The sequence below is a fragment of the Sminthopsis crassicaudata genome, chromosome 4 (genome assembly GCF_048593235.1).
Source record: "Sminthopsis crassicaudata isolate SCR6 chromosome 4, ASM4859323v1, whole genome shotgun sequence".
NCBI classification, from domain to species: Eukaryota; Metazoa; Chordata; class Mammalia; order Dasyuromorphia; family Dasyuridae; genus Sminthopsis; species Sminthopsis crassicaudata.
Window position 1 is genome coordinate 340142559 of NC_133620.1, and position 247873 is coordinate 340390431.

The following is a 247873-nucleotide window of genomic DNA, read 5'->3' on the forward strand; positions in this document are numbered from 1 at the left end:
CAAGAGTACTTGGAACTTTTTATTAAAAGAGAAGCAAGGAAATAATAGCTCCACATTATGGAAAAACCAAATATGGACACAGTGGCAGGCAGCACCTCTTCCAACTCACAGGGCATGACCTCCAGGAACGACTAGCTTCAATTTAATATAATTTGCTTGTTTAATTCCCCCCCCAAAAAAAAAAAAAAAAAAAACATAGCTCACAAGTTTAATTTAATTTAATTTTTTTTTTCTGAGGCTGGGGCCAAGTGATTTGCCCAGCCAAGTTTAATTTTATGATCAATAAGAGTATATGGTTAAAAAGGTTAAAAAAAAAACTTTTTAATAAAATAAGAGTAAGAAAAAAACAAACAAGAAAACATTCCCTTCATAAATGTACAGGGCAAATACACATATCAGGAGAAAGAGTGGATACATGTGGAAGGGCTCATATGTGAGGAACATATACCCATGGTATATATAGAGAGAAAGAAGAGAGGGGCAGCTAGGATGAGCAATGGATAGAGCACTGACCTTGGAGTCAGAAGAATCTGACTTCAAATCCAGCTCAGATACTTATTAGCTGTGGGACCCTGTGCAAGTCACTTCACCCTGTTTGCCTCAGTCTCCTGTCTGTAAAATGAGCTGGAGAAGGAAATGGCAAACCACTCCAGTATCCCTGCCAAGAAAACCCCAAATGGATCATAAAGAGTCATGCATAATAGAAGGGCAACTCCTATCCCTGGTGCTTCACCGATGGGTCTCTGATGTCTCCTAGTGATGTCATGGCATGAATTTTGTAGGGATTTTTTTGGCTGGTTTCATGGTCTCTGATGGATACCAGTCTGCGGTAGTCTATGCCAGATGAGAGTCCTCAGGAGACTGATGTGTTGAAAGCTGTTCTACCACCTCTAGCTTCTGACTCAGCCAAAACCTTTGGCTAGTTCTTCCTCAAGGGAAGGCTTTGCTCTTTTTGCTTAAAGTCCATAGGCTCTTTCTTGTTATTGGTCTTTAAAAAAAAAAAGCCACATTATGGTGTGTCTTTTGGTATAAGGGATGAATTAATGAGTAGAAAAAAAGAAGAGTGATACAAATATTATGGAAGAGGAGGAAAAGAAAGAAAAGTTATTTTTAAAATTAAGAGTCATGAATCCTTTCCTGGGACCAACAAAATCCTTCTCCTCAGTTTTTCCTATCTTGTTCCTCAATATTTTGGCTATGAACTCTTTATTTCCTAATCACTGGATGATAGATTAATAGCTTACTACATAGTAAACTCTGTCTTTTTATAAATAAGGAAACTGAAGCCCAGAGAAGTCATGTGTCTTGCTTAAGGTCACACTGGTGGTGACAGAAATGGTGCAGTGGATAGACCATGGGATTTGGAGTCAGAAAGACTCATCTTCACTAGTTCAAAACTGGCCTCAGACCTTTCCTAGCTCTGGGCAAGTTACTTCAGCCTATTTGCCTCAGTCTCCTCATCATTACAATGAGCTGAAGAAGAAGGAAATGGTAAATTTCTCCAATATCTTTGTTAAGGAAAACCCCAAATGGGGTTGTAAAGAGTGGGACACAACTTAAAAAAACTCAACAAGAAGCTCTGAGTTTAGAGCCAGGACTCTTCCTTCAAAGAAGAGACTCTCCAGCAGGAGTTGCTTGTTCTTTACAACAAAGGACAAGGTCTTCTCAGTTAGTTGATGTTCTAGGACTTAGTCTTTTCTTTAAAGCCAACTTCTTAGTCACTGAAATCACCCCACTCTATCTAACTCATGGCAAGCAACCTTCCATATGTCTTCCAATTTTAATCTTTAAAAGCTAGAGTGTAAGTCTAGAGTGTAAATAGTTATTGCCTACAATTATCAAATAGCTCTGAAGTTTGGGTTCCTGATGATCTGAAAACAGTCCTCCTTGTGCAAATACACTCACACATATATACATGATACATATATCCGCATCTTTTCCCTCAAACCTACTTCTCTTACAAGCTTCCTGTTAGTATTAAATGCACTCCCATCCTTTCAGTCACTCCAGTTGGCAACCTCATTGTCATTCCCTCTTACCCACTCTATGTATCTAATCTGTTGCAAATTTTGGTCATTTTCACACACTTTATATATGTTCTTTCTCTCTATTTTAAATTTAGTTTAAGGCTTTACTATTTTTCACCCAGACTATTGCCAGTTTTCTAATGGGTCTTTCTACTTCATTTTTCCCCCACTCTAATTTCTCTTTTACACAGCTGCCAAACTTTTTTTTCTTCTTTTAAAAAATATTTTACCCTTATTGATGAACTTCCCCAAACACTAAGTTTGATTTCTTTCTTCTGGGGAAAAAAAGTGTATCTCTTTTTATAGAATTATAGAATATCAGAACTGAATGGAGTAGAAGGGACATTAGAGTGTATCTACTCTAATTGAAACTTCAAGCATGAATACTGTCAAAAAACACCTTCGGCAAATGATTACCTCAAGTGATAATTTTTTTCTCTTCAGATTGATTTTCTTTCTTCCTCCCTTCCTTCCTTCATTGCTTCCTTCCTTCCTCTTCCTTCCTTCCTTCCTTCCTTCCTTCCTTCCTTCCTTCCTTCCTTCCTTCCTTCCTTCTTTCCTTCTTTCTTTTCTTTCTTTCTTTCTTTCTTTCTTTCTTTCTTTCTTTCTTTCTTTCTTTCTTTCTTTCTTTCTTTCTTTCTTTCTTTCTTTCTCTTCTCCTTCTTCTTCTTCTTCTTCTTCTTATTATTATTATTATTATTATAGTTTTTATTGACACAACATATACATGGGTATTTTTTCAACATTGACCCTTGCAAAACCTTCTGTTCCAACTTTTCCCCTCCTTCCCCCTACCCTTTTCCCTATATGGCAGGTTATCTAATACATGTTAAATGTGTTAAAATATATGTTAAGTCCAATATATATAAACATATTTATACAGTTATCTTCCTGCACAAGAAAAATCGGATCTAGAAAGAAAGAAAAAACCTGAGAAGGAAAACAAAAATGCAAAGAAACCATAACAGAAAGAGTAGAATGCTATGTTGTGGTCCACACTCATTTCCCATAGTTCTCTCTCTGAGTATAGCTGACTCTCTTCATTATTGAACAATTGGGACTAGTTTGAATCATTTCATTGTTGAAGAAGGCCACATCCATCAGAATTGATCATCGTATAATTTTGTTGTTGTGTATAATGATATCCTTGTCCTGCTCATTTCACTCAGCATCAGTTCATGTAACTCTCTCCAGGCCTCTCTGTATTCATCCTGTTGGTCATTTCTTACAGAACAATAATATTCCATAATATTCATATATCACAATTTATTCAGCCATTCTCCAATTGATGGGCATCCACTCAGTTTCCAGTTTCTTGACACTACAAAAAGGGTTGCCAGAACATTTTTGCACATGGGGATCCATTTCCCTTCTTTAAGATCTCTTTGGGATATAAGCCCAGTAATAGCACTGCTGCATCAAAGTTCCAAATAGGTCTTTGGGCATAGTTCCAAATTGTTCTCCAGAATGGCCAAATCAGTTCTCAAGTCTACCAATAATGCATCAGTGTCCCAGTTTTCTCACATGCCCTGCAACATTCGTCATTATCTTTTCCTGTCATCTTAGTCACAGATTGATTTTTTTAAAGCATAGGTCTGACTGTCTTGCCCTCGTCCTACCCTCTATTTCTAATTATATCTCTTTGCGTATACTTAGACTTCAATGGCATCCCAGTATCTTCAAGATCTACACAAAGCCTTTTCTGAAGCCACCAGCTTAGAAGAATCTTCCCCTCCAAGGTTATGTTCCATATTCTTTGTATTCATTTATTTATGTGTGATAACTATTTACTGACATATTTCTGCTGTTGTTCACTTGTGCACTTGTTCATATATATATATATGTTTCTATAATGGTCACATATATTATTCACACAATGACATTCTTAAAACAATATTGGTGCTACTGCATACAGTGTTCTCTTGGTTCTGCTCATCTTGCTCTTCATTGTTTAGTACAAGTCTTTCCATGTTCTAAGACCATTGAGGTCATCATTTCTTATAGCCCATTAGTATTTCATCATAATTATTTCCAGAAACTTATACCTATTATCAAAGACAACTGACCTGCTCCAAAAGGAAGAGGTAAAGGCTTACAACCATGAATAACTTACCCTGAAAAATTGTATAGTGTTCTATAGGACAATAAAAATGGACCTTTAACAGCATAGCAGACTTTAAAAAGACCAGAACTTTGTAAAATCTTTTTAATGCAACCACAGGAGAGAATAGAAGCCTATAAAGGTAAATGAATTTAAGCAGTTAGAAAGAGTTAAATGGTGAAGACAGTAACCTGCAGAGGTTGGGAAGGGTAGTAGGTTTAATCAGGATAGCAAATCCAGCTTCAATTTCAGAGAATGTATCATGAAGAGGAATCAAAGAGAAAGAAATAAAGTGTAAGAATCAAAGAATACAGAAGAAGAACCAGACCACTTCAATTTTAAATTTTTCCATTGATAACATTCCTTTTTTTTCCCACCATTTTCTTCTTCTGCATAAAGATTGTGAGGAGGGAATAGGAGTAGCAGCTATAAGGGAAGGAAAAGCACAATTAACAATCATAACTGTGCATGTGAAGGATATGGATTCACCCATAAAATGGAGTAGAGTAGCAAAATAATTTAGAAAACACAACCTAAGAAAATGTTTTTACAATTTAAAAAACACATAAAGATTCACAAATACTTAAAAGTAGGAATTGGAGCAAAATTTACCATGCTTCAGATGAATTAAAAAAACTAAAACAAGGGCAGTGAATATGATCTGATTCAAAGCAACAGTAAATATATATTTAATTAAAAGAGGTAAATAGGCTATATTATGCTGAAAGTTACCATAGATAACAAATAATATCAATAGCATCTAAGTTTTTAAGGAAAATTTTAGTGGATTTATATGGAGAAATAAACAGCAGAAATATAATTATTGAATAACTTAATGGATTCCTCTGACATAAATGATTCATTTTTTTAAAAAAGCAATAACTAAGAAGTTAAAAATAAATGAAATTTTAGAAAAATCTAAGTACCAGGTGATTAATAAATGGGAATAAGATACATGTATATGTGTATATGTTTGTAGACATGTTTTACATATACATATAAATAACATAGATTCTATTACATTCAACATGTGGGATACAGTTAGCCAAGAGAAATATGGTAGTCTGAAAATTAGTTATTATATGCAGCTCAGTGTACCATTATAATGTTAGATATAACATCAAAAGTTACTAACAAGAATCTACCAAACTGATATAGCAATCAGTATGAGAATTATAAAATGCAGTCTTGTAGTCAACAAAGTTGATAATATGGATTAAAAAATTAAAAGTGAAATCCATTGTCTGCTATAAGACTATAAGAAGAAGAATCTTTGGTACTAAATTTCAGCTACAATTTTGAGAAGCTTTTCTTTTGGCTTGCTAAAAAATTTATTAGAGATCTTAATTTAGTGTTACCTGATCTTGTACTAGCAGAGGTTGTCATGAACCCAGCAATGGTAGCACAATGTGAGCAAGACTTACAGATTGTTCAGACAACTAGACTTTTAATGAAGATGACCCAAAGGGGTATAAAACCAGAGCCCAATGTCAGACGAATTATAGTTTTATAGGCAAATATCTTGTGATGTCAATGGTACAGTGTGTTTTTCACTTTATTTATACATCTGAGCAGAACATGTGCTTAATCTTTGGGATGCTGAGGTAGATTAATAGGATTCATAGTGAATATAGCAATTTAAAAATAAATATAATTCATAGTTTGGATCATGGATATTTGGACACTTTAGACTGTAATTATGTCTCCCCTGGGTTTCAAATGTTGCTACTGCAATTTTATCATATTCAGTGAATAATCTTGTTTGTCACTGTCATTCCCATTTCTTTTTTTGTTTAAATCACTATAAAGTTGTATTTTGAATATCTAAAAATATTTTAAATGAAAGATAAAATGTATAAACATTTACAAAAACACAAAATATCTAAATTATCTAAAGAATAAACAGAGTTTAAGTAATTTGAACTCAGAAAAAGAAATGGGAAAAAAAATAAGATAGCTTTACAAGCGGATTCAATCAAACATTCATAGAACAATTCATTCTAGTACCATATGTTGGAATGATGCAAAAATGAGGAACTCTGCCATCCTACAAGCTCTTTTTACAAAACATTATGGAGGCAGAGCCAAGATGGTGGGAATAAAGGTAGGAACCAGCCGGACATCTCCCCCAAACTGCTCCAAATTCCTTTAAATAATGACTCTAAATAAATTTTACAGTATCAGAACACCCAAAAAGATAGAGTAGAACATTTTTCAGCAGAAGACAATTTAGAAACTTAGAAGCTCAGCAGAAAAGGTCTGTGACAGCAGAATGGGAGCCCAGCATGCAATCCCAGTACAGAAAGTTTCAACACAATCCTGGTCAGCAGTCCCCACTCTCTGGCCAGCATCCTAGATCTTAAAAGTTTATTATAGTGACAAGGAACATCAAGGATCAGAGGTCTTGGAATACGATATTCCAGAGAGCAATGGAGCTAGGATTATAATCAAGCATCATCTACCCAGCAAAGTTGAGTATGCTCCTTCAGGGACGAAATGGAGGATCTTCAAGCATTTGTGGTGAAAAGACCAGAACTGAATGGAAAATTTGATTTTTCAAATATAGGACTATGGAGAAGCATAAAGGTGTAATAAGGAAAGGGATATCATAAGGGATTTAATAAGGTTTATCTGTTAATATGCCTACATGAGAGGATGATACTTGTAACTCAGAACTTTCTCACTATTATGGAAGTTAGAAGTATATATAGATAGAGGACACGGGTGTGAGGAGAATATGAAGGGATAAAATGTTTTTTTTTAATGATGAAAATAAGGGATGAAAGAGGAATGTACTGGGAGAAAGAAAAAAGGGAGAAGTGGAATGGTTTAAATTATCTGCCATAAAAAAAAAGAGGCAGAAAAAGCTTTTAGAATGGAGGGGAAAAAAGGAAGGAAAGGAGAAGAGAGTAAACCTAATTTCATGAATACTGGCTCAAAGAGGAAATAAAATACATACTCAATATGGCTATCGAAATCTATCATAACCTATAGGAAAATAGGAGGGGAATGAACTATGGGAAGGGGGAGGGTAATAAAAGAGGGCATAATGGGGGAGGGAGTAGTCAATATCAAAGCACTTTTGAGGAGGAATAGGGTAAAAGGAAAGAGAATAAATGAAGGGAAACACAATTAGCAATAGTAAATGTAAAATGGATTTTAAAACAAGTTTCTCTGATAAGGCCTCAGTTCTCAAACATAGATGAGTCCAATTTATTAAAAAAAAAAAAGGGGGGGGGAGGTTTATGCCCCAATTGATAAATGATCAAAAGATATGATCTGTATCCAATGGACTATAAACTTATGCATATCCTTTGACCTAACAACATCACTACTAGGCATAGATACCAAAAGAGATTTGGAGGAAAAAAAAAAAAAAAAAAAGGAAAATTACCTCTATGGACAAAAAATATTCGTAGCAACTCTTGGGAAAAATAATTAGAAACTGAGAGGATGCCTATCAATTGGGGAATGGCTCGATAAACTGTGGTGTGTGTTTATAATGGAACGTTATTGTTTTATGGGAAATGATGAACAGGATGATCTCAGGAAAAAAAAAAAAAACAACTTGGAAAGTCCTTCATGAACTCAAGCAAAGTGAAATGTACTGTATACAAAGTAATAGCAATATTCTGAGATGACCAGCTATGAATGACTTTGTTACTACTGTACAATCATCCATAACTACTCTGAAGGACTCAATGATGAAAAAATCTTATCCACACCCAGAGAAGGAACTGATTGTGTCTTAATACAGATTGAAGCAATTTCTCTTTTCTCTCTCTCTCTCTCTCTCTCTCTCTCTCTCTCTCTCTCTCTCTCTCTCTCTCTCTCTCTCTCTTTTTTAACTTACTTTTTCTTGAGAGTTTTTAATTTTCATCAGGGTGGGAGATTTATGTTTTTTTTTTTTTCCACAACTTGACTTTTATGGAAATGTTTTGCCTAACTTCACAAGTGGTTTCTTAATTGTTGGTGGGGATAAAAAAGAACTCAAAAAATTTTTAAATAAATGTTTTAAAAATTTGGTTTTGAATGTAACTGGAGGAAAATATTAAATAAATAAATAAAATTTAATTTTAAAAAATGGAAAGATTATGACATTATGTTCCTGATAACTTAAACCAGGGAGAGATAAAGCAAATAAAGAAATCTGTTGACCAATATCACTAATGAATACTAACCTACAATCCATTTAAAAGATCATACACTATGATCAGATTAGATTTGTAGTAGGAATATGTGAATTGGTTCAACAGTAGGGAAACTATAAACATATTAGGCCATATTGATAATAAAAACACTAGAAATCACACAATTATATCAATAAATGAAGAACAATTTTGGATAAAAATAGCAATCTTTAATAGTTAAAAAAAAGCTAGAAAACATAGGAATAAATGGACATTTTCTTAAGATATCCAAAATCAATCTAGTATTATCTATACTTGAGACTTTTCCAATAAGATTAGAAGTAAGGGAAGGTTATCTCTTATCACTATTAAAAATAATTCTAAAAATACCAACAATAGCAATAATAAAAGAAAATAAAATTGAAAAAATAAGCATAAGCAAAAAATCCCAAAATTAATCAGCTGTTGCAGATCATATAATTATTTCAAGAGTTCTTAACCTTTTTTGTTGTTGTTTTAGTAGACATCTATGGGTGAAACCTATAGATTCATTCTTAGAATAATATTTAAATGCATAAAAAAGAATTAGTAAGACTAAAGAAAAATCATTTTTGAAGTACAGTTATCAAATATTTATTAAGAAAATAGGACCAAATTAATAACTCATAATTTTAACTAAAAATAGAAATAACAATTTCAGCAAAATAGCAGAAAATTATGTAAACTTCACAAATTATAAGCCTTTTCCTATATTACAAAAAAGTATAAAGATATTTAAAAATTAATTCCTTTCAAAACAGCTACAGAATCCACAAAATGTCATTGAGTCTATCTACATATGTACAAACACATATACACACATATATAGATACATATACACACATATATGTGTTATGCTGCACCCTCTAAGTCTTTCACCTCTCTATCAGCAAATAGGTTGCATAAGCTAAGCATTCATCAATCCTCTGGATTCGTAGTTGGTCATTACCCTGATCTTTACAACATTGTATCGTATATAAATTGTACTGATTCTATTCACTTGCTGTGCATAATGCATACAAATCTTCAAAGGGTTTTCTTAAACTATTCCCTTCATTAGTTCTTATAATCATAATAGTATTCTATCATATTTATATATCATAATTTGTTCAGCCATGTCCTCTTAGTTGATATACATTCCCTCAGTCACATTCTTTTCCACCTCAAAAAAGCTGTTTTTATACATTTTTAGTTAGAATTTGTTTTGCTGAGCAATAATCCCTCTCTTAATCTACCATCTCTCTAATTCCCATTTTTCCTTTCTCTCTTTTCCTTCTTATTTTTCTGTTGAGTGACGTGTATTTCTATACCTGATTGTGAGTATAGATCCTCCTTTTATCAGTTCAGATGAGAGTGAATTTTGTCCTTGTCATTCTTCTTTGTATGGACTTCTACTTGTACACCCTAATTATATAGGAGAATTTTACTTGAGCTACTTTTCTCTTCCCCTCTTTCATGTGTGTTCCTATTTTCCTTTCTTTCCATTATTCTATTAAGATCATCAAAGCATAACAGAACCCCTCTCAGGCTTTCTATATAAGGTTAACCTTATGTGATCCTGAGTGTGGCACCTTGGTAGTTTAAGTTTTCTTTTAGGCTGTTTACATTATTTTTTTCTTGACCTGGAAGCTCTGGATTTTAGCTATAATGTTCCCAAGAGTCTTCATTTTGGCATTTATTTCAGGTAGTTACCAGTGGATTCTTTCTTTTTCATCTTAGCCCTCAAATGCTAAGAGATTTTAGAGGATTTCTATTAAGATATTTTGAAATATGTTGTCTAAGTTCCTTTTTTTTTTTTAAGTCAAGGAAGGAAGGAAGGGAGGGAGGAAAGGAAGGAGGGATGGAAGGAAGAAAAGAAGGAAGGACATCTTAAATGACATCTGCATCCAGAGAAAGAGCTATAGATACTGAATATGGATCCAAAGCATAGTATTTTCACCTTTTTTGTTTGTTTATTTTTTTCTCATAGTTTTTCCCTTTTGGTCTGATTTTTCTTGCACAATATGACTAATATGTAAATATGTTTAAAACAATTGCACATATTTAACCTATATCAAATTACTTGGAGGGAGGAAAGGAGAAAAGTTTGGGATACAAAGTCTTACAAAAAAGAATGTTGAAAACTATCTTTACATGTATTTGGAAAAAATACCATTGAAAAAAATTTAAGTTTCTTTCCTTTATCTGGTTAGTCAGTTGATTTTGCTATGAACTAACTTATATCATCTATTTAAAAAAAAAAAACAAAAACCTTTTGACTTCATTTTCTTGTTATCTTATGAAACCATTGACTTCTATTTGACCTGTTCTAATTTTCAGGGAGCTCAGTGGTTGGGCAAGATTTTGTACCTCTTGTGCTAAACAATTAATTTCCTTTTCAATTCTTTCTTGATAGATGAGAACTATCCCATTTTTTTCCTCAAGCATTTTCATTTAATTTACAAACTATTTTTAAACTTTTGATTCATCTCTTCCAGGAATTCCAGTTGAGTATGTACCCATACCATGGTTTTCTTTAAGGCTTTGATTGTTGATGTTTTCAAGTAATTCTTTCCTCGATTTGTGTCTGGAAAGTCCTTGTCATTATAACATTTTGTGGCAGGATTCCTTTGTTTCTTTTTTGATTCTTCCAATCTGCTTCATGATTTCTGACTTTTTATTAGGATTTGGCTCATCCCAATTCTGCAAAGTAAGTCTGACCTTACTTTTGGGGAATATTGAGTTTTGTATTATTCCAGAATCTCAATGACATCATCTGCATGCTACAAGTGTTCCTAAAGAGATCTGATCATTAGAAATAATTCAGAATTTTAGCAAAGTTTCAGGATACAAAATAAATCCACATAAATCCTCAGCATTTTTATACATTAACAACACAATCGAACAGCAAGAGATACAAAGAGAAATTCCATTCAAAATAACGGTCGATAGTATAAAATATTTGGGAATATATCTACCAAAGGAGAGTCAGGAATTATATGAGCAAAATTACAAAACACTTGCCACAAAAATAAAGTCAGATTTAAGTAATTGGAAAGACATTCAGTGCTCTTGGATAGGCCGAGAGAATATAATTAAGATGACAATACTCCCTAAACTAATTTATTTATTTAGTGCTATACCAATCAGACTTCCGAGAAACTATTTAAATAACCTAGAAAAAATAACAACAGAATTCATATGGAACAACAAAAGGTCGAGAATTTCAAAGGAAATAATGAAAAAAAATTAAATTAAGGTGGTCTAGCTGTACCTGATCTAGAACTATATTATAAAGCAACAGTCACCAAAAACATTTGGTATTGGCTAAGAAATAGACTAGTTGATCAGTGGCATAGGTTAGGTTCACAGGGCAAGATAGTGAATAAAAATAGCAATCTAATCTTCGACAAACCCAAAGATCCCAAATTTTGGGATAAGAATTCATTATTTGACAAAAACTGCTGGGAAAACTGGAAATTAGTATGGCAGAAACTAGGCATGGACCCACATTTAACACCACAAACTAAGATTAGATCAAAATGGGTCCAAGATTAAGGCATAAAGAACGAAATCATAAATAAATTGGAGAAACATGGGATGGTTTACCTCTCAGACTTGTGGAGGAGGAAGGAGTTTGTGTCCAAGGGAGAACTAGAGACCATTATTGATCACAAAATAGAACATTTTGATTACACCAAATTAAAAAGTTTCTGCACAAACAAAACTAATGCAAACAAGATTAGAAGGGAAGTAACAAATTGGGAAAACATTTTTACAGTTAAAGGTTCTGATAAAGGCCTCATCTCCAAAATATACAGAGAATTGACTTTAATTTATAAGAAATCAAGCCATTATCCAATTGATAAATGGTCAAAGGATATGAACAGACAATTTTCAGATGATGAAATTAAAACTATTTCCACTCATATGAAAGTGTTCCAAATCACTATTGATCAGAGAAATGCAAATTAAGACAACTCTGAGGTATCATTACACACCTGTCAGATTGGCTAAGATGACAGGAACAAATAACGATGAATGTTGGAGGGGCTGTGGGAAAACTGGGACACTGATGCATTGTTGGTGGAGTGGTGAAAGAATCCAACCATTCTGGAGAGCAATCTGGAATTATGCCCAAAAAGTTATCAAAATGTGCATATCCTTTGACCCAGCCATACTACTACTGGGCTTATATCCCAAGGAAATACTAAAGAAGGGAAAGGGACCTGTATGTGCCAAAATGTTTGTGGCAGCCCTTTTCATAGTGGCTAGAAGCTGGAAGATGAATGGATGTCCATCAATTGGAGAATGGTTGGGTAAACTATGGTATATGAATGTTATGGAATATTATTGTTCTGTAAGAAATGACCAACAGGAGAAATACAGAGAGGCTTGGAGAGACTTACATCAACTGATGCTAAGTGAAACGAGCAGAACCAGAAGATCATTATACACTTCAACAATGATATTGTATGAGGATGTATTCTGATGGAAGTGGATACCTTCAACATAGAGAAGAGCTAATCCAATTCCAATTGATCAATGATGGACAGAATCAGCTACATCCAGAAAAGAAACACTGGGAAATGAGTGTAAACTGTTATTTTTACCTTCTGAATCCAATTCTTCCTATGCAACAAGAAATTCGGTTCTACACACATATATTGTATCTAGAATATACTGAAATATATTTAACATGTATAAGACTGCCTGTCATCTGGGGGAGGGGAGTGGGGGAGGAAGAGAAAAAACCTGAATAGAAGTAAGTGCAAGGGATAATGTTGTAAAAAAAAATTACCCATGCATATGTACTGTCAAAAAAAAGTTATAATTATAAAATAAAATAAAAATTAAATTAAAAAAAAAGAGAGATCTGATCATTCTGCAAATTCCTGACTTAGGTCTGAGTAACAGACCTGTGGGTTTGCTCATTTGGAGTTCAAATAAATTGCTGGTGGACTCAGGAGGTATTAATCAGTTAGAAACCTCTGATGGTTCAATGTGATAGAACTGCAGGTTCTCCTTGAAACTTCCTCTTGAGATTCCTTCCCTGGTTATTTTACTGCAGGCCTCATATTAGCCTAGAAGCTGGAACTAAGACCTCAGGTCTATTACTCCTCTGATCAGTCTACTCCATTTGTTTCTGAATTTGTTCCTTGAGGAGTACATAGCCTATGGCTAGCAATTACTCTTTACCCTGGGGCACCATCTCTGGGTACAGGTTCCTCCTTGATACATTCTGAAGCTATGACCCAAAATTGTGCAGTGATTGGCAGTGCTGTCATATACAAATCACATACAAACTTAGGTCCCTCTGTGGTGGCTTTGGGACTTCCTCCCTTGTTACAAAGCCTCTCCCTGCACTAGAATGCTCCACTCAACAATCTCTTAGCCAGACCTTGTTTCCAGTGACTCCAGACCTCTTTGTCTAATTTCCTCTGGCAACCGGGGCTGAAAAAAAAGAAATTCATTGTGATTTTTATCTTGGTCTGATGAGTTCTCTAGATCTGTTTGGAAAAACTAATAGGATGGGGTATGGGGTTTGGAGTTCATTTTACTTCTTCCTTCTATTCTGACACCTTGGCTACCTTTCAAAATAAATTCTTTAAAAAGGAAGGAAGGAAGGAAGGAAGGAAGGAAGGAAGGAAGGAAGGAAGGAAGGAAGGAAGGAAGGAAGGAAGGAAGGAAGGAAGGAAGGAAGGAAGGAAGGAAGGAAGGAAGGAAGGAAGGAAGGAAGGAAGGAAGGAAGGAAGGAAGGAGAGAAGGAAGGAAGGAGAGAAGGAAGGAAGGAAGGAAGGAAGGAAGGAAGGAAGGAAGGAAGGAAGGAAGGAAGGAAGGAAGGAAGGAAGGAAGGAGAGAAGGAAGGAAGGAAGGAAGGAAGGAAGGAAGGAGAAGGAAGGAAGGAAGGAAGGAAGGAAGGAAGGAGAAGGAAGGAGAAGGAAGGAAGGAAGGAGAAGGAAGGAAGGAAGGAAAAGGAAAAGGAAGGAAGGAAGGAAGGAAAGGAGGGAGGGAGGAAGGAAGGAAAAAGAAAGAAAGAAAGATAGGATCTATGGTCCAAAATTCTATATAGTTGAAAGACAATCAAGAAGGGCTGAATTTTAATAATGGAATTATGAAGAAAATAAGAAACTATTCTGATTATAAAGAAAAGGGAAAGTCACCTAAAAAGATCAATATTGGATATATAAGGAAATTATCATCTAATGTGGATTTCAATAGAATATATAAGAGACCTTCTCAGTTCCAAATCCTGCACTGCTTCTTCACCTACTCCATTTAACTTCGAATAATTGAAAACCATCTGAGTTTTTCTCCAAGCTTTCCATACACCTGTCTCTCTCTTCTTCTCTTTGTTGTCTCTATTTTACCCTTTTTCTTCTGCTCCAACTTTCTTCTTTTCTTCCTGACCACAATATAGAAGTAAAACATACTGGTTAGAATTTATGGAGCTTAATGAATAAATTTAGGGGGTTAAATATAATTAATGTTTTGTATTTATTGAAGTAAAAAAGGAAAGATTTTTTTTTCTTTCCTGGAACTAGAAACCAGAAACTAGATGCCCATAAATTGTGGAAACAATTGTATGTATATATCTGCTTCCACGCAAGTTATAGTATGTGAACATAATGGAATATTATAATATTATAATGCTGTGAGGAATGATGAATATAATGAATACAGAGAAGCATGGGAAGACTTAACATGAATTGATATAGAGTTAAATAAAGCAGAACCAGGAAAATAATATATACAATGACTATAATGATAGAAGTGGACGACCACAGTATGAAATTTTTTTTAAATTTAACTGCTATGAATTATAAACTCCAAGCTTTCTTTTGAAGAGGAGCTATGAGAGGGTACTTCCTATTCCTACTCTCAACTTTTTTTTGCAGAATTGGAGCCCATGAATGTGGAACATTGCATACAACATCAAACTTTTTTGATGTATTGGTTAGTCTTACAGAACTTTTTTCTTTCCTCTTTTTTAAAAAATTATATGCTAAGTTTTCTGAGAGGGGTTAAAGGATGGAAACAGTGGAAAAGGTCACTGATCCAACAACAAGATATATAAATAAAATTTATGGTTAAAAATCAGGCAGTATTCATCTCATCAAAAACATTGATCATGTTCCACTAATTATGAGGTGTTAGTCAGTATAGGTTTTCTATATAAATGTATTAGAGTACACATAATCTAGAACAAATGTTTAGTTGAACAGATAGATAAGACTCACTATAACTTCTGTACATATTTAGTGTCTGTATATATAAAAATTTATATTTATTTATATGTATGCATGTAGAATATAAGTTCCTTGAGGGGCAAGGATTGGTTTTTGTTTGTTTCTGTTTTTATATTCCCAGGCCACTTAATAAATACTTGTTGGTTGATTATCTAAACTTCATATCTCCTCAGGGCTTAGAACAATGCTCTGCCTTCAGGAGTAGCTAATAAATGTTGAATTAAATTGAAAGGACTGGATAGACACTCAATAGGCATGGACAGATCACCTGAAACCCTAAATGGCCACGACTCTTCTCTAATGCACATTTCTGGGAACAAGAAGCCTGCCTGAGGGCTCTGCTCTCTCTTTAGGTGTGAGTCTTGTCAAGATCAGAATTATTGCTCCAACTCACGAAGATTCCATTAGCCAGTATTCTCTACAATATTCTCTACCATGTTATCCATCTACATGTCCATCACTATTGCATCTCTTAGAACCCAAAGTCCCAGCGGGACAGCAGGGATGATGTGGTTGTAATTTTCTTCACTTAGTGTTCGACTGTATTTCAGAAACAAATTCTACATCCTATTAAGGAGGGAAAATGCAAACGAAATTGGGACTGTTTAGTCAGAAGAAAATGAGTTTTCTGACTCCAGGTCCAGTACTCTATGCTGCCTGGCCATCGTGATATTTATTGGGGTGAGGCTGAAAAAGGAACATCTCTAACTTTCCTTACCTCTTCCACCCTTCCTCCACATGCCTTTTTTTCCTTTTCTTCCTTCCTCTTCTCCCCTTTCTTCTCTCTTCCCTTCCTTTCTGTCTTCTAGCCTTTCCTCTCACTATCCCTTCTACTTCTCTATTTCTATGTTTCTCCAACTTTCACCAAATTTCTATTATCCAGAAAATTTTCTTTTTATACACATTCACTTTCTTTGAACCCCCTTCTCCTGGTTTCCAAGAATTTGACTCTTTTCTTTTCCACTCTCCTCTTTCCTTTCTCTAAAGTTCTTAGTGCTAGCAGATCTGCGTGGACCTACAAATTAAAGCAGTACTGGGACTCTTAAGTGTCATTTGTTAATTAAGAGCACAGCAATTATCCTCAATATATTATCTGAATAATGCCATATATAACTCATTATAGAGTGTCATTAGAATTAAGTTTAACCTTGCCTTTAGCTGTTTTAAAACTATATTTTTCTGCCAAATAATTTATCTGTAAACTATCTCTGTGCATCTGCCTGGCGATAGGAGGCACCAGGGATTTCAACAAAGAGAAACATCTTTCCTCATTCCCCAGCTCCATTTCTTCTCTATTTTTTTTTACTATCACTTTCTCTTTCTGTTCCTAGTCTTTCTTCTCATCATCTTTCCTTTCTCTCATCTTTTCCTCCAAGGTTCACCAATGTCCTCAGGCTTATGACACATAAATATAGGAAAATTTAAGATAGATTAAAGAAAATTTAAAATATGAGTTTCTGGGAATGGTCTAGATTAGTGAAGAAAACAGAATACCTAATTGGTACCTGTCCTACTATAGAGATCCACTGAGAGCGAATGAATGAATAAATGAGAAAACATTTATTTATTAAGTATTCACCCTGTGATAAACACTGTGTAATACACTGGTGACACAAATAAAAAGGCAAAGAAAGCTTCTATCTTTAAAGAGCTTAACAACACTTACAGAAGAGTTGGTCAGTCAGTAAATTAAGTACTTACTATGAGACAGATGGCACAGTGCACAGAGTACTGGGCTTGGAGGCAGGAAGACTCATCTTTCTGAATTCAAATCTGATCTCAGACACTTAACTAGCTGCATGACTCTGGGGCTAGTCTTTTAATCCTATTTGCCTCAGTTTCCTCATCTGTTAAATGGACTGAGTAAGGAAATGGCAAACCATTCCAGTATCTCTGACAAAAAAAAAAAAAAAAACAAAAACAAAAACAAAAACAAAACCAATAACAACAATAACAAAACCCTCAAATTGGGTCAGAAAGAGTTGGACATGAGTGAAATGACTCAATAATAACAAGCACTATGTGTCAGTTTTAAGTTTTGGGAGTACACACAGGAAAAAGAATGATAGCCCTTTTCTCAAATTTATAATTGAATAAGGGAAAGATGACACATAAAAGAAAACTGAAAATAAGAGAGAAAAGGCACCATGATGGAGAAATCCAAAAGCTTGCTATTGGGTAGAAAATGAAGTGATGATTTATCTAAGCACCCAATTTAAATCTATCTTGCTATTGGGTAGAAAATGAAGTGATGATTTATCTAAGCACCCAATTTAAATCTATCTATCACAGGAGCAGATAGATAGTACTGATGAGATGAAGTTCCAGGGCTGATGTGATCATTCTGGAGGCAATTTGGAACTATGCCCAAAGGGCTATCAAACTGTGCATACCCTTTGACCCAGCAGTGTTTCTACTGGGCTTATATCCCAAAGAGATCTTAAAGGAGGGAAAGGGACCTGTATGTGCAAAAATGTTTGTGGAAGCCCTTTTTGTAGTGGCTAGTGACTGGAAACTGAATGGATGCCCACCGATTGAAGAATGGCTATATGCATGTTATGGAATATTATTGTTCTATAAGAAATAATCAGCAGGATGATTTTAGAAAAGCCTGGAGAGACTTACATGACCTGATGCTGAGTGAAGTAAACAGAACCAGTAGAACATTGCATACAGCAATAATAAGATTATGTGATGATCATCTATGATGGACTTGGCTCTTTTCACCAATGAGATAATTCAAGGCAATTCCAATAGACTTGGGATGGAAAGAACCATCCACATTCAGAGAGAGAGAACTATGGAAACTGAATGTAGATCAAAGCATAGTATTTTCACCTTTGTTGTTTGTTTTTCTTTCTCATGTTTTTTTTCCTCTTCTGGTCTGATTTTTCTTGCACAGAATGATTAATGTGGAAATATGTTTAGAAGAATTACACATGTTTCATATCAGATTGCTTGCTATCTAGGGGAAGAGAAACAGAGGAAGGGGGAAGAGAAGGGGAGAATAATTTGTAATACAAAATTTTGCAAAGTGAATGTTGAAAGCTATCGTTAAATGTTATTTAGAAAAATAAAATATCATTAAAAATAATATCAAAGCTGGTTTGATCATGGTTTCAAAGCTGGAGAGAGAAAGGAAGGATGTAAGGGGAGGAGAGAGAGAATATCTTTGGTTTGGAAGATGAAAAGGTCTAGTCCAAGGCATGGTTACTGACTATGAGCCAAGAAAATGTCTGGAAAATAAGGAGTAAAGTAAATGGGGGGCTAGAGCCTGTCTGGAATAGTAGTACGGGCTGAGGCATTTGCTGATCAGAATAACAGGGGCTTCCATTCTTTAGTTCTAAAGAGAGGATGATCAGGGAATAGGAAGTGAGTTACTAGGGAAATGATCAATCAATCAACAAGCATTTATTAAGTACCTACTATGTGCTAGGGGCAGCTGGGTAGCACAAATCACAGAATGCTGGGCTTCTAGTTTAGGAATGAACATGAGTTCAAATCTGATCTCATATATTTACTAGATGTGTGACCCTGGACAAGTCATTAACTTTGTTTCCCTCAGTTTCTTCATCTGCAAAATAAGTTGGAGGATATAGAAAAGCACTGTATTTGACTCCCAAATAGGGTCATGAAGAGTCAGACGTGATTGAAATGATTGAACAACAAAAAAGGGTCAAAGAAAGGAGAAATGTATGGTTCAGAATAGTCTAGTAAAAAGAATCTTACATTACGATAAGAAGGCCTGGATTTAAATCTAAGTGTGCAACTTATTTATATGACATTGGATCTCAGTTTCCTTCTTTATAAAATTTAAAAGTCAACTGCCTATACAAGTCTATAAACTAGTATTATTTTTATTTTTAAAATAACATTTCATTCTTTCACCAATTACAAAAATCTTGTCTAACATTCTTTTTTAATTTAATTTTAAAAAAATTTTAAATCAAATTCTCTTCTTCCCTTCCCCTTCCTTCTCCTCTCCTCCTGACAGTAAGCAATCTGATATGGGTTATACATGTGCAATCAAGTAAAACATTTTCATATTATATGAACTTGTATTTTTAACTGTATTTGGATATGATCATTTCCTTAATAATCCTATGTATTTTATTTTATTATACTTAAAAACACAATTCTGAAAAAGGATCCATGAGCTTCACCACACTGTCTGAGGCTTCCATGACTCGTAAAAGATTAAGAATCCCTGGGTTAGATGATCTTTTAAATCCCTTCTAATTCTAAATTTATTCTAAACCAATAATCCTTTGGTCCTTAGTGACATGAAACCAGTTACCAAGAAAAAAGGGTAACCAGAAGATGAGGACCTTGAACCTCCATTTATATTCCTAATATTATATATATCTTGACTATCTAAATGAGGCCATTTGAGAAGTGTGGGAGGAAATAAACATTCATGCAATACCTATTATGTGCCTGGGGCTTTACAAATATCATCTCAGTGGATCCTTATAAACCTACATGTGAGTTGATATACATGTTATACAATTCATAATAAAACATGCATATATGTTAACCATTAAGCCGTTATATTTACAGATAAGTCAAATAATTGATTTGCCTATAATGGCATAGTAAGTATCTTTGTCTGAATTTGAACTCAAGTGTTCCTGACTTTCAATCCAATGCACTGCCTAGTTATCTCAAGAAGCTCAGAAACCTTTTGGGCTGCAGCAATTTTAGCTTTATAGCTTCACCCTGACTCCCCATCTCTCCCTCATAAGAACTGGCATACGGGGCTCAGGACATTGCTTCCTATCCCAAGAAGTCGTTTACCAGAATCAGGCTCCCCTCTTGTCTCTGTGTCTGCCTGTCTGCCTGTCTCTCTCTGTATCCCTCTATGTCTCTCCCTCTTTCTCTCTCTCTTTCTCTGTTTCCATCTCTGTCTCTGTGTATGTGTGTGTGTGTGTGTGTGTGCGCGCGCACGCGCGTGTGTGTGTCTCTCTCTCTCTCTCTCTCTCTCTCTCTCTCTCTCTCTCTCTCTCTCTCACACACACACACACACACACACACACACACACACACACACACACACAACCTGCTGGCCAACTGGGGCCTCTCCCAGTCTTGCCTGGAAATGCTGCAGTGGCTGAGCTACGGCCAGTAGTCCCAGCCCATGACCTTGTTTGCTCCCACACTTAGAAGGGCAAAGAATGAGGGAGCTGGAGATGGCTCTGCCTTGAGCAGCCTTCAGGAACCTCCTTCCCTGAGTTGCCGTTGTTGCCATCTGGAGACCCTTTCACACTAAACTGCCCCTCACCTCTCTCCTCTTGCCAGGACCCTGACTTTTTCACTGAAGAGACATGGAAAAGTTTTTTCTCCTGAATCTTAGCTCTTGCATCCCTGAAACTAGCCCAGCCTGGCACCTGTCAGCCTTATTCTCAGAAGGTTTTGAATTCGAGGCATGATACATCAGAAAGAGGCATGAACTTAAAAGTCACAGAACCTGAGTTCAAATTCTACCCCAGTCACTACTCATGTAGGATCTGGAGTATGTTACTTAAAGTGAGAGAAGAATTGGATGATCTCTGAGATTCCTTCCAAATGTAGGATTATGTGGTCCTATGTGCTCTAACCCAACTAAGGAACATAGGTAAATTGATTGTAGCCTTTCCCTCCAGCTGTGCCTTCCCGAGATTAATTTACATTTTCTACATATGTATCTCAGATGTAACTATTTATTTGTCACCCCCCTCGTTAGAATGTGAGCTTTTTGAGGATAGCAAGAAGGAATAAGCTAAATGGTGCAGTGGACAGAATACTAGCCTGGAGTTGTCATTTTATCCTGTTTGCCTCAGTTTGCTTATCTATCAAATGAGTTGGAAAAAGAAATGGCAAATTATTCCAGTATCTTTGCCAAGAAAATCCCAAATGAGGTCATGAAAAGTCAGACACAACTAAACAACAACATATAGACCATAAAATCATTTGCAAAAATGGTAGTTTGTTTCCTCTTTGCTTATGCTTATTTCTTCTATTTCTGTTTCTTTTTTTATTGTAACTAGCATTTCTCGCCTTATATCAAATAATAATGGTGATATTTTATTTTTTTAAAAACAGGATTAGCTCGCTATTTTATTTTTTTTAAACTGCTACTTTTATTTATCTTTTTTAAAATTTATTTTATTTTATTTATATTGCTAAATACCTTTACAAGCACTATAACACAGGTAACTAAGTGGCCCCAGTGGTAGAGTACTGGATTTGAAGTCAGATGATTTTAAATATCAGCTCAGATATTTATTATCTGTGAGACCATGGTCAAACTACTTAATCTTGGTTGTATTTCTCCCACTTCCCCTACCATGACCATAATAGAAAAAGACTATATGCTTTTTAATTATATATCTTTTGTTTTGAATCAATTTATCTTCTGGTAGATTTAGCAAAAGAAAACATTGGTTGGGGTATGGGAGCTGTGATTTTTAAGTGGGTGCTTTGAACCTAGGATATATTTTAGGGGACCCAGGCCACACATGTATAGCTATGAGAAAATGATTAAGTGCAAAATAAGTTCCAAACTTCAAAATTTGCAAGGCCTTTTCTGAAGCAATAAGGCTGATAAAAATGCATTGATCAGGATGTATTGAAAAGACAAAGTTAATTAAGTGAGGATACTCTTCAAGGAGATCACATTAAATTCCTCTTTTTTTTCCCCACAAAATCTGAAACAAGGCCCACCTTATGCTTCTGTGATCCTCTCTCAAGGGATCAGTGATTCTCCTGATAGCAGACAAATTATTAGAGAAACATAAGAATTTCCGGGGGTTGGAGGATGGAGGGTGTCAATGAAACTTAATGAGAGCTCAGTATCTTCTGGGAAGGAAAAAAAAAAAATCGGGAGACCTGAGGACTTCAGATCAAAAGTTTAGCAGGACATCTAGCCCTGTCCTTGAGAGACTAGTTGGAGGAGCAAAACGACAGGGGCGCCAGCAGAGCCTCAAGAACAAGAAGTCACAGTTCACATAGACTTTCCATGAGTAGAGCTCCCTCCTGTAGTCAGGTGTAAGATAGGGGGAGAGGGGCATACCAAAATCTGGGGCCAGAAAAGTTCTGAGGAATAATAGTTCTTGGTATTTGCATAGCACTTAAAGATTTACAGAACCTTTTCCTCATCTCAAACCTCTGAGGGAGTAGGATATAATTCCTATTTTACAGATGAAGAAGCTGAGGATCAGAGAAATCAAACGACACTAGGTGTATACAAGGCCTCTGAGATTTTGTCCTGACTTGAAGATTGGTGATCATTGCTTCTCTGTGTTGCAGGGCAGGAGTCCACTCGACTCCATTTCTTTCTGTTCCATTAAAAATTAGTGTTGACCAGAATGGAATGGAGGTAGGGGGAATTAGGGGATGCAGAAGTAAGTGGAGTTAGGTGGACAGCCTGGACTCTTCCTGAGTTCAAATTTGACCTCAGACACTTACTAGCTGTATGACCCTGAGCAAGTCACATAACCTTGTTTACCTTATCTATAAAATGAACTGGAGAAAGAAATGGCAAACCACTCCAGTATTTTGCCAAAAAACAAACAATAACCAAAAAAAAAAAATGAGGTTACAAAGAGCTGGATGTGACTGAAACGACTAAATAACAACTAAAACAAATATATACCAACATATGCATATATTGTATGTGGAAAAAAATAGGATGTATTCCTAATCTTGAAAGACAGAGATTTTGATTCATGCTTGAGGAAAAAAACAAATAATTTCCCAAAGACAAAGACCAGAAAAAGAGTATTGAGTATCCTTCTGATGTACAAACATAGATGCAGGTGAGAAAAGAGATTAGTACTGTGGTGCAACCTGGTGTCACCCTGGAAGCCAAGGGGAATCAGGATAATCACTCAGCTTCATCTGAATCCTGCAGGGCTGCTGGAGCAGAGACAATAGCCTAAGAGAGTAAAAGATTTGTTAAAATAATTTCTTTGGACCAGAAAATTGGGGAGGCAGAGAAATCGTGAATTGTTTTCTTGGTTGAAATATAAGCATTTCTCCCCTCCACTAACCCAGCATCCTTTTCCTGAGACTCCCAGAGGAAGCCTTTATCTGCCTGGTTAAGGTTGTCCCTTTGTCTTGATGGGACAGTTACTTGTGAGAAAAATGTTGGGGCCACAAACCTACCTGGGAACTGAAGACCCAGTTCCACAACATTGTTCCAGGAAGGGTAGAGTGTGAAAGTAGACTGGAACTGAACCAGGTCCTCTGTGTCTCTCTGAATGGAGATGCTTAGTTTCAATGTGCGAGGTTGTAAGAACTTCTGATGAGGCATTTGATTAGGTAAAGCTGAGCTGGGTCCTGGGAAAAGCCTTTGTTTCTCTTGGAAGAGTGGCTCTTGTTTCCAGTAGCTGTTTGCCAAAACGAGGTATAAGTGCCAATTCAGCTTGCTTCAGGTCAGAGGCTAGTACCTCAAACAAAAGGCTGGAGATAATACAGAAACAGACTGTGTTCATTAAGACTCACCACTACAAACATGTGAGGAGAAGTATCCTTTACTTCTGTAACCCTGAGGGGGGGGGATTTGGGACAAGAATAGGGGTAACAACCTAGAATGACTGAATGTATTAAAAAAAAAAAAAAAAAAAAAACATTTATTAATTGCTTACAATGTGCCAGAGGTGCTAGACACTGCCAAGGACAGGGGATTAAAATACAAGCCATAATAACTATTTTTAAAAAATCAAAGTATTAGGGGCAGCTAGGTGGTGCAGTGGATAGAGCACAGCCCTGAAGTCAGGAGGACCTGAGTTATGTGCTCTTAGACACTTAACACTTCCTAGCTGTGAGACCCTGGGCAAGTCACTTAACCCCCATTGCCTCAGAGGAAAAAAATCAAAGTATTTCCTCCATGGTAACAGAGTTGAAGGAGCCCAGATATTTTCAATTATTAAATAGTCAATTACCTAAACAAAATTACCATACTAATCCTTGAGGTTCTTGTAGGCTTCAACAATTTAGAGACAAGGTGAGTGATAGGAGGTTGCTAGCTTTTTTAGTGCCCCTTATTCCTATGGCTGAGACTAATCAGGAGCAATTCAGGCATAGCTGGGAGGGTCCAAATGCATTCTTCCCCAGGGCTACTTGAACTGGCCTCTAACTGCCATAGATTGGTGGGCTGAGACTGGAATGGGGCCTTGCTTCCTTAGAGCACTGATGTCTGTGACTATATTGTTGAGCATGTAACACGACTCAACCTTGATGCTGAATCTACAAAGAGGAAAAAGGAGGCAGCTTGTACACTCAAGGATTTCGAGCTCCAGTTAGTGGAAAAAACACATGTAAGAAACTTTATATGTCTTTAAAGAATCTACCCAATGTGCTGAGGCTGCTAGGCCTGGAGTCAGGAAGACCTGAATTCAAAGCCAGCCACATCCACTTAATAGCTGTGTGAACTTGGGCATGTCATTTGATCTCAGAGCAGAAGAGGCTCTTAAGTTCTTGAAAAGGATACAGTGGTGGAATGGACAGCAAGGTCCAGGGATATTTTGGTCAGATGGCAGCGCCCAGGAGTCTGGAGGATTTAATGGTAGGGCAGGTGGGAAATCCCAGTGGTTCTCCATCTTCTTGGAAGGATTACAGCTAGTGAATCCCAGACTCCTTCTCACCTGGTCACCTTGCCTGAGATCCACAACTTGTTATTTATAAGCAAGTTATTTATCCTCTTTGGACCTTAGTAAAGGTTTCCTCTTACTTGATTTGGGTGATACCTATATCAATCTTCTCTCTAAATCCTACTTACTCAAAGTATACCCAAATTTAAATAATTCATAGAGAATTGTGTCTAATTGCTGTTTATCCTCTATTTGCACAGTCTGGAATGCACTCCCTCCATATCACTGTCTCTTAAGAGTCCTTAGCTACTTCAAAACTTAGTTCATATGTCACCTCCAACATGAAGTCACCCTGATTCCCCAAATTGGTAGTGCCCTCATTCTACTCCCGGAGAAATAACTTCCTATGGGTTTTGTATTACATATATATGTATATATTTATATAAACATATATGCATGTATGTTGTTTTTCCTCTTCAAATGAATGCAAATTACTTGAAGGAACCATTTTTGTTTTTGTCTACATCCTTAATGCTTACTCACCAATGAGGGAGAGATAGTGGACAAGCGATTTGTAATAAAAACTTCTTTGTAGAATGAGTTGTACTATATCACAAGGCTTGTGTTTTCAGATGATATTATGCTGGTTGCATCAAGACCTGGAGCACTGCAGAATTTCCTGAAAGAGATCTAGAACCATTCAAGAGTTGACTAACCTCACAGGAAAGTATGATGAAAAATATTTATAGAACTTGTTCATCAATATGTCTATCTGGGAGAGACAGTACAAATAGAAAACAAAATGGACCCAGAGTTAAGCAGAATAGTGGGCTGGAGTACTTTTGGGAATTTACAAAGCATCTTTAATGACCCCAAGATTTCTCCTTCCTTTCTCTCTCCAAAATAAAAAAGACCATATGTTTAATATCAACATTCTACTAGTGTTGCTTTATGACAGCAGGACAGACAATAATAGTCTCCAAAGAACTAAAATTAAATATCACAGAGAGAGCGATGGTGAGGCACATGATGTGGGGGAGCAAGCTGCAGCATATAGCAATGAAGAACTTCCAGGAACAGGACTAAAAGATGTTATCAAGGAAATGTGCAATAGAAAGAATAGGCCTGTCCCACGTCAAAAGGAAGGGATGACAGGTAGACAGCTTGAGCATTCTGTCAGTACTCTTGAGATGTAAGGAGAAAGGGATGCTTCTAGCATTGGGTGAATCCCTTATATGAGGACCTCAATAGGAGTTACAGAGATGGATAGTTTGTGCTCCCTATGAGAGAGAGAAAAAATGCTGAGATTATAAGTACATTTCAGTACTTGAGTATTACTAGCACGGCCCAGAGCAAGGAACGGAGTGGGCACTTAAATCCTTATTGAGTGAATGCTTATTCAGTTGAACAAATGAATCGCTCCTAAAGCTTACATGCCTTGAGCAACAACTTATAATTATCCTATACCTACTTGAAAGGTAGCCAGGGCAAGGAAAAAAACAAAATTGTATAGTATCAGAACAGGAAGGAATCTTAGGGCCCAACTGCCTCATTTTCCAAATAAGGAAAATGAGAAGGTAAATAACTAATCCAAAGTTATAGATCAATTATTAGTAGAGCTGAAGACAGGTCCCAAGTGCCCCCTTCTGTTGCATTATGTGTATGGCCTGGGAGCAGGGGATGTGCAGAGACCATACTTCCAAAAAGTGGTATAGGGGAAGAACGCTAGCCTGTGAGGCAGGAGATTAATTAGCACTGTGGGCATCTTGTTAAAATTCTGAGTCTCAGTTTTCTCAGCTATCAAATGGGGACTTAATATCCATCCTACTTACCAAATGAAGCTATTTTTTAAAGACAATGGTTAGTGGGCAGTTAGATGGTGCAGTGGACAGAACACCGGCTCTGGAGTCAGAGGACTTGAGTTCAAATTTGGCCTCAGACGCATAGTACTATGTGTCTCAAGCACTCAAGCACTAGCTGCTTGAGCCAGAGCAAGTCACTTAACCCACAGAGCAAAAATAAAGACAGTGATTGCAAAAAGTCTTTGTAAAGCTGAAACAGAGAAAGAACACTATTCAGATACTTCGATCTAGCTATACAGATAGCTATAGGAGGTAGATAGATAAATTCTTTCTTCACACTTACTAATCATTTATTCATACTTTGAGGAAGATGAGTTCAGGATCACTGAAGAATGTGGCAGTCCAAGCAGGAGCAAGCTTCTAAGGAGGAGGGCTGTTGGACAGTCCAGCCAGCCCAGACCTACTGCTTCTCTGCTCAGGAGAGCTAATCCTGCAATGAGGCTGGGGCTGAGTCGGTGAGTTGGCTGCTCTCTGACCTTTCACACCAGAGGGGTCCTCTTGCCCAATAACTTCCATTGCACACTCCTTCTGACTGCAGCCTGGCTCCATTCCCTGTTGAGCTTCCCAGCACAAAAGGATCCTTGTGTTCCCTGCTTGACTAGGCTCCTGACCTGCTCCCCAGACCTGGTTGTTTGCTCAGCTTTTGGCTGTCTCCTTTCATGGCCCCAAACCCACCCACAGCTTAAAAACTATACGAGATCTCACCCAAACTTCCTAACCCCCACTCCCTTACACATCTTCCTCTAACCTTAAACTCATTACACACATCAGAATGACTGCCAGGCAGACCCAGATCTCAAAGTAGGACAAGAAACTTTAGGTTCCTCACCGCCCCCATTGGTACTGGGGTGCTGTTCTGGATCCCTTCTGTCCAGAGAGGGAATTTTTTAATCATTAGGGTATTAATAACTGTCATGTACTATTCCTCACCGCACCTACTGGCATTTTGGGAAGGTATGGCCTAGAAGTTGAATATATGTAAGGTTAAATGAATGAATCTCTATTTTCTTTTTTTTTTTTTTTTTTTTTGGGTGGGTGCCAAACAAACAAAAAAAATCCAGACACAGCTGGATGGCACAGTGGATACAGTGCAGGTCCTGGGATCAGATGGAATTCAAAACCTCCCTTAAACATTTCCTTATCTGTATGAGTTGGGCAAGTCACTTAACTAGTGATTGCTTCAGTTTCTCCAAATGTAAAGTTGGAATAGTAATAACCCTACTTCCCAAGGTTGTTGTGAGAATCAAATTGCATGTTGGTAAAGCACTTAGTCCAGTGCCTGACATACAGCAGACACTTAATGAATGATTATTTTTTCCCTTCTTTTCTTCATGGACTCCTCTGGAAATCTGGTGAGCCCCTATGAGCTCCTCAGAAGAATTTTTTTAAATGCACAAAATCAGATAAATAGCCATCAGAAAACAAACAGTAAAATAGTCATCAAGTTATAATTATTAAGTTCACAGTCCCCAAGATAGAAACTCCAGGTCAAAGCTATGGGGTTTGGGGCTTGTGAATTAGTCTGAGGGGAATGAATAGTGAAAGGACCCTGTTGCTTAAATCCACATATATTCACAAGGAAAATTCGAGGTCTAATCTACATCAAATTGTTATGAGTCTGCAGGCAAATCACTGTTCCTGCCTTGCAGAGAAGTCATGATAATACAGTGGAAAGAGTTCCAAGATTGGAGTCAGAGGCTCCACCTTCAAATCCTGCTTCTTCCATGCATCTTCCCTTCTTTGTGATCTTGGGCAAGGTACTTGTGTGAGACCATGCATAACTAACTATCAGCTGCCTTCTAAAAGATGGACAAGCCTTATACTTTACATCCCTCCATTCCCTCCATTCTACAATCCAGGAACTCTGACCTTCTTGCAGGTCTCCCACGTCACCTTTTTAGCTCCTGACTCTCTCTTTTCCCAGGCAATAAGCCAATATCTGTAATGCCTAAATTAGTTGGTTTTTTTTTTGTTTGTTTTTTTTTTTTTTTTGGAGAGGAATTGACTTGCCTAAGGTCACAGAGTTAAGTAAGTCTTAAATGTCTGAGGCTGGATTTGAACTCAGGGTTTCCTGATTGCAAGACTGGTGCTTTATTCACTACAATACCTAACTTCCACAACTGTGTCACACACTCCTACAAGTATGCAGCAGAAAGTGAGCCCATGATCAGGCCATACATGTGGCAAAATGGGAGAAACTCATCATTTGATTGCTATGAAACTTTTTCTCCCATTAATGGGACTCTCAAGACACTTCCTTTAGACGTGGTTCAGCTTTCAAAAAGCTGGATTCTTTATGGAGATGACTCCAGTCTGGTCTTGGTTTCCCACAGCTGACCTATAGATACCACTGGGATACTGATAGAAAGATATTCCCTGGCTTCCTTCTAGAGTCAGTGTAGAAGAACAAAGGATAGTTTACTTCTCAGATCTGTGGAGAAGGAAGGAATTTGTGGCCAAAGAAGAACTGGAACTCATTATTGAATGCAAAATTGGTAATTGTGATTGTATTAAGTTAAAAAGTTTTTGTACTAACAAAACCAATGCAGACAAGATTAGAAGGGAAGCAATAAACTGGGGGAAAAAATTGATATCCAAGGGTTATGATACAGGCCTCATTTCTAAAATATATAGAGAACTGACTCAAATTTATAAGAATTCAAGCCATTCTCCAATTGATAAATGGTCAAAGAATATGAACAGACAATTCTCAGATGAAGAATTAAAACCAATTATAGTTATATGAAAAAATGTTCTAAATCACCATTGATTGGAATTGGATAAATTAAGACAACTTTGAGGTATCACTACATACCTCTCAGACTGATGAAGATGACAGGAAAAGATAATGAAGAATGTTGGAGGAGCTGTGAGAAAACTGGGACATTGATACATTGTTGGTGGAGTTGTGAAATGATCCAACCATTCTGGAGAACGATTTGGAACTATGCTCAAAGTGCTATCAAACTGTGCATACTCTTTGATTTAGCAGCGTCTCTACTAGGTCTGAACCCCAAAGATATAATAAAAAAGGAAAAGAACTCACATGTGCAAAAATGTTTATAGCAGTCTTTTCTGTAGTGGCAAGAAACTGAATGGATGCCCATCAGTTGGAAAATGGCTGAACAAGTTATGGTATATGAATGTTATTGAATAGTATTGTTCTATAGGAAACGATGAGCAGGATGACTTCAAAGAGATCTGCAGAGACTTACATGAACTGATACTGAGTGAAGTGAGTAGAACCAAGAGTGGCAACAAGATTGTGATGATCAATTTTGATGCAAGTGGCTCTTTCCAATGATCATGCAATTCAGGTCAGATGCAATGCTCTTGTGAAAAGAGCTATTTGCACCTAGAGAAAGAACTTGGGAACTGAGTGTGGATCACAAAATAATATTTTCACTTTTTTGTTGTTGTTTGCTTGCATTTTGTTTTCTTTCTCATTTTTTCCTTTTCTAATCTGATCTTTGTTGTATGGCATGATAATTATGTAAATATATATAAAAGAATTGCACATGTTTAACACATATTGGATTACTTGCTGTCTAGAGGAGACGGTGAGGGAAAGGAAGGGAAAAAAATTGGAACACAAGGTTTTTCAAGGTTGAATGTTTGATAATTATCTTTGCATGTGTTTTGAAAATAAAAAGCTTTAATAAAAAAAAAAGAAATAAGAATGTAAAAACCATCTTCTGCAAATATTTTTTCCTGGTTTCCCTCATACTCCTAAAGCTTTCTCTCGGAGACTACCTCCCAAGGCTTTAATTACGAATGAGCTTTGCCTCAGACCTGGGAAAGACCTTGATTTAAAAAGGCCAAGGTCTCCCACTGCATTCAGGGCGGTCATCATCATCTTGACTTTTGAATTGCCACTGGATTCCAATGCCTCTAGAGGAGAGAATGAAGCTGACAATTTTGCACAGCTATCCCTTACTTAAATCCATCTTCCTGATGTCATTAGTCATCCTTCAGAACAAAGAATGAAGAATACCTTCCATTTACACTATTTCCTAGGTTCATTGTTATTTTGCATATATGTCCCTCTTCCCCCAAAGAGCATAGATTCTTTGAGGTATGGAACATACTTTGACCTTTCTTTGTAGTTCTATTGTTTAGCACAAATCCTGGCAAATTGTAAGTAAATCAAAAAATATTTGTTGACTTTTGATGGTAACATTTTCTCATCTGCAAAATGACAAAGTTGTATTAAATGATTTTCAATGTCCTTTCCATAAGGAAGAAAACATCTCTTTGAAGATGAGAATTGGGTACTTCCAGGGTATAGCCAAGATGTCAAAGTGAAGTCAGGAAGTTGCTTGAGCTTTCCCAGTTTTCCTTGAAAACCACATGAAACCAAGTCTCTGAATAGAATCTGATGGAATGAGACCACTCTCCAGCCCAAGATGGATTAGGACTTCAAGAAAGGTCAGTCCCACTGGGATGAAAAGGGTATTCAGCCCAGCTCAGACGGTGTCCAGTAATGTCAGTGAGAGGGTCTTAATCAACACAGGTCAGCAACTAAGACCCTCAGTCCTGGCTCAGTAGCAGAGCATACCAGTGGGCCAAAGAAGGAAAATTGACAGCCTGGGAAACCAGGCAACAATAGGTGGGACTAAGTTGAGCTACCCCTGCTGTGAGCAAGACATTAAATACAAGGGATACCTGTGTTTAAACCCAACACAGAAAAGGTGCATAAGAAGCTTGGAACAGAGATCCCCCTGTACTCCAGGAGGAGAACTTGACCTTAAAATTCACAAAGTAGGAAAAAAAGAAAGAACATGAACAAGAAAAATAAAGACCGTTAACCATAGAAAGCTACTATGGTGACAGAGAAGACTAAAACCAACTCAGAAGAAAACAGAATGTCCACATCTAAAACTTTGAAGGGAGATATGAATTGGTTCCAACCCCAAAGAGTCTTTTTGGAAGTGCTCATAAATGACTTTAAAAATCAAGTAAGAGAGGTAGAATTAAAACTGGGAAGAGAAATGAAAGGTGTGTAAGAGTCAACTATTTGGAAAAGGATGGATAAAAACTGACTGAAGAAAACAATTCCTTAAAAATCACAATTGGACAAATGCAAAAAAAAAAGAAGAAAACAATACTTTGAAAAGTAGAATTAATCAAATGGAAAAGGAGATACAAAAGCTAACTAATGAAAATTATACATTAAAAACTAGAACCAGACAAATAGAAGATGATGACTCTATAAGACATCAAGAATCAGTTAAACAAATTAAAAACAATGAAAAAAATGGAAGAAATTGTAAAATACCTCATTGGAAAAACAGCTGACCTGGAAAAAAGATCTAGGAGAGACAATTAAAAATTACTGGTCTACCTGAAGACCACAACCAAACAAAAAGAACTTGGATAACATTCTTTAAGATATCATCAAGAAAAACTATCCTGATATAATAGAATCAGAAGGCAAAATAATCACTGAAAGAATCCATTGATCACCTCTAGAGATTTCACAAGGGAAATCCTAAGAAGCATTGTTGCAAAACTCTAAAACAATAATCTCAAGGAAAAAATATTTCAGACTACCATAAAAAAACAATATAAGTATCAAAGAGCCACAGTAAATATAACCCAGGATTAGACAGTTTTTATAATAAAGAATCAGAGTATCTGGAAGACCATATTTCATAAAATACCTGGGATTACAACCAAGAATCAACTACCCAGAGATGGATCTTCAATAAAGTAGGGGATTTTCAAACATTTCCATGGAAAACAATAGCACTAAATAGAAATTTTGATTTACTGTTTGTGGCACCCTTTTGTAGTGGCTAGAAACTGGAAAATGAAGGGATGCCCATCAATTGGAGAATGGCTGAATAAATTATGGTATATGAATGTTATGGAATATTATTGTTCTATAAGAAATGACCAGCAGGATGAATACAGAGAGGCTTGGAGAGATATACATAAATTGATGCTAAGTGAAATGAGCAGAACCAGGAGATCATTATACACTTCAACAACAATATTACATGATGATCAATTCTGATGGACGTGGGCCTCTTCAACAATGAAAGGATTCAAATCACTTCCAATTTGATCTGTAATGAACAGAACCAGTACACCCAGAGAAAGAACACTGGGAAATTAGTATGGACCCAAACATAACATTTCCACTCTTTCTGTTAATGTTTGCTTGCATTTTTTTTTTCTTAAGTTATTTTACTTTCTTACTAATCCGATCTTCCTCTGCAATAAGATAACTGTACAAATATGTATACAGATATTATATTTAACATATACTTTAATATATTTAATATGTATGGGACTACCTGTCATCTAAGGGAGAGATGGGGGGAAGGAGGGGAAAAATTGGAACAGAAGGTTTTGCAAGGGTCATTGTTGAAAAATTATCCATGCATATGTTTTGTATATAAAAAGCTATTATAAAAAATAAAATTTAAAAAAAAAGAAAATTTGATTTACAAAGACAGGACTCAAGAAGCATAGAAAGGAAAGAAAAAAACAACATTATTTAAATGTTAAACTGTTTACATCCTTAAATGGGAAATGATACTTGTAACTCTTAAGAACTTTATCTTTTATTAGGGCAGTTAGAGGGGCATAGTATGGGTATAAATTGATGCTGATGCAGTGATATTTAAAAAAAGAAGTTTTAAGGAATGGAAAAAAAGATTGTATTGAGAGAAGAGGAAGGAGAAAGTAAAATAGGATAAATCATATCACATGAAGAGGCAAACAAAAGACCTATTACAGTAGAGGAAAAGGAGGAAGGAGGATGTGCTGTCTGAAGCTTAATCTCATCAGTTTGGGCTCAAAGAGTTGGGTATAGAAATTTATCTTATTCTATAAAAGGTCGAGAATTTCAAGGGAATTAATGAAAAAAAAAGTCAGATGAAGGTGGTCTAGCTGTACCTGATTTAATTATAAAGCAGCAGTCACCAAAACCATTTGGTATTGGCTAAGAAATAGACTAGTCGAGCAGTGGAACAGATTAGGTACACAGGACAAAATAGGGTACAACTATAGCAATCTAGTGTTTGACAAACCCAAAGATACCAACATTTGGGATGAGAATTCATTATTTGAAAAAAAAAACTGTTGGGAAAACTGGAAATTAGTATGGCAGAAATTAGATATGGACCCACACTTAACACCATATACCAAGATAAGATCAAAATGGGTCCATGATTTAGGCATAAAGAATGAGATCATAAATAGATTAGAGGAAAAGAGGATAGTCTACCTCTCAGACCTGTGGAGGAGGAAGGAATTTATGACCAAAGGAGAACTAGAGATCATTATTGATCACAAAATAGAAGATTTTAATTACATCAAATTAAAAAAGCTTTTGTACAAACAAAACTAATGCAAACAAGATTAGAAGGGAAGTAACAAATTGGGAAAATATTTTTATAGTTAAAGGTTCTGATAAAGGTCTCATCTCCAAAATCTATAGAGAACTGACCCTAATTTATAAAAAATCAAACCATTCTCCAATTGATAAATGGCCAAAGGATATGAACAGACAATTCTCAGATAATGAAATTGAAACTATATCCACTCATATGAAAGAGTGTTCCAAATCACTACTGATTAGAGAAATGCAAATTAAGACAACTCTGAGATACCACTACACACTTGTCAGATTGGCTAAGATGACAGGAACAAATAATGATGAAGGTTGGAGGGGATGTGGGAAAACTGGGACACTGATACATTGTTGGTGGAGTTGTGAAAGAATCCAACCATTCTGGAGAGCAATTTGGAACTATGCCCAAAAAGTTATCAAACTGTGCATACCCTTTGATCCAGCATTGCTGCTATTGGGCTTATATCCCAAAGAAATACTAAAGATGAGAAAGGGACCTGTATGTGCCAAAATGTTTGTGGCAGCTCTTTTTGTAGTGGCTAGAAACTGGAAAATGAATGGATGCCCATCAATTGGAGAACGGTTGGGTAATTATGGTATATGAAGGTTATGGAATAGTATTGCTCTGTAAGAAACGACCAACAGGATGAATACAGAGAGCTTTGGAGAGACTTACATGAACTGATGCTGAGTGAAATGAGCAGAACCAGAAGATCACTATACATTTCAACAACAATACTGTATTAAGATATATTCTGATGGAAATTGATATCTTCAACATAAAGAAGATCCAACTCATTTCCAGTTGATCAATGATGGACAGAAACAGCTACACCCAGAGAAGGAACACTGGGAATTGAATGTAAACTGTTAGCACTACTGTCTTTCTACCCAGGTTACTCATACCTTTGGAATTCAATTCTTAACGTGCAACAAGAAAATTGGATTTACACACATATATTGTATCTGGGTTATACTGTAACACATTTAATATGTATAGGATTGCCTGTCATCAAGGGGAGGGAGTAGAGGGAGGGAGGGGAAAATTTGGAAAAATGAATACAAAGGATGATGTTATAAAAAAATTACTCATGTATATGTACTGTCAAAAAATTTTATAAATATAAAATTAATTTTTAAAAAAGGACTTTATCTTATTCTATAGGGAAGTGGGAGGAAAATTGGAATAGAAAAGGCAGAGCAGAAACACAAGGAGAAATGGGTTAGAGAAAAGAGGAGGGATGATGGAAGGGCAGACTGAGAGAGGGGTTTGTCAGAAACAAAATGATACTAAGGAGGGAGAGAGTGGAGAGAAAAAAAGTATATATATATAGAGAGAAATATTAGATGAAGAGAAGTAGACAGCTGGTAATCATAACTGAATATGAATAGGATGAACTTCCCCATAAAATGGAAGCAAATAACAGAGTGGATTTAAAATTGGGATCCTACAATATGCTGTTTACATGAAACACATATAATACATAGAGATACATGCAGAGTAGGGATAAAAGGCTGAGGCAGAATTTATTATGCTTCAGCCAAAGGTGGGAGGGAGAAGCAGGGTAGCAATTTTGATCTCAGACAAAGCAAAAATTAAAAAAATAGATCTAATTAAAAGAGATAAGAAAAGAAATTATGTCTTGTTAATTGGTACCATAGACCAAGTGATATTGATATTAAACATATGCTCCAAGTGGTCCAGCATCCAAATTCTTAGAGAAGCTAAGCCAGTTACAGGAAGAAATAGCAAGAAAGACAGAAATAGTAAAAGGTACCCTTTTCAGATCATGATGCAATAAAAATTACATCCAATAAAGAGCCAAGGAAAAGATTGACTAAAAACCAATTGAAAATTAAGCAATTCAAAGAAAGACTGGGTCAAACAAATCACAGAAACAATCAACAATTTCATCTAAAAGAATGACAATAATGAGACAACATATCAAAACGCATGGAATGCAGCCAAAGCAATTCTTAGGGGAAATTTCATCTCTCTAAACAGTTACATGAATAAAGTAAGAGAAAGAGAAGATCAATGAATTGAGCATACAATTTAAAAGGCTATGAAAAGAACAAATTAAATCCCCAATACTACATTAGAAATTCTGAATATAAAAGGAGAAATTAATAAAATTGAAAGTAAGAAAAAGAAAGTAAGTAAAGTATTGAACCAATCAATAAAACTAAGAGTTAGTTTTGTGGAAAAAAACCCAACAAAATAGATAAACCTTTGGTTAATTTAATTAGAACAAGGAAAGAAAAAAATTACCAGCATTAAAAATGAAAAGGTTGAACTTGTCACCAATGAAGAAGAAATTAAAGCAATTTGTCTAACTGAATGCCAACAAATATAATTGAAATGAAGGAATATATATATGTTGCCCAGATTAACAGAAGAGGAAATAAGTTACTTAAATAATTTCATTTAAGAAATAGAAATTGAACAAGCCATCAATTAACTCCCTAAAAAACATCTCCAGGGCCAGATGAATTCACAAGTGAATTCTACTAAACATTTAAAGAACAACTAATTCCAATCTTATGTAAACTATATGTAAAAATAGGCAAAGGAGTCCTGCCAAATTCCTTCTTTGACACAAATATGGTGCTGATACCTAAACCAGGAAGAGCCAAAACAGAAAAAGTAATTATAGACCAGTTTCCCTAATAAATATTTGTGCAAAAATTTTAAATAAAATATTAACAAAGAGATTACAACAACTTATCATCAGAATAATACACTATGACCAAATCATGAAAACTATTGCTATAATTGACCATATAAAAACCAAAACTAATAGATGTGGGAAAACCTTTTTGACAAAATACAGTACCTGTTCCTATTAAAAACATTAGAAAACAAAGGAATAAATGGAGTTTTCCTTAAAATGGTAAACAGCATCTATCTAAAACCATCAGCATTATTTGCAATATATATTAGATGAATTCTCCATAAGATCAGGGATGAAACAAGGATGTCCATTTTCACCACTATTATTCAATATTATATTAGAAATGTTAGCTTTAGTAATAGGAAAAAGAAATTAAACGAATTAAGAGTAGACAATAAGGAGATAAAAATATCACTCTTTGCAGATGATATAATGGTATACTTTCAGTATCCTAGAGAATCAATCAAAAAACTACTTGAAACAATTAACAGCTTTATCAAAGTTGCAAAATATAAAATAAAGCCACACATATTATGAGCATTTCTATATATTACTAACAAAGCTCAGCAGCAAGAGATAAATTCCACTTAAAATAAACTGTAGACAAAATAAAATATTTGGGTACTACCTGACAAAATAAACCCAGGAACTATGTGAACAGAATTACAAAACACTTTTTACACAAATAACTGAAAAAATATCAATTGCTCATGAGTAGGCCAACCTAATATAATAAAAATGGCAATTCTATCTAAATCAGTCTACTTATTCAATGCCATACCAATCAAATTTCCAAAAAAGTATTTTATAGAGCTAGAAAAAAAATAACAAAATTCATGGAAAAAGGTCAAGAATATCAAAGGAACTAATGGAAAAAAAAATGCAAAGGATGGTAGCCTAGCAGTTCCAAACTCTGAGACCCTGTTATGCAGCAGTAGTCATCAAAACCATATACTACTGGCTAAGAAATAGTGTGATGAGTCAATGGGACACATGACACAATAATTAATGACTATAGTAATCTACTGTTTGATAAACCCAAAGACTCCAGCTTTTGGGATAAGAATCCACTATTTGACAAAAATTGCTGGAAAATGAGAAATTCAATATAGACTTACTTTTCAAACCCCATACCAAACTAAAGTCAAAATGGATATATGATCTATGTGTAAAGGAATTAGGCAGATTAGGAGAACAAGAGACAGTTTACCTATCGGATCTCTGAAGAAGAAATAATGACCAAAGAAGAATGAAAGAACATTATGAAATGCAAAATGGATAACTCTGATTACATTAAATTAAAAAGGTTTTGCACAAACAAAACCAATGTAACTTAGGTTAGAAGGAAAGAAGAAAATTGGAAGCAATTTTTACAGATGTTTCTGATAAGGGCCTCATTTCTAAAATAGAGAACTGACTCAAATTTAGAGAGAATACAAGTAATTTTCCAGTTAATAGTCAAAGGATTTGAACAATTTTCAGATGAAGAAATTAAAGCCATCTATAGTCATATGAAAAAGTGTTTTAAATTATTCTGGATTATAAAAATGCAAATTAAAGCAACTCTAAGATATCATTTTACACCTATCATATTGGCTAAAAGAAAAAAATGACAAATGTTGAAGGGGATGTGGGAAAATTGGAACATTTATCCATTGTTGGTGGAGTTGTGAAATGATCCAACCATTCTGGAGAGCAATTTGTAATTATGCCCAAAAGGCTATAAAACTGTGCATACCCTTTGACCCAAGAGTACCATTACTGGGTCTGTATCCTAAAGAAATAATAAAGGAGGGAAAAGGACCCACATGTGCAAAAATGTTTGTAACAGCTCTTTGGAAAATGAGTGGATGCCCATCAATTGGGGAATGACTGAATAAGCTATAGTATATGAAGGTAATGGAATATTATTGTTCTATAAAAAAATGATAAAGAAGCTTATTTTAGAAAGGCCTGGAAAGATTTACATGAACTGATGCTGAGCAAAACGAGCACAACCAGGAATACATTGTACACAATAACAAGAATGTAAATGATTAAATATGAAAGATGTGGTTCTTTTCAGTGATCCAAGGCAATCCCAATAAACTTTGGATTGAAAACGCCATCTGCATCTAGAGAGGGGACTATGGAGACTGAATGTGAATCAAAGCATACTATTTTCATTTTTTTTCTTTTTTTTTTTTCTCTTGTGATTTTTTACCTTTCAATCTGATTTTTTTCCCCCAACATGACTCATATGGGAATATGTAAAAAAAAAAAAAAAAAAAAAAAAAAAAAAAAAAAAGAGAAATATTGTTTTACATCTAACTAGGGAAAAAAAAAATATATATATATACATATATATATATATTTTTAAAAGGGAAGTTAAAAGAAAAAAATAGAATTGGGCAAAGGGAAGCCAGGAAAGTTATGAGACCAAAATAAAATTATCAAACAAAATATAAAGAATGAAAAATTAGAAGAAAATGTGAGCCATCTCACAAGAAAAACAACAGATCTGGAGAACAGTTCAAAAAGAGAAAACAAAAATAATTGGATTACTTGAAAGCTATGGTCAAAATTAAGAATCCTGATATAATAATACAAGGATAATTAAAGAAAATTATCCCAAAGTATTAGAACAAGAGAGTAAAGTAGAAATAGGAAAAAAATCTCCAATCACCACCTGAGATCCTATGAGGAATCATTCTAGCCAAATTCTGAAGCCCCCGGTCAAGGAGAAAATATTATTGAAAAAATTCAAATATAGTGAGGCCTCAATTAGAATAATATAGGACCTAGCTGCAAGCCTTGGAATCTTACATATCAAAGAATAAAAGAACTGGAGTAATGGCTGAAAATATACCCAGAATATTTGGAATAATTCTAAGTGAAAAATAAATATTTAATGATTTTCAAGACTTTCAGGATTTTGTTGCAAAAAGACCATAACTTAACAAAAAAATTTACATATAAAATCCAAGAAAAAATAAGGTAAACATCAGACTCATTCTAAGAAACTCAGTAATGACAAATATAACAGAAAAGTAAACTATATGTCTAAGATTGTCATTACTAATTATGTAATTTGAAAGATTATGTAGAGCTGAGTATGATGTGATTGATTCTAAAAAGTAGTAACATGTAGAAAAATGTAAAAAGTAATTATATTATACAAATGAAGGGCAAGAGGAATATCTCATAGACAGAAATTAGATGAGGGAAGACTGGTAGTTCTGGAACCTACCCTTATTGGGAATAGGTTAAAGAGAACAATACATACATATGTATATTTATACACACATACACATATATAAAATGTATGTCTTAAATTCAGAAAGAAGGTAAGGGAGTAGAGAAAGGAGAAAGGATAAGGGATGGATTTTTAGAAACAAGAAAACTGTCAGATCTGGGTTAAAGTGAGAATAAGATATACATTTAGAAGGAAATAAAAATCTAAATTTATAAAGAAATAAAAGGATGAGAGTATAGGATAAAGGAGAGCATAGGATCTAGAGATTAATGGGAATGGGATAAAGAGGTTACACACACACACACACACACCTGTGTGTGTGTGTGTGTTTAGAAAGCTATCAACATCTAAATTTTAAATAGAAAAAAGGGCAAGGGGAAATGATGGGGAGAGAGAATAATAGAGATGGGGGAGAGGTAGGTTAAGTAATAGAACAAGATAATGGGTAGAAGTAAAACGGAGTCAGGATGGATTGGAAATAAGAGATACAAACAAGATCAGGAGTAGAATTTATTATGTTTAATAAAAAAAAAAAAAAAAGCAGGGGTAGTAATCCTGATCTCAAAGTTAAAACTAAAATAGATTTAATCAAAGTAGAAAAAACAGGGAAACTACACTATCTTAGCTATATTTATCAACATTTAGACTATTTAAAATAACTAGATAGTATAAGTTTAGAATATTGTTATGGTATAGGAAATAATGAGTTGAAGTTAAAAAAATATGGAAAAGACTTGGAAATTTGAAGGAAGACTTGGAACTATAAAGATTTTATCCATTTTCAGAGCAATGTAGGACAAATAAGCATAGTATACGGTTACACAGATGCATATATATATATACATATATATGTGGATGATTATAGATATCACTCTATATGTATATGTACACGTGTTTGTATATATCTATATGTGTGTGTGTGCGCACCTGTATATATTCATACTTGTTAATCTTGGGAGGGTGAGAAGGGGGAAAAAAAGAATAAAGTAAAAAGTATACAGCAGAGTAAAAAAGAAAATGTATAAGGAAGCAAAAAAAAAAGATGGACAACTCTGGACACAATGTATAGTATTTACTATACAGGTTTTCTTGAAATAGAAGTTTATTGCTTTAAATCTTCTCATGTTCGACTATGTAAATGGCAACTTTCCCCCCCTCTTTTCTTATTTTTTTTACTTGTTTAAAATTTTTAAAAATTGTCCCTTTTAGCTCTAAATTTTGGAAGTCCCTGGTGTCACAGCTTGAAGACCACTTGAAGATGATGAAGTCCGATTAATTTTATTTTTAAAAATTAATTTTACTGATTTCTAGCATCAAATGCTTCCAACTACTATTACTTTTGAATCATTTAAAATAAAATGTTAAATCCTAGGCTGTTTTAAAAGTGATACATAACATTTTTATCCAATAAACAAGTTAAAATTATATAACTGATAAGTTATATAAATTGATCTTTTCTTTTTTAAAGAAGTGGAATCATTTGATTCTTTTCTTTATAAAGTGCAAATTAAAACATTTGTCCCTTGAGATCTTAAGGTTACCATCATGTTAGGATTAGCAAAGTATGAGATATATAAGATTATCCAGAAGGGTATGTACTAGACAAGTCTTATTTAGATGAATATATTTAGTATAACAAAATTCAGTCAATGCATGTTTCCAATATAAGGCTACCCACAAACTACCACATTAATTAAATTTTCCATTATCCTTTATGCCAGTACAGATGAATAACATAGTTCTGGAGTAAATGAAGGAAAACAATTGTTGCTTGAGAAAATTATTCCAGGTAGTGACTTGTTTTGAATGAGGACAAAGAGAATAACCAAAAGTTTTGCATTTGCCCAGTACAACAGCTCAGCACTACAGCAGCACTCAATGCCAATCAATTAATTTGACCATGTAACTTTAGGTTTCAGAGGGTACAAGTTACATGAAGCTTCTCTCAGTCTATCATAGTGATTCTTTTTTTTTTTTTCTTTTTCTTTTTTTTTTTTTTTTACTAAATTGTAGTATTTCTTCTCATATCCTCTTCTATTTTGAGGGTATATGAGGTATTCAAGGAGGACTAGCACCTCTGGTGTAGGGCTTGCTTAGATACTTTTCAGGGCTGCTCATCCACCTTTAGTGTCCACCTGTCACTCAACTGTTACCTATGGCTCCAAAGAAACTGTAACATGCAAAATGGCCACACCTCTGTCTTGGCAGAGTACCTACCTGCCTTAACCAGGTTGATGGCAACCAATAAGACTCAAAGCTGTCGGTAAATTAAGGGAATGTCTACCCCCAAGCTTGTAAACATCATAGGCAAATGAGAACAATTGTTCCAATGTCATAAAAACAGTTAAAGCAGGTGGCTGGGGAGCACTGAGAGCTTAGTCAGACATCTTAAGATACCACAGTAATCTCCTGCATCTTAAGCCATTGAGAGTCATCTTGATTTTTATCTTGCCATTGGACTTATGAGTCTAGAAAAGTGAGGCTGACAACTTTGTGCAACTTTATCTCACTTAAATCCAATTCACACTAGTGAAGACAATGTCATTAGCCCTCTTTGAAAAGGAAGGAAAAACAATTTTCTATTTAAAGTGTTTTTAGAATATTCTTAGAGAGTTCCAGAAGAGGAAGATGCAGGTCCAAGGTGGGAACACTAGGAAGAGGAAAATCCTTGGTTTTCCTCGTTTGCTGCAAATACCTGCCAGATAGAAGTTGCAACACTTAAATGTGGCTGTGGGCTCCCTAATTGGAATTTTTTCTACAGAGCGCATGTAATTACAATTTCTTTGGTTTAGTGGGTTTAAGTTCAATTTCATTCAAATCTGTAATCTTCTATTGCTTGAAATTCTGTTAATTTTGTCCTCACCTAGGGCCTTGTAACCAATACACAATTCTGTTGACTCCTTCCTCTTCCCAGGGAGAAAAGTAGTGTCTGAGACCTTGTAAAAGTCAAGTAGCATTTCCAAAAGATGATCCTCTGTGACAGGACCATACTCCTGATTGATAGATGCTTGATCTGCCTGTTATCTTCTGCACAGGGTTTTGTAAAATACCTCAAGATGAGTAACTACATGGGATCCCTTCTGGGATTTCAATCTTTCCTCCAACTTAGCAAATTAAAATCTCGCTGGATAGACAATGGCTGTTTCATGGGATTATCCGTTTATTATCCCAATGGTAACTAAGCTGGTTCAATTTGGGGAAGGTTTATAGCTTCAGAAAGTTACACTGTCTTTTTTGAAACGAGTTATAAAATGTTCTTCTGACTTCTACAAATGCTTAGGGGGACAGAAAGTAGGGGGAAAAAAGGAAGAGCTATATGGGGACCCAAGACAAGAAGGGCTAGAAAACAATGGGATGACCAGATACACTAGTCTTGACAGTGCATCTGAAGAGTTAGGTCTATTTTCTCATGCTGAGCTGCTGTTGCCACAGCTTGGATCCATTCCAGGAAACTAACATCCAGTGAAGACACCTGCAAAGCCAGGACTAAAATACAGGTTTCCTGATTTCCACTACATCCATTACATTGGATCAATATGGCAATATAATTCAGAAGATAGCAGTTACCTCTATTGCCCTCTGCCCTTTTGCTGGAGGGAAGAAAGGAGCTGGATCATATTTACAAAGCAATAAATGTAAGGATGCTGTAGAGACCTTAGGCTTCTAGCTCTCACAAAACTGCTTTTTGGAGAGATAAAGATGCCTGCTTGACCAGATCCAAGTATAGACTGGCCACATTCCAAGCCACAAGCAAACAGTCTACAAGTAGTTCCACCCTGATGCACCTAGGAAGTCTCTCTTTTGGGGGAGAAGGTGGGGCAATTCAGTGTGCACCAGTGGCAAATATCATGAATTACAAGTCATAGTGGGAAACCCTCAATTACCTCTACATCCTTAATGAAGCAATGGTGTATTGACTAAAAAGAAGCTTCCCATGACAAAAATGGTTATGTGGTCAACAAAGACACATCTTTGCTGTTTACAGTTGCTTTTAGACTGTGAGATTTTGGTGGGAATGTTTGAATTCTGGGCATCCTGGGCTTGCTGAATAATAATTAAGATCAGAATACAATCTCACTGACCTCGTGTGATTTATCAGAGAATAAATGATAAAAAAATACAATAGCCTCTAGGTGCAGCTATGTGGCACAGTGAATAGAGCACAAGCCCTGAAGTTAAGAGGACCCGAGTTCAAATCCGATCTAGACACAACATTTCTCTGGGCAAGTCTTTTAACCCCGATTGCCTTAGCAAAAAAAGAAAATTATCTTCCCTGTTCTTTCCCTACCACCTCCTCTCAAGCACCCCATCCCCATTATAGTTCACCAGCCTTACCAACATATGACCACTCAGTTCAGGCTTGGTCATTTCCCGTTGCTTCCTCAGCCCTGTCATTTTCTTAAAATGCCTTTTAAAGCTCCAGAAGAAGGTAATCTTTCCCAATCAGCCTTCATAATGATGCTGGAGCTCTTGATTAATCCTTGGATATCTAAAGTAATGTTTTTTTTAAAAAAAGCTAATATTCTTCCAATGCTCCCATTTTCCCTTCTAAGCTGATCTTTGTCTTATTTTACAAACCAAAGAGTTCACTAGCCCTAGATGTTTGTGCTAATGGATCAGGAAAGATAATTTCATCTGAAAATGGTGAGGGGTATAAGGTAGAACAGCATAAGGATACTAGTCCCATTAAGGCAATCAAACATGAGAATGAATGAACAGATGATGTTATCTTCACCTGATATCTTCAGGAAGTTAATCCACCATTAGCCCAACAAAGTTTTTCTATTCACCTATATGAAAAACCAGATCTAGAACAAAGGACTACTCCTTTGCCCTAAAGACTTTTAAGAAATTCTTTCATTTAAGAGTTCTGTACTTTAATGTCTTGGGCTCTGGAGGTGACCCCTAGGTCCTACAAGATTATGCCAGAAGGGTGCAAGTTCTGACAGAGCATACCAAGCAAATGACTGTCTGTCAACTGGGACCTACCTGCTAAATTTGGAAACACTCATCATGAGACTGCTGAGCTGGGCAATTAATGCTTTCAGTTACAGAAATACAAGAAGCCTAGTATGGTGCAGCAAGGCTCTAATTAACTTGGTCAAAAAGTGTGGACCAGAATTTACAATAGTTCCTGGGCTAAATTGGAAGGGAATAAGTTTAGCAGGCAAATGCTCTTACCCCATAATAGACCAGGTGAGGGACAGAAAATATGGTAGCACTGCTACCATGGTAAGGCACGTCTCACTTATGGCCAAGATTCTTTTCCACTCTAGATTCCTCAGCATCCCTCTATTTCATGGATCTGAAGCTTAATAACATCTAGCTTGCAGTTCCTACCTGTGACTCCATAAATAGTTTTCATGCCCCATATCTTGAAGTGACTCTGTTTGCAGCTGCCCAACTATAGTAAAATCAAGAGTCTGGGAAATTCATTTCTTAAAACTTATTTTAATATCCATGTCTTTCATTTGTTGGGTAAAGCCAAAACAGTATGGCCAGGTTTAAGTTACAAATTAATACATTTGTTTAAAAAAAAAAAAAAAAATTTTTTTTTGGTAAAGTAAATGAACATTGTGGCAATAAGGGGTCATCCTTGGAGAAAGTGAAACCCATATTAACAAAGCACGTCAAAACTAGAGTCCCACTTGGTTCTTCACTAGTGACCTAATCCACACCAGAAAAGGACAATGCGCTCTGCTTGTCCCTAGAGTGTGGTTAGATCATCCAAGGGCAAAGGTCTTGTCCCAGAAGCAGCTGACCTAAGTCTGCACCATCTTTGTCCCAGATACACAATAAGGCTGAGGGTGGGGAATCTATCTGCTCCTCCCTTCAGAGTGGAGGTAGAAAAAGTAGAAGATAAAGCTCAATAGTCACAGTGGAGTTACTGTAGTTTCACTTCAAAGAAAACCTAACAATTCCAGGAGTCTGAACATGTAGACTTAACTGGTCCTGAAAGGAGTCAATTTTCTTTGAGATTGAAGAGGGCAGGAAGTTAGAGGGAAGACTTAAAGATGCAGCATTTTCCCCCTCAAATAAAAATAAAGTTAAAAATGTTTTAAAGTAGAATTCCAGATCCAATCAAGTTAATCAAAATAGTTACTAGGACTAAATTATTGGAATAATGTTTTTAAAGATCATAGTTTCTTCCATGTCAGTATACAAGTAGCTACCCCCTCCCCCCCTCTCAACAAGGTCCTTGCTCTCAAGTGTTTCAGAATCCAGGAGGGCTTCCTTCCTTGACAGGTTTTAGTGTTTGTCAGGTACCTGCTTTAGAAACCCAGGCCAGAAGCAAAAAATTTGGAAAGCTGTAGGGACAGGTACTAATGAAGACTCAAAGGATGACTCCTGTTGGAAAGTCTTCACAAACAGTTCTAACTCAAGAATTTGCTATGATCATCACCATGGTGACTCTCCATAGTGAGGGAAATAAAGTGTGCCCTATAGAAGAAAAAACTTGCTAGCAGTAGTATCTCCCTGCTTCTCCCCTAAAACCTATATAAAAGAAACATGGGGGTTATGAGCTGTGTGTGTGCTTATCTTCTCTTCCCACCCTCCTAGCCTCTCTTTTCTCAGCCCTCTTGAATGCTGCATCTTTAAATATTTCTGGCTGAGCCCTCCTGCTACATGTTAGTTACATTCCAAGCTGGCTGCCACATGTTTGGGCTCTGCCCTCCTTCCATCTCTTTGGGTTTAGTACTCTGGTGTTTGGAGGGCAGAGTAGGGCCATGCGGCTCCCATTTCAGTTTCTTCTCCAAATGAACACACACCTCAGTGACTACATGACTAAAAAGTCAGGCAAAAGAATGTTAAGATTTGACATCTCTAATTCTCCTTGAGATATCTCAAAAATGCATCAGATGAGTCTAAATAAGTAAGTTACATCCACAGTGTGCTGGAACACATGCACACCAGTTTGGAGGGGACAAAATGAGTTGGGGAATTTTCTGCCAAATGATCTAGCCGAGGAAAGCTTATGGACTGTTCAAATTTTAATGTAATTAACCAGAAACATACAATTGTTAGTGAGCACAAAGATCATATGAAGAAAGCTACTGATCCCTATTGCTGCATTTGGCTCTCCAGACTATTTTCTGTCTTTTCTTTTTCTTCTGACAGATTCAACAGATAATATATTCAGAGAATCCAAGAGGATTGCATGGACATACAAACCTTTATTTAAAAAAATAGCACTTCAAATAAATTAAAAGGGACAGCCGTCAAGTGTTTAAATTGTGAAGAAATAGTTGAAAACCTAGAGAGACTCCTAGTTGCAGTCTTCTAACCTTATTCCTTGTCTAATGGCAAAAAGCCACACATTTTTCTTCTCCCATTCAACTGTTTCTCTATTGAGATGAGGGAAACAATTGTTAATAGGAGACCAGATAGAAGAGGAAAAAGCTGCATCTGATTGGAATGAAATTTCCACGTACCTGCTAATACGGGTTTCACTTTGTGACCAAATGTTTTCTTTCAAAAATAAAAAAGGGGACCAGGGAAGCTGTAAGTCTTTAAAAACTGAAATTATTGGGGGAGGGAAAAGGGGAGAAGGGAACACTAACTCTAGTGCCATCAATGGGCAATAGCAACTTTTTTTTTTCCTTTGAAGTCAAACACCATCCCCAGCTGAGCCTTTGTGCTGTGAGCTTTTCAGGAGATGTTACCTAAACTTTATTAAAAGAAAAGAACAAGTTTAAATATAGACACTGGACTAGCCCAGTCTGTATTTTCAAAGTCCACATTCTTCATCAGAAGCGCTGTGTCAGGGACCCCCCGAGTCTGCATGTTTTTTGCACGTTCACAGTACATGGATCCAGTTAGTTTTTGTTTTTCCCCCCTCACTCAGAGCAGCCACACATGGCGGCCAGTGACATGGGAACCTCAGGGCTTTTTCCTGCAGGGCCTGGCTGGCACTGCCCAAGGTTTCTTCTCAATGAGAACTGATGCTGTCATGCTCTATGGATGGGAAAAAAGCAAGAAAAAAAGCACCTGGTACAGGTTTCATGAAATCCATTCAGATTCGCTATTTTCCGAATCCACTGCTGAATGCCATTTGTCCGCTTGTGTTGCACAGTCTTTGGCCTAAGAATCTGTCTCAGTTTGAAGAGCTGTTATTGGATGCCCCAGAAGTTGATGCAATTGCAGCTCCAGCAGGGCTGCTTGTAGAAACTGATTTTCGGATGTGAGGAAGTAAATAGGGGTCACATGCCAGCTGCTGGACATCGATACGATCCTCTTTTCGGTAGGCCAGGCAGCGCCGGATAAATGCCTAGAAAGAGAAAACAGCTTTGAGGAAGCAACTTGCAACCAGAATGAGAAATTCAAATGAGGATAGGATCTTTTTCAAAGAAAATCACTGTATGTTAAAGCTATAAAATACAAAACAAAACAAAAAAACAAAACAAAACAAAACAAAAACAAAAAACAAAAAACAAAACACCAAAAACACAGAGACCATTACCTGCTTCTCTCTCATCCACAGGATGAAGGGTGCTAGCTAGAGGGAGAAATGTAGCCAATGCCAACCACACACATCACCTTCCTTTCTTACACCCCACAACCCTAAGCATCTCCCACTAAAATAGTCACAGAGGAGGATGAATGACATGCACTGCTGTTCTTATTCTTCTCTGAACCCTTGATATCAATTTCTCTATTATAAATGGGGATGTATGGTCCAACTAAGGAAATGAGAATAAATATAGTAATGCAAAATTTAAGCCATTTTTGGAGTCCCTTCCAAAAGCACCAATACTAGCAAGAGATGGGAAAATGCCAATTTTATTGAAAGGCTATGTAATGTATAACCTATAAAAGATTGCTTGCCTTCTTGGGAAGGGAGGGAATGGAAAAAAAATTAGAATTCAAAAATCTTTCAAAAAATGAATGTTAAAAGTTGTCTTTATATGTAATTGGAAAAAATAAAATATTATTAAAAAAATAAGTAAGATCTTTGGGGAAGACAAAAAGTAAAGAATGGATACAGGTTTTTGAATATCCTAATGTCACCATTAAGGCAGGACAAAGGGAAATTCACCAAGGAACTTGATAACCAGTCTTCTGGTTGCTTTGTCACAAATGGAAAAAAGGTATAGGTAAGAAAAACCAGATAGTTCACTGTTTCATGATGCCACGTAATTGAGTCTGGGGAGAAAGGAGGAGGTAAACAATAGTGACTTTTGCAGTATACCCATGGAGCAAGTGGGACCTATGATAACACTGTGGCTGTCTAATATGGTTATTAAACTTTTGTTATAGCATTCTCATGAGCCGAATGTGGATCACAACATAGAATTTTCACCTTTTTTGTGTTGTTTGCTTACTTTTTATTTTATCTCATTTTTTCCCTCTGGTTAATTTGATTTTTTTTTGTATAGTATGATAATCGTGGAAATACGTATAGAAGAATTGCAATTTAACATATATTAGATTATTTACTGTCTAAGAGAAAGGGTGAGGGAAAAGGAGGTAGAAAAAATTTGGAACACAAAGTTTTTCAAGGGTAAACTATCCTTGCATACTTTTGAAAATAAAAATCTATTATTTTTTAAAAAATGATTACAGTCCAATGAAAGCTACAAAGTGGCTGGAATTTATTCTACATGAATACTCTAACAACTCTTAAAAAGAAAAATTCATCAAAGAACATAGGTAGCAGAATTAATAAAAAGAATAATTACAAAATGACATTTTGCATTGCTGTCTCAAATGCATGCACTGAAAACGGTTTTGCGAATGGTTGGTATTCATGGACTTGAGTAACTTAAAAAGCACTATTATAGATTCTCAATAGCATGATATTCAAGAAGTCTGTGAGATTGTGGGGTGAGTAAGAGTTCTTAGAACTTGTATAATATAGAATCCAATTAAACATTGAAATATTTTTGCAGGAAAAAAAACCCAAAAACACAACACAACTTTTCTCGTAACTTGGGATTATTTGATTTCAGCCTGAAAGGGGCCTTAAAGGTCATCTGATCAAAACTCCTCATTTTACAGATGATGAAAAACAGAAGTCCTAGGAAGTCTAGGAGATGAAATGAGTAGAAGAGCCAGGTTGAAGTTCAGGCTTTTTCATATTTAATTTTCTCATCTCACCTATTTAACTGTGAGTCCTTCAAGATAGCATCTGAGTAGGAGAGCAGTAAATTATCTGTTGAATGAATGAATAAAACCACCTTTCCTTTTTTTCCCCTCTCTCCCTAGAGGGCTTTCAGACTGGTCACAGATTTAATATTTACTATTTAATATTACTATAATATGGGAATAAAGGTGGTGGGGGAAAAGGCAACAGTAGCAAGATTCATATATCTGTTGCACTCAATTGTAATTCATTCCTGACTAACATTTTTAAGTAATTTTTGGAAAAAACAACCAACTTGCATATCTGTTGCCACAGAAGGAGAACCTCAGAGGGCAAAATGAACATTTCATTCATGGGATATGTCGAGCTTACCTTTGCTTCAGGTGTCACAACTGGTTTTGGAGGGAACTGTACTTCAGTAGCTTTAAGAATAGTATTCTCTTGCAGAATGTCTTGTTGCGACTGGTTATGGCCAAAAGGCTATTATATTTATTAAAAAGGAAAAAGAATGATTACTAAGATTGCCAGCTTAAAACATCACCAATCCTTTATAGATAAAGTTCAAGTAAAGAAACCTCTTTCAAAACGAGCTACTCAGAGGCTGACAAGTCTAGAGCATAAATCCAAAGAAGATTTAAAATGGGGTTCAGCAAATTCTCTAATCCTGAGTAATGCCTGTGGACCTGAACAAAACTCATAGGGTTCAGAAAAAGGATAGAAGGATGAAATACTGAAAATAATATATTGGAACAAATACTGGAATAGTGAGCCAGAAGGTAAGAAAGTTAGAGAAGGAATACTCAAAAATGAATGGCCGTAAATGCTGCTCCACATCTTCAGTAGCACCAGCATTTTCAAAACTGTAAACCCGAATTGAGCTCTGTAGCATTCCTCCTGTGAGAGCTAAGCATTAACAAATGGTTCTTTCCTTATAAGCTTCATGCTAACAGTAGCACTGTTCTGTTACTTGAGAGAGCATCTAGTGATTAAACCTCACCACAGAAGGACTAAGAAATAAAGGAAGAGGCAGCTAGGTGGCGCAGTGGATAGAGCATTTATCATTATTATGAAAAAAGACATTAAGTGATTAGTGGGATGTGTTACACTAAAAGAACTTCTCAGGCAGACTATTGTCTGCCAGTCCTTTGTCATGGGCCTATCCTGCTGTGGAGGAAGGGCCTGGAGCAAATCACTTCAGCTTTTTGGGTCCCCATTTTCATAGTGAACATTTGATGTGTGTGCTGTGTGTGTGTGTGTGTGAGAGAGAGAGAGAGAGAGAGAGAGAGAGAGAGAGAGAGAGAGAGAAAATGCCAAATATAAATAAATAATTGCATGCAACAAGTGTGTTTTCTGATAACAATCAACATTATCGATAACAGGGAAGAACAGTTAACAAATGTAGAGTAGTGAGTTGTCTTTTTGTTTATATTTCTATTCCCAAGGTTAATTACTAGCTTAATTCAAGTTCTTTGCCTTGATCAAAGGTATAGAGGGATGATGAAGATGAAAGTGTTTTCTTGAGCCAGATTCCCTGGTATGAAAAATTTGTAACACACATTTATTTATTATGGTTTAAATCAAGAAGATAGTTTTTTACTGCTGGGGGCAGTTTGACATGTGTAAACTTTGGAGGATATAAAATGTATAAACTATAACTATAGTGTTAAAATGTATTCTAAACTTGAAGAAAAAAAAACAATTTCTCTATAAACAATCCTTTCTGTTCCTTGCAAATGGAAATAATGGTTTTTATTAGTGTTTGACAAGTTCATAATGAAAGAAAGAAAAATTTTGAACTAAAATTTATAGAAATTGATAAAAGTTCTAACTCCTTTAGGAATGAATTCTTAGGACTGGAGGGTAACAGGAGCTTCCAGTATTTTGTCACCTAAAGCACAAAGAATTAAAGCAAATCACAGTCTCCTCTTCCAACTTGGGAACAGCCAATTTTGATGAAGTGATTAGAGAAAAGAAGGAAAGAAAACTACAATATGTGCATATTCTCTTCCTCAATTTTGAAGCATGGGGTTTGTGACTGATTTATATAGGTTGTATCTATGTCTATTATAATTATTTTGGAAAATTTTGCATATGAAGGAATCAATTAAATTTAAGAACAGTATACAATACATCAAACTTTTTGAAGAAATTGTACAGACCAATCAGAGAGGATTACCCAAATTTGCAAATGCAGAATTAAATTCAATTGAAAATATTTTTATTAAGGGGCCTACTACTCAATGAGATAAGATACAAGGCAAAGCAATGAGAACAGAAACAAAAACAAAATAGTCCTAGTCTTCCAGAAGCTTATAATTTCCTGAAGGCATACAACCTATAAATAAATAAATAATGATTCAAAGAGGAAGACAGAACCAACAAATGGGGATAATCAAGAAAGGCCTCATGGTTGAAATGGAACCTGAGACAAGATAAAGATTCTGAAAAGTAGAGATGAGGAAGGAAGGAATTCTTGGTATAGAGAACAACTTGTGTGAATGCTTAGAGGCAGTTGGTTAGTAAAGCTTTTATTAAAAGTCTATCATGTGTTAAGTACTGAAGATTGGAAAAATAGCTAATAGTTTGGTTGACCTAGAATGCTAAGTGCATGAAGATGGAGGATGGTAGGGGATCATGTGAAGTAAGGCCAAAGAAGTAGGTTGGAGATATCTTGTCAAAAGACTTAAAAGCCAGTTAATCAATCAACATGCATGTATTAAGTACCTAATTAATATGTGCCTGAGAACCATCCTAGATTCTGAGATTATGAATAAAGAATTAAATAATTCTTTCTCCAAAGGAGCTTACAAGTCTAATGGGGAAGATAAATATATAATATATATACACAGCATAAATATTAAATGAATAGATACAAATATTCAAAAACTTGAAAGACAATTTGGAGTTATATTAAAGCAAATATAGGGTTGAAATGGTCAAACTCTGAACTTTAGAAAATCATTTTGGTAATAGAATGGACTATAGTGGAAAGAGGCAGGACTCCAATGAAGAGGACATTAAATACCTTAACTAGAATGATAGCTATATGATAGCTATATGAGTGAAGAAAAAGATTTGAATGCAAGAGTTGTCAAGGCAAAAATAGCAAGACATAGCAACTTATTGTACAAAAGGAGTAAGGAAGAATGAGGACTCGAGGCTAACAATAAGGTAATGAAGTTGGACATTTGGAAGAGTCATAATGTCCTTAATGCTGCAACACTGGCCCTGGAGTCAGGGAGGAGCAGAGTTCAAATGAGACCTTAGACAATTACTAGCTATGTGACCCAGGAGAAGTCACTTAATCCTGACAGCCTATACCTCAAAACCCCCCCCACACACACACACACACAAAAGTCCTAATCCTTTAGTTCTGAAGAAGAAAGAATTTGAAGGAAAGAAAGACAAAGATTTTTTTTTCTTTTTTCTTTTTTTTAATAAATTGAATGTAAGATATCGAAGAAACAATCAGTTTGAAATGTTCGGTAAAAAAGTGATATATAGGTCTGAGATTCATTTGCATGGAGTTTGATAAATAAAGCCATAAATCATGGTAGCTGATGAAGCAAAGAGAATACATAGAGAAAAGAGATTCGGTATATATTCATCATCCAGATGCAGACACTGATCCAACAAAAGATAATGAGAAAGTAGATAAGAGACACATTATCCCAAAAGGAGCCTGAACTCATCCAGAATTTGTGGAAACAAACAACAACAACAATGTGTGGGAAAAGGGTGAAGAACTTACTGTTAACTAAGTAGATCAGGCCTCAGTTTCGGCTTCTCCAGAATCAGGTGATTTTAGATAAGGGCTAAACAATATTCCATTGCCCAACATGGCTGAAGAAGCTATATATCACCTTGTCTACTACATTCCACTGAGCAACTAGAGGTACAGTAGACTTATGTGACCAATCACAACATATAGAGGGTGGGATTTTGGAGGTTCTTTGTTTGAAATATATAAAAGCTGTAAGCATTTTCAAAGGTCTGGCCCCTATTGTGCTGTGAAATTTGGCTTGCAGACCAGGGGTCCGCTTCTCGAGATTCTAATAAATAATTCTGCTTTCTATGAGTGATCTCTAAGTAGTAGGTCTTCTTGTCCCAAACAACAACAACAACAACAACAACAACAAAATCAGTGTTTTATTTTGCTAGTCAGTTACATTTACTAGGTGCCTTTGATTATTCAGAAAGCTATTCTAAAACAGTATAGTTTTCTGCTATTCTAAAACAGTATAGCTTTCTCTTCTATTGATGATAGTTGATGGATTTCACCTTAAGAGAATTGATAGTATTCAGTCATCTTGCTATAGGAAATTCAGGCAAGATACAGTTCTATGAACTGAACTGTATTGGTAACCAAAGTTCATACAGTGCATATGTCCCTCAAATGCAGATGAATGTTCATATTCCTTACCTTCCTTCCATAAAGACACTGGTAGAAGATCACCCCAACTGACCAAACATCAACTTTATTGGAAATCTTTGGTGGTTCCTTCCCAACCACAAAGCACTCTGGTGGCAAATACCTGATAATAGAAATGTAAGAGAAATTCTTAAAACATAATTGTGCCAAACTAAGACATTCAACAAGAAGACATATTTAATTTTGTAAGAAAAGCTGAGAAGTTAGGATGTTGTGATGCATATTAATAATCAATTTGCAAATATTTAAGCACCTTTAAGTATCACACATTAGGGATATAGGTATAAAAAAATAAAAATAATTTCTACTCACAATGAGCTTATATTCCAAAGGTGCAAATGTAACAGTACAAATATAAAGTAAATAAATACAAATATGTACCAAAATGGAATAATAAAAGGTAGTTTGAGGGGGGAAAATACTAGCAGTTAGGGTAAGGAAATAATTCCTGCTTCTTCAAGGCAGAAGGGAGCACACTACAGGAAAAGGGCGAAAATAAGTGCCGAGACATGGAAGATGATGACAAAGACAAGGCCAGTTTGGCTGGATCACAGTAGGAGAGGAGAAACAATATGGATGAAATAAAGTTTGAGACCATGTATTGGGTTCTAAAAACTAAACAGAGGAGTTGACATTTTGTCGTAGGAGGTCAGAGGAAACCACTGGAATTGGTTAAGGAAGGAAGTTACATAGTCAGATCTATATTTAAGAGAAATTACTTTACAATGTGGAAAATGAACTGAAGAGGAGGAGGAAAGGAGGAAGACCAATCAGGAAGCTATTACAATAATCTAGGTGAGACATGATGAGGGTCAGAATTGAGGTGCAAATTATTTTGACCACAAAGGTCAATTAGGTGATGAAGTAAAAAGCAAAAATGAAAAAATTTGAGGAGAGATGTGAAAGCAATGAATGTAGCTAACTTTTTCAAGGAGTAAAGCTGAGAAAGGATAGTATTTATAGCTTGAAGGACTTAGTGGAACTAGGGAAGACTTTTAAGGATGAAGGAGAATGGAGATGTTTGAAGATCATAGAAAAGGAACCAGAAGATCAAGAAAAATGGAAGATTCAAGAAAGGGGAGAGGTTGAGGATGTGATTTATTAGAGAACTCAGGAAATGTTTACATTTGAAGACAGTAACCTTGGCAAGGAGAAGGGCTGAACCCTATCAGAGAATGGACAAAAAGAGGAAAGAATGGGAAATGATGTTGAGGGAGTCTAAGAAAAAGAGAATGGAAGAAGAGCTTGTGTCGAATGGCCCCATTTTCTCCTTCAGTAACTTTCTTTAGAAAGTTTCTCTTGGGCTTAGAGAGACTTACATCAACTGATGCTGAGTGAAACAAGCAGAACTAGGAAATCATTATACACTTCAACAATGATACTGTATAAGGATGTATTCTGATGGAAGTGGATATCTTCAACATAGAGAAGATCTAATCCAATTCCAATTGATCAATGACGGACAGAATCAGCTACACCCAGAAAAGGAACACTGGAAAATAAGTGTAAACTGTGAGCATTTTTTTTCTGCCCATATTATTTTTACCTTCTAAATAAAATTCTTCCTTTGCAATAACAACAACAACAAAATTCAGTTCTGCACATATATATTGTACCAAGCATATACTATAAGATATTTAATATATATGGGAATATGCCTGCCATCTAGGGGAGGGGTTGAAGGGAAGAAGGGGAAAAATTCGGAACAGAAGGGAGTACAAGGGATAATGTTGTTAAAAAAAAAAAAAATTATATATGCATATGTACTGTAAAAAAAAATGTTAAAATTATAAAATTAATTTTTAAAAAGTTTCTCTTGAGAATTAATTCATTATTGATCACAAAGTAGAAAGCTTTGATTATATCAAATTGAAAAGTTTTTGTACAAACAAAATCAATGCAGATAAGATTAGAAGGGAAACAATAAACTGGGAAAACATTTTTACAGCCAAAGGTTCAGATAAAGGCCTCATTTCCAAAATATATAGAGAATTGACTCTAATATATAAGAAATCAAACCAATCTCAAATTGATAAATGATCAGAGGATATGAACAGATAATTCTCGGATTAAGAAATTGAAACTATTTCTAGTCATATGAAAAGATGCTCCAAATCATTATTAATCAGAGAAATGCAAATTAAGACAACTCTGAGATACCACTACACACTTGTCAGATTGGAAAGGTAGTGCAGAATGTTGGAGGGGATGTGGGAAAACTGGGACAGTGATACATTGTTGATGGAATTGTGAATACATACAGCCATTCTGGAGAACGATGTGGAACTATGCTCAAAAAGTTATCAAACTGTGCATACACTTTGACCCAGCAGTGTTACTACTGGATTTGTATCCCAAAGAGGTCTTAAAGAAGGTAAAGGGACCTGTATATGCAAGAAAGTTTGTGGCAGCCCTCTTTATGGTGGCCAGAAACTGGAAACTACATGGATGCCCATCAATTAGAGACTGGCTGAATAAATTGTGGTATATGAATATTATGGAATATTATTGTTCTGTAAGAAATGACCAACAGAATGATTTCAGAAAGGCCTGGAGAGACTTATATGAACTGATGCTGAGTGAAATGAGCAGGACCAGGAGATCATTATATACTTCAACAACAATACTGATGGACGTGGCCCTCTTCAACAATGAGATAAACCAAATCAGTTCCAATAGAGCAGTAATGAACTGAACCAGCTACACCCAGTGAAAGAACTCTGGGAGATGACTATGAACCACTACACAGAATTCCCAATCCCTCTAATTTTGTCCGCCTGCATTTTGGATTTCCTTCACAGGCTAAATGTACACTATTTCAAAGTTCGATTCTTTTTGTTCAGCAAAACAACTGTTTGGTCATCTATACATATATTGTATTTAATTTATACTCTAACATATTTAACATGCATTGGTTGACCTACCATCGGGGGGCAGGGGGAGAAGGAGGGGAAAAATTGGAACAAAAGGTTTGGCAATTGTCAATGTTATAAAATTACCCATGCAAATATCTGGTAAATAAAAACTATTATTAAAAAATAAATAAATAAAAAAAAGTTTATCTTGGCTCTTTTTTGAATAACTCTGATGGGCAATGCTCAGTTTCCAGTTATTTCCTAAAACAAAGAGATGCTGTAAATATTTTTGAGCATGTGTCATTTTCTTCTTTCTTCAATCTCTATGGGGAATAAGCCTAATAACAATATTGTTAAGTCAAAGAGAATACAAGGCTAGTGACTTAGGGAATATAATTTTTAATTTTTATTTTTTTGGGGGAGGGGAGGTGGTTTGAAGCAAATAGGGTTAAGTGACATGTCCAGGAACACAGAGCTATTATGTGTCAAGTGTCTGATATTTGAACTCAGGTCCTGATTCCAAGGCTGATGTTCTCTTCATTGGAAATATGACTTAATCAGTTCCCAAAACTGCTAGACCAATTCACACTTCATTAATGTTTCTATTTTCTCTTAGTTCCCACCAACAGTTGTCATTTTCCCTTTTGTCCATGTAAGTTTGATAAGACTTTCCTTATTTTTAGCGACTTAAGAGATTTTTTTAGTATGTTTGCTGAGAGGTTGTACATATCTTCACTTGAGAACTGTCTGTTCATATCCTTTGGTTACTTATTTATAGGAAAATCTCTCATTTTTACATAATTGTATCAAATCCCTATATATCTTGATATCACAATTATATCAGAGAATTTGCTACATAGTTTCCCTTAGGAAATAGTTCCCTTCTAGTTCTAACTGAAACAAATTCATGTTTTCACTCCAATGATCTTGTTTGTTTTTGCTTGTGAATGAATTTTCCCTATATCTATTCTCCCCTTTAAACTTTTTCTTCTGTCCACATTTCCCTGTTGAATTAATGTATGTCTATGAGTATGTCTGTTTAAATAATGAGGTTCATCATGCCCAATTATCCAAATATATACTTGTATAGATTATTCTTCCCATAATAACAAATACTAAAATGTTTTACATCTCCTCTCACCTTTCTTCCCTAGTATATTCTTTGCTGCTATGTTGTAATTTCCTTTCTTTTCTCTCATAAATTCATCTAAATAGAATACTCCCAGGACCTTTTGTCTTATAAAACTGCTTCTATTCATTCTTAAATATATAAAGATTCTGAAAAGACATCTATTTCTTTTTCTTTTGTTTAGAATGTAAGCAATGCATCACTGTACAGTCTCTCCAATTATAAAAACTTTTATTTCTTCTTGATTCATGTGCTTGTATTTCATAATTTCTTCTAATCTCTAGTTCTTTCATCAAGAATGCTTCAAAATTCTCTTTTCAAATTTTCCCTTATAGGAATTTATTCAGATACATTAAAAAAAAAAAAGTTATAACTTGGTTGCAAACTTTTGTCTTCTGCTTTTTGGAATATCACTCTCTAAGATTTCTTCTTTTCTAGAATGGTAGTTACCAAATCTTATGATCCCAATTATGGGATTCCTCTATATTTGAACTATATGTTGCTGTTTGTAGAATTTGGGGAAGTTGGAGGAGGTGGGTCTCCTTCTGGATTTTAGCAATGACATGCTTGAGATTTCTCATTATGGGGTTTCTTTTATAAAGGAGAAAAACAGTAGATTCTATTTTTTACTTTGCCCTCTGGTTTTAATAGATCTGGGTACATGTAATTTATGATTTCTTGAAACATTGCATATAGGCTTCCTTTGCAGCTTATCCAGTGATGACTAAATTCCTTCTCCTTAGTCATTCAATTAGCATTCATTACATACCTTTTTTTAAGTGCCAAGAATTGTGTTAAATGCTAGGGTTACAAAGCAAGGTAAAAGACAGTCTCTCTTCTCAAGGAGCACACAGTCTAACAGTAGAGACTACATGCAAACAACTATGTATAAATTAATCTATACACAGAACAAATTGGAGATGCATTAGAATTCAAAGGGACTAGGAATTCTGTAGAAAATAGGATTTTAGCTGAGATGTGAAGCAAGCCAGGGAGGCAAAAATGAGAGGGGAGTATTGTAGGTTTAGGAGATAACCAGTAAAAACCTTTAAAATTGGGAAATAGAGTATCTTGTGCAGGGAGAAACATGGTGACAAATGTCCCTGGATTGCAGAGAATGCAAAAAAAGGTAAAAAAAATACTGAAAAGGCAGAAACGGATTGAGTTATGAAAGCCTTAAAGAGAGATAAAGGCTTTAAAATCTGATTCTGGAGGTTAACAGTCACATAAAGAGATTACATGGTCAGGTTTGTACCTGATCAATTTGACAGTTGAATAGAGAATGAATGGAATGAAGGAAGATGCTTAAAACTGGTAGACCAGCTGTACCTGATCTAGAACTGTATTATAAAGCAACAATTACCAAAACCATTTGGTATTGGCTAAGAAATAGACTAGTTGATCAGTGGCATAGGTTAGGTTCACAGGGCAAGATAGTGAATAAAAATAGCAATCTAATCTTTGACAAACCCAAAGATCCCAAATTTTGGGATAAGAATTCATTATTTGACAAAAACTGCTGGAAAAACTGGAAATTAGTATGGCAGAAAGTAGGCATGGACCCACATTTAACACCACATACTAAGATTAGATCAAAATGGGTCCAAGATTAAGGCATAAAGAACGAAATCATAAATAAATTGGAAGAACATGGGATGGTTTACCTCTCAGACTTGTGGAGGAGGAAGGAGTTTGTGTCCAAGGGAAAACTAGAGACCATTATTGATCACAAAATAGAAAATTTTGATTACACCAAATTAAAAAGTTTCTGCACAAACAAAACTAATGCAAACAAGATTAGAAGGGAAGTAACAAATTGGGAAAACATTTTTACAGTTAAAGGTTCTGATAAAGGCCTCATCTCCAAAATATACAGAGAATTGACTTTAAGAAATCAAGCCATTCTCCAATTGATAAATGGTCAAAGGATATGAACAGACAATTTTCAGATGATGAAATTAAAACTATTTCCACTCATATGAAAGAGTGTTCCAAATCACTATTGATCAGAGAAATGCAAATTAAGACAACTCTGAGATACCACTACACACCTGTCAGATTGGCTAAGATGACAGGAACAAATAATGATGAATGTTGGAGGGGCTGTGGGAAAACTGGGACACTGATGCATTTTTGGTGGAGTGGTGAAAGAATCCAACCATTCTGGAGAGCAATCTGGAATTATGCCCAAAAAGTTATCAAAATGTGCATACCCTTTGACCCAGCCATACTACTACTGGGCTTATATCCCAAAGAAATACTAAAGAAGGGAAAAGGACCTGTATGTGCCAAAATGTTTGTGGCAGCCCTTTTCATAGTGGCTAGAAGCTGGAAGATGAATGGATGTCCATCAATTGGAGAATGGTTGGATAAATTATGGTATATGAAGGTTATGGAATATTATTGTTCTGTAAGAAATGACCAACAGGAGAAATACAGAGAGGCTTGGAGAGACTTACATCAACTGATGCTGAGTGAAACGAGCAAAACTAGGGGATCATTATACACTTCAACAATAATACTGTATGAGGATGTATTCTGATGGAAGTGGATATCTTCAACATAGAGAAGAGCTAATCCAATTCCAATTGATCAATGATGGACAGAATCAGCTACATCCAGAAAAGGAACACTGGGAAATGAGTGTAAACTGTGAACATTGTTTTTTTTGTTTGTTTGTTTTTGTTTTGTTTCTCTTCCCAGATTATTTTTACCTTGTGAATACAATCCTTCCTTTGCAACAACAACAAAAAAATTCGGTTCTGCACATATATATTGTACTTAAGATATACTATAAGATATTTAATATGTATGGGAATGCCCGCCATCCAGGGGAGGGGGTGGAAGGAAGGAGGGGAAAAACTCAGAACAGAAGGGAGTACAAGGGATAATGTTGTAAAAAAAAAAAAAAAAAAAAAAAAAAAAAAAAAAAAAAAAAAAAAAATTTACCTATGCATATGTACTGCTAAAGAAAATGTTATAATTATAAAAATTAATTTTAAAAAATGCTTTAAAAAAAAAACTGGTAGACCAACCAACAGGCTATTGCAAAAGTCCAGTTGTGAGATGATCAGGGACTTCATCAAGGTGGTTGCAATGTCAGAGGAGAAAAGAGGAATATACAGAAGAAATATACATAGATATGTTTCTACCTACAAAAGAGAAAACCTGACAAGTTACTAGACTGTAGGATTTTGAGTGTGTGTGTATTTATATGTGTTTAAGAGAGTTAATGGAGGATAACATCTCGGTGACAAGCCAGATGACTTGAAAGGTTGGTACTACCTTATTCAGAGGGGTGGAGGGAAAGATGTGGGACAGAAGAATGGCAGTAGGTTAAGTGATTTGCCCAGGATCACACAACTATTAAAAGGCTGGATTTGAACTGAAATTCTCTCATAATCAATTGTTTTTGGTAGCATATACTTTTTTCCTTTTCTAAATTTTCAATCTTTTGAGTTTACTATAAGATTTCCTGTTTCACTGTCATTGGCTTTAACTTATTTTTAGAGACTAGGATGGTTTTCCACTTTCTATTCTAAACTATTTTCCTTCCAATTCCTTCCATCAGACTTCTCTATTTCACTTATAATTTCTTTCTTTCTTTCTTTCTTTTTTTTTTTTTAATCTACTTCATTCTCTTCCAGGTATTCTTGTAATCCTTCTTTTTAAAATTGGGAGATAAGAGTGTCTTGTGTAAACCATTCCCCTACCCTCCTTAAGGTTCTGCTAATACTAATTGAGAAACTGTTTCTTAAAAATCTATGGATATAAAATAGTTTTTCAGTTTTTTTCAGTATTTTTTATTCTACCTTATACCCAATTTCAAATACTGAGATGGAACTTTGAAGCAGAAATAGGTTCAGTCCCCTCCAAATTTTTGATTGGGATGACGGGGACCTGGTTGTTTGGGTCTAGATCCCTACTATTGATTTCTACATCTTCTGGACTGTTTAGATTTGGAGTTGTGAACTTCTGGCATGCCTGAGATGTTCCAACCCCTAGCTGCCCTATTACCCCATGGGGCACTAAAGGTTTCTCTACCAATCTAGGGTATTTCCCATGCTTCCCCATGCTCCATTGCTACTTTTTTGTTACAGGGTATGACTTACTTGGTTGGGAAATGAGAAGAGATATATTTCAAGACGAAGGAGATATAAAATGATATCAATAAAAAAGCAAAATAAAATAATATTAAAATATTATTTCAATATGAATTTCTCATTATAGGATATATACAAATCATCAAAAAGGTAAAAGAATGAATTTATTTAATGCATTTATCTAAATAAAAAGGGGCAGGACATTGATAAACTCTTTAAAATAAGAAAAAATAATAATAATAATAAAAAAAATAATTATTATTATTATTTTTTTTTGGGGGGGGGCTATTACAGTGGAAAGTCCAACAAACTTTGAGTTAGAAGTTCTGGGTTGAAATCCCAGTTCTACCTGGTTACCAGAAGTGGACAAGTCACTTAATCATTCTGAGTTTCAATTTTTTTTATTTGTAAATAAGATCAATAAAACTTAGCAATACCAAAAATACTTTATAGATTATAGCACTTTATAAACTACTTAACTCCATAACAAAGAGATTTTCCACTATTTTGTGTAGGCACACAGTCCACTAATTTAAAATAATATTCATAGGAGCATAAATTTTAAATTGGAAAAAAAAAAAATTTGAGGGCATCAAATCCAAGATCTTCATTTTATTACAGAGGAAGCTGAAGAATAGGAAAGAATAGGAAAGTTAAGTGACATGCCATACCCTCAGGGAATCTGTCATAACATTTGTCAACCTATCCAAAGCAATTATTATTCCCCCCCTCACTCCCGAGACTAGGGTTAAGTGACTTGCCCAGGGTCACACAGCTAGGAAGTGTTAAGTGTCTAAGACCAGATTTGAACTTGGGTCCTCCTGAATTCAAGGCTAGTGCTCTATCCACTGCACCACCTAGCTGCCCCCCCCAAGCAATTATTAATACTTGGAATTCTTAATCCTTATAAAAAATTCTTATTAATACTGCTTAATATTTATTTTTTTAAACTAATACTGCATGTATAGAATTAGTGATCTAAATACTAAAATTAATTTTCTTTTCTCATGATTCAAATTACTACAAAAGAAATCCAAATCCAGGATCTAATATCTTTATAAAATAAGCCAACTATTAAATTATTTCTAGAATATCTAAGAGAAGATATTTTTGAGCAATTCAACAATGATAAGAACACCACCCACAAAAACCACCACAATAAATAAACCTACTGAAAATGCTACTTCTATTTTTGACCTAGATTTGACCAAATCTTTTTTAATAACAAATTTTTATTGTATGTTCTCTATGTACATATACTTGAGCAAAATTAATCCAAAAAAAATAAAACCTACCTTGGAATGATAGGCTAAGGAGAAACCCAACTCCTGAATAGTGACTGAACAAGGAAAGGAAAAGGAAAAGGAGAAAGAGCAAGGCTAAGGTTAGCACCTCCAGTGGGCTATCCAAAAGGTAGGCAAAAACCAGAGATTGAGGTAGAAGGTAGGATTTTATCCCAATCCCCTTTTTGCAGATCAGGGTGGGAAAAGATGGATGCAAGTAAGACTAGAAACCAGCAACTCTACTCAAAACTATGTATGGTATGGTGGCAGCAGTGTGACTACATATTACAAAAGGGATAGAACCAGAATCTAGCAAATTTATTCAAGAATCCAAGAGAAGACAAAAATCTGTTCTTGAAACAAAGTCCCAGTTCATAAACTGAGGCACTAAGGAGCAAGCATAATACACAATAAGGCACTGCATAAAAAGTCTAAATAGATTCTCCAGGAAAAAAAAAAAAAAAAAGAATGGCTTACTCAAGAAGACTCCAAAGTGGATGGAAGAAATGAAGCAAGAGATAAAAAATGAAATTAAAGTTCTTTTGGGAAAAGAGTGGAAGGAATAAACAATTTAGAGTGGAAGGCTAAAAATATGACCTAAGTAGCAAACTTCCTAAAAAATGGAAAAGAACAAATAGAAATCAATGATTTCATGAGACAAGAAATATTAAAAGTCAAAAGTTTACAGAAAAATTTTAAGAACTTGTGAATCAATCTATCTACTATTAAAAAAAAAGAGGTCAAGGAAAGATAATTTAAATCCTTAAAAACTATAGCCAAACACTATATTTTAAGCTATCAGAAAACTGCAAAGAACCATTAGAATTAAATAGAAAATTCATCAATCACCTCCTGAAATAAGTCTTAAATTTAAACCAACAGAAACATCATTTGAGCCAAAATTCAGAGTTTCCAGGTTAAAGAAAAGATTTTTTTTTAAAGCTTAAGACCCGAATTCCTTTTTGTAGGAAAGTTAAATAAGACAGAGCTCTAAATTACTGAATGAGAAATCATAAAGATCACACATATTATTTATCTCTGTGAGATACTTTTACAAAAACTAACTATATGCTAGGGCAAAAAAACCCAAAACAAATTCAGAAAAGAGGAATGCTGAGCATACTCTTTACGGACCACAATACAACAAAAACTTTAATCAAAAATGGGAATTGCTTAGAAATAATTCAGAATTTTAGCAAAGTTGCAGGATACAAAATAAATCCACATAAATCCTCAGCATTTTTATACATTAACAACACAATCCAACAGCAAGAGATACAAAGAGAAATTCCATTCAAAATAACGGTCGATAGTATAAAATATTTGGGAATATATCTACCAAAGGAGAGTCAGGAATTATATGAGCAAAATTACAAAACACTTGCCACAAAAATAAAGTCAGATTTAAATAATTGGAAAGACATTCAGTGCTCTTGGATAGGCCGAGAGAATATAATTAAGATGACAATACTCCCTAAACTAATCTATTTATTTAGTGCTATACCAATCAGACTTCCGAGAAACTATTTAAATAACCTAGAAAAAATAACAACAGAATTCATATGGAACAACAAAAGGTCGAGAATTTCAAGGGAAGTAATGGAAAAAAAATTAAGTGAAGGTGGTCTAGCTGTACCTGATCTAGAACTATATTGTAAAGCAACAGTCACCAAAACCATTTGGTATTGGCTAAGAAATAGACTAGTTGATCAGTGGCATAGGTTAGGTTCACAGGGCAAGATAGTGAATAAAAATAGCAATCTAGTGTTTGACAAACACAAAGATCCCAAATTTTGGGATAAGAATTCATTATTTGACAAAAACTGCTGGGAAAACTGGAAATTAGTATGGCAGAAAGTAGGCATGGACCCACATTTAACACCACATACTAAGATTAGATCAAAATGGGTCCAAGATTAAGGCATAAAGAACGAAATCATAAATAAATTGGAAGAACATGGGATGGTTTACCTCTCAGACTTGTGGAGGAGGAAGGAGTTTGTGTCCAAGGGAAAACTAGAGACCATTATTGATCACAAAATAGAAAATTTTGATTACACCAAATTAAAAAGTTTCTGCACAAACAAAACTAATGCAAACAAGATTAGAAGGGAAGTAACAAATTGGGAAAACATTTTTACAGTTAAAGGTTCTGATAAAGGCCTCATCTCCAAAATATACAGAGAATTGACTTTAAGAAATCAAGCCATTCTCCAATTGATAAATGGTCAAAGGATATGAACAGACAATTTTCAGATGATGAAATTAAAACTATTTCCACTCATATGAAAGAGTGTTCCAAATCACTATTGATCAGAGAAATGCAAATTAAGACAACTCTGAGATATCATTACACACCTGTCAGATTGGCTAAGATGACAGGAACAAATAATGATGAATGTTGGAGGGGCTGTGGGAAAACTGGGACACTGATGCATTTTTGGTGGAGTGGTGAAAGAATCCAACCATTCTGGAGAGCAATCTGGAATTATGCCCAAAAAGTTATCAAAATGTGCATACCCTTTGACCCAGCCATACTACTACTGGGCTTATATCCCAAAGAAATACTAAAGAAGGGAAAAGGACCTGTATGTGCCAAAATGTTTGTGGCAGCCCTTTTCATAGTGGCTAGAAGCTGGAAGATGAATGGATGTCCATCAATTGGAGAATGGTTGGATAAATTATGGTATATGAAGGTTATGGAATATTATTGTTCTGTAAGAAATGACCAACAGGAGAAATACAGAGAGGCTTGGAGAGACTTACATCAACTGATGCTAAGTGAAACGAGCAGAACCAGAAGATCATTATACACTTCAACAATGATACTGTACGAGGATGTATGCTGATGGAAGTGGATATCTTCAACATAGAGAAGAGCTAATCCAATTCCAATTGATTAATGATGGACAGAATCAGCTACATCCAGAAAAGGAACACTGGGAAATGAGTGTAAACTGTTATTTTTACCTTCTGAATCCAATTCTTCCTGTGCAACAAGAAATTCGGTTCTACACACATATATTGTATCTAGAATATACTGTAATATATTTAACATGTATAAGACTGCCTGCCATCTGGGGGAGGGGGTTGGGGGAGGAAGGGAAAAAAATCTGAATAGAAGTAAGTGCAAGGGATAATGTTGTAAAAAATTACCCATGTACTGTCAAAAAAAAAAAAGTTATAATTATAAAATAAAATAAGAATTAAATTTTTAAAAAATGGGAATTACAAAAAGGATTCAAACTTAAAATAGTGATGAAAGCGATCAAAGGGGAAAATGGCCTGTACAAAGAAATTTATAATACCTACTTTTATGTCAGCAAAAAACTAGAAACTAAGGGGATACTGATCTACTGGGAAATAACTAAATGAATAATGCTATATGAGTATAAAGTAATACTTTGTGGACCAAAAGAAATAAATGACAAAGTAGACAGTTTCAGAGAAAATTGGTAAAGTTTACATGACTTGATGCAAACAGAACCAAGGGAACCAAAAACTCTCAATTACAAAAAAGAAGAGATTAATAAACTAGGTATGCAATAAAAAAAAAAAAGGGGGAGTGGGAGGACTAAAAGAAAATTCTGAAAAAAAAAAATCAGATAAAATTTTTTAAAAGTTGAATTCATAAAATTACTAGTTTTATTAAAAAAAAAAAAAAACAGTAACAATATTAGCCAATTTGATTTTTTTAAAAGGAGGAAAATCAAATTACCCATTTCACTTCCATAATCAACTCCTATGGCTACCCCATTTTCTTCTAGTAAAAAAATATAAATTCCTATATCTAGCTTTTTTTTAAAACACTTTACAATCTCACTCTTAATCCCACCAAAATGAAATTCTCTCTGTACTTCATCCATAATGCATCTCTGGAATGCTCTTCCTCTTTATCCCTGCCTTTAAAAAGTCTCACTCTTCCTTAAAGACTCAGTTCAAGTTCTGTCTTTTATATAAAACCTTTTCCTAAACCTCCATAATTTTTAGTTATTGCCCTCCTTCACAAACTATTATTTTTAATTATTTTGTAATTACTCTCTTTATACAATATGTATTTACACATTTGTTCTTTCTCCCTTTAATTTATCAGTTCCTGGTTAAGTAAAGAATGTTTCATTTGTTGCACTTTTGTTGTCTCAGAGCCTAGCACAGTGCCTGGCTAATAGAGTCTGGATGTTTACTGACTGAATGACTTCAGAAAACTGATGAAGCATGTTTCCTATTTCTTAACAGAAAAGTGATTAAACAATGCATAGGGACACATAGATTTTCAGGTACTGTCTTATGTACTGGTTTGTTTTACTTAGCTATATTAATTTGTTCAAAGAAACCAGTTTTATTTGAAGGCTTGGGAAATGAATGGCAGTGATAGTGATAAAAGAGAGAAAAAAGGAAAGTATATCAAAGAAACTTTACAGAAAATACAAGAGAGGAATAGTTCGGAAAAGGACAGAGTGACACAAAGCACTTCTGTTACCATAAAATTAAATCCAATATACATTTTAAAAATTATTTCTTAACTGATCAAATTTATCCTCTTTTCTGGTTTGGGTTTGTTTTGGTGTAAAGGGCAGGAACTTTTGAGATTTAAACAAGGTGTTAAACTCAGTGGAATTGATAAGACAATGGTTACCTAGTTTAGCATTTAAGTTCTCTAGTTCAGTATGATTGATTTAATCTTACAACAAATAATAGTCCCTAGTGATAAAATGATTGGTTTATTCTCAGCATACTGTAATGATGTAATTGTTATAGAGCATATATTAACTGGGGACAAACTCAGCCAGAGACTTCAAGATAGAGACAGTCTTGGTGGTTTCTCCTGCACTTTGAGAAAGAAGACTTGACCAGCCTCATGGTGGCTCTCCTGCCTTCAACACTTCTCCACAAAAAGACAAAAGACTCAGGCTGATCCTCTAGAAAGCTAGCCCAGGCCCCAGGCAAGGAGAAGGAGACAATAAAGATTCCTAGACTTTATCTCTAGCTATTCTTGTGGTGATTACTCTGCTGAAACCCAAGACACCTCCAGAAAGCTAAACTGAACACTAACTACATTTTGATATATCGAAATGTCTATGTGTTTGTGCTTGTTAAGTTCATAACAATTTTTTTTTAAAGAAAACTATGGAAACAGTGTGGGTGAGGCCTCTTCTCTCACCTCAAGGGGTCTCTGATAGCCTAGATTCATAGGTAGAAATCATATAACTACTATAACAGATGATGAATATAAGTAATTCAGAGAAATAAGGCAAGATTCTGTTATATTCTCTTTGCATAGATTCTCCATATCAATTTTTGATATGCAAAAGATTGCATAAATATATATAAATATATTTCTTAGCAGAAAGATAGTAAACTACAAATATGGAATGAGCTTATTTTTTCAGACATAGCAAAAGTATTAAGTTTACTTAACTTAGCTGTATTTATTGTAAGGGAAGATTATGAGTGTGAGGTAAGGGGAATAACTGTGAAGTCACAATGAGAATTTTTAAAAGAAAAAAAAAAAAAATTACACCCAGAGTGCAGTGTGTCTTGCACCCTGTGAAAAGACAGAGACATATAACTCTTAACACTTCATCCAACTAAATAGTCACTATTTCCCTATGTAGAATCCAAAATTCACTTCTTTATTTCTTAGATTCAGAGTCAGGAATTGTATTAGATTTTAAATTAAATGCCTTGAGGAAAGAATGGATGTTTACTCTCTCTGTAACATTTACTCCAAAGGAATGAATGGTACAATTTCAAGCATTGTGACAATTGGGAAAAGAAGATATTTTGGGCCTTTTAAGTTATATCAAATAAGCAATAGTATTCTTCTATTTATAATGCTGGCCCAAAAATTATGTCATAAGCAAATTATCTGACTCAATACTATAGAAAACATATTTCAACAAAATAGTTGCCAAAGTAGGGAAGAAAATAAGGCAAATTTATAGCAGAAAAAAAAAAAAAAATCAAATTGCATTTCAATAGATAGTAACCATAAAGACAGGGGCGATTTGTTTGATTTGGACGTTTTCTTTTTTCCTATCACTTACTAGAACCAAATTATTGGCAAATGCTTTAGTTAAACAAATTAATGATCCCACTTATTTTAAAGTATACTTCAATAAAATTATGACACTTACCAGTAAGTACCAGCACCCTGTGATGTTAGCTCCATACCATCAACTGAATTGTAGCTATCATCATCCATAATCTTAGAAAGACCAAAATCTGTGATTTTTATCTCTCCACATGCTGTACCATTTACTAGGAGAATATTACCTAAAAAGAACAAAAATATTATGAGTAAGAAGGGACATAGATTAAAAGAGAAATTCAAACAAGCAAAAGGAGAATCATATAAAAATTTATACAAAAATGAAAATGTGACCTCCTTTGAATAAAGCTGTTAAGGGACTTAAATGCTTGGTGCAGATTTTTATTTTCCATAACAAACTATGTAGATTTATTATTTCTCTATCAAAGCAAAGTAACAATACTAAATTTAGTCAGAAGGTGATACTTTTTTATATTGACTTTCAACAAATCTCTTTAAACTAAAAGGATTATTTGAAAGAAGATTAAGTAAACATATACAATGAAATCAAAACTAGTACAACAGTGACACCTAGAGCTCCTATGAGAAGTCTGAGGGGAAAGAACTTAATTTCAATCCTATTTTGTGTTTTTTAGATAAGGTTCTAACACTAAAGTAGATGATCTAGGATGCAGATATCAGGAAAAAGGCTCAGCAAAGAAGGTGAATGGAAAGTGCCCTATGAAATCAAATAATTAAAATAATATATATGGAGTGAAATGAAGACTTCTAAAGGAAATACAAATGGAAAAAAAAGGTACACCACAAGATAGGGGAAAATATATCTAAAATGCATGTATACTATTTCATGTCTATGCCCTTTTGTAATGATTACCAAAATTATTCTGCTCTAAGCTGAATAAAACAAAGAATGTTCAGAAAAAGCACTACCATTTGGACCTTCCCAAAGAAGATCTAAAAAAGGGTAGAAAATGCTTCTAGAAAATAAAAGGAAGAAGAAAAGTTGGGAGTCAGCCAAAGTTCCCATATTATACCTCTATATCCAACTTCCCTGGCCCTAAAAACAAGTATTTAGTATTACAAGAGCTAAATTCACTTATTATCACTTATATGTAAGCATGGCACAGAAGGACCTCTCTCCCAAGTCCTATCCTCCAACCACATATTCCCAGAATTATTAGGCTCTTGACAAATTATGTTTATAAAATAGAAGTTATTTATTATCATCCCAAGAACAATAAGAAAATCCAACAGTTCTGTTATCTAGCAGTGAAACCTACCTGGTTTGAGATCATAGTGAATGATGGGAGGTTTGATTTCATTTAAGTACTTTAAAGCATTCACAATCTGCATAATAATGGATCGGGCCTCTTTTTCTGACATTAATTTGTGCTGTTTAAGGTAGAAGTCCAGATCATTTCCCTCACAGTACTCTAATACTGTACAAAACCTGAAGGTAAAAAAAATAAAAGAAAACATTTATAAATATTTGACATTTCAATCCAACTCAACAAGCATTAAATTATTAGTAATAAGGTAAAATCTGATTTTCAAAAACAATAATCATTCAACAAAAAATATGAGATACTCTCAAATTTCAGCATAACTGTGACCTAAAATGCAGGTTGTGAAAAATATCCTTTTAAAATCTCTATAAGTGTCAGATTATTTTTAAAATTTGTTTTCTTAAGTATTTGTTGTTCTAGGAAAAATTTTTCAAGATCACAGTCCAAGAGGGAAAGCCTATAATTAAACAGAATCAATTTGATTTCTTACATTAAAAGGAACAAATATTTAAATACCTCCAAATGATAGATAATCCAAAATTTACATTTGGCCCTGGAATTTTTTTTTGAACTCATATTTTGATGTGTGAGAACTTAACATTTTAGAGCTTTAATTTGAATAATTTTCTGAAAAAGTCAGCATGCCATAGATATATTACAGAAAGAATAGGGATAAAATCCAGGTTTCCCAAAGTGATACCTTTCTAATCTGTATTTTCTTACAACTGATTTAATGTTGGGAAAAGACTACTTGTGACAGGGTCAAGGCATGGCTAATCTCAAACCTTCCTGGAGGCATGGTAGGATATCCAAACTGTACTTCTGGATTCTAGGCCATAGGGCACAGAATAATCTTGTTTTGTTTGTTACAGGCACAAGACTGACCTGAAGATCCCTTGGGAGAACTACTTTTAAGTTCCTATGGAAAAAACCCAGAGAAAAGAGACTTGAAATGAATGAAAAGAAATTACATAGATGATTTGAAGGTTTTTGGACTTATGAAGATAATCGCATTTGAGAAGAAGAATATTTTTAAAAATTAAGAAAATTAAAATGAACAATCCCAAAGTCCATATTTAATCCCTGGCTATGGTGAAATAAGGATGAAGAAAATAAGAGGATCAAGGAGTAAAGATCTAAAGACAAAGCCTCAAGAAGGATTGAAAGCAAAGGAAAAAAAGCAAGTAGTTACCAAGGCAAATGAAAAGAAAAAGTAAATGGAACAAACCAGAGGGTAAAACAAATTAGTAGAGTGGATTGATAGGTGGGGCAAACTGGTAAAACAGAGGAGATCATAGTAAGGAAAATAGGGATCGGGGTGTTATGGCTTTGGAGCTGTTGACATTTAAAAAAGGGATATGGCTTAGACTTGTCATACTATTAAGAAATGAAAAATGGCCTTCAAGGATTGAGCCAGGTGTTTAGAGCGCGATATAAAAGTCACAAGTAATATAAAAATATCAACAATTAGCCAATAATAAAATTTCAATCAAGATGCCCAGTTTGCACTGGGCATTAAATGTTTTTATCTTTAACACAGTCAACTGAATCCTATCTATTTGTTCTAAAACTCTTGTTAGAAGAGGTGAAGGGACTCTAAACATTTCTGCACATTCCAGAGTGTTAATGGCAATGAAGGAACGAAAGGAAAGAGAAACTGAGTAAAATTAGGGAGAAAAAAAGATATCAGAGGAGGGAAAAACCTGACTTGAAATTTAGAGAAAAAAAGGGACATTTGTATATTTAGAACTACAAAAATATATTTGAAATTATTCCTAAAAAGGAGGAAGATGAATGCTCTGAGGATGATGTTAAAGAATTATATAATAGTCCCACAAAGCCATATGACAAGAGATAATTCAGTAAGCATCAGAGAAAGAAAGAATGATAATGGTTGGTGATTTCCTATTTAGGGGATACTGAAAAAATGCATTTGTTGATATGAAAATAACAAAAAGCTCTATGGCCTTCTAAGACAAAACAGAAAACCCTTTAAATTCCATTGAAATGAGTAATTATTACTATCCACTCTGGGCAACTCATGAAGGATAGATAGAAACCAAATAAGTATTTCCAGAGATTGTGAAATCATTAGCAAAAACCAAAGACCACTGACTGATATGAAAGCAGAAAAGAAAAATTGATTAGTGAAGTAAACATCTGGCTAAGAAGATGGAGGCCTTCTGGAAGAGATTATAAAAGAGTAAAAAAGACCCACATGTGCAAAAGTGTTTGTAGTGGCTCTTTTTATAGTGGCAAGTGGAAATTGAGTGGATACCCATCAGCTGGGGAATGGCTGAATAAATTATGGTATATGAATACAATGGAATATCACATTTATAAGAAATGATGAGCAGATTGATTTCAGAAAAGCCTAGAAAGACTTACATGAAATGATGTTGAGTGAAGTGAACAAAACCAGGGCAGCTAGATGGCATGATGAATAGAACACTGACAGTGAAGTTAAGGGGACTGAGTTCAAACCCAGCCTCAGGCACTTAGTGTTTACTAGCTGTCTGACCCTAGGCAAGTCACTTAACCACAACTGCTTCACAAAAAGGAGAGAAAAAAAAAAAAAAAAGACATTAAAGAAAGGAATGGACAGAACCAGAAAAACATTGTACATAGTAACAAGAAGACTGTATGATGATCATTTACAATATTTAGCTCTTCTTAGCAATTCAGTGATCCAAAACAATTCCAATAGACTTGATATGGAAAATGCTATCTGAAGAGATAGAAACTCTGGAGACTGAATATAGATCACAAAGTGTACTATTTTCACTTTCCTTCCCTGTCCCCTTTTCATGTTTTTTTCCCTTATGAAGATAATCACATTTCAGAAGAATACTTTTAAAAATTGAGAAAATTAAAATGAACAATCCCAAAGTCTGTATTTAACCCCTGGCTTTGGTGATATAAGGATGAAGAAAATAGGAGGATCAAAGGGTAATGATCTAAAGACAAAGCCTCAAGAAGGACTGAAAGCAAAGGAAAAGAAGTAGCTACCAAGGCAATGTAGCTACTTATGATATTTCTTTTCCAACATATGACTCATATGGAAATGTTAAAAATTGATTGTATATGTGTATTAGATTGCTTGCTGTTTTAGGAAGAGGGAGATGAGGGGAGAAGGAAAAAAAACGAACTCAAAATCTTACAAAAATGGAATGTTGAAAATTAATTGTAATTAGTAAAAAAAAAATGATGTATTGCTGCAATAAAATCAAAAATTTAAAAAAAAAAAAAAGATGATGATGGCTTAAAATACATAAATAATATTATCTCTTATGGTCCTTCCAAGTCTAAATCTGTGATTCTGTAACTTTTGTAACATATGTGAGCTGAAGTAGATTTCAAGGAAAGTGGGATTTTTCAAAAGTTTAAAGATCACTTTGATGTTATCCAGAAATACATAACTTCAGAGTTGGAAGGGATCTCAATGGCCATCTAATCTGACCCAAAGGAAAAAAAAAAAAAAAAAAAAGAAGAAAGAAAAAGAAAGAAGAAAGAAAGAAAGAAAGAAAGAAAGAAAGAAAGAAAGAAAGAAAGAAAGAAAGAAAGAAAGAAAGAAAGAAAGAAAGAAAGAAAGAAAGAAAGAAAGAAAGAAAGAAAGAAAGAAAGAAAGAAAGAAAGAAAGAAAGAAAGAAAGAAAGAAAGAAAGAAAGAAAGAAAGAAAGAAAGAAAGAAAGAAAGAAAGAAAGAAAGAAAGAAAGAAAGAAAGAAAGAAAGAAAGAAAGAAAGAAAGAAAGAAAGAAAGAAAGAAAGAAAGAAAGATCCATTGCAATGTGCCCAGTATCTAATTTCAGCTTAAAGACCTCTAAAGAGGGCTAACCCATTATATATTGAGGTAACCTGTCCTGTTTTTGCATAGTTTCAACTGTAAAGACAGTTTCCCTTATATGGAACCAAAATTTGCTTGTCTGGAATTTTAACACATTGATACTGATATTTTTCTCTGTAACCAAACAGAACAAATCTTATTACTATTCTATACAAGAGAGACCTTTGAATATATAAAGGCAATTAACCTGTGTTCCTCTTTCCTTCCTCCTCTCTCCCCTATACCCTCCAGGATTCTCTTCTCTGAGCTAACCATTCACAGTTCCTTCAACTGCTGCTCATATGATATGTACTTGAGGCCTTTTATCATTCAACTAGACATCCCCCAGATTATCAATGTTTGGGCTATGCAGCCCAGACCTGAAAACAATACTCCAAATAAAGTCTAACAAGGGCAGAGTAAAATGAGACCACCTTTTCTATTCATGGAAGCTACGTTTTTCTTAATGGAGTATAAGAGTACACTAATTTAATGGGCTGCTATATCATACTATTGATTAATATTAAGCTTGCAATCTACTAAAACCCTTTGCAATTTTTCAGACCAAGTGTTCAGTATTCCACAACTCTATCTCATACTGATGAGATGAATTTTTTTATACTCAAGTATTAGACTTTGTGTCTTATTGGTTTCTTTTTGGAAGCTGATTGTAATCCAGTGGGTTACTATGCCTCTCAGCTTTGTGTTGTCTGCAAATATGGTAAGCATTCCATCTATGTCTTTATTCAACCACTAATAAAAATGTTAAAAGTTCATAGGCCCAGGCAGAGAACCCTCAAGAATTTCATTGGAGAGCTAACTAAATCAACACTAAACCATGCATGACTTTCTCTAGCCATCTAACCAATTCTGAATCCATTTAATTTGTGTTGGCAAAATATTCATATTATGATATTATGATTTCCTCTACAAAACCAGAAAATTTTATCAAAAACTTTGCTAAAACCTGGGTAAACTATATACACAGTATTCTCACATACTAGCTTAATAATCCTGTCAAAGAAAGAAAATAAGTTTAGTCTGAAATGACGTATTCTTGAAGCCAATACTGGCTCTTTATAATCACTACTTCCCTTTCCAGATATTCACTAATAATCTGTTTAATGACCTATTCCAGAATTTCTCCAGCAATTGAAGTCAAGCTCATTGGCTTGAGGAAAAAATGGGAGCTTCTTCAGGGTTTTTAGAATTAAGCTAACATATATTCAAGGGCATAGATTATTTAGCCCAAAAGCATGCAGTTAATTAGTATGGAATCACTTCCCCATATACTAACAAGTTCAGTTTTGAGGGTTACTGGGCTATAAAAGTCTTCCAACACTAATACATTGTTGGTGGAATTGTGGATGCATCCAATCATTCTGGAGAGCAATTTGGAACTATGCTCAAAAAGTTATCAAATTGTGCATACCCTTTAATCCAGCAGTGTTTCTACTGGGATTATATCCCAAAGAGATCTTAAAGAAGGGAAAGAGACCTGTATGTGCAAGAATGTTTGTGGCAGCCCTTTTTTGTAGTAGCTAGAAACTGGAAATTGAATGGATGCCCATCAACCGGAGAATGGCTGATTAAGTTGTGAAATATGAATGTTATATAACCAGCAAGATGACTTCAGAAAGGCCTGGAGAGACTTACATGAACTGATGCAGCGTGATATGAGCAGAACCAGATCGTTACACATTTCAACAACAATACTATATGATGATCAATTCTGATGGATGTGGCTCTCTTCAATAATGAGATGAACCAAATCAGTTCCATTTGTTCAATAATGAAGAGAACCAGCTACATCCAGCAAAAGAACTATGGGAAATGAGTGTGAACCACAACATAGTTATTTCCCCTTCTCAGGTTATTTTTACCTTATTTCTAAGTTCAATTTTTCTTATGCAGCAAAAGTATTGTATGGATATATATACATATATTGTATTTAACATACATTTTAACATATTTAACATGTATTGATCTACCTGCCACCTAAGGGAGAGGGTGAGGGGAAGGAGGGGAAAAGTTGGAACAGAAGGTTTTGCAAGGGTCAATGCTGAAAAATGACCCATGCATATATCTTGTAAATAAAAAAGTTAAAAAAAAAAAAAAAAAAAGGCTTCCCAGGACCTCAACTATAGAAACGCTTATGGCATAGCTCTAGAAAATTATGGGGACTATCTAAATATCTGAGATAATACTCACGAGTCAGTATCAAGAGAAAAGTAGTCATACAGCTTAACTATCCGAGGATGATCCAGCTCTTTGTGAATTCTGTATTCCCTACATGCGTGCCTACAAACGAAACAGAATTAACAAGTTATTTTTCTTTGCTTGCATTTCAAGACTATTTTCTAAGCAAACCATTTAATCAATCAACCAAAACCAAAACCAAATCACCTATTCTTTACTCCTCTTACTTTATTTATCTAGCTCCTGCCGTACAGACAGGGAGAAGGGAAACTCTTCCTCAAAGAGTCTTTAATATGATATTTGCCATGATTTTGTCTAAATAAGGCTTATATTCTAAAATGTCACTACCAGCATTTTGAAAAGTTTATGATGTCTTATTTTGTCAGCCTCAAGAACTGAAAATTGAAGTCTGTTAAAAAAGGCATTTTTCATTTAAGTTTAGTCCTTGATTTGGTAAGAATGTTTCTGAACATAAGCCAATTTCATATGATACAGACAAAAAGCAAAAAAATTCAGGTTATGTCACACATAATCCTTACTACTTTGCCAAGGAAGAGATATGTTTCTAAGCAACTCAAATTATGTTTTTTAGACGCACCATTTAAAGATGTTCTGCAATAATCTTAAGACTTCAAATCTAAGACAGTCAAATCTATGAATTTTGCTCAATTATATTTCTGTCTTTGAATCTTGAATCACAAGGATAAGTAAAAAATAAGCCAGCTGACAACATTCTTGTTTTTAATTTTTGTTTTATTCTCTACTTATAAGGGGAAATATATTTAGTTTCAAAAACAATTGATTTTATCTTGGCTTTTGGATAAGACATACTTTTGAATGAGAAGCAATGACTCCACTTTTATTTATAAATTTCCCTACTATATGTAGTTTTTAAAAATAATTTTAAAAATTTAACACTGCATAGAAAACTATGTATAATGTTTTCTATATTCCTGATTCTAAAGTTACCTTAATAATTCTCTAAAATAGAAACAAAAACAACAACAAAACATCCTCAGGGTAAATACTAACCCTTCCCAAATGTTTTTATTTTAATCTTTCTTTCCTACACCAATCTCAGGCTTTTTATTTGTGCTCAATGCTTAATCCATTTGAGTCAAATGCCTTATAAATCTGTTACTCTGGTACAAAAATCACGGGGAAAAAAGAAAGTATGATTTTAGAAATGAGGAAATTTTGGAGATGTAGGGAAAAATAATTCAAAAGCCATACCTTACAAAAGGAACCAAAAATGCTCCCTCCCCATTACAGGTGAATCATTTGTTTTCCATTTATAATATGGATATTTTTCATATTCATTATCATCAGATTATGACAAACTATCATAATAAACTCTTTATACAATTATTACAAGAATCATTTTATTTTGTGGTTAGGAATTAATTTTAAAATTCAACATTCTATAGAGATAATGGCACAATGCCCAATATGGATCTCCTTTAGAGTTTAAGGCAGCTTATGGCATGACATTTTGCTAATAAGGCTTTTGGTAAAAAACAAATTCTGGAAGGTATTAGATTCATGAGGATTACTTGGGTACCATTTAGTATATTTAACGAAGCATAATGTTCCTAAGACAGACAGGAAAATAAGATGATTTCAGAAGAATCACTCAAGTCTTTTTCAGCTCTGTATTATATTGGGGATCAGCATAATTAAGTATATACATAGCAGCTACTAATGATTCTAGTTTTTTCCAATGTATCTTCACTCTTTGACTATATCTAATTAGAAGTTAGAACATGTTAGTGCCCCTGCTTGTATATTTTCTCTTTCATGTCTTAGTTACAAACTAGAAATGAAAATATTTACTCAAAAGAAATGGAAGAACTGCTTAAAGTTTAGGGTTTGCTGTTCCATCCCTTCATAAATCCAAGAGCTAAGGGGAACAATTCTATTTATTTCCCCATGTGCCTTGACTTGCATGATACTACAATGCTCAATGCTGAGATTTTCTTTGACTAAATTCTGAGGATTTTAGCTCTTAGGGTTATACCAAGAATGGCCTTAAGAGTCAGCTGACTGAGAATGACCAAAGTAATTAAGTAATACAGATCATCATTCATAAAATACAAAAGAAAACACATCAGAAAGCTACTTTCAGTGCATGGATGTCAATGACAATTGGTTCTGATACCCTTAGGCATTGAGGAATTTTGAAATGGTTATTTGGCTTCATTCATAATGGGTCAGAAGAATACAAAGCCTTATCTGTCATTTACATGTTTAGTAAAATGCATTTTATTTTACTTATATGTACTTTCAATGTAATAACATCAAAATTGGACTATGCCTGCCTTCCTAGAACATGCTAGAAGTTGGGATACATTTAAATAGGACATAAGAAGGGTGGAATCCTACTTATACCAGAGGAGGAATTTCTCTATTCTATAATACCTAAGACATTATTTTTCATAGTGGTTGTAGCTGGACTCTAATAAGATATAGTTCCCAAATAGTTAATGAACAATGAATAAACCATGGCTCGTTTAAGGAGTCTGTACATAAAAGTAAAGGTGGTGATACACTTTGACATCTCCAAAGATTTCAGAAACCACCTCAAATATTACTGCTATTTCTCTAGTGCTCTATTGACACTGGAAAGCAGAACTATTTATAGAATAAAAAACTTGACCTGTCAAAGGGAGCTTTCTATTGTTTAGCACCTACTATCAACATTTATCTATTTTAATACTCATGAAATTAGAACAAATGCTAAACCTGATTGGCAGTCAAACAACAGATTAAATCTGCCTGATTTCCAAAGTCACTAATTTACAATGTCTCCAATCTTATGGGAAAATAGGCAGAGCCTAACCCTAAGGAAACAAAGAATCACAAGATTTATAATCATAACAGCTAACTTGAAAAGATCAATCTAACCCCACTCTCTGGGACCTCCATCTTAAGATGAACACAAAAATGAAGAGGATACAAACTTTTACTAAGTGACCAACATAAAGAAGTCAATCTACTGTGATATGTGTCAATATATACACATCACAGGGCCATGGACAATTAAAATAAATAATGGCTCCAAACTCATTACCTTCATGGAATTCAAGGCAGAGCCCCTATCAGATAGCTTCTGTACATCCCTGCTTCCTCATGGTTCCATTTGCTTGCCTTTGAACAGTAGAGAATTGTACCTCCCATCAACTCTGAATAAATTTTGAATGTACATAATTATTTACCTCAATTAGAATGTGGATCCTTGAGAGCAAGGACTGTTTTTTGTCTTTCTTTATATCCCCCAGGGCTTAGCATAAATGCCTATCACAAAATAGACAGTGCTTGCTGACAGACTAGAATGACTTAGGGGAAAAAAAAAAATCTGACCCTATAAAGTTCACTTACTTGTGGTAATTCTCCTTTTTTTCATCTCTCCAGTTTTTATTTAACTGGTGAATTTTCACAGCTACGTATCTTTGTTCTGTTAAATCAAATGCCTACAAAGAGAGGGAAGTTTAGATCATACTCTGGCAAAAAAATTCAAACCAATGCTTATAGGTATGGGCAACTAACTTGTTTTTCATTTCAATATAACTGAAGATTCAAAATATTTAAATGAATCCGGCAGCAAAAAATACCTCACTATAATACCCATTTAATTCAGAAGAACCACCAACTACTTGAAATTTGCGATTTGATAATTCAGAAATATCCAAACATAATGGCATCAGATAATCTATATAATACAAACATCACATAAAGCATGAATGGGTAACTCATAACCAAATAATTATTGTCAAATAACTGGCATGTCAAATGTTTAAATAATTATATCTCTATCATTCTTACGAAGCCATGGAAATAGAAAAATACTGTGATTAGGCCAAAACCAAAATAGCATATCCAACCATTAATTGTCCTCTATTAGCATGGCGCTCTGAAATAAGATTATTTGGGAAATAATTTTAAAGTTGGCTAACTTAGTATTGAGATATCCCTATATTAAGATATAGAGAACAGAGAACAACCCTACCCTTTAGCTCTATTCCTTGAAAACACATCATAAAACAAAGACCAAAGCCTCTTTAAAACCCTTGAATTATATGTGAAAGTTGACTTAAACATGGTCTAGAAGTTATTAGCATTATGTCTCTTCTCTAGGATTCTAAGAAAGGAAAGGCATGCTTCCAGCAACAAATGGTCTTAATGATGATTCAGAATTAGCAAGAATGTTTTATATCATAAAGTGAGAAGTGCATGTGATCTCTCACTATCTGAACAAATGTGATCCTGGAAATCACTTTAGAAATCTGAAATCACCTGCACAAAGGAAGTTCTCTCTCTCCAGGTAGGAAATCCTATAATAATCACTGTGAAATATGAGCAACAATTCATTAGTGTTTGTTTTGCAAATTACGATCTAACATAAAGGGTTTTCTCTAAATAGGGAACCTGTAAAACTCTCAAAAGTGTTTCTTATGAATTTGATAATTACATACTAGCAATCCTTAGTTTCTGCCACTTTCCACAACTCTGTAATACTTAGTTTAACAGCTTATAAAAGCATTGGTACCATCTTTTAATTGCCCATGGAGTGGCCATTGTCAATGTCTCAATAGATGAAAATTGCAAACATGAAATGTTTATCACCTTATGCTGATCTATTTTTAAAGTGTTATACAAAGAGAAAATGAAAATAGTACTCAAACAAAAAACTTTTTTGATAAACCAATACAAGTAATTTAAAAAGAAAAAACCCCTTCCACATTGAAACATTCACATTAACTTATAAAAGGTCTATATTATTTTTCATTGCATATATTATCATTCATTATTAAAAATAGCATTAAGTAGTTTTTTTGAGGCTTTATGAATTGTTCACCTGAATATATTCATGCACATTTGCAAATCAGTTTAAAACCAAATAAAACATCAATTAGTTTATTGGCTCTGGCAATTGGTAATGTAAATATAAGAAATTAACATCTTTAAAGTTCAATGAGTTCTTCAATATTGGGTGGGTGTTTACCATACTCTACACATCAAGGCAAGTTCTTCTATATAGCTAGGCATCAAGAATATATATTATCATATAATAAAAAAATCATCTATAGTTGTGAAGCACTGAAAATTTGGCTTTGATAACCTTGAAAGGCAGAAGAAAAAAAAATCAAAGAACTAGTTCTCACCATTATTTGATCAAATCAAATAATAATGCCTTTGCATCTATAGCTCTAGATTTATTATTGAAGACTTACTTAGAAAGAAAAGAGTAACTAATTAAAGATTTTAAAAATTTCCTTATTTTCAATGTCAATCAAGTTAAACCTCATTTTAACACAATTATTAAATACCAACTGATGTATTGTCCACGATGTTCACAGATGCATTGATTCATAAGGAAACTGCACATTCTTTGGCTAATGTACCCATTATAAACCTCTGGCAAAATTGAGTATTTAGTAATGATATGGGCACAGTGATTCTGTGATGAGTGCTCTTAATTGAACTGTTTCTCATCAGAACATTTACGGTAAATGTGAACTTTAGTAAGCCATATGATTCAGAAAGATTAAAGTATGGTTAAAACAAAGAACTTACACTCTTGAAATTTCTGTCTATACATCAAAAACTTGTATTAATTGTCATACTTCACTATTTTAAAAATTCTCCAAGTAGGTAGGATACTTATTTAATTTTAGTTTAGCTATCATTTACAAGGCACTTACCTTGTAAACTTCACTGAAACCTCCTCTACCCAATAAATGTAACAACAAGTATCTGTCATTTAGCGTTGGATGATCTTTAAATCTATAAAAACAAAAGGATTATTACTTCTTGAAGGCAAGAACTACACAGTTTCCATGCTTTGCAAAATTCTCAAAAACAAACAAACAAACAAATAAATAAATAAATGTATATAAAAGAGGTAGAAAACATTAACAAGCTTTCACAACTTCCTTTTGAAGCACCTCAATATTTAGCACAAAACTCAATTATTTAACAAATTATAATTCAAAGGAGTAGCAAAAACCTACATAAATAAAAACCCTAAGTTGACCAAAAGAGCTTTCCAGAAATTAAAGAAACACTTAAAAAAATTTAAATAAAGCACTCTCCAAACCGTAAAATACTATATAAACATTAATTATTTTAATATGAAATGCAAATAAAACTATCTTTTTCTTAAAAAAAAAAAAATTTCAATTAAGGTGTTCCTGGCCAACAGAAAACAAAAAACACAAAAACCTTCCATTTATTACTTTTTATCTTAAAACATTTGGAAACTAGATTGCCCCAAATGCCTTCCTTAATTAAAAATTATCTAATTCACTGTAAATCAGAGATACATAAAAGAGTAATTGTCATAAAGTTTATGGTTTAAAATCAGGAAAAAGAAAAACAGAGAAAGAAACAAAGTTTAGGTAGAAGCTATTTAATTCTATTAAATTAGGTCAAAGGATCTAGATCCCACCTCCACTACTTTAACTACTTATAAATCTATTTAGCATACAATTTCCTCATACACAAAATAATAAAATAAGATTGGACTATGGGCTCTGAGGTCCTCTATATATAGTCCTATAATATTAGCTAAATACCCTTATTCTACAGATAAGGAAAAGAAGAGACCAGGGAATCAAGTTAAGGGCAAAGCTTGGTCATATACTCAAAAACTCTTGATTGCTTGTTGAATGTTCTTTCTGCTAGAGTAAGCTGTGTATGAAAAGCTGCTTAAGATCAAATTATTTTCTAAATGGCTTTCAATGTATAAAGTAAGCTTTCTATGCTCATCAACAAAGATACTCTCCTCACCCATTAAAAAAATTTAGTTATTATAACTTCTTATCCACTAGCAGCTTTTTAATCAAGCTGTCAAAATCAATGACAGTCATACCATTTCATTCAATTCAACTCAGTGGCAGTGTGTATAAAAATGTGCTTACTGTGAATTATCTTCATTATGTATCCGTTTTAATTCTCTGATATGTAGATTTCTAACTCTCTCTAGCCTTTCCAGCTCTGCCTGGATCTCTGCTTCTTCCTGAAATGAAATTAAAATGAAAGATAACTTAGAACTGTGAGTATTATAAGTTTTTATACTTAAAAAAAAAAAAAAAAAAAAAAAAAAAAAAAAAAAGCAACCACAGTATTTATTTCACTTGCTATATAAAACAATATGGGTGGCACAAAGAAATATTTAATGAGCCAGACTAAACCTCAAGGTAAAAAATAATTTTAATAAACACTAAAGACAAAAGTTCAGCCAATGGGATTAGACTGAGGACTTTATTTGATATCACTTCTATCAAAGATCCAATGACAAAAAAGTGGGAATTAAAATATTTAATTAGAAATTACCTTAATTACAAGCAACAACAGATAATATAAGTAAACTATTTTAAAGACTCTTTAAAAACTTTAAAGTTTACTTTAAAGTAAACTATTTAAAGACCAGATTCTAGATATCAAAGCTAAACTACCAGTATTTTCTAAAAACATACATAAGTCATCAGCAGATTGAGCACAATAACCTGTCACATTCAAGTAATGACATGAAATCCATTTTCTAACTCAAGAGCATGATTGCAGCTACTTTATGAAACTGTGAAAAAAAATTTAACATTTTTAAAACTTGTTATGATTCCCCTAAATACTTGATTTTTACCTTAGGAAAGCGTAATGGCAATGGATACAATTTACATCATATTAACACTGATTTCCTGACAATCGTTCAACTTTAGATTAGTTCTCAAATGAGACTGAGGATGGAAAACTCAAAGGATAAAATGAACACATTAGAAAATAAAAGAAAGAAAAGGGATTTTTAAAGTTTCTAAAATAGCATTTTTACTGCTCTGTGAAACTATTAATGGAGCATACAGCCTAGGATTGACTGGTACCTTTTTAAGATGTCCTAGTCTGAGTTTGAAGATTTCTTCTTGTTCATGGTATTCAGCTAATGTTAACCTAGGAAAATAAAAGAATTGCAAGTCAGATGGTTACCTATAATTTTTAAAAATTGTGTCTATTTATCTGAAAGTAGCAAGATGTGCAGTAAAAACACACTCAGTTGTGAATAAAATATAGTCAGATTATGCAATTCAGATAGCCCAGGGAAGAAAATTTGTAATTTGGAGATTCAATTTTCAAGTAAAAAGTCTAATTTTATTGTGTATTAAAATCAAACAGAAAAGTTTCTAGAATCACAACTCCTATAAAATCAGTCCTATATCTCATATGCCACTTTTGTTAAAGATATGAAAAATATCAAATGCAACTTTCAGAAATTAAAAACCTAAAAAATTTTCAATATGAATACCAATATTCCAAAAGTTCTGAACAACCTGAGCAACTTATTCATCTCTACTTTGGCACTACATGAAAAATTTCCTAAAGGGATAATGCAGACTGAACTCTTTTAATGTTACAATTTACCACCTTTAGACTATTCTTCATTAAATTCACTTTCCATGCTTCAGAAATACAATCCCCTTCCCTATCCCATCAAACTTTCATATGAGAACGAGTAAATTAAAAGACAACAGTAATTTCCCCAAAAGGAGGGAGAGAAGAGAAAGAGAAAGAAGGAGAGGGAGAGGGAGAGGGAGAGGGAGAGGGAGAGGGAGAGGGAGAGGGAGAGGGAGAGGGAGAGGGAGAGGGAGAGGGAGAGGGAGAGGGAGAGGGAGAGGGAGAGGGAGAGGGAGAGGGAGAGGGAGAGGGAGAGGGAGAGGGAGAGGGAGAGGGAGAGGGAGAGAAAGAGAAAGAAGGAGAGGGAGAGGGAGAGGGAGTGGGAGAGGGAGTGGGAGAGGGAGAGGGAGTGGGAGAGGGAGAGGGAGAGGGAGAGGGAGAGGGAGAGGGAGAGGGAGAGGGAGAGGGAGAGGGAGAGGGAGAGGGAGAGGGAGAGGGAGAGGGAGAGGGAGAGGGAGAGGGAGAGGGAGAGGGAGAGGGAGAGGGAGGGGGAGAGGGAGGGGGAGAGGGAGAGAGGGAGAGGGAGAGGGAGAGGGAGAGGGAGAAAAGAGAAAAGAGAAGGAGAATGCAACAGACCAAACTCTGATGTTGTAATTCAGGAAAAGACACAGGTGTCATCTAGCCAGCCCAGGACAACATAAAGAGACAGTGAAGTCTGCAGACACTGGCCCTGAAAATAAAGTCAGGTAAGGAGCATGTTTTACTCAAAGCACTCAAATGTCAAGGGAAAGACTAACCACCAGAGCAAGAAAAGGTCCTTATAACCAGGCACCAGTATACCCAGGGTATTTTAGGAAATGGTGTATACCATTAGATATGTGGCAGTATCTATTTATAAAGTATCTATAATAAGCCAGGTATTATGCCAAGTACTGAGAATATAACTACAAATATTTTGAAAAAGATATTCTCTATCTTTGAGTAATTTACAATCTAATAAGGGAAGACAATATACAAAGAAGCTGAAAAGTGATAAGTTGAAAGAAAAGGTAGATAATCAGCTCAGGAACTAGAGAAGTTCAAAGTCCAAAAAGAATTCAAAATGTAACCAAGTAGAAAATGAAGCTAGGAGCACTGTTGCCTACTACATAGTTCACAGATCATGGGTAGCATTGCCATATAGAAAAAGTGAAGTACCAAGAAGGCACACTTATGATTATACACAATTTAGCTGCTAGTCATCATGATAAAAGAGGAAAGAACTTGGAATATCATATTCTAGACAACAAAAAATACCCACTTCACATCCAAGAATAACTTCCCATAAAATTGAATATAATACAACTAGAGATAAAAATGGAGCAGTGAAATAAGGAACTTCCAAGAATTCTTGAGGAAAAGAGCTAGAGCTATATAGAAATTCTGAAGTTGAAGAGTCACATAAAAAAGAAAACTTAATGCATAATAAGAGACGAATAACAAACTGCTTCCATTCTATATGGGGAAATAATACATGTGTCCTCTCAAACTTAAATCCATCAGAGTTCAAAAGAGGAAGTTAGGTTATAAGATACAGGAGTAGTTTTGTTATAGCTTGATGATTTTAAGAAAATAATGGAAAGAAAAGGAAAAAGGAAAGTATGGGAAAATTATCTTACATGATCAAAGTGCATAAATAAAGAAGGAAGTGGGGGAAGAAGGGGAAGTACAGAACATGTGAATCTTATTCTAACTGGTTAAAAAAAAAATTACATTTCACACAGATAGAAAAATACATTTCATTTAAAAGTGAAAAAAGAAGAAAAGGGGAGAAGAGGGAGTGAGAAAAGGACTAGAGGGAGCATAGATTAAGTCCTAAGAAAAATCAATATTTTAGTACTATTTTTTTTTTTTGAGGCAAGAAACTGGAAACTGGACAATGGCTGAAAAAGTTGTAGTATAAATGGAATACCAATATCCTATAAGAAATTATGATTTCAGAGATATTGGGGAAGACTACATGAACTGATACATAATGTGGTAAATGAAACCAAAACAATCTGTACACTGATAACAATATGGTTAAGGCAATTTCTAAAACAGTAGGAATTCTTTTAAGCATAAAGACCAACTAATTCCAGCATTGATGATTAATACACTGCTAATCTCCTGATAAAGAGCTGAACATGGGCTTAAATTACAGAATTAAGACAAATTTGGTTTTGGATATGGTCAATGTAGAAGAAATTTGTTTTGTTTTACGATGGGTTTTGTTTTTCTTTTGTTCTCCATTGGGGTGGGGAAGAGAAGACAAATTTCTGCTGATTGAAAACAGAATTAGTCTACGGATAGGGAGCATGAGAGCTACTGAAACCAGTTGAAACTAGGTAAAACTGGACAGAACTAGTTGTGTAGCTAAAATCAGTGGAAAGTAGGACAAAGGTCATAACTAGGGAGAGTACACATGTTTAATTGCTTTATAAATATTAACTTCTCCTCCACAGGAAGAGCTAAGGCTCACTTTAAAGGTCATACAATATATGTAGAAGGAGAGGAGACACATTAAGGGATCTATGTTATAGGAGGATCAGGAAAGAATGTTAACTTCATTACCCAGACACTGGGGACCTGAGGGATTACCTCTGCAGCTAGGAAAAGGGGATGTAAGGCTACCCTCTTGCCTTTGTAAATTGTGTGACCTCGTTTTGAGTTTCATACTGGCTTCCCACAGGAATGTATAAAAAGTTTAAAATGTTTCACTCATCCTCAATTTGTTCATTTACTATGCCCTTATTGGAGTTCGGAATTTTATTTCAAAAAAGGAAAACACATTTCAAAAAAGGATGTCAAAAAAGACGGTCTCTATCAAATCTATGGAAAGAGACCATGACCAAACAAGGTTAAAGGATCACAGAATATAAAATTAACAACTATGATAAAAAAAAAAACTATGCACAAACAGAATCAATACAAAGTTATAAGAAAATAAGGTAAATGAGGATAAATTTTATAGCCATGTTTCTCTGACAAAAATCTCACATCCAAGATTTATAAAGAATTTATTAAAGTTTTTAAAATAAGAACAATTCCCCCAAAAGATAATGCAAAAATCAATTATGAAGTTCTATCTCATATCAGATTGACAAAAAAAGACAAAGAAAATGTCAATTGTTGTAGGGTCTTCAGGAAAAATAAAAGTACTAATACACAACTGATGCACCTATGCATTTGCAGTCGCTCTGGAAAGCAATTTGGTCAGTTCTGCAATCTTTTAACATACAGATATTACCACTACTAGGTCTTTATCACTAAAGAAATAGGAAAAGGATCTATATGTAAAAAATAATATTTAAAGCAGCTCTTTGTGTAATCTAAAACCAAAAGGAAACATCTCTTCCTCACAATGGTAACATGCAATGAATTCCAATTAATGTCCTAGAACAAGGTTATTCTACTAATCTTGAGCAAGCAAGTTCCATGAATCATCACTTACAATTTAGAACTAAAATACTGAATATAAAATATTGGGGTGAAGATCTGTAACACAAAACAGAGAAGTCACCAAGGGAAAGAAGTCATATTAATATAACAGACATATATACCTAGTCCAGTCTTAGAAGACAAAATAAATTATAGTACATGAATCAAAAAGAATAGTAATAATACTATATCCATAAAAAATGACAATGTTTTGGAAAATAGTAAGACCAATATGAAGTGATAAAAAAATTATATGAATAGAACTAGGGAAACTATTTATAGACTAATAATATCATACAGAAAAGCAAATAAGTTTGAAAGACTTGAAAATTTTGCTCAATGCACTTAAAAAACCATGATTCCAGAGGGCCAAAGATGAAGTGGGTGACCCACTTCCTAATAGAAGAATGGTGAATAATGTTAAAGATTGAGATAAACATTTTCGGACATGGTCAATATGGGTATCTATTTTGCTTACAGTCAAGCCCTTGACTATACATATTTGTTACACGGGTTTTACTTTCCTTTTTAGCTTTGTTAAATGTGGAAAAGGATGAAAGCAGGAGGGAGATAAAACAATTGAATGTTAATTTACAATTTAAAAAAAGTAACATGAGATTGTGCAAAAAACACAAATGTTTTCAACCAAGCTGATAAGATACACTTATAAGTGAAGTTTATGTTATTAAGTAAGGATTTTTCTGTCATAGGTTTGAAACAAGGAAAAGATAATTATAATGGGATTTCAGTGAGAGGTAAAAGAAAATTGTAAAAAGAAATGATGCACATTAAAAAAAAAAAAAAAGTTAACAACTCTTGGCAAAGGAGGCACCAAAAAAAAAAAAAAAAAAAAAAAAAAAATCAGTGAAGAAAGTAATACCGTAAAAAGCAGAATAGGCCAAATGTAAAAGACCCACAAAAATCCAAATGAGAAGGAGAATGTCTTGAAAAGCATACGTGAACGAATGGAAAAAGATATTCAAAAATTAACTTCAGAGAAAAACTCCTTAAAAAGCAGAATTGGCTAACTGAAAAAAAAAAAAAAAAAAAAAAGAGGTCCAAAAATTCACCGAAGAATTCCTTAAAAAATAGTACTGGTCAAATGGAAAAGAAAGTGTAAAAGCTCACTGAAAAAAAAAAAAAATCCTTAAAAATTAGAATTGAATAAAAAGAAACCAATGAGGTATCAATACACAATAAAATACAATCAAAAGAATGAAAAAAAAAATAGAAAATGTGAACTAAATGGAAAAACAATCAATCTGAGAAACAGATCAACAAGAGATAATTGAAAAATTAACTACTTGAATGCCATGATCAAAAAAAAAAAAAAAAGAGCCACGACATATCAAAGATATTATCAAGAAAAACTGCCCTAATATCTTAGAACCGATAGTGAAACAGAAATCTAAAGAATCCACTCATCACCTCCTGAAAAAGAGGTTACGTTAATGGATCAGAGAACACAGAACATGATATTCTGGAGGGCAAAATATCTAGAATTACAATCAAGAATCAGCTACCCAGCAAAACAGAGTTTAATCCTTCTGGGGGGAAATGGACATTCAATGAAATAAAAGACTTTCCAGCATAATAAATAAAATGATCAGAACTGAATAGAAACTTTGATATTCAAATCCAAGACTCAAAAGAATAAACAGGTAATCAGGAAAGAGACAGATATTATAAAGGTTTCGAAAAGTTAAAATGTTTACATTCCTACATGGGAAAAAGATACTTATAAATCCTAAAGCCTTTCTTATTAATGGGGCAGTTAAAAGAAACATAGAAGGCATAAGTGTTAGCTCAATGAGATTATTTCCCTCCCCCCCAAAAAAGTCAAATGAAGGGAAGAGAAAGAGGAATGAAGAGAAAGAAAGAATGGGGTAAATTATCTTATATAAAAAGAAGTGCAAAAGAGCTTTAACAATAAAGTAAGATAGACTTCGCTCTTCTCAGCAACAGTGATAAAAGACAATTTCAAAAGACTTGGGATGAAAACTGCCATCTGCATGCATCCTGAGACAGAACTATGGAGACTGAATATGGATTGAAGAAATAGTATTTTCACCTTTTTTTTTTCTTTCTCATGGTTTTTTCCCTTTTGTTCTGACTCCCCCCCCCACTTGACTAGTATAGAAATATTTTTAAAATATATACATATATAACCTCTATCAGATTGCTTTTTGTTTTGGGAGGGCAGGGAAGAAGGGAGAAAATTTAGAACTCAAAATCTTACAAAAATAAATGTTAAAAATTATTTATACATGTAATTGGAAAAATAAAATATTATTAAGTTAAAAAAAATTTTAAAGAAAGAAATGATGAGCAGGATGCTCTCAGAAAAAATCTGGGAAAAGACTTATATAAACTGAAACAAAGTGAAATGAGAAGAAGCCAGGGAACATTGTACACCATAACAACCATAATGTATGATGATCAACTGTAAATGACTTAGTTATTTTCAATGATACAATTCCAAAAAAGATGAAAAAAATTGATGAAATCTGAATGCAAATCAAAACATATTTTTTCTTTAATTCTTTTTCTTATTTTCTTGTTTTGGTGTAATCTATTGTTCTCTTTTATAATATGACTACTATGGAAATGTGTTTTACATGATTGAACATATATTACCTATATCAAATTGCTTGCCTTCAACTGGAGAAGGGAGGAAGAGAATTTCTAATACAAAATTTTGAGGATGGAATGATGAAAAGTATCTTCACATATAATTGGGAAAATACAAATATTACATTATATATATGTAGGAAAATGAAATATTTAACTCATTTTTAAAAAAATTTGAATAAATAAATAAAAAGCCTCTCTACCTAGAGTTCATAGGAGCCCAGATGGCAAAGATTACCTAAGCTAAATCTTAATTAATGATCTGAGACAAAGAAAACTCTCCAAATCCTTTTTATTGTCCTTAAATCAGACAGTTCTATTATTCAATATCATTTAACCATAATATTGGGTAGGAGGGTCTATATCACAAAACAGAAGACACAAAAGGGAAAAATGGTCAGATTAAAATGACAAAAATAATAACTGGTTTAAAGTCTTAAGAGAATTAATGCTGAGACAAAGAATTCCAAGTGATTTGAAACTGTTAGTATAACAAAACTAGTTATTCTAATGGGAGGCCAATGTTAAAATGATACAGCATAATCAATCAATCAAATAAGCTTTCTTTGAGCCTACTGTGTGTCAGTATTTAGAGATTTTAGCTAGACCACTATATTTGTGAAGGAGAGTTGACACATAATGAAGCAAGAAAGACAGGGTGGGCAAGTTATAAAAGGGTTTGGAAAGTCAAAGAGAGCAGTTTTGTACATACATGTGTATGCATAAATACACAGATATCTGAGCATACATATGCATATATACATACATACTAGGATTAAGGAAAATACTAACAGCTGTAGAGAAGGGATGGACTGAGGTGGGGAGAAACTTTAGAAACTATAATGCCCAGGATAGAAGAGAAAATTAGGGCTTTAGCTAATGAGATGGTTATGTATAGAAAGGAAAGGGGCCAAATATGAAAGAGCTTATGGACAGACTGGGCATGTGACTAGAGAAGAACTTGAGAAACTTGAATTTGTGAATCTGGGAGATGGGGAGAATGGTGAGGTCTTTAACAGAAACAGGGAAGTTCTACAGAGAAAAGTATTTGGAGGATAAAGACAATGAAATCTGTTTTGGACGTACTGAATTTGAGATCTGGGATATCCAGTTTGAAATGTCCAACAGGCAATTAGTAATGTAAGAATGGAGAGCTTGAGGATGAATATATAAATCTAATAGTCATATGCAGAGACAATATAGAAGTTAATAATTTGAGAAAATGTAGAAAAGAAAGTATAGGTAGAAAAATAGACCCAGGTCACAGAATTTGGGTTCTGCCATGGTTAAGAGATAAGATATGGATGATAAGCCACCAAAGGAGAAAGAGGTAACCAAACAAACAATAGGAGAATCAGAAAAGAGTAGGGTCACAAAAACTTAAGAGAAAAGAGAACAATCAAGAGGAGGAAGGATTAAGATACAACCTTTAGCAATCTAATTAAACTGTTCACTCTATTTCAAGACCAAAAATAATTCCAACTGCTACATTCAATGAAATTTTCTCTGTTCTCATATTGACTTCTCTGTGTCAACAACACAAGATCACATCAATTTTAATTTTTTTTTTGGATCAGTTTCCTATGAGGAAAAACACAATAATATTCACTCTTCCAATTGTCTTTCTACTTCTCAGACTAATTATTCTATGGTTCTATTTCTTCCTCCTGATCTCCCCTAAATATAAGTGTGCCCCCAGAAAGCTTAGTTCTTAGTCCTCCACTTTCTTCCCTTTAGAGATCCTATTCAGCCCCCTAACTTCAATCTAGGATTGACCCCACCTGTCCTGCACAAACTTCAAAATGAACATGCTGTAAAACAAAATCAGTAGTCGTCTACTCAAAATTTTTTCTCAATTTCTATCACCCATGTAAAAGTGCAAAATACTTTTATCGATAGCAGGTAATACTGAGGACGAGACAGAATAACCAAAAATGTTATCAGAACTATTTTATTAACTACCTACAACACTGATCTTTACTTTTGGTCCTCAGAACAAAATGAGCACTAATGAGATATAGGATAAGCACTTCACAAAAACAATAAAATAAAAATTCCTTCCCCCATATTGGTTATATTTGTTATTGATGAATGGAGACTACCTAACCTAACAACTATTAATTAGGTCTTAAAAAAAAAAAATCTAACAAGGTATAGTTATCAATAATAAATCATTTGGTGGTGTACAAATGGCAGTCAGAAATAATGTCATAATAGCACTGCTTACAAGTATCCTAGCCTAAAGCTATAATACAAATAACACAACCTAAATATATCAAAATAATAGCACCAGTTACTTTTCATTTCTTTGGAGTCATCAAAAAATATAACCAGTCTCCTTCTCCTCCACAATTCCTGAATTCCTATTAAAGGTTATAAACAGTTTCAAACACCCTAAGCTCCCAGTTCTTCAATATATTCTTCCCATGGCCCAATCAACTATTCTACTTGAATTATACACAAAAATGGTCTTTGCTTTCAGGAATAAGTTTTCTACTTCCATGATGAAGAATTCTGACTTTTCATCTGATCACAATCTTCCATTCCATCTCTCCCTATATCATACTCTTCTTAAACTTGTAATTCATGCTCCACTATAATCTCTAAACTCTATATCCCTCAGATTCTCATCCAAATCACCATATCTACACTGGCTACACTTCCTTCCCCTTCCCAATTTTGGTCCTTTAGTGAACCAGTCCATTATTAAACAACAAATTTCTCTAACTCTTTCCTCTATCTGCTATTCTTGTGTTCTTCCCTTTCCTTTTTCGGATCTCCCTCTACCCTTCCAAGGTTCTCTTACATTTGATTTGTTTATGTCTTGTATGTACTTATACTTCATAAAAATGACTGACAGATCACTACTAATAAAACATCACTGATAAGATAGTACATATTATTAACCTTTTGACACAACCATCTCAAAGAGAATTAATTCTGTATAAGAGTTCAGCCAATCAAGAAGAAAAGAAAGCTTCTATTCTAATTTTCACCTACCCTAATAATGAAGTTTCATCATTCATAAAATTTCCCCAAAGACAGTGAGAATAAAAGTTAAAAAATAAAGAATAAAAATAGTTATCAATAAAAAAGCTCTGAAGGCACACAATTCATAAACTTTCAACATACGTTTCATTTTCAGCGCCATTAGTCTTGCTTTTGCGTTGTTTCTGTTCATTGTTTGCTGGAGGGGTCTGTCCCATGGCAGGAGGTTTTCGTTTTGCTAACATTTTTCTTTGTCTCTCTATCTCTTCCCTCTGTGAGTTTATCCTTTCCTGTTGCCTGGAGATAGAAATTAAAAAGTTTAAGTTTCACTAAGAAATCTATTAACAAAAAAACCATATATCTTCCAGATTTTAGAGAAGGGGCAGAGATGGGGTGAGGGGAAGGGGTTGGGAAGCCATATCCTTTAAATAAAATACAAGTATTTTAAATACATTTAAATTTTAAATACATTTAAATACATCTTTTCAAAAACTTGTAATTTACAGCACAAAATCCTTTAGTTTAGTATAGTAAAAACAATGATTTAACACATTTAAAAAGGCAAATGAAACATGGTTTATGAAATCCAGAGTAAGAAATTAACTCTAGGAAGCACATATTTAAGGAAATCACAATCCTATTGAGAGGCATGTTATAGTAGAATACCTTTGGAATTAAAGCCTACTTCTAAAACATGTTATACTTGTCAAAATGTACTCATTATTTCAAATAAGTCACTTGAACAGCAAAGACATGATAAGGATCTAAGTATTTTGTAATATCATAAAATATACCTTTTTTTCACTCTCTTAAGTTGTCAAATCCAGGAAATATATTCTATTTAGAAATGAACTTTTTTTTTTTAAACAAACACCACTGTCTAAATTACTAAGTAATCAAAAAATATGACCAAATAGTTTTCAAAAGAAGATTCACAACCACTTAAAAGAATGGTCTAAATCAAAATTACTGACAAAGAGAAATGTAAATCAAAATAATCCTGAAGTTTTACCTCACATCCAACATGGGAATAGTAATAGTACAATTAACTCACAAATAAATTGCTGGTGAAAATGTGAATTTAGTGTAATCATTTTGAAAAGCAATTTGAAACAACAAATACAATAAATATAGAATTTTGTAAAACATTAACTGATGAAGACTAAAAAATTGGGAACAAGAAAACAACATTTATAGTAACAACAACACAATAAATGGAAAATAAGACCTACCACAAAGCAACCAAAACAATGCTGTAAAATAACAAAGTTGATAAGCCTAGCCCCAGAGAAGAGATATGAAAACATAACTTCTCCCACATCTTTGTAAAGGTAGATTCGCCCAACTGTGGAACACTTTGTATTTTCAGGATTTTTTTTTAAAGGTATTGATTTGTTTTGCTGATTGTTTTTCTACTCTTAAAAAAAATCTTTGCTATACTAGTTTTTTTTTTTTTTTTAAAGATTACAGGGAGAAATCGGTGACTCAAAACCAAAAGCAATCACTAGAAATCAATACAAATCCTATTTGTCCTTGATCTATATTGTAATTTACAAAGTACTTTCTAGCCAAATAGCACTTTTGTGCTTTTTCTTCCCCAATTTTCAAAAACTCTCTTCTTTTAGCTAAGACATTACAGATTTTGAAAAATCATAAATGATCTTTTCATGAGAATACAGAAAATAACAAAACACATGACATACACACAGTGGGGGGGGTGTAGGGAGGGAAAATTAGGGGGCCAGACATAAGACATAGAAGAGGACAGGTATTTTGCATGATAGACACACAGACACAAAGAAGAAAGACATAGTAAGGAGCAGATTTGAGAGTGATCGGTGAGGATGGGCTACGGTCTCTTCTCTGCTTGGGAAACCTCAAGTGAAGCCCCTAGCTGGTGCCATAAGTGGTCTCTCTTTTTCTGTCTATTCTAAATAAATGTATTTAGAAGTCTATTTAAGTTATTTAAGAGGGGCAAGAGAAAAGAGGAAAGACTGCAGCGCACAAAACTGAGGAGCAAAAACAAAGAAAGTTACAAAAGTGGCTTTTTTGAATGTGGTTAAATAAAGTCAAATTTATATAATGTTATTAAGCAGAAGCACTATATTGTAACAAGCTCTATTAAAACACCTAAAGAAAAAACCATGTGCTTTTTGTGATTTTTGTTAAAATGGGCTACTATGGGGGCATCTAGGTGGGGCAGTGGATAAAGCCCCAGCCCTTTAGTCAGGAAGATCTGAATTCAAATCTGGTTTCAGACACTTAACGCTTCCTAGTTGTGTGATCACTTAACCCCAACTGCCTCAGCAAAAAAAAAAAAAAAAAAAAAGAGGCTAGTATGTTCAGTTTCTGCAGATTGAATCAATATAACATTTCTACTGTAAATCTTATCTTATATTATATGCAGGTTTTTAAAAGTTATCTTTCAGCCACTTTCATCTTTTACTGGTTTTTTTTTTTTCTAATTCAATAACTATTAATGATACTAGTTTAGAGTTTTGGGGGTGTTGTTTTTTACCGATTTGTCATTGGTACAGGAATTAGGGGGTAACTGTATTATAAGTTTAGAAAAATAATTTCTATTTTTACCAGAGTTTACACAATACTATATGTAATCCAATTGAGGGTTTGATAATACTAATTTACTAATCCAATTAGTCCTGGCTTTTTTATCTTTCAGAATTCAAAAGAGAATAAGAGCAAAACCACTACATTTTAAACATATAGAAATGCCTTACAAATTTAGTTACATATTTTAAAAAATTAATTAATTTATTCATTTATTTATCATTATTAATGGACAGCTGGGTGGCCCAATGGACAGAGAGTTGGGACTAGAGTCATTTTCCTGAGTTCAAATTTGGTCTTATAAACTTACTAGCTATGTTACCTTGGACAATTTAACCCTGTTTGCCAGTTTTCCTTCTCTATAAAATGAGATGGAGAAGGAAATGGCAAACTACCACAGTATCTTTGCCAAGGAAACCATAAACAGCATCATGAAGAATTAGACATGACTGAAAGAACTAAACAACAATTATCAATGTCTTCATCCTTTTCTGATTAAAAGTTATAAAAGTAATGATTTAATCTAAATAATCCATTTTATTAGCACATATTTGAATAAATAGCTATCAAAACATTTGTTTCCAATTTATGAATTTTCCCTTTTCTATTTTTGACACTTTAAAAATGGTTTTCTTCTTTTTTTTTATTAAACTATCCAATTTTATTTTAATACCTTAAAAATCAGATTCTAGTTTTAATTATCAATTCAGTTAACTGTTTTTACTTTTAATTTTGTTAATCTGTGATTTTCAAAACTTCTAATTTAGTATTTAGTTGTATTTCTTAAACTTTTTTACTTTATTTATTTGTTGATTGTTTAACTTGCATACACAATTGAGTGATATTTCCTTTCTCTGTATGTGATAAGTAACCTTAGAAGGATATATTTAACCCTAAATTTTTAAACTAAATTCAAAGAGTTTTGATATACTGTGCTTCAGGTTTGCAATTTACCAAACAAAACACTCTATATTGTTATCATTATTATTTTTTGACCCACCAATTCCTTGGGAACAAAGTATATAATCTCTCATTAATTTTTAATTCTTCTATATATTCCCTTTAAGAAATTTTTATTATATCAGTCAATAAGAATAAGGGCAGCTAGTTAAAATAGTGGATAAAACACCATCCCTGAAGTCAGGAGGACCTGAGTTCAAATATTGTTTCAGACACTTAACACTTCCTGACTGAGTGTTCTTGGCCAAGTCACTAAAACCCAATTGCAGAGGGTGGGGGTGGGGGTGTGGAAGAATGGGGGATAATATATTAAATAGTTCTCTTTTCTGTATTTTTTGGGAAGTTTTATGCCCAATATTAAGTCAATTTTTGTTAAGATGTTACATGTACTACAACTGGAAAACATACACCCTTTCTGTTTTTAAGTAATTACCAGAGCATTATCATTTCTAATTTTTCTAAAAAAAAATTTTAGGAAATTTTTGGTCAAGAAATCTGAAAAATGTGTTGACCAGGAAGCAAACTGAGACCATGATAATTACCTCTGTTCTATAGAGATCACCTGAAGTTTAATAGCATTTGCTCTAATCACTTCATTAAGTTCTGTATTTATTCTTTTATTTTCAATGTTTCTTGGTAGGTTCTGAAATAGTCTACCACATATGGGGCAGATCAAATTCACAGAGTTAGTTAACTGTGTGTTTTTCTCCAATCCTTCTTGTACTTTTATCTCTCCTTTTTTCCAGTCTTCATCTTTATGGAAAAGATGTTAAAAGAAGACTTGGCTTGGGGCAGGCTAGGTGGCGCAGTGGATAGAGCACCAGCCTTGATTCAGGAGGACCTGAGTTCAAATCTGATCTCAGACACTTAACACTTCCTAGCTGTGTGACCCTGGGCAAGTCACTTAACCCCAGCCTCAGGGAAAAAAAGAAGAAGAAGAAGAAGAGGAAGACTTGACTTAATGTAAGTGATTTATAGTTGAAGTAATCTGTTTCTTCACTGTTGCCTCTTTTAATCCCCTCACTTGAAATCACAGGATTTCCTCTTTCCTCTTCAGTTTATCTTCTGACCTTAGAATGTGTTTTCCATAATACAATCTTACCTTCCCTATGTCACCAGCTATTTCCCATGAGTTTAATATATTTCTATGCCAAATTATGTACTGAATCTTTCTCAGTTCAATTCAAATGAAAGAGATTCACATGGTGCCTGTTTTTCCAAACACCCTTGTCAGAACTTATTTCTCCATTTTCTATCTAGTACACATCACTATTATGTGAGAGAAGGATTCCTCCCTTTCCTCTTACTTTCTTTTCAGATCCTCAAAACAAAACAAAACCATGCCCAGGACCCTGCTGATTTTATTTAACTCCATTTATTCCTTGAAGACATTTAAGGGAAGTTTATTTTTTAATCTTTCTGTTTGAATATAAGATCCTCCAATGCTCAGATGTCTCTATTTTTAAAGTTTTCCCCTAAATTCTTTATTTCCATGCTGCTTTGGTCTTTTCATTAGAAATGCATAGAAATCCTCTATATTCCATTAACACTCTATTTTTTTCCATTGTAAAGTTAGTCAATTTTGGAATATAATTTGTTTTTTTGGATACAAGCTTTCATTGTTTTATCTATTATATCATAATCTAAGATCTCTCTTCCTTTATATTAGTACATCCAAAATTTTGTGAACTTGACATTTTTTTTTTAAAGATACTTTACTTCCCCTCCTCCCCCTTTTCTGGCTACTTGTGTTAATAATTCTTCAATCTGGAAGCACTGATTTTGGCCACAATGTTCCTGGGAGTGACATTTTGAGGTTTCTTTCAAGGAAGAGACTAATGGATTCTTTCTATTTTCACTTTCTTTGCTGTTCTAATAGTTCTATCTCGGCAGTTTTCAACTATGACTTCTAATGCATAATATCATGGCCTGTATTTAGTCAGGATTTTCCAGACAAAATGATTCTTAGATTATCTCTCCTGGTTCACTTTTCCAGGTCAGTTAAAAATCACTCCTAGTCTACTTTCTGGTAGAACTATATAGGTCTGAGGGAGATTAATTCTTGGGTAAACTTATTACCTTCTGATAACTGTAACCTTTCTTTCTCAGCCTTTTGGATCTTAATTCTTATTACTTTTAAAATTATATTCTATAGCTCTTGTTTTTCTGGGTATTATTTTAATACTTATGCCCAAGTATTGAAGCACTCTCTACTTGGACTTTCCCCTTAATCTGGATTAACTTTTGGGAGAGTCAGTGCATGATATTCCTCACTGGATTTGGCATTTTCTTCTTTGTAGTCATATCTCTAGTTTGTTGCTGAACATAGATTACATGCTTGGCTAATTCCAAATTCTATCTCTCATGGAGTTCAGTTTTCTTGTGGCTCCACATAGGATTTTGTCTTAGCTTTTTCCCTGGCTCTTTCCCAAATCTAGAAGCAACTTTATCATTTCCTAAAAACCCAAGAAGCTCAAACCAGATGTTAGCAATGTCTGCTTTCTGGTTTTCCCAACAATTTTAATCAGAAAAGGGGAGATATTTCCTAAGCCATCTGTTTTCAGGTTGAGTTCATTAGATTAGATTTTCCCTTTTCTAATTTGATTCACTGATAGTTTGCTTTTGTATTTAGTAACTAAGTAGTACCAAATGTTTTAGAGGGTTTTTTGAAAGATAATCAGAATTAACAACTTTTTCAGTTCATTTAAGAATTAAATGGCAAGTTTCAGACAACATTTGAACTCAGGTCCTGCTGACTCAAAAGCTAGTATTCTATTCACTATGCCATCTAGCTGACCCACTAAATAGTTTTGATAATGCTGATATATAGTACATTTTGAAGTCTAAAAATGCTATTTCCACTCTTTTCATCATTTCTCTTTAATAGTATAGCTTTTTTCTCCAAATAAATCTTTTTGTGTATAAAATATGTATATGATATATATTGTTTATATATGTAAATATGTGTGTGTGTGTATGTGTGTGTTAGTCTGGCATGGCATTAAATGTACAAATTAACTTTGTACTGTCATTTTTATTATATTGGCACAGCACTATAATAAGTATTGGCTATTTCTTCGACTACTTCAGATGTTCTTATTTCTTTGCAGACATTTTGTAATTTCACTCATTCAAGTACTGAATATATTTTGGTTGATGGAATCTCAAATAAGTATGAATTTTGTATTAACTCTGAACAGAATCTGCTTTCCAATTACAACATCTTGGACTTTTCTATTACATAAGATGTTACTGATTTCCAAGGATATGTGTTATAGCCTGAAACTTTGAAAAAGGAATCTGTTGACTCCTTAGTATTTTCTTAATAAATAGTAATACCACCAGCAAATAAAGATAGTTATATATCCACTAAGGCTACTTTATCTAAACCATTTAACTCAGTGATTCCATAGGACATCACTGACAAGAGAGCTTCATAGCAAAAAAAATTGACAATTTTTTGTGATAGTAAAGAACTCTTAAGCACTGAATATTTTTCCAACAATTTAGATTATTCCTTATTGTTTTAAAGGGTATTTTATAATTGAATCTATAAAGTTATTTTCTATGACTTGGTAGGCTGATGTGCAAAAGAGTTGATGCACTTTGTAGATGGTTTGGATGGAATTTCTCTTTTGTATTATTGCTTTTGGGAAGTTTTTTATTATATTTTTTATTTTTTATAATATAATATATTATATAGAAATTATATGAAAATATTATCAATATAAAGCAGATTTATTTTGTAGTCTACAATTTTGCTGAAGCTACTTTCTCTAGTAGATTTACTAGCAGAAACAATAGTAGAATCTGATTGAGGTTTGGAAAACTTTTAGGAAGGGATAAAGTTAATTGTGTAAGGAATCGTGTCAGGAAAGGACACAGAAAAAAGTAGGAAGATAAAACCTAAGTGGAACCACAAGGTGAACACACAATGAAGAATTCTGTGAGAGGTGGGACCTTATTTAGCCACATGTTACAGGATCAACCAGGAGGAGGAGGAGGAGAAGAAGGGGGAGGAGGAAGAAGAAGACAGTGGCAGCAAATAAGACTGAAGCATTTAGTCTTTATCCAGAAAAAGAAGAGAATGCAAATCTCAATGAGGAAATATCACAGACTGATGCTCACAAAAGGAAATCCAAGTAGAGCTCCACAGAAAAGAATTTTGGGCATAAGGACTACAACAATACTTTAGTAGAACAAGAGCTGCAAACAGTAGTCAGCAAAGATTTAGAAAATCTTTGTTGATTTCCTAAGACTTTCTAAATTATCTTGTCATCAGCAAATAGTGATGATTTCATCTCCTTTTTACCTTATATATTAATTTATTTCACTTCAAAGCATCTCCAGAACTATATTGATTAACAGCAAAGGAATAGATAACTTTGTTTTGCTATTAAATCTATTGGGGAATATTCAAGTGTATTAGTACACTAACTTTCATTTTTTAAAAAATATTTTAAAAGGTCCCTCAATGTCTACATGAGCAGCTAGATGATGCAGTGGAACTAACATTGGGCTTGAAATCAGAAAAACTCATCTGAGGTCAAATTTGACTTCAGACACTTACTACCTGCATGACCATAGGCGAGTCATTTAATTCTATTTGTCTCAGTTTCTTCATCTGTAAAATGGAATAAGGAGGAAATGGCAAACTATTCTAAAATCTTGGCCAAGAAAACCTCAAATGGGGTAACAAAGAACCAGGCATGACTGAAACAACTGGTCAACAACAATATCAAAAAGAAAACAATTATCAATACTAGCTGTAAATAAGAATGGGACAAATTCATCCATGAAATATTTGGAGGAGGTTAGAAAGAGAAATCCACTAATTTATTGTTTAGAGAGAAAAAAAAGCTCTTAAAAATAAAGATTTACACTGAATTAAAATGAAGAACTTAAGTAGAATTTATTATGACTTAAGCAAATACAGAATAGGAAATTACAAACATGAGTACAAGCAATAGTAAAAATTGACATGACTAACAGATATAAGAAAATTACACTTTGTTCTAAGTGTAACATAAATAACAAATAGCAATATTTAATGTACATATACAAAACTGCATGGCATCGTATGAAGTGAGGATACATTAGAAGCTTTTCCAATAAAATAAAAGATGTCCTCTATTTCTGTTATAATTTGATATATGGCACATATATAAGTACTTGGGAGAAAAACCTAATTTGATTATAGGAGAAATAACATAAAATAGTAATAGTTGAAAACTATATGATATTCTTTGTAGACCTAGAAAAATCTTTTTGAGAGATAGAAAAAAAGACAGAGACAGAGAAAGAGGAGAAGAAAGATAAGAAGGAAATTAATAATCAGAATTTTTTTTAAAACCTTGGAAATGATAGATTAATAATAACTAATTAATAGGAATGGAAAAAGTATATACGTTGCTTAGCTATACAAAGCACTGTGACAAATATTAACTATATGCTAGTGTATTAAATACCTAATGAATAAATGTGAAAATATCAAATACATTCTTAAATGATCATAAATTCTATTCAATGAAGGACCACTGAAGAAAAATTAAAAATTAATTAGACACTAAATAATTTAATCCTCAAGAATTGATGAATCAAAGAAAAAAACATAAGCTAATTTAATGAAAGGAAATGACAACATGTGCCGAAACTTTGAGATGTAGTCAAAGCATCCCTTAGGGAAAAATTTTTATCTATATTTAAAACTTTTTTAAGAGCAGAAAAGTAAAAAAAGAACAAAACAACAAAACCTCACCCAATCTCAAAACCCTATCTACAACAATAAAGTTTCTGAAAATTAAAGGAGATAAGCAAAATTTAAATGAAGTTGAACTGATAATTAAAACTGGGAACTGGTTATTTGAAAACCCTAACATGAAAGAAACATTAAGATGACATATTTTTCAAAAGAAAACCAAATGAGCAAATTAAAAAAAAAAAATCATATCAGATAAAGAAATGTAAAAAAGAAAAAAATTAGAAAACATTTCACCCAATTTTATGCCAAGAAAATTGAAAATATAAGTGAAGTATTTAAATACTTACAAAACCATGTTAAATAAAGAGAATTCAAATAATAATATTTTGAAGGAGCTATAAATGACCTTCTGGGAATAAAAAAGAAATCAAGAAGTATATTTAAAAGCATAATGGACTCCATTTCACATAAATTGTTTAGAAGAGCAGAGAAAGATGGCATCCTATAACAATCCTTTTGACATAAATATATTCCCAATAGCTAAATCAGAAAGAGATGCCTATAACCAGGAAAAGATGCATCAAAAAGAGGAAAATTATAGAACATTATTTTCCCCAGGAATATTGATTTCAAAATATTAATACCTGGAAAGAAGTTATTGCAACATATTTAAGAGATGGCCAGGTTGAATTTATGCTATGAGCACAAGGTTTATTTAACATAATGTTGAAAACTATAAACAAAATATACCATACATCAATAATAAAAATTATTATTTCAAGAGGTAAATAGCTACTGAGAAAATGCAAAATCATTGTGTTAAATAATAACCCAACAACAATAGTAACCAAGAAATACAACAACAGATCCATCTATAAAGTCAGCTGCAATATTTAATATAAAGAATAAGCATTATCTATTTTGAAGAAACTCTAGAAAAGTCTTTCAAATATGGTCAGGGGTAAAGCAACAATGTCTAATTCACTACAACATTAAAAAACAAGAAATTGAAGGAATTTTATTATCACTTTTTTGCAAACAGCATGATGAAATTTAGAGAACTCTATAATGTTAACTAAAAATTAATTGAAACTCTTAACAATTTAAGTAGCAAGTATTAAACCTAGTAAGTCAATTAGCCTTTCTACATATTAGCAACAAAACTAAACCATTACAAACAGAAAAGGAAATTACACTAAAAATAAATATATTTTACATACAATCTCAGAAAACAATTAAGACATGTACAGGAATTAATTATATGACTACAACTAAAAAACTCTTTACAGTAAAAATGAAAAATAGGCTAATCAAATTAAAATTGTAGTACTATTTAAATTAATTTAGAGAATCAACATCATGGCAATATACTGAAAGGTGATTTTGTCTAAGTCGACAATGACAAAATTCATATAGATGAACAAGATCAAGAGTCTCAAGGGAAAGCACAAAAATTGTGGGCAGTACCACCAATAGAGATAATAATGGTACTATTACCAGATCTTACAACTATGCAATAAAACAGTAATTATCCTGATTTTTGTTATGTTTTTTTAAAAATGGAAAAAAATATGTAACAATTTAAATACATGATATCCCATAGCAAACTAAAGGACTCTAGTTAATGGAATAAGACCTGACTAAATGACAAAATTGCTATGAAAATTCAAAAACAGTGTAATACCATCAAAAGCTCAAATTGTACTCATGATTTTAGGAAAAAAAATGTTTTCTAAATCACATCATAGACTATCTAGAGAACCAAATGAGGAAGATGTCAACCAAAAAAGGACCATTTTTAAATAAAAAAATTTATGTACAAAATCAATGTGGATCAATTTGAAAGAAAACAGTTAACTAAGGGAAAAACTTGTCAGTGTTTTTTGATCTTATGTCCAAGATATATGAAGAACTAACATAAAATAAAAGCCATTTTCCAACAGACACATGCTTATAGACATGAAAAGAAAATATTTAAAGGGAAAAACTCAGTAATTATAATGAAAAAAATGTTTTAAATGATTAATAAGTAATAAAACTATAATAATTGACACTCCATTTCATGCTCATCAAATCATTAAAAATGACAAAAAGGAAAATGACAACCATTGGAGATGTTGTGGGGGAAGGATAGAAATTAAAAGAAAAAGGATAAAAAAGGCTTTTTACAGAAATTATTGGTCATAAACTTAGGTCAACTGAACTGATACTCAATATAATACAACTAATCAACTTAGAAATAAGCTTCTTAGTAAAAAGAAACTAAAATTAGTTTCTTAACAAAAAGGTAATAGACTCAAAGTTGTTTTCATCAATGAGAATTTCGATTTTTAATTGTTTCAAATGAATCACCAGGTAGAAGGTAAACAAAATATGAGCTGCTGAGCTGTCTAAACATCTTTGGGAAAATCTTGAGCAATGTAGATGAAGGATAATAGAACTTAAATATAAAAAACAAATGATGGGGGTAGCTAGAAGGTGCAGTGGATAGAACATGGATCCTGAAGTCAGGAGGACCTGAATTCAAATCCAAACTCAGACACTTATCGCTTATTAGCTGTGTGACTCTATACAAGTCACTAACCCCAAATGTGTCACCAAAAATGAAACAATTCGTCAATATTACAACAATTATCATAACCACTTTACATTAGCTATAAAACTCAAAATGTTTTTGAGTGCTCTCTGAAATCATGGACAATTCAATAGATGCTTTATAACAAAGTGGGCATAAAAACAATACTTTCTACAACAAGCAGAATTTTTAAAAAAGCATTATCAACATTTATAGAGAGAGAAATGAAAAAACACTTAAGTGTTTCTTCATATCATGCTGGTCCTACTGCATTCCTCAAGATTATGTTCAAAAACCCAATAATGTGTCTTGGCAGACCCTGAGATTGGATTATTTACATTTGCTATTACTGATTGTGTTAATGTAGGAATTTTATATTTTTTCTAAATATTCATTTATTACATTTAAGTTGATATAACTTGGCTAAATAGTTTAGAATAATTTTCTTTATTTTCTCCTCATTTGTTGGGAAAATTTCGTTACTTTTTTGTTGTTGTTGAGGTAATTGGGATTAAGTGACTTACCCAGGGTCACATAGCCAGGAAGTGTTAAGTGTCTGAGGCCAGATTTGAACTTAGGTCCTCCTGACTTCAGGGCTGGTGCTTTCTCTACTAGGCCAACTAGCAGTAAGAAAAGCTGAAAACAATGCCCTCTCTAACAAAGATGCAGAGCCCACTTTAACATAAAGTTAAATGTCAAGAAGCTGGCTAGTCAAAGAAGGAAACAGAAACACACACACACACACACACACACACACACAGACACTGACTAGAAGACAATTAAATCAAAACAGCTACATGCAAAGAATGAAAGAAAAATGTTAATTGATGATGTACCTAAAGAGCATTTCTGGATGATGTCAAAAATGATTTTAAAAATCAAATAAGAGTGGCCCAGTGGATAGAGCACCAGCCTTGAATTCAGGAGGACCCGAGTTCAAATCTGATCTCAGACACTTAACACTTCCTAGCTGTGTGACCCTGGGCAAGTCACTTAACCCCAGCCTCAGGAAAAAAAAACAAAAACCAAATAAGAGGGAAAAGAAGAATTAGGGAAAAATAAATAAGAATAAAGCAAGAAAATCATGAAAAGAGAGTCAACAGCTTGGTTAAAAGAGGCACAGATCACTGACTTCTGATTACCTTAAAATAATTATGAAATGAAAAAAAAAAGACACAAAAATACACTGAAGCAAAAGAACTTTTCAAAGAGCAGAACTAGCCAAATAGAAAATACAAAAGCTCATTAATAATTACTTAAAAATCAGAAGTGGGCAAGTGGAATTTAAAAAAGAAAATATAAACTATCTCACTGGAAAAATAATTAAGTTGGAAAACAAACTGAGAAGAAAGAGCTTAGCCATCATCTTTCAAGAAATTATTATTAAAGAAAGCTGTCTTGATACTTTAGAAATAAAAGGTAAAACAGAAATTGAAAGCATCTAATGATACCCTCTTGAGAGATTCCAAAATGAGAGATCGCAAGAATATTACAGCAAAATTCCAACGTTCCCAAGTAAAGGGAAAAAAAAATTGCTAATAGTCAGAAGAAACAATTCAAACATCACAGAGCCCCACTTAGGATAACTAAGATTTAGCAGCTTCTACAATAAAGGAACAGAGAGCTTGGATGTGATTATTTTGGAAAGTAAAAAAGGAGCTAGGATTCCTACAAAGAATCACCTGTCCAGTAAAACTGAAAATAACAGGAATAGTGGTGAACATTTCATGAAATAGAGGACTTCAAGTATTCCTGATTTAAAAAAAAAAAAAAGTAAACTAGAGATATATTTGAAAATCAAATTTTCTATTTAAGACTCAAAAGAAGCATTAAATGTTTAAGCATGATGTGGCAGCCTTTTTTGTAATGACAAACTGATTCAAACCAGTTCCAATTGTTTAGTAATGAAGAGAGCCATCTACACCCAGAGAGAGGACTGTGGGAACTGAGTATGGTTCACAACATAACATTTTCACTTTTTTTTTTGGTTGCTTGCTTGCATTTTATTTTATTCTATTTTCCTGATTTGATTTGATTTCTCTTGTGCAGCAAAATAATTGTAAAAATGTGTATGCATATCCTGGATTTAACATATATTTCTACCATGTTTAAAATATGTTGGACTACTTGCCATTTAGGGGAGAGCATGGAGGAAAGGTGGGGGAAAATGGAACACATGGTTTTGTACAGGCTAATGTTGAAGAATTGTCCATGCATTATGCTTTGAAAAATAAACAGCTTTAATACAGGGGGGTAAAATAAAGTAAAAAAGGTAAACATGAAAACATGTAAACATGAAAGTCCATAAGAAGGGATTCAAAAAGGCTAAACTATTTACAATCCTATATGGGAAGATGATAAACATAACTTTTAACCTCATCATTAAGGCAATTAGAGGGAATATCTATAGACTGAAAACATGCATGTTAACTGACTTTAAAGAAGATTTTTTAAAAATTAAAGTGTCAGAAAGGATACTGTGAGAATGAGGAATAGCAAAGTACAATGGATTAAATTTATCTCCCATAAAAGAGGCATGAAATGAAATGAAATACAAATCTTGCTCTCATCAAACTTAATTCAAGAAAAGTAATAATATACACACTTAGTTGATGTACAAATCTATCCTGGACCGTGGAGGAGAATAATATAATGGAGGAGGGTCTGACAAAAGGGCTGATTGGGGGAGGAAATGGACAAAAGCAAAACTTTTCTGAGGTGGGACAGTGAAATGAGAGAGGTGGGGGGAGGAGACTGAATATAATGACGGGAAATACACAGCTAGCAATCACAACTGACTATGAATGGGATAAACTCACAAACTAGCAGAAAACAATATAGATTAGAAAACAATCTAACAATATGTGGTTCACAAGAAACTCTTAATAAGAAGATACACAGAATAAAGGTAAAAGGCTGAAGCAGAATCAACTCTGCTTCACCCCTAGAGTTAAAAAAAAGAGAGGGGTAGAAATCATGATCCTAGATAAAGCAAATATAGATGTAAAAAGAGAAAAGCAGAGAAACTATGTTTTATTAAAAACCACCATAGATAATGAAGTAATATTAAAACAAAAAAGACATGCACAAATGATTTTGCATCAAAATTCTTTAAGAAAAAAGTAAATGATAATTTATACTTTAACATATTTAACATGTATTGGTCAACATGCCATCTTGGGGGGGAGGGGAGGAGGGGAAAAATTAGAACAAAAGGTTTGGCAATTATCAATATTGTAAAATTACCCATGCATATATCTGGTAAATAAAAACTATTAAAAAAAAAAAAAGTAAATGAGTTACAAGAGGAAACAAAAATACTGTACTAATGGGGACCTCTCAACTTTCTATTCTCAGAACTAGGTAAATCTAACAACAATAACAAAAACCAATAAAGATATTAAGGATATGAATACAATTTTAGAAAAGATACAAATTACATTCAATAAAGGGCTTATGGCAACATACACTAAAATTAATTGGAAACTAAATAATCCAATCCTAAAAAAGAGATCAAAGAACATCATAGAAACAAATAATTACATTAAAGAGAATGTCAACAGAGGTAACATTTATGGGATGCAGCCCAAGTAGCACACTAAGTGAACTTAAACATGTCAATAAAACATAGAAAAAGAAGATCAATAAATTGGACATGCCACTAAAAGACTAAAAAATTAAAAATCTCCAATTAAATGCTAAAAAAAAAAAAAAGAAAATAGAAACAAATTATGAGTACCAAAAATGAAAAGGGTGAATTAACCACTAAGGGAAAAGAAAATCAAATAATTTTTAGTTCTCTTTTAATGTCCTGACCCAGTTTCCCTAATTGTCCTCAGTTACTCTGCCCCAAAACCCCAGGCTATACTCATTCCCTCTTAATGTTTGATAGGATTAAGGTCTGATCTTCAGGCTATAATCATTCCTTCTTAAGGTTTGATGGGATAAAGGTCTATCCACTTTAGACATCATTAGAATATCAGAAGCTTCTCCAGTACCTCCCTCTATTATGTCATCCTAGATGCATCCCACCCTTATTAGGTCATCTTTATTAGATCATCAGCATCTCAGGTACCTCCCCCATTATGTCATTTTTCTTGTTGCCCTATAAAAGAATCTTGTATTGGACATTCACTGCTGGATTCTTGGAGATGATAGTCTCATTCAGTCCTAGGACCAAACCATGGATCCATTTGGTCGCAGTAAATCACTCCTTTTCAAATAAATTATTAAATTGTTCTCTAATCTCTATCCTGCCTGTTTCTCCGGCTTTACATAAGGAGTTATTTTGCCCAATTACATATCAATAAATCTAATAATCTAAGTGAATTAATGTTTATAAAAAATAAAAGCTACCCATATTTACAGAAAAGGGAATACGATATTTAAATAACCCTTAGAAAAAGAAATTGAACAAGTTATCAATGAGTTTCATTCATAAGTAAATTCTACCATGTAATATGTAAAGAATATTTGATTCTAATACTACAAAAACACTATATGAAAAAATAGACAAAAGAATTCTACTAAATTCCTTTTGACATAAACATAATATGCTGATAACTAAATGAGTAAAAGCAAAGACAAAGAAAACTGTATACCAATTTCCCTATGAATATAGATACAAGAAAATTCAAATAAAATACTAGCAAAAAGATTAAAGCAATATATTAAAAAATATCACTATGAGTAGGTAGCATTTATTATGTTAGGAATGCAAGCCTGGTTCAATATTTTAATAAACTATCAGCATAGTTAACCATATTGAAGAAGGGACTCCAAAACACTTTAAAACTCCTTAAAGGTCAGATTCTCCTTGAATCCTGGCCTCTGTAAAACATCCTGAGAGGCAGGCCCCACCCCCATTGATAACTTACTAATGATTAAGCTTCCTATTGAATTAAAGACTCATTCAATTCTATCCAAATTCAGCTCAAGCTGGGCCCAGCCCTATCAAGAGCAATCCCCAGCTTGTAGCCAAGGCTTACAAAAGGGACAATCTAAAACCCTCTCTTTGCAGAGGTCCTAACATGCCATGCCATGGTATGCTATGCTCAGGAAACCTCTGTCCACTGGAATAATATTCTCTTCTAGTGCTATCCTCTCTTTATCTCCCTCATCTATTTCCCTAATGAGATTTCTTTAAACTCTACTTCTCTGCCAGGACTCCTCCACTACTTTCTGGACTTTGCCACTATGGAATTCAACCTTTCTATTCATGCATAGTAAAGGCTGTCTTCCCAATGCCTTTTATCAATCTAGGTTTTCAGTTTTGTAAATTCCTTTACAAAGACTCTCTGTGCTGCCAGAAAGGGGGCTCCCCAAAACTCCCTCAAAAAATCTTGCACTGAATCCCAAGGGGAGTATAAGGGAGCCAAACCTCTCCATTTGGTTCTCTGAACCCCAAACCTACCACTAGACTTTATCATTTAACTCCCCAACCACCATGAACCCTAATCTCATTTTGGTTCCCTAAAGTTAAACCTCATCATTTGGTTTCCTGACCAAAGGGAACCCCCAAACCTAAACCTCATCAATATCATATTTAAAAATATCAGCATAATTAACCTTATCAATAACAAAAACAACAAAAATTATATAATTATCACTACAGATGTGGAAAAAGGTTTTGTTAACACTCATTTCTACACAGGAAAATATCAAAATAAATGAAGCTTTCCTTATGTAGCATCTATCTAAAATAATTAACAAACATTATCTAAAATAGGGATAAGCTAGTCTTCCCAATAAGATGGGATTAATGCAAGAAGGCCCATTACCAGAATTGTTATTCAATATTGTACTAGAAATGTTAGCTTAATGATAAAAGAAGAAAAATAAATTAAAGGAATTGGAATAGGCAAACAAAACTGTCAGTCTTTACAGATAATATAATGGTATAGAGAGAATCTTAAAGAATCTAGTGAAAATTAGTTTAAAAATCAATGACTTCATAAAAGTTACAGGATACAAAATAAATCCACATAAATCATTACTATTTTTATATATTACTAACAATCTCCAGCAGCAAGAAAGAAAAATCATATTAAAAACAAATGTAGACAATATAAAATACTTGGGAGCCTATCTACCAAGACAAACTCAGGGCCTACTAGCACAATGATAAACTACTTTTAATAAAAATTTGATCAGATCTAAACATGTGGAAAAATATTAATTGCTCAGGAGTAGGCCAATATTGTGGGAAAAAAAATTACAATCCTATCTAAATTAAATTCACTTATTCAGTACTATGCCAATAAAACTATCAAAAATTATTTTACAGTTATAAAAAAGTGACAGAATTCATATATAAGAACAAAAGTTCAAGAAGATCAAAATAATTAATTTTTAAAAGATGAAAGAGGGTAGTATAACAACTAGATTTCAAACTGTATTACAAAGTAGCAATTATCAAAACAATCTGATAATAATGCTCATTAATAGAATGGTGGATTAGTGGAATAGATTAGGTATACAACAAACATTGGCAAATGCCTATAGTATCTAGTGTTTGATATGCAAAAAGTCTAAGCTTTAAGGATGAGAACTCATTACTTGATAAAAATTTCCAGGAAAATTAGGAAAAAAAAACTATCTACTATACCAACATTTCACACGATATACCAGGACAAGGTCAAAATGGGCATGCAATTTATATATTATATAAATATGCATAAAATATATATTATAAATATATATAAAGGTTGATATCATAAGCAAATAAGGAGAACATGGAATACTTTGCTAATTAGATTTATGGATAAAGAAAGAATTTATGACCAAAAAAAAGATAGCATTTTGAAATGTAAAATAAACAATTGTGATTACTTCAAAGTAAAAGATTTTTCTGCACAAACAAAATAATTTCAGCCAAAATTAGATGGAAAACAAATTAGAGGAGAAAAAGTTTATAGTATGCTTCTTTAATAAATGCCTCATTTCTCAAATATGTAGAGAATTGAGTCAAATTTATTAAAACACGTCATTCTTCAACTGATAGTCAAAGGAAACAGATAATTTTCAGAATTAGAAATAAATGCTACTTATAATCTCATTAAAAATACTGTAAATCTTAACTGACTAAAGAAATGTAAATTAAAATAATCTAAAGCACCATTTCATACCCATCAGATTGACTAATCTGACAAAAAGAAAAAGACAGATGTTTTCAGAAAAACCTGAATTTAAATGAAATGATGGAACAATCCTGTTCCTATAGATCAACTGTGAATGATTTACCTGTTCTTATCAATGCAAAGATTCAAAACAATTCTGAAAGGTTTATGAAGAAAAGCTATCCAGCTCCAGAGAAAGAACTGATGAAGTCTAATTGTAGATCAAAGCATATTTTTAATTTTTTTTTTAGCAGTGAGGTGGAGATGGGTTTAGTGTCTGCATTTTCTTTTGCAAGAAAGCTAATATAAAAATATATTTTGCATGCCTACATAAGTATAATGTGCATCAAACTACATGTCATCGTGGGGAGAGGTAGGAGAGAAAGAAGAGAGAAAAAGTATTTGGAACTTAAAATTTTAAATATAAAAGTTAAAAACTTTTTACATGTAATTTAAAAAATAAAATGTATATTGCCATTATTTTTAGGTTATGAAAAATTTTATCATTTTATATATTTATTTGCCCTATTCCGTGTTATAACAATTGGTTTTTTTTTCCCCCAAAACTGTCCTTGTCACCCTCCCTTACCTTCCCTCCCCCAAGAAAGTAAACAATCAGATATAGGTTATGCACTGCTAAAAATAAATAAATAAATAAATAAATAAGAATAAAAATTTAAAAAGTGAAAGACTAAAATACTCCACTAATAGCTGAGTTCCTAAGGAACTGAGGTGAAATTGACATTTTAAATAAAAACAAAACCAAACCCCTAAGTACTAGGAAAAAACAAACAAACAAAAAACCACCCTCAGGGTAAAAAGAAAGAATCTCAATTTTAACTACAGTAAATTCTTTTTAAGGTCTTCAACTGCCTGAGCAAAAAGAAATTCTAACACAACTATGATAAAAATGAAATACATCAGACACCAAAGAAAAAGCCTAAACTCTTAAGATTTCTCACACCTTCTTTAAGTGATTAAAGAAAAGGCTTCTCAGTCCCCTCTCTTAATCAAAAAGAAAGGGCTTCAACTTGGGTATCTGTGGTGAAGGAAGATCACATAGGCAAAGGTAATGCTCTCAACTTGATTTGAATATGAGAATAGGGGAGACGTAGAACACAATTGCTCACTATTTGAACAACAAAAATGAGCAATAATCAAAGGCTTTTATGATGGCCGCAAGACCAAAGCATAATGAACTCAAAAGGGTGCTATCAAAACGCCCAAAAAAAAAAAAAAAAAAAAAAAAAAAAAGCTTTCCCATAAGAACAAAGAAAAGGAAATTAATGGGAAATTTTATTAGCAATTGAACTGGAAAACAAAGTAAAGAGAAATAACTTAATAATCAGGATTACCTGAAATCGATGACCAATGAAGATCCTGGATATCACATTTTAAAAAAATCATTAAAATTATCTAGATATGGTATAACAAGATGATAATATGAAAACAGAAAGAATTTACCAACCACTTACTCAAAGAAACCCCAAAATGAAAATTCCTAAGAAATTCAATACTAAAGTCATTAAACTTCCTAATCAAAGAAAAAATATTGTAAGCATCTAGAAAGAAAGATTTCAAATAATGAGTTCAGCAGATATTTCTTTAAAGAGGTAAGGAATATGGAATAAGATATTCCTAAAAGGCAAAAAATGAAGGTCTACAACCACTAACTTACTCAACAAAATCATCCTACAAATGAAATGCTCTATTCCAGATGAGGAAAAAACCCTATAAATCAGAAATTATAAAGGGCAGGAGAGGACATATTAAAGAAAGACAAAAGAAAATGATAGAACTTAATACATCAGAGTTATGTGAAAGTAGAACTATATGTAAACATGGAAGGAGTGAGGGAAATGAATGTCACTTAAATTTCATTTTCATCTAAATTGGTTAAAGGAGGGAAGAACATACACATATCGAGTTTAGTGTAGAAATATAACTAGCTTAACAGGAAAGATAAGAACAGAAATAAGGGCTAATAAAATATGGAGGATACACTCAGGGAATTATATTTAAAAAAACAAACACAAAACTTAAGTTCGGAAAGAATAAAGAAATAGAAGGAAAAAAATTGAACAAGGAGTGAAGAATACAGAGAGTAGAAAAAGATAAGAGAAAAGAATCAAGGAAAATACATATTTAACATCTTAATTGTAAAGAGAATAAACTCACCAATAACATGGAAGAAGTTAAAAATAATAACCACAATAATAAATTATATATATACATACACATTGTCTACTATTACACTCTTTACTATATTACACACTTTACAAATATGGTTTCATTTGAGCCTCATAATAAATCTGGCAGGTAAATATTGTTATATTATTCCCATTTTTACAAATGAAGAAACCAAAGCAAATATAAGGTTAAGTGACTTGTCCCTGGATACACAGCTAGTTGTCTGAGGTCAAATGTGATCCTGAGTCTTTCTGATTTCAGATCTAGTTCTATATTCACTGAACTATTAAGCTGCAGAACAGATTAGAAAGCAAAATGAAACAATACATTTTTAAGTAAGAAATACATTTTAAATAAAGGAAGGATAGAAGGAAGAAAGGAAGATTTGATCAACACAATGATCAAGCTAATTCTTTAGGCCTCAAGATAGAGCATGCTGCCCAACTTCTGTCAGAGAAGTGATGAATTCAAAGTACAGATTCAGATTTTTTTTAAAGACATGTCAAATGCAAAATTTCTTTTATACTAACTATACATATCTGTAAGATCTATTTTGTTTTTCTTGTTTCCTTAATGGATGGCATGGAAGGTTAGAAAATGGGAGAAAAGGCTGATCTATAAATATAAAAGTAAAAGTTTTCTATAATTGGATAGATATTTTTTAAAATAAATTCTAGACTAAATAAACTTAATTAATGCTGAAGAACTAATGGGTCAAGAAAAAAAAAAGAAATGTAGAAAAAAAAAAATCACAGAAAAGAAAAGTTCACTTAAAATGATGACAACAATGAGAAACATTCCAAAATGTGGTGTTATAGTCATGAGTTTTTCTTTTACTTTCTTTTTTTTTTTTCTCCCAATGGGAAATATAGAGTAGGAGAGAAAAGAGATTTTTGTTTTAAGGGAAAGAGTTACTAAAAAAGTGAAATGCGGTATGTGTTTTCAAACAAGTAAACTATTATTATCAGTTTCACTTTTGTTTCAAAATACATTTCCTACAGTGGGATTATTGTGTAAATTGTATACTTTAATAATAAAATAAATTAAACTTTAAACAATTAAAAAAAAAAAAAAAAGATCACTTCAATAGAGAGTTTTGTTTTGGAAGGTTCTTTTGATGACATGAAACAGAATGCAATTCTTTTGCATTCAAAGAGACCACAACCACATATTTGGTCTAAAGGACAATTCTGAAGGATACAAAAACTCAAAACACTTGTAAAGTACTAGGGAGATGCTCCTTTCAAAAAACAAAAATAAAAGCAAAGTTAAGTCTCATTTCCCTTCTGTAGACAATGACTATGGCTTCAGTACTGTATCATTTCAAGACCCATGTTTGAAAAGACTGGTTGAAACAGGTACAGATGGTGCTGCTAATAACCCCCAATCATCTGCAGCACATACTCTCAGGTGGAAAAGTATCTAAATTTATTACATTTATTACTTCTTAATGTCTAAGTTTCATTTTGAATTTCAGCCTACTTTTTGCTATCTAAAGCTTCTGTAGATATAGAAACAAATTCAGCATAGCTTTTGTAAAAATACTACACACACTTGAAAACCAAAAAGTCAAGCTATTAATGTTCTTTTATTTAGACTTAATTTCTAAAAAAACTTTTCCTATAGTTTTTCCTTTGACATACTGTTTCAAATACTATTCTCTGAACTAAATTTCTCTATATTCTCTTACAATGACCAAAACTAGATTAAAAAAAAAAATCAATGAACATAAAAAGTATTTAAATTTTTTTTACTAAACACTAACAAAAATCAAAAGACAAAAATATTGATTATCAAAACGGACATTTTTTAACCTAATTCAGGAAAATAAACTTACTTGATAAGATTTTGAAAAGCATAACCATCTGTCCACTGTTCAGTGAAAGAGGCTCCATGTCGGACAGTAGTGAAGTGACCTAGTCTCAAACGGTCCTGCATGCTTTTATCCCTGCATGCCATCTTCTCTTGCTTTGACTAAACAAACAAAATGGGAATGAAAGAACATACAAGAATTCCTGGAGCTAATAATAAGATAGAGAGATAGGCCTGCCCCATCTAAAAACATTTAAATAACACCTTGTTTAACAATGGTAACAAACAATATTGTAGTAACAATAAATACTAATACCCAGTTTTCTAGCAGAATGAAATAGTTTAGATCTCAACTTCTTAAACTGCAATTCATTTGTTCATATGGGCTTTCTTACATGAATGTGGTCATGAAATTATGATTTATTATCAGTAAATGTTTAATTTGTCTAGCTAATTTATAAACCTATCTACCCAGAGTAATGAAATAGTAATCACAATTGGAAAAGTTTTTTAAAATCTCTTCTATATAACTTGATCTTCTAGATGAAAATCATAATTTTTGCAATCAATTCCTTCTTTATAATGTTTATATATATATATTAACTCTAACTCTTCTTTTCTTTTAAGTAATGTATTTTTTAGTCCAAAGGACTATCAAACTGTGCATACTCTATTGTATGTCTGTCTCTACTGAGACTGTATCCAAAACAGAGCATTAAAAATAAATAAATAAATAAATAAATAAATAAATAAATAAATAAATAAATAAATAAATAAATAGATGGATAGATAGATAGATAGGGCTCATAGGTGCCAAAATGTTTGTGGTAGCTCTTTTGCAGTGACAACTAACTGGATATTAAATGGTTGTCCCTCAATTGGGAGAATGGCTGAATAAGTTATGGCATATGAATGTAATTAAATATTGCTGTTATGTAAAAATTGATGACAAGGCTGAATTCAGAAAAACTTGAAAAGGCTTACATGGACTGATGCTAAGTGAAGTGACCAGAAACAAGAGAACACAGCACAGTAACAACAAGATTATATGATGACCAACCATAATGGACTTGGGTCTTTTCAATAATAAAATGATCCAAGGCAATTCCAATAAGCTTGGAATGGAAAGTGTCATCTGCATCCAGAGAGAACTATGGAGACTAAATGAAAGCATAGTATTTTCCCTTTTTTTGTTATTGTTTGTTTGCTTGGGTCTTTTTTTTCTTTCTTATGTTTTTTCTCTTTTGTTCAGTTTTTTCTTGTGCAGCAAGACGAATATGGAAATATGTTTAAAAGAATTGCATGTTTAACCTTTATGGGATTGCTTGGTGTCTTGGGGAGGAGGGAAGGAAGAAGAGGAGAAAAATTTGGAAGGTTTTACAAAGTTGAATTTGAAAACTATCTTTGCATGTATTTGGAAAAATAAAATACTATATAAAATTTTATTTTATTGATTTCTTTTGTTTTTTAAAACTTTTAAAAAAATCTTAAAAAAAAAAACTTCCCTTGTCACAAATGAAAATAACCACACAAAAACAATCATGATTGAATTTTACAAAAGATATAATATATTATCCCATAGTAGGTAGAAGGGTTCATTAATTGTTCCCTGGGATCTTTATTTTTTTAATTCTGAATTTAAAATACTATTTTAAAAATTAATTTCCATACAAGCACTAAAAGAATATTAATATTAATAAAAATATTTTGACAAAACTATAAATTTCACACTACTTTTTTTTTTTTAAGTGTGTAAATTTTATACTTTCAACTTTAAATGCCTGTCTGGACTTAGTTCTGATCTTCCTTTAATTCTCTTCCTTTTTTTTTTGTTAAAAAATTGCTAAAGGGTCCTCTTTTTTGGCATCATCAATGCTAATATCCTGTCTCTCTATGTCCACTAAATATAAAAAAAAACCCATGAAAAATATGCAAAGCAAATACAACACAAAGTGGTCATGTACAAAAATTATATGCCTCTTTCTATACTATGAATCCATTACCTTTCTTGTCAGGAAATGAGTAACATTTCATCACAGGGTCATCTGGAGATAAGGTTTGGTCACTGCTTTGATCAAAGTTCCTGAGTTATTTCAAAGTTGTTTTTCTTTACAATATTATTTATTGTCCTTCTAAAAACTGTTTGGGTTTTTCACTTCACAGTGTATCAACTCATAGTACCTTGAATTTTTTTTTTAATCGTCTTTCAACATTTCCTATAGCATATTAATATTCTACTATCTAAATATACTTCAATTTGTTCAGTCATTCTCTAACTGATATTACACTGATTATTTATTCATTTTTTGGTGGCTGTTTTTTTTCTTCTCCTTACTTCTTTAGGATTCAAGAAATTTATTTTGCTTGCAACTATCCTCTTTCCTCTCATTAATTTCTACTCATTTATGAGTAAAGTTGAATATATTATTATATGCAAGGCATTGCAGCAAACACCAGAAATACAAAAACAAAACTAAAATGGACCTTAAGTAACATACAATTTCACTAGAATCAAGGGTTAAAACAACTTTCATCAAGCTTACCCCAAACCCCTACAAAATGATCATCTTCATAGTCTTTTACCAGTAACCTTTCAGCTCATAGTACCTTTTTTTTTTTTTTTTTTTTTTAAAAGCACTTATTTTAGCACCAGTAACAAAGCCAAAATCTTACTTAGCTTACAAACTTTCTTTAGCTTCATGGGGAAAACAAACTTTTGGTTGTTGTCATTAAAGACCATTAAGTTTACATTTCCAAAGGAACTTCAATTGGACTTCATTTCTTTTGCCAATGCAGGTATTTTAGAATAAAAATATATATGATAGCATATGTAAAAACTATTCCTCATGTCACATGGAACAGAGTAACTAACAAAAACTTTTATACAATGGTTACAGGTAAAAGAACAGAATATATATAACAAAATGTTAAAGACTCACTTGGAACTATATAAAAAAAAATTCATTATCATAAGAAAGTGATACCTATCTAGGAGGGAAAATATAAATGGAAATGTAAGCAATAAAAACAGTTAAAAAAAAAAAATCTCTCCCTTCACCACCACCACCACCACTACTCCCCTACACTGCATTAAGTGGCTTTAAATACAAATTCCAGGTTACTAACCTTTTCTATAAGAAGTTTCTTACTCATTGTCACACATCTATTCAACCGTTCCTTGTATTTCTCTAGCATCTTTTGCTGTTCATCAATCTGCCGTCTCAAATCACAGTTTGCCTTCAAAAACAAATAAAATAGCTAATTAACTCTTAAGTTAATACTCAGGAAGAAAGTTTAGTAAAGTTAATTCTAGAATATAGAGAAAAGAAAAAGTGAATCAAAAGCTAAATAATCTGAAAAAAAGGAGATAAAAAATAACTTCACTTACCTCTTTAGGTCAAACAGACCTGAAAATAGCTGAACTGTGAGCTATCATTAGAACAAATAATGTTCCTCTCAGAAACTTACCTGACCTCTAAAATTTCTATTTCATCTAATTTGCTTAAATGTTTTTTAATTCTTATTTATATTTTATTCTGCTTGAAAAGTCATCAAAAACATAGATTCTCAGAACAATTGTCAAAAGTAGGTAATTGGTTCAAAAAGATATCCTTAGAATGTGTCACAAATTATTTCTATCTTTCATTTCAATTTCTCAAAAAACAACAGGAATTAAAATTGCCCTAAAACAAAAGGCATTCCTATGAGCAAATCATTCTACTATGCTATTCTAAAAAGGTTTAATACACAATACTCACACAATTTTTTTGGTCCTTGCTTCTGATGTATGACTAGAATAACTTATTCTACCTGGTGAAAAACTTGTACAACAGAAAAAATACTCTGAAAAATTCATGTCCCCTATTATTAGACAGAAAGGAAGCAAATAGCAAAACTTATAGCAATTCTGGTACTTTACAATGCCAGAAATTAATGACAGTGAGATCTTTCTTGGTATTAACTTTTACTATAATCAACATCAGGATTATATCAAAATTGGCATTTCTAAATCAAATGAAAGTGTAAGTAAAAAGTATTGTGAAAAATATGTAATATTACATGTCTTACCAGAATAACCTAAACATACTTTGGTTCAGTTTTCAAATGATCCATATGATGAGGCTCCTACTTCCAGAAAAAAGTGATTTCAGTCAATCCCGATAAATTTAAGTATAATCTCATCTTATTTTTTTCTCATACTATGACACCTTGATTTCATCAAAATTTGGAACACGAACACACACACACACACACACACAGATCCATGATCAAAATACTTAAACAAATCCTACCTCACTATGATAAAATATGTATTCTTTTGCAATCTTGAATTAAACAAATAAATACTACTAATGGAACCTAATTTTTTTTAACAAATAAAATACCTCTAAATATTTAATTGGCAGTGGGGGCTAAAAATCTTTAAGAAAGATTTCTAACTCTAGACTGTTTAATGCTAAGTCACAAAGATTAACAACAAAAATTTCAGAAATGTCTTTGAAACACAATTTAGATAGATATTATGACCTATGGGCTTAAGTTCTAATCTGGTTTGGAGATATATTACCAATTCACTAGGCTGTGTCAACATGTATATCTAAAATCTTTCTTGATACCATTTATAGTAGAGCTAAGAACTATAGAACATTAATTTTTGCTTGTTTTGAAAATTAATATTTTTTTACCTAACAAAAAAAAAAAACAAACAAACAAACAAAAATAACTAGTTAGTAATTTAAAACTGTGATTTGGTCTAATCTTAAAAAGAACAGTATATATCTCTTTTATTACTGGATTTCTAAGGATTGTTTTTTGTTTTTATTTTTTTTCCCCTCTTGAGTCTTGTCTGGGAGATAGCAAAACTACCTATAATAGACACAAAAGTTTTGAAATGGTCCAAAATGGAAGACTTGTGTCTGGCAAGAGTCCCAGTAAAGTTGTTATAAAAATATAGTAATATTAAGTTCTTTTGAAGACAAAAGGAAAATTAAGCTATTTTATATGCAATCACATTGTAATGATAGGCTATTTCAAAGTCTTCTTCTCTGGTTCTATTCTGAACACAAATTTCACTGTGTATTCCAATTTTGTGGTGATTATGGCAGAAAGAGGAGTAAACGGTGTCAAGTCATGACTTTCAGATCATCTAAAACCAGTAATTTAGCTCTTCATAATCTAAATGAGAAATATTGGTCTACTGATCAAAGACTAGTCACTCTAGAAAAACTGAATCAATTCAGTTTTAATCTTCTCACAAATGAAACACTATAATAAAGGAAGTTGCAGTGAAATGGAAGTAGGTCCACAGGTGGTTCTTAGGCAGGTAGAGATGGTTTTATCATGTCCAAATGCAATAAAAAATATAATTTAATGGGATAATGGGATATTTCATTGTCATTTACTTTAGATAAGCATTTGTAAAAGAGAGAGACAGAGACCATAATGAAATAACTGTGGTTTATGGTCTATCTGTTGCAGAGAATGTGAGAGTAGGCAAATTTTGTGTAGAACTCTGAAAGATCAAGAGAAAGATGGTAAAAATTATATGTCAGAAAACATAGTATAGGAGAGGCAAATCTCATGATTATTATCATGAATATTGTTTTTAAGAAGAGAATCAGAAACTTCTATCTATGAATGATGACAACTATCAAATGCCATGAAAAAATAAAATTGATTATAACAGGAAATGATTAGTTACCAAAACATCATTCCCAAATCAATTGCTTATATATAGTCAGATTTGTTAAACATTAAGATCAATATGAAACTGTGAGGGAAAAAAAAGATGAAGCTAGAACACTAAAAATTTCAACCTGATCCAGTGAAACAAGTCGTTATTGCCAAAGAAAGTCTGAAAAGCATCACCACGAGATCAGGGAGACCAAAAAACCTAGAAACCTAGTCAGCCAAAATGCTCAATTCCCTGGAGGAACTAAAAGAGATGGGGCAGCAACCAAAGTCAACTTTTCAAAGAATAACTCTGCTTGTAAAATCTTAAAAATGAGAATTGTAGAAGATGATGAGCAGCATATAACATTCCAAGGGCATTTAAGGAAGAAAATGAAAGAATAAGAAAAAAAATGGAGATTTCTAAGGATTTTTAAAAAATAATTCTGTACCATCAATTTTTTTAAGGGGGGAAAGGGAGTTTTAAACAAGATATAAGGTTTTTCTTCTGTGTATGTAGAGAGCCAAAGAGTATTAATAATAGTTACTAATTAATATATCTACTTTTCCCAACTCTACAAAATTTTTTATGGATATGACCTATATATATATATATCTGATAGGGAATAGGTAGGTTTTCACAAATGACATTCTATAGCAAAACATATCAATGATATAATATAACTCTCCAAAAGGAAGACAGAACACCTGATTGGCTACATGAAGTCACTGTAGAGTCTCCTAAAAGAGAATGATAATAATTCAAAAGAATTTAGAGAATGATAATAATTCAAAAGAATTTGGCCACACTTGAAAAATGGAGTGGAGCAAAAGGAAGAGACAAGGAGGGATGTCTTTAGGAAACGATATACTGCTTTTTAATGACTAAAATTTTTTATCTAAAACAAAGGCTTATTTTTTCACTATAAACATTTTCCCCACATACCACACTGCAGTCATAGAATATCTTAACTTAGGAAGAATTAAAATTGTGAATCACCAAAGACAATAGAGAAGTATATATTAAATATGAGAAGACAGCAATACAATATCAACAAAGAACTATCCAAGACAAGAGGTATAAATAATGTCATCAGATAAATGTAGGTCCAGTAAAGAAGGAAGGTCAGTGTAGTGGTAAGGGATAATAAAAAGATAGCTCCATTGTTACAATGGTATCTATTATTAAAAAAAAAAAAAAAAAAAAAAAAAAAGGAAAGGAAGACTCCCTTCCTTCCTCCAGCATAGTGGGTATGAAGAAGCCTACCTTTAGAGATTTACAGGAGAATACAGACAAGATTCGTATAATACATACAAGAAGTCACAAATGAACTGTGGTCATTCAAGCGAATACCCACATGGATAAGGCCACTACTACATTAAATTAAGGATGAGGCATTGTATATAAACAAAGTACTCAGAAATAGCTAATGCCTCAGATAATGCTACTGTTTAAATTGTCTGCTTCCAAAATTTAACAACAAACTAATACAAAATACCCAAATACAAATTATTTACCTTTCTATAAGCCATAGAAGCTGGAAAGAACCTTTAGAGATCTTGTCACTTGGGTCCTCGAAACATTTTTTATCTCACTTTTATATAACTCACACAATTCTTCAATATTTCAAAAGATTTGTGGCTTCACTGGCGTGGCTAGTCCCTTCACCCATGAAGGTCGCAATCCCTCTATGCTTTAGCAGATGTTTTCACAAGTTTCTGTGGCCAAAAAAAATTAACATCTGGTGGCTGACCAAACCCTATAGAAGAATCTAGCTAAACTTAGGTAGATTGATCCTCAAATGGTAGGAGTCCTTTGCTAAAACCAGGCTCTTAAATCCTTTTCAACATGATAGACACTAGCAGAGCTTCTACTCCACTGACAAGGATCCAAAATCACTTTCACACTATGATGAGATATCAGAATATGACTTCAGGATGACTGATTTAGAACTGGAAAAAACTTCACAGGTCATCTGGTCCAATCGCTCCTCAGTTTTATAACTGAAGCAGAGGGAGTTTAGTGACTTGCCCAAGATCATACAGGTAGTAAATACTGTGAAGAATAACCAATGGTTTTCATTTATATAGTACTTTATAGTTTACAAAGAAGTTAGAAGGTATTTTACATATATTATTTAACGTAAGATTTCTTAACTATAGTCTATGAATTTAAAAAAAATTATCATTCAGTATAATTGGTTTCCACTGTGATCTTTGTATCTATATGAATTTTAAAACTTATTCAGCAGAGTCACAGAAGCCTAACTAGAGATTGCCAAAAAGATTCATACCACAAAAAAGGTTAAGAACCCTAGATCTAATTTGATGCTATGCTTCAAATGCTCCAAATATAGACATCTTATGTTTTTCTCTCAAATAAATATAATTAAACACTCACTCTCAATAATCGTCTATTCTCCCCTCCTTCTTCGCCAGTCAGAATTCTTACTGTTTTCTAATGCAGATATTTTTTCTATCGTGAGGTCAGACTGTAGTGAGAAAAACAAACAAACAAACAAACAAAAAAAAAACACAAAGAGTTATCCTCTAAGAAGGTCACATCTATACAGCACAGATTTAACCTTTTGCCCTTATATTCTAAGGTTCTATAATATTAGCATATGTAAATGACCTAGTCCATTCTTTAGCCACCAACTGTTTCTCAATAAGACTAAATGCTAACCCTGGATTCAAATATGCCAATTCACAAAAACCACTTCCTATCTCAAAAACCAGGGGTGATACACTAATGGAATGTATGAAAAATATAGAAATATAGCACTACAGAAATGAGCCAATTTGAATAGAATTAGACTTCATATAAGAAGTGTCTTATAAGGAACAAACATGCCATCTAGTGGGAATAAAAAAGCAACAACAACAACAACAACAACAACAACAAAAGATTTAAAACATTGATTACAAAATTATCTAGAGAATTGGGGAGGGGCGGAAGGAATATAGGAAGAGGAAGTAGTGTTATCTTCTACTTTGGAAAATTTGGCTTCTGAAACTTTATATACATTCTCAGAATGCCAAGTATATTGTACTAAAGATAACAGTACCAAATCAGACTGAAAAAATAATTTTTTTCTCATTCATCTGGCCATCAAAATACTGCAAAATTGAGTAAATACAGCATTTTCTTTTTTTTTCTTTTTCAACATGAAATGAGGGACTTGAACTAGATGATCTTACAGTCCAGTCCTTCCTAGCTGTTAAAATCTTAGGAAACTCACTTCCAACTCTGGACCTTAACTAAGTAGATATAAAGCTATGTGAGTTAAAATTTCTCATGGGGTATTTCACGAATATGGTAGTTCACTGTTAATTTAGGAGGAAAAAAGATCTTGCTAGTTACAGAATTTTTTATTTTAAATGTGCTTCTCAAAGCACAGTATCTTTTTAAGGTACTAAGCAGTATAAAATTTTCTAATTAAAAGTACAAAAATGACAACCTCAGAGTTAAAATAGCTCCTAATACCTAATATATCTAATTCATGCACAAGATAAAAATCTCAAATTTTCTTTTTAACAAGCTATGAAGTTAATAAACATAGAAAGAAATTAAAATACTATAGTATGTTTTCCATCAGGAAACAGAACACTTGTATGAAAAAACTGAGAAGCAACACCTTTTATATATAGCATGATGCACTCATAAGTTAGCTGTTTCTTGTATTCTTTTTCATACTATACCTGTGTCTGTTTGTGCTGGATGGAAATTTGTTTTTGGGAACTGCAGGAATGCTCTGTGTTACCAGATCCAGTAGAAGAAGGGCTGCCTTGCTGAGCCTGTAATAAGACACAAGATCAATCACCAGGATTCTAATTTTCACCCAAAAACTAAGAATGGAACTTTTTAAACATAAATAAGGATTTATCATTCATTAACAATACACAAGTTAAAAGTATAGACCATGTTGCCAGAATAGAACTTTAACTATTCCAGTGTTTTCTCTCACCATCACAAAAATAAATCACTTACAGGAAAATCTAAAATAGGCAAGGTGATCTCTAAGGTCCAAATCTTAAATCTTATGAATTAAATCTGTGATACTTAACTCTCAACATATAATCTATCCAGCTAAGTAAACAATAATCCATAAACACTTCACTGTCAAAAAAAAAAATCAGATGAAAATAAATTTTTAAAAAATAATAATAATAAAAAACCTCAGGTGAACTTCTAATACTGTAACTTATTTATTGTATATAATTCAATGCTCTTTTAGGATTTATAAAATACTTTATTCATTTTTCCTAAAATTTCATCACTGAAGTACACATGCAATATGCCTTTTAAAAATCTCTCTCCAAGACTTAAATCAACTGATGCTGAGTGAAATGAGCAGAACCAGAAGATCACTGTACACTTCAACAACAATACTGTATGAGGATGTATTCTGATGGAGGTGGAAATCTTCAACATAAAGAAGATACAACTCACTTCCAGTTGATCAATGATGGACAGAGGTAGCTACACCCAGAGAAGAAACACTGGGAAGTGAATGTAAATTGTTAGCACTAATATCTGTCTGCCCAGGTTGCATGTACCTTCGGATTCTAATGTTTATTGTGCAACAAGAAAATGATATTCACACACATGTATTGTACCTAGACTATATTGTAACACATGTAAAATGTATGGGATTGCCTGTCATCGGGGGGAGGGAATAGAGGGAGGGGGGGATAATTTGGAAAAATGAATACAAGGGATAATATTATAAAAATATATATATATAAATTAAAAAAAAAAAAAATCTCTCTCCAAACACATACGTGAAACAGACTCACCAAAGATGAAGGATAAGGAATGTTAAAGCTTCTTCTAATTTAAGAACTTTAAATAAAACATATGCACATTGTGACACAAAGTATAATAATATGGCTTTACTTCTTGATAATTCTTGGTCAACACTAAAATATCAACTATTATACTGTTATATTATTAGTGTTTTATCCCTTGTTACTTGTCATTTCTACCATCAATGAATGTCTTATCTCTTTCCTCTCTTAATCTGAATCTAAGTTAGTTTGAAATACTAAATAACTCAGTATTTTACAACTTTTTACAGTCTTAGGGTTATTAAAAAATGTCAATAAGCTCCAAATGACTGTATGAAGATGCCTTTCTAAGTTGATGGATTCTGTGAACATTATTCTAACAACTCAGAGAATTTTATTCCTCTTTCAGTCTTCTGCTGATATCTAAGAATGACTTCTAAATCAATGAAAACTATTTCTAAGAATTCCAGGAAAGTAGAAAGTAACTGGAAAACTAAGACGAAAGTAAAAATTTATTAGGAAAAAATTAAGTGACACTATTAAAGAAAAACTTGACACACTTTAAAATTTGCAAAATACTTTCTAGATCTATCTCTTTACATAAAGCTCTTATATATCTGGTTCAATATATCTGGTTCACCATAATGCCAAGAGATAGGTACCAATACATTATTATTCTTAATTTAAAAAAAAAAGAAACCTTCTCAGAGAGGTTAAGTTACAGTATCAGTGATTTCAAGTCCAGTGCTCTAATCATTACGCTCATAATAAAAGGAAACTACTTTGGTCCAGGAAAAACTCACCCAAGAAATACCAAGTGAAAGCACTTTAAAAAGTATAAAAGCACAAAACAATTAAAAGCATTAAAAATCATGCAGTTCATTTCTAGTTCTCAGCAAGATCAAATAGAATTAGCAAGAACCTTAAAGTACATGTTGTTTGGGTTGGCTGGCAAGCAGATATAATCCAGCTTTACACCCAAACAGTCTTCTCTTTGTGTTTTTTCTTTCTTTTAAGCTAGAGAAAGACTTTATTAAACCTTTGTTTCAAATCAGATGTATAAACAAAACTTTTTAAAAGTTTTTTTATTTTTTTAATTTTTAGCTATTTTGCCTCATTAGGACCTATCACATTGAAAATGTACATTGCTAGAGATTTGAATTTTGTAGCTGTTAAAATGGGCTGCTCACCATTCCCTGATTAGTAAACATATTCAACTTCTCAAAAATAGATACAATTTATTCCTAGTTTCTTTCAGGGAAAAGTAAAATTTGTCATTTGCTACAACTAGTCTATGAACAACTTTCTTTCTCTGGGCAACTGATTTCCCAACAATATGGACTTATGGCTGAAATTTATTAGTAAGTTTCTCTTGGTTCAATGATTATTTCACACACCATTTTGCCAGAATGGGGACAAATTTGTGCTAGGAACTAAAAATGTGACTTGGGGAGTGGAAGTAGGTAAGGACAAGCAGAGTTTTCTTATGCTATAAGATTTTACTTGTTTTGTTTTCCCCCCAGAAACTATAATGGGAAAGGGAAGGAGGAAGATGATGGTGGAAGTTATTCAAGGTATTTATTAGGAAGTATCTATTATTGTCTTGCATGGTTACACATGTATATTGTATATATCAAACAGTGTGCCTTCTCAAAAAGGGGAGAAGAGAGGGAGGAAAGAAAAGAATTTGAAATTTAAAATTTTAAGACACAAATAATAAAAAAAAATCTATCCATATCTATCTATCTATCTATCTATCTATCTATCTATCTATCTATCTATCTATACATACACACACACACACACACACACACACAAATAATAAAAATCTCCTAAACTACAAAGAAAGGAAACAAAAAATGTAGATGTTAGGAGCTAGAAAAATGGAAAGCAAAACACTATTTTTTGGTCTTCTATTATTTCCCTCTTTGATGTTGCACGTTTTCCCAGACATCTGGCTTGTTTTTTAATCTAAATGTCAGTCTCAATTGTTTGCAGAATTCTTTACCTTGCTTCCCTAAGAAAGTTTCCCCCAAACAACAAAATCTAGGGTTACTCTCTAGTAAACATGCTTCTAGAAAAAAAAGATTCTTATATTACTACACACAAAGAACCTTTAAATTGTTAGTCTATTAACAAAAATTTAAATATAAATACTTTCCATGGTTTCCCTTTCTATGATCATCCTAATTTAAGATTTATTTTAAAAAGCATGAGCTGCAAGAGAACAAAGAAGTAGTTTTCTTTATGGTGAGCATTAATTCAATTTTAAAATGTTATTAGTCACCTACTCTGTTAAAAGAACTGTGCTTGATGCCAGAATAAAATATGTATGTGCCAAAATGTTTGTGGCAGCCCTTTTTATAGTGGCTAGAAACTGGAAAATGAATGGATGCCCATCAATTGGAGAATGGTTGGGTAAATTATCGTATATGAATGTTATGGAATATTATTGCTCTGTAAGAAATGACCAGCAGGATGAATACAGAGAGGGCTAGAGAGACTTCCAAGAACTGATGCTGAGTGAAAGGAGCAGAACCAGAAGATCGCTGTATTCTGATGGAAGTGGATATCTTCAACATAGAGAAGATCTAATCCAGTTCCAATTGATCAATGATGGACAGAATCAGCTACACCCAGAGAAGGAACACTGGGAAATTAGTGTAAACTGTTTGCTTTTTTTTGTTTTTCTTCCCTGGTTATTTTTACCTTCTGAACTCATCCAATTCTTCCTTTGCAACAACAACATTCATATATCAAAAAAAATTGGTTCTGCACATATATATTGTAAATAGGATTTACTATAACATATTTAATATGTATGGGAATGCCTGACATCTAGGGGAGGAGGTGGAGGGAAGGAGGGGAAAATTCGGAACAGAAGTACAAGGGATAATATTGTAAAAAATTACCAATGCATATGTACTGTCAAAAAATGTTATAATTATAAAATTTAAAAAAAAAAAAAAAAAAAAAAGGAGACTTTGCCCAAGCCCACATAGGTAGCAGAGCCAAGATTTGAATTTAAGTTCATTGATTTCAATTCTAGCACACTACATTATGTACTTCAGATCTCCCTAAAGACAGAGGGGAGAAACAAACTCAGAATTTACTAGATTGGGGTTTTAAAGGAAAAGTAGATGAAAAGGTTTGGCTGACCTGCTAAGAAGGGGAATATAAAGATGTGAGGATGTGTGAAGATTGGGAGAAGGGATGATAGTTCACCTGCAATAAATTTCTTTTTAAAAATTTAAAAATTTTCAATGGTATAAAGGAAAGACCATTTTGCTATAATCAATTTGGAGGTCAGACTAAATGATACTGAAGATCTTTCAAATCAAAAAACTTAAAATTCTGTAAATAGTAGCAAAAGACATGTTTATAGTTTTGGATAATAAAACAACTTAGAAACATTTTAAATAATGATTTGATTCTAAGCATAGAGATAAAGAAAAGCTATAATCACTGGTCAAGTTCTACTATAAATAAAGAAGTATAATAAATAAGAGCCCAAATGACTAATGGAAAAGTTGTCCTTGCATAAACTGGAGTTTGGGTTTTTTTTCTTCATCTGATCTTCATGACAACCTTATGAGGTATGTGCTACCATTATCACTATTTTTACAGAAGAGAAAACTGAGGCTGAGAGAAGTTAAGTTATTTGCTCTGAGTTATATAGCTTGTAAACAATATATGTGGAAAGATTTAAAATGTAGATCTTCCCAATCCCAAATCTAGCAAATCTAGGAACTTTAGAAGTGGTAAACTGAAGTTCTAACTCATATATTTGAAAAATACTATACATATTACCCACTTATTCATTGAGAAAAGTTTGTACTATATTGATTTGTTTTGGCAAATATGTTTGAAATCAGTAGATTGGGGTTTAGAAATTTTTAAAAGTATAAAAATTTGTTCCATGTAATGGGATTGCTTCACTCTGACTGATTCACCTCATGAAAGTCTCCTACCAATAAAATAAAAGTTAATGCATTCCCCTTCTCAGGATGTCCTATAATTTAATGTGGAAGTATTTAAAGATCTGTAAGAAACAAATGTATAAGTGCTGACTAAAAGGAAGCAGTAGGATAATACTCCTTCAAAAATTAATATTTTAGTATATTTACATATAAATCTGCAGACTATAACTTGTAAGTACAGACAGGAGCTTAGGTTTACTGCTCACCGAGACAAAAGTGAAGCAGAGGCCGGCTCCCCGCTGTGCCAGCTGTTCAGTGTCAAGCCGAGGTTTTGCCAGCATCACCGACATCAGGGTTGGCAGAGCCGAGTGTTCTTCCTGTACCTCCTTTGCAGCACTGCCATCTAGACCATACAGCGGCTGCTCCACTCGCCGCTGGAACACATATTAAAGCAAACATACACCTTAGACATGAAGAACAACTCAGGTTCTGCCAAAACATGCATCGGTGTTAGGTCAAGAACACCCAGCTATCAAAGTCAAGTTCAAAAACACATGAACAAGAAACAAGACACACAATGACTCTGAAATCAATCATTAAGTACATAACATATTATTTCTACTTATATTTAAACAGAGAAAACACTTCAGTCAATCTCAGTGGAACACCTCAGAGACCATCTGGAGTCCCAACCACTGTTTCACAAGACACACACACACACACACACACACACACTGAAATTCAAAGAGCTACTCAGGGTTATAATGGAAACTAGTGAAAAAGGCTTGTTCTATACCAGATCTTCCAAGGAGATAGTTTAACTATCTCTTGAATTCAGAGCTAGCCTCAAAATTAGATTTCAAGTCTAGCCTTTGACCTATGCTGTATGACTCTGGACAAGTCAAGTAACCTCTGAGAACTGGAGGCAACTCCTTTAAGATCTCATGATACAGAGGAAGTACTGACTTGCATGATGAGACAAAGCCAGTGCAGTTCCTATTCCCTATCCCTCTCTGACAGAGATAGCCAGTGTTAATCCAACTATATTATGTTGCCTTTATAAAACAGTCATTTGAATTCACCACGATTTGAATAATCCAAAATTAATCACAAAATACCCTCTCCTATTCTGCATAGTAGTTACCTAAAGAAACCTGTCAGGGTTAATTTGGAAGTTAATTACTCTTCAGTTATTTCCACTTAACTTAGAAAAAGAAAACATGGGCAGCTAGGTGACACAGTGGATAGGGCATCAGCCTTAAAGTCAGGAAGACCTGAGTTCAAATTTGACCTCTTGCCTCAGCAAGAAAAAAAAAAAAAAAAGACAATAATATCAAACACATTAGAACTTTACCATAATACGGTTTGCTACAAAACAGGATGTGGTGAGACGAGATCATGTTTGATCCATTCGAATCGAGTTTAGCCATATTATAGAAGTAGACACCGAAAAAGTTGAGTGTAATATCCATTAACTTGTAACATTCTCACTTGTCTTCAGTGTACCTCTAGCTCTAAAATGCTAAATGAATTCTAAGTACAATTTTCATCAATTTAAAGTACCCTTTCTAAAGGAACAAAGTCCTGAAAATAAGTTGTTTGATACCCCTTCAAATTTTTTTAAACAAATACTGATTTGCATACTAGAGGATAGATGATTACTAAGAAGATCAAGTGTTTATTCATTTATAATATATTTAACAGTCTAAAGAAGAGGAGTCAGTTTTTGAAGAGCCTTAGGACTCCAAGGTAGGAATGGTTTTTACATTTAAAAATTCTTAGCTCAAGGGAAGTACAACAAAGCACACCTCATCCAAATTTGTCCTACTGGCTAGTCTGTCAACCCCTGGTCTTTTCTGTATGGGACAAAAAGAGTTCTCCAATCTTTAACAGCTATATAAAAAATAGGGAACCAATGGTTCCCCCCTTTGGGAGCCTAATGTGCATTTAAAATTGTTACTACATTTGTAAGTATATAAAAAGAATTACTTTTCAGTCATTATTTATTGCAGAGCTGACAGAGAGCTCTCTCAGACATCAAGTTCAGTTTTCTTGATGGAAGGAGGAGCCTAATCTGGCATAGAAAAATGAACCTCCCTTGAGACATCTACCATATCTAAATTCTGAACATAAATCATAAAAAGTTTCACAAAGTTCTAAAGGTTAATACATATAGTATTAGTATATATTGATTAATAAAATGCAAATTCATTTAGTCACACAGTAACTTTCTATTATATATTTTCTTAGACACAAAAAAATCTACAAACATTGGAAAAAATTCACATGTTCAAGTTTTAACAATCAACAGATAGTGTTCGCTAATTTACAGTTTCTGAATGGATTTTGGAACCACAGAGAGCCATGATTTATAGATTGGCCACAGGATATATTCCCCAAAATTTCTATTTCTGTAATCTCATGTATTTTTCTTAACTCTAAAGAATTTAAAAATCCATGTTCAGGAGCTTATAAAAAATTAAAGGGGTAACACAAAGGTTTCACTACTTAATTCAACATATCAAAAAATGCAGGCCTGAACCACAAAACATTTCCAAAACAGTTATACAAATTAAAAATGTAAAAATGTTGATGTCGACAATTACAAAATAATGGCTAAATATTTTCATTTGTCTAAGTCTTTGTGATTTAGAGAATATAAATATTTCCATGGATGTAAAATTTATAATATACTACTTGGTGTTTTAAAATACAAGAGAAATAAGAATATACTGCAGGTTTTTTTTAATCTTCATCCAAAGAATTTGTAAAAGCAAACTACAGCTTTTACTAATCCTTAATACTCCCTAGTGAGAAAGGTGGGAGAAAGAATGGAACTAAGGTTGTTTAGCCTGGAACAGGAAAGGAGGCATCAACAGCAGTCCATAAGCTTTCTGAAAGATTATTATGCTTAAGCAGTATTGTGCTTTTTCTGTGTGTGAGAGGATACAATATTACTCAAATATTACAAATTAAACTGAGGAAAAATAAGCAACTTAGGCAGGTTTGAGTCATAAATAATTAATTTTCTAACACTACAAAGTTAAAGAATAGTTGTTGGTTTTCATTGGTAGGGGATTATTTCCTCACAGAGAATCACCACCACCCCCTAATCACAGATCTAGAACAGCAACAACAAAACTAACAATTCAAAGGAATTAACCGGGATTAATCCAATTTCTTCCTAAAATTCTAAGAAAAAATGTTACTTATAAGATGCAAATAAAGACTAGAAATTCAATCTCAAAACTAAATCTTTTAAGAAATAAGTATCAATTGCTAATATAAAACTGCTAGCCAATGGACAAGATTCTATTAAGTACCTACTGATGGGTTCAGGAATATAGCAGTAATCTTGAGGTCCCCCAACCTTAGGATGCTATTGTTCTAACAATTTGTCTGTCAATGATTCTAAAGTTTCCTGGCCTTAAGAATACAATCTGTTGGTGAGTGATAACTAAGTACCTGAGACAACAGTGAATAGAACACTACTTAAACCTACCATAAGCCATAAAATTGGTAAGTAAGTAATATGAAGCTCTGGTCTCTCTAACTTTTCCTATAAATTTTTCTTCTTGTCCCTAGTTCTTTGCTAAATCCTTTTAGGAACTTTACCTGCTTCAACTGGCCATACAATTGTGGTGTCTTTCCTCATAGGTTCTAAAAACCCTTCTTTCTACTGGGTAATTTTGAATTCCACTGAGGAACCTGGTCTGTTATATGCGCTCCCACTTCTATTTATCTTGTATCCCTTCATTTTCTATGTAACCTATACCCTAAATAAATCTACCTTTTATCAAAAAGAATGGATATTTTGAATTCTTCACATGTCCAAACCCCAACATTTGGTGCTAAACCCCACACCATAGATCACATCACCTACCAAGTACCAAGTATGCTATGCATTAAAGACAAAAATAGTCCCTGATCTCTATCAACTTACATTCTATTGACCAAAAAAACCCCCAAGCACACATGATTTCAAAAGGGAATCTCAATCAGTAGACAATCTAGAAAAGGTCCAATTTAGGAGATAGTACTTAAACAGAATTTTGAAGGAAAGTATGGCTTTTAAAATGTTGAGATAAAAAAAAAAAAAATACATTCCAGGCATGAAAGTCAACTAATACAAAGGAATGGATACTTGAATTGTTATGTTGCAAAAGCAGTTCAATCAGCTTGGCTGGACCAGAGTGAATGGAGAGTATATAACATAATAAATCTGAAAAGATAAGCTGAAACCATTTTGATTCTTGAATATAAAACAGGAGATTTTATATTGTATCCTAGATAGAAATAATGGGACATCACCGGAGCTTTCTGAATTAGAGAAATGACATGATCAGCCCTGTACTTTAGGACTATTCTTTTGACAGAAAATATGGAAAACAGATCAGAAAGGGGAGAGACTTGAGGAAGGAAAACCAATTAGGAGACTACTACAGTTATCTCATAGACATGAAGTAATGAAATCTTAATTAGGGTAGACAAGTTAGAGAGAAGGGGATGGATTAGAGATTTGTTGTAAAGCTAAAATTGACAAGACTTAGCATGTGATAAAACTGATAAACTACAGTAGCCCAGAATATGCCAAGAACAATTAAGCTGTTTCACATCAAATAAAGCCAGAAAATATATTATAAAACCAAAGCTTTGCAAGGATACATATTTTTGCGATTTGGATTAATTACTCTGTGAAGGAGCTTAGTGTTGCTGCACACACAATTAATTTACAAATATTGTCATTCCTTCTCCTCCCCCAGACCATTTACATGAAAATTGGATTCACCAAATACAACTAAGAGTCTCATGGTACTCCAAACTATTGACTTTTCCCCCACTTCCATTTGCCACCCCACTCAGTTTCCATTCATAATTAATGCAAGGCAAATTTTATGTGAATCTCCTTGGTTTTTAAAAAAAATCCTTTAACATGTGAATACTTACTGGTAAGGGATTAGATAAGGAATGTTGTGGTGAGGATCGTGCAACAGGTGGAACACTTCTACCAGGGCTGGTCCCTGGTCCGGTTCCCCCAGCAAACTGGTCAGAGAAAAATGGATATAAATAATTCACAATAATGCTATATTTCAAATAAGGAAAAGCAGGAAGATCAAAGCCACCATAGACCCCAGCTTTTGACAGTTCACTAGAGGGCCTTTTGCCCTAAAAACAAAAACAAAAAAAAACAAAAAAAAAAACTGTTGCTTTGACCCAGGCAATCTGTTACTTCCCAGAGAGAGAACATTATGTTGTGAAAAAAACTGAAAAATAACAATGCAACATATTTTCTTGTGGAGCTCCAATGTAAGTGAGCTATAGGAAACAGATAAAAGGGTTAAGAAGCTGAAGGTAAAAACTATTCTAAATAAATAATCTTCTTATGCCAAAAATATACCCTAAGAGTTATACACAGTTTACTGGAAACACTAATTTAAAAAAAAAAAAAAAAATCAGCTTCACTAACCAGTAGTCACTATAAACACACTATATACTCCATTGACTCATAAGTATACTGACATTTACACAGAAATAAAATACTTTACCAAAAAAAACCCTTACTGACAAGAGAACTGCTCAATAGAGTATTACTTGCATTTGGATTCTAACAAGCATTGGACAACCATTCTAACTACAAGTTTGAATTTTTGATGGATAGGAATCTAAATAAATATGTATAGTGCTGTCAAATTCTCAAACTCCTTAGCTCAACAACTAGAAATATTGATTCTGAGAAAGAAACTATGTATTTTTAATACAATTAGATCATAAAACTCAAATGAAAAGAAATTTTCCACAGAAATTTTTCAACAAGTTACTTACCTCAAAGTAATCACTAATTTTATGTCCCCTAGGAGTGCCTTTCCCTGAAAATTAAACCAAAATATGTCAAATTTTTTAAATGATAATTACAATCTTGAACTAATTATTCTTATGCACCAAGTGGCTTCTGAATATATTGCTGCTGCCCCCAAAATTTAAAGTTTTCCCTAATGTTACCAGGACAACAATGACCAATTCAATCAAATACTAATTCCATAAAATGGAATGAAAAATTTTCTTTATTTGGGAATACTGGCTGAATTTAAAAAAGGAAGAAATTCTGATACTGTACTTTAGACCTTAGACAATTAATTTTTTTTTTTTTTAAACAGGCCTTCAACTTTATCTCACTAATAATAACTTCCTTCTCGATAAGTAAATATTACTGAAGAGAGAATAATTCAAAACAGAATTATTAGAATTATCATATATATTTCTAGGTTTTATCTAAGAATTGATGTCTTAGATAATCTATCTGTAGATCATCTAAGACTCATAATAAATCAGCTTTGGGCAAAAATTGCAAAAGACTCTGTTGGCCATCATTTCTCAAAACTGCAAAAGACAAGCAATAAAACCACATTATTATTTCACAAGTTACTTAAAGACATTTTCATAGAGGGTTATTTAAATAGGCTCTAATATTCAACTAAACAATGATTGTCATAAAAGAATAGTTACTTAGAAAGACCCCCAGCATTATGATGAATTTTCAGAGGCCTATCATAAAAAAGTCACTAAGTATAAGAAAAGTCATTTAACACTTCAACAAGTCTTTTTGTCTGTATGATGTATGTTCAGTGCAAGGGAAAAGCCTGTGGCAAAAGGCCTGTGTTTTCTTGTAATAAGAAAAGCAAGTATCCCCAAAGAACAACACTGTTTTGTCAGGTACATATCAAATGGCAAGTTGGTAATAATCCGCCTGATATACCCTTGAGGTGCACAACAGATCTCCTTCCTTAGGAATCTCTGTATTCAAACCAGTTACCCACAGTAAGGAAATCCTGTAAAAAAGAAACACTGGTTATTACTATTGTTATTATTACCTTGGCTAGTTTCATATGGTTCTGCTTTCCTTTTCCGGTTCCGCTGGTCATTTTGTTTTTTCTCAGGGGTCTGTTTTATATCAAATGTAACAATTAGCATTTTAGTACTTAAGCACATGAAAAGAACAGAGTATGCATAAGAAGGTACAATTCCCTACTGGTACAGGCAAGCCCCTAAATTTATTTTAGTTTCCTGTTTTAAAGAGCTTAAAAAGAAAAGTATAAGTAGCCTCTACCCTATTATTCCTACTTTAAAATTCACAGTAACATAAAGGCAGATTGTTTTCCACAGAAATAATTGTGTCTCAAACATTTACTATTCATCGTGTTTCAGGACACTAGCAAAATGGAATTTTCTAATCCTTCTAAATCAAAGAAGCTGGAAATCAAATTTTTAAAAAAGTTCTTCCATAAACTTCTACCTATATATATAAAAAACAGGAAAGAAGTCTAAAGTAGTCCTAAGAATAGAACTAAGCACCTTTTTGTTTGGAAGCCTAAGCATCTTTCAATACCATTTATAAAATCAAACTGATAAACATTTATTTACCACTTTCAACAAATTATTTTATAGATGAAGAACACAAAGAAATACTGGTTTCTTAGTTTTATTTTGGTTTTTTTAGTTTTTTCTCTACTAAGAGAACTTGTTAGATACAGCTAGATTGCTAAGTTTGGAGTTGGGAAGCCCTAGATTCAAATACTCTATTTCAGTATTAAGTATTTAGTAATGGTATTTCTTACTAGCAATGTGAAGTTGGACAAGCCACCTAACCTTTGCCTCATTTTCTCCAATTGTAAAATTAAGATAATAAACTAAGTACCTGTGAAAGTTGCTGTGAGGATTTTTTTTTTTTAAAGGAGGTAGGGGACAAACAAACAAAAAAACATTTCTCTAAATTAATTAGTTTTCTCTTCAGACTAAGATTTAAGAGATCAACAAATATCATTTGTTTTTAAAGCTTCTTTAAAAGAAGAACCTTACACTTATTATTAACAAATGAACAAATCTAGATCATCAGTAAATTGGCTTTAAAGTTTTTGATTAAAAAAAAAAAAAAGTTCAAAGTGTAGTCCTTCAAATTCGGAGTCATCTTTCTGCCAAATCATCTGCTTGAAAAGAAACCTGACTTTAAAAATCATTAGTGACAAATAAAATGTACCTCCAAAATATCATAAAACATATTTAGGCAGGTGGAATATACGCCTAATGAAGTCATGATTACAATTACTGGTACTATTGAAAGTGTCAAACTTCCAAGTGGAACTAAGTTGACTTGTGTTGTAACTATGGAATGCAGCTTACTTAAGATCAATGAATATTGCAATTGTAAAACCGCCAGAAAAATATACCTAGTAATATAGTAGTAAATACTAAGTGATTTTTAATTGCTTCTCACCCATGACAACCTTAGAAACTTATCTTCTTACCTCTAATTCTTTGTCACTCAAGGACCCCACACTGCATAAACTCTGGTTGGAAGACTCACTATTAAGTGGACCCTAGAAAGAAAAAGAAATGAATATTTAGTATTATTATCTTAATTTTACAGTTGGAGAAAATGAGGCAAAAGTTAAAGTGGCTTGTCCAACTTCACATTGCTAGTAAGAAATACAAACTGCAACTTAAAAATGACACAGAGAAACTTGCTTATTTTGGGACTTCAAGCTCTTCATTAACTAGGAAACATAATTTTCCCATTGTATTAATCATTTTATAGAAAAAATAGTTTTAATAGAATGCTTTTCTTTCTCCAAATAATTCTCAATGTAAAAGATATATTCATCTTTATAACAATGATTTCAAGAAATTATTTTGGAGAAAACTCCTTTCCCCTTGTAGTCCATCATGGTCAATATCTAAAGTTTGAGGGAAATGAGTATAGCAGACCTTTTTAGATACAGCAAATGTGTTGGTATGTTTTCCTCCACCATACTAATTTGGCTACAAGAATGTGGTTGCATAAGAGGTAGAGAAGTCAGTAAGTAAAGATAATACTACCAAAAAAAATTAATGAAAAAAAATTCAAATAAGCAGAGAATAGAGCAAAAGATTCAGTAAGGTAAATGGAAATGTTAAATATGCTTTTGAAAAAATAAAATGTATATAAAAGTTCTGTTTCATACTCAATCTTCTCTTTTCTGTATATGTTCATGTTTGTTAAATTCATGATAAAAAGAGGAAAGGAACAATGAAAGAAAGAAAATGAGCTCTATAGGTTGAGAAAGTGGGGAGAGGGGACTTCTCTCATGCAACATATAGAATCAGTCTATTATGGAAAATTTTAGTACACTGTGAAAAATTCTATTTCCTAATAATGTCAACTTGTTTAAAAAAAAAAAAAAATCCCCCAAAGCCCTTTATTACAATACTTAATAAAAAAGAAAAGAGGATAAAAAAAGTAACCTATGGGTGATTGAGATCCCATTTATTAGAGAAAATATTGCTAATTTCAACTCTTCCATTTAAATATCTTTAGAAACAGTTACTATAGGCAGAGAAAAATTGGGAAAAGAAATGAGAGTTATGCAGGAGAATTACAAAAAAAAAAATAAAAAAATCTATAGCTTGGCAAACGAAGCACTAAAACTAAAGAAAACAACTGCTTAAAATTGGCCAAATCAAAAAAGAAAAAGAAAAATCCACCAAATTAAACAACTCTTTTAAAAAAGTAGGAGTGGTCAAATGGAAAATGAGATACAAAAGCTCATTAAGGATGACCATGAGACATCAAGAATCACTCAAACACAATCTGGAATTATGCCCAAAAAGTTATCAAAATGTGCATACCCTTTGACCCAGCCATACTACTACTGGGCTTATACCCCAAGGAACTACTAGAGAAGGGAAAGGGTCCTGTATGTGCCAAAATGTTTGTGGCAGCCCTTTTCATAGTGGCTAGAAGCTGGAAGATGAATGGATGTCCATCAATTGGAGAATGGTTGGGTAAACTATGGTATATAAATGTTATGGAATATTATTGTTCTATAAGAAATGACCAACAGGAGAAATACAGAGAGGCTTGGAGAGACTTACATCAACTGATGCTGAGTGAAACGAGCAGAACCAGAAGATCACTATACACTTCAACAATGATACTGTACGAGGATGTATGCTGATGGAAGTGGATTTCTTCAACATAGAGAAGAACTAATCCAATTCCAATTGATTAATGATGGACAGAACCAGCTACATCCAGAAAAGGAACACTGGGAAATGAATGTAAACTGTTATTTTTACCTTCTGAATCCAATTCTTCCTGTGCAACAAAAAATTCGGTTCTACACACATATATTGTATCTAAATTATACTGTAATATATTTAACATATATAAGACTGCTTGCCATCTGGGGGAGGGGGTTGGGGGAGGAAGGGAAAAAATCTGAATAGAAGTAAGTGCAAGGGATAATGTTGTAAAAAATTACCCATGCATATGTACTGTCAAAAAATGTTATAATTATAAAATAAAATAAAAAATTAAAAAAAAAAAAAAAGAATCACTCAAACAAAATTAAAAGAATGAAAAAATAGATGAAATATAAAATACCTCATTGGAAAAACAACTGATTTGGAAAATAGAACCAGAAAAAAGGAAAAGAACCTGGACAGCATCTTTAAAGAAATTACCAAGCAATAACTTCCCTAATATCCTAGAACCAGAGAGTTAAAAAAAAAAAAAAAAAAAAAAATCCTCCTGAAAAGGGTCCCAAAATGACAACTCCAAAAAACATTGTAATCAAGTTCTAGAATTATCAGGTCAAAGTAAATGTACTTTAAGTAGCCAGAAAGAACCAATTCAAATATTCAGGAGTCCAGTCAGGATTACACAAGCTTTTACATTAAAGGACTGGAGAGTTTGGAATATATTCCAGAAGGCAAAAGAGCTTGGCAAAAAGAATCAACTATCCAACAAAACTCATCATAATCTTTTAGAAGAAAGCATAAGATATTCAATGAAAGAGAGGTCTTTCAAACTTTCCTAATAAGACCAGAGCTGAATACAAAATTTGATTCAAGTTTAAAAAGGTAAACAGCAAAGAAAAAAAATGTTTAATATAATTAAACTGTTTACATCCCTACAGAGAAGATGATACTTGTAACTCTTGAGAACTGTATCTCTATTAGGACGATGAGAAGAAATATACAGAGACAGAGAGTGCAGAAATAAGATGATTGATGTAATAATAAAAAACAATTGTACTGGAAGAAGAGTAAAGTAAGAGTCAGAATAGTTTGATAAAGTATCCCATGAAAGTGCAAAAATTCTCTCCTAAGATAATTCATAAAACAATGTGGATTAAAAATAAACTTAAAAAAAAGGGGGGTACAAAAGACCCATTACAGAAAAGGAAAAGAAGGGAGGGAAGGAGAGAGGGAACATTGTTATAATCTTACTTTCATTAGATTTGGCTCAAAGAGGAAATAACATATACATTCAGTTGGATACAGAAATTTATCTTATCCTAAAGGGAAGGAGGAGGGGAAAGGGAAAGAAAAAAGGTGGAGAAGGCTGATAGAATGGAGAACACACTGAGGGAGATGGTGATCAGAAATTAAACAGTGGTGAGGAGAGGCGGAAGAAAGAAAAAAGGGGGGGTGAAATAGGATAGAGGAAAATATATAATTGGTAATCATACCTGAATGTAAATCAAAAGAATTCTTTCTCTCAGACAGCAGAGTAGATTAAAAATCAGAATCCAATCATATGTTGTTTAAAAGAAACATATATGAAGCAGAAAGATATACATGAAGTAAAAGACTGGAGCAGAATGTACTATGTTTCAGCTAAAATGAAAAAAAAAAAAAAAAAAAAAAAAAAGGGGGGGGTACCGATCCTAATCTCAGACAAAACAAAAGCAAAAAAAATTTTTTTTTTATATTTATTTTTATTTTATTTTATAATTATAACATTTTTTGACAGTACATATGCATGGGTAATTTTTTACAACATTATCCCTTGCACTTACTTCTATTCAGATTTTTTCCCTTCCTCCCCCAAACCCCTCCCCCAGATGGCAAGCAGTCTTATATATGTTAAATATATTACAGTATAATTTAGATACAATATATGTGTGTAGAACCGAATTTTTTGTTGCACAGGAAGAATTGGATTCAGAAGGTAAAAATAACAGTTTACATTCATTTCCCATTGTTCCTTTTCTGGATGTAGCTGGTTCTTTCCATCATTAATCAATTGGAATTGGATTAGCTCTTCTCTATGTTGAAGAAATCCACTTCCATCAGCATACATCCTCGTACAGTATCATTGTTGAAGTGTATAATGATCTTCTGGTTCTGCTCGTTTCACTCAGCATCAGTTGATGTAAGTCTCTCCAAGCCTCTCTATATTTCTCCTGTTGGTCATTTCTTATAGAACAATAATATTCCATAACATTCATATACCATAGTTTACCCAACCATTCTCCAATTGATGGACATCCATTCATCTTCCAGCTTCTAGCCACTATGAAAAGGGCTGCCACAAACATTTTGGCACATACAGGACCCTTTCCCTTCTCTAGTAGTTCCTTGGGGTATAAGCCCAGTAGTAGTATGGCTGGGTCAAAGGGTATGCACATTTTGATAACTTTTTGGGCATAATTCCAGATTGCTCTCCAGAATGGTTGGATTCTTTCACAACTCCACCAACAATGCATCAGTGTCCCAGTTTTCCCACAGCCCCTCCAACATTCATCGTTATTTGTTCCTGTCATCTTAGCCAATCTGACAGGTGTGTAATGATACCTCAGAGTTGTCTTAATTTGCATTTCTCTGATCAATAGTGATTTGGAACACTCTTTCATATGAGTGGAAATAGTTTTAATTTCATCATCTGAAAATTGTCTGTTCATATCCTTTGACCATTTATCAATTGGAGAATGGCTTGATTTCTTATAGATTAAAGTCAATTCTCTGTATATTTTGGAGATGAGGCACAAAAGCAAAAATTAAAAGCAATAAGGAAAGAAACTACATCTTGCTTAAAAAAAAAAAAAAAAAAAGGTACCATAGATAATGAGATAATATCAACAATAAATCTAACAACAAAATAAACAAGAAAGAAGTTGAGGTGAATTGAATTTTTAAACATATGAAAAAATGCTCTTAGAGAAATACAAATTAAGTTGACCCTGAGATATCACTCCACACCTCAGATTGGCTAAAATGATAGGAAAATATAATGATAAATGTTGGAGGAGATATAGAAAAACTGGGATACTGATGCATTGTTGGTGGAATTGTGAAGTGATCTAAGCATTGTGTAAAGCAATTTGGAACTATGCTCAAAGGAACTGAGCACATTCTTTGATCCAGCAGAGTGTCTACTGGGTCTATATCCCAAAGAGGTCATAAAAAAGGGAAAACAACCCACATGTGCAAAACTGCTTGTAGTAGCCCTATTTGTAGCGATAAGGAACTGAAAACTGAGTGGATGATCCTCAGCTGGGAAATGGCTGAATAAGTTATATTATATGAATGTAATGAAATGTTATTATTTTATAACAAATGATGATCAGTCTGATTTCAGAAAACCCTGGAAAAACGTATATTAACTGATGCTGAGTGAAGTGAGAGAACAAGGAGAACATTATACACAATAGCAAGATTATGTGATGGTCAATTCTGATGAATTTGGCTCTTCTCAGAAGGTAGTGATTCAAAACAATTCGAATTGGCATGTAATAGAAACCATCCGAACATCCAGATAGAGAACTACAGAGACTGAATGTGGAATGAAACACAGTATTTTCATTTTTTTGTTTATTTACTTGTTTGCTTTTTCTTTCTCACTGTTTTTTCCCTTGTGGTCTGACTTTCCTTGTACCACATGACAAATATGTTAATAAATTTTAAAGCATTGCACATTTTTAACATATATCAGGCTGTTTTGCCATTTTGGAGAGGGGAAAGTTTATTAAAGAGGGAAGGAAATTTTTTTTTAATACTAAGTCATAAATATGAATACTAAAACCTATATTTACATGTAATTTGGAAAATAAAATACTATTGAGAAAAAAAGAAAATTAAAAATGACAAAAATAAACAGATATTCCATACATATGAAGCCATGTAAAACATTTTCATATAAAACATGTGGGGGGGGGGAATCAATTTTTAAAAAGGTGTAAATATGTTTCAATTTGAACTCGGAGTTAATCAATTTTCTTTCTGGAGGTGGATAGTATTTTTAATGAGTCTTCTGAAATCATTTTGGATCACTGTATTGATCAGAGTAGCTAAGTCTTTTACAGTTGACTACCATTACAATATTGATACCACAATGAACACTTCCTTTGCTTCTGCTACCTTCATTTCTCATTCACTCATATAAGGCTTCCTAGTTTTACTGAAACCATCCCCTTATCCATTTCTTATAGCATAGCAGAATTCTATCACAATTTTACCACAATTTGTTCCACTATTCCAATTAATAAACATCCCTTCAATTTTCAATTCTTTGCTACCACACACACAAACACACAAATACATGTTATAAATCTTTGTACATGCTTAAAATTTGTTTCGATAAGTCTCTCCTTTAATCTAGCTTCTCTTTAACTCCCTATTCTCCTCAATCTCCTTTCAAATGTATTTCTTGAAAAAAAGTACTATGTGTGGTGTGAATTCGTCCTGTCTTTGACCTATTCAGATAAGAGAGGTTTGTCAGCAGTTTCTTTCACTTCATCTCTTGTACAAATTTCTACTCACACATTACAAGACAATTTTCCCCATTCTCTCCCTTCCTTCCCCATGTCCAGGTTCCTCTTCTCTCATTCTAAGGAGTTCTGACTCCATTATCTCAGATGATGACAGTTCTAAAGGGACCCATCTATCATCTTCCCATAATAATGCAGTTTATCCTTATTTAGCTTCACATACATCATTGTTCATGATACATGTTTACTTTTTTCTTTAGACCTCTATATTCATACCTAAAAATTTCTATGCAAGCCTCGTATTTTCATTAGAAATGCTTAAAGTCCTCTATATTCAAATGTTGCAAGTAAGTTATTAGTTTTAAGTTTATCTTCAGCTTTCTGAAATACCATATTCCAAGCTTTCTGCTTTTGCTCATTGTGGTAGCTGCTAAATCTTATGTGACACTGACTGTAGCTTTAATTTTAAATTCTGTTTGCTTGCAGTATTTTTTCATTGCTCTTGAAACTATGCCATTTCTGGGAATTTCTAATAATCTGATTCTAAGAGATCTAGGAACTTTAAAAAAAAAAAAAAAGATTTCTTGATATAAAATGGCTATTTTTTTGTTCCTGCTTTCAGGAAGTACCACAATTCTTAAATTTTCTTTTATTAACCTGGTTTTTCAGATCAATTGTATTTGCAATAAGATACCTTACATGTCCATCCATTTTTTTCAGAGATTTTTCATTTTAATAATTCTTCTTTTCTCAGGAAGTCATTAACTTCTATTCAGTTCATTCTATTTTTCAGAGTTATTTGATCAAGACATTAAACCTCTTGGGCCAAAGTGCTAATTTCCTTTCCAGTTCTTTCTTCTATAGTTCTCAATGCTTTTCTAATTTTCTCCTCTAATACTGTGATTTTATTTGTTAAAGGATTTTAACTCTTTAGGGAAAAAAAAAGTTTCTCCTCTATTTACAGTAACTCTAGTTGAACTTAAGCCCAATCTATGTTCTTCATTAAGGATTAGCTTGGAAGACAGGAATAGAGGAAGCACTATGACCCATATTCCCCTCATAACAATTTTTAAATAATGCCTCACATTGAATACTGGAATGGAAGAGTCAATAAAAGGTGAAAATGAGACAATTCCCCAATCCAAGAAAATTTAGGAGGTCAGAAGGAGAGATCTATGATACTAGGATGGAAACTGGCTAGGAGAGTAAATGGCAGCAACACTAATTGTGAGCTTTGGAAGTTATCATTACCATGGTACAGAACAGGAGTTTTAGGAGCTCCCAAACAAAAGACATTCCATTGTCTGTATCCACTGCATCACCATTCCGGAGAAGAAATATATGCAAGGGAGCAAGAGCCATAAGGAGCTGCATAGATAGTGGTCCAAAGGAAACAGAGACCCTAAGGAGAGTCGCTCTTGCTACAACCATTATCTTTTTTATATATACCACCTTGGAAACATTAAAAACTTTAAAGCCCTCCAAATTAGCTATGACAAAAAAAAGCAGTTCAGAAAAGCATGAAGCTTGGAACAGTCCCACACATCCTACTAGGAACAGAGAATCAAACTAAAGTTCTAAGTCAAGAACTAGGCTAGAAAAATGAGTTGATCTCTAAAAAGATCTGATCATAAAAAGTTATTCTGGTGACAGGAAAGAAAAGCAAGACAAAAATTCAGAATATCAAAATAGTGACAAGCAAAGGCTAAAAAACAAACATGAAACCCAATGGAATTCCTGGAAGAACTATAAAATGACTGTAAAAAAACAATTTTAATAGCAAAGAAAAAGCTGGTAAAAGAAAGGGAATGGCTAAACAAGTTGTGATATATGATTGCAATAGAATATTGCAGTTTCAGAAAAACCTGTAAAAACTTACATGAACTGATGCAAAATGAAGTGAACAGAACCTGAAGAATGTTACACCCAATAATAGCAATGTTGTACAACAAAGAAATGTGAATGACTTAGCTACTCTCAGGAATCCAAGATCCAAAGGAATCATGACTGCCTTCAGAAAAAGAAGTGATACTGTTTGAATACAAAATGAAGGTGTTATTTTTCATTTTTTTCTTTAATTTTTTGAGTCTTTTTATACAAAAAAGCTTAATATGGAAATGTTTTATATGATTATATATGTAAAACCTATTTTGGATTGCTTACCATCTCAAGGAGGGGGGAGGTCAAGGAGGAAGAGGTAGAATTTAGAACACAAATTTTTTTCAAAAAATGCTAAAATATTTAACAATTTAAAAAAGATGACACCTAAAAAAACACCACAATTGGCCAAATGGTAAGAGATGCAAAACATCACTAATGAAAATAACACCTGAAAAAACACAATTGACCAAATGGGAAAAAAGATACAAAAGACCACTGGAAAAAAAAAAAAAATTTCCTGGGTTCAAATCTAGCCTCAAACATGAATTAGCTGTGTGACTCTATTCAAGTCACTTTATTCTGTTTGCTCATCTGTAAAATAAGCCTGAGAAGAAAATGTCAAGTCACTCGAGTGACTTGTCAATAAAAAAAAGGGTCACAAAATGTTGAAAATGAAAAAACACTGAGCAACAATAGAAATAATCAAAATCACATGAGACTTAGCACCTTCTACCTTAAAGAAGCAGAGGGGCTTAAAATATAATATTCTGAAAGGCAAAGGAATTAAGATTACAACCAAGAATAACCTACCCAGAAAAATTGAGTATAATCCTCTCAGGGAAGAATATGGATGAAATAAAGGACTTTCAAATATTCCTGACAGAAAGACCAAAGATGAAGTAGGAAACTTGTCAAACAAGAAGACTTAAGAGCAACATAAAAGGCAAATATGAAAGAAAAATCATAAGAGATTAGTAATTTTAAGTTGTTTATAATTTACAGACAATAGGCATGGGTACAAGTCTATAATAAGATCTCAAAAAAATGGGAAAGAGAGGAATGAACTGGGAGAAGAAAAAAGGGAGAACATGGAAAAATATCTTTCACATAAAGAAAGAGCTTTTACAGTAAAGAAGAAAATGTGGAAGAGATGAGCAACACTTGAACTTAACATTCATATGAAGGAGGAAAGAATGTGTGTATGCGAACTTTCTTTCTCCATACACACACATTTATACACACATACAAATATAGAGAATATGTAAACACACATATACTTACACATGCATACACCATACATATATGTGTATTTTTATGATTGTGAAAGGTACCATAAACAATAAAATTATCGGTACTATACACTGTACTAAATCAAATGGCATAGCAGCTAAATTCTTAAAAGGAAAAGATAAGAATACAGACTTTCTCCTCTCAGAACTAGATAAATTTAACCAAAAAATAAACAAGAATAAAGTTAATGAGATGAATAGAATTTTAGAGAAGATAGAAGACAGAGACCCCTTCAGAAAATTGAATAGGAATCAATTGTATATGGTACCTTCTTAAAGGTGATCATGTGTTGAGGCATAAAATGCTCACAAATGCAGAAAAGTAGAACTATTAAATGCACCAGTTTCATTTTCAGACCACAGTTCCATAAAAACTTCATCCAATAAAGAGATATAGAAGCATTTTGTTTGTTGTTCAATCATGTCTGACTTTACATGAATCCAATTTGGAAATTTTCTTGGCAGACAATGGAACTTGCCAAATAAGTATGTAAGGGAAAATTTATATCTCTAAAATCAGTAGAAGAAAGAACTGATCAACAAACTGGGCATGCAATTTTTAAAAAATAGAAAAAGAAAAAATTTCAAATTCCTAATTAAAGACCAAAATGAAAATTCTCAAAATCAAAAGAAATAAATAATATTGTAAGGAAAATATTAAATTAAATAAATTATGATTACTATGTAAAATAAAACTAGAGATAGTTTTATGGGGTGGGGGAGAAGCAATAAAATAGATAAACCAATGGTTAACTTGATTTCAAACAAAAAAAAAAAAATATATATATATATATAAAATATATATACATATATATCAAATTTCTAATATCAAAAATGTGAGAATTTACTATGAGCTAAAACTAAATTTAAAAAACAATCCCAATAGACAGAAAATGCCATCTGCATTCATAAAAAGAACTAAGGATAATGAATGTAAATCAACATGTTATGTTAAACTTCTTTTTTCTGTGTGTTTTTAAAATCCCTTTCATGGTTTTTCCCTTTTACTCTGATTTTTCTCTCTATATATAATTCATAAAGCAATGTGTGCTAAAAAAAAAATTTATAAATTGCCTAAATTAACCCAAGAGGAAATAGAATACTTAATCCTTAAAAAAAAGAAAAAAAAAAATTGAACAGGCCACAACCCTATAAGACTACCAAACAATTAATGGACAAATAATTTCAATATTACATAAATCTAAAAAAATAAATAAAGGCGTCCTATCAAATTCCTGTATGACACAAATTAATGGTGCTTATACCTAAGCCAAGAAAAGCAAAACTAAAGACAAATTTCCTTATTGAATATCAAGGCAAAAATGTTAAATAAAGCATTAACAAGGAAATTAAAGAAATATATCACAAAGATCATTCAGTATGTATAGAAGGGATTTATGCCAGAAATATAAGACTAATTCACAAATAGAAAAATTATCAGATCAGGCCCTCTTCATTTGATGATTTTAACAACTTCCTAATTATAGTCTCCTTGTTTCATATCCCTACCATTCCAATCTATCCAACTAGAAGAACTATTATTCCTCATGCTGCCAAATAAATTTTAAGTGCAGATATGATGCCAGAAAGATGTCATCCTTGCATGAATTGATGCTGAGTGAAATGAGCAGGACCTGGAGATCATTTATATACTTCAACAACAATACTATATGATGATCAATTCTGATGGACCTGGCCCTCTTTAACAATGAGATGAACCAAATCAGCTCCAATAGAGCAGTAATGAATTGAACCAGTTATACCCAGTGAAAGAATTCTGGGAGATGAGTATGAACCACTTCATAGAATTCCCAATCCTTCTACCTTTGTCCGCCTGCATTTTTGATTTCCTTCACAGGCTAATTGTACACTATTTCAAAGTCCAATTCTTTTTGAACAGCAAAATTACTGTTTGGACATGTATACATATATTGCATTTAATATATACTTTAATATATTTAACATGTATTGGTCAACTTCCATCTGGGGGAGAGGGTGGGAGGGAAGGAAGGGAAAAATTGGAACAAAAGGTTTGGCAATTGTAATGCTGTAAAATTACCCATTGCATATAACTTGTAAATAAAAAGTTATAATTAAAAAAAAAAAAAAAAGAAAGATGTCATCCTCCTACTCAGTCAAATCCAATTGAATTATTATTATATTGCTGAAAATGATATCAATAGTAATAAGCAAAGGAAATCAATTGAGGGAATAAATAAAAGCAAAAAAAAAACCATAATTACCATTTTTTGCAGACAACATGATACAAGAGTTAAATAAGAATTATTGAAACAAAGTAACATGTTAGAAACCCACAAAGTGATAAATCTTTCTGCATATAGGATGTTCCAAAAACTTTATTAAAATTCAAGTTAATGGCTTTAATATTGTGAAGTATATAGGACATTCCAATATTGCCAGCAATACTATCCCAAAGTAGGATTTTTGGGATGCATTACCAATAACAGATAAAAAATAAACAGAGAAAAAAATATTTCATTCGAAATAAATGAAGAATGTATAAAATATCTGAGAGTCTAGCTACTGAGACATGTGGGAATTATATTATACTACAAATTACATTAAAAAAAAATCTTTTAACAATGCTAGATCATCTTTTAATAAAACAAGATCATCAAAACTAGTATTACATAAAAATTTTAAAAATTGATTGGTGAAAACTCATTAGAGTTTTATATACTATATAGAGTTTTGTATATACTACATTTAGAAGGAATTAAAACTATTAACATAGCATTCAATCAACCTAAGAACTCTAACAAATGAAACAGTTCATTGTTCAATAAAAACTTCTGGAAAAGCTAGAAAGCAATCTGGCAAATATCAGACTTAGACCAACACCTCATGTCATATACCACAATAAGTTCCAAATTGATACAAGACAGATATAAGTGCATCAAAAGAAAGGATAAGAATAAAAATGAACTAAAGACAGAAAGTTCTTTACCTAACAAAGGGGTAATAAAGATTCCAAGAGATAAAATAGTGGATTTTGATCACATAAAATTGAAAAGTAATTACAAAAGCAAAACCAACCCACTTAAGGGAAGGGAAAAAATCTTTATGAATTTCTGATAAAGGTATTGTATACAAAGTATAAATGAGAAACAAAATGAAAAATATATTTCCCAATAGAAATAGCCAAAGGATATGAATAGACATTTCTCAAAAGAAGTGATACAAATTATCAACAAGCCTCCCCAAAAAGAAATGGTCCAAATCACTAAAAAGAAAAATGCAAGTCTGAGTTTCTACCTCTCATACAATAGATTGGCAAAGATGACAAAACAAAAGAAGAGCTATGAAAAGAGAGACACACTAATTTAACACTACTGCTGGAGCAGTAAAGTGGTCCAACCCTTCTGGAAAACAATTTGGAATTATATTTAAAAAGCCCATAAACAACAATCTTTGGACCCAGCCATATGAGTAAGCTACCAAAGATACAAAAGAGATAAAATATTTATTTGCACAAAAAAAATTTATAATAACATTTTTTAATGCAGCAAAGATATATAAACAAATCAAATCAGGAATGCCTGAACAAATTACAGTATACAAATGTAATGCAGAATTATCAGAATGTAAGAAACAGCAAAAGAAATAAAAAGAAACCTGAGAGATCTTGTACCCTCAGATGAAGAGTAAAATGAGTAACTTTAGATATTAATATGCATAATGACTACAACAACATAAAGAAAAACTGTAAAAAGACTTAAAATCTATGATGCATACTGTATCAATCACAACTCCAGAAGACTGCTGATAAAACATTTCTTAGCTCTTGGAAGATAAGATTAAAGGTACAAAATGAGACAAGTTTTACCCAATATGTGGATTTGATTTGTTTATTTAATAAGACCCCCCCAAAAAAAAAAGAAATTATGGCTGAAGTTAAAGTATAATGATACAAAAACTTTTAAAAGGAAAACAACAATGTCACTGAATCATTAAATAACTAAAAGAGAACAGAAGGAAGTTTATAATAAGACACGGAAAAGCAGGGCAGTACTGGAACTACTATGGAATATTTTAAATGTACATCCCACCCCCCACCTCCCCAAAAATGTAAGCAGAAATAGTTCTATTCACAGTCTAGTTTTTCTTTGTATAGATAATCTTTCATTACTACTCATGTTTGTCTAATTCACAGGAAATAAAAAAAGACAAATGAGAAAAGAAAGATGTTTAAAAACTTTCAACATTATGTGATTCTAGTTAAAAACAATGTGTCAACTACAAAGTATTTTACTGTATTTTTGATTATGTTTATTTTACTTTGCTTTAATTCCCGAGTACAATTTAGTTGTAAAGAACCACTTCCACAAAACAAAACAAAAAAATTAATATTGCAAGATTACAAAGAACAAACATGACCCCTAAGAAAAAATATGAGAAGATACCTCCCCCAGTGGGGAGGAGGGAGGACAGGGATGGGGCGAGGGGGAGAAGATCAGAAATACTGATAAATTTTATGGAATTTTCTTCTTCTTCTTTTAAATTTTAACTTTAAGAGAATGCTTTTTAAAAGAGGGAAAGTGAAAATTTAGGCAATGGGGCAGCTAGTTTGTATAGTGGATAGAGTACCAGCCCAGCTGTCAGGAGGACCTGAGTTCAAATCTGGCTTCAGACACAACAAACACTTCCTGGCTCTGTGACCTTAGGCAAGTCACTTAATCCCAATTGCAAAAGAAAAAGAAAGGAAAATTTAGGCAATATAAAAAAACAAAAAATATTTATTCTGAAATATTTAAATTTGGAAATAATTTTCTAACTTGTATAAACAGCTACCAAATGAATAGTTTCAATAGGTTTTAGAACCACAATTTATTAAGTGAAGTCAACAATGTATTTCTGTCATTTGGAGCTACAGATATCTGAAAGTTATATTTTTCAGCAATGGCTATCATTAAAGCTAAGTATTAAAACAAACTGAACTTTGTTCCATTGAGAGAGAGAAGGAAGAAAGGGAATAAGACAGGAAGGGAATGAGAGAAGAGAGGGCAGAAGAAAGGGCTAATAAACCATGCTTTCAAGAATGCAAAAGAACTCAAGTAGAGAAGGGTAAGAAGGGACAAAGGCATCTTTGTTAACTACACACAAGAATAACTTGAACAAAGGCACAGAAGCAAAAGAGCATAATTATGTGTTGAGAATATTTTGTTTGAGAGAGTCTAAATCTTTTTGTCTCTTTTTTCAATAGTATTTGTGTATGATAGTTTCTAACATTTATATTTGTTAAGACTTTGTGCTCCAAATTTTTCACCCTCTCTCCCTTATTCCCCCCCCTTTCCCAAGAAGACAGCAAAGAACTTGATATAGGTTAAACATGAGCAATCCTTTTAAATATATTTCCACGTGTGTCATATTGCTTAAGAAAAAAAAAAAAAAACCATGCAAAAGCAAACAAACAACAAAAAGGTGAAAATACTATGCTTTGATCACCTTCAATCTCCATAGTTCTGAGAGTCTAACTCAAGTAAAAGATTTGCTGACGGATAACAGAGCTGCTGAAGCTTTTTGAGTTGGAATGATGTGACTATTTCTATGAAAAAGATTATTCTGATAATAATATTAAGGGCAAAAAGAGAAAAGAATAGAGGCAAAGGTGATTTTAAGGAGCTATTTCGATAGATTCAGGAAGGGACAATAAAGGCCTTTGCTAAAATAGTAGTGAAAGGAGAGAACTATATTGTACCTGGCGTATAAAATATGATTTTAAAATGCTTGTTGGGCAAGAGATAAAAAGAGAAATTCTATTTAAAACAACTGTAAAAAATATAAAATATCTGGGAGTCTTTAGGCCAAGACAAAGCCAGGAATTACATGAACATAATTACAAAACACTTTCCACACAAATAAAGTTAGATCCTAAATAATTAGAAAACTATCAAGCACTCTCAAGCACTCACGGGTAGACCAAGCTAATATAATAAAAATGACAATTACCTTAATTAATTTACTTATTCGGTGCTATATCAAACTGTCGAGAACTTATTTTATAGAATTAGAAAAAATAATAACAAAATTTATCTGGAAGAACAGAAGGTGAAGAATTCAAGGGAATTAATGAAAAAATAAACATATACAAATTAAGGTGGCCTACCTATACCAGACCTTAAACTATATTATAAAGCAGTGGTTATCACAACCATTTGGTACTGGTTAAGAACTGTAGTAGTTGATCACTGGAATAAGGTTCACAAGAAATAATTATAATCTAATGCTTGATAAACTGAAAAAACTCCAGCTTCTGGGATAAGAACTTAACTATTTTTTTTAAATGGCTGGAAAAATTGGAAAATAATATGGCAAAAACTAGGCATTAACCAATACCTAACACCCTATAGCAAAATAAGGTCAAAATGGTTTCATGAAAAAGATATAAAGAGTGATACTACAAGCAAATTAGGAAAACAATGGATAGTCTAACTCTCAGATCTATGGAGAAGGAAGGAATTTATGGCCAAAGAACTAGAGAACATTCTTCCAATTGACAAGTGGTCAAAGTTTATAAACAATTTTCATATGAAGAAATTAAAGCCATTTCTAATCATGAGAAAAAATGCTCTAAATCACTGTTGATAAGAGAAATGTAAATTAAGACAATTATGAGGTACCTACATGCCTCTCAGATTGGCTAAAATAAGAGGAAAAGATATTAATAAAAGTTGGAAAGGATGTGGGGAAAACTGGGACAATGATACATTGTTGATGTTGTGAACTAATCCAACCATTCTAGAGAGCAATTCTGGAGTGCATACTTTTGGATCTAGCAGTGTTTGTACTGGGACTATATCCAAAAAAAGATCATAAAAAGGGGGAAAGGACCCACATTTCCAAAAATGTTTATAGCAGCCTTTTTGTGGTGGCAAAGAACTGGATACAGAGTGGTGACCATCATCAGTTGGGGAATGGCTGAATACAAGTTATGGTCTATGGATGTAATGGAATATTACTGTTATAGAAAAAATGATGAACAAAAGCTGACTTTAGAAAGGCCTAGAGAGACTTACATGAACCGACACTAAGTTAAATGAATACAACCAAGAGAACGTTGTACATAGCAACAATGAGATTATGTGATGATCAACTATGATGGAGCTGGCTCTTTTCAACAATGAAGTGATTCAGGCAATTCCAATAGATTTGTGAGAGAGCCATCTGCATCCAGAAAGACTGTGGGAATCGAATGTAGATCACAACATAGTATTTTCCCTTTTTTTGTTCACATTTGGATTTTTTGCTTGTTTTTTTCCTTTCTCAGTTTTTTTGTTTTAATCGGATTTTTCTTGTACAGCATGATAAATATGGAAATATGTTTAGAAGAATTACACATGTTTAACTTATATTGATTACTTGATGTCTAAGGGAGGGGTGTGGGGGGAAGGGAGGAAGAGAAATTTGGAACACAAGATTTTGCAAGGGTAAATGATGAAAACTACTTTTGCATATATTTTAAAAAATAAAAAGCTATTACTAAAATAAAATAAAGATGGCTGCTGGATAACACACCCAGACATGTTTCAATCAATAGAGCTTGGTTATTAATAGGATAAAAGAGTTGATAGAGAAGAATCAAAGATAACCACAGAAATTCAAATACAGGGTTAGCTGAATAGTGGTACCACAGAAAGAAGCAATTAACAATCATATTTATAGAAGAATACAAGCTCAGTTTTGGACACGAAGTTTAAATTTTAAGCAGGACATGCAGAGGTAATATTGATACAGTTGGGAGATGGGGGTCTAAAGTATAGGAGAGACTATAACCTCTGTCTAGATGGGAGAGTTATTTATACATGTGGTAGATGAAGTTGTAAAAATAATGACTCTTCAAAGGCTGCGACCACATGAGAGTCAGGGAAATTTGAAAAAGAATTTAACAGAAATCATCTTATTGACTCTGTCCATTGATGCAGTGACCCCATTACTGGATAGATACCTCAAAGATGTCAAAGACATTAAGATCCCACATATAAAGGTTTTAAAAACATTCATGTATATCAACTCTTTTCATGAAAGAAATTGGAAACAAAGAGGTGCCTACCAGAGACAGATTGAATACATTTTGGCAGATGAATCTAATAGAACACTATTGCTGATTATTGAAATAGATTAGATATTTCTTTCTTTGTTAAAGGAAATAAATCTAGTATCCTACTATTTGATAAACCCAAAGACTCGAACCACTGAGTGAAAAATAATTCATTCCACAATAACTGCTGGGAAAATTAAAAGCAATTTGGCAGAAACTATACATAGATCATCTTCTCACATCATATACTAAGAACCAAATAAATATGGGACTTGAAGTTCAATACCATAAACAAATTAAAGGAGAAAAAAAGGGGAAGAGTTCATAGCAAAATAGAAGTTTGACAGGATCTTAGAAAATAAAAGACAGCTTTGATCACAAAATTCTTTTAGTTTTAAACAAAACCATATCAATTTAGTTAAAATGAGAAAAAAACACATGAAAATCTTTGTAACAAGTTTCATCAATAAAGAAACTATTAAATTAATAAAAACAATTTGCAATTATTATATGGTCAAAGGTAATGAGGTAGAACTTTTCTAAGAAAGAAACCTAACCTATTAATAGCCAAAATCAAATTAAAGGAACTCTGACATTCTACTATATATACATACATACATACATACATACATACATACATATATATATGCGTGAGAGTGGTAAAGGTGACCAAAAAAAAAAAAGAGAACATGACAAATGTTGGAGAACTTGTAGAAAGAATGACATTGCTGGTTGGGCTATGAAATGGGACGGCCATTTTGGAAAGCAATTTGGAACCATGCCCGGCTCTACTCCTACTACCTAAAAGAGATAAAAAAAAAAGAAGAAAAGAACTCATATATTTTTAAAAATATATTTATTGCAGCTTTTTAAAAATAATAGCAAAGAACTGAAAACTAAAGTAATGCCTATCAATTGAGGAATGACTTAAACAAATTGTCAGATATGAATGTAACATAATAATATGGTACCATAAGAAAGAATGAAAGGAATAATTTTAGGGAAATGTAGATTATATGAACTGATACAGAATAAAGTTAATAGAACTAAAATTTATTCAATATCAACATCATAAAGATAAACAACTATGAAAGCTTCAAGAACTCTCTGATAATGTAATAACCAATTATGCCAAACACAATTTTACCTGACAGAAAGGCAATGAAGTACTGAATGAGATTTATATTTAAAACATCTAACAAAGTATTTTGTTTTGCTTGACTATACATATTTATTAACAAAGTTTTTTTTCTTCTTTCCCTCAAATGGATAAAAAGAAGAAAAAATATTTTTTAACTAAAAATAAAATGGAATTTAAAACCTTATTGTTTCATAACAAATTGCAGATAGAAAAACAAAAGAAATGACATATATATAAATCAAATAAATACTAAAAGGCTTTTTTAGACAAAAAATGAATAAAACAGGAACAGAAGAATAATATACACACAACTACCATAGTAATGTAAGAGAAAAAAAAAAAACTAGGGGTATATAAACTCAATACAATTCAACAAATATTTATTAAATACAAAGACAGACATATGAAAACACACTTCTCTCCTCTTAATTGAAAAGTGGGAAACCACAGGTGTATAATATTGCATAAGCTTTTGGAAGAAGTCACTCTGCTTTGCTGAATTGTTTTTTCTTTATTACAAAGGAGTTTCATAGGGAAATTACTAGAGTAAAAAAAAAAAAGGCATCAATAAGATTCTTTAAATCCCAGTGATAATCACAGCAGTGACTTCTAAGAAAGCAATAGATTTTCTTGAGGTTTTCCACAAATATCAACATGCTCATAGAAGAGAGAGGAGAGGATAAATAATGAGTTTTTAAAATAATTTATTTTAAATTACCTTAAATGTGGAGAAAGATAAAAGGGCATTCTTATTCAGCTTAAAATAGTTAACTACATAAAACTAGATAAATCATTAAAACAAACTAAATTCCAAAAGATGACTCATCACCACATAACTTAACTGCATCTCTTCACTGATGAAAAGAACTAAGTTAAGTGAGGGTTTGAAATATATTTTATAAGGTTCTTCCCTAAGTTTTGCATTGGCTTATCAAGATTAAGCCACAAAAATGCAAAACTGTTAGAAATAGTCATGTTGATTAATTTTATTGAATTACTTTTTCTCTTTTCTTTTTTTAATATTTGCTACAAGAAACGATTTGCTGGCTGGGGGTGAGGGGAAATAGGAATATATTTGGAAACAAACGATGTAAAAACAAAAAATATAAATTTCAGTTTAAGAAAATAAGAAAAAAAAATGAACACACATCATGCACTACTAATTAGCAATAGCAAAAGTGACAGAATGGGTATCAGGTACCCACTGAAAAATGTGTACTGATAAAAAAAAAGAAGGCGGCAAAGAGAGAGTCAGAAAATCATGTGAACAGGATACCATTTGTATGAAAATAACAGTGCAAATCTACTCTAAGAAGGAAATATCACCGGTAATTGAAAAAAAAGGATAAGTTCAAATAGAACCAGTCTAACATTCACTCAATACCTTCTGTAGATTTTAAGTGGCTAGTTTAGGGGCATAGTTATGAAATAGTTATATGCAAAGTTAACTGGTCTACATAGATTAAGTATCAAATTCTAAGTAGTTAACTACAACCATTGAGCTGTTTGGGAAGCAAGAACAATGCAGTTACTACTCAATTGTTTTGCCCAGTACTGATGAAAAACAATTCAGTAAAACACAACATTGAGAACTTATCAGGAAAGAGAATTTTATATCCCAATATCAGACAGACAACTAGTATTCAAAAATAAACAAAACCAACAAATTAGAAAACTTAGTACCAAAAGGTTTTTTCATCATTAATAAAAAATGACATTATCAAAGACCAAAAATGTTGCTCATTTTCCTCCCTAAACCAGTTCTTAGGAAGTATACCTCATTAAAATAATAGTTGGATAGTTATCAGAGAAGAAGCTAAAAACTATCACTGTCTATTGACTAAATTGTAAATTAAGAGAATGGTTCTATTCTTGGCTTTGCCATTTGATCATTGCTAAGTCTGGGAAAGCAGTTTAATTTTTTCTATCTGGGCTTTCTCATCTATAAAAATGGAAATACATATCAACTTCCATTGAAGGAACTTCAAAGAATCTTCAATTTTTTATTATATTTTCCACTTTGTTGTAATGAATACTATTTGAAATAAGCAATGAATGGTACTTAGTTTATTTTGAGGTTTGTGTGTAATAGGTAAAAACCCTTAACTTTGTTTTTCTCTTAAATTCTTTATTAAAAAGGTAAAGCAAAAATTCTTAACATTTAAAAAAGTAAACCATTTTGGCTATCCCCTCTACTAATGCTCTCCCAATAAACTACAAATGCTCAGATTGCCCATATGCTATAGAAGAAAAAAAAAAAAAAGTCTACCTGTAACCTTGTAAACCTCTCAAATTATCTTAATTGTCTCTTTTTCTTTTCACTGCCAAATTCTTTAAATATTGCATTCCTTCTTTCCATGTTATCATTTTGATGGAGGTGAATCCTACAACTGTGTCTTCTTTAATCTGTAAAAGAAGGGTGACTCGGGGTCTCAGGCTCTCCCCTGAGAAAAGCATATTTTTCCTATACCTTCCCAAGTTAAATGGTCTCATTCAGTTGGAGATCTTGATCTGATAATCCTATAGAGTGGCTGGAAACTCCAAGATAAGTACTTTCTTTTCAACTGAAAATCTAGACTTAGGGAAGCCCCAGCCTCAGACTCCTAATAAATGGTAACTCTGAACTCCGAATCTTTCCAGAAATCTGAAACAGAATTATGCTTGCCAAAGAAGCTCTCTTCTTGGCAAGGCTGTTCTGCCAGGACTCTTGCCCACTGTGAAGATATTTTCTTCTCAGTGTTAACCTTTGTTACTTCCCTAAGAGGACTTTGCCACTAAGAAGTCTGTCTTCCTAACAGACTGGCTTCTCAGTAACGATAAAATTCCCTTTTGCCCCCTAGACTTTTCAGGTTTTCGAATTCTTTCACACTGGATCTGTGCTGACCAGAGTGGATTCCCCATCCCAATTCTCCAACCTACCATTAGCCTCATCATTTGCACCTCATCATCAATTTCATATTGTTTCCATTCCTACCATTCCATAGCTTTGTACAAAAAAATGCCAGATGTTATGGTCTCTTCATTTCTCATCTTCTTTGACCTTTCTAAAGCATTTGTCACTATAGACTACCCTCTCCTTCTGGATGCTGTTTTCTCTTTTGGTTACAGAATGACACTGGACTCTGGGAGTTCAAATTTGATCGCAGACAGGGTAGGGTAGGGTAGGGAAGGAGAAGGGTGGAGAGGGGAGGGGAGGGGAGGAGGGAAAGAGAAAGAAAAAGGAAGGAAGGAAGGAAGGAAGGAAGGAAGGAAGGAAGGAAGGAAGGAAGGAAGGAAGGAAGGAAGGGAGGGAGGGAGGGAGGGAGGGAGGGAGGGAGGGAGGAAGGAAGGAAGGAAGGAAGGAAGGAAGGGAGGAAGGGAGGGAGGGAGGGAGGGAGGGAGGGAGGGAGGGAGGGAGGAAGGGAGGAGTACATATCTAATATTATCCAATATTTGGTTTTCAATTCACATGCATGGATATCTCTAAAAGTATCATTAAACTTTCTTAGTGAAGTTTAAAAATTTCCTTAGGATTACAGGTAAAATTGTTACAATCAATTAACTATGAAAAACCTAAACCTAAGATTTCCTAGCCCCAACTAATGACTCACGTTATTTTAAAGTTTTGTCATTTTCCAGTACCCATCCAATGGGTATTATCCATTATCCAGAGACAAGAAAAGTATGCACCATCTATTCTTCTGAACTTGACTTTACAACTAATCTGAATTTGGTTTCATTTTCTTGTAAAATTTTGTATTGAATTTTGTATTTTCTTGTAAAATTTGTATTGTTTTTTATATTAGCTTCATTTCTGAAGGGATTTCTTTCTCTTTCCCTACCCAGTAAAACAACCCTTGTAATAAAAAAACCTTAGAAGAAAAAAAAGCAGTTCTACAAAACTAGTCAATAATCAACAGAGAGCACATGTATTATTGCAACCAATAGTCTTCTGGGTCTGCAAAGAGAAGTTCAAGTTCTCATCTCTATGCACTTGATTATAATTGCAAAGCATTCAATTTACTTATTTGTTCTTTCCATTTACATTGATAGTCATTACTGCATATTATGTTCTTGTTTCTGCTTTCTTCTCACACTTCTCTGAATTCTTTATATTCTTCATTTCTTATGGCAATATTTTATTATATTTAGGTACCACAATTTGCTTTAGCAACCTTCAATCTGTTGTTTTTTTTTTTTTTTTTTTTACTATTTTCAGTTCTCACAAGTGATGCTATAATTACTTTGTTCTAAGTGTGACCTTTATAATCCCTGTCTTTGACCTTATTAATAGTGAGATCACTTTACTTGGCCACTTTTAGTCATTTTTTAGTATCATTACACACCAGCTAGACTAATTCACAACTCTAACAAGTAAATTCATTTAACTGTCTTTTTACAGGCTCTCCTAAGTGTCAGTTATATTTATATTCCTGAAGTCTCTATGTACACTATTTTTCTGGCTCTGCATCAGTTCTTAAAAAGTTTCCCCATGCTTCTTTAGATTTTTCATATTCATATTCTTATAGTATGATGTATTCTAATTTGATTTAATCAAATTGACTCCCATGCCAAAAATTCCAAATCAATGCAATTTTGTTTCTAGTTTTTTTTTTCCTAGCCACAAAAGAATATTTAGGTATATGTGGGGGTTCTCTCTGTCTTTCTTGATAGATAGCTTAACAGTTGACTACTTATTTTAACCATTGAAGCAAATGTAACAAAATTCTAAAATACCAAAAGAAAATCTTTTGGGCATTCTACATAACAAGACCTATCCCTACAGTGACAGCAAGACTAAAGTATACATTACTTTAAGTGCAGTGCTAGAGCTCAAAAATATTTGCTTACTGCCTTTTCAAAAAATTGGAAATTTGATAAACTCTTAATACAGCTCAAAGTAAACTTTTTTTTTCACTTTTATGTGTTTGTTTCTTCTGATCAGTTTCATTATTGTGACTAATATGGAAATATATTTCATATAATTATATATACATCATACATAAAATATATATATAAAAATATATATCCTGTATCAACTTGCCTACCATTTTAGGAAGATATAATTGGGGGAAAAAATAAAATATTTTTTAAAATAAATGACTGCCTTTTGCAATATTAGACAAAAGAAAACCTATATGTTGATTACTTGGAGAAGAAATAAAGTGACATCACTTTTTCACTAAATTTACAGAAAAAATCAGAAATATAAAATATTTATAAAAATATAAGAAATAAGAAATGAATCAGGGTTTTTTTTGTTTTTTCTTTTGCAAAAAACACATATTAGGTATCTCCTAACATAAAAACTAAGAGTGCCAAGAAAATTTTAAGCATTCTTCTTTGAGTAATAATTATTACAAAATTCACTGAAGAGGATTTAAGTATATAAACACAAAAGTTTATCTATGTTGATCCAACTTCCACTGCTAAGAACATAATTATATTTTGTCTAAATGATCTCTAAGGTTCTTTCCTACTATAACATTCTATTACTAGACCAATGAGTCAATCAAACAATATTAAACAATACTAAGCGCCACCATGGGATGTGATAGATAACACAGTGGATAGGGTTCCAGAACTGGAGTCAGACTCATCTTCCTAAATTTAAATCATTGGCTTCAAGACACTAGCTGTGTGACTCTAAACAAGTCATTTTATTCAGTTTGCTTCAGTTCCCTCATCTGTGAAATGAATTGGGAAGGTGATATGAGAAGTGAAACCACTCCCATTATCTTTACCAAGAAAATTCCAAAGTATCTCAAAAAGTCAGACATAACTCAAACAACTGAATAACAACATGTGCCAAACATTGTGCTGGGGATACAAAATGAGGCAAAAGATAGCTGTTTTTAAGAAGCTTACATTGAGAGAGAGAGAGAGAGCGCGAGCATAAAAGCAAAGCTATATATAAGATAAATATATATAATTAAAATATATAGGATAAATAAACAGTAGGAAGGAACCAAAATTAAAGAAGGGTCTAGGAAAAGCTTTCCTATAAAGGACAAGATTTTAGATGGGACTTCAAAAGGGATCAGGGTTTAAAGAAAGTCTTTTTCCAATTACCACACAGACCCTAGAAATTCCATTCTAAACTAGGTAGGGCTATCAGAGCCTAGTGAGTGGACAAATGTCAGAGACAAAAGCACCAGGTATTGGAGAAATGGGGACTAGGGAGTAAATAAAGTATTTATATAGCATCAATTATGTGTCAGACACTGTGCTAAGCACTTTTAAAAATTATATAGTTGTATATCAATATCTCATTTAGTTCAGCCAACAACCTAGATAGATGCTATTATTATCCCTAATTTACAGTTGAAGAAACTAAAGCAGACAGATATTAAATGACTTGCCCAGGGTCACAGAGCTAGTAAGTATATGAATTTGGATTTGAACTCAGCTCTTCCAGGTGCAGCTCTCTATCCTCTGTGATAACAACTCTGCCTCTGGAAATCTTGTACAGGTAGAGGTATCAGACAAGTAGACTTTCAAAGTCCAAAAGAACAAAGAACAAAGCATAAAATTTTGAACAAGGCTACCCTGAAAACAAGTGCTTCTCCACTTACCTGATTTACATAAGTAAATGAAATTGCATTATAAATCCATTTGTGATCAAATTTAACTAACGTTAAGACATCATGGTAGGTTTTAGGAACCTAAAAATTAAGACAGTAGCACTCAAGGAAGCTCATAATCTAAAGAATAGGAGGTAAGACACATACAAAAATAACTAATGCAAAATAGAAAATAAATAGATGACATGACCTAATACTATTGTTAGAGATTCAAAAGGAGAAAAATTTGTTAAAATGCAAGCTCCTTATGAGTATGGATTGTTTCATTCATTTTATTCGTATCCCTAGTGCCTAGAAGGCACTTAAAAAAACCGTTGTTGACATTGTTTCTAGTGGGCTGGGTGGTAAGGAAGATTAGTCCAACTTTGAAGAAAAAGACTTCAACAACAAAAACTGGAAGGGAAAATATTCTAGTTGTAAAGGACAATGTTAGCAAAGGGAAGGAGACAAAAGAAGATAATTATCAAAGAATGCTAAGTCCAACTTGAATGAAATATAAAACATGAATTAAGCAGTCTATCATATGAAGGACAGACTAAAAACAAGGACTACAAGTAGAAAGGACCAAAAATAAATTACAAGAGACCAAGGAAGGTAACCAGTAAATATTGGGGGGGGGGAGGAAGGTAAGGAAAGATAGTATTTGATTGGATGTGAGCGTAAAGAGTGAAAGTTGATGACCCCATTAGAAGTCAGAAGTAGCAACAGATTTATCAAGTTCAGTCTTGGATATGCAGAAATGGTGACATGACAAAAGATGGCCAACAGACAATTTGAAACATGAGATTCAAGTGTAGAAGATCACAGAGCAGATCTAGGCTGACGTTAGCAATAAATAATTTCCTTGAACACTACTACTGTCTTCAGATTTAGAAGTTATATGCTCAGATGATAATTGAAACAATAAGAGTAGAAGAAATATCAAGGAAAAGATGGCCAAGAACAGTTAAAAAAAAAAAAAAAGAATCCACACTTTATCAGAATTTAAGACTCCTGCTGATACAAATGCCCTCTATAATGGAAATTCTTTGAAAGGGAAGAAAAAAGGTATACCCTGAAAAATAACACTAATTATATGCTTCACTCAAGTTTTATACAAACCAGAATTTTTTTTGGACGGGGATGGATAGGATGTTTTGGTAAAATACCACATTTAAATCAGTATATTAACATTCCAATTACCTATTTCCACAATACTATCTTATTATAAAGTAAAAAGGACATCTCTAGGTCACAGGAATAAAAAGAGATTGAATAGAATGAATTCTAGTTTTCCAACATTTCACTTTATAAATTTCATATTGTGAGCTTTCAAAATTTAACTAACCAATTCAGAGGCTAATGCAAAAAAGGCTAACTCAATAATGTTAAAAACAGATTATAACTATTTCTTCCAAAAAGCTAATTATCTAATTTTAAACCAATAAATCAACTTACACGCATCAAAGATAACTATTGGATTAGATAACAATCAATTACCATGACTTTATTCTCTCTTATCTCTTTAAAATCAAATTACATCCCTGAAAAAATTGAGTCAGCAAGTCTTTCCAATAGGCTCATGACACTCCCATAGACTTCAGGGGGGAAAAAATGCTGCCACATGCATCTGAGAATGGAATTTGGCCCAAAACAATACATGATTAGTATGACTGTGATTTAGATGTTGAATAGGGACAAAGCAAAAGTTGTTGGATTCTTAGATCTATTCTTAATTAGTTAGGTAACTGCAAACCTGGTACTTGATTGAATTTAGATTTTTCCACACAAACTGGGTAATTTTGTCATTTCCAGATTCTACTTCTGTTTCTATACAAAGAATACCCAAAATGTTATTTTCGCTTTTGTCCTTTCTTCTGAGATTCACACTACACAAATTTGGCTTACTTATAGGTCACCTTTGAGAGTTTCACTGTCATTTCGAAATTTCCAAAACCAAACTTTATTTTCCCATAAAACTACTTCATAAAATAAAAGAATTTCAAAGTTGCACCAGATTTGAACAACTAACTAGTGTTCCATGGACCAAATCCAGTCCCCTGGCTGTTTTTTGTACAAATTTTACATTTTAAATAAAGTTCATAAGCACACTCAATTGTTAACAATTTTAGCCAACAGGCTATCTATCTATGATTGTTTTCACATTTCACACTACAGCAGTATAAGTTGGTAAGATCATATATAATGACACTCTCATTGCTTTGCACTGATGCTCACCTCACTACAAATAGCAGTGAGGCACTACAAATTGCAATAATGCGATTACTTTCAAGTATATGATATTTCAACTATCACGAGAATCTCTGTACAATAACATTCTTTTAATTGCCAATGCATACCCATCGTATCAAAACAAAACCAAGCAAAAAATTAAAATTTAAAAAAAGATTTTAAAAAGTTTTATTACAATTTGGGGTGGGGGGTATTAAGGGTCAAGAATGAAATTCTTCTGGAAGACCCATTCTTAGCCATTATTATTAAGCACAGAATAGCTTTGGAAATTAGCGTTTGGGGCAGACTTGATATTTCTTAACAAATTCAAAGTAAAATTAGAAGGCAAAGCATCCCCATGTCCTTCCCTACATGGCAAGTAGTCCAATATGTTAAACATGGTAAAAAGATATGTCCAATATATGTTTATACAGTACTTTTAAAGTCATTTCACTTGATATTCACAACAATTCTGATAGGTGTTATAATTATATTTATTGTTAGTTTGCTGAGGCAATTGGGGTTAAGTGACTTGCCCAGGGTCACACAGCTAGGAAGTGTTAAGTGTCTGAGGCTGATTTTGAACTCAGGTCCTCCTGACTTCAGGACTGGTGTTCTATGCACTTCGTCACCTAGCTGCCCCTATAATTACAATATTTGTAAAGTACTTAGCACAGTGCTTGCACATAGTAGTCATTAAAAAAACTCTAGTTATTGTTGTTACTGAGTGGTTTCAATTCATGCCTTCTACATTTACTAGCTATGACCTTGGTCACTTGGCATCATAGTCTCAATTTCCTCATCAATAAATTGCAATAATATCTATAATACCTCATAAGAAGAAAGCACTTTGAACACCATATATATATAAATGTGAATAATAACAAAAATTATAATCTCCTGAGACAACTCATTGAAATAGTTCTATTAAAAGTTTTTCCTTGTATCAAGCTTTATTAATCTCTATAATATTCTCACAAGAATGGAAAAATATTGTTCTTAGTTTTTTTTGAGATCAAAGGAAAAAAATCTAATACCTCTTCCATACAATGTTCCAATAAAATAATTGATAGCAAATATGTGACCTTCAAATCTTTTCTACTAAAGGTAATAAGCCCAGTTCCTTCAACCACTCCTCATGTAATATATTTTCAATTTGCTACTTTGATCAACCTCCTCTGGAAGCACTCCAATTTGCCAACATTCTTCCCAAAATATGTCCCCCAAACTGAGCACAATACTCAAGATTTGGTCTGTAAAGGTACAACAGAACCTCATAGCATTTTATTTTTCAATTCTTTAATACATGTATTATGAACAACTTTAAATTGCTATTTTCTGGGGTTTCCCCCTGTGATTATCTCAAATTTATTCTATCTATAGCTGATTCTTTAGCTAGTTATCTCCAGGATAAAACTGAAACTCCTTTGCCTGGTATTCAAAGGCACCACAATATGGCACCATCCTACCTTTCCAATCGTATACTCATTCTTCTTTAATACTTTAAACTTCAGTTAAAACTCAATTAAACTCAATTAAACGTTTTCCCAGATACACCCTTATTTATCTCTACCCAATCTGTTCCTTATCCCTAGAAAACCTTCCCTTCCTTTCTTTGACTCTTGGATCCCTATCAATCCTTGACAACCCAACTTAAAATACTATCTCATCTATGAAAATCTTCCATGATTTCCAATATCAGTATTAATCAACATTGTTTTGTACATAGTTGTTTGCATGTTGTCTCCTCCATTAAACTGTAAGCTCCTTGAAGGTAAAGATTATGTTGCTTTCTTTTTATCCACCAAATCTAAGCACACAGTTCTTGGCACATAAAAAACCACTTAATAAATGCTCATTGACTTGACTATAAACTGAGTCCCTTTATTGAATATGACCAAAAAGGTAGACTCTTACCTTAGCTAAATATCTCACCCTCCCAACTAAGAACTTATTTACGCTAAGTGAATTATAATATACGTGAAAATTATGATGAAAGTATAAATTGCAATTCCAAGGTATGTCATTCTGTAGGGAAGAGTAATGAGGAGTGTGGCTTAATGAAAATTGACATTTTATACCTATTGCATTCCCTCCATTCTCAACTTGGCAATCTAGCATTATAATAAGCATACCAAGAGAACTAAAGAATTAAGCATGTTAAATCCTAATTATAAAATAATTCACCAACAAAAAATGAGTGGGAGGAAAAGACAATTTATTTACAAATTGGTCAGCACAGTTTGAATGAATTTGCTATGTAAAAAATACTAGTGGGAATACATGTATCATTATGTTACAGATATCTTAAGATCAATGCTTTGTTTAAGGTTCTACAGAATTTTAACAAATATTAGCCTAGATTCAATAATCTAAATAAAATTAGTCTCGTGTCTAAAAGGATACACCTATTAGAAAAAAACAAATAGAAGTACTGACAACATTGCAATAGTCTAAATTTTAAAAGTACATAAATTATAGAAAATTATTTAATATAATTATGAGTTTATGTAACTACCAAATTCCTGAATTCCATTGAATTACACACACACACACACACACACACACACACACACACACACACACACACACACACACACACACCCACCACTACAGAAAGGCATCCCAAAGGTATGAAAATTTGGAAAAAGCATGCCATTTCAGAAGTAATTCCCTGCTATTATTAACAATGCCCTCTAGTCACTGCCAGAATTACTTTTTTCCCAGTTTGTTAGAGCCATAGTCTCTTTCCTTTTGTAATAATTATGCTTTTATTTGTCTGGAATGAAAAGCTACTTTAAGAATAAGGCTAGTCCTTGACTCCTCTCTTCTTTTTTTTTATAGCCTAGTATCCAAAAGGAATATGATAATAAAGGTCTTCTTGATTAGGAAATAACAGATCAATTTCCTGACAAAGATTCCTTTGACACAATAAGTCTTAAAAATGCAATCTCTGCAATGGATTGAGGACTAACAGAACATCTGACATACCTTTAACTCCTACAAATGCTCCAGGAATTTTGATTGGTGACAAACACATCTTCCTGAGAAAGATTACCCAGAAATGGTTTCAAAATGTTTAGGAATAAAGTGGAACTAGTTTAATATGTGTCAGGCTAGGTACTGGGAACAGAATAACAACAGCAGAATAATATTATAACAATAACAAGGGTCCATAGGTATTATTCATCTAGTACAACCCATTCTCTCTCATCAGATGAGTAAGCTGAGGTATAGAGAAGTTAAGTGGCTTGACAGGGGAAACTGAAACCAGCTCCTCTACTCCAAATCTAGTTTTCTTTCCCCTGTATCACACTTCTTCAAAAGAGGAATATCGGGGGCAACTAGGTGATGCAGTGGATAGAGCACCAGCCTTTAATTCAGGAAGACCTGAGTTCAAATGTGGTCTCAGACACTTAACACTTCCTAGCTGTGTGACCCTAGGCAAGTCACTTAACCCTAGCCTCAGAAGAAAAAAAACAAACTTAAAAAAAAAAAAAAAAAAAAAAAGGAATATCAATTTAGATAATATGCCAAAATAGGCCTATCAATCAACAAGCCATGCACTAGGGCAGGCATTAGGGACCTAGTAAGGTAGGGACCTAGTAAGAGTAAGTACCCACAAGGAACTTACACTCTATCAAGGGACGGCTAAACAAGTTGTGGTATAGGAATATAATGGAATATTTTTGTTTCGTAAGAAAAAAATGAATGATGAATATCATGGGTAAACATGTGAAGCACAGTCAAGAAAATAAAATACCCAATGATTCCAAAATGTAAATGGAAAGATCCACAAAATAATCAAAAGTATATGTTTTCAGGGCAGTTAGATGATGCAATAAGTAGAACATTGGTGCTGCAGTCAGGAGGACCTGAGTTCAAATCTGTTCTCAGACAGTCAAGATTCTTTAGCTGTGTAACCCTGGACAAGTCACTTAACTAGAATTTCCTTGCCCCCCCCCCTCCAAAAAAAAATTTTTTTTTTCAAATTACAAAGACCAAGTATGGCCCCAAAAAAGAGATATGAGAAGATAATTTTTCCCTTTTCCTCCTCTATAGAGTGTAGGGAATCTATATATAGAATACATATATATCAGCCTTTTCAATATGTTAATTTTGCTGAACTTTTAAAATTCTTTTTAATATAAGAAGTGAATCTCTAATAAAAAGCACAGTTTAGGAGGAAGGTAATTTTAAACAAAAGATATCCAAAAATTGATTTTAAAAAATGAGTAATGAGAAAAAGCCAAGCACTGGGCAATTAAGATATCATTAGTAATTTTGCAGAGAGAAATTTTAGGTGAGTGATAAAATAAATAAGAGAAAAGGAAACAGAAGCAACAAAAATACAGAAAATTTTTTTCTAGAAATTTGGCTATAAAAGGGAGGAGAGATACAGACAGCTCCTTGAGGAAATGGCCAATTTAAATGAAAGTTTTTTTTTTTTTTTTTTTTTTTTTTTTTAAACATTAGAAGCATGTTAAAAGCAGCAAGGAAGGAACTTTTATCTAAGAGCGAGACAAGTTTGGAGAGAGAGGTGATTGCAGGGAACCCCCCCCCAAAAAAAGCGATTAAGGGTATAAGTAAAAGGGGTATTCTTAGTAAAAGGGGCACTTTATCTTTTATTCCAATCTCTAATGATAAGGTTAAGGAATAATTTAATTTTGAGATGTAAAGTGGAAAAAGGGAGCTTATTTATACTCCTTTATCAAGTGAGAGGTGAAATTCTTTACTAAGAAATGAGGAACTAGAAAATAGTGAAAGGTAGAGAGTTTAGGAGGCTTGAGAAAACACTTTCAACAGACTTATTTCAATAGTGATGTTAATTATGAATATGTCATACCAAAAAAAATTAGAAAAGAATGAGACAAATTATCTTTCACAACTATGACTAAGGGAAGAATACCAAACAAGGGATAGAGATAAGATCAAATAAATAATTTGCATTACATACATTGAAAAACTTTTACAAATACACAAAATCAATTCCACTAGCAAAAATAAATTATAATTTACATTAAATACTTGATTAGAATCTGATATTTAAGACATAAAAGGAAGAAACAATATAATACCAAGGACTACTAGCATTGAACACAAAGAAAAAGTTCCCAAGAATGTCTACAAACTATTGAAAAATTACTTTAAGAAAAAAAATGCAAAAAATAACTCAAGGTTTTACAACAAACTGACAAAAATGATAAGACTGCTGATGAAGTATAACCTAATTTAAGCATTTTGGATAGCAAATTTGAAATTATGCTTTAAAAAAGTGACTAAAATGTCCATATCTTTTTTGTATACACAAAAATATTTAAGACAGCACTTTCTGTGACAGAACTGGAAATAAAATAGGTGCCCATCAAATGTGAAATGGCTAAAAAAATTGTGGTAAATGAACTGTTTTGTTTTGCACCAAAATTCCAATTTAGAGTGAAGGTGTCAAAAGACACTTACCTAATAAGATTAAAATGTAATATAGAAATATTTAGCAAAACAAAAATACAATATAGATGTTAATTAGTAGTTTTCTAAGTCAATATAATCACTAGAATATTTCTATTTAAGTTTGATTGGTAATAAGGAAGTCCCCATGAGGTTACCTCTGACAGTCAAGACCAACATTTGCTCTGTAATGTGTTGAGTTGCCTTAGATTCAAAGGTTTCATGATTTAAACCAGGTATGTAATAATTCTCCATCCACAATGCTAAACAACTCATATATATCAAAGGTAGGAACTGAAACAAGTATTTCTAATTCAAAGACCAGCTACTCATCATAATCAAGTTTCAACTACTTCCATTACATTACATCTCATATAATAACTTGAAAGTCACCCTATCTTAATGAATCATAATAAACATTAAATAAGAAGAATTCAGAAATATGGGAACATTTATGAATAGTAAAATAAGCAAAACTAGGAAAAGAATACACACAATGAAACAGCAATATAAAAGGAAAGAACAAAAAAACTTAACAAAAATGTATCTTCCTCCTTTCTTTGGTCAGAACATAAAGTTGTGAAAATGAATTTAAGTCTAACTCTATTGATGTGTTAGATCTACTAAACTGCTTTCTCCCCTCCTTTTTAAATAGAGAGATGGCTTACTGGGTAGAGAAAGAATAGATATGTAATGTGATATAAAAACTGAAACTGTCTGTAAACTTCAGATAATTTTTTTCTAAAACCGGAAAGGGAAGCAAATGAAGTGATGGCTTGGTAAAAGTACTTAACAAGAAAGCATCAGACACTGAAATCAAAGAAATTTAAGACCAATAAAATACTGGGAGAGACAATAACTGTATAAGATCCAATGGAGGAAATTCTGAATTCTTAATCATTGAATCAGAACACCTGTAAAAATGTTAAGATATATGTGAAGCTGAGCTAGATAACACAGGTCACACGAGCTGGAGGAGTGGAAGTATATAACAGATATACTGAAATCCCCTAGACAAGACAAGGGTGGGGGTGAAGATTATGAACTGGTCTGAAGGCTGATATTCACAACCAGAATCAGTTTAAAGTGACAAATCTGGAAGAAATGTTTCTTAAAAGAAGACAAGGTGCTACATAACAGAAGCAAGAAAGATTTAGAAGTAATAGTGGTAAGCAAGAAAGATGCTTTCTCCTTCTCCTGATCCAGTGTCTTGGATAGAGTAAATAAGGAGAAGGGAGAAAATTTAAAAGATGTATCCATTGCTAGAGGGGGTGAATATAAATGCAATAGGTCTTTTGGACCAGACTTAGTCTCCATGAATATCAAAAGATGAAAAGGACATGAGGGAAAAACAAAAACAAAACAAAACAACAACAAAAAAAAAAAACCACTAAGAAAGAAAGTGTTTGTTACTTATAGAAAAAGGAGAAAAAAGAGAACTTAGTGGAAGACAGTGAGCAGAGCTGGAATGGAATTTTTTAGGAAGGATAGGGCTGAAGTAGATGGTGAAAAAAGAATAGGTAAAGTAGCAAGCGGCAGAAGTGGATTTTGCTAGAGATTCTATATCATAAAGATTAGGAGAGGAGGAGATGAACATAGTACCTTATGAATGGGGCATTCATCCCCAGAAGAGAGCATAGGCCTAGTGTTACCAACTCTCCCTGAAGGTGAAGTCCTGATAGCAAGAAACAAAGTAAGGGGAAAAGCATAGAAAAAGTGCAAATCTAAGATCTTAAGAATAAGTATAACAACTCTAGGAGCACAATTCCTTTAAAAAAAAAATTTATTGAAACAATATTACTATACATTTAAATTCCAATTTCTTAGAATGTTTACCTGAAAAATGTTTTAATATCATTTATCAAGTGGAAAATACACATCAATTTATTACAAATTATAATGAATATTTCCATGTTAAATAGTTAACAATGTATAATGAATGCAACCAAGTCCCATACACTGCTGGCTCTTATTCAATGTTATTATTTTCTTATTTTTCTACATAGTATTTAAGAGTCAAGCCTTATTGCACTAAGAAATCAAATGTCAAAGAATCAATGGATCACTAAATGGCAAATGGACCCCCCCCCAACCCTGAAAAGTTTTTCCCCATTTTCATAATTGATGGATGGCTACATTTTTCTTAACAATGTGATTCTAGTTATCCCCTTAACCTCTCAATGCCCCCAGAAAATCTCTAAAACTATATGCAGCATTTGCTTGGCATAGATTTGCCTTGGTAGATTTCCCCATTAAAATATATATATATATATATATATATATATATATATATATATATATATATATATATATATATGAAAACAGAGACTAGCTATAGTTTTCATAATGGAATGGAGAGATAGGAAGAAGAATAGGTCTGTGATGCATATGCTTTCATTAAAAAAATTATAATAATGTAAAAATATCTCCTACCATGTATATAGAGATTACAAACTTCATGAGTTACCTATAGTCAATATTTAATAAAAAAGTGGGATGTGTCGTGTCCAAATGGAAAAAAAAAAAAAAGAATGTGCGATGTTTACCAACCACTCTAACTAATTTGCTTTTTAAAATCGTGGTTTCAGCTCTTAAAAAGTAAAATAGAATTCTATCTCATCTTATTCCATTTCTAAAATTACCAAAAGAAATTTTAACCCCAGAGTTGCTCCTGGACCTCACAGAAAGTAACTATACTACTAGTCTCTATTCAGGAACTTAAGTTAAAAACTATATTTTAGAGAGAGGTAATATAGTATAATGAATAGAGATTTCAGCCTCAAAACCAGAAGGCCTTAAATTCAAGTCCCAGTTCTGATACATCTTGGCACTGTGACCCTGGACAAATCATTTGGCTTCTCATTACTCTAGGCAACTCTCTAAAACTAAGTTTCAGAGCAGGTTCTAACAAGCACTGGAAATTTCCTCACCAAAAAGTTCTTTATACTAATTACAGGACCATTTCTGTTTTTATAAATAATTGTATATGCAGTGCATTGCAAAACCACGTATAAAAGATTTTAGACTAGTTGTGATGAGAGGCATTGTGGCACAGATAATTGAATTACTGAATTACTCCAAATATCTACGGAAATTAGGAAGCACGAAAAAACCCAGATAAGCACAATGGACTATTACACATGCTTGGTCATTCTGGTCAGACCTAATTTTTATAATGCAAAAAGCAAATGTCATGACTAGAGCTATACGGTGGCTAGTAATTTTTAAAACTGCTACTTAATTAGTGGTAAAGCATTCATGACATGAACCTTTACTTGTATTTTCCTTCTATAACCATCAAAAAGTAATAAATTGTCACAAAAACTTTAGAAAAAACAGACACAGTCCAAGAAGTTATGCCAACCCCACTAGATGGCACTAACGGAGGGAAATAACTGTTTTCTGAAAATGCAAGTAAAATCTTTCAGGCCTTTGCAAAATTGAAATCTGTCATAGGTATCTCAAAAGCATTATTATGAATATTCTGAACTAGGGCCCAGTAATTGAATTGAAGATGGGGAATAAACTTTTCCAAAAAGGTATCCTCTTCACTCCCAATTGCATCTTTTATTTCAAATAAAGGCATGTAAGAATTACACTAACTTATTAATGACAGGTAAAATAAATTCAAAGTCACCACAAAATGCAAGTGTTATTCTCAAATTATATTTATGATATAATTTACTGAAGTTTCTTTCACAGGTTCCCTGACACTACAAACCCTTTTACCTGCTACATCATTCCTTTCAATCACATAGTTTTCTTATTTGGAAATAATAGGGTATTTTTTTCCCCCTTTACATAGATACCGAAGCAGAACTTCCCATTTTGCAGTCAGAAGCCTACAACTACATTAAGATTTCCTGTCACTAGCTAAACTTTGCCATAATCTTAATTAAAGCATTGAAACTGTCATTCCTCCTCCATCTCCTCCCTCATACTCCCTCATACACATAAGATACAGCCATTTTCAGTGTTAATTCAAACAGTGAGGGACAGATCATGGAATCTAAAATTGAAACGGGCTCTCAAACATCACATAGTCACAGCGTAATATATTAGAACTGGAAGAGATTTTAAAGGCTATCTAATCCAACCTCTTTTTTTTTCTAATCCATCTCCAACCATTTTACAGAGAGGAAACTGAGGTGCACAAAAGTTAAGCAACTTGCCAAGATCATAAATGCAGTACAGAATAGTGAAGAATAACAACAGTTCTCATTTATATACTGCTTTAAAATTTACAAAGTGGTTACAAACCTCTTTACACATATTATCTAATTTGATGCCTCAAAGATAAATATATGTACTTTTAATATACCTATACCTATACATTATTTCACATTTCTCTCACAAACATATAATTTAATACTCACTATTAACATATAGTCTATCCTTCCTTATTTCTTCAGAATAGAATTTGTAGTTTTTATCATACAGTATTCCAATCTTCTCATTTTAAAGGCACAAAGAAATTAAATGACTTATAAAATGTTGCACAGGTAGTATGCAATACAGCTAAGAATGACTCAATGAATGAAAATGCACTTACTATGGGGCAGACACAATGTTTAGTACGCCTGAAGAAATTAAAAAAAAAAAAAAAGATTTCTCAAACAGCAAGGAGCTCACATTCTAGCATGAGACCACCACACACTTAGACAAGTGGTAGCCAGAGAAGGGCATTTGGCCTGGTATATTCAACTATAGAACACTTAACGTTCTTTCCAAAAGCAAAACCAATGTAAGTACTTAAAACTCCAACTCAAAGTTCTTTCTACAATATTATATTTCTTATAATACCCACCAATGATAACGAAGTCCAATGAATTTAAACCCCAAACAAATTGGCCATAAACTTACATCATATAATATCTAGAAACTTTATTTTACATGAAATCATTAAAGCAAAATATTAGACATACATAGTTTTCTAAATCAAATTATTTAACTATTCAAATAAATCAAAGTATATCTTTTTTTTAGCAGAAAAAGCTCTCATAGAATATCTTAGCTGAAGTTTCAGGAAACACTTTAATCACATTTACTCTCAACAATCAGCACATACAACGTGACAATTCAATGTTCAAGTATATACAGATTCTCCCCCCACTAAAAAATTTTTTTTTCAATTATAACTTTTTATTGATAGAACATATGCATGGGTAATCCCCCCAAAAAATTTTAAAGTAGATTTAAATGCCTAAATCCCTAAAAGAGAAGAAAAGTTACAAAACCTGCAGTAAGACTATCAAACCAAATCATTTACTACCAAACAAGCAAACTTGCAAAGAGATTCATATGCATAGATGCATAACAAAGTATGGTGATGCACTTAGAAGAATATCTTCTACCTTAATAAGAATCCACAAAGCTTAATTTTAAATAGGTTTTGTTCAATCAATTCACCAACCAGTTATGATAAACATTCAATGACTGAAGTCCTTAGTATCACCTCTTAAGCAAAAGTTTATCTATTAAAGCAAAGAATACTTGACCACATGGTGATGCACATTTGAACAATTTTAAAGAATCCAATCTACACTTCTTGAACTCAAGTCATTTGGAAATTTAGACTGGTAATGGCCTTTACATTTATGAAGATGTAATTATTCAAAATAACACAACTACCAGGCTTTATTCTCATTCCAGCCTCTAAAATTACCTCTAAAAAAAAATCAAACCATGAGTGAAAAGGGAGACTGGATGTGTAACTATAGGTAGGTATTGTAGAATGAGGATTTTGCAGATTTATAGCAAAATCTCAATTTTATTATACGAATATGCAAGAAGCCTCAAACTAGAAAGTTTAAGAATTACTTTTAGTAATTTAAGAATATACTATGATACTACTATGTAATTCATATTTTATTCAAAGAAAACAGATATGCTTGACATACATGAAGTCAAACGTGATAACAGGTGTGTGTATTATGAAAAAGAAAATCAATGAGGTGGAAAAAAATTTAACTGACTTGCAAAAAGTACTTCAATGATTAGCAGAGACAGAAAGAACCAAGAATATGGTCCAAATCAACTAACTCAACTAGTTGGACAATTCTGATACACACATCTACATACATATATAAAATCAGTTTAACTTAAGACTAAGAAATGCATCAGTTTCATCACTTTTACTCACCTTACTAACTCCAACTCCGGTGAACCTGGCTTCTAACAGTTCTTGCCTCCTTGGGTCCAAGCTATGCAATTCTTCCATCATTTCTAGTGGAAAAGGGAAGAGAAAAAGATATGAGGGCATGAAAACTTTATAATGGAAAAAAACAATTTTTATGTCTGATGAAATTTAAGGGTGACTATAACTGAATAGTCAAAGTGAACCTTCCTCCTCAAAGTATATATTAAGCAATAAATTTTATTATACTACAAAGAAAATAAAATGGTATTTATAAAGTCATCTTTTATAACTTTAAGAACATTTTATTCACCCATAAATCTGAGAAATTTTAGGTGTTAAACACAAATATCTCAATCCTTTTATATAAATCTTTTTCGTTATGAAAAACAGATGCAAAGGGTATATAGGAAATAAGGGTTTGCTCTCCCCTCCTATGAATCATTGATGACAATGTCATAAGACTATAAAATGAATCAGAAGCCACAACTCTAAATAATACTATGATTTCTCTGAAGAGGTCTCAGGAGAAAAGGCCTCACTTATTTTTAATGTAATGGGGCACTGAGGGTAAAGTGAAAGTAGAGGATACATATCTATACACAAAACCATCCTTTTTCTCATTCTCTTTTTTTGTTTTTGACCACTCCCTGCAGCACTATATTTCCCTAGACTCTACACATCTGTCTTAGCACTCCTTCCAAACAGGGAGGGGCAAGAGTACACCATTTTTAAAATTGCTCTATTACTAAATAACATACAAGCTACTTTCAGCAAACCTGTTCCTTTATATTCAAGGACTAATCCCTGCAAATAAGAACCATAAGAAAGCCCTGACACAAAATCTGAAGAGAAAAAAGAGATGTACCACTATTACAACTGACACTTTCAAACATCCAGTTAACCAGTTAGTAGGATGCAAATCGGGGAGAGGGTGCAAAGAAGAGGGGTGATAAGATGATTTTAAAGTTCACTAGCCCCATGATTCAAACCTCTCCTTGGCAAGTTAACATGCCCACAATTTCCAGTAACAATCAATATATACACCCTTGAAGTTTTATTTCCCTTCCCTTTGCTGAATTAAGGGTCTAGGGTCCTAGGAGAAAAAAATGGTAGAGAAATTAAAGTTTCACCGAACCTCCCCCCTTCCCCAAAACACACATACACATACACATACACATACACATACACACACACACTCTCAAGTGTAGCGGAATTTTCCTGGAGGGGAGGGGACATAAATACCACAAAAGATTGAGCTCCCCTCAAATAACCGGCCTTCCTCGAAGTCTCGTCCTTCCCATTAACCCAGACGGGTTTCGTCAAGCTGCATCCTTCTCTCAAACCACGAGATCCATCGGACCTTTTCTAACTCCCATCCCCAGCCCAGGCCTGGAAAATAACGCCTCGGCGGTTGCTACGTTTAATGTCTCCGCACGTTTAAAAAAAAAAAGGGAGGGGGCCTAGTCCCTCTCCAGTCTTCGCTCCGTGTGAGCCCCGGGGCTGGGCCTGGGACCTAGCCGCTCGCCCTCCCGACTGCCCGGGGCCTCGTAGCGCAGCCGCCGGCTGGGGCCTGTTCGCAGAGCCCTGCACCAAGCCGCCTGCAAACTTTCCCCAAGTTCGGCCCCACCTGTCAGGCAAGGCAGGGCAGGGAATTAGGCCGAGCAGGCAAGCGACTGGGCCCCCGGGGTCGAGATGCGCTCTTCCGTCTGGGGATGCCGAGGCTCTCCCGACAGCTCCCACCCGGGGCCGCTGAGGGGCCTTGGCCCGGGAAGCGTAGGGCCCAGATCCCGGATCCATGTGCACCGGAGGGGGAGGGGGAGCGCCGGGGCGCTGGGGACGGTTACGAGAGCCCCGGGCTCGCCCGGCCCAGCCTCGGCCTCAACCCGGGTCCCGGCCCCGGCCCGGCGCCTGCCCCCGCCCCAGGCTTGGCTCGGCCGCGCTCTCACCTGCCGCCGCCGCCGCCGCCGCCGCTCCTCCCTGGAGGGGCCCCGACCCAACCCGACCCGGCTCCGGGCCGCTCCGCTCTTCCCCTGGGCAGGCCCGGGGCGGAGCCGGGGCCTCTCCTAAGCGCCGCAACCCCCCGCCCGGGCAGCCGCCGCCGGCGCCGGGCTCCACGCGAGGGCGGGCGGGCGGGGGAGGGAAAGAGGGAGGGAGGGAGGGAAACAGGGAGGGGGAGGGGGCGGGGAGGCCGCAGATCCCCGGGCTCGCGTACCGAGCCGGCCGCCCGAAGGGGGCTGGGGCCGGGGAGGCCGTGGGGGGCCGCGGAACCGGCCTCCTGGCGCCGGACAAAGGCCAGGGAAGGCGCGGGGGGGTGGGGGGGGGGTGGGGGGGTGCCGGGCCCGAAGGTGGGGCGGGGGGAAGCCCGGGTGAGGCGACTCGGGGGAAGGGGGGGGCTGGGCTGAGGAGGGTCGGAACCGCAGATGCCTGGGACCCGCCTCCGGCCCCTTAATCCGGATCGGTTCGGTCCGGATTAGTAGTGATAGGTGTAAACACACTAGTGAAACCGCGTGTTCCCTCGCGAGATTTGCACGGCGGAGAGGCGGGGGTGGGGGGGGAAGACTGTAGTGGTGCTGGTGGTGGTAATGTTGGTGGTGGTTGTGGAAGAGGGGGGGTGGGGGGGTGACAGAGCCTCCGGTGGGGGAGGGGGAGGGAATAAGGTGGGGGAGGGGACGTCCCGCAGCCCGGACCGCGCCTCAGCCAATCAGCAGCCAGGCTGGGCCGGCGGGCAGGGGTTAACACGGAGCCCAAGCGGAGGAGGCCATAGTGGCCGCTGCCTCGCACAGCAGTTGCAAGAGAGAGGTGGGCTAGCCAGCTTGCTTACTGGCTGGCGGGCTGGCGGCCTCCGGCCCAGTCGGGAAGCTGGGACCGGACCCTGAAGCGCGCCCTCTGGCCGCTGTGGCTACTGCTTCCCAGGACGGAGTCTCTGGAAGGGGTCTTCAGCGCCCGCCCTCCCCACGAAGTCTTTGTGTCACCGGCAAATGCCTCCTCGCACGCGCTGCTGGAGGATGATTGGCGGGGGAGGGGAGTGGGGTGAAGCATGCTCCCCCTCCTCCCCATCCCGGGGGTCCAGCGGGCTGTCTTCTGGAATCCCCGCGCTCCGCAGGTTCTAATCCCAAGGGGGCGAGAGCTGCTTCGCTGAGGAATGGGTTCTAGAATGACGGGCCTTAGACTGGGAGGGGGAGGTTTGGAGTTTCGGAACGTCTCCCAATCCTCCCCACCCAGGTAATTGGATTTTTTTTTCATTTTTATTATTACTATTATCGGGTCTGGCCTTCCCGTGCTCACGAGTCTGCACCCACCGCCAGCCCCGAGCTGAGCCTCCCCTCTACTCCCCTTCTTGCGACCCTTCTTTTTCTCTTTTGAAAGTTGGCAACCATTAATTCCACGTGGAACGGTGTCTGAACGAGCCCACTTGAGGGACAAAAGGTTCCCTGGGGTCCAAACGCGCCCCCATACCCACAATTATGCAGCCGTCTGAAAGCGGCGGGGAGGAGGGATTAGGTACTGCAAAGGCTCTCCTCCCAAAGGTGCCGAGGAGTTTACATTTCAACTCTACAAACATTGAATTGTGAGGGCACCCTAGAGGGCCTGGGGGATAAGGGGAGGGGAGTGGGATAAACAGCCCTGCCCCCATCACCGGGTAGGTTTCCCCTCCTATTGTGTAATAAGAAAGATTGAAAGAGGAGTAAGTCTGCCGGTAGTTGGCCATACTTAAAATGGGGACTTGTGTACTGGAGTGAAAATAGTAGCCATTCTTATCACCAAGTACTGAAGAAAGAAAGGCATTCTGATCTGGCTCCCATCCCGGAGGGTTGGGAGATTAACGTCAATAAAAAAGTTTCGTTTTCTTTTCCTTGGAAGCTTTCTCCATCACTTTGCTAGAGTTGATTTGAGGATCACAGCAGTAAAATTCAGACATTCTTTGATAAATTGAAAACTTCTCTCCTTAAATTTATGCAGAGATGGGGAAGTTGGAGCTTCTATTTCAATCACTTACATTCAAATAGGCTGCAGAAAGAGAAATAGAAGTAAGTTACTTATTAGTTTGACTTTTTTCTCCAACCTTCTATAATCTAGGAGTTTATTCTTGGGGGGGGGGGGAGAAAGGAGGAGGAGAGGAAGAGGGGAGATGGGTGGTAATGATGAAGAAGGAGGAATCCTCACACTGTCGGTGAATTATTGATTTAAAATCAGGGTGACATTAAACTTAAGAGACTGACAATACCCTAAGTCTTTCCTGATTCCGAAAATTGTTAGTGCTCACCCTAGTCTCACAGAAATTACTTTGTATTTGTTTTTCTACATACAAGTTGTATCCTCTAGTCGAATTTAAGCTCCCTTAGGATAGGGATTGTTTCCTTTTGTTTTGTCTTTGTATCTCCACCCCCTAGAAGAACCAGGCTCCGTGGTGCGTTGGAAATTATAGCTACTTAACTTTTTTTTTAATTGTTTGCAATACTAATGAGGAAATTGAGGTCCAGAGAGTCAGAAATTAGCCCAAGTTCACTCACATAGGTAATTTCTCATTACTAGAGAATTCAGACCAAGATCTTGTGATTTCACATATAGCAGTTTCGATTATATCCCTTCATTTCTCCCTTAAACTAACAAATGTTTTCCTTCAGTATTATATCAGTTTTGAAAAGGGAACAAATCTAAGTCAGGATAGGAAACAGAACTTAATATAATATATAAGGCACAATACCTTCTACCAAACTGGAGAGTTAGAGTGGAAAAGAAATGTATTCTGACTACCCAAGGGCAACATTGAAATTACATTGTGATGACTTTTAGACTTTTCCCTACAATGAACCTTTAGATTTATGCTCCCACTAATGGTGTGGATTACAAACTCCATCAAGCCTTCTAGTTCTGGCTATGTCTTCTCAAATCCTCTCAAGAGGGTTTATTTAATGGGCTGAGGGCCTTGCACTGGATCTCTTGATTCCAGTGATAAATGTAGGTTGTCCATCATTTCTCTAATTTCCTTTTCTGGTTACATTTCTTTATGCCACATCTTTGGCAGAATTCTTCATTGGTAATAGGCTACATGCTCTCATTATCACAACATAACCATTACCATTTAGGTGATTGAGAATATTAATTCTTTGGAAAATGATATGCAACCATACAGATGAATGGAAGAATGCTTTATAAAAATGGGCTTTTGTTTCAAGGAGAAACATGGAATCATTAAAAATGCTAAACTTTTTAAATGCAGCTCAAAATTATGTTCTAATCTATTGTTTAAAAAGAACTTTAAAAGTAATCTAGTTCAGTTTACCACTCAAAAGTAGGAATCCCTACAATGATATACTTGATAAGTGGTAAATTAGCCTGATATTTGAGTACTTTTCTGAACACAGAAATCACTTCCATAGGCTTACAAGGCAGCCTATTCCATTTTGGTGTCACTTAACCTTAGATAGTTTTTTAAAATAATGAGCAGAAATTTGTTTTCCCTCTCATTTCTTCTCTTTCTACCTTTTCAACTACAAAGAATAAATCTAATTCTTATGACAATTCTTCAAATACTCGAAATAGGCTAAAACTATAATTTTTAGAACTAGCCAGAAACTTAGGTTAATCAATTATTCAACATGCAAGTATTAAAGCATTTATGTGCCAGGCCCTGGACTAAGCACTGGAAATACAAAGAAAAATAAAAATAGACCCTTCAAAAAGTTCATATTCTAATGGGGTTGGGGCACCAATATGCAAACAAATATGTAATTTAAAAAAAGATACAGACATAAATATACATAAAGTCACATACATATTTGATATCCGAAGGCACTAGAATTAAGAAAGACTGAGAAAGGTTTCTTTCAAAAGGTAGAATTGACTTACTTACAGAAAGCTAGGAGGTGGGGGTAAAATGAAAAGCATTTTATAGAGATCACAGTGTTTTTAGATTTTAAAAGAACAGTAAAGAGGCTATGTCACTAGATTATACAGTAAGAAAAGAAAAGTATAAGATTGGATGGGTGGGAAGGAAGCAGATTATGAAGGACTTTAAAAGCCAGAGATTTTAATTTGATACTCAGATATTATCTAGTCCAGCATCTTCATTTTATAGATGAACAGAAGCCTGGAAAATTGAAGTGACCTATCCAGTTACACAATAATAAGAGTGCCCAAGTCAGGATTTGAGCCAAGATCTCTTTCTCTCAACCTAACAGTCAACATATCATATCCCCTCAAGTTTCTCCCCTAAGCTATAGCACTGTTTTCAGAGGTTTGCTTTTTTTGTTTTTTTTAACATTCTGTTTCTTAATGTCAGAGTTAAACCAGTTTATATATGTTTGGCTTAAAGTAAATGTAGGGTTTTGTTCTGAAGGAATAATTTGTAACAAAGAGAAGATCCCTTTTCTCTAGGTGTAAAAGTTCCTTTTCCTTTCCCTCTTTAAGAGGTTTTTATTCATTTGTAAAACAAGGGAACTGGGACGGACAACTTCAAAGTTTTCTTCTGACTGAGAAGATTGGGTCCTTTAAGCCATCTTCCTGGTAATTTACAACCAGCTAGGATCATATCTAAGAATTTGATGGGCTCTATTAGGCAAAGGACTCAAGTACTGTGGTGATAATCATCTTATAGAGATGAAAATAACAAATGTCAACAGTAGGAAGGACATAGGAAATGTTGTACTCCATTTCCTGGAGAAAGGCAGATGTTTTCAAAGCAAACATCCTTGCTGTTATATGGTTACCTTCTCATAACTCAATTTGACATTGGCTATGTAGACCAGTTTGTTAAAATAATATTGACCTTAAAACAGTAACCTTGCCAGGCTCCAGTTTTCTCTTACATTACAAACTGAACTGCATTTTCTTCCTAAACTGAGCCCCTTAACAGCCAGGTCTGAAGCAATAGGCCAGACAAATAGCTACATGCATTGACAGTGGCCAAATTTGCATCAATATGTGGCTATACAATTGATAGGGATTTCTAACTCAGAAATATTGAACAAGTATCACCTGATCCTGGCCTCTGCCTTTTAGCAGGCAGATAAATAAAAAATTAACATATACTAGAACAAATCATCATAAAGCCATAGATTTTTGTACATGGAAGAAGAGGACTTAGAGTTTAGATTTTAAAAACCTTATAGAACAGCTCAACTTTATATAAAGGTAGATAGTAGTACACCTCAAATTTATGCACAGGTCCTCTGACTCCAAAAACTAGGGCTGTTTCCACTATGGTATAATCAACTAATCCATACTTGCCAACCCAAACTATCCTATCTATCTATCTATCTATCTATCTATCTATCTATCTATCTATCTATCTATCTATCTACCCAATAAGTATGTATATTCCTCATTTTTATCTTTCCCCATCTAACTTTAGCTTGAATGATCTTTAGCTTGAATGATGCTGGAGACTATAAATTGGGAGTTGGGGAGGAGGCCCTCTGAGGGAAGATAAAGAAGAATCTTTGTGGAAAGACAACGAAGCTTTTCACTGGCCAAAAAAAGAATACCATTTCCAATAGGCTTTGTTACTAACAGATATATACACATTAAAGGGCTGAGGTTTAGAAGGATGGAGAACAGTGAACTTTTCTCTTTAGTTTACCTTTTGTTATACCTCTGATATATTCCAAGAGAAATGCTTGGAAATATTTAAAGCTAAATGGTTCAGTTATTTGTAAGATATCCCAGGAAAAGAGATCACCTGGGGTGTTTATTAGGTGTGTGATTATGATTAAAGGTCAGAACCAGAGAGCAGCTGAAACCAGTAGGGCAGTGCCTATATGGAAAAAGAATCCTAAACCAATCCTGCAATTATTTGTAGCATTTGACACTATTGCAAAATGCTATAAGCAGAATAGATATTACCCTGAAAGATTATGGGGGCTTGTCTTTCATGGGAAACGTTGTCTCTAGGCAAAAATAACAGAAAACTCTTGCTTGACCTGCAATAGCCATACACTGTAAGTATTTTACTTACTTGTTCCCAGAATATTCTAAGCATTTGCAATTCTATATAACCCTCATTTGTTTTTTATTTGTTTGTTTGTTTTGTTTTGTTTTTTCTCAATCTCATATGAAAGATTATAAAATATACCACACTTGGAGAACCTTTACATGTTTGTAGTCTGACTCTCCTCTTGTAGCCACCAGGGGGGGAAATGTTTTGGCTAAATAAGAATTCACTGAATACTTAATCAAGCTTTAATCAACACCCAAAAGTCCCCAGCAACTACCACAAGACTAATGGGACTAGCTGAATAACTCCCCAGTGGAGATGCTATTCCCAGCAGAAAGCAGGTCTAGAGAAGGAAATGATGACAACTTTGGAAGATATGGATAGTGCTGCATTGCCTCCTGAATGTGAGTTTTTCCTTAGAACCTCCATTTTGGGCAGCAGTATGAATTTGCTAACCTTTATTCCCCACCTGACTATGCTTCTGTCTTTCCAGATTTCAGCATATATTGGAAGTATTGCTCCCATGCAAAACACTTTACCTGTTCTCCCTCATCCTCCCATGCCCAATACCTTTATCACTACCATCTCAGTCCTACTTTCTAGTTACTTTTTGGGTATTGTCTTCTGCCATTGGATTATAAGCTCCTTGAGCTCAGAAACAATCCTTTTTTTTTTTTTGCTTGTATTTGTATCCTTGGCATTTAGCATATTCCCAGACACATAAGTAATGCTTAATGCTTATTGTTTTACTTTGCCTGTAGAATTGAAAATATGCATTGTTCTTCCACAAGCATATCCTAAATACATGTTCCTTCCTGTTTAATTCCTATTCATATCTACTCTCCCTTTTGATGTTGTATTTACGAAAGCATGTATCCCAAATTTATGAGAATATGTATCCCAAATTTATGAAGGAAATGTTTTGAGTGGATATCGCACCTTGTTCTGAGGTCCCCTGAATGTGAAAGTGAAAGGGTGCCAGGTGCTACAAGGTTGTTGTTTTTAATTTTATAGGGGTTTAAAAAGGAATAAACTTTGGTGGTAAAAGTTTTGTAGACCAGTCAATATTTACTTCAGATTCATATAGTTCCATTGACCAGCATCTGAAAATCTTATATTCAGAACCACGAGTCTTAAAGTTAATCAAGAGTATTCCTTTCTTTGTGCAGATGAAGAAACTAAAAGCCAGGGATACTAATTGACTTGACCAGGATCACAGAGGTAGAATACAAGTCTTTTTTTTCAGATAAAGAAACTGTATCCAGGATTAGCAACACAGCTAGCCTTGAAAATTTGTTCTGATCATTTTAGCTTTCAGTCTTACTTTTCTTCTATATTACTTTTTTCAAAAGAAACTTAAACATCAACACTTCATAATTCTGTGCAAATTACTGGAGAATTTATTTATTTACTCTAAGTTTGAGTTAACAACATATAGTTTAAATTCCATACTGTTAATAAAACACCACAGTATATATATACTAAATCTGTACTTAGACATTCAAAAAAAAAGGGAAAGGACCTATTTATATAAAAATATTTGTAGCACCTCTTTTTGAGGAAACAAAGAATTATAAATTAAGGATATGTACATCATTTGAGGAATAGCTGAACAAATTGTAGTATATGATTGTAATGGAATACTATTATTGTGCTATAAGAAATTATAAGCAGAATGATTTCATAAAATCCTGAAAAGACATATGAATTGATACAAAGTGAAGCAGAATGAGGAAAATTTTATTATAACTTTTTTATTTACAAGATATATGCATGGGTAATTTTTTAGCATTGACAATTGCAAAACCTTTTGTTCCAATTTTTCTCCTCCTTCCTTTCACTCCTTCCCCCAGATGGCAGGTAGACCAATACATGCTAAATATGTTAAAGTATATGTTAAAAACAATATATGTATACATATCCATACAGTTATTTTGCTGCACAAGAATAATCAGACTTTGAAATAATGTATAATTAACCTGGGAAGGAAATAAAAAATGCAGCCAGAAAAAAAACAGAGGGATTGGCAATGCTATGTAGTGGTTCACACTCATTCAGGAAAATTTTTTTCATAGCTGCAATTATACTGTACAAAGATCAACTGTGAATGATATATCTTTTCTCAATACAATGACCCAAATTCCAAATTTTCCTGAATTTCAAAGGACTTGTAATGAAAAATACTATTCATTTTCAGAAAAAGAATTGGAGTCTGAATGCAAGTCAAAGCATACTATTTTCTACTTTATTTTTTCATATTTTGGGGGCAGTATTTGTGTTTTCTTTCACAATATGAATGATAAATATTTTTGCATAGTTTAACATGTATGACCTGTATCAAATTGCTTACCGTGGGGAAAGGAGGAAGAATGAATTGGACTTACAACTAAAAATGCTGGAAAAGGAACAAATTAAAACCCCCCAGACAAACACGAAACTTGAAATTTTAAAAACAAAAGGAGAGATTAGTAAAATTGAAAGTAAAAAACTATTGAATTAATTAATAAAACTAAGAGTTGGTTCTATGAAAAAAAAAACAACAAAATAGCCAAACCCTTAGTAAATCTGATTAAAAAAAGGAAAGAGGAAAAGCAAATTGTTCGTCTTAAAAATGAAGAGGGAATTAGAACAATAATTAGGAGTGACTTTGGCCAACTGTATGCCAATAAATTCGATAACTTAAATGAAATGGAAGAATACCTTCAAAAATATAGCTTGCCCAGATTAACAGAGGAAGAAGTAAATAGTCTAAATAGTCCCATTTCAGAAAAAGAAATAGAACAAGCTATTAACCAACTCCCTAAGAAAAAATCCCCAGGACCAGATGGATTTACATGTGAATTCTACCAAGCATTTAAAGAACAATTAACTCCAATGCTATATAAACTATTTGAAAAATTAGGGATTGAAGGAGTCCTACCAAATTCCTTTTATGACACAGACATGGTACTGATACCTAAACCAGGTAGGTTGAAAACAGAGAAAGAAAATTATAGACTAATCTTCCTAATGAATATTGATGCTAAAATCTTAAATAAAATATTAGCAAAAAGACTACAGAAAATAATCCCCAGGATAATACACTATGACCAAGTGGGATTTATACCAGGAATGCAGGGCTGGTTCAATATTAGGAAAACTATTAGCATAATTTATTATATCAATAACCAAATTAACAAAAAAATATGATCTTCTCAATAGATGCAGAAAAAGCATTTGACAGAATCCAACAACCATTCCTACTAAAAGCATTTTACAGTATAGGAATAAATGGACTATTCCTCAAAATAATCAGGAGCATATATTTAAAATAGTAAACATCTTATGCAATGGGGATAAACTGGAACCTTTCCCAGTAAGATCAGGAGTGAAACAAGATTGCCCACTATCACCATTACTATTCAATATTGTATTAGAAATGTTAGCCTGGGCAATAAGAGTCGAGAAAGAGATTAAAGGAATTAGAGTAGGTAACGAGGAAACCAAACTATTACTCTTTGCAGATGATATGGTGGTATACTTAGAAAACCCCAAAGATTCTGCTAAAAAGCTATTAGAAATAATTCATAACTTTAGCAAAGTTGCAGGATACAAAATAAATCCACATAATCCTCAGCATTTTTATACATTACTAACACAATCCAACAGCAAGAGATACAAAGAGAAATTCCATTCAAAATAACTGTCGATAGTATAAAATATTTGGGAATCTATCTACCAAAGGAAAGTCAGGAATCATATGAGCAAAATTACAAAATACTTGCCACAAAAATAAAATCAGATTTAAATAATTGGAAAGAAATTAAGTGCTCTTGGATAGGCCGAGAGAATATAATTAAGATGACAATACTCCCTAAACTAATCTATTTATTTAGTGCTATACCAATCAGACTCCCAAGAAACTATTTTAATGACCTAGAAAAAATAACAACAAAATTTATATGGAAGAACAAAAGGTTGAGAATTTCAAGGGAATTCATGAAAAAAAAAAAAATGAAGGTGGCCTAGCTGTACCTGATCTAAAACTATATTATAAAGCAACAGTCACCAAAACCATTTGGTATTGGCTAAGAAATATACTAGTTGATCAGTGGAATAGGTTAGACAGGACAAGATAGTGAATAAATATAGCAATCTAGTGTTTGACAAATCCAAAGATCCCAACTTTTGGGCTAAGAGTTTATTATTTGACAAAAACTGGTGGGAAAACTAGAAATTAGTATGGCAGAAACTAGGCATGGACCCACACTTAACACCACATACTAAGATAAGATCAAAATGGGTCCATGATTTAAGCATAAAGAACAATATCATAAATAAATTAGAAGGACATAGGATAGTTTATCTCTCAGACTTGTGGAGGAGGAAGGAATTTGTAACCAAAGGAGAACTAGAGATCATTATTGATCACAAAATAGAAAATTTTGATTACATCAAATTAAAAAGCTTTTGTACAAACAAAACTAATGCAAACAAGACTAGAAGGGAAGTAACAAATTGGGAAAACATTTTTACAGTTAAAGGTTCTGATAAAGGCCTCATCTCCAAAATATACAGAGAATTGACTTTAACTTATAAGAAATTAAGCCATTCTCCAATTGATAAATGGTCAAAGGATATGAACAGGCAATTTTCAGATGATGAAATTGAAACTATTTCCACTCATATGAAAGAGTGTTCCAAATCACTATTGATCAGAGAAATGCAAATTAAGACAACTCTGAGAATACCACTACACACCTGTCAGATTGGCTAAGATGACAGGAAAAAATAATGATGAATGTTGAAGGGGATGTGGGAAAACTGGGACACTGATGCATTGTTGGTGGAGTTGTGAAAGAATCCAACCATTCTGGAGATCAATCTGGAATTATGCCCAAAAAGTTATCAAACTGTGCATACCCTTTGATCCAGCAGTGCTACTACTGGGCTTCTATCCCAAGGAAATACTAAAGAAGGGAAAAGACCTGTATTTGCCAAAATGTTTGTGGTAGCCCTTTTTGTAGTGGCTAGAAACTGGAAAATGAATGGATGCCCATCAATTGGAGAATGGTTGGGTAAATTATAGTATATGAATGTTATGGAATATTATTGTTCTATAAGAAATGACCAGCAGGATGAATACAGAGAGACTTGGAGAGACTTACATGAACTGATGCTGAGTAAAATAAGCAGAACCAGGAGATCATTATACACTTCAACAACAATACTGTATGAGGATGTATTTTGATGAAAGTGGATATCTTCAACAAAGAGAAGATCCAACTCACTTCCAGTGAATCAATGATGGACAGAATCAGCTACACCCAGAGAAGGAACACTGGGAAATGAGTGCAAATTGTTTGCATTTTTGTTTTTCTTCCCAGGTTATTTTTACCTTCTGAATCCAATTCTTCCTTTGCAACAACAACAACAAAAAATTTGGTTCTGCACACATATATTGTATCTAGGATATACTATAACATATTTAATATGTATGGTAATACCTGCCATCTGGGGGAGGAGGTGGAGGGAAGGAGGGGAAAATTCGAAACAGAAGGAAATGCAAGGGATAATGATGTAAAAAAAAAAAAATTACTTATGCATATGTATTGTCAAAAAATGTTATAATTATAAAATTAACTAAAAAAAAAAGAAAAGAAGGCATATTGGGGGAAGGGATGGCCAAGAGCAAAATATTTTTGAGGAGAGGTAAAGTAAAAGGAGAGAGAGAATAGAATAAACAAGGGGAAGATAGTTAACAATATTAATTGGGGAAAGAATTTTGAAGTTCTCTGATGAAGCCTTACCTTAATCTCTCAAATGTGTAAGGAATTGAGTCACATTTATTTTTTTTAAAAAGTCATTTCCCAATTGACAAATGACCAAAAGATATGCACTATGCCAAAGGGTAAGAAATGGTGCATATTCTTTGACCTAATAATGCCACGCTGGTGGTATTATCTCAAAAAAAAAGTTAATTTAAAAAAAAGAGGGAAAAGATCTATATGAACAAAAATATTTACAGCACCTCTCTTCTCAGGGAAAAGAACTGGAAGTTGAGGAGATGCCCATCAGCTGGGAAGTGGCTGAATAATTTATTATTCTATGAAAACTTATGAGCATCATCCTCTCAGAAAACCCTGGAAAGTCTTCCATGAAATCAAGCAAAGTGAAATATACTGTGTACAAAATCAGAACACTGTTGTGAGAATATCAGTTGTGAATATTGAAGAAAATAACATCTTAAAAAATAGAATAGGCCAAATGGTAAAAGAGAAACAAAAAGCCAATGAAGAGAAGAATGCCTTGAAAAGCAGAATGGAAAAAGAAGCACAAACATTCACTGAAGAAAAAAAAATACCTTAAAAAGTGGAATTGACCAAATGGAAATTGGGGTACAAAAATTTACTGATGTAAATAATTGTTTAAGAAGTAGAATTGATAAATAGAAACTAATGACTTTATGACAAATCAAGAAACAATAAAATAAAACCAAAATGAAAAAAAGAGAAGATAATGTGACATCTCACTGAAAAAATAAGTTACCTGGAAAATAGACCTAGGAGAGATAATTTTAAAATTATCATGATTAAAAAAAAGAGCCATGACATCATTTTTCAAGACATTATCAAGGAAAAGTTCCCTGATATTCTAGAAACAATAATTAAATTGAAAGAATTCACCAATCACCTCCTGAAATCGATCCAAAAATGAAAACTCCCAGGAATATTATAGCCAAATTCCAGAACTCCCAGCTAAAGGAAAAAATAATGCAAGGATCCAGAAAGAAACAGTTCAAATATAGTGGAGTCACAATCAAAGCAACACAAGATTTAGCAACTTCTACATTAAAGGATTGGAGAGTTTAAAATATATTCCAGACAAATTCAGATGAATATTCAGTGAAATAGAGGACTTTCAGGAATTCTTAATGAAAAGACCAGAGCTGAATAGAAAAACGTAAAAAGAAAACGGAATTCATAAGGGACTTAGTAAGATAAGGTGTGTGCAGCCTTACATAGGAAGATGATACTTGTAACTCAAAAAGAACTCTCTCTTGATTAGGACAATTAGAAGGAATATGTATGTGTGTGTATGTGTGTGTGTGTACATATATATGCACATATGTGTGTATATACACACACTCAGAGAACACAGGTGTTAGTTGAATGTGAGGGAATAATATCTAAAAGAACAAAATTAAGAGATGAGACAGGAATGCACTGGTTGAAACAAAAAGGAGAGGTAGAATGGGATAGGTTATTTTCTGTAAAAGGCAAGAAAAAGCCTTTGGAGGAGAATAGGGAAGAAGAAAGGGGTGTGAATGCATCTAGTTATCATCAAAATTGGCTCAAAGAGGTAATAACAGACACTCAACTGGACATAGAAATCTCTCTTACACTACAAGAAAGTAGGTGGAGAATGGGAGAAAAGAAGGGAGGTGATGTGTGGTATGGGATAGAATGAAGGGCAGACTGGGAGAGATGGAAGTCAGAGGCAAAACACTTTTGAGGAAGGACAAGGGTGAAAGGAGAGAGAGAATAGAATAAAAAGGCTAGGAATAGGATGAAAAGAAATATATTTAGCAATCATAACGGTGAAAAAAATTTGAAGCAAATTTCCCTGATAAAGACCTTATTTTTCAAACATATAGAGAACTGAGTTAAATTACAAAAATAAAAACCATTCTTCAATCGATAATCAAAAGATATTAAGCTTTCAGATGAAGTAATCAAAGCTATCTAGAGCCATCTGAAAAAAAAAAAGCTCTACATTAGTATTAATTGGAAAAATGCAAATTCAAATAATTCCAAGGTACTATATAATTATATTGCCTAATAGGACAGAAAAGAAAAATGTCAAATGTTGGGCAAAAAAAAAAAAAAATTAATGCACTGTTGGTAGGATTGTGAATTGATTCAACCATTCTTTAGGGCAATTTGGAACTCTTCCCAAAGAGCTAAAAAAAAAACATGCATAGATCCTTGGACTTAACAATACTACTATTTTGTCCATTCAAAAAGAGATTTAAAAAAAAGAAAAAGAAAAAGGACCTATATGTACAAAAAATATAGCAACTCTTTTGTTGGCAAAAAAACTGGAAATTGAAGGGATCAATTGGGGAATGGCTGACAAATATAAAGATTTAAATTTAGGGGATAAGAATTCATTATTTGATAAAAATGTTTAGGAAATATGGAAAACAGTCTGGCAAAAATTGGGCATAGAACAATATCTTAAACCATGTAGGGATTAAAATTGTCCAGTCTGCAATAAAAGTGACTTGAGGCAGAGTTCTGAACCAATTTGTTGAGGTCCACTCTTATGAAGTAGACCTTAGGTCTTCCTCATGATCTGAATAGCTCCCTTCTTCCAGGACCTTTTTTTTTTTTTTTTTTTTTTTTTTTTAAATAGAGCTTAATACTTAAATATGCAAAAGAGACATGGTAAAGTACAGAATTTCTGGTTGAAGACTTATTTTTATTAAAGCTTTTTATTTTCAAAACATGCATGGATAATTTTTTAACATCAACCCTTGCAAAGTCTTGTGTTCCAAATTCGCTCCCTTTCTTCCTACCCTCTTCCCTAGATAGCAAATAATCCAATGTTAAACATGTTAAAAAATATTTGTTAAATCCAATATATCCAACATATTTACACAATTATCTTGCTGCACAAGAAAAATCAGATCAAAAAGGAAAAAACAAAAAAAAATGTAAGCAACCAACAACAAAAAGAGTGAAAATGCTATGTTGTGAGCCACACTCAGTTCCCACAGTCCTCTGTCTGTGTGTAGATGGTTCTCTTCATCACAAGATCATTGGAACTGGCCTGAATTGTTGAAGAGTCAAGTCCATCAGAATTGCTCATCGGATAGTCTTGTTGTTGTGTACAATGATCTCCTGGTTCTGCTCACTTCACTTAGTATAAGTTCCTGTAAATCTCTCCAGGCCTCTCTAAAATCATCCTGCTGATGTATGAAACTCCTAGGAAATTAGACATTTCTGTAACTGGGATGTTCCCCTCTTCCTAAGATTAATCAAGAGTGCATTTAAACTTGAAATCATGAGAAAACATAAGGTCCTGGCACAATTACTGGGGCACTGTGAACTTTAAGATTGAGTCCTTAGAAACTTAATATGCTTCTGAGTTAGATCACTGAAAACAGAAATCCGAGTTGGTTACAGAATAATATTTTTCATAGTAACATATGATTTTAAGGTATATAAATAATATGATTTCTCTCAATAAATGGCTCAGTTGAATTATCAGCAACCACATCTTATTTTCAAATGCCAATAGCCCATTTGTGTTGTGCTGGTCACAGTATAGAACAATAATATTCCATAACATTCATATATCATAACTTAATTCAGCCATTCTCCAACTGATGGGCATCCACGCAGTTTCCAGTTCCTTGCCACTACAAAAAGGGTCCCTTTCCCTCCTTTATGATCTCTTTGGAATATAAGCCCAGTAAAGACACTGCTGGATCAAAGGGTATGCACAGGGCATAGTTCCAAATTACTCTCCAAAATGGTTGGATCAGTTCATACCTCCACCAACAATGCATTAGTGTCCCAGTTTCCCACATCAAGGGGGAGAGATTTGAGTGAAGCATGGGGCATTGGGGCATCTCCACTAAGTGGTCATAAGATGGCCACCTGCTGTGTTGGACAAAAGAGAATAGTCTGGCGGTACAATAATAAATTAGGCTTTTCCAAATAGTTGAGTCATCTCCATCACATTCAGCTTGGTCATTACAACAAATTAAAACAAGGGGAGAGGGCCTCTCTCCAATTAAATTAACTTTTGTGATTAAGCAAGTGATTTTACAATTTATAGCTCACAGTTCTGGGGCCTAATATTACAGAACTTATAATCATTACCCCAATGTAATCATATCAAATTGATTGATCCTGATTGGGATATTTCTCACAACTAGGTTTCAAGATAGGGTTAAAATGGATACATGACTAAGATATAAAGGGAGTTATCAGAAGAACATGTAACATATTACTTACCAGACTTATTCATAGAATTGTTTATAATAAAATAAGATATAGAGAGCATTGTAAAGTGTAAAATGGATAATTTCAATTATATCAAATTTAAAAGTTTACAATAAAACCAATTTAGCTAAAATTAGAAAGAAAGAAGAAAATTAGGGGAAAACTTTCATGGACAGTCTCTCAGATAAAGATCTCATTTCTCAAATATATAAAGAACTTTTGTCAAATTTATAAGAATGAATCATTCTTCAATTAAAAAAAAGATCAAAGGATATAAACAGGCAATTTTTTTCAAAAAAGAAATCAAAACTATGCATAGCCGTATGAAAAAAATGCTCTGAGTCATTACTGGTGAGAGAAATGCAAAGTAAAACAGGATTGAGATATATTACATCTATCAGATTGGCTAAAATGATAGATGCCTTTCAATTAGGGAATGGCTAAACAAATTGTGATGTATGATTGTGATGGAATACTATTGTGATGTAAAAAATAATGAACTGGTTGATTTTAGGAAAAACATGGAAAGACTTGGAACTATAAAAAAAGATGCTATTCACCTCCAGAGAAAGAACTAAGAAATAAAAATATATACAGTATAGTCTTACTCTATACTCTATGTATACTTATGGTCTGTGTGTGTGTGTGTGTGTGTGTATACACACACACACACACACACACACCTATGCACACTTTTATGTCTCTGTGTATATGTGTGTATATGTGTGTTTAATTGTAGCCCTAAATCAGGGTAGGGAGGAAGATATTAAGAAAGCAAAAAGTGAGGAACAGAGAATAACCAAAAAAAAACCCTTAGCACAGAAAACCTGGGTAGCTTTGAAAATAATGTGTACTATTTATTACATGGTTTTAAAAAACCCTAAAACAGTTTGAAATGTAAATTTATTGTTTTATATTGAATCCTCTATTTGTTTTGCTGTGTACATGGAAGTGTTCTTCCCCCTCCCCCATTTTGCATTTCTTTAAAATACATTTTAAAAATGAAAAAAATTAGAGAAAAAGACAAAAAGGGGGAAGGAGAAAGAAAAGAAAAAAGGAAGGGATGAGGGAAAGGAGGAAGAGATTATATAACTGGGATTACAGAGGGAACTAACTTCTCTGTATTGAGATTCTGAGTTTTCTTTTTCACAATAAAACTGGAAACCCTGCCACAATGGGAAAAAAAAAAAAGCCCTTAAAGAAGCTCCCCTATATAACAATGAAGCACGTGGACAGAATGTTGGACTTGGAGTCAAGAAGACTTAAGTTTGAATCATGCCTCCGATACTTAACTAGCTGTGTAACCCTGGGATCTATAAGTTGGTAATAACATCTACCTTAAAGGTTGTTTTGAGAATTAAAGGTTGTACTTTGCAAATCTGAAAGTACTATATAAATGCTATTCTTATTTCAACATCCTACCCTTTCTAAAAATATATCTCATTTTACATCTCTATTCTATGACTTTTCTGCCAAGAGGCAAAAGGTATAGAGAGGCAGCTAGATGGTGCAGTGGATAGAGCCCCAGCCCTGAAATCAGGATGAACCTGAGTTCAAATCCGACCTCAGACACTTAACATGCCCCAGCTGTGTGACCCTGAGCAAGTCACTTAACCCTAATTGCCTCAGCAAGAAGAAAAGAAAAAAGAAGCAAAAGGTATGCTTCTTATATTATGTATTTACTTAATACATAATTGTATTAATACATTAATTTAATGAAGCTATGACTAGTCATTTTAATAATCAAAGTCTTTTAAAACTTGTTCCCTATATTATTATACAAATCATGTAAACTGTTTTCCTGGTTCTGATCTTCATTTTGCATCAGTTTATACAAATCTTCTCAAATTTCTCTGAATTTTTCATATTCATCATTTCTTATAGTACAAATATATTTCATTATACCTATATACCACAATCTGTTCAACTATTCTTTAACTGATGAGTAGTTGTTTCAACAATAACAAAATGTTATTAATATTTTTGTCTACTTGAGTCTTTTCTCGCTCTGTTAATCTTCTTTGATTATATGCCTAGTAATGTTATTAGTGAATCAATAGGAATGAACAATTTCAATGACTTTGGATAGAATTGCCAAGTTGTTGCCTAAATGTTTGGATCAATTCACAACTCCACCAAGGTTGCAGTATTCTAATTGTTTTCTTAGAACTCTTTTATAGTTGTCATTTTCATGTTTTACCATATTACCAGGCAGTTAAATGACACAGTGGATTAAGCATTGGGCCTGCAGTCAGGAAGATCTGACTATTTGGAATGAATCAAAGTCAAATTTAGAGTCAAATCTAGTTACTAAGGCACATACTGTATAACCTTGAGCGAGTCACTTAACTCGGTTGTGCAGTTTCCTAAACTGTAAAATGGAGATAATTCTAATACTTACTCCAGGGTAACTAATATTTGATGAAATAATATTTGTAAAGTGCTTAGAACAATGCTTGGCCCATAGCAGATATTTAATGAATATTCTATTGTTATCAGTCTGATAATTATAAGGTGAAACTTCAACATTGTTTTAATTTATATTTCTCTAATTATTGATGATTTGGAGTGTACTTTCATATGGCTATTGATGGTTTATGTTTCTTCTTTTGAACAATTCCTCCTTCCTGCTACACTCAGTCTTTTTATCATTAGTCATTTCCTGGATGAAATCCATTGTACCACTTTTTACACATAGATAATCACTGGCATTACATCTGGCCCAAATGACTATATTTATCTATGATATCTACAGTCATCCATAACTTTATTTCCTCAAAGACTTTGAAGTTCCAAGATTTGTTGTGAATTCAATATTTGTGTTAACAAAATAAACAAAAGAAATAAACAAACAAATCAATTCTATCCTTTTGCACTGAGAGGCAATTTGGAATCAGATGCCCTGCATAGTTATATAACAAATGCAGTCCAGCTCTCTTCCTCTAATTTTGGACCCAACTTATTGTCCATCTGTAAGGTTTACTTCAGATATATATATTAACATCAGGCTTTTTTTTTTTTATCCATTTACTTTTTCCTATATGGATTACGAAGTAGCTCTTTTTTGAGTAATTAAAGATCTTATCGAAGAGACTTTAAAATATTCTGAACGTTGGTGTTAGCATAGCATCAAACTGAAACAAGTGTATCTGGAGGACCTCAACATTAAAAGGAAAAACTCCTTCAATTTAGACTCTTTTAGAATTTTCTCCCAGATATGGATGATTTGTTTTATGTATTGCATGTTATTAACTCATCAAGGAATCTTATATGATATTGAGACATAAATGAAGAGTGTTACCAGGATTAGCCTGAAGATATCTTCCTATATAAGGAGTGGATATCCTCTTGATAAGGACCTAATTCTCAACTCCATCTTAGAGATTCTAATGGTTCTACATTTGAAGTATTCTTCTCAACTCTGAACTCTGAACTTAATTTTTTGATCATAATCTTTTGTTACTACATTTTCCCCTTTGCCTAATAACCCTTAAAGTTCTTTATCCTCACTATAACTTCCAATCTCCTTACTCTTCACTTCTTTCCCAGGCTATCACTCCTTAGCTGTCTATAGTCTCCTTCCCTGTCTTGATGTTTTGGTGAACCATTCAACTTTATACTTCTTTTTATTATTCCTAGGAATTTTTATTATTTTTTATTATTTTATTTATTATTGTTTATTGTTGAGGTTATTACAATATTGTCCCCTACATTTGATTATAAAAGCTTCTTAAAAATAGGGATTGTTTTTGTATTTCTCTGTGCTTAGCACAGTGCCTGGCATATAGATGATATTTAATAATTGCTTTTTGACTTGACTTTGATGAAGTTAAATAGTGAGGCCCTTGCTCTGTTTCCTAAGGAAACTCTGAAAGGTGTAGATATCGGAATCACACTTTACTGAGGAGGAGAGATAGAGTTATAGCTCTTAGATAAAAGTACTAGGTGGTACAAAGAAGTAAAGAACAAAGTCAGCTGAACTCCTAAACAGCCAGAATCAAATGAGTGTGCTTTGACAATTTGCTCCAACCTCCCTTTCAGATTCTTTTCAAACCCACTGTGGATTTTCAGAGCAAAAGCGTGGCTGCCTTCTGGCTTCTTCATTCCCCACGGCTACTGTACTAGAGGTACGATATCCAAGGGGTTATTTTCTTTCTCCCTCAGGTAAACTATAGTCTCTCTTAATGAGCTCTTTGAACTCCTACTAGAAATCTCACATTGGTGACATTTACTAGGGCTGTACCAATACTTTAAATTTGCTTCTGTTTTAGAGTTTTGTCTTCTCTCAATTCGAAGTGTTAATACTAGCATTCAAGGAGGCAGAACTGACACATTTTGATTCACACCCCCACACACATACACATAGAAAATATCTGAATATTTACAGTGCAAGCATATTTCAAGTTAGTGCTTACTATTATTTGAGTTAGAAATTTTAGCAATAGCAATAAAACAAAGGAGAAAAATACTAAAAGCAGAAAGACAAAAAGATAACACAACTATACCTTTTATGATAATAGTAACCATTTACTTAGAAAATCCTAAGAGAATCACAATAATAAATTAAGTGAGATAATAGCTTCAACAGAATTTCAGGCTACAAAATAAGCTCAGAAAAACCAATAAGCATTTTCAATTTGGTAATAAAATTCAGGAGGCAATAATAGAAAGAGAAGTCCCATTCAAAATAATTACAAAATGCATAAAATATTTGGCATATTATTAAAGCACACTTCTTCTATGATTACAATCACAAAATGCTCTTTACAAAAATTAAGGACAACTTTAATAGTTTGAGTAATACTGCTGTTGCTTGGACTGTGCCAATATGAAACAAAAAAAGACAATACTACCAAAGTTAACATTCTATTTTATTATTATATAACTCAAACTATCAATGTGATACTTTGCAGATCTAGACAAAATAACAGAATCCATCTGGAAAAACAAAAGATCTAGACCATTAAAAGAAATGTTAAACTTTCTAATCACTATTTCTTTAATGAAGACTACAAGCTTTATATCCGAGACTTGACTTGCTTTCCTCTAAATACCAGTTGTATGATGAGTGTACATATAAGTAGCAAAGAAATACATTTATCCAAATTGACAGCAAAAAGAAATAAGAAAAAGTATACACAAGAGAATATATACCTCATAATACAGAGCAGAGGAGTTGGGCTGAACTCTCAGTGAAAAAAAGTTCTCTGCCATATCTATTGCAGCAAACTAATGCTGAGGACATGCCAGCTTTTCTTCCCAGGATCTTGTTTTCCTTCCACAACCTGAAGTGGGGTTGATAGTGTCCATCTTTTCTTCTGAAGCTGTAAGTCAGAAGTACTTGAAGTGTCTACAGAACCTAAAGAGATTCAAAAGGACAAAGAAGAGACTCAGAAGGCTAAGAGACTCAGAAGACCCAAGCTCTCTTTTCTGTGGATCTTCCTTTTTCCTCCCTGCTCTTTACACAGGTGTGGGGCACTGATATCCAACCAAGAAGTAGAGCATCTTCTCCCAAATGGCAATTGGGTGACACATGAAACTGAAAAGTTTTTACAAGAACAAAATGAATGCAACTAGGATAAAAAGGGAAATAGGAAATTAGGGAAAAATCTTTGTTTTAAATTTTTCTGATAAATCCAAGACAATAGAAATATGTAAAGCCAAAAGCCATTCCTCAATATACAAGTGGTCAAATGTTTCAAGATATGAATAAACTGTTCTCAAAAGAAGAATTGCAAACTATTTACAGTCATATGAAAGAATACCTTAAATTACTAATAATGAGAAAAATGCAAATTGAAACAATCTTGAGGTAAATACAAATTGGCAAGGATTACTAAAGATGGGCACAGTCAATGTTGGAGGAGTTACACACCATATGTAACTGTGAATTGGTTGCAACCATTTGGAGAAGCACTTCTGGCATTTACCCCAAGAATTTCAGTGACAAACAGAAAGACCTCCTAATTTCCAACATATTTATTACAGCAACTTTTTTGTGGTAGCAAAGACCTGGAAACAGACCCCTCCGGTATCTTTGCCAAGAAAAGCCCAAATAGAAAGACACAACTGAACAAAAACAATAGCTAGCATTTTCTGTAGTAGTTTTAAGATTTTCAAAGCACTTTTCATATACTATCTCAGTTGATCCTCACAACAGTCCTGTGTGAACTGGGCTAACAATTTATCCCTATTTTGTAGATGAGGAGGCTGAGGCTAAAGCTGATTTGTCCAGTATCAAACAGTTAGTAAACATCAGAGGCAGTACTGAAATTTAATTTTTTTTTTTGGACTCCAAATACAGAATCCTATCTAACACACCAACTAATAACTTCCCTCCCTCTGAACCTTCCCTCCCACCCCAGTTCTTTTTCAGACATACTGCTTCATGGCCATTTCCTCACTTCTCCATATTGTACTTGTAAAGTTGTTTTGATTTTGCTTTTTTAATGCACTCATCTTTATTAAACTTTACCTTATTTGATTTGTTTTAGGTTACCATGGTCTTTTTAAAATCCTAACTCTTATCATGTGGTATGTTAGTTATTCTTTCTAGTTTTGTGTCATCAGCAAATTGGGTAAACATGCTGTTTGTACTTTTATCGAACTCATTGACAAAAATATTAAACAGTACCAAATACCCAGGAACTCCACTGTAGAAAAGTTGCAATTAAATGACTCAGTGCATAGTATAACTGGATTTGAAATATGAAAAACTGAAATTGGAATCCTCTTCCATAAGGAGTTGTTGATATGACTCATTGGTACTAGTTTAAAGTGGCTCCTGAAGCAGATTGCTAAATTTTCATTATAAGTATTTAAACTTTGAAAATCAACAAATGTTACAAACCAGGGCTTGATTTATTGTTTTCTTGATTATCTAAATATAAGAAAGTCAGAGAGAAAGTATTAATAATGTAAATTAAGCTTAAAAGTATGCTATGTATTTTTGGAGGGAAAATGGATTACTGAATACTTACTAGTCCATCCCTGATTTGACTGCTCTCTTAATAGTTGGTTCTGACATGACCATCATGAAAAAAATTAATAATTCCTTGTCTATTATCATATAGAAACAGTGATAGGCACTGGAACTATGATTTTATGTCTAGGGGGCTTCTATTGTGAAATTTCCTCTACCAGTGCTGGGAGGAAATAGGAAAGGCCTATGAATGATTCAGATTTACCATCCCTTCCACCCCTTCAGACAACATTCTAATGCTAGACCTATTTATTCAACAGGGAATATTAGCATCTCTCTCTCTATTTTAGAGCAAGATCCATCGGTGTTTTAAGTGGCTCTATTTCAGTTCTTGTTTGGTGCTAATGAAACCTATGCTTTTGGGTAGTAGGACCCCAAGCTTTATAAGCAAGGCTTCATTTTCTTTCCACCAAATACTAGTTCCATGATGAACACACATAGAAATAGCAAATTAGTCCATTTCTCCAAGTCCAGAGCAAAACAAAACAAACCCATAAACAAAAAAATTAGAGAAAGTAAAAGAAGTAAAAATAAAAGAATATATGCCAGACAATACAGAGTAAAGGAATTCTCTCAGTGGGAGTGAGGTAACTGAGCTCAACCAAGAGAGAGAACCTAAATCTCTCACCCAAGGGAAAGTGTGCTTAAGTTCCTAATGTAGGAAGATGGGTATATGGACATGATGGGGATTGCTGGCTCCTGTCAGGATGGCTTCTTCCCAAGATCTTCACTCTCAACAACCTGAAGTAGAATTAGCAACTTCCAGATTCTCTTTCAAAACTGGAAGCCAGAAATCTTAAGCAATTGCAGTGCCTGAAGAAACTCCAAAGAAGATTGAAAAGAACAGAGCTTTCTCCCCCATTTTAGTCCTCTTCCCCTATTTCCAATTCATGGTGGGTATTGATTTCCACCACAAGGGGAGTCCTATACCAATGGACTTGGGATACATACGGGGAAAGGGAAGAGAAAAGAACTACAATCTAAAGAGGTCCTTTAGTTTTAATGTTACTTGGCTTACACTAGAAATGCTCAATGCCTTCTGATTCCTTTCTTGAAGTATTCATATAAATAAGTTGTCCACAAGCCCTTGGATTCTTTCATTTCTGAAACTTGAACTTCCAAAATACTGTTTACCAGTGGCCACCTTTGAATCAAAGTCAACACATATCAAAGTATATATAAGCTTGTTTTGGATAACTTCAGGTTCATTCTAGAATGTCACATACCTTTGACCCTCTGAATCAATGTAGAGGGCATAAGATATTGATACCTAAGCTGCAAGCATTTTTGGCTCACTTTTTTCTTATATTCCTCCTGAGCACTGTGAGATGAAATGATCAAGTAGCCAACCAAATGACTTTTTGGGTAGTATATAGTAAGTTTACTTATTTTTAATCACATTGCTTTATGAATTATGGTGAGAGAGAAAAATCAGAGCAAAAGGGGAAAACCATAGGAGAGGAAAAAAAAAAAAAAAAAAGAAGAGAACATAATGTGTTGATTTACATTCAATCTCCTTAGCTCTTTTTCTGGATGCAGATGACATTTTCTGTTCAAAATCTATCGCGATTGCCATGGATCACTGAACCATTGAGAAGAACCAAGGATAGTTGATCATCACATATTCTTGCTGATACTGTGTACATTGCATTCCTGATTCTGTTTGTTTCACTCAGCATCAGGTCATGTAAATCTTTTCAGGCCTTGTTCATCATTTTTTATAGAAAATAATATTCCATTGCCTTCATGGACCACAACTTATTCAGACATTCCCCAATTGATGGGCATCCCCTCATTTTCCATTTCTTTGCTACCATGCAAAGAGCTGCTACAAACATTTTTGCACATGTGAGTCCTTTTCCCTCCTTTATGATTTCTTTGGGATACAGACCTAGGATTGGCATTGCTGGCTCAAAAGGTATGAACAATTTTCTAACCCTTTAAGCATAGTTTCAAACTACTCTCCAAAATGGTTGGATCAGTTCACAATTCCACTAATAAGGCATTAGTAGTCCAGTTTTCCCACATCCCCTCCAATATTTATCATATTTTCCTGTTACCTTACCCAATTTGAGAGTTGTGAGGTAGTATTTCAGAGTTGTTTTAATATTCATTTCTCTAATCAAGTGATTTAGATCATTTTTTCATATAACTATAAATGGCTTTAATTTCATCATCTGAAAATTGTCTGTTTATATCCTTTGGGTGACTTGTATTCTTATAAATTTGACACATTCTTTATATTTTAGAAATGAGACCTTCATTAGAAACACTGGCTGTAAAGATTTTTTTCCCAGCTTTGTAATTCCCTTTTAATCTTGTTTCTGTTGGTTTTGTTTGTGCAAAACCTTTTTAATTTAATGTAATCAAAGTTGTTCATTTTGTTTTTCATAATGATCAGATGATTTTCTAAAATTTCTTTTAAAAAATCTAACCTTAAGCTTCAAGAATCATTGTTTCCACATACATACACAAGTACAGAAAAAGAAGAATTCCATGAGACTGTGAACCTCAATATCACACTGCTTGCTTTTTAAGTATATAATAAATTCTGTATATCACTTTTAAAACTCACTAACTAAGCTGTGCTTCCTTCTGAGCTTCCATCTATACTCTATTGTATTTTTTTAAAAAATGCTTCATTGGACCTCTTTGAGGCATCACCTTTTTCCCTCCTAGTTCTCACTTTATTATTCAGTTGTTTTCAGCTATATCCCTTCATAATCCTGTTTGGGGTTTTCTTCAGAGATAATGAAATGGTCTCAATTACAGCATTAAGAGAACTAGTTTTTTGAAGGGTGGCAAAGCAGCCCAGATTTCACTGAGCTTTTGATCAGTGAGCAAATAAAAACAAACCCAGATATAATAATAATTTAGGCCTGGAATCAGGAAAACCTGAATTCAAATTCAACCTTGGACACTTTGTAGCTGTAGGACCCTGGACAAATCATATATATAGCATATATAAAATCTTACTGTGGCCTTTTGTTGTATTAATTTTACATTAGATAAAATTTAAGACTCACTAGTCTCCCTAGCAGAAGAAAAAAATAGCAGAAACAGTTTCCAGTAGTTAATTGGCACATAACCTAGTCTATGCATTGTCCTTATTGCTGGTGAGAGAAGTTGTAAGAGCCCTTTAAATGGGTGCCACAGTGCATCGGGAGATTGAGTGGTCCAGAAGTAATTTCTGTGGATATTAGGACTGCCTTGTAGGTGGGATCCTGTCCATGATGAGATAGCTTCGTAATGGGTGACTCTCTCGCTGATTGGCTGTGTGTGTGACCTCACAGGACCTATATAAGCCCACTGCAGGCAGCAGTCACTCTCTTTAACCTGGCGCTCTTCACCCTGGCTCCCTAGCCTGGGTGGCCAAGCCAAGATGGATAGCCGAAAGAGGTAAGGGTTTTGGTAGTGAACACGTGGGTCTTCTGACCAGGTGTTCACTCGGGAACCATCAAGTCAGGGCATCAGTCAGGGCATTATGTGAGTAGGTAATAATAAAGGCTTTTAAGATTACACGTGGCTGTTCTTGAGTGCGCTACTGGTTATTAAGCTATAGATTCAAGAGATTGTGGCCAGAGACCTTTGAAGGCCTCAGAGGAGGCGAGCCGGGTAGAGTTCACACTGCAAAGGACAGTGGTCAAAGGTACTCTGGTGGGTCTAGGACAGACTAGTAATTGTAACTGCCAGGAGAGCACGCTACAAGAAGTAGAACCCTCTTAAACAGCCTGCATCCTTAACTCAAGGATGTGGATGCTTAAGTTTTCAGAGAGAAAGGGGGGTAGTGAGGAAGAGATGATAACTAGGAGAAAAAACATCACAATATAAACCATCCCCAAGGGAGAAAACAGGAAAGGGCTGTGGTGAATGATTCAGATCTATCTTCACTCCACTACCCTTATGTAAAACTTACTCTAAATAAATCTTTTGTCGCATTCATATTATATTAGCCAAAATTTAAGATTTACTACTAGCAATAGCAAAAGTAGTAGAAAGAGTTCCCAACAGTTGGTACACAACCCTCAGTTTCCTCAACTGTAAAATGTGGGTGATAGTAATGGCACTTATCTTTCAGATTGTTGTAAGGATCAAATGAGATATGTGTAAAAAGCTCTTATCACAGTGCTTGGCATATAGCAAGCACTATAGAAATGCTTTTATTCTTCCTTCCCTACTTCAAAAAATAGAGTGCCTTATACAGAAAATCCTTATGCAGTGTCCTTATATGAGAATGAACAATGAGTATCCTTATATTGCCTAGAGCAGCACAAAAAGATAGCCAAAAAGCTGCAGGCCATAGGAAAAGAATCTCACCAAAAAAGCCAGCCGGAGTCCAGTAAAAGAAGGACATGGAAAACCCTGTAGCTATAGAAAAGGGCAAAAGGGTAAAACAAGAAAACTCAAAGATGGTTTGAAATTCAGGTCTTCAGGTCCAACATGTAAACTCCAATAATTCAAGGGGACTTGAAATCTATGAGGATTCTAGGGGCAGTCACATCATATCAGAGAAAGTGGAAGTCACCATCAGGAGACCAGGTAATTGAAATCAAACAAAACATGACCCTGTGTAAAAGATTGCAGAGCTTGACTCTGACATAAAATAGCATTTCAAAATGCTCTAAGTCACTTTTTAGAGAAATGCAAATTAAAACATCTGGGATATACCAATTTATACCTCTCAGATTGGCTGATGACAGGAAAAGACTAGAGAAATATTGGAGGACATGTGGGAAAACTGGGACACTAATGCTTTTGTTGGTAGAGTTGTGAATAGATCCAGCCTTTCTAAAGACCAATTTGAAATTATAGCCAAAGATCTATAAAACTGTGCATATCCTTTGATCCAGCAGTGTTTGTACTGGCTGAATCTGTATCCCAAAGATCCCATAAAAGGGAAAAGAACCTATATGTGCAAAAATATTTGTGGCAGCTCTTTTTTTGTGGTGACAAAGAATTGGAAATTCAGTGGATGTCCCTCACTTGCAGAATAATAAATAAGTTGTATTTGAATGTAATGGAATACTATGTTCAATAAGAAATGATCAGCAGGCTGATTTCAGAAAAGCTTGGAAAAATTTACATGAACTAATGCTGAATGAATTGAGTAGAACCAGGAGAACATTGCAGTAACAGCAAGATCTTATGATCTTAACTATTCTCAGCAATACAGTAATCCAAAACAATTCCAATGGACTCGGGATGAAAAATGTCACCAGCATTCAGAGATAGAACTATGGGAGACTGAATGCAAATCAGCACACATTATTTTCTTTCTTTCTTTTTTTAAGTATAGCTTTTTATTTACAAGATATATGCATGAGTAATTATACAGCATTGACCCTTGCAAAATCTTCTGTTCCAACTTTTCCCCTCCTTCCTCCAACCCCCCCCTTCCCTAAATGGCAGGTAGATCCATACATGTTAAATATGTTAAAGTGCATGTTAAGTACAATATACGTATACATATCCATACAGTTATTTTGCTACACAAGAAAAATTGGATTTAGACATAAGGTAAAAATAACCTGAGAAGGAAATTAAAAATGCAAGCAGACAAAACAGAGGGAGTGGAAATGCTATGTTGAGCACATATTATTTTCACTTTTTTCCTCTCTTGTTTTTTTTCCCCCTTTTTATTTTGATTTTTCTTTCATAACAAGACTAATACAGAAATATGTTTAAAATGATTGCACATGTACAACCTATATCAGATTGCTTGCTGTCTTGGGGAGGAGGAAAGGGAAGAAAGAAGGGACAAAAAAAAACCCTGGAACTCAAAATCTTACAAAAGTGAATTTTGAAATTACATATAATTGGAAAAAATAAAAGGCCATTAAGTGGGGAGGAAAAGCTCCAGAAAAAAAAAAACCCTCCAAAACAATAGTTTAAAAAAAAAAAAGTCATTTCAGGAGCTGAGGCTGAAGACATTAGATTTTAAAGAAATGTTATGGAACCCAAAATACTGAAATTTCCAGCTTAGAGGAAGAAAATAAATCCATTACAACCTCAAGCAGACTGAAAAAAAAAAAAAAAAAAATTGGACACAAAGATTACAAAAGTACCTGGAAGGAAAGAGGGAGAGAAAACAGATTTTTGTTCACTAAAAAAATGGTTTCAAATTTTAAAAAGGACTATTTGGAAAAAATTAAACAAGAAATAACTTAAAACTATAAATGAAATATAATGACATAATTTGTGGAAGAAATAATTGAAAAGAGAATAAATAGCAGAGAGCAAAGTAGAAAGTCTTACCCAAATAATGAATGTCCTGAAAATTATAATGTACTCAAGAAAAATCAATTCCTTGTGATAAATATAACAAAGGGGGAGGTTCTGGAAAGATGGCAGGGTAGGTTGGTAAATTTCAAGTTCTTCAAATTTCCCCCAAAATAGAACAAATTTGTGCCTCCAGGGAGAACATAGAGTGGTGAAAAATCAAGACCTGGGGCACAACAGGGTTCCTCCTACAACCAGAGAAAAGCTGAAGAAAGATTTTGAGCTAGGGATTAACCTGTCTGAAATGTAAACATCTCTGGGCTAGCCTTGCAGAAACACAAAGTGGGGGCTCTTTTGGTTAATTAGGTGTGGCTGGAGCCTTGGCAGGAACCACAGAGACTTTTACCTCCCGACATTTTGTCCAAGATCAGAGCCTGGGAGGTCTGAGGGAACCTCTGGTAATGCCAGGTATAGCTGCGTAGTGGCCCTGGACGAGAAGGAACGAGGACCTGGTGAGTGCAGAAACAGTGAGGCGGGGGCTAGTGACTATGGGCACTTCCAGGAGGGTGGAGATCTTGATTTAAGGTTCTTGGTCAGAGTAGAGAGCTGAAGGGAAGCTTGAGGCACCATGCCCCCATCCCACAATTAGAGGTGCTTATCTCTTATTATTAAAAAAAAAAAAAATGAACTGGCAAAGAATTTAGAAACCCACCATTGAAACATATTATGGGAACAGGAAAGAACAAGAGTTCCCCTTCAGAGGACACTTTAGTAAAAAAAAAAGCTTCTACTCCAAAGAGTAACATGAAATGGCTCTCTGCCCAAAGAAAATTTTCAGAACTCAAAAAAGAATTTAAAAACCAAATAAGAAAAATTGAAGAAAAACAAAAACAAAAAATAAAAGCCATCCAAGAAAAACAAGAAGATTATGAAAAAAGAAGTTAATGAACTAGAAAAGGAGGCACAGAGTATCCAAAATGAAAATTAGAAATCGGGCAAGGGGAAGCCAGTGAAGCTATGAAAGACTAAGAAATAGCAAAATAGATTATAGAGAATTAGAAAAGAGAACAGAATGTAAAACATCTTATTAAAAAATGACAGTTCTGAAGAACAGATCAAGAAGAGAAAATATAAGAATTGGACTGCCTGAAAGTTGTGACCAAAAAGAGAATCTTTGACACAACAATGCAAGAAATAATCCAAGAAAATTGTCTTCGAGTGATACAATATGAGGAGAGAATAGGAACAGAAAAAAATTAACCTATCACCACCTCAAAAAAGAGCCTTTGTAGAAAACACAAAGAAATATTGCCAAATTTTGAAACCCTCAGATTAAAGAGAAAATTTTGCAAGAAACAAGAAAAAAAATTCACAAAACAAATACTTTGGAGCTACAATTAGAATTGTACAAGACTTATTAGAGCCACAATAAAGGACTGTTAAGTCCGGGAATCATATCTACAAACAATCAAAAGAACTAAGCTTATGGCCCAAAATATTATATACAAAAAAATTATAATTTTGAATGAGAAAAAAATGGACATTCAATGAAATTGTAGATATTTAGGACTTTCTATCAACCAAACCCGACCTGAGAAAATTTAACATGTAGGAGCCAACATGAAAGATCAATTCTAAGGAACTCACAAGGACAAACTCTTTAAACATGGACAAATTGTGACAGATAATAATATATAATATTATATATAATATATAAACCCCTATAATAATAGGGGTAGTAGGGTAGGAGTAGTTCTGAAAACCTGCTCACATCAGAAATGGGTTCAAAAGGAATACATCTATATTACGAAGGGTATGCATATATATCACGAAGGGTATAGCATCTTGCAAAATCTATACAGAAATTTTGAATAAGAAAATACTTCCTGTAAGTAAGGAGAAATGGATGGGGAACCAAAGGATGGGAAAAGACTAGAGCAGGATCCTTGGATGGGAGGAGGTTAAGTAAAAGCAAGGCAAGTTTATGGAGCAGAATTAATTAAAGAGGCAACAGGAAGACAAAAAATGTGTGTGTATGTGGGGGGTATGTGTGTGTAAATGTGTGTATATATGTATATATGCACATATGTATACATATATTTTTTTCATAACTGTAGCTTGTTTGGAGGTGGAAGGGATGAAAAGGGGAAAAAGAATAAAGTAAATAAGGTACACTGTGGAGAACACTAGAACATTAAAATAAATAGATAAGAATCCAAGAAAAACAAGATTATATAAAGAAAGTCAACCAATTAGAAAGGGAGATCCAGAGTCTTAAAGAAAATGACTCGTTTTATACGTGGAAAGGTAAACCATATGTCTAAGATTGTCAGTAATAATTGAGTAGTCTAAAAGAAAGACTGGGATAGAGCTGGGTGACTCTAAGAAGCAAAAACATATAGGAAAAGATAAAAACAGTAATTAAACTATATGAAAGAGATGCAAGAGCAAGAACCAACACAGAGGAATACATAGGGAAAGAGGGCTGGTACTTCTGAAATCCTATTCAAATTGAGAATGGATTAAAGAGTGAACAGATAGGTATAACAGCCTCCAAAATCTATAAAGAAATAAGAGGGGGAGGGATAAAATGGGTAAAGAAGGGTGTGTAGATTAATGGGAGTGGGATAAGGTATAGATTAATGGGAATGATATAAAGTAGGTAGAAAAGGGTGGGGTAAATTAAGATTGGGATATAGAAGGGTGTGAAGATTAATGAGAATGGGATAAAAAGGGAAGAAAGGTTAGGGAGGGATGTGGGGGGGGGTGGTTAAGTAATAGCAAGACATATTAAAGGGTAGAAGTAGAAGAGTCAGCAGGGATTAGGAAATAAGAGATACATAAAACACAATAACAATGATCAGGAGTAGAATCCATTAGGAAAAAAAAGGATACTAATCACTGATTTCAGACAAATTCAGTTAAAATTATTCAATCAAAAGATTATGTCATCCATGTTAATATTGTTTTAAATGTATATATATGTGTGTATAAGCACATGCATATATGTATGTACATGTGTGTATGTATATATACATTCATTCCTATTTAACTGTAGCATGCTTGGGGGAGATAGAGGGGAAAAAAGAGGAAAAAAAGAATAAAGTAAAAAATGCACAGTAGACAACAAAAGAAAACTACAAGGAAGCAAAGATGCACAATTCTGAATACAGTGTCTTCTATTATTATATACATTTTCTAGAAATGGAAACTTGTTAGATATTTTAAATCCTCCCTTGTTTTCTGCTATGCATATGACAATTTTTTCTATTTTCTTTTTAAGTTTTAATGAATAATACATTAAAAAATAAAAAGAAATAATGAACAGGATGCTTTCAGAAAAATTTGGGAAAACTTACATGAACTGATGCAAAATGAAATGAATTATTGTACACAGTAACAGCAATATTTTATGATGGTCAACTGCAAATGACTTGATTATTCTCAATAAGACAATGACAATTATTAGCAAAGACAATTCCAAAGAAAATGTTATAATTGTTTATACATGTAATCGAGGAAAAAATATTAAAAGTTATAATTTAGAGCATTTTTTCATGACTATAATTTTGATTTCTTCATGTGAAAACTGTTTATTCATATCCTTTGACCATTTATCAGTTGGGGAATGGTTCTTTATATAACCATGACTCAGTTCTCTATATATTTGAGAAATGAGTCCTTTATCAGAGAAACTCGCTATAAAAACCACTCTTCCTCCCTCCTTCCCCCCTTTCCTGCTTTCTTTCTAATCTTGGCTGCATTATGCAAAACCTTTTAAATTTGATTATAGTCAAAATTATCCATTTTATATCCTGTAATCTTCTCTATCTCCTGTTTGCTCATAAATTCTTTCCTTATCCATAGATCTGGCAGATAAAAATTTCCATCTTCCACTAATTCCAATTCCAATCTTTCTGCTACAATAGGTTGCTTTCCTAGAATGAAGAAGGAATCGTGAGGGTGATGAGAGTTCCCTCAGTCTAAAACCATCATCAGTGTTGAGACAGGATAGGTACCCAGGGGAAGAAAAACAAAAGAGAATGTGAAGAGGGTGTCCATATCCATGCTAAACTCTAGCAGGACTCTTCCTATATAGCATGCCTGCTAGGTCCTGGGAACCTAATTTACTCTAGGGTGGGAAGGTGGTAGGCCTAAGACTAGCAAACCATATTGCCAAGGATTCCTCCTAAGGTCTCCCTCTTCAGAGGATAGATATGATGCATCAACTAATTGGTACCAGAGTTTCCTCTGACAAGGGTACCAACCTTCACTGCTTGAAGCTGGGCAAAGAACAGGAAAAAGGTGCCTGGGTCTCCTTGCTGAACCTTTTTAGAACACAAGGGGTAGCAAAACACACATCCTTGCCTATGCCCATGGCAAATGACATTTCTCTAGATATTCTTCTCCCACCCCACATCCTCTTATAGCTGGAGAAAATTTGCTGTTAGTTAATTTTTTGTTCATTTTTATTTGGACTTTTTTTTTTTTTTTTCCATTTAAAAGTAGTTGTGTTTAAGAAAGAATGCTAATGACCCAATGATTTGGGTCATTGCTTCAAAGAAGATCTTATGTTCTCCCACACAGGAGAGCAACTTAGTGACTAGAGAATATCTTAATAGCAGGGCATACACATACAATAGTAATAATAGCTAACATTTACAGTTTTAAAATTTGCAAATATTTAGAAAATATTATCTTATTTTTATCCTCTCAACAACCCTGGGAGGAGGCTATTATTAACCTCACTTTACTTAAGAGAAAACTGAGGCTGGCAGATGTCAAATGACTTTCCAGAGTCACACAGCTTATTAAGTGTCTGAGACTGGATTTGAATCTCAGGTCTTCTGAACTGTAAATCCACAGTTCTATCCACCTAACTGCTTGTCATATGACAAAATGAATAAGAAGCCCATAGTCTGACACATCTGCATATGGCCCTTTTATTACTGCATAATGTAAATAAAGCTCATGCTGTTAATATTAAAAGGGAAACATTATAAAAATAATGAAAATATTCTTCTACTCTAAAAGAAATAGGTAGGGGGAAGAGCATAATTACTAGACCTCACAATCAACAAATATTTATCAAACCTCCTGAGAATTTTCACTGTCCAGGAACTCTCTTCCTTTTCACTCCAGCTTCCTGGCTTCATTGAAGTCCCAATGAAAATCCCACCTTCTTTAAGAAGCCTTTCCAAGTCCTTCTTACTCTAGTGCCTTCTTTCTGAGATTATCTCCAATTTATTCTGTATAGATTGTCTGTATGTAGTTGCTTCCATGTTGTCTTCACAAATTGATTTGTGAATTCCTTAAGGACCGGGACTGTTTTTGCCTTTCTTTGTATCCCCAAAGCTTATCACAATGCCTTTCTAAACCAAGGTGTTTAGAAAATAATTGTTGACTTGATTTCTTTGTTTCCATATAATAGGAAGATTGGACAGATAAAATAGATTATGCAAAGCCTTAAATTATCCCCATCTGCCCTGAATTTGTAAGCATATATATGTGTAATCTAAAGCCTGCATAATCTAAATATGTATGAAGTACAAAACACTATGTCAAGCACATGGTAACCTATGGCATAGATACCAAATACCTATCTCAAAAAGTCTCATTGCTGCTAATTCTAGCTAAATTAAAGTTAAAAGCAAAATTCCCCCTTGAAGAAATTTATATTTTAATAAGTAAATTCAAAGAGATTGGTTGAGAAGGAATAAAAATTTGGCACCTTATTAAGTTCTAGGTCAAATGAGAGAACATATGAAATATGTCTTACAAATTTAAAGTGATATATAAACGCCAGCTTAGTAATAAAAAACTAGGAATATATAGACAATGTTAGGTTTGTTTCTCTAAGAGTCTGAGCTGTACTTGTTCACAAATACTCAAAGAAAGGCTGTATTTTAAATCTTCCATGATGCTGTGGCTTGCTATGAGATTAGGATCAGAAGGTGAATGATTCAATTAATCCCAATAATACTATTCCTAAATGACAAACCAAAATGTGTGAAAACTGTAACACATTATTTGAATGCCCAAATATTAAAGTGGGTTAAATTCCCCCACCAAACTTGGGAAAAGGGACCTATATGTCACAACATGCTGGCCAAATTAACCATGTAAGAGTCTGCAATGCATTGGTGCAGAGATTCTGGAAATTGCAGCTACAGCTCCAAGTGAAATTCCTGACCTTTTGTTTTTCCATATGAAGTTTGTTGTTATTTTTTCTAGGTTATTAAAATAGTTTTTTGGGAGTCTGATTGGTATAGCGCTAAATAGATTAGTTTAGGTAATAGTCATCTTTATTATATTTGCTCCTCCTATCCAAGAGCATTTAATATTTTTCCAATTGATTAGATCTGACTTTATTTGTGTGGAAAGTATATTGTAGTTTTACTTATATAGTTTCTGATTTTCCTGTGGCAGATAAGATTCCTAAGTATTTTATACTATCAGTAGTTACTTTATTTTATTTTTAATATTTTAATAGTTTTTATTTACTAGATATATGCATAGGTAATTTTACAACATTGACAATTGCCAAACCTTTTGTTCTAATTTTTCCCCTCTTTCCCCCCTTCCAGATGGCAGGTTGACCAATATATGTTAAATATGTTAGAGTATAAATTAAATACAATATATGTATACATGCCAGTTGTTTTGCTGTCGGTAGTTATTTTAAATGGAATCTTTTTGTAACTCTTAACTGTTAAATTTTGTTAGTGATATATAAGAATGCTGATGACTTATGTGGGTTTATTTTGTATCCTGCAACTTTGCTAAAGGTGTGGATTATTTCTAGTAGCTTTTTAGTAGAATCTCTGGGATTCTCTAAGTATACCATCATATCATCAGCAAAGAGTGATAGTTTGGTTTCCTCATTACCTACTCTAATTCTTTTAATGTCTTTCTCAACTCTTATTGCCAAAGCTAGCATTTCTAATACAATATTGAATAGTAATAGTGATAGTGGGCAATCTTGTTTCACTCCTGATCTTATTAGGAATGGTTGCAGTTTATCCCCATTGCATAAGATGTTTACTATTTTAAATATATGCTCCTGATTATTTTGAGGAATAGTCCATTTATTCCTATACTCTCAAGTGTTTTTAATAGGAATGGATGTTAGATTCTGTCAAATGCTTTTTCTGCATCTATTGAGATGATCATATGGTTTTTGTTAATTTGATTATTAATATGGCCAATTACATTGATAGTTTTCCTAATATTTCACTCCTGATCTTATTGGGAATGGTTCCAATTTATCCCCATTACATATGATAGCTTCAAGTCAAAGAAAAGGTTTTTGTGAGTATAAATGTGAGAGATTGTCTCTCAAGTTGGTCTTTTTAGCTATAGCTAAAAAGCACCATGAATAAAATCATCTTCAAACAAGAGAATGAATTACATGGAAACAGGAAGAGAATTAGATTTTTTTTTTCTTTTCTAGTGACATTTACAAAGATAAACTTGTGGCAAAAGTCTGGAAGGGCATGTGCTTAATTGTAGAGAAATGGAGAACATTTATGCAAATAAATGCATTACCTTTGACAGCATAGGTAAAGGCAGAGGCTCTCAATGAAGCACAAGGAAGTCACTTAAATGCATCAATGAGTCAGAGGGCTCCATGGATCCTTTTGTGAACATTCTTTTGCACTTAACATCTCGATATCAAACAAGCTTCAATGACACAAATTTTACACAAATTTTACTTCTTTTCTACCTGCCAAGTAATCTTAGTTAATTAATTTCCTCCTAAACAGTCATCATTGAAACCATTTTCTCAGTCAGATACAATTCAGGATGACGAGCATATGACCTTCAGAAGTTAAATGGCTCCCCTATCTCAAGTATAAAACCTGTTCTGGAGATGGAATTAGCATTCAGTCAGGATGCAGCTTCTTTATCCTGTACTAAGAATCCAAACAAACAATAATAATAGTACTTGCCTTGCACTATTGTAAAATGATAATGTACTTGTATTATACTCAGATTATACTTGGACCATATGTTGCTTTTCACTTAAATAAATCATTAGATATTTATGCTCAAAAATTGACCTGAAATCTTGAACCTGTTTTCAGTTTATTATGAAGATTAAAAACATTAAATTTGTGGGAACGCAAACTCCTATACAAAAATGTCAGCTTCTAAGTTATCATGGCAAAGCTAGGATTATATTTAGATTGATGCATTATGAGTCCCCTGCATCCAGTCAAAGGCCATTAAAACAAAAAAAACAAATGTCTAACCATATATGGAAGTCAGCTTTAAAGAACATATCTGAAACGTCAAATTAATATGGTCAAAGAGACTTGTATAGATAGGAGACTATGGGTACAGAAAATTGTACTTAAAGTTGAAGTTTTTAATTTTGCTGAGCTGGTTTTTCTTCATTAGAGAAGTTGACACAGGAGGGGGAAAATATATGGGAAATATAATCAAATACCTAATAAAAATTAAAAAAGAAAAAACCTGATTGTAGAGAACAAAAGGAAATAATGTGTTGGATTCAGAGCACCTGAATTCAAATCCAAGATGGATCATCTTTGTATGGGCATGTTATTCCCACGTGCAACTCTGGGGACACTATTTAGGATTTTCTTGGCAAAGATACTGGAATGGTTCATCACGTCTTTTCTCCAGCTCATTTCACAAAGGAGGAATTGAGACAGAGTTGAGAACACAAAGCTAGTAAATATGAGGCTGGATTTAAACTCAGGAAAGTGAATCTTTATTCCAAGTACAATGCTCTATCCACTATGCTATTTAACTGCCTGCTTTGTTTCTTTGAACTTCAGTAAATTGTCTATTAAGAGAGTTCACTGGTACTTAACCTCTGGGGTCCCTTCCACACCTAAATCTATGATTCTAAAGATGAGAAAGCAGGGAAGAGACTAGTCTTTCAATCCTAGCAGTGAGTCAAATTTAATAAAACAAAATAGGCCAAATTATTTTAAATTTGTCTAGATGTATTATTTCATCATACCATTAAGAGATGAGGCAAGATATCCCTGTATCCATTCTAATAGGAAAAAAAAATGTCTATAGTGATCAGATTTTTCTCATTTTCAATGAAGACAATTTCCTCCTCTAGAGAGTGAATGTTTCTCCTTATGCAGTCCAAGTTTTTGTTACAGAAAAAATTTCCATCTTTGATCTTTTTAAAAATGGTGAAGCAATGGATTTGGAGTCAGAAGACTTGATTTTGAATACAAAATACTATCTGTGTAAGTTTCAGTCAGATACCTTCACTCTCTGGCCTGTTTACTCACTTTCAAAACAAGGAAATTGGAATAGATGATTTTTCCAGTTTTAATGTGATCCAATTATCCATTCATACTGAATTTTCATAAGCATACAGGCATTAAAAAATGCATTCTCAAGTCCTACAATATATCCTTACTTCTCATACAAATTCTGCCTCTGGTAAGGAAGTTTTTGATGGGGATGCATCTACTTGACTGAGATTTCACAGTAACATGTTTGCAGGTCTAGCAATGAGTAGTATAAATCTTTAAAAATGGTTTATTTTAAACCCCCCAAAATATGTACTGATACAAGACAGAAGACATGCACACACATATTAATGTTTTCTCAAATATCCCAATTTCACAGTTCTTCAATCTATATGATTCCCAGGATCTACTTCTCTCTACCATTTCTGCTATTTCAGAGATGGTTATACAATTGGGCTGGTGACTTGTGATTGTGAACACAAATTTCATGTTCATTCTTAAATCTGACAAAAATATTTTTACCATTCCATCTTTAAATTTTATACTCCTCTGTGCTTGGTTCTAGTCCATGACATCCACTTCTCCAGCCGTTTAGTTGTTCCCCAGTTCATCACACCTGGTACATTCTTGTCCAATTCTTATTTTTGACCTTTTGGTGAATTAATTTAACTCTACCCTGTATTTTAATCTTAAATCTTTCCTGATGTCTCATGATCCATCTTGTCTTGCTAAACCCCACCCTTGAGTCCCAACTTTTGCCTAATTCACTGCTTTTCACATGTGGAAAAGTGGGAGCTGGAAGAAGTCTCAAATCCATGTGGGTTTATTACACTGTCTTTTACTCATCTTTGATGGGATAGCCTCTTTGATATCATCTTCTCCAGATTGTGCCATCGTCATTCCCATCCTTAATCTAACCTTTAATTTCTTGCCTGTCTCCCCATCCTTAAATACTTTAAATACTTAAATATTTTACTTGTCTGCCTTGTCTCCCCATCCTTAAATACTTTACTGGGCATTTAAAGCTCTTACAGCCTGACCCCTTCCCAGCTCATCTTATTTTGCTCCCCTACACAATGACCCACTTGTTCTGTTTATGTGACAGTCCATCTCTTGTGTTCCTTGCACTGGTTGTTCTCCATATCCTGAATCTCATCTTTGCCTCTTTAAGGTGACAAATGCCACCTTATATAGGAGACTTTTTCCTATCCCAATATACCCCTGACCTACTAAAATTAGTTATCTTTTATGTACTCTGATGGTCAATCTATAGATCAAGGTCTCACATTCTAATGGGGTGTATACACACACCCATATATATATGGTGTGCTTCCCTTATCCCCTCACCCTATAATGCAAGTTCCTTGATCACCAAACTGTTTTTTGCCTTTCCTTGTGTTTTCAGAGCTTAGCACAGTCTGCCAAACAATAGTGCATTAGTAAATGCTTGTTGATTGACAACTGACAGTGAGGTTTGTAGGATTCATTATATATGTATGTATATCATGTTCTTCACCCTATAAGTTAAGTACAACCCATTGGAGGTACAAATAAAAATTTCCTCTGGGTCCCTATTCCATAGAGTACTTGAAATTTCTGACAATACATTAGGAAAATCTAAATCAAACCCCTAACTCAATCCTCCCTAAGACAAATTAACTTAAAAGGAAAACAAACTAAAAACAGCCTGTAGGTTTTCCAAACTGGGAGTAAGAAGATTGATTACTTGGGAAATCTAGGAAGCAGGAAAACCTTCTTCTATAGACTAGTAGTCCACAAAAACTTTAGACAACCTGCTTGTACTCATATCAGCAACAACAACAAAAAAGGCCAGGCCTGCTTTAAATGAAAAGAAAAAAAAAAGGGGGGGGGGCAGCTAGGTAGTGTAGTGGATAGAGCATTAATCTGGAGGGTAGCAGGATCTGAGTTCAAATCTGATCAGAGACTCCTGATACTTCCTAGCTGTGTGATCCTGGGCAAGTCACTTAACCTCAATTGCCTTGCCCAAACCTTTCCCTAAAAACACAATTTATAAGATATTATAGGTATGATCTCATTGAGATGCTAAGTACCAGCATTTTAGAAATGTAAAAAAATCAAAAAATACAAAATCCACACTGCTTAGATCTTCAACAAATGAGTACAATAATACACAGATATTAGTTCTTATGCATTCAAACTAATGTTAGCTCTAAACTAACTGATCTGACTTGCAAAGGGTACTACATCAGGAAAAGACTAATTAGTTATCAAATAAAAAAAATTATTTTCTTTAGTAGTCCTGGGGTTCCTAATCTTTTTTGTGGGATGGACTCTTGTGGCAGTAATGAAATCTCTTCTTAGAGAATAAGAATATTAGATGGAGAATCTCTTCAGAGGGTCATACAAATGTGAGGTGCCTCAAAATTATCCCCAAAATAGATTCATGCTCTACAATACATCTACAAATTTCCTCAAAGGAAATTTATGCCTGGATCTCAAGCAGCACTGTCTCATTTAACAGGTAATAAATATAATGAGCTTAGAAGAGTTAAATAACTCATTTATGTCCACACTGTCCATCTAAATAAGAATTCAAAATCTGGTCTACACTAGGTACACAAGTATAAAGGTCTTCCATTGCAACAAGCTTCAACCTTCACAAATATAGGATAAATTTAGTGTGATGAAAGAAGAAAAACTGCAAGTCAACTAATCAAGATAGGAACAATTTTTCTTATTTCCCAAACTAAGTCATTAACAAAATGAACTATCAGACCAAGAAGGTGCTTCAAAGATGATTCATACTTGTACGGATGGACAATTCGTTCATTTTCTTAAAAAAAAAAAAAAAAAAAAATCCGATGGCAGACAATTTGGCCCAGTATCTTATCTTACTTAATTTTAGGACACAGTACAATAAATATGGTGCCTAAGGCTAAGATGAAGGTTTGTTGTAAATTAACTTTTTGGAGTTTACATATTTCAAGATTTTTTTGTTTTTCAATTTTTATGAGACAGTAAGACTTCCATTAAGACATCAGGCCAAGAAAACAGAAAAAGAATAAAATCAGTCCTAAAACACTTTGCAAACATACAAAGTCAAAAGAAGTACTCAAATAAGGATTTTAACTAAAAATATCAAACTGAAAGCTTTCTGATCTATAAGATGCTCAAAATATTCCACAAGAAGGTGATTCCAAATCCTGTAATCATAGAAATCCTCTATTATAAAAAAGGCACAGAAACATAACACTTGTGCAGAACTCATTCCAATGTCTAACAAGAAAAGATGTTGTCCTTTTAGCTTGTGTTTGGGGAAAAGGGTTTGCGGTATTTGCACTGGATCCAAACTCGATACATTGTCAGCTGTTTTCCCCTGTTTACTTGAAGGCGGTGATCCACCATGTTCTGAACTTTTTCCAATCCAGCAGTAGTGAATAGTGTATCTAGTTCATCTGGTTTAGGAAAGATAATATTGGCAAAATTGTTTGTTCAACAGAAAAAAACATTCAGTCTGCCCTACCTCATATTAACCTAAACGCTTATGATTTTCCTATGATGAAATGTCTGCTATTCCTTCTGCAAATATAAACATGCTAACTCAATGGGCTCCAAAAGACTGGATTGTGCACTTCCATTATGTGCTTATTTACAATTAAATACATATACTATTGCAGCATTAATTTTTTTTTAAAATGAGATAAATGACATAATGCTTGATTTTAGTGGCAATAGGGAGACCTAAATAGGGACACCTTAGGAGTAGGGGAAAAATCACTTTAGCAGCTGTGTGGACAATATGTTGGAGATGTGAAAGACAAGAGGCAGGGAGACAGACTGCTTAGGACTCTATTGCAAAGGATAAGCAATTAGGTGGTGAGAGCTAAACTAGGGTGATGATTATATGAAAAAGGGGAAGAAGAAAGAAGAAAAGTCAACAGAACATTAGACTTGGAAAGAAGATTTGGATCCAAATATGTCTCAAGCATTTGGGGATTGGACTTAATGGTCTCTAAGGTCCCTTCTAGCTATCTGTAGTCGTATGTGGAGCTGGAAATGACTATTTGAAAAATGACTAGATATATGTTTAAGATGTCACCTAGGTTATGAACCTGGATTATTAAAAAGATAAAATACTGTTGATGTTGTATTAGGGAAGTTTGGAAGACTAGTATACAAGGCACAGTAGAGGAAAGTGCTCTTCCTGTCTCTTACTTTCCTTCACTATTCCAACTTCAGTTCTGTTGGCCCCACTGGGCTGCTGGGAAGGAAAAGCAGTATGACTGCTCACATCACACCAGTCTGGGAGTCACCAAGGACAAAATTTTTTTTTTTTTTTTTGGGGGGGGGGGGGGAACAGATCTTATCATCTGCCTTGCCGGGAAGTCCTCTGGACTCAAAGCTCCACATGCCCTGCTGAGGATAGTATAGGGAAGTTTTAGGGGAAAAGGATAGAGATGGCTTTTTAGAAATAAGTCCCCTGGATTTGTTTTCAACAGGGTGGGATGCCACTCACCTTCCCACTCTTTAACTCACCGGTCCCATTTTGGAGATCACTGCTTTAAGTATACTCTTATTTGGATGAGATGAGTAAAACCATGTATAAATTCTATAAACGTGTAAAATTTGTGTAAATGCATTCATTGTAATTGTAAATTAAATCTTTATTATGGCAAAGGAAACAGAGCAACCAACAGAAAAAAAGAGACTAGCAGAGAGAAAAAAGGTAAAGACAGATAAGGGGGAACAGATCTTTTAAAGGATCAAAAATTAGGAGCTGAAGAGGGGATGTTTATAAATTGGGGGTATTTATACTCAAGGAATTCAAAATACGGGGATTGTAGAATATAGATGATAACAATTAGTTTGTCTCCCAAATGACAATTTTGATTTGAAACTCGAATCATAACTGCAGTCCAGAAGACTACCTTAGCCAAAAGACTAGGAGGGCAGTGAGGTATTGCAGTGGGGAGAGAACTGGGATTACAGTCAGGAGGACCTGAGTTAAAATTTGGCCTCAGACACTTGATATTTATTAGCTAAGTGACTCTGGGCAAGTCACTAATCTCTAACTGCCTCATAGAAAAAAAAATACTGGGACCAAGAGGGATAGCATAGGTTGGGGAGACAAGTGTCAAACATGCAAAAATCAGAAAAACCAGCCGATATTTCAATTCAATTTAGCAAACATTTACTGTCTACTATGTGCACTGTGCTAAGTGGTGCAGATAAAAGGAATTATATGACAAACAGTCCCTGCCCAGAAGGAGCTTACATTCTACTTGAGACTGAACTAAGGGAGATAAGGAAAGGCTTTTTATAAAATGTAGTACATAAGCAAATAGTTCATGAAATGTAATGCTGAGCAGAATCTGCTCCTATAATTTACAAACTCATGTATTGCTTTAACTTTCTAATACTTTATACTGCAATAAAAAAAAAAAAAAAAAAAAAAAGTTTTACATCCAAAAAGGCTGAAAGACAGTTATGTGCAGTGATATATCATGGAAGACCTGGCACATGGAATGGGAATATGAGGTTAGGTTTAGATCTGAAGGTTCAAGTTTTTTAAAAAATTCTTTTTCCTTAGTAGGTGGTAGCACAAAAGATCAGTAGTAAAGATAATGAAGCCTTAGTTTAAGAGTGTTTCATTATCAAAGTACAACACTTTAAATGCTTTCACTATACATGCATATCTATCCCTATAAAAAGTGTAACTTTTTTTAACTAGGAAAAAGATATGGCAGAGTATGATTTATGAGGCTACTGGGTGTGACTGGTCAAAGTACAACAAAGAAGTCTCTGAAGAATCATAATTTTAAAAGCTGGAAGGGACCTTAAGAGATCTTGTTTTATAGACAAGGAAACTTGATACAAGTCAATGCAGATGGAAGGAGGAAAAGCTTTTGTTTAGGCCATTTGGAGGACAGAGCTTCTGACTATATCATGTCCTCTGACAGATTTTCTGTGCAGATCCTCTATCCTTTGAATTGTTTTTCAGCTTAGAAGTAAGAGAAGACTAAGGAGCTGTCAAGTTTTGTACCAGGAGGCTGGCAAAGGAGGGAACTAGCTGCCTCCCCTTCCATCTTGATTATCTAGAACACTGATCAAACATTTGGGTAAAGGGAAACTGATTGAGAAGGAAGGCTAAAGTAGAAATAAAATTTCCCAGAATGGTGGTGAGGTTAAATTCTCATGTCCCATTTTGCTACTGTAACCATCTCATTAACTGTGGGACAAGGGTATATGAAAAGTTCTGGGAAGTAGGAGATATGCAAAGCAAAGAAATTTCACTATTGCTTAGCTAATAATTTAAAGAAAATGGCTATCTATGGAGGCAGGGCATCATGTTAGCCAATATATGGAGAATTCATAGCCCACTTAAAATTATGAAAAGTTGGCACTCTCAAGGTCCAAATCAGAACTGACCAATACCTGTGGGTAATCAGGAGATTATATATATATATATATATATATATGTGGAGGAGTAAAAGAAGGGAATATTGAAGGAAAAAAGAATAGACAAATGAATAGAAAGAAGGGCAGAGGAGGAAAGGGAAAAGAGAGTAAAAAACAAGAAAAAATGAGTCTGAGGAAGAGGACAGAGAAAAACAACAAGCTGATGATGATGGTAGGAGTAGCACCAATAGCTGCTTAAGATGACATTTGTTAATACTAGTGGCACAGAATGCTTCCCCTAAAATGTTATCACATTAGAAATGATCTGTCAGCACATTTGTTTTCACCTTCTGCCTGGAGTTCTTGGGTTACTAAACAATTATAGTGTTTTTTTGGTAATATTTGAGGTCTGTTTAAGTTATGAGAGTAAAAGGAGTTTATGGGTAACAGGGTAAAATTGAAAACATTATCATACCTTGTGTGAAGAAGTAAACTCTGGTACCATCACCTCTCACATAAAAATTTTCAGACAAACATCGACCTGAAGAAGATATTAATATGTGTTTAAGATCACGTGGCTAATGTTTCTCTTTTATATGAAAACACTCGATTACTAATAGCTGTGCAAGAAGATATTTTTCTTAGGCAGAGAATGTCATTCTTTCTTGGCTCTACAGGGTCTTCTGAAATCTCTGCTCTTTTCCCCTATGAAAGATAGGATAGGTTCTAGAATAGAACAGAACAGACTAGTAGTTGAAATTTTAAAATTTAAATGTCCTCAAATACCTGTTTTAAATCGGAGTTGAGCCATGTCATAACGGCCATAATCTCGCAAGAGAATCATCCCTCCAGGTTTCAGGAGATAGCTTAGTCGGTTGATGGCATTCTGCATCCTGGGCAAGTGAAGGAAAGGGGAAAAAGGCAATAAAGAAAATGAAGTTCTCTCTAATGATAGGACATTCTCTTCATTCAAAATTTAAAAAATATAACAGAATTGCTTTATAATACGATCATTTCTAGTTTTATTTTTTGTCTCTGATCTAGTCAGAATCAGGGTGCACAGATAAACATTTCTCTTGTTGCAAATTATTTCCTAAATATACCAGTTTGCCCAAGGTTATCCAGCAGGAAGCATAAAAAGAAGTTGCAGGATAACAGGATTCTTCCTTAGGATAAGATTTACTTTGATTGCTTCTGATTACTTAGGTCATTGTCTTGATAGTCTTGATTGCTGATCCTTTACCTTAAAGCCTGAGGCTTTCTTGTTTAATCTATCTTGACTAATTTTCTGGCTCCTAAGCTTTTGACTTGTCCCCACAACAAAAAATAACAAATCTCCCTACCTTCTATTGATATATTACTTGATATTCAAACTCATGGTATACACCTGACACTGATAAACCATAAATTACTTGGCCTCTGTCTTGTTTTAAGAGTTTCTAAAGCCCTTACTTACTTTGCCTCCTGGCAGTAGTATACTCAACTCTTGGCCTACATCCAAACCTATCATACCCATAAGTTTCATGTCTTGTTTGGCTATTCCTACCATACATCAGAAACAGGAATAAATATCTTACAGATATATAATCTTATATGAAGCACATATTGCTGTTTCAGAGAATTTTAGTTGTCATATATAAGTGAAATGATATAGTTAATTTTGCCATAACAGAATCAAAAGATTAAAATATGAGAAAGTTTAAATGCTTTATAACCAGCTTAAGCTTCAATTCAAAATTAATGCTTTGATAAGGAGGTTAAATTAATTTAAAAATATCTAAAGTTCAACTGCAGAATATCTGGAGTCAGTGATAATTATACAAAAGACAGGTTGAATGTATTAGCAATGGAAATTTCTTTTCAGAAAGGTTAAACCAAGATAGCACCAAAGTCAAAAATATTGACTATTATGCTCAACGGTTAGAGAGCCACGAGTCCAAATTAAGGTGGATTCCCAAGATACCAAATGAGATGAGAAGCAAAGAGATTAAAAATACCACCTTTTTTGATTAAAATTTATAGGAATCCCTAGTATTATGCTTTGGAAAGCAGCCATTATCTTATTCAACCAATGGGAAATAAACTGTACATTTAGGAATGAGAATCCTACTGTACACTGTCATGACCAACAAACTGTATCTGGAATATTGTGGTCAGTTCTGAGTGGCACATTAAAGGAAGGACATTTGAAAGCCTTTAAATCCATGCCATGAGAGGACTGGATGAGAACTGGTAATATTTGATCTGGAGAAGACTGAAGGTAGACATGATACCTGTTTTCAAGCAGCACATTACTCCTTTCTTTATATCATATACTGAGTTCCTCATTCCCTGTTAACCAAAAGAAACTGAGGCTATTTACTGAGAGCTCTCTGTCCTACTTTCTCATTTCACATTTCCTTTAATATTGTCTCTTACTATTCCCTCATAAGTCTTTAATGAGATACTCTTCTTATTGACAAGGACATCCCCTCTAAATGTTCTCTTGACTTCATCACGGTTCATCTTCACCTTCTATCATTCATTTTCTAAACTTTAATAATCTTCTACACACCAGCTCCTTCCCTGCTGCCTATAAACATACCCATGTCTCCCATTCTTAAAAAACAAATCCACACTAGATACCACCATGCCTGTTAGCTAGTATCCTATACTTTTATTCTCCTTTTTATTTTTGAATTATGTGGAAAGAAAAAAAATAAAATGCCAAACATCTTTAATGGGTCAACTATTTGTAAAATTTTTAAAGCATATTAAGATACCAAGAATCCCTCAGACTACTGACCACACCCTTTTCAGGATATTCTTTCTTCTCCTGGCTCATATGAATACAGCTCTGTTCTTTTACCTGACAGTTCTTAGTATCCTCTGCAATAGTCCTCCATCTCTTGTTTCCCTGATCTGTCCTTGGTCATCTTCTTTATTCTTTCTTCCTTTGTTCCCAGGTATTCCATGACCATCTCTAAATTAATGACACTTAAATTTACATATCTGGTGCTATCTGGATGTTTTGCTAGGACCTTAGTTAATATGTCAAACATAAAATCTTCCTCAAAGGTTAGCCTATTTCTTCTGAAATCTTTCTTTGATCCTGAGATAATTAATGCTCTCTCTCTTTTACTTTTCTCATAATGCTGTACTGTTATCAATTCTACTCTTTTAGGCTATAAGCTGCTTGTTCAGCACCAGCTGTTTTTTCAATTCTACTTAATCAAAAAAACATTTATTAGGTCTATCTAGTATGGTACCTTATGCTCAATATAATGATACTTTAATAGCCACTAAATTGCTGTAGGTAAATTTGACTAACAGAAAATTTAGCCCCAGAGGAAAAAAAAAAGATGAAATAAAGATTGTTTTTGATGTCCTCCCATTTAACCAACTAGTGTTCCTTTTCTCATTCCTGAAAACTTCTCCTATAACTATGCATCCTATCTTATCTTCTATCAACTAAATTAGAACATAATCTTAAGAGATTTTGCAACTGAAGAAAATGTTATTAAACATAGAAAAGTAGTCAAGACACAAAAGAATGAAGCTAAGGTACTTTAATGACACCCTGGAGGAATGAGGAAGGAAAAAAAGGAGGGAAAGATTATGTAATCATAAGGTAGTCATAGGTATTAATGTTAAAGGAATTGTGAAGGATACCTGAGAGAAGAATCTATAAAATCCATTCCAGCAGCCTACTACTTATTTTGTTGGTAATTGAGGTTCAGGAGTATTCTACTCATTAAGGTGTTTTAACATTCCTGCTAAGAAGCTTTTTTAAAAGGGGGAAGATATGGGTGTATGTGTGAAAGAGAATGAATGAGTGAGTATAAGGAGTATGTACATGGGGCAGTGGAGGCAGGAAAGAAGGGGCAGAGACAAGCAGGAAACAAAAGTATATGAAATTCACTTATGAAAATGACATTGGTCATCACTTTCCCATGTCAACAGATGACTGAATAAAAAGATTATGATTAAACTTCTTTAAGAGTTTAATTAGGAAAACTGAATTTATTTTGGTGTTTGGACTTGTAATTTTACTGGTGTGGGTTATTCCTAGTATGGAACGCTCCTTTTCTACCCCCTACTCATTATTGACAACTACTCTGCAATTTGTAGTTTAAGAGAATTGTCTGATTCACTGATGGGTTAACTAACTTGCCAAGTCTGAGTATCATATATCTAGCTCGCATCAAGAGGTTAGGCTTGATCCCAGCTCTTAATGACTTTAAGACTGGATTTCTAGGTATATGATGCTTTATAGTTTATAGTTTACAAATTGCTTCATTCATTTGCTTAATCTGGTTGATGACATAGGGCAAAGTTTTATGACTGAATTGTAAAAAAGACAAATGTTAATGGATTTTGTAGTTTCTTCCATGGTTCCAGCAGAAGCTAAAGGGGGAAATGACAATTGCTAAGAAATAACCCTAACTCCTGAATTCAAATTTGACCCCAAGACACTTAACATTTCCTAGCTGTGTGACCCAATTGCCTGAGAGGGGGGGAAGAGAAGGAAATACACACACACACACACACACACACACACACACACACACACACATTCTCATTGCCTCCTATAGATAAAATTTTAAATTGAAAATCCACAAATATATTATGTTTTATATAGATGACATGATCACAGCAGAATTTCATTTTTGTGACCCACTAAATAGCTCCCTATTTCAGAAAAATCTAAGACTTACTTGTCTGGGACAATTGATGAAAGGACAAAGATGAGAATAATGATATCAAGACTCTCCTTGGGTATTGGGTAATCCTTATCCTCATCACACAGATCGTGAACGAAGGCAAAACATCGAGAAGGATCATACTCTGAATTTGTCTGTTGCAAAATTTTCAATAAGGAAAAAAAGGTGGAAATGTTAATAACCTTGAGAAGCATGTCTTGCTGGAAATGCAATGATTATCTGCTGAATGATTGCTCTACTGCTTACAGGGATAGGGAGACGACTTGTGAATTCACTGGTAAATGCAACTCCTTGGGGAGAAGACTGTCTACAAAGAAAGGTCAGCATTTTTCAATGACATACAATATAAGAGAGTTGCCTAGAACAGTGAAAAGTGACTTGCCCGGGGTCACACAGTAAACATACTTGGAGGACTTGAATCCAGGCTGGCTCTCTACCTTGCCATGTTGCTTCTCTAATGGTTAGAAGAAATGTTTTGCTTGTAACTTTGGGAACTTGGTGTTGTATGGACTGAGTAAGGGAGTAAAGGAAACCACTAAGTATGCATTGGCAATACCCAGACCAAACTCCTTTAGCTTCCTAATTTGATTATCTGACCCAATGATGCACTTACTATAGCAGGAAGTGAGACCTAGAAAAAAAGATGATAGCTCAGTAAATGAAGTAGCACATCTGCTTCTTAGGATTTTAAGAGTACATGTGAAAATGTTCAAGGCTAAAAAAGAATGAATTGTTCTTAAGACTTTTAAGACACTTTTTTTGTCAGTTTCCATATGGTAAATACAGAATTATTTAGCTATTAAAAAAGATAAGATGCCTTTTGCTATTAAACTGTATTACTTGATTGTAAACTCTTGAATACAGGAATATTTTTCGTTCTCTTGCAAGAGTTGTGAACATAACAGGCACTCCTAGTGAAATTTTATAAAGTTAAAATGAGGCCCAGAGAGGCTGGTATAGTACCTGGCACAAAATAGGTGCTTAATCAATGTTTGATGATTTATCAAAGCCAGGCATTGAGTTAATAGCAGAAATAATCTCATGTTTTTTCCTATGGCAACACACCATTTAGCAAATGGGAGTTCTAACTTACTCAGTAAACATTTGAATAGATTATATATTTTAATGACCAGCAGGAGGAATACAGAGAGGCTTGGAGAGACTTAAATCAACTGTTGCTGAGTGAAATGAGCAGAACCAGAAGATCACTATACACTTCAACAACAATACTGTATGAGGATGTATTCTGATGGAAGTGGAAATCTTCAACATAAAGAAGATCCAACTCACTTCCAGTTGATCAATGATGGACAGAAATAACTATATCCAGAGAAGGAACACTGGGAAGTGAATGTAAATTGTTAGCACTACTGTCTATCTACCCAGGTTACTTATACCTTCGGAAGCTAATAATTAATGTGCAACAAGAAAAAGGTATTTACACACATATATTGTATCTAGGTTATATTGTAACACATGTAAAATGTATGGGATTACCTGCCATCGGGGGGAGGGAGTGGAGGGAGGGGATAATTTGGAAAAATGAATTTAAAAAATAAAATAAAATAAAATAAAAAGATTATATATTCTATAAAGAATAAAAGTCTTTTTTTAATTTTGAAGCCTTAGTATGAAAATAACATGATAAAGTTCCTTGGATATAACAAATTCATCTGTTCTCTCAAAGTTGATGATAGGTAACATTCCACTTACTTGGACAAGCTCTATAGCTGTGGTAGAAAAGTCACAGCAATATACAAAGAGTCCTGGGTCACTAAAATAAGCAAAAGAAATAGAAATGAAATGTTTTGTTTTGACCACCAATTGTTAGATACTATATTTCTATTTAATATACAATTATAAGTTAGAGAAGGAAAAGGGACACAGCAGCAGATAAGCTGGCCAAAATTTCCACTTGATCTTTTACCCTTACTAGGGTTTTGAGAATTGATACATGTGATGGCAGCAGATGCAAACTACTTACTATCGGTATTATGTTCTATTATGATTAAAATTCTTGTTTATAATCTCTGAAGTCTTGTGTCCTTGTAGGACCAAGTTAACTTGTAGGGTAGATAACAATCAGAGCAATTCTCTTTAGGGTGTTTGTTATATTACACATCTATAGTTTACAGGTCACTCCAAAACATTAGTTACCTTTTTGTCCTTTCATTACAATTGCAATTCAAATTAACAATGACTAAAATCCATTTAACTCAAATCCATAAAACACTTAACATTCAAGCCAAATATTCCTCATGCTCAAAAGGCAGTGCAAATTAAATATTCTAGATCTGTATCTAGATCTGTATTTAAATATTACAAATCATAACTAAATTATAATTACTTGCTCTCTTTAATAGTTTCCTAGTGAAATCAAAATGCAGCATTGTATTTCTCACTCATTCTTAGGTCCTCTTTTTTCCTGCAAAAAACTTTAATGAGTTATGATAGACAATTTTTACATGATGATAACTCAGTTTATCAATCTGATGGTGACCTCTTAATTTCTTAGAAAGCAGTGACTTTAATTTTCTTTGTTCAGCTAGTCCTCCTTTATTAGCATATAAGGAATATGATTTTAAAAAATCAGCATAATCTAGTTAGAATATGCTTCAGATTCGACTAGTATACAAATGAGTGTGTTTCTTCTAGGGGCTTTAGCATATATGGTTTTTGAGATCTGAAATATATAGAGGACAAAAGTCTGAAGGAAAGAAAATCGATTCTTTACACTTTTGTGATAAATGTGGAAGGGGCAAATTAGGGAACAGTCTTTATCAACTCTACTTATGGTAGTTGACCCTTAGGTTAGATGTCTATGTTAAGAAATCTTTTGATTTGGGGAGCTACAGGATAGAGGCATTAAAATATTGACAACTATATTTCAATATAATCAATTTCTTTTGCAATCCTACATAGCTTGTTTTAAATTTTAAATGTAAACTTGAGAAGGGATTTTTTTTATTGGCTCCACCAGAGGGCCAAAGGGGCCCATAATACAGTAAAGGGAAGAATCTCTGCTTTAAAGGCATGACATATTAAGATAACACTAATTTCTGAACATGCAAAACTGTATTAGGACAATGAAAATGAACTCACTTTGCTATCAATATTTAAACTTCACAACACTTACTTGTTAGTATGCAAAATGGGAAAGACTGTGTTTCCCACACCACAGCCAACCTGCAGAAGGAAATACTGTTATTCATAAGTTTCCAATTATTCTACTAATTTACTCATTATAATTACAATGTGCTTGTAAGAAGTCTTTTTTCTTTTGTCTATTTTTTTTCCACCACTATTCACTGACTTCAGGCAAATATAATTACCACCTCTGAAAGTTGATTATTAAACAACAATTTGACATTAGGTATTGAAAATAAGTAAGACAAGAGTACAATAATACACACTCTCTAGGCAAAAAGAGTTGCTATAGAATAGTATGAAATTATCTTTCACTTTATGGACTAGAGTGAGCTCCATAAATTTGATTCTAAAATAAATCCTATTTTTCTAATAATTTTCATTAAGAATCAGAAACATAATCTAACAGAAAAATCCCTAGGAAGCTACATTTAATTTTTTTTCTTTGAAAATTATGTGTAGGATTTATTACATAGGTTTTCATGAAATGGAAATAAAACGAATGTTGAATGTTGTCATATGAGAAAAAAAGCAAATTAACATCTGTGAAAATTGTATGCTTTGATCTGTGAACTGAAATTTTTTTGCAAGTATTTTTGGTCAGTGTTATGAAGTGTTGGGTACTGGGAGTTATATATATAAATTACTTCATAAATTTCTCAACTCTAGGATCTCTCTTCACTCATTGTTCAATTTAAATGAAATTTTACCAATACCTGGGGAACTTTAACAATACCTTTTAAGTTCTTAGAAGTATATATAGTAGGGGACAGACATTACTACAAGGCTTTTTTTTTTTTTTTTTTTTACTTTTTTTAGGATTTAACATTGCAGGACAGCACTATCTTGGAACCATTTACATAACTGAGATAATATAACATAGAATTCTATTGTAATATCACTTTAGTTAATAACATCTGGTGGTCTAGACCACAAAGTTCTAGTAGGATGAAGCCGAACTTGACTTTGAAATTGACCGCAAGAGCAGGTAGGAGATGGAAAGAACACAATATCAATAGAATTTACAGAAACAAATGACCTTTTTGGAGCAAAAAATGTTTCCTGAATCTGGTTTCAATTTAGTTTAGTCCAAGAGTCTTACAGATTTTTTCTTAAATTTTTATTTATTTAAATTTATGGAATAAACCAAGTATTTCTAAAACACTGTAATTAAAAAAAAATGATTGCATACAAAACCACAAATCTATTATTTACAACTTCCTATTCCTTTCAAATATATAATAAAAATTTTCATCTAAATTTTTTTCCCCATTATTCCCTTCCATCCTGCCCTAGAGATGTTTACCAGTTTTAACTTTAAAACTGTTAAATTTGAATAGTTTTAAAATTATGCTATTAAAGTTTGAATAGCTTACAATTGCATTAAGACTTTTGGGAACACAATACATTTGAAAGTAGTCTACTCCAGAGTGGAATTACCTCTAAAATTTTGATCTGGTCCTGTCTGGGTCACTTGTTTCAAAAGATCCCAAACACAAGAGAGTGATATGAGTGTCAACTCAGATGTTTAAGCTTGGTTAATTTTTATCACTGCCATCATCAGATAGCAGCAGTCCTCAATCTGCAGTTTTCTGTGGTGTAATAAATAAGCATTACCTCTAGTATGCGGTAGGTAGCTGAGGAACCAGGAAAGTCATCAGTATATATATCCAGATGACACAGTTTTTGAGTTGCTTCATCTATGAAATGCTTCTGTTTCTCATGATCAAGGCTCTGTGAAGAAGCCCAGTGTTGCTCTTGAATATTAGAAACTATAAATCCAGACCCATCTCTACAGCCTTTGTTTTCAATGATTTCATGGCCATTGTCTTTTAACAGCAAGCTCTTCAGGTCACTTTGATTCTGGTGAGGAGTCAATTCAGGAAATTCAGTAAAAAGCCAGTGTCTATCTTTGAAAAATCCATTTTCATGGATTTTGTAGAAGTTATTCCAGTATTCATGTGCATTGACCTCAAACTCAACTGTAAAGAGAAAAAGACAATTTAAACTAATACGTATATAGTACTTTCAGGTGTACAAGTCATCTTTTTTTCAAAACAAATCTGCCATAACAATTCATCTTTCTAAATATTGATATCTGATTTATAGAAATAAAAGACTTCCCCTAATACTTTTTCAAATTAATAGGTCCCCAAGTCACTTCAGACACAGACAGTGGAACTTTGGTTAAAGTAAAAAATGATCGTAATAAAAAGTTACTAAATGAAAGGACATGGAATTAAAAAAAAAAAAAAAAAAGTGGATGCAGAAAAAGTGATTTTTCTTTAGGGAAGCCCTGGCATTTGATTTTCTGCTCTATCACACAATATATTAACCCAAAGGATATTGCACTGATGCCCTAAACTTATTTAATCATGCTCTTCCTTTTTTTATTTAGTTTCATCTTTATCTTCAAACTTTTTACCTGTCTGGTAGAACTTTTCTAGGTAAGTTTTTTGATTCAACTTCCTTCAAGGGTTTGATGGTAAAAGCCTGCTCTAACATAACATTCTATTTCCCCCAAAATTTGAAAGGCACTGATCAATGCACTGACAAACTCTGACTGAAAATTAAGCACATTATGCACCTACTACCAAAGAGGTGATAGTCTTACTTATTTATTTTTTCCTGAGGCTGGGGTTAAGTGACTTGCCCAGGGTCACACAGCTAGGAAGTGTTAAGTGTCGGCAACCACAGTAGAACTTGGGTCCTCCAGAATTCAAGGCTGGTGTTCCTAGCTGCCCCGGAGATAGGCTTAAAACAGAAAATGAGAACTATTTTTGGAGAGGATAATTGGATGAATATTCATCTGGTGGGTTTCCCCTGGGGGAAAGAGATTATGAAGGAGAGAAAGTGAAAGTTCTTCATCCTATTTTCAAAGGATATTTCAAATTTGAACACAGATAGCTCTTCTGATACTAAATAAAGTATAAAAATTACCCCATTCCCCTTATTTGATTGGGATCTAAAGAATTAATAAATACCTGTTGTGATTTCCCACTCACAATCCAAGTACCTAGAAGGAAATACATTTTCAAAGCAGTTTGTTCAAATGACTAAATCAAATCACATTAATTTGTATCTAAGGAAATGGCCACAGAAAAGCAGCTTTCTTTGTATCCCTAGAAGCATAAATGCTTGTTAATGGAGATATCTCAAAACTGAATTGGGATAAAAGCTGAAAATGAGATCTTTAGGACACAGGTGGAAACACAAAAATATAACAAGACAAGTTCCTTTTCTATAGTAAATGACTACAACTCTATAATAAGAAGCACGAAACCCTGTTTCCCAAACCAGATGAAAATGTAATTGACAAACAGAACCACAAGTAAGCTCCTAGCCGGCCCTCGCCACGACCTTCTAAGTTACAGAACCCTCGGGGGGGTCCGAGCTCCGGGGCTCTGCAGCACCTTGCTTTTCGGGCGGCACGCGCTGGGCGCTGTTCTCCCGCACTCTCTTCGCCGCCGCCGCCTCCTGTTCTTTCGACCACTCCACATTGTCCCTGTAGGAGAAAAGAACCGTGTGTTTCAAGGGCCCAGGAGGCCCATTCTCCCCGCACCATCCTGCAAGGCTGAAGGGCCGCCAAAGAAAAGAGGGATGCCGGAAGGGCAGCATGTGATCCGGCCACGGAGAGACTGGCTGCCCCCTAGAGCAGTTTCCATGGCGACATGGACAAGAGGCAGAGGTTGGAGAAAAGGAGGAGAGGGCAAGAGGATGCGGGGGAGACTTACCAGGCATTATGGTGGAAAACACGGGCCGGATCGCTCAAGAACCGATTGCCAAATTGTACTCTTTTCCCACCGGTAGGAGTGGAAGCATCTCCGGGACAACAACCGGCCATGATGCAGGAAGCGGAAATACTTTTTCCTTCGGGGCGTGAAGGCCCCTTAGAGCCATCCTGGAAGAGAGAGGGCTGGAAGACTGAGCGCAAGCGCAGAGGCAAAGTAACTGGGCGGGAAAAGGAAGAGGAAGACTCTAGGGCCTGATTGGAGGAAAAGGAGGAAGTACGAGTACCGTTTGGGAAATGGGGGCGGGGCTGACTCCGTACTCCTCTTGGCTTGTTTTCCGGTTTACTTGAGCCCCGCCTATCGGGGAAAGCCCTGGGCGGAGAGTCAGTCTTCTCCCCGAGGATGTTTGACGTGGCGTAGGAGTAGATAGAAAGGTGGCCACTAAACCAAAGAAATGGGAATCGAATCATGTTCTAGTCAACTTTTCAAACCTAGAAGTTTCAGAGAAGGTTTCTCCCTGCATTGGTAGAAGGAATTCCTTATACGGGAGTTCTCTATATCCGTGAGATCATGGGTCTAGTCTATGAGCTCAATTAATGCAGGAGGTGGGGCCTCAGGCTACCTAAGTGCATCCTTCTCATTTTACCGAAGGGGAAACAGATTGAGCGAGGTTGTGACTTATCACGCAGGTAATAACATAGTAATAATGTCAAGCATTTGTATAATATTTCAACGTCTTGCAAAGTACTTTGCAACTATCTCGTTTTATCCTGAAAACATCCCTAGAGAAGATGGCACCCCCATTTTACACAGGGGAAAACTCGAGGTTAAGTGCCAAACTTTCCCGTATTCCTGATTCAGCGATCTATGCAGTCTGTCACCTAGCGGCCCTGTTGAAGAACTACAGGTTATGAACCTAGGTCTGAAGCGGAACTAGTGTTTTCTCTGGATGAAAAGCTTCCAGAATAGGTTCTGATAGCTGGGAAGAAATTGCTGGGCTTTGGCAGCCTAGAACGCTATAAATCTGGGAAAGTAGTTCCTGGTATGTCTGACCTGGAAGGCTCATGGAATTTTGAACTCCAGTAGACAATGAACATTCATTAAGCTTTTATTTATTTTTATATTTTTCTTAAATTACAATTTTTATTATGCACATGTATATTAGTAATACAAGGATTTAAAAGTACAAGTGATGTCTACTTTAGATTTTGTGTACTTACATGCTTTTCAATTCTCATTCATTCTCTCTTTTTTTTTCCCCTGAGGCTGGGGTTAAGTGACTTGCCCAGGGTCACACAGCTAAGGAAGTGTTAAGTGTCTGAAATCACATTTGAACTCGAGTCCTCCTGAATTCAGGGCTGATGGTCTATCCACTGTGCCACCTAGGGGCCCCCTCATTCATTCTGAATAATATCAATGTCTTACTCTTAAGGCAGTGCATGGAAATATTTTTAGTAGGAAAATGATAGTGTGTCCTAATAATAAAAACTAAAAATGAATGATCTTATCATAGTCAATAGCATGTATTAACATTATACTAATAAAATGAACATAAAATTTTTAATATTTAATAATATTGTCACTATTCTTTTTTTGGCAGTGTGATTCTGTACCTGAATTTTTAGTCAGAGCAGTGCTATTTCACATCAGTATATTATGCTGAAATAAATGTGGCATATCATAGCATATAGATCCTGTAGTTTTTTCTTTTAAAAATGTGTTATTACCTCTTCCCTGCTCCCACATTAATAATAATGATCATAAAAACAACCAGAAAAATAAAGTTTTGGGTACCTAGCTGTATAATCTAACAAGATAAATTTCCTCATTGGTCATATTTTAAAGGTATGTCTTTTTCGTCATTTAAATCTCAGGAGGTGAGTGGCAGGTACTCTCTCCTCCCTTCTCTCGTCTCCCCATTGCTTTTCGGCCTTTCTTTTGGTATATCTTGTCTTCCCTCATTAGACTGTCAGTTCCTTCTTACTGTGCTTGTCATAAAGTGGGTGCTTTTTTAATGCTGATAAACTTACTCAATGACTTTGCTCATATAGTCACTACTTTAATTTATATCCTGATCATTATTCATTTAGACTATTTTAAATAATAGCTTCCTATTCATTTAGACTATTTTAAATAATAGCTTCCTAATTGCTCTACTTCTTCAAAACTCAAAACTCTTTCCTTCTCCCATCTATCCTTTACACAATATTTCTACTGTGTAATGGTATTTCTAAAGCACATATCTGCTTGTCACTCCTTTGCAAATAAAGCGTCAATGGCTCCCTAAGATCAAATACAAATTTCTCCAAGTTGTCATATAAAGCCCTTTGAAATTTTATTCTGACCCATATTTCCAGTCTTATTGTATTTTATTCCCTTTCACATATACAGAAATTCATTCTAATACTACAGAGCAAATATTACACATATAGTCTTCAAAATACCTTTTTTAAAAAAAATGTTTTTCTTAAATATATTATCTCTCATTTCTATGCCCTTGCACAGTCTATTACTTCATGCCTATAAACCACACAGCTCCCATCCCATCTAGATCACTATTTAAAATTAAAATTTCCTTTTTATTATTGACAAACATCAGTAATGATCTTGATATCAACATGATCTTAACAAACATCAACAAAGAGCAGAAAAAAAAGAATTGGTTAAGCCATGAATTCCTGCTAAATATAGCTTTCTAAAAATGTCTCAAATTAAACATTGTAGTTTTAATGCTCTTCTGCTTGTCTCTGCCTCTTAACTTTCTTCTGTTTTAAAAATGATTTATTGATATTCTTTTTCATTATTTTTTGTTATCAGTATCAATACTTATCTATTCCCCTTTTTAATACTTGGTATTAAAAAAAGTTCCCCTTGAATAAATACAGACAAGACAAGTTGGTGATACCTAAAAATATGTTTAGTCCTTCAATTATGCCAAGAGATAGGAGCTTCATTAAAATTGTGTATAGTAGATTTGCAATTTCATATGGATTCATCTTTTTATTGTAGTATGTTATGAAAATTCTTTTTCCATAAATTTAAAAAATTAATCATATATTTACATTAAAAACAAAAACAACTGATTTAGCCCTATAAATTGTTCTGACTCTTTTCATTTCACTCTGTAGTACTTTATGCAGGTCTTTCTAGGTTTCTCTGACTCTATCCCTTTCCTCATTTCTTTATTTGGTATTCCACCCCCCCCACTTCCCAGTTATATGCAAAAACAAACCCCAACATTCATCCTCAAAACAATGAGTTTCAGATTCTTTCCCTTATTCTTCTATCTTCCCCCTCCCTCAGTGAGAAGACAAATTATAGGCTATACATGTGTAGTCATGCAAAATGACCATAATAGTCATATTGTGAAAGAAAACAGATCAGAAAAAAAATCCTCAAGAAAAATAAAGTATGCTTCAATCTGCATACACACACTATCAGTTCTTTCTGTGAGTATAGAAAACATTTATCATCACAAGTTCATCATCAGTTGTCTTAGATCATTGTGTTGCTAAGAATAGTTATTTGGAATATGAATATGGAATAGTCATTTGGAAGATGAGCTGGAGAAGGAAATGGCAAAATACTCCAATATCTTTGCCAACAAAACCCCAAATGGAGTCAGATAAGAGTTCAGTATGACCAAATAATAAAAATCCAATAAACCATTTATTCCTGTCATCTTCTTCCTATTTTCCCTTTCCTTTTCCCTTCTCTTTCCGGTGTTCTTTTAAGATTAAGACAAAAACAGAACTATTCTCAACCCTTCAGTCTAATAGGACTCCTATTACTACTTTCTTCCCTCTCCTATGATAATAAAGTTCAGAGAGGGATGCCTGTATCTTTTCCCTATATTAGAATATAACATTTTGTCATTTACAATTATCCATTCATTGCATTTCAAAATTTCTATGCAGTTCTAGTATAAGATTTTGTATGTTTTGTGCAAAACTATTATATACTTCTCTAATTATTCTCCCCTCCATATCAGTCATTTTTCATTTTCCTCTTTAGATCTCTCATTTAATTTATAAAAACATTTTGAAAATGTTTAAAAACTTTAAAAACTCTTGCTTTATCTCTTCTAGAAATTCAAGTTAAATTTTTGCCCTATCTGTAGTTTTGACTCTTCACTTAGAGATTTTTTTTTTCTGCACTGTGTCCATCATCTCTCTGATAGAAGGTGGGTAACATGATTCATGTCATTTGGAGACATGGATGGTCTTACAGTGTCACTAAAAAGTTAATGAAAATGTCATAACAATGAGTGAGATCATTTAGCCAATTGGGACATTGAAATCAAGGATATAGGATCCTTTATTCCAATGACTTTCAATCCTTGATATTTTGTGTTGTTATTATTTCCATTGCTTTTTTGTACAATTTTACAAGTCAACTAAGCACTGCTTTGGTAGATCCCACCAAAAAAAAAAAATTCCCCTCCAGATTTTTATGTACAGTCTTCATGAATTGTTTCAACTGGGGCAAGCTGGTAAATGATTAACAAACTCTGATGAGAAATATATGAATGACATATTTTAAAATTTAATCTTCATTATTAACATTTTCCTCCATCACTTTTAAAAAACTAAACAATCAACAAAACTATAAATCAATCCCTGATTTGTATACAGCATTTGCTCATTTCTGAGTAAATTCTGACACTGAAAACTTAATAATTAGCTCTGAGATGGTATAAGCTGGCTTTGGCACAATCCTGATAATAACCAAAAATAATCACCAAACTTCTCATAATGATTATCTTGGATCTTAAGTCTAGTCAGCAAATGACATAGTTATTTATCAGACCTGTATTGAATGCCTTTGCCACTTGGTAGAACCAGTTAAGATCTTGTGCTATGCTAGGATAGCCTTTAAGATGCCAAAGTCATTTTTGTAGAATGATGAAGCATCAGAGTGGGATTTCAGTACTGAGTTACATAGACCTGTCCAGACTTGCCGTGTTAATATTTAGGGGACATTTCCTGCTCAAACCCCTGGAACAATATAACTGCTGTTCTTATAGATTCAGATATGTGTAACCAAAGAGGGTAATATGATGTGATCATGTATCATACCTCTCACCTCTTCCTTTTGCATTAGTCACTTTGGTAAGTCACTCAAGTATTCTTTCTTGAGCTCTAATAAATTCGCCCAGAAGAGAAACTGAGATATAGTAAGAATGAGGAGGCTGCGATGAGCCCCATATATATCTGGAAGATGACTGTGCCAGAGGAAAGACTATATTGATTCTTTATAATTAGTAAAAAGGAACAAAATAATAGTAATATTGTTTTAATGTAGTCATCAATCAATTTTATAAAAAATATGGCAGGGAAAACTCCAAAAATTTATGAAGAAAAGTATTTATACAAATAAGAAGTTGTAAATCTTAGGCCCTGTTCTTTCTTGTGAAATCATAAGTTTTTAGGAATGAATTATATTTCCCAGAAATCCTAGGTCTATTGGCTATTAGCTTGACAAGCTAATTAGAGTTGTTAGGTCTGTTTCTTACAGGATTTTTTGGTAACAGGAATCATAGGGGATTATACTACATCTCTCTCTTTAAGGAACTGGTTATAGCAATTTTTAAAAGTACATAAAGAAGTGTGCATACAAAGGATACCTTACCTGGCCAAATCACCCTTACTTTGCCCTGTCAGTTTGAGTGAAAAGGAAGAAATTTTGTAAGCTTATAGGAAATCCTTCCCTTATAAGGCTTTAAAGTCACATGGTTCCTTATGTATGCCTCTTGTGTTTATTCCTTCTTGCTCTTAGGTGAAGGAGACCGAATGATCCTGTGAAATTTGAAAGGTTGGAGGAGCCACACTGGATTTTGTGTGAGAAGACTTTATGACAAAGACCGTTGTGGCTACCTTAGCCAAGCTAGAAAAAATACCAACACAACCCTGAAGAGTGAACTTTGGAAGTCAGTCCAAATCAACCTGGCAGCTGAGAAAGTAAGGAAGTGAAACTATTAGCGTATTTAGAAGTGAATTGTGGGGGATGAATGCTTAGGTATCATATAAATTTATTTCCTTCCACTTCCTTTCTCTTCCCTTTAAGTGACCAGGATGCTGTTTCAAGGAAAGCAGGAGTCAGTCAAGTCCAAGGGAGAATTTTGTTGCCTTTTAGGGAAAACAAATTCTTACTGATGTGGGAGGGGGATGGGATGGGAAAGGAGTCCTATCCTATTTTGCGATAACAAGATTTGGAAAGCTGAATGGATCACTTAAAATCCTCTTTGGTTGAGAGGTGATTGGCTTTAAGTGCATTTTCCAGTTTGGCAACTAGAAGAGCTTTGAAATTTTCTAGTTTAAGGAAGTTATTAAGTTTTCTACTTGTTACTATAATATTGTAATATTTTTTCAGTACCCTTTTAAGGGTGGTTATGAGTTAAAAGAGTTTACATTTACTTCATCAGTTCCAGAGCAGGAATGGATTTGCTGAGATCAGCAGGATAGCAATGAGGATAAAGAGAAGAGCTAGCAGAAAAGCAACTTTTTGAGGTGTAAATTGTTCTTGAAGGGTTCAAGGATATCAAAGCCTGCAGTTTAGTTTTGTGAATTGTCATGACCATAGGGATTAACCTCACTCATGCATCTCTTTGTTAAGTTTTTAAAGTGTATATCTATTCTCTCTTACACTCTGTATATTATCTTGTGCTAGAGTCTTATGTGTAGATCTCTATTTATTATTACTGTATAGCCCTTATATTGATTGAACTATATAATTATTTTGTCTTTTTAAAAATTACTAAGGATTGAGACATACATCCAGTTTGGGAAGAGATATTTACCATTCTGTTTTTGCTATATTTTATGATTAAATGAATTTTATATCCTTATGGTTAAATACAATTTTTTTATGTTTAAGAGTTAAAGCTTTCATTGTGAATGATTTTGTATCAATAGGAAACACATTAGTAGGTGTTCATGAACTACAATGTCAGGTAGTTGAAGTGATTGCCCTACGAAACAGATCTACCCTGGGACTCTGAATTTGAAAAAAAAAAAAAAAAAGTGGTGTTTGAGCTGAATCTTGAGGGAAACCAGAAATTATAAGTAGAGTCGAGGAAGGAAAGCATTCTAGGAATGGTGGAAAGTTAATACAAAAGAATTGGTATAAGAAATGGAGTGCTGCATTTGAGGAACAGCAAGTAGGTTCACCTGGCCAAAGTGAATGAGGGGTAAAAAGCATAAAAGGAGTGTGTAACAAGAGTGAAAAGATAAGAGTTTGGAAGTCAAGTACTGAATGCCAAATAGAGGAGTTTATTCGATCTTAACATGACTATCTATCTGCTTTAGAAATATCACTTGATAGTTAGGTAAAAAATGAATTGAAAAGTGGAGGAACTTAAGGCTGGAAGACCCAATGGCTACTGAAATAGATCAACCAAGACACAATCAAGAGTTTGAACCTGGTGATTGCTATAAGACTGGCATGAGTTGTTTTGAAGAATGAATAGATAAGATTTGTTAACTGATTGACTATTTGGGGTAAGGATGACTTGGAGGTTGTAAACTTAGATGATTGGAAAGATGTTGGTGCCCTCAATAGTATCTGGGAAGTTTAGAGGAGAAGTTTTGAGAGAAAGATAAAGAGTTCTGCATAGACCCATTTATATGAGATGCCTAGAGACTATCTATCTAGATAGGTATTTCCAATAATCCTTTGGTGATATGGAAATCTCTTCAAGAGAGAGACTAAGGCTTCCATATAGATACCAGACTCATCTGCATAGAAATGCTAAATCCATTGGTAGTTAATGAGTAGTCCTACAAGAGTCCTAGAAATTTTCATCTTCCTAGGAGAAGACAGATAATGCTTAATACATACTTCTGTCTCAGTTTATGGGCTCCTCTGAGTCCTTTGTGAGGTTACTGTGGCATGTTTTAAGTATTTGCCAATATGTGCTTTTAAAAAGTCTTTTGTGTTTTAAGTATTTGTTTGTGGTGAAGGAAATAAATATCTGTTCTGTATCTGATTTACTTCATACATTGAGAATCTTTCCAGAAGGGACCTTGTTAATTACTTTTGTTGAGATTCTAGATATGAATGTTTAACAAACTTTTTCCCAGACTTCTCTTCTCAGGTAGGAGTATAATGAGCCAGTAGTGACTTCAGGAAAAAAAGCCTGAACTCTCTCATTTTGGGGTAAAACTCCCTTAAGATATGAATCTGCTTTTCTTGAGTCAAGAGTTGGGGCCCTTTGGTGAGAAGTGGGGTAATTATTACACAGACTGTGTAGATCTCTACATTAAAAATGTGCAATAAGGCTGTCAAAATGATGGTTGTAGCCAATATATGTTTTAGAGGATAAAAAGAGAAATTCTATAAAAAAAGAAAAAAAAAACACTTTAAATTGATTGAATATAATTTAATATTCAATAACTTCAATAAAAATGTGAGCATAGAGGATGACGATTGCATTGAATGTGTTTAAAAACTTGGTTCAGATGTTAGAAGAAGAGGGAGTAGGATTCATACAAACTAAAAAGAAACTTCACATCCATATATAATAAATAATATACTTTCTTCAAGACAGTCAGGAGATAGGGGCAGTAGGTGCGCAATGGATAGAACACCAGCCCTGAAGTCAGGAGGACCTGAGTTCAAATCTAGTCTCAGACACTTAATACTTTCTAGGTGTATGACCCTGGACAAGTCACTTAATTGCCTCAGCCAAAAAAAAAAAAAAGAAAAAAAAGGAGATATTTGACATGGTGAGTCTCAAATAGCACACAGCAAAATGAAATTGATTTTATTTTTACAGATGAGAGATGACTGTGTATTGATATGAAAATCAATTAGGCTGTCTATGTGTAGTTAAAGCACCAACTCATTAGAATAAAGATCAAGATCAGTACTAATCAAGAATAAACAATGATAATTTAAAGAAGACAGGGTATGCAAGTGAGGTAATTTCAACTTGACCTAAAACAAGCTGTTGATGCTGAAAAATAGGAAATGGATAAAAGAATATTATTTCTTGGGGAGTTTATATTTAATGATGTAAATTGATCCATGAGGATATCAAGCAGATGCTCATATTTCCTTGTCAAGCAATGAAATAGGGCAGCCAAGGATAACACTATTTTAGAATGTTTAAACTCGTTTGTATAATTTTATCGAGAAGAATGCTAGAAGATTTTAAACAACATCAATTCATAAAACAGTAAGAATCAGTGGAGGGAAAAAAACATTTTTAGAGAAAGCTACCTAAGCCTCTTATTCTTAAAAAATCTGAAAGGAAAGAGATTATTATGATTCTTGGGGGAAAAATCATGGGCCTATTAAAAAGTCCTTAACAAAAAAAGGTTATTGAAAAATCATCAATAATCAACAATCCAAAAGTCTTTCTTCCTTTTTCTACAAAATCTTTATGGGAGTAGTTCACACATGAATCAAATACATCTTTCTTGAAAGTATAGGAAATTGTTTTACAATACAATCAGTTCTGATGAACATGGCTCTCTTCAACAATGAGATGAATCAAATAAGTTCTATTTTTGCAATAAATGAATAAAACCAGCTACACTCAGCGAAAGAACTCTGGGAAATGAGTGTGAACCACTACATAGCATTTCCAATCCCTTTGTTTTTGTCTGCCCGCATTTTTGATTTCCTTCTCAGGTTAATTGTACATTATTCCAAAGTGTGATTCTTTTTGTGCAACAAAATAACTGTATGGATATATATATATATATATATATATATATATATATATATATATATGTATATTGTATTTTAATATACTTTAACATAAAAAATTATTTTAACATATAATGGAAAAATATTTTTATTTTCCTCATTATTTGGTATTTTTTTTTTAGTTACACTAAAACAAACTTTATCATTTGTTTTTAAAAATTTTAAGTTTCAGATTCCTAAGTCTTTCTTGTGTTTTCTTTTTTTTTTGGATAATATGCGGAACTTGAAAGCAGGTCTTTTTAGCCCTGAAGGTAGATCTCTATTCATTATACCATACTGCCTTCTTTATAGTTTGGATACATCACCAAATCCATTGC

The 247873-nt window shown here is 33.8% G+C and overlaps 2 protein-coding genes across 11 annotated transcripts; both read right to left on the reverse strand.

Annotated features, from left to right (window-relative positions):
- Window positions 1-45668: 45668 nt before the first annotated feature.
- Window positions 45669-181770, reverse strand: TLK2 (tousled like kinase 2). Of its 4 annotated transcripts, none has more exons than XM_074260935.1 (21): window positions 181453-181769; window positions 179510-179592; window positions 140548-140619; window positions 139117-139186; window positions 138071-138114; window positions 137195-137290; window positions 132514-132681; window positions 127239-127334; window positions 120993-121103; window positions 117892-118028; window positions 95087-95239; window positions 85357-85423; window positions 84400-84497; window positions 83182-83263; window positions 80858-80949; window positions 77492-77581; window positions 71452-71621; window positions 70257-70395; window positions 54741-54852; window positions 50690-50797; window positions 45669-48502 (listed from the first exon to the last, which is right to left on the reverse strand). In XM_074260935.1, exons 2-21 carry the CDS (start codon window positions 179588-179590, stop codon window positions 48329-48331), a joined length of 2160 nt encoding a protein of 719 aa, XP_074117036.1. In that variant the 5' UTR covers window positions 179591-179592; window positions 181453-181769; the 3' UTR covers window positions 45669-48328. The 4 variants fall into 4 exon arrangements, with proteins under 4 accessions (XP_074117036.1, XP_074117037.1, XP_074117038.1 ...); XM_074260936.1 differs by lacking the exon at window positions 181453-181769 and adding an exon at window positions 181134-181295; XM_074260937.1 differs by lacking the exon at window positions 137195-137290 and having other exon boundaries at window positions 181453-181770.
- A 20521-nt stretch (window positions 181771-202291) lies between these two features.
- On the reverse strand, window positions 202292-238048 carry METTL2A (methyltransferase 2A, tRNA N3-cytidine). 7 transcript variants are annotated; one of them, XM_074260941.1, is made up of 10 exons: window positions 237846-238048; window positions 237525-237616; window positions 235729-236093; window positions 234101-234150; window positions 232678-232738; window positions 230959-231098; window positions 229110-229223; window positions 227048-227154; window positions 226737-226802; window positions 202292-202796 (listed from the first exon to the last, which is right to left on the reverse strand). In XM_074260941.1, exons 1-10 carry the CDS (start codon window positions 237953-237955, stop codon window positions 202654-202656), a joined length of 1248 nt encoding a protein of 415 aa, XP_074117042.1. In that variant the 5' UTR covers window positions 237956-238048; the 3' UTR covers window positions 202292-202653. The 7 variants fall into 7 exon arrangements, with proteins under 7 accessions (XP_074117042.1, XP_074117044.1, XP_074117047.1 ...); XM_074260940.1 differs by lacking the exon at window positions 202292-202796 and adding an exon at window positions 219593-223317 and having other exon boundaries at window positions 237846-238046; XM_074260943.1 differs by lacking the exon at window positions 229110-229223 and having other exon boundaries at window positions 237846-238046.
- Between the last annotated feature and the right edge of the window lie 9825 nt (window positions 238049-247873).

Bases quoted from the DNA above. Each gene is read 5' to 3' on its own strand.
- TLK2 (XM_074260935.1), bottom strand. From the start codon at position 179,590: ATGATGGAAGAATTGCATAGCTTGGACCCAAGGAGGCAAGAACTGTTA. The intron at 84,498-85,356 runs GTACCAGTCAAT...ATTTCATTTCAG, and splicing joins GACTAGGACATCTTAAAAAG to GAAGAAGCAGAGATCCAGGC. The intron at 80,950-83,181 runs GTAAGTGCCTTG...CTCTCTTTGTAG, and splicing joins GTTTCAGTGAAGTTTACAAG to GCATTTGATTTAACAGAACA.
- METTL2A (XM_074260940.1), bottom strand. From the start codon at position 237,955: ATGGCCGGTTGTTGTCCCGGAGATGCTTCCACTCCTACCGGTGGGAAA. The intron at 236,094-237,524 runs GTGCTGCAGAGC...TTCTCTTTACAG, and splicing joins CGTGCCGCCCGAAAAGCAAG to TTGAGTTTGAGGTCAATGCA. The intron at 231,099-232,677 runs GTAAGTGGAATG...ATTTTGCAACAG, and splicing joins CAGCTATAGAGCTTGTCCAA to ACAAATTCAGAGTATGATCC.